A 243,793-nucleotide genomic window follows, 5' to 3' on the forward strand; every position below is an offset into this window, starting at 1 on the left:
TTCTATCTTTCTACTGCAACATGACATTAAACAGAACTCCAGTTCTAAGCCTGGAGGGCCAGTGTGTCTGCAGGTTTTCAGTCAGTATGGGCTTGTAAAAGCCTGAATCAATTCATTACTGGCTTAATGGACCAATTTAAAATGTTTTACTTTGCCCTGAATTAGACAGCTCAAAGTAGTTGTAGTAGTAGTCATCATAGTAGTAATAATAATAATTAACATATTAACTAACATATTAACATATTAATTAACATAATATAGAATTAATAATATATTAATTCTATATTAATAGAATAATATATTATTATTCTTTAATATAGCAATTTTTGAAGAGTCTTCCCAAAGTGTTTTACATGATGGATAACAAACAGTAATATAAATATCCACCACATAGACCATGAAATGCAAAAAGTTATATTCCTAAATGCTGTGTGACAGTGAGCTAATATGCTTTGGAGGGAATAAAAACTATGGCTAATTTTTGTGAGATATTTTTTTAAAGCACAATCCATCACAGCAAATTACAGTGCTGTGATTTAGAGTTTTAGATCTGATTTCCCAGAGTGGAGCTGCAGCCAACTCTTAATGAACACTTTCCCAAATGAAAGGATGATTTGGGTCATGTTTAATCTCTCCAGCAAGTTTCAGATGATAAAAAATAAATTACTGTATGTGTCAAACCCATGTACACATTTAGAAAACATAATTATGTGTTGGGTATCACATAAGATTTAGAGTCACTTCCAAATTTTGAAATATTTCAAATCTTAGTCATAATTTCTTAAGACATTTAAAGAATTCAGTTTTCAAAGCTGCTTTTTCCAGCCATGCTCAGTCCCACGCAACTTAACTGATATGCATTGATAAGTATGAAATATTGTCCTTTCTTTGCTTTTCCTTAAGTGATCAAACTACTGTATACAGCTTTCCACAAACTATCAAATGACTAAGATAATTTTGTTATTGCTGAGTGCTTTATAACTGAAATTCTCAGTCAAATTTAATTAAATGCCAGCTGTACCAGAACAGCACTGCTATTTCTGAATAATGCCAGGATTATCCTGAGGGATACAGTCAGTGTTTTGCCAAATTGTATAATGCATTCCTTTCCTTAGGTTTTTTAGCAATGTGTAATAGTAAGTAATTAATAGTCAGATGATCGATCTGTTTCTTTGTCTGTTTGCCTGAAAATCTATGTTTCTACCTGCCTACCTACTTTTTTCTATCTATCACTGTACCTTTAATATGTTACTGTCTATCTCCGCCTATTTATCAAGCATGATGAAATTGTATTAGGGTATAGTACATACTTTATAATTTATTCTTTAATCAAGTGAATGCACATTGAATTTATATATGACATATGGATATGGACTGGCAGATATCCATGCTGGCACGGTCTCTGCGTTTATTCAAAAAAGGCAAAAAAATATGTTCTCTGTACCGATACTACCCTTTGCTGACCAATACATGGTTAATGGCTGCCTCAATGCTGTGGATCTGGCGCCATCTTCTGGTCACTAACAAGAATCACTTCTTTTCTCGAGCGCATCATCATGAATTAAATCAGGATTGCTCATGACAGGACTCCTCAGCTTCAATCCAGGTCGTTCAAGAGTGTTGTTCCTTTCTGTACCCTATTCATTAAATAGATCTTGTTTATTAAATAATTCCAGGGATGATTAGAGTCAATGTACAATGAACAGGATTGGAAGAGCCATAAACTGTGTAGCCATTGTATTCTTATTTACAATACAGAAAGATGAGACCCTGAGGTGATTCTTAGGTTAACCAAATACATAAATCCGTAGTTTTATTGAGTTTCTGATACAGGAAAGTAAGTGTAACACTTAACTGCAAGCGGAATAAAAGCAATCTAATGGCAAACCTGTCTCTTTCTTAAATGCTTAGTTGAAATAATTCATTGCTTAATAGATCTAATTTCACATTTGTACCAGGTTTTAAGTGGATACAATTACACTTATACATACTGTACAACAGTGCGCCACTTGTGTTCCTGACATTTACAGTTTTATAGGCCTTTTTAAAACCAGTCAACTCTTTAAAGTAGTCTTACATGCATAAGGATTGATTCAATTTGGCAGCTTAAAGCTCAGGAAAATATAAATCCTGAAGAATCCAGATCTGGCCCTTAACAACCAGAGCTCTGCACAGCTGATACAGAACAATTGCATTTTTAATTTTAAACTGTGTTTCAGTCTAATCGTCTCCCTTTTTCCTTAACTCTAACCCTACTGATAAGCACAATCATGTTTAAACCAGCTGAGCTACTCTACTCATTCTTCTGTAAAAGCAATGCAAGAATCAGACACGCCTGGTCTGTAGTGCCATCATTTGGTCCAAAGCAAAGACTGACACACAGACCAGATGAAGAGGTTTGCAAAACAAATGTTTCCGAATTGCCACCCCAGAAAATTCCAATAAAAGACATCTCTTTTTTTATTAACTTGTGCAGTTTAAGAAATTTACACATTCAGTTTATTAAAAAGAAATGTCAGAAATTTGAAAAGGTTTTTAAAACACAAAGTTACACAAAATAAATATTGTAGCGCCCTCGCCCGGTGGTGAGGAGGAAGCGCACCTAGGCACTCGGGGTACCACGAAGCAGGCTGGGAGTTGTAGCCAGGGGGAGTCTGAGGGTCAGCACGATGACCAACAGCTGACCCTGCTTATGTAAATAAATTTATGTTAGTTTAGTGTGTAGCTTTGTAATTGTGTAGTCTTCTGTTAACGAGTTACCACCCTAAACCTGTGTACGTGTTCCATCGGTCCCCTTATGTGTGTGTAAATCCTGTGTTTGTTTTGGTGTTGAAGGGAGAAGGAGTAGGAAGGAGCAGCCTGCCAGGTGCTCCTGGATGTCCCGGAGGAGGACCGAGGATACTTCGCGGCGCTGGCAGCAGCTCTCCGGCTGCGTTTTGGTGTGGAGGAGGCGCCAAACCTGATGTGGGAGAGGCTGGCCCTGCGGCGGCCCTGATCAGGAGAGCGACTGGGCCCGGTCGCTGCTGATGTCATGTTCCTCGCCCGACGAGGATACCCAGCTTTCCCCCAGGAGGCGCACCAGGAGATGGCTCTCCAAGCCTTTCTCAAGGCCCTCTCACTGGAGGAGCTGCGGCGCCACGTAAAGCTGGCTGAGCCGGCCTCGCTGAAGCTCTGGTGGGGGCCCCCATGCTGGCTTACCCCAACCCGCGGCTACCTTATATCCTGGATACCGACTCGAGTGACTCAGGGGTGGGCGCAGTGTTGGCGCAGGAGGGGCCAGATGGGGAGCGGGTGGTCGTCTACTACAGTCAGGCTTTGAGTAAGGCTGAACAGAACTACTGCATGACTGCTGGCAGTGATGGCAGCAGTCCGCCACTTCAGGCCGTACCTGTTTGGGACACAGTTCCGGTTGCAGACCAACCATGCGTCCCTCACCTGACTGCTCCACTTTAAGGGGCCAGAGGGGCCGATGGAGCGATGGATAGAGGTCCTGCAGGAGTACGACTTCACTGTCGTGCACCATGTGGGATCTCGCCATCGGAATGCCAACCCTCTCTCATGGCGCCCCTGTGAGGCCGCGGACTGACACTACTGCGCCTGGCGGGAGCAGCATGAGGGGCCATCCGCACCGTGGCGGAGGTGAGTGCCGCAGCCACGGCCCTGGAGGGGCCGCTGGGGGTGGGCCTGTTGGACCTGGTGCAGCAGCAGGCAGCTGATCCTGATGTGGGGCCTGTGCTCCGCTTGAAGGCAGCAGGAGGGCAGCCTGCGTGGGAGGAGCTTGCCCCGCCCCAAAGTCCGTCAAGGCCCTCTGCTCCCTGTGGGAGGCCTTGGAGGTAAGGGACGGGGTGCTGCGCCAGGGGTGGCGGGTACCTTCCGGAAGCCTATGCCCTCCCGGACCTGTGCCCCCGCGGTGGCCGATGCCCTACTGGAGGGGATGTTTGCCAGGCTAGGGGTGCCAGAGGAGTCGCAGGTCTTCTCCAGGGTGTGCCAGCGCCTGGGGATCTCTAAGACACGGACGACCCCGTTGCATCCCCAGAGCGACGGGTTGGTGGAGCGGTTTAATCGGACACTCGCCACCCAGCTGGCCACCCTGGTGTCCCGGCAGCAGCGGGACTGGGACCGCCACCTCCCGCTTGAGCTCTTGGTGTATCGGATCGCGGTCCAGGAATCTACCGACAGTACTCCTGCAGGACCTCTATCCATCGCGCCATCTGCCCCTCTGCTGGGCCGGGAAATGCGAACCCCCATGGACTTGGTTTTCAGCCCGCCTCCCGGAGATGAGTCGGCACCACCGGCTGGACCTGACTACGAGTGGGACCTGACTCAGGCGGGAGTCCGGCAGAAGCGGCACTATGACCTGCGCTGCAGGGGGCCTGCCTTCCAGCCCGGGGACTTGGTTTGGGTGTACAGCCTGCGCCGCCGCAAAGGCCTCATCTCTAAGCTGGTGCCATCATGGGAGGGGCCTGCTGAGGTCCTCGGGGTGGTGGGGGAGGTTTGCTACCGGGTCTGGTTGCGAACACAGGGGAGAGTGGTGGTCCTGCACTGAGACCACCTGGCACCCTACTGGGTCCGGGAGGAGGAACCCCATGGGGAGGCTCGGGAGGTGCTGCTGGGGCCGGACAATGGGGTGTCCGCGGGTCGCCAGCCGCCACCAATGGCTCACTCCTTTTTCTTAATTGTTCCATATTATTAAAATTACAAATTTATTCAAATACCCATACAAATTTACCAATTCTATGCCTATGTACCTAAGTAACATATTAAGCTGAGATTCACAAAAATGTACTGCAACAGGATTCTTAAATCCTTCCTATGAATGAAAGGCCTGAGTTCTGAAATTGCAGTTTTAAGTTTCTGATTAATTTCTCCTACAAAACATTTACCACATGGGTATTTTATAAAGTACACGATACTTACCTAATGAACCAACAACTCTTTATTCAAGGGACATTAAAAATGTCATAAATGGTTTATGTGATTTAAAGTACTAATACCAATGTTGATTTTTGGTTTCAGACTCATCTTCGCATACAGTAGCTGTTATTTATATACTTTGCAAAAATCCTACTAATTGACCTGCTAGCTGTATTACCTAAGGCAATTGTTCTTTAGCCAAAATCACTTTGTAGTTTCATGATTCTAGTTGGTATTCCTTCATACAGTATGTTAAAAATAGTAGGCACATTCAGTCATAATTAGAGGGAAACTTCAGTCCCAATTTCTCAGACCAGTTATTAAATCTCAGTAACAAAATAAATTCATTGACAGTACAGAAAAAAAAAACATTTCCCATTAAGCACAAAATCATGAACTTTGTGAAAGTACCTTAAGTTGCCATGTTGTCGCAAACTCCTGATCTGTGGACAAGAACGAGAGTTCCCACAAATTGTGATATGATGTGGCCCTTCCTGCTCACTAGTCACTGTTTACTAATTTGTCACTAATTTAATTTGATGTATAAGCAAATAGGTCCAGGCTTGTGCGTCAGACATTTCACCACAGAAATGTTCCAACATGATCTGCATGCAAAGATAACAAGTAGTATTTGCTGGCAAAATCAAGAGCAGTATTTCAATTGGATGAATAAAAGAAATGTATTCACAAGTCTGGTTATTTACAATGTAATAAGGCCACTTCACATCACTGGAAGTTTTTTTGCCACATTCTGAATCACAGAATATGACAAAATCTGAGGTTTTACAAGTTACTTTACATTTTGCTTTTATTGTAGTTTGAAATGCACTCATCAATGCTGATTCATTCTAACCCCAAAATATAAAATTAGCATTGCAGTTCCCCTTTAAAGGATTTGCAAGCAATGCTTGACACTGACATTATTATGTGCAACTTAGATGTTCAGTATCTACTGTATATTCTCATACCACATGAGGATGATTTAGCAGTTTGAGATTTTTGTTTACTTTTTAGAGCTGATTTGAAACCTTGTATAAGCCTTATGATTGAATAAATGGAATTGGTTCTCTTCAAAAATTAATTTTATTTGAAAATAAGTATGATTAACATAAAGGATATAGCTATGGGTTCTACAATGACAGACACACATGTAAATCTATATATATATGGATCTTTCTGAACAAATACATGAGAATATTATGTACCATTCCAACAATCCACGCTTTTCTTATGTTAAATTGTGGATATGATATATTGATGATATTGCCATTTTTGACAAGGCAATGAGAATGATTTACAACTGTTTATTGATTATGTAAATGCACAAAATTTAATTTACCATTCATGCTAAATGGAGTTACACAAAGATTTATAACTTTGACATTATGATAAGTTAAAAAAAGGTTTGTTCTTTCTCTGTACCAAATAACGCAGAACAAAATGTCTTTAGATGTAAATTGTAACTGTCCCGTTCCTTTAAAGACAGATCTTCATGTTTCCAAATTTTACAGATTGATATTAATTTGCTGAGATGAAATGTGTTTTTTACAATGATCCTATATCCCAAAAAAACTATTTCATTGAAGTGGTCATACAAATTAAAGTTTAATACTTTTTATCAAATTGGATCTAAATCAGGAAAGAAACATTCAAATTGTAATACTGCAATTACTGCATTCCAAAACCATAGGGTCAGTGGTTAAAGCTACAGCTTGCACTTGCAAATGGCTGTCTAAGGATTTTAATCCTTCCTGTGGCCCTCCTGTTATCATATCTTCAACAAGGTGCTTCACTTCACTTAGCAAAATACTCAAACTGTACAAATTGGTGTTGCTTTCAATAAGTGTCAACAATGTTATATAGTAGTCATCAATTCTGTATTGTTCTTCATCAAATTATTTTTTTCTTCTCTGTGCAATAAAAACTTACATATTGGATACAATTATTGTACACATCCAATGACAAAAAGATTCAGATCAAAGATATTATTACTTGTTCTTATACATTATAAAATACCCACATGATATGTAACATTTAGCAGACACTGGCAGGAGAATCTTTAAGCTTCAAATATCACAGGACATCAAACACAGGATCTCAACACGTAGGAAAGATTTTTAGAAGGAACATAACATCTTAGCTTATAGCTAAATAGTTTGAAATTCACATGTGGTACATACATTTCTGATGATCACAAAAACTGTCTACTGCTAATAAAGAAGTTCCATTCCAATGGAGATTACCAGTCTCAAAAAATAAGTTAGTCGGTTAGCATTTCATAATTAATAACTTGGAATGTTTCTGTACACATACTGTACATGATGTGCATATGTCTACTACTGGTGGCAGGAATTCCTAATACAATTCACAAGAATTTGGGGATTTCTGGTTCTTTCAAACTGAAATATGATCTTTTTATATCTGAAATCAATAACTGGCTTTTGGCTTCAGAGGGTGTTCAATTGTTTTAAATTGTTGAATAGTTAGAGGTAAATCTGTGTAACTCAAAATTGCTACTCCTTTGGTTCTACAAATAATTAGAAAGATTTAATTTAGCATCTTATGTGTTTTATGAAGGGATTAACTTAGAGCTAAAATTAAAAAAATGGAAGAAATTAGGTCCCTTAGAGTCCTGAGAGTCCAAATACAACGTGTCATACATAAGCATTCAGACACATCCTATGTCCTATTTTGTGCCATTGAAATATTTTATTCGAAACCTGAATACTCAAACTAAAGACATCTAGGGGCAAGATATGTTACAGTAAATGTGAGCAAAAACAAAGGATAAAATATTGAAATGTAAATTGCTTAAATATTTAGACCCTTGAACTCAATATTTGTTGGAAACACCTTTTTGAAAGGAATTATATCTGCAAGTCTTTTAGGATATGTCTCTGGCGTGTTGCCCATTCTTCCAGGCACATTTGCTTAAGCTCTCTCTAGTTTCTTAGGGATTGTTTTTGGATGGCACTAGTCAAGTCTTTCCACAGATTCTCAATAGGATTCAAGCAGGATTTTGCCTGGGCCACTCAAGAACATTCACTTTCTTATTCTTAAGACACCCCAGTGTAGTTTTGTGCTGTATTAAGTGAAAACTGTAAAGTACAGTGATAGCAGTTTTCTAAACTGAAAAGTGTAAATAGCAGTTTTTCGTGTAAGAATAAAAAATGTATAATAGGTCCTGCTGAAAGATTTTTTTCCCCCAGTTTTAAGCCTGCCGCAGACTGAAAAAAGGATTTCCTTTAGTACTAAACTGCACTCTACTCCATCCATTTTTCTTTCAATCTTAATAAACGTTCCAATCCCTGATGAGGAAAATCATCTCCATAATATGATCTGCTACCATCATGACAGTAGGGACGGTGTTGACTGTGAGACTGTGTTGGTTTGTGCCACATGTAACACTTTGCACTTACACTAAAACATTGTGATTTTGTCTCTTCAGCCAAAAAAGCCTTTTGCCATGGCAGCCTATATCACCCGGCAACTCACAACTGGCAACCCACTGAAGCTCACTGGCAACACTCAGCAGTTGTGAGCCTGGTCAGTACCTGGATGAAAAACTAAGGTTGCTGCTGGAAGAGGTGTTAGTGGGGCCAGCAAGGAGCGCTCACCCTGTGGTCCATGTGGGTCCTAATGCCCCAGTATAGTGACGGGGATACTATACTGTAAAAAGGCACCGTCCTTCGGATGAGACGTAAAACCGAGGTCCTGACTCTTTGTGGTAATTAAAAATCTCAGGGTGTTTCCCGAAAAGTGTAGAGGTGTAACCCCGGCGTCCTGGCCAAATTTCCCATTGGCCCTTACCAATCATGGCCTCCTAATAATCGCCATCTAGCTGCTGTGTAGTGAGCGTTCTGGAGCACTATGGCTACCATCGCATCATCCAGGCGGAGCTGCACATTGGTGGTGGTGGAGGGGAGTGGAGTGTCCAGAAAAAGCTCTATATAAGTGTAAGCAATTATTATTATTATTAAGTTTACAATATTACTTACATGCTTTGTTGCAAACTACATTTGGGATTTAAGATGTGATTACCACTCTGTTATACAGGCCAGCTTTGTGCAGTGATCAGAATGTCGTTGCCATATGAACATTTTCTCCCATCTCAGCCACTGAACTCTGTAGCTCTTTTAAAGTTGTCACTTTCCTCACAGTGGTATTCTTCACCTGTGTCCCTCCTGCCCGATAGCTCAGTTTGGAAGAACATTCTGATCTAGTTATTGTCTGACTGGTACAATGCCCTTTCTAATTCTGATCTAGGTAGTGCCCGGGTGGTGGTACGATGCATTTTCCATTTCCAGATGAATGCTGACTTACAGCTAAGTTCAGAAACTTAGATACGTTTGTTGTTTTTTTATGAGGTCGGTGTTTTTAAATCACCTAATCATTGACTTGCTTTGAAAGCCCCTTAGTGTTCATGTTTGAGTCTTTGCTTGAAATTCAATACCTGACCAAGGAACCTCACAGAGACAGGTGTTTTTATTCTGAAATCATGCAAACCACTATTATTGCACACAGCCAGTAGCCACTCTGACTGTGTGGCTTGTTACAGTAATTTTGTTCATCTAAATTTACAGTAACAATTTACAGGATTTTAATACTTTTGCAATCTCGACTTTTCCATTATTCTTTCATGTTTATTATTTTTAATTATTTTTCATAGTCTGCTTTGAATATGGGGAGTAGATTGTATATATAAAAAATAAACGTTTTACATTTCGGTAGTGACGTCAGGATGCATAGGCTGCAAAGAAACAAGTAAAGGTTTATTCCATGCTGAAAAGAAAAGAAAAGAAACACAACGTTTCAGCTGTGGATCCTTCTTCATGTGTGCACAGAAAAGAAACACAACATGGTTGAAACGTTGTGTTTCTTTTCTTCTCTTTTCAGCATTGAATAAATAATAATTGTGACTTCAAAGCAATAGATAGATAAGACTTTATTGATCCCGAAGGGAAATTGATGTAGAAACTCATGGCGATAGCTGGATTTGAACACCCAACCTCAGGCTTTTAAGGCACAAGCTTAAGCCATCACGCTTATGACCGCAAACTTTCAAAGCAACAAAATGCAAATACTGTGCAGGGGTCTGAGTACTTTTGCAAAACATTGTAAATACTGTAGGTTAGTGTGAGTAGACATGTTTAGTTATTTTCTCTTCACAAATAACAAAAAGGGAATGCATTTTTATCACCCTGTGATATGAAAATAGGAATAGGCAGGTACATTGCATATTCATTTACACAGGTTAATCTGCACAGGAAATGTATTTGGTGAAGCTAAACATATACAGTAGTGTGCCACAAAAGAATTGTGTTATTCTTTAAGAGCAGAACAATCACAGTATTTGAATTTAGGGGATACTGTTAATTTAATGGTTGAACATTTGATAGATTTTCTAGGATTGAAAGTACTACACTTTAGTTTACCACCAGAGGTCGTACAATCCCACTAACTAGAGACGTGGTGTTGCTGTTCAGACGCAGCTGACTCCATTACAACACAGAACTGCAGTAAATATGAACATAATTTCCGGCAGCATTATTTTTTTCAGATAAATTAAATCAAAATAAGCAGAAGATGTATTCTTAACAGGAGAGGAAGTGTAATTATGTCAAGGATCTAGAACATTGGGTTCATAATTCTGCTCCTGTGGAGAAATCCATCTGCTGATTTTCATTGCAGCAGTCTTTACTTGATTCCCTAATTGAACCAATACATTACCTGGTTAGACCTTGGTTATTTGTTTTTTTAATTCATAAGTTGGAGATTTTGTAAATTTAGAAAATTAATAGTTAAAAGGCACCTCCTACGGGTATATATGGTATTAAAGAGCTGAAAACATTTAAAGTTAAGATAGACAGACAGAAACATGATTAATCCTGTGAGGGAAACTGCAGGGCAACAGCAGCCTGGAAAAGTCAACACAGCACAGTGTAACGAAATGATACAACAATACAACAATTCAAAACAGTAAGTACAGTCAGTGAGAAGTGCAGTAAAAAGTAAAAAATAGAGTATACAGAATTGCATACATTACAGAAGATACAAAACAAACCAGAATGTACAGTACACAAGATGTATTGCACATTATAAGTATATTGCACATCAGTTGTAAACAGGAAAACCATCTCTGGAAAATCAGAGAATTCATGTTTAATCCAAAAACAGGTCAATGTTGCTCCTGCCCAGACACACAGTGGATGAGTTGTAAACTCTTATCAGAAGGCAAGAATGACCTCCTGTAACGCTCCCTGTCACACTGTGGTTGGATCAGCCTATTGCTGAACGTGCTCTTTATTCTCACAATGTCAGGGGATGGGAGACATTGTCCATGATGGCCATTAATTTGGACACCATTAAAAAGAGTTCAAATGAAATGACTAGATCTATTAAGGGTTCAAATATTTAATTGAGTTGTATGTGGGTCCCCAGGACCAGGAAATCAGCAGCATGTTCTTAGACTGCCAAGGGTGAGGTCATAGTCCTCATCTGCCAGAACATGAGGGTTGGGTCATTAATCCTTGATAATTCTTGCAATAAAATTCCTTTAACTTAGTCCATTGAAGTTCCATGTATTGTGCGTATTTACTATTTCAAAATAACTGGGGCCTCGCCTTTCCACCCCCACACTGAGAGCTGGCGGTTACCTGCCAGACCAGACAAGTGCCAGAGTATGGGCAGAGGAAAGAGAACCACTCCCTCATGCAGACATCTTACATTTATACCAAGGAGGTCATGTACTGTAGCTTGTTACCCAGAGGTTCCCGGTTGAATTACTTGCTCTGCCAGCGACTCTCTGAACTTGATCTCATCTGTGGAAATTCACAATAATAACTTTGTGTTACTGTGAGCACATTGTTTTACTTCTTTGTGTTCGCTGCTTCTGCAGAGAAGCAAACCCCTTGGCTTCCTGTGACTCTGTAGCAGCAGTTATTAGTGTAATTCTAAGGTAAGTGTCTACTAAATGGCAACTCAAAATTTTTTGTTTTCATTAACATGTAGCTGGGGTTTTAAGAATCAACTCCAAAATTCAATTAGTTATAAGGAACTCTTATTTTGCTGTTGCAGGACTCTGCTTGACTGATATCTGGCAGAAACAAACTCCATAACAGAGGAGGAATATACAGTATCACTGTGTTGCTTGGTTCAACAGGACAAAACTTTTGGAGCTGTGCTCACAGATACATGTCTATCGATGATTTTGGTTCAGTTCCCCTCTGTTCCTTTTTAACTCCATGTGTCTTTTGTAACGGAAAACCTTGTTCTGGATTCTGTAGTATTGAGCAAACTGAAGTCTTCACTTATAAGGGGCACTAATACTGTACATTGCACATTAACCCCTCAGCAATGTTGGTGCTTGTTTACAGCTCTGTACTGAGGCAAAGTTCTTTCCTCAAGCATTTAACAGCTACAGTATGTCCAAGTTGGGGACTTGTACATACAACGTTCTGTTATTGGGTGCAGAGCTCTTACAACTATTTCTGACAGCCCCTGTAATACAGTGCTAAACATATGATATACCTTCCCAGCGACTTTCGATCAACATGGGAAGAAATTAAGAGTTCAAATACATCTTAGTTTTAAAACCATTCAAGACCTTCTCCATGTAAGTGTGAAAAACACTTAACATTCCATACTGTATTAATACCTGGATGACAGGTTATACCAGTTAAATCAAAAGAACGATTTCTCAAGACAATACCCGATACTTAACTCCCATCCAGTAACAAACACAAAATTGAATGTTAAACAGATTATATTGTATGGAATTGTATTTTTTATATGCTCCATCTACAGTTCTAAAATTGCTCTTTGCTTGAAAAGTACTGTAAGTTTCAACAGCTAATAATATTCACCTTCTTGCAAAATAAATCAAGAAGGCAAAGTAAAGAAAATATAAAATTCTGTTCTGGACTTTTAAGCATCATCTAATGTTTTATTTAAGAATAAAACTGAGCTCCTTGCTACTGAGAGATGTCACTTGTTGTGTCTGAGCTGGTCTGCTTTATCTCAGTATGAACTCCAGAGGTTCCTCAGCAAGGGGCTTCAGTAGCTGTACTCACTGGGGGTTTCACTGATGTATCTCAGTAGTGACATGCTTGATAACAGTTCTGCAGCTACAGTGGTGCAAAAAAGTGTTTGCCCCCTTCCTGATTTCTTATTTTTTTGCATGTTTGTCACACTGAAATGTTTCTGATCATCAAACAAATTGAAATATTAGACAAAGATAACAAGTAAACACAAAATGCAGTTTTTAAATGAAGGTTTTTATTATTAAGGGAAAAAAGAAATCCAAACCTACATGGCCCTGTGTGAAAAAGAGATTGCCCCCTAAACCTAATAACTGGTTGGGCCACCCTTAGCAGCAACAACTGGAATCAAGCATTTGCGATAACTGGCAATGAGTCTTTTACAGCACTGTGGAGGAATTTTGGCCCACTCATCTTTGCAGAATTGTTGTAATTCAGCCACATTGGAGGGTTTTCGAGCCTTAACCACTTTTTTAAAGGTCATGCCACAACATCTCAATCAGATTCAGGTCAGGACTTTGACGAGGCCACTCCAAAGTCTTCATTTTGTTTTTCTTAAGCCATTCAGAGGTGGACTTGCTGGTGTGTTTTGGATCATTGTCCTGCTGCAGAACCCAAGTGCGCTTCAGCTTGAGGTCACGAACAGATGGCCGGACATTCTCCTTCAGGATTTTTTGGTAGACAGCAGAATTCATGGTTTCATTTACCACAGCAAGTCTTCCAGGTCGTGAAGCAGTAAAACAGCCCCAGACCATCACACTACCACCACCATATTTTACTGTTGGTATGATGTTCCTTTTCTGAAATGCTGTGTTACTTTTACGCCAGATGTAATGGGACACGCCCCTTCCAAAAAGTTCAACTTGTTCTTTTTGCTCAGCAGTGGTTTTCGTCTTGGAACTCTGCCATGCAGGCCATTTTTGCCCAGTCTCTTTCTTATGGTGGAGTCATGAACACTGACCTTAACTGAGGCAAGTGAAGCCTGCAGTTCTTTGGATGTTGTGGGTTTTTTTCTGACCTCTTGGATGAGTCGTCGCTGCGCTCTTGGGGTAATTTTGGTCAGCAGGCCACTCCAGGGAAGGTTCACCATTGTTCCATGTTTTCACCATTTGTGGATAATGGCTCTCACTGTGGTTCACTGGAGTCCCAAAGCTTTAGAAATGGCTTTATAACCTTTTCCAGACTGATAAATCTCAATAACTCTGTTTCTCATTTGTTCCTGAATTTCTTTGGATCGCAGCATGCTGTCTAGCTTTTGAGGATCTTTTGGTCTACTTCACTTTGTCAGGCAGGTCCTATTTAAGTGATTTCTTGATTGAGAACAGGTCTGGCAGTAATCAGGCCTGGGTGTGGCTAGAGAAATTGAACTCAGCTTTCCAAAGATGTGATAAACCACAGTTGATTTATGTTTTAACAGGTGGGGCAATCATTTTTTCACACAGGGCCATGTAGGTTTGGATTTTTTTTCCCTTAATAATAAAAACCTTAATTTAAAAACTGCATTTTGTGTTTACTTGTGTTATCTTTGTCTAATATTTCAATTTGTTTGATGATCTGAAACATTTCAGTGTGACAAACATGAAAAAAAAAAAGAAATCAGGAAGGGGGCAAACACTTTTTCACACCACTGTACATGTTTTTGAATGTTTTAAGGACTCATTCCTAGTATATTTTGGTTTTATTTTTGTTTCACCTGAACTTTGAGGTACAGTATATACTTTAGATGGTCTAATTCGTTCATTAACTGCACAACTGTAAATAAGTCTAAACAAGCCCTGAGGTGTTTTCTAGGTAACTGAACCTAGAAGGATGTGAAAGTTTTAACCTTCAGATGATTTTAAGAAATGTTTGAGACAACCTTTCACAGCCAAGGATATGCAAATAGAATTTTCAATGGATGCAGTCTTCAGTTTTCATTCCACTTGATATATAGTTTTATTTAATTATTGAAACTATCCATTTGATCAATTATTGTATTCTAAAAGATTTTTGAAACAGATACAGAAAAAAGATACATATACAAATCCATACACCCATTTTCTAACCACTTTATCCAATACAAGGGGTTACCAAAGACTCAGCAAGCATAAGTCAATACACGCTAGACGGAACACCAGTCCATCACAGGGCACACATACAGACACAAACGCACACACCAGGGACAGTTTTCCCAAAAGCCAAACAAGCGACCAGCATGTCCTTGGAATCTGGGAGGAAACTAGAGCACCTATAAGAAACCCACATGAAAACATATTGTAACGCCCTCGCCTGGTGGTGAGGAGGAAGCGCCCCTAGGCGCTCGTAGTACCGCTGGGAATGCTGGGAGTGGTAGCCGGGGAGAGTCTGAGGGTCAGCACGATGACCAGCGGCTGACCCTACCTGTGTAAATAATGTCCTAGTAATTCTAGTGCCCTGTGTAGTCCTGTAAAAGTATAGTGTGTTGTTAGGTAATTACCACCCTAAATATGTGTACGTGTTCCGTCAGTCTCCTCATGTGTGTGTAGATCCTGTGTTTGGTTTTTTTGTGGTTGTTAAATAAAGCTAGTGCTTGGTTAATCGCGTCTCCACTGTTCTTTAGTTCTGAAAAGAACCTGCAAACGCTACATTGGTGTCAGAGTGGGATGAATGAACAACTCGTGGCAGACACTACCCGATTCTGTTAAGCGCCGGCTGACGCTGAAAGACGCAGAACCCATCGGCGGCGCACATAGGGAGCCTGAGCAACTTCTGGGTGCGACAGGTGGCCACAGCCCTTACCAGGGCTACCCAGTAGTGGTCCAGCCAGTAGAATTGGGGCGGCTGCCCCGAAGAGAGGATGCCCTCCCTGCCTGAGCCGATCAGCGATTCCCACACCCATCGGCGCGGGTGCGACCAGGTCGCTACGATGGTGAAGCGCCTTGGGAAACCTATGAGGCGCAGTTCCAGCTCGCGGCCCGGACGAATGGCTGGAGCCGGGCGGAGATGGCCGGCCACTGGCGGCGGCGCTGGAAGGAGCGGCCTGCCAGGTGCTCCTGGACGTCCCGGAGGAGGACAGAGGCCACTACACGGCGCTGGCAGCAGCCCTCCAGCTGCGCTTCGGTGTAGAGGAGGTGCCGGACTTGATGCGGGAGAGGCTGGCCCTGCGGCGGCGCCGACCAGGAGAGCGACTGGGCCCGGTCGCCGCGGATGTCATGTTCCTCGCCCGCCGAGGATACCCAACTTTCCCCCGGGAGGCGCAGCGGGAGATGGCTCTCCAGGCCTTTCTCAAGGCCCTCTCACCCAAGGAGCTGCGGCGCCACGTGCAGCTGGCCGCACCAACATCGCTGGAGCAGGCCTTGGCCCTTGCTACACGGGCTGAGGCGGTGTTCGGGGTGACTGGAAGCGCCAGCAGACGCAGTGCGCCCTGCCGGCTGACCGAGGCGGCGACGGAGGAATCCAGCGAGGGGGAAGAGGAGCCAGCACGTGCAGCGACCCCCGCGGAACAGCCCCGCACGCTGATTTGCAACCGCTGCGGGAAGAGAGGACACCGAGCCCGGTTATGCCGGGCACCCGAACCTCGCACTCCCCGATCGGCGTCGGGAAACGGGAACGGGGCGGCTCAGCGCGGGGAAGGCCGCCCTTGAACACCTCAACCCCCGCTCCGGAGAGCGCTGTAAAAACCGGCGCCCCTCACGCCACCGGGGGGCGAGTCGGCTGTAGCCGGGGCCTGTACCTCCACTGCCAAATCGAGGACCAACCCTGCCTGGCCCTACTCTACACCGGTTCATCGGTAACCCTACTCCGGCCGGGCGTCCTCCCCGACACCGAGGGCACCAACCCCCCAGGATGGGAGGCCTCCAGCCTGCGGCTGAGGACCGTGACGGGACAGCTCGCTGCAGTCCGGGGGAAACAGGTGCTTGCCTTCCGTCTGGGTGCAGAGACGGTGCGCCACCCCTGCTACCTTGCACCCATCCAGGAGGACTGCATTCTGGGGCTGGACCTACTGCAGCGAGTGGGGGCCAGTTTGGACTTGGACCGGCAGGAGTTGGTGTGGCAGGGGGAGCGACTGCACCTGGTGGAGGGCAGGTCCGGCGAAGGCCGAGGGACGCGGGCTTGCCGGAGCCGGGGGAACAAGAGGCAGCGGCGGTGGCGGCGGCGTCAGTCGCCGGGGCAGACCAGGCCTGCGAGCCGGGGAGCGAGCGTGCTGGATCCTGCCCCCGAGTCGGCCGGGGGGCCAGACAAGGCGGCGGCGGCGGGGGCCGAGCGTTGCGTGGAAGCGAGGCGTGCCGTTGAGGACCTCTTCTAGCGGAGCTGCGAGGGCCTCGATCAGGACCAGCGGCAGCGGCTCCAGGAGCTACTCGCCCAGAAGACCTCTTTGCGGCGAGAGATGAGGACTGCACCCGCACTGCCCTGGTCCAACACGAGATCAACACCGGCGACGCTCGGCCCATCCACATCCCACCGGGACGCATGGTTCACGCCAAGCGGACCGCCGCCGAGGAAAAGATCCAGGAGATGGCCGCAGCGGGGGTGATTGAGCCCTCCGTGAGCCCGTGGTCGGCGCCAGCCGTACTGGTAAAAAAAAAAGACGGCTCGTGGAGGTTCTGCGTCAACTACCGCAAGCTGAACGAGGTCACCCGGAAAGATTCCTACCCCCTGCCGAGGATAGATGACGCCCTGGACTACATCACCGGGTCGACCTGGTTCAGCTCCCTGGACCTCCGCTGCGGCTACTGGCAGGTACCGCTTGCTCCATATGCTCGCCTGAAGACGGCCTTTTCCATCGGCCAGGGCCTCTGGCAGTTTACTGTCATGCCTTTTGGCCTGTGCAATGCCCCAGCGACGTTCCCGCGGAACCAGTGTGTGTTGTATCTGAACGATCTGCTGGTTCATGACGAACCTCCAGACGGTGCTGGCCTGCATCTGCCGTGCTGGCCTGAGGCTCAACCCCTGCAAGTGCGAGCTCCTGCGGTGGGAGGTGACCTTCCTGGGACATGTTGTTGGACCGAGAGGGGTGGCTACGGACCCAAGTAAGGTCGCCGCAGTGAGGGGCTGGCCGACTCCACGCACCGTCGCGGAGCTCCGCAGCTTTCTGGGGTTGGCCTCGTACTACCGGAGGTTCGTCCGGGACTTTGCCAGCATCGCTGCCCCGCTGCACCGCCTCACCGACAAGGGCCGCCGTTTTGACTGGGACTCGGGCTGTGAGACTGCCTTCGGCCGGTTGCGTGAAGCTCTGGTGGGGGCCCCCGTGCTGGCCTACCCCGACCCGCGGTTGCCGTATGTTCTCGACACCGACGCGAGTGACTCGGGGGTGGGTGCGGTGTTGGCGCAGGAGGGGCCGGATGGGGAGCGCATAGTGGCCTACTATAGTCGGGCTTTGACTAGGCCTGAGCGGAACTACTGCGTGACCCGTCGCGAGCTGCTGGCGGTGATGGCGGCGGTCCACCACTTCAGGCCGTACCTGTTCGGGACCCGGTTCCGGTTGAGGACCGACCATGCGTCCCTCACCTGGCTGCTCCACTTTAAGGAGCCAGAGGGGCAGATGGTGCGATGGATAGAGATCCTGCAGGAGTACGACTTCACTGTCGTGCACCGTGCGGGGTCTCGCCATCTCAATGCCGACGCTCTCTCGCGGCGCCCCTGCGAGGCTGCGGACTGCCACCACTGCGCCCGGCGGGAGCAGCGTGAGGAGGCTGTCCGCACCGTGGCGGGGGTGAGCACCGCGGCCACGGCCCGGGAGGGGCCGCTGGGGGTGGGCCTGCCAGACCTGGCGCAGCGTCAGGCAGCTGATCCTGACGTGGGGCCGGTGCTCCGCTGGAGGGCAGCAGGAGTGCGGCCTACGCGAGAGGAGCTCGCCCCGCACCCAAAGTCCGTCAAGGCCCTCTGCGCCCTGTGGTAGGCCTTGGAGGTAAAGGACGGGGTGCTGCGGCGGGGGTGGCGGGTACCCTCGAGTGGCGAGGTACGGTGGCAGCTGGTGGTGCCTCGGTCACTCCACGGGGCGGTGCTCCGAGCGGTGCACGGCCAGCCGGGCGTGGGGCACTTCAGCGGTAAAAAAACCCTGCAGCGTCTCCGAGGCCATTTTTATTGGGGTCTTTGCCACCGGGACGTGCAGCGGTACTGTCGAACGTGTGTGGTGTGCGTGGCGCAGAAGGGTCCCCCCGAGCGCTCTCGGGCCCCCCTCCAACAACACCAGGTGGGGGCTCCTATGGAGCGGGTGGGGGTGGACGTTTTGGGGCCGTTTCGGCGCACCGAGGCCGGGAACCGCTACGTCTCGGTGGCGGTTCCCGGATTATTTTACGAAGTGGCCGGAGGCCTACGCCCTCCCGGACCAGAGTGCCCCCACGGTGGCCGATGCACTGCTGGAGGGGATGTTTGCCAGGCTGGGGGTGCCGGAGGAGTTACACAGTGACCAGGGGCGTAACTTCGAGTCCCAGGTCTTCGCCAGAGTGTGCCAGCGCCTGGGGATCACTAAGACGCAGACCACACCGCTGCATCCCCAGAGCGACAGGTTGGTGGAGCGGTTTAATCGGACGCTCGCCACCCAGCTGGCCACCCTGGTGTCCCGGCACCAACGGGACTGGGACCACCACCTCCCCTTTGCGCTCTGGGTGTACAGGACCACGGTCCAGGAATCCACCGGGTGCACCCCGGCCTCGCTCATGCTGGGCCGGGAAATGCGAACACCGGTGGACCTGGTCTTCGGCCCGCCGCCCGGAGACGGGTCGGCACCGCCGGCTGGACCGGACTACGAGTGGGACCTGCGGCAGCGGATGCAGCGGGTGCACAGCTTTGCACGGACCCACCTGACACAGGCGGGGGTCCGGCAGAAGCAGTACTACGACCTGCGCTGCAGGGGGCCTGCCTTCCAGCCCGGGGACTCGGTTTGGGTGTACAATCCGCGCTGCCGCAAAGGCCTCAGCCCTAAGCTGGCGCCATCGTGGGAGGGGCCCGCTGAGGTACTCGGGGTGGTGGGCGAGGTCTGCTACCGTGTCCGGTTGCGAACACGGGGGAGAGTGGTGGTCCTGCACCGAGACCGCCTGGCCCCCTACCGGGCCCGGGAGGAGGAGCCGTGTGGGGAGGCTCTAGAGGAGCAGCCGGGGCTGGAGCCGGCCGATAGTGGGGCGTCCGTGGGTCGCCAGCCGTCACCGCGGCGCAGCGGCCGCTCACGCAGGGTTCCGCAGCAGTTGGCCGAATACGAGTACAGCCTGAGGGGGGTGTTCGACGTCGGCGAGACGCCAGACGCTTCAGGTGGGGGCAGTGTAACGCCCTCGCCTGGTGGTGAGGAGGAAGTGCCCCTAGGCGCTCGTAGTACCGCTGGGCATGCTGGGAGTGGTAGCCGGGGAGAGTCTGAGGGTCAGCACGATGACCAGCGGCTGACCCTACCTGTGTAAATAATGTCCTAGTAATTCTAGTGCCCTGTGTAGTCCTGTAAAAGTATAGTGTGTTGTTAGGTAATTACCACCCTAAATATGTGTACGTGTTCCGTCAGTCTCCTCATGTGTGTGTAGATCCTGTGTTTGGTTTTTTTGTTGTTGTTAAATAAAGCTAGTGCTTGGTTAATCGCGTCTCCACTGTTCTTTAGTTCTGAAAAGAACCTGCAAACGCTACAATATACAAACTCCACACAGATAATACCCCAGGAATTGAACCTAGAGCCCACTACGAGGCAACAATGCTTACCACCGTGCCACCCAAATATATAAACGTAAGAAATTTATACTGGAGACATTAGTGTAGGTTCTTACAGTCCACACAGTATACTTAAAAAGACATAAATAATATTCTTGAATAATCTACGCCTGTATTTATGCTGTTTTCCCCCATGCAGATCTCAAAGAAGTTAAAAATTCAAAATTAATGATGCAAAATCACAAAAAGTTGTAAATGTATTTTGGTCCAGCAACGTCTAACATTAAAAAACGATGTTACCTAAAAACTGGAAAGAGTTTTTAAAGCAACTTTTTTTCATTCTAAACCTTAAATTCGGGTGTTTAAACACAAGGTTGTATAACATAGATTTCATGTGATGAAAATCGGTCATATTTAGCTCGTACATCAGTAGTTATTTTATCTGTCGTGTGCGCTTTTCCATTACAAAAGCACGTGTGACAAGTAAATGTGTACCTCCAGTACAATTCCGACTGCTGTGTTGACTCGTTTCCGGCATGTGAAACAAGGTTTGAGCCCAAACCACTTCATTGTCTGAACAAGCGCCGTCTGATCTTTAAACTGCGTATCCGCACAAGAAGTTACATGCACTTCCACAGCTACCACTCATGGTCCTAACAGCGCGTTTTCTGCCTGAATGTTTCACAAGTCTATGACTGATCTAAGAAGATCTCAGTAGGTCAAAATGTAACACACAGAAAATTGTCAATGTGTTTTCCTTATATCTTAATTTGTTGTAACATTGGGTAACAAGCTAAAGTAATAATAATAATAATAATAATAATAATAATAATAATAATAATAATAATTGATGCTATTTCCCAAAATATATCCTTTAAAGTATCCCTTTTATGTATATAATGTTAAAACACAGCATTACAAAATTAAAGACAAAACAATCATCTAAACGTGTAGCTTTTCCTGTTTATACCGTTGATATATTTGCACATCTACAGCGAGGAGAGCTTAATATCTGGAAAATATGTAATGTCCTTTTAATGTGATTTTACGGTAACACGTCCTCAAAAAGCGACAAAAGCTGGGCGCAAACGTTGCTCGAAGCTCCACCTTTCCCTTGGAAAGGTTGTGTCAGTCGTGATGACATCAGTGCGGGGAGGAGGTTGCGCCATTTTGAAAGTGGAAGGAGAGAGGGGAGGTAGATTAGAGAGAGTAAGTGAGAGAGGGAAAGAGAGAGAGCGGCAGGGGCAGGCAGGAAGGCGGCCGAGTGCCTAGCTTGACGATCCACCACCATCCTCATCGACAAGCAGCTTGCACACAGCACAGACCGGCAAGATTAGAAACCTCAGGCCCCCAGTCGAGCACCAGAGAGCCGCACACTCACCATGGCAGGTAACAGTATGTGGGAAAATAGAAGTACTCAAGGCGTCCGCTCCTCTTTTTTTTTTCCTGTGTACGATTTTGAGACCGAAAAGCCAATTCATCACGCTGAACCCTGCTCATTTCCTTAAATCACCCCTCCTTCTCTGTTTCCCACTGTTCCATCGATCAGTCTTTCCCCATGTTGCATGCACGTCAAGCAAAGTAGAGAAATCGTGGGCTGGTGCATGTTTTTGTCTTGTATGTGTATTTATATCTGTCGGGTTGAGATCATAACTTAATGCGTTACTGGAATGCATGTCTGTGTGTGGTTGAGAATTGCATCCGCTCCATTACTGTGATCCTTTGCTCCGTAAAGTTTTTGCGTTCCATTTTAGGATTGACTGGCGATTTTTATATTCTTGCGGGGAAAAAAATGTAATTGTCGTTGTCGTTTATATTAGACACTGGGAAATTGTTCATGATCAGCAATATCAAGTTTTTACACAGGGCGGTCATGCCCATATCCCGGTATTGAAATGCTTATTTCAATGTTGCTGTGTGTACTATGTAAAGATGCAAGTAAAAGGGTGGATATGACTGTCGAAATGAAAATATCCACACAGGCATGGAAGGATGAAAGGACGTGTGTTAGTATTTAGAGGGACTTCCTTGATAGCACACTTATGACGCGAGTGATGGAGGCACCTTGCGCCTCGTTTATGAATTTGAGATGGCGATTTCTATTTCGCCCCCATGTGTCTTTCTGAACGTTTCCCCCCAAAAACTCATGGTGTACTGGCTACGTTTGAACTAGTAACAGGATCTAGAACCGTTAATTCGTGTATGGATATATATATATAGTACAACACCTAGTTTCAGGGAAAAGGGAAAATATTTTCTTATTTAAGTTAAAAAGCAAAACATGACGACTTTGCGTAGTCTGTCCATCCCCTAAGCGTTAAAACTGGCAGGCGTATCCTTGCGCTCTCCTAAGTCTCTGAATAGGTCTATTATGTAATGTAACTACAGTGCATTTCTGGCTGCATGTATAATCAGTTTTTTTAAGCGTATTTATAGCCTGCGGTGATTTAATACTTATTTGTTTTGCAGATGCAGGGGTTGAGGTAGTTGTAGAGACACTTGTGGGTTTTTATCATATGGAACTGGGATTGTAAGTTAGTCACTGACAACAGCATTCCCACCGTATTCCAGTATATCTCACACTAACCGTGCATTCTGTCTTTATTGTAGTAGCAATAGTATTAATATTTTCTTTAACAAGCATTAATGAAACGTTAGCCTTCTGCCACAATTATTTTTAATGCCAAGTCCAAAATTGAGTGCTGATTAAAAGCTGGATTTGTCACTTTTCGGTTATGCATTTATATAGACTTGCACTGTGTATGATGTACAAAACAAGCTCAACCCATGTGTAATACACTGAATTAAAAAAATAGATATAAAAATCATGAACTAAAACCCAGATGAGTGAGTTATGTTTTTTAGTTAGTATTGGGTATGATCTCCCTGAGGCCTGGCTTTCACTCTTTTGGTAGACTGTGAGATGCCCTGCCACTCTTATTGTGCAGCTGTGGCAAGCTGGGAGAGTTGGCAGCATTGGCAACATGGTCCCACTGATGTTCCGAAGGACTTAAAAAACACTGGCCATGGCAAGACCTCGAAATTTGCTTGCAGTCATGTCGCTGTAATCTTTGCACTTTGTGGTCTCGCATTGTCCTGCTGACAAATCTGTGCTTTTTGATTGGCCTGAAAAAACAGGGGGAAAAGTGTCAGCACAAGGGCTTTGTTAGTGTCGCCAAGCTGTAAGGTTGCCCACAATCTGCCCCAAAAGTGTTCTTGTGTTCAAGTAGATTCCTTCCCACATCCTCGCATTTTCACTGCCTTGCCAGTAATCTTGAACAAAGCAACAAGCGGTGTAACACTCATCATGGCACCTTCCTGTACGATTTCTTCCTTCAGGTCTGTCAAGTTCAAAATGGCATTCCTTGGTGCCATTTTGCACTGTTCACCACACCACCACCTCAGACGTTCTTTGGCCCACAGAAAATGACAACTTCACCTTTCAATGCGATACCCCTGAACGCCCTCTGAGCATTCAGGTCATTTTCATGTAGACTGCAAGCTAGAGCCGTCCTGCTGATGCGTGCCTTGTTTCTTCCTGGAATTTCTTGTACTATAGCTACAGCAGTCTGAAAACGATTACGCAGATGGATCAGATGGATGTGACGGTCCTGAGCCGTTGCGGTGACCCTCTGCCTTCCAGGATGTGGCCTGTTACTGGTGAGCCAGTTTCCTGGTTTCTCTGAATTAGTCTGCTGATTGGTGAAGCAGAACATCTCATTCTCTGGGCAACTGCTGTCACAGACAGGCCACCTTCAGTCATGCAAGTAGCAATTAAGCGATCTTCATTACTCACAAACTGGGCATGGATGTACTGTCCTTATATTAATTAAAATAATCTTTGTGAATGGTTGTTTATGCAGGTTCTCAATTAGTTCATTTTGGCAACTTAAGTACAATTTAAATACCAAACTCGGCACCTGGTATTTTTTTAAATTGCATGACCTGAACAGGTTGTTTTTCCCATGAAACAGTAAATAATCAACAAACCTGTCTGCTCACTATTAAGAATTTAAATAACCCTATGCGCCCAATGAGGTAGTGATGTAAAACCTAGACTTGATGTTATAGTCTATTAGCACCTATTTTCAGAACTTAGAAATGGAGAGATTTTCTGATCTTGACCACTTTTCAAGACACGCCATTCAGTAATGAACAATTTTTAAAAACAAATTATTTTTTATTTGTAATCTCAATTATCTTATTTTAATGATAAAGTCTTAAAAGAAGAACTGCAGGTCAGTAGATGTACTGTTAACTTTGGTATGGAGAAGATCCACTGTCTGACAGGTTTAATTTGACATAGCACTCATACTACTAGATTGGGGTATAAAACATCTCCTTGCTTCTGGGGACAGGAAGGCCATTTTTGAAGACCCTTATTTGACATCCACTGATGTAGAATATTGGTATGCCTGTCAGAAACTTTGCCACTCACTTCTGTAAGTGTTCAGCATGGAATGGTTCCCATATTATGTACTGTAGTATTTGCCGCGTATTGCAAGATGGGTCGGTAGTTTGGAGCTTTTAGGGCCACAGATGTGGAGAATACAATCTCATGTTGCTGTATAACACTAATGTATCTGCCTTCCCGGTTGTCTGGAATCTCATCCCTTGCTGAGGGGTACTCAGAGTAGCTCAGTGGTCCAATATTTACGACAGAACCAATTAGTAGGAAGTTGGTGATCATGTCCCGGAATTACTGCTGCTTTACTGTGTGTCACTGTGAGAAAGCTATTGAACCTCCTTGTGTTTCGTTTGTTGAATGAGGCTTAAAATCAAGTTCCTGTTGTGAATGTGGTGGTAGTTGTTGATCCATTGTTGAATGGTCCCCCTTCCTTGGTCAGAAAACCTTGGGATAAAATAATCTGCTTTATAAAATTACTGCACTGGGCCCACCTCAACCAAGAAGCTAAGCAGGTGTGAGCCTGGTCAGTACCTGGATGGGAGACCTCCTGGGAAAAACTAAGGTTGCTGCTGGAAGAGGTGTTAGTGGGGCCAGCAGGGGGCGCTCACCCTGCGGTCCATGTGGGTCCTAATGCCCCAGTATAGTGACGGGGACACTATACTGTAAACAGGCGCCGTCCTTCGGATGAGACGTAAAACCGAGGTCCTGACTCTCTGTGGTCATTAAAAATCCCAGGGCGCTTCTCGAAAAGAGTAGGGGTGTAACCCCGGTGTCCTGGCCAAATTTCCCCCCTGGCCTTTACCCCATCATGGCCTCCTAATAATCCCCCTCTATGAATTGGCTACATTACTCTGCTCTCCTCCCCACTGATAGCTGATGTGTGGTGAGCGTTCTGGCGCACTATGGCTGCCGTCGCATCATCCAGGTGGATGCTGCACATTGGTGGTGGCGGAAGGGAGTCCCCATTACCTGTAAAGCGCTTTGAGTGGAGTGTCCAGAAAAGCGCTATATAAGTGTAAGCAATTATTATTATTATTATTATTATTATTATTATTGATCCAATGGTTTGGATGGAACTTTGTATTGCAACACCTGAGGTAATGTTGCAGAAAGCCAGGGGTCCTGATGCCTTAGTGGGAGTGTATTATACTGGATGCAATATATGTATATATGTTTCGTACTGAGGACCAAACCCAATAACAATAGAAAAACTCAGGTCTATTTTTCTCTTCCGTCTCCTGCTCCCTTCACCTGACATACTTTCCCATCTTGACCTGATCAAATGTTATTCTCCCATTGGAAAAACATCTTGTCTTTGTTAATCCCATCAGTAAATTTCAGGTAAGATTAATACTGAGATGGTTCACTTTTTAGACCACTAATCTCACATCTGGTCCTGCATGGAAATGTAATTTTTGTAATGTGGTCGTAATAATTCTGTTTTAAAACTGGTTATTTACAGGGCACATTTTGTCTTTTTTTCTTCTCTGATACTGACATTCAACAAGACCCAGCTTGGTGAAATCTGGGTTGTCAGGTAATGGAATCACAGACACCCAAGTGGACCCTGGCGGCCTTTTGTCACTTGTAACCCTTCTTGATGTATTTAGACTCACAATCACAGAGAAGCATTTTTGCAAACTGCAAGTTTTTCCAACACCTTTAAAGCAGAAGTACAAATACATTTAGTGCTTTTTTTATTTTCTGTGTAGGAGTGTTTTCAGGAAATTGTGAATGTGAAGACTATGGTCAAGAACCTCAGCTTTTATAATTTTACCTTGTGCTGAAATAGATCTGCCTTTACATGGCTGTTGAACAAGTTATTTTAATGTATTCTTATTCTTAAAGCATTCTGGTTATGTGTTTGATGAGATAGATGCAATGATATGCATTTTAAAATCCCAATACAGCCACCCACGACTGTTGCTGAAAAGTCAGCTATTGTAAGTACTGGTTGTCCATTCAGTCCTGCTGATTTCTAGGGTCGTAGTATTAGCAAATACTTGGCTAAATATAAGACCCAATATAGTAATTTTGTTTTCATATCGGTCTGTATCAAAGTCTGAATACTGTGTTTTGAAATATTTGCAGGGCGTGTGCATAATTATATCACAAAGTTGAGATATACCCTTGCTTTTGAAAAGTGAGGGCGTAAAGCACATTTGTCTTGATTATTGTAGCCATAATCAACAATATAAAGTCAAATAAATTGTAGGGTTAATATTTTAGAAAAACTATAATTTTTAATGCTTGGAGCTTTAGCAAGCATGAGCTGGCATATATAATTGCCCTGTTGACTGCATACAGCTTTAAGTTTAATTTTGAGCTCAGTGGTGTTTCATAGGTCTTAAAAGTTGCTCTTACTTTAGATCCCTAATGAATACAGTCTGTCCAAATGCTTGTATGGGATATCTGTGGATATATTTTAACAGTGTAAGTCTAGATAAGGGCTAATGGTGTTCCTTATAAATCAGAATGCAAGATATATTGATATGATTTACTCAATGTGTTGGTGACTTTTATGGGGCTACATGTGGGGCCAACTAAATGTCCAAGGGTCTCTCATCCTCGTGGGTGCTCTCCTGTCAAGTATGACTGATTTATACTGTTTCTGCCTCCACTAGTACAATATCTTTAAGTGTATTGCTCAGAACTTTGAAAATTATAGCTGTTCTAATATAAATCTATTATAAGCATTATTTCTGTTAAAAACCTTGACTGCTTTCATTTTCTGAAGGCCATGAGCAAGAATTTCACACCCTACCGTAATCTGGTAAAAACATGTAGTTTCCTTTGAGCTGTGAAACTAAAACATGCAGCAGTAAGTTGGTAGATGAATTGCTGTGAATGTCCTAACAAATGTATGCAATATTACTTGCAACACTTGCCCGTAGTGCTTTGTCACTTGGTTAAGAATAAGAAGTTTAGCCCCGATCCAGAGAAATGTCCTTGCAGCCACATTTTGTGTTCTCATTGCTTACATAATGCGTGCTGTCCTCCTATAGTATATGCATCCTGTCCCTTTTATTGTTAATCTTTTCCATCATAAATTGTTTTTTGTTTAGTTTTTCACATAGCCCAGTGTAGTGCTAAACATGTTCTTTGATTTTGTGCTGACATCGCATGGAGTTGCCACTGTGATTAAATGTTCCAAGAAAAATGGGCAAAAAAGACCCAGCAATTGGAGTATTATGCACACGGCATTGTGTTCTCATTGGGCTTCTTCAATGTGGAGCGACTTTAATTTTGTTTTCCCCAGGCACTTACTGGGTGTTGTGCTTTGCTAGGCCACGAGTAATAACACGTATTGCAGGATATGCAAAATGTGGAATACAGGACACCCTTGTCTTTCCTATTTCTGATGATTGTTAGATTCTAGCTAGAAATTGTGAGATGCAGCAGGACTGAGCATAATAAGAATGTGGCTGAAAGATATCTGAATTAAACATCATGGAGGCCTTTCATGCAGATCAAGCATATATTCATTGAGTAATACAGCATTAGGTTGGTTATATGGTCATAAACCGATAAAATGAATGCAATGTATAAAGCTGTGCCTTTCATCGGTACCATCATGACTGTATCTGTTGGATTTTGACAATGAGCCATCTCGTAGGAAGTTAGAAGTTAGACTTTTTGCCCATTTCCATTTTGATCCTGTCTAATGCAGTGCTCGATAACACATGGTTATCTTTCCATTATGAACACAAAGCAGTCTGCCTTGAAAATATTGTGGACGCATTTCAATTCACATTACATTTTCCGAATATAGTTAATATTATAAAATCACTTTGCGCTCTCTGTGCCTGGGGTGATGACCTCCCTATTTATACTGCTTCATAGTATTAGGCCAACCTTGAACATCTTCTGCCTGTAATTGTGAATAGTATTGCAGTATATACATTTGTTTCTCTTTACACAGATCTATTTTTAGTGCTGCTGCTTATCACTGCTGTCTTGAAGAAAAGGGAATGTTTTATGTGTTCTTGGGCATGTTTCTCCTGGAAAGGGATTTTTGAGTTGAAGTCGCCCAAAAAGCAAAGCTTGTTTAGTGGCACAAGCTTTCAAGGGGCTCACTCAGAAAGGTTGACCCTCATAGCCTGTACATTTAGTCAAGCATTAGGCAGTTGTAAGTGAAATTCCCCAAGTGGTGATGAACATTGACCGAGATTTGGCATTGTGTGACAGGCTTGAGTTGACCATTGGATCTCCAACTTGCCACTTAACAGTGGAAATGTCAAAGAACAGTTTTTTCTTTGGTGGTACTACATGCCAAGTTGATTAGCTGTTGCAATTATGTTTTTGGGAAGCCAAAGCTTAAAACTAGGGATTCTAAATAATAAAATTTCTGTTAATTCGCCACTGTTGTGTAAATGTTCCTTCCCTCACTCCAAACTTGTGTTCTCTAACAAGGTCTAGTATTGCCAATATTGGTGAATATCCAGTAAGGGGGAGGGGGGGGATTCTAAGCTACATTCACTGACTTGTGTGTGGTTCAAAAATTGATTTGTGTCTGGAACTGCAGAAGTACCTTGGTTCTGAGCACTGGACCCCAGAAATGCAATCAGAGTGATTTTAATGGGATAGGCACATAATTATAGCATTACAAAATGAAATGTTAAGAGTTAAAAAAAGTTCTAGGTAATGAACAATTTTCGAATAAACACATTATCAAGCACATTTATTGGAATATCTTTGCTGTTTATCATAGTAATCTTTTTTAAAAAAATCTTAATGCATTAAATATTTCTTTTTTGCTTTTTCCTTACCCCATCAGAATTTAGCTCAGTCACTCACTATTTGAACTGGAGATATCTTATTAAAGGGCATAACGCTAGTGGATCACGTGCTATGCAGATTGTGAGTACAGTGTGCCAAGGTCACATGGTTTATGCACCATGTATCCAGCAATGTCAGCATAGGCTGCTTCAGGCTATAACTGAAAACTTTGTAAGGCTACCTGGCACTGTTGTAATCTGGCTTTGCACACAGCTGTGCGATGTTGCTAACCGAAGAAAGGCTGCTGTGTGCAGTAATTGAAAAGGGGCGGGTTGCTGTTGAAACTGACTGTGTGACTGTTGCTTTCCAGGAGCCGGAGGTGGGGGGAATGACGTGCAGTGGTGCTTCTCTCAGGTTAAAGGTGCCATAGACGACGATGTGGCTGAAGGTAAGACAGCTTGTCCTGCTCTTCTAACCTGTCAAGCCTTAACTTGTGGGTTTTCTCGTGTTTTGCGTTTAAGTTTTATACTTCTTTTCTTTGGCTTGTCTTGTTGTATATGGAGTTGGCTGTCTGGCCTATATTCATCATCCTACAGCTTAATTCTGTACTTTTATATGTAGACTTATTTTTTTTGTACTTAATGCTTGTTGCATTTGTTTATACCACTGACCTAGTAAATAACTTCTTTAGTCAAGGGTTGATTCTTTCTTTCTTTGAAGCATTATGCGAAAGCTTTTAGGTTAGAAAAAACCTTGTTCTCTCTCATTTTGCAAAACTCTAAAGCCAAGCTTTCTGTTCCATTTCTGTAATTTCATTTAAAAAGGAGAAGGAAGACTTAGATGGCTTTGTCAGTTGTTGTTTTTAGTTCTGATTGAAATAGTGAAACATTGCTCTGAAATGGGCTTGAAGGCTTCCCCAAAGCCCTGCTTTGCAACCATTTTAGGGCAAACAAGGAGAATCTAAAAAGTCTAACACCTATTAACCCTTATGGAATGTTGAACAGGTCATTTGGTATAAAATTGCTTAAAATATTACTTGTCTTATGCTGCAAGCACAACAATATATGCAGATTTAAAAACGGAAAAGGTGAATGTACTGAGCAAAACCTCCTGTGCTGTTTATTTAATAGTCTTGGCTGTCATAAATGAGTCCCATTTAGCAGGAAAAAATGATCCCCTTTTGATGTTTGTTTTAGTCTTTTATCATAGCACTTAAATCTGAGAATACAGACTGGGTCTGTGAAATTTCTGGGGAGACACCATGTCTGTTTTTTTAAACAGATTTAATACAATTTGATTTATGTCTGGATTAAATAAAAACTTTGACCACCCACTAGTTTCACATTCCAAAGGAGTATAGTACTGTGGATGTAGGTTAAATGGCTTTTCTTGACAGTACTGTAAAGATCGGCATTTTCTATTGCCCTTTTATGGTGGATCTTTGGAAAATAATTAAAATACAGTATCAAAAACTTAAGAAGACTTACTGCTCCTAACTTTAGAAAAGGAACAAATCCATTCAGTCTGTATCTCCAGTTCTTCAAAGTTTCAATACCTGAAGGTTTTATAGGCATCTTTCCTCCAATACAAGACTACCATTGGTATGCATCTTGTGCTTAGAGTTTTCAGTAACACTGCGCAGAAGGACTGTGCATTTTATTAGTGTTAACATAGTGTTATTTTTCTGCTTAATTATAGTTCATGTAGATTTCTACTTACACAGCAGGAAAAGCCATGTCTTTTAGGGTGAATGCCTATTATGATTCCCTGTATATTTGGACTTGGGGGGGGGGCAGTCATGTAGAAAGTTTATAAATTGCAATTAATGCTCTGGACCCCCGAGTGCAATCTTCTGGCAGAGATAAAGACCAAAAAGAGGTGCATGGTAGAAAGGAATTTTGGGAAGATATACTTGCTTATCACTACTAAATATTTCACATGTGTGATTTCTGTAACAGAAATGGATAACAGCTCCTTAGAGTTGTGGCTATTATGGTCATGTGTTAAGTTCCAAATTAGACATTAAAACTCTAAAAGAAACCTCTCAGAATGTATTATGAAAGCAAAAAAGAATCTTTTGTGTTTAACTTGCTTAATTGAAGTTATGACTGCAGTATATTGTGTTCTCTATGGGAGTATAGACTAGCCCCCAGCCTATAAAGCAGCGTGTTATACTTATGTACAGCAGAGTCTTTATGTGCGTATAATGGGTTTAAATATTTAGAATTTAGGTATTGAAGGGTAGTCACAAAAAATGTGACAAAAATACAGCTGAAAGAATATTAGCAGAATCCTGGAAGAATTGATGGGATGCCCCACCATTCTTCCTGAGCAGCTCCAGCAAGCTGGTAGAGGTTGGCTGGTCATGCTTGGCTGGTGCTGATGACCCTGGCATAGTGGTCCAATAGATGTTCTACTGGACTCCAGTCAGGAGAAGAATCTGACCATGACATGGCACAAGAAATGAATGCCAAAGTCTTATCAATCATAACACTGTGTGGTCTTGCATTTTTCTGCTGGAAGATCCACACATCCAGTTGACTAGGAGGAAAGGATAAATAATCTCTGAGCGGTACGGTTGTCCTCAGTCTGGGTCCAAGGCATTCTTTTGTTGAAAATCTCCTCCAGTATCAAGCTTTCATCACCCAGCAAGTTGGTTTAAATAATGCAAGTCACCACAGTCTATCGGGGGGGCAAAACAGTGCTCATCAGTGAATAAAGCATTCCACTATTGTCTCCTGCCACCACAGTTTTCTAGGTTCACTGAAGGTGGCGATGCAACCAGGCTAGCTTCATTATCCAAGAGGCATGATTCGTTGTTCTTGCGTTAATTAAAATATTCCGTGGAATGGCTGTTTGTACAAATGTTTTATCCACAAATGTTGTCTCTTTTTAACTCGACTCAAATACTAAGCCCTGAGCACTTAGCTATTTCTGAAATTACATAACTGGAGCTCAGTTTTTTTAAACTGATTTAAAACTTAGGCCGTCTTGTTTTTATTGTGTCTCGGTGTTTTTGTTTGGCAGACACTGTTATCCTATCCTCAGTAACTTAAATAATTGGAAAAAGAAATTCAATACACACATGCTGTAATATACTGCCCATTAAAAGAAACATAACTCTACTTATGCAAGTATGCTGTTAAGAAGAATAAACTCTATGTATTTCTGATATTAAATGCTGGATGTTAATTTGTGAGAATTGATTGGGCACAGGTGATGAGATTGATCCAAGAAGGAAACGCCAGTTTATCAAAAACTCTTTGTGCCATTGCCTTTTTGGAGGAATGGGAACATGTGAAGATGTTCCAGCTAATGATGGTCTGACTAAGAGTGTCTCATCACTAAAGAGCTCCATTTGTAGTGATTAAAGGGAACCTGCAAAACACTGCATCAGTCAACTCTAGGGACCTCATTGAATGCCCTAGCTTTGCAAGAACACATTCTCAAGCTGCTTAGGTATAGTAATGGCTTTTTTGTGAGCTGAGAATTTGACGGTTATGGTGTGGATTCCCTATTTCCAAGACTTGAACCCCGTTAAACATTTATATAATGAATATGGATGATGTATGACGTCTAGGGTTCAGATACCTGTGAACAGGTAGATGCTTGTTGAGGCTCTCTGAGACAAATGACAATACATTGAAACAATGTTTTCAATGGAAGTACTACATTTAACTGTTAATTTTATCTATATCATATTTGTTCAATAAAATGTAAGTGTACCTGTCTGATGGCCGAATTAAACTGTTGCATTTATAACTTTTTAAATTAAATCTTCCTAGAAACAAAACATTACAATTTATTATCGGTGCTATTTCAACGTAAATAGGTGTTAATTGGCTTGGTCAGGATTGGGAAAAAAAACCCTGTCACGCTACACTGGCATCAACATTCTGCAGAAGAGCCCAGGCAGTGAAAAAAGCTCTAGTGTCTGTTCTACCAGATAGGTACACCCTCTATGTGGATGAGTAGACAAGAACTAAAAATTTAATTTAACCTGTACATGTTTCTGAAAAAAACATGACAAATAGGCAGAATAGCTGTTGAAAATTCCAGATTTTTGTAATTATTTACATTGACCACCAATGAGACAAAGAAATAGGCAGACAAAGTGGATACCCCAATGCTTTTGCTGAGAGTGTAAAACTGAGGCCCACTACAGTGCCTTGCGAAAGTATTCGGCCCCCTTGAACTTTTCAACCTTTTGCCACATTTCAGGCTTCAAACATAAAGATATAAATTTTTTATTTTATGTGAAGAATCACCAACAAGTGGGACACAATTGTGAAGTGGAACGAAATCTATTGGATTTTTGAAACTTTTTTAACTAATAAAAAAATGAAAAGTGGGGCGTGCAAAATTATTCGGCCCCTTTACTTTCAGTGCAGCAAACTCACTCCAGAAGTTCAGCGAGGATCTCTGAATGATCCAATGTTGTCCTAAATGACTGATGGTGATAAATAGAATCCACCTGTGTGTAATCAAGTCTCTGTATAAATGCACCTGCTCTGTGATAGTCTCAAGGTTCTGTTGAAAGCGCAGAGAGCATCATGAAGACTAAGGAACACACCAGGCAGGTCCGTAATACTGTTGTGGAGAAGTTTAAAGCCGGATTTGGATACAAAAAGATTTCCCAAGCTTCAAACATCCCAAGAAGCACTGTGCAAGCGATCATCTTGAAATGGAAGGAGTATCAGACCACTGCAAATCTACCAAGACCTGGCCGTCCCTCTAAACTTTCAGCTCAGACAAGGAGAAGACTGATCAGAGATGCAGCCAAGAGGCCCATGATCACTCTGGATGAACTGCAGAGAACTACAGCTGAGGTGGGAGAGTCTGTCCATAGGACAACAATCAGTCTTACACTGCACAAATCTGGCCTTTATGGAAGAGTGGCAAGAAGAAAGCCATTTCTCAAAGATATCCATAAAAAGTCTCGTCTTAAGTTTGCCACAAGCCACCTGGGAGACACCCCAAACATGTGGAAGAAGGTGCTCTGGTCAGATGAAACCAAAATCGAACTTTTTGGCCACAATGCAAAACGATATGTTTGGCGTAAAAGTAACACAGCTCATCACCCTCAACACACCATCCCCACTGTCAAACATGGTGGTGGCAGCATCATGGTTTGGGCCTGCTTTTCTTCAGCAGGGACAGGGAAGATGGTTAAAATTGAGGGGAAGATGGATGCAGCCAAATACAGGACCATTCTGGATGAAAACCTGTTGGAGTCTGCAAAAGACCTGAAACTGGGACGGAGATTTATCTTCCAACAAGACAATGATCCCAAACATACAGCAAAATCTACAAAGGAATGGTTCACAAATAAACGTATCCAGGTGTTTGAATGGCCAAGTCAAAGTCCAGACCTGAATCCAATCGAGAATCTGTGGAAAGAGCTGAAAACTGCTGTTCACAAACGCTCTCCATCCAACCTCACTGAGCTCGAGCTGTTTTGCAAGGAAGAATGGGCAAGAATTTCAGTCTCTCAATGTGCAAAACTGATAGAGACATACCCCAAGCGACTTGCAGCTGTAATCGCAGCAAAAGGTGGCTCTACAAAGTATTAACGCAAGGGGGCCGAATAATTTTGCACGCCCCACTTTTCATTTTTTTATTAGTTAAAAAAGTTTCAAAAATCCAATAGATTTCGTTCCACTTCACAATTGTGTCCCACTTGTTGGTGATTCTTCACTTAAAATAAAAAATTTATATCTTTATGTTTGAAGCCTGAAATGTGGCAAAAGGTTGAAAAGTTCAAGGGGGCCGAATACTTTCGCAAGGCACTGTACATCCTCCACTATGAAAAATGTAGGGATCTGGTAGATCAATGTTCCCTCTGACTGGAATACAAAATGGGTCTGTGTTTTGTTTTGAGAGAAAGAGTGAGAGGCTATAGTAGGTGGTGAGTTCTGTACCAAGACCAGAGAAACTTCGGGTCTATTTTTTTTCAGTAACACCATGCAAACACCACTGCCTGCACTTGCATATTGTGTAAACTACAAAATACACTGTCCCTCACAACAAACCTAGATAGATCCTAGTAATTCTAAAGTTAGAAATTCTCATCAGCATTTGCTTTACACCTTGAGAATTGACTACATAGGACTGAACTAAGGTACAAAGGAGGTTTGAACTTAGTTTATAAATTTGATCTAAAATGTGAAGGGAAAACAGTAGTAAGTAATTAACTGTGGTGAACAGTGTAGAGCAGTGGTTCTCAAACTATGGTGGTACGCCATATGACCCTGGAACTTTGTTGTGAAAATCGGGACGGGTTTTCATATTTGTTATTTTAATACGTGTCAAATATGCAGCCTACGTACTACGATACAGTGCGCACTAAAACTTTAGTGGACAAAAGAGCTACAATGTAATTCTTTACCATTCTATAGGAATGCGTGCTACGAGCGAAAGTGACCAATTGTATTTAAAAAATATTATCTCCAGCAGGTAGGAGAATGTGTGTGATTTTGGAACACTGTCAATCTTGTAAGCACAGGAAAGCATAGAAATATGTGCTACAAACGTTGGGGAATCTTGTGAGCACAGGAAAGCATGATAGATAACAGAAAAATATTTAATAACTGTTCTAGGTTAATTTTAGAAAAATACACAGAGCGTCTCTGTGTTTCGCTCCCATGCGCATGAAATAAAAACTTTTTGACTCCTGAAACGGAAATGGGGAAAAATGCAAGCTTGCGGATTGCTAAAGCAGGTAAGCCCACACTGTTTGAAGAACCTTATTTACCGCTGGCAAAAGAGCTGACGCGTATTATGTGTGGAGAAAAGGCTACAAAACAGCTAGACTTGCTGCCCCCTCTGAAAGACACAGCCACTCATAGAATTATTGATATGACGGATAATATCAAAAGTACGCTGACAGAGCGCGTTAAGATGAGCAAATGCTTTTCACTGCAATGAGATGAGTCTGTAAATGTCGTCAATTTGGCTAATTTGCTCATTTACGTTAGAAACGAGTTTGAGGGTACATCCCATGAGTACTTTCTGTTCTGTATGCCGCTACCAACAGGAACTACAGGAGAGCACATATTTCAGCTTCTGAATGAATTTATCGAAGAGAATGACGTCGACTGGTTAAAATGCGTCGGAGTTTGTACAGACGGTGCTAGAGCAATGACAAGCCGACACAGCGGTGTAGTTGCACGAATTAGAGAGGTTGCTCCAGAAATGAAGGGATGCATTGCAACATCCACTGTGAGACCTTTGCTATCAAGAAAATGCATGACGATTTAAAATGTTGCACTCTGTTGCGAGTTGTATCAAGGCTCGAAAAATGAATTCACATCTGATTTGCTCGATTAAACAGGCTCACCCCTCTCACTAAAGGCGCTATATCAAATAAAGTTTATAATATTTATTATATGTGCATGTGAGTGTGTGCGCACACACTCGCTCATGTTGGTCATTGAGAATTTCTGTGGCTCCTATGAGAAGATGACTTGTAGGTGGTACTTGGATGCTTTGGTTTGATCAGGGGTGGTACTTGGTCCAAAATGTTTGAGACCCACTGGGGTAGAGAATCCATGCGATGGGCCCATAGATGCATCTGGCCTGTGTAACTATCTTCAGTCCTTTTTTCAAACTAATGCCATTTGTTTCAAAGACTCCAAAGTAACATTTCAAATCAATTTTTCCTTTTTTTAGTTTTTTTTCCTTTTAATTGTGGATAGTTCTAGTTATTGATTATTATTTTTTTAAGTATGTGATGACTTGTGACTGGAAGAAAACTGAGTTAAAGATTCCCCAGCTGCCTGTGTGCCACTTAAACGACTCTATTCATCCCCACAAGCTACTTCTACATCTGCTGTCTCAAATGCTCCACCAAGGCATCTATTGCCTGCCATGCCCAAGCATTTTAAAATGAGAACTAATAGGGTCCTAAATTAAAAAGTGATGTATATTCTTAAGGCGCTCAAACCAAAAATGAGCAAATAGTGCATAAATTGAGTGTTTATTGAAATTGATGTTCAGTAGACTTTCTACATTGTTCTACTTATTGAATTTACCTGTGGTTAGTTTACTTTTCGAACACACTGTTCTACTTGGTAACAATTGTATCACTTGTATGAATAAGGAGAGTGCATAATTTAAATGTAAAGTATTCTTTCTGACTGTTATTGAGTTAAACCTCACCTTCATGAGCATAGGTCACATGGTGCTTGGATTGGAAACATCATGCAAAATTGTGGCAGAAATAGCATTTACAACTAATACAGAGGAGTATTTCAAAAAGTCAGCGATGGCTTGATTACTGTCATGTACCCATTTACATCCATGTTGGCTAGGCTGAATAAAAAGAAAATTAATCAAAACCATTAAGCAAATGTATTGATTTGGATTGCTTGTATCAAGCTTTTTTTTGTAGTTCTGCATACAAAAAATTATGGACTGGCTTGCTGTTTGTTCATCGTTTTTGTATGTTACTGACTTTTTAGATGATGGGTAGGAATACCTTTCCACCTCATAGCAAGCTTCTACAGTTGCATAAATAATTCCATCACTTCAGAAACGTCACCCTTGTGGATAGAAATGTGTTTTTTTTATCTCAAAAGGCTTGCTACAATGCAGGACAATATTCCAGATCTTTCCTCTTATCCTCCCTGTCGAAACTTACCTTCTTTGCACCTTACGTGCTTGAGCGCATGGACTTACGTTATCGTTTATACACATGATGTCTGCAGGCTTGTGTGTGCGTCTTTGTATGAACCCCTTTGAGTTCATATGCGATCTGTGTGCGTGTTCAAGCATCGGGGACTGTGTGATTCCAGACAAAAGCATGTAAGTGCAGCTCTTCTCTCACATGATTAGCTTTAGGGCTGTCTCTGCCCTGCACCACAACAGTGCCAGCACAGTGATAAGGCTTAGATTGTGTGCTGTGGGTATATAGGGGAGAGGGCAGAACAGTGACAGCAAGGACTTTGTAGAGAAAGCCACTGCAGATGGAGACAGCTGTGGTTCTGAAACAGGCTAGGTTGCCACTTGTGAAGCAGTGTGCTCTGGATTAAGATACTTTTCAAAATACAGATGAAGATGAAGATTCCAGGCTTTCATAAGATATTATGAAAATTATTTACAAACAAGAGAAGTGTCTTTCAACACATTCCCCTGTTTTAATTTCACAAAAGCTAACTTGACTGTATATGAAGAGGTGTTGCATATTTTATTTTTTGATTACTCAGTTTAACTGTATGTAAGTCCAATAAGTAGATGTGTACTTGGTCCCTTACAGGGCACTCTGTGCCTTAGGATTAGCCGTTACTTTAATTCATGTATGCAGTGGAAGTACATAGTGAACACTATCAAGGAGTTGGAACTGTCCTCCAAGCACAAGTTGACCTCTTTGAGCAAGTTGTATTCTGGGTCATGTCTCTAGTCAACTGCAGGGAGGATTAGACAACCAGGGATCTCTCGGCTCCTAGCAGCTGACAACTGCAGCTTCCAGGGCCCCAGAAGGATTGCAGTGTCCCTTCTGAAACAGGCCCTGAACCATCTGATCATCTCTCCACAGCCTGTAATGTGTCACAAACTGATTGGCTTAAAGGATGGGCAGGTTGGACGGTCCCATCTCTACTTCCCTGTGTGCTGTAGGAACCTTCTCTGTGAGCTGCAACAGGAAAGCTACTGCTGACACCAGGTTGATATTAAAAAAAATAGCTTGTCAGTGTTTTGATATTTGAAAAAGCTGAATGGAGCATTAAGGCGTTCTTCTTAAGGTGCATTGTTAATATTACACAGATCCCAGCTTGACTGATATCCATGTGACATAAATACAAAGTGAAGCACACAAAAGCAGTAGTATCTGGTTTTACCTGGCTTTGCTCATTGGTGAGAGCTTAACACGCACTAATACACAAGGCTGATATTTGTATCACAGGGCCCCTGCGAATATAACAAACTGGACAATTCTAGTGTTTTTTTTCAGGTTACAAGACTCTTTAATAATGATAAAGGCATGTAAGCTTTGTCTATTGCCTGTAACCCGCACCCCACCCCCGTCTGCCTGTGGCCCCAGGGAGGTCAGTGCCATACAAAGGCTCTCTGCCCTATGCCTTTCTTCTCCATTGTCTTTCTAGTCCACTTGGCAACAAAGAGTTAATTCAATTTGGTCTCTCGGGTTGCAGCAGCCTCTATTGGAGCAGGGAGAGGGTGTGATACTAGAAATTAGGTTACTGCACTTTTTTCTTAACACATTTAAATTTCACTAACTATGCATCATATTTATAATACCCCTTCCTCTGTCTGTGGCATCAGTAAATTCATCCCTTGGTATAATTCAGCCTTGATTTCCAGTATATCCCTATACTGATAGAGAAGTGACCTCGTTACAGTGGTATACCCAAGCCCAGCTGATCTGTTTACTATACAGCTCAATTCAGACTGGCTGTTTTGTCAGGAAAAGATGGTAAAAAGCATGAGACATTGGTCTCAAAGCTGCTGTGGCACAGCTCTGGTAACAAAAAAAGAGGTGATATTGAAAGTTTGAAAATGTCTTTAAAACACATCAGTACTCAGCTTTTTTCTTTCTCATTGCCAGCTGAATTAGACTTTCAAATAACCACAACAGTTAGGTATGGGCTAAATTTTATTTAATTTTTAAAGATTTGAATGGGATCAAGAAAAAGTGTGCCACATTCTGGCATTTTTGTGTACATTCAGAAAATAAACTGTCACAAATAAAAAAGGAGCCTAATAAAGGAGCCTTTGAACATAACCTTTACTTAGTCTTTGGGGTTCATCTTTTCTAAATGTTTTACTTGGAGTAGATTTCTTCAGGACGTGTACTATGCCTTTGGAAAAAGCGTAGTAGTCACTGGGACAAACGAATTCCAAGAAATTCACACATTACCACTTCCTTTATATTATACCATAAATTTGGTGTTGATATTAAGCCCTGTAGTATAATCTTACAGTGGATTCTCCAATTAACATAAATCATACTTTTATATTAGGAATAACCTAGGTTGAATTAATCTTCTAAACTGGAAAGCAGTCTTTGGGGTAAAATTATGTAGTCTGTCACTTGAAGATAAGGCAAAGCCACTGTAAGGTTGTAATACATTGAGCCATGTTCAGTGCTTTACTACAGTATTCTCAATAGTCTTACTGTTGTTCTCATATATTGAATGTCAAAAGAAATCCGTTATTTGATTTGTGTATGTTTTTAGAAAGATAAAGTGTAAACATTTTTGTAATTGATAAATGGAAAGAAAGTGATATGCCCCACTTACCAAGAGAAGTACTCTTGTGGACATGGCAGAAATAAAGCCATGTCCTCTTCTGTGATGAATAAAGGTTTTGTTCAAAGCCATTGACAGAGCAGTAAGTGTGATGCAGACGTGCAGAAATGTACACTCATTGTCGTGGAAAACAGACCACTCGATGGGGTAGTTCAAGTATTGTGATCTGGGCAGGACTTCACTTGTAGTGATTGATGCCCATATGGCATCAAGTCCTGAGACCTCTCTTATTGCTTTTCCTGTGGTTCATCCTGACATGGCAACAGTCTTGGCAACAGACATGGCAACAGTGTGAAACAACGTATGGTAAAAGCCCTGCTTACCAGCCTTGATCCCTATTGTACATATGTGGGATGAGCTAAAATAGTGTGGCATCTTGGATTCATGCCACATCTAGATTCATCTAGTGAACAAGCACATGCATGTCCATGCTCTACTAGAAGAATGGGGTAGAAGGCCAGAAGCCAGTACCTGCAAACATTGTATATCTTATATTGCTTCCAGGGGAAGAAGCACTTACTGGCTTGTCATAATACACTCCTGGTTGATCAACTGTCAGTCATTGAAATTAGCATGATGAATTGGGACATGTCCTGTATGTTTAATAATATACCAGTCCACCCCCTCCAAAATTATCAGGAAAATGAAACTTAATTTGTTACGGAGATACGTGATTTTACTCTTTTACTTTAGCTCAGTGTATATAATAGTATTGAAATCCCCAGTTAATGGGGGAAAGGTTGCTTAGGTATTTTTCCTAGTGATTGATTTGTATGTGTAGCATGATGTATATGTCACACTGTTTTCTTCCAAAATCGTTGCTCTTTTCTGTTTGTGCAACTTTGGCTTTGATTGGCATCCATTCCCATTCAGTATAAATCCACGCCTTGCGTTTGTCTTCCTGGCTATATTCTCAGAGCATCAGAGCATGTCTTGTACCATAGAAAAGAGCTATTTTCTTTACCAGTCACACTGGCGAAACTCGGCACAACAGGGAGTTCTTCCAGAATGTTTCAGTGCTTATAAATTCAAAGTAATAACTGTAATTAATAAGCTGTGTTGTCTTTGGGTCTTCTGTAGGGCTTCTTTATGTTGGTATCTGCACAGGCAGACCAGATGTAATACTGATGCGTTTCTGTTTCATCAGCACCGTTTGTTGAAGAGTCTTTGACTCAATATAGAATCTCAATGCATCAAACTCGTCTGCCTCCTGAATCTGATTTCCACCCTTTTTCCAGGAATTGATTGAATAATAGAAAGAAGTGTTGATTTGCCGCATAATAATAATAGCATGGCTATCATGTTGAAAAGATGAGCTGAGATATAAAGGGTGTTCTTTCCAGTCCAGTATTTCATCTGCATTTTCTGATTTATGATGATGTTTGGGAGCAGGGTGGGTGATTCACTGATCTACAGCCCTCCTGACTCACAGGTTCTAAAGAAAAAAAGGATTTTGTTATAGTGGATGATAAGGGAGTATAGAAGGTTTTGATTTTGCCAATCTAAAAAGTGCCACACTATTGATAATACTGAAGGCCACAGGTCTGTCAAGATTCCTAAGGATGACCTTTTGGGTTTTCTTGTTCTGGTTACAGTCTCTCAAAATCTATATTTTGCTGAAGGATAAGAAATTTGAACAAGTGCGATATGACAAGGTGCAAGCGGGGGGAAAAAATGCAGTTGATGCAAGCTGCTGCTTTAAGGATGAGATTTTAATAATTCTGGCATCATGACGCATTACAGACATAGCCAGGGAGTTTTATTATGTGATCTATTACATAACACCCTTGCAAGCTGTATTTTGCTTGTCTGTAGAGTGTTTCTCTCAGGTAGTGTATGAGATAGAGACTTTGGTTATTAATATGGCCAACCACCATTTGCTAAGCATCCTATTTTTCCGTTAATAATCATTTTGTTTGGAACTAGCAGCCTTAAGTAACGAGGCTATCCCACCTTGACAACACCTGCTTCTTTCCTCAAGGGTCTAAGTGGGTGAATCTTAAAAGCAGACTTAAATGGGTGTTGTTTTTAAACAACATTTTTTTTTCCACTTGTGAAATGTCACATTTTCCACAACTATATTATTTCAGGTCATAGCAAGGCTATGTCTGAATTCTTATGATGTGCTTTTATTTGAGACTTATACTGTACAGGCAGGCACATTGGCAGCATTGTGAACAAAAAATCTCACATGTTTAAAATACACTAGGTCCTGATTTTTTCCCCAAATATAAAGTGTTCTTTACCAATCACTGCAGAGAATAACAGAACAGCAATTCTTTCTTTGAACTTGCCCTGTTCTCAGATTTAAAAGTAAGAGTGCTACCCAGCAGGCCTTGAAAGTTAATTTCACTCTCGTGTGCATTCCAGATGTCTTCTTCAGCACGTCTCATTTCGATCCATTCATTTTCTATTAAGTGAACTTGTGCATGTTCAGCTTCTCTGTGTATTTTGTTAAAAGTATTCCCTTGTTTCTTAAAAAGGTCAAACCAGCCAGAGCCACAGTAGAAGTTATTGGAGTCTTTAGATTTATGTTTCACGAACGCTCCACCTAGGGGAAGCCTGTCTTTTTCGGGCTTCCTGATCTTGTGTCCCTCTCAACCTTACGTGCTTTGCTTAGCTACATTCTTGTCCATTCTTTTTTTCATGGTGCTTTCCCTGTCTTTACAAATCTGACGGAGGCTGTGGAATGCCCAATTTCTAAACCACATCTCTTGTTTCATGTTTCCAGAAGAATTGTTTCCTTTTTGCACATAATCAGCACATTTTTTTTTCTAAGCAAGAATTACACTGTGTTATAAATGAGAAGCCTAATAACACTAGAGTGGATATTTAATTAGAATAGTTCTGTTGGCTTAGTATATCTCATTGCACTAATTTTTTGTATTATATTTCAAAGTGAGTTTGCACCAAAAAAATCTTATAAGTGTGTTTGGTTTTTATATGTGGTGAATTAAAACAGAGTTGGTATTGGAATGGTTTTGTCCCACGGCTTTGGATCACTATATATGGTTGATTCTTATATTGGTTATTCTTAAAGTGGACTTCACTGTGATATATATATCGGACCATGTGTCAGTTCTGTGGGCTGCTAAATGAAGTTATCTGACGTTTCCCTTGGAGCCAAATCTGGTCAGATTTTAGAGGCAAGGATGGGCCTGGACAGTATTAGGTTTGTTGAAAAATCCCAGCAAAAAAGTAGATTTGCTGCAGTACTTGAAATAGTGTGGATGGACCAGTAGGGGACATCCACAGGAAGCACATCACAAACACTTTGGTTTGAATTTTGTCAGATTACAGTAGAGTCTTGACATTCAGAGCATTCAGTGCAGAGAATAATAATAATACATTTTATTTTGTATAGGTGGCTTCTCAAAGCATCTTACAGAATGACAACAATTATAAATAAAGAATCCACAAGATAAGACACAATTACAATACATAGAGGAGACCGTGGATGGTGGTACTAAGTATAGTGGAAGCAGAGGGGTAAAGAATAGAACCGGTTAAGTAATAATAATTGCTTACACTTATATAGCGCTTTTCTGGACACTCCACTCAAAGCACTTTACAGGTAATGGGGACTCCCCTCCACCACCACCAATGTGCAGCATCCACATGAAGCCAATTCATAGATGGGGATTATTAGGAGGCCATGATTGGTAAGGGTCACTGGGAAATTTGGCCTGGACACCGGGGTTACACCCCTACTCTTTTCGAGAAACGCCCTGGGATTTTTAATGTCCACAGAGAGTCAGGACCTTGGTTTTACGTCTCATCCAAAGGACGGCGCCTGTTTACAGTATAGTGTCCCTGTCACTATACTGGGGCATTAGGACCCACATGGACCACAGGGTGAGCACCCCCTGCTGGCCCCACTAACACCTCTTCCAGCACAGAAGTAAAGGCTCTTCTAAAGAAGAAGGTTTTGAGTCTGGATTTGAAGGAGTTTAGAGAAGGTGACATTGTGAATAGCCAAATTAGTATGTCCTGTTCACTCCTGTGCTTCCGTGTAATGTATTATCTATGGTAAAAAGACATAGGTAACTCTCACTTATGTGATAAAGTACTAATGCACTGACTTTAGGTTAATTAAAATATAATTGATCAAATACAACGAACAGTAATCACAAACTTATAGTAATCAGCTACAATAAACAACATGAATTCTTCCTCTGCTTCCAACAGATGCCAGCACTTTCTTACTCTGCCTTTCCAGCTATTTTTCTGCTCCTTGATTAACATGTCCCGCTGTAATCTAAAGGGTAATAAAACTGCTGGTGAGCCTGTAAAGTCGTCTCCCATGTCCTGTACCCCAGGCGCGTTTATTACAAAATATACACAAGACCATGTTGAAATGTGGAGGCTGGGTAGTGGGTACCTGGGCAGGGGGAGGTTCATTTACTAACTATACTTGTCTCACAATCCTAGTCTGTTGCTTTTAACACCTTTGGCTCTGTTGCTCTGCTTTTCTTCCATCCAAGACCTCCTCAGGCAGACCGAATCCTGAATAAGTAAATTCGCAAATGTTAAGTTTGCAGATGTCTTGACCCTGCTATATTTAGAAAACTGGGCTTCTATTGTAGTGTGTAAGAATCCCTTATATGACTCAGTGTTTAATTTTCTTTCTCGTTTAACTGGTCCGGTATAAATGACCCATGACCTGTGTGGAACACCCTATTGGAAAACTCACTTTCTTAGTATTTAAGTGGTTCTAATAGCTATTAGTCTATTTAGTTGGAAACCACTTCTTTTAAAGAAACGCTCGTCGGTCTGAGATTGCCTGCTGCAAAATGAGTTTCAGCCCAGTGGACGGTTTCAGCTAGATCTGGTTGTAATGTACCGTCCTGTTTGAGTTTAAACGTGTCATTGTTGCCTCCCAGTGTTTTGCAGCATGCAGTGTGTTAGGTTAATTCTGGAGAAGTGAATTTCTAATCTGAGAGAAGATGCAGTTGTGCAGTGTTTTACAGTATAATAGTGTCTTGTATTAAATGTAACAGGATCTTTTGTAATTGGAATGGTTTACAGAAAGATAATTCATACAATTGAGCTCGTCTCCTATACTTTGTATTTGTAATAATTGAGCATTTCCAGTCAGCTTTAAGTCTTTGTTAAACTACTTATATGTGCTCTCTACCAATTGATTTATTATTTGATGTTGACTGTCTGGTTTATTCTGTTTTTTGGTGCCTATTTCTGCATGCATTTGCTCATGATGATAATACAGTAAGTCCCCTTGTCAGCTGTTGATTTAATTGCCAAAGGACCTATGGTGATGCCACAGAGAACCAGACGGACACAAATTAAAAAAGGGATGGGCTGTCCTGTTTTTGGAGATTTTTAAAGACACTGTTTTAGTTTGTTTGAACTCTTGGGTAGCTTAGCCAAAAGAACAGGAAAAAAAATCTTTGGAACTGCACTTGAATAAGGAAGTAACTGGGAGTTACAAGTAGAGCTTCTGGACTGGACTGTAGTCTGTTGTGACATGCAATGCACCCCACTGTACATTCTCCACCTTAATTATAACAGGGATAGAAACAACATCCATTGCTGCCATCTGCCATACTGATTGGACCAATGAAGCAGAAAAGCAAGTACATTTATGTAACACATTTGTTAACTCCCTTTCTACCTATGTAAACAAGGCAACAAGCATGAACAGTTCAGTTTCCTTCCATTCCTGAACCTAGCAATTCGGTATGTCAAAAAGAGAGCAGAAGCAAGTCCTGTGGTATGTGCTATAGTTGTTTCTGGCACAGATGGTTGGCTGGTGTTCATGCTAAGGAGTGCAGAAGTGTTGTGGGAAACCTGAGCAGTTCTACTATGTTAGGTGGGACAAGTGTCTTTTTCAGTACGACAGGGCTCTGTATGGTACACGTTGTAATACCTCCTAACAAAAATCCTATGTTTGTGTCTTGCAGCTGATATTATCTCCACTGTGGAGTTCAATCACTCGGGAGAGCTTCTGGCCACGGGGGATAAGGGTGGCCGCGTGGTCATCTTTCAGCAGGAGCAAGAGGTCAGAGATCAACTCCACCTTTCATACTCTTAAATTTTGTCAGATTTAGAATACCAAAGCACTCTTATTTACCCCAAGCTGTTCCCTTGGCACTGTAAGTAAATAATTACAGTACTTCAGCAATGGCCTGTCCTCAGATTTCAAAGCTCATGGGTTATGCTTTTTAATTGCTTCATTTTCTGTATTTGGTCAAAATTCACATCCAGTTCTGCCTTTGATTTGAAGATCCTCTAAGATCTTTTAACACGAGGCAGTCAGATCCACTCTTATTTCTTGATTAGAAACCTTCGTGTTTCTTTTGCCTTTTTGGGTACAGAGAGTTGCTACTGAAAAGGGTCTTCCACACCCCAGCAGCAATTTCAAAAGTTTTCCAATGCCTTGTGTGCTCCATCTCTTATCTTTACCTAGATACAGTGCCTTGCGAAAGTATTCGGCCCCCTTGAACTTTTCAACCTTTTGCCACATTTCAGGCTTCAAACATAAAGATATAATTTTTTTATTTTATGTGAAGAATCACCAACAAGTGGGACACAATTGTGAAGTGGAACAAAATCTATTGGATTTTTGAAACTTTTTTAACTAATAAAAAAATGAAAAGTGGGGCGTGCAAAATTATTCGGCCCCCTTGCGTTAATACTTTGTAGAGCCACCTTTTGCTGTGATTACAGCTGCAAGTCGCTTGGGGTATGTCTCTATCAGTTTTGCACATCGAGAGACTGAAATTCTTGCCCATTCTTCCTTGCAAAACGGCTCGAGCTCAGTGAGGTTGGATGGAGAGCGTTTTTGAACAGCAGTTTTCAGCTCTTTCCACAGATTCTCGATTGGATTCAGGTCTGGACTTTGACTTGGCCATTCAAACACCTGGATACGTTTATTTGTGAACCATTCCTTTGTAGATTTTGCTGTATGTTTGGGATCATTGTCTTGTTGGAAGATAAATCTCCGTCCCAGTTTCAGGTCTTTTGCAGACTCCAACAGGTTTTTATCCAGAATGGTCCTGTATTTGGCTGCATCCATCTTCCCTGTCCCTGCTGAAGAAAAGCAGGCCCAAACCATGATGCTGCCACCACCATGTTTGACAGTGGGGATGGTGTGTTGAGGGTGATGAGCTGTGTTGCTTTTACGCCAAACATATCGTTTTGCATTGTGGCCAAAAAGTTTGATTTTGGTTTCATCTGACCAGAGCACCTTCTTCCACATGTTTGGGGTGTCTCCCAGGTGGCTTGTGGCAAACTTTAGACGAGACTTTTTATGGATATCTTTGAGAAATGGCTTTCTTCTTGCCACTCTTCCATAAAGGCCAGATTTGTGCAGTGTAAGACTGATTGTTGTCCTATGGACAGACTCTCCCACCTCAGCTGTAGTTCTCTGCAGTTCATCCAGAGTGATCATGGGCCTCTTGGCTGCATCTCTGATCAGTCTTCTCCTTGTCTGAGCTGAAAGTTTAGAGAGACGGCCAGGTCTTGGTAGATTTGCAGTGGTCTGATACTCCTTCCATTTCAAGATGATCGCTTGCACAGTGCTCCTTGGGATGTTTGAAGCTTGGGAAATCTTTTTGTATCCACATCCGGCTTTAAACTTCTCCACAACAGTATTACAGACCTGCCTGGTGTGTTCCTTGGTCTTCATGATGCTCTCTGCGCTTTCAACAGAACCTTGAGACTATCACAGAGCAGGTGCATTTATACAGAGACTTGATTACACACAGGTGGATTCTATTTATCACCATCAGTCATTTAGGACAACATTGGATCATTCAGAGATCCTCGCTGAACTTCTGGAGTGAGTTTGCTGCACTGAAAGTAAAGGGGCTGAATAATTTTGCACGCCCCACTTTTCATTTTTTTATTAGTTAAAAAAGTTTCAAAAATCCAATAGATTTTGTTCCACTTCACAATTGTGTCCCACTTGTTGGTGATTCTTCACATAAAATAAAAAAATTATATCTTTATGTTTGAAGCCTGAAATGTGGCAAAAGGTTGAAAAGTTCAAGGGGGCCGAATACTTTCGCAAGGCACTGTATCTCTATATCACTTCCTCTATCACCTCCTTCTCTGTGTGGTTTGCTATAGACTAAAGGTCTGCATCCCTCATCCTGGAGAGATGCAGTCCTGTGGTTTTTATGGACAGACTTGAGAGAAACATGTTAATTCTTCATACTTTAAGAGCTAATTGATCCCATTGAGTCATTAAGAGATTAGCTGGAAAGAAATTCAGAAGGCACTGCAGCTCTCCAGGAATGAGTTGCAGACTCCTGCTCGAGATTACTTTTCACTCTTTCACCTGTCCTTTGTGTTTAGCTGTAGACTGTTTCTCTTTCTCTCCTTTCCTGCATTGTTCATTCCAGACCATCTTTCTTTCTCTCGCCTGTGGATGGTTATACCATCTGTCTCTATCGCCTATCCTGTGTGGTTAGCTCTAGACTCCAGTCTCTCTTGAATGTATGTGTGGAGTGTGTAGGTGGGACTTGAAGAGTGCGTATGTGATTTAAGAGGTATATATCCTGTCTTTGTTACTTTTCAGTTTTCCTTTAGCGGTAAAACAGTACACATTTGAGACAAGAGGTGCAGAAACTGGCTGGTCAGGCTCCTTGGCTTAACCTTAACGTGGGGATTGAGAGGCTGACCAAAGGCGTGATGTCAAAACACTGGAGCCATTAATCCTACTCCATAGAGGAGGGGACATGAAAAGAGCCAGTCAGCCTCCAAAGTGAACAAGTGTCTTTCCACTACTGTTCTTGTTAACATTTAGTGTAACGCAGCATAGACCTCAGAGGTACATATACACCAATACTGCCACTGAAAAATTAGTTTTGCAGTAGTAGCTGGCCATATATTGACTTATTGTGTCAGTAACTAAGCTGGTTGTTAAGTGAAGTGAAATTTTAAAGAGGGAAAATTCAGGATTGCAATCGGGTGATGCAGGGTTTCAGCTCTGGGAAAGAGACGCACCTAGGGAAGAAATGTCCTGAGCTGAGAGAGGAGACTGAGGGTGAAGAAGCCACTGCCAGCCCCAGCTCTGCAGGAGCTCCACCAGTCTCTGAGGAGAAGTGACTGGAACACAGCTGGTTCCCCAGACCTGCAAACCACAACACTTAACGGGAGCTGAAGGCACAGGAGGGCAGGGTGCTTAGTGTGTGGAAGGGTGAAACAGCAGGGGTGACTGGTGCTGGAGTGCTGGTAGTCAAGGAACTGTCTTGGCCAAGGGACTACAATACCTGGGTTGGAAAGCATGCTGGGCAGCAAGGATATAAAAGTTTATAGGAAAGGGCTGAATTTGTTACCAAGGACAATGAAGAAAACAGACAAGGGCTGTGCTACTAAGAAATGCAGGTCAGTGGACTTCAGGAATGTCCTGCAAGAAAAGGTCTAGTGTAAGGGCCCCTCAGGAAACATCGGAGAGGACTGGTAAAGTCTTCTGCTCTGACATTGACGGTAAAGGTAGGCTGGACAGGCACTTCTGTTGTTTGGAGGGAGGCCAGATTTGGGAAGTTTAAAAAATTAAGTTTTCAGCACGAAACCAAAAGTATAAGGACAGGTTTGACATTCGGTAGGATTATTTCATTAACCTCTGCTGAGAGAGGCCCTGTGGACAATGTCGTATTGTCAAGTGGAGCCTCTAATAAATCTGACAGTCACTGATTTTTTTTTCCATTTCTGTTGTTTTTCTTTTCCATTTATCCCTCACTTATTTTAATGAGTGAAATACATGCAGCAGCTTGAATGTTAATGGAAACAGAGATGCATTAAAGTGAGTTGTTTTTGAACATGCTAAAGAATAACATTCCCCAGTGGTGTTTTTACAGGAGATGCACTCTAATGTTAGAGACGGGAGAGGTTGAGTTGCTTTAGACATGTCCCTAGCCAGAGTGCAGGGGTTATTTTGTTTTTTTAAGCCTGCGTTTCTGTTAAAAGATTCATGCACACAGTTAGGGAAGTAGTTGAGAATCTGTACTTAAGATTTGATTTTATCAATTAATATGCACTGACAAGGAAAGGGAGAGAGGAGTGTTGAAGTAACTCAGTAATGTTCTAGTACTTAATGTTCTGGGAGCAGAGAAATCTGGCAAGGCTGCTTCTTAATATTACATTTCTTTCTGGAAGGTTAGTGCTGTTTGAGACAGGAAGAGCTGTAACTAACAAGATACAGGGGCTTTATTGACACCATTAGAAGGAACAGAGCCTCTTTTTCTGCACAGCCCACATGTCCTGTCCAGGAGACCACCAGTCTTCCGCCCCACAAAGGTGGGGCTCTGCAGCTGGAACATGTGATGATAAATTTGCATAGCAGTAGGCTATATTTCAGTTCCCTTCCTTTTTCCCCCCACTATGTGTATTGGCCACAGCAGCTGTTCAAAGCCGAGCGTGAAGAAGTGCTTTCTCCCTTCACCATTTCATCCTTTCCCCACTGAGTGTTGCGACCTCAGCTTTAATTCTGAGTTGCTCTGCTTTCCTGGCTTCTCGGGACTGCTGCTCATTCCTGGCATTGCTTATTTGCGCCACCTGGTGGATGGGTACTGGGGTTCCTGGTGCATTGCAGACAACTTGGCTAGAGCTTTAACCGTTCACTCCCATGTGTTGTGCAGGCAAGTTATGGTTAACTTGAGTCCTAGTCTGCGTCCTCATCTTCCTTTCACTTCAAGTGCTTCTGATATCGAATCTGTGAGTCTGGAAACTAATTGGCTCCCGCTGGATTCTGTGGAGGTAGAATTTAAGGCTAGACACATTGTTCTGTGGTCACCTTGGAAGGAGACGTGTGCTCATGTCAGAATGGTGCAGTGTTTATGCTACTGCAAATAACCAGTGCTCTTACTCAATGGTGGCAGATATTCTACATGACATTACAGTTGATTCTTGTATTTGTTGTGAGCCCTGCACTGTCTTTTTTTTTTAGTAAAAGGATTGTTTTTCCTTTTTTTTGCATTATCATTAGCATTTCTTACGAACAGGTAAAGATTTATTCAATGCTGAAAAGACAACTTTTCACTTATGGAGCCTTCTTCAGGTGTCAGTTGTCCTGCTTTCCACAGTCTTGAAAGTCTGCTTAAAAGGTATCAAGTTGATAGGTTTACTTTTGGTGTCAAATGCACAAAATGTATTAGAGAAAGGTTTGATATGGCCAGTTTGATATCGGGTCAGGCCAAAATGACACATGAATATGCAGTTGAAATACAGTTATGATGTGCTGATGTTTGAGGTTTTGGTAAAGGCTAGAACTGCATTTTTTTATAAGTAAAAGTATTTGAGGATTTGTGGTGTATAGGTGATGTCATCTGGACCATTGAAGGTAATGCTCTTTTAATGTGTTTTCACAGTTACAATGAATGTTTTTCAGTAAATGCAGGATTCAGTTTTGCTTTTTCCATTCTGTCTAGCTAGTACTACAACTGCCCTTACTCTTTTTCTCTCGTTTTTTCACAGAACAAAAACCAGCCTCAGTCAAGGGGCGAATACAATGTTTACAGCACGTTCCAGAGCCACGAGCCCGAGTTTGACTACTTGAAGAGCTTGGAGATCGAGGAAAAGATCAACAAGATCAGGTGGCTGCCCCAGAAGAATGCAGCACAGTTCCTGTTGTCCACAAATGGTGAGAGCTGTTGCTTGAAGAACTAGAGCAGATTGATTAATCACAGACAGTTCTTAAAGCACCCAGACTGTGATGTTTAAGGTTTTTTTATTACTGCTATATAGAGAACAAAATACAGCTGCATAATTAAACATTGACAATTGGAAATTGTTTTTTTTTCCCTCCTCTCACAAATGTTGCTTCTTAGCTATGGAATTCTCTGCTTTGTGAAGCAGGAAAGCTATGTAGACCATTTCATGATTTAGGTAATTGTGAGATATATGACCAGTGGTAACAATAGGATTATCATATAGATTAATTTAAAATGTAGGGGGGGAATAAAAAAAGACTTCAATTAAACATCCAGTAGGTGTACAGACATTTCAAATGAAAATGGTTAAAAATTCCACCAGAAAATCCATTTGTCATGAACATTTGATTCAGTTGTTTTTTATAGAACAGTCTTATCTTTTTGGGGGGGAAAAGATTAAGTGTTTCTGACTGTTCTTTTTTTTTCCCTGTTTACACTGTTTTTTTTTTACATTTTTACTGTTGAGTTCACCAGTGAGAGATCTGTATTTCTTATGAGCATTACTGGGGCTCACACACCTCAGATGTCACCAATTTTTTAAATTTGTGCAACAGTTACAGCTGCAACCTCACAATGTTTGGGTCCTGGGTTCAGGCCCAGGTTGGGACACCTTCTGTGTGGCGATTGCATGGTCCCTGCTGTCCAGGTGCTCTTGTTTCCATCTTGTCTCAAAGATGAACTGGCCACGTTTATCAGGCTTTTCTAAGTTGCCCCTTTCCCCACAGTCCTGGAATGGACTGGCTTTCTTATAAACAGAGAGCAGTGATGTTCATAGTGCAGCCTTGTGCCCTTTTCTTACAGCATAAGCTCTGGTTTTACAGATGGATGAAATTCAGTCACTGTCAGTCGAGCAAAATCTGTTTTTTTTTTACTTTGTGCAGTAATGTGCATTGCAAGGAGCATAGACTTCATTAATTTGATTTCTTTTGATCATTCCAGTAGATGTTGCTGTGCAAAAACAACTATACATATGCACTTACTGTGATAAAGCATGATTTTCTGAGTGTGAAGGATAAGATATACTGTAGTCAGCAACTGAGAAACTTGACAGTTTGCTGACTCAGAGGCCTAGTCAGGACCACAGGAGTAGGTGTTAGCCATGTCTGACAGGAAAGACTGCAAGTTTAAGAAAGTTAGAAAAAAGATGTTTGACAGAAACAGATTGGAATAGTCCATGATTTGTGTGCAAGCACATCTATTTTATATAAAATATTTATGTCCTGAATAGTAATGGAGAAGCAGATGTTCTTTTCTGTGTATAGTCAAAGACCATCTTTTTTTTTTTAATTGCACCTAGCACTCATTTGAAAATAAGAATTTGTTTGTATTGGAAATGGCATTTAATAATAGACAAATACCTAAATCTTTTATATTGAGTTCCTAATCTGATTAGTGTTCAGCAGATTAGAGTAGTGGAATTGTGATGCTTGAAAAGGAAGTATCTTTTTTTTTTGTCAGGTTTTGTCGGGTCTTCGAATGTTGGCAAATTTTGACTGTGCAGCTTCTAGTTGAGTTATTGGCAAAATTGCTTGTTTGTGCTAAAGACTTATACTTGGTTCCTGCATTTCTCTTGATCCTTCTAAAATATGTTTTTTCACTCTTGTATAATTCTGCATTTATCTATTTTTCTATATAGTATTATTATTATTCTATTACAGTGGCTATTCTAAAAGTATTCACGCCCCTTGGACATTTTTGCTTCTTTGTTACAATTTGGAATGTATTTAATTTGTATTTTTTTACCATTGATTGACAAAAAAACAATCTATAATCTTCAAGTGAGAATACATTTTTGCAGATCCTCCTAAATTAATTATAAATATAAAGCAGAAAATAGCTGTATTCACCTCCCTTCAGACAGAGTCATCTTTAGCAGAAAGTGTAGCCATGAGTCTTCTTGAATTAATTTCCACCAGTTTTGGACATCTGACACTGCAGTTGTTGCGCATTCTTCTTTGTAAAATTGCTCAAACTTGATGGATATCAATTTTGAACGGTAATTTTCAACTCCTGCCACGATTCTTGGTTGGCTTGAAGTCCAAGCTTTGACTGGGTCACTCCCAGTGGCACTGTAGTGTGGCTTTGGCTGTTTTCATGGGACAGGCGTTAGAGATGATGTTTTTATCCACTGGGTCTCTCTCAGGCCTTCTGGTAAACTAGTTGAAATTTTAAATGGGTTTTTTTCAATAATGGTTTTTGTTGTGCCTAAATCCCATGAAGGCCAGATTTGTGAAACACCCAAGCAGGTGCAGTGGAACACTGTCATCCGTTGAGAGTTGTTATAAGCCACTTGGTGGCCTCCCTAACTAGTGCCCTTTTTGCCTGGATGCTCAAGTTTGTGCAGACACCCTATTCTGCACACATTCACACTTTTGCCATATTTTCTCAGTTTCTTTATAATTGATTTTACTGTGCTTTAGGGGATACTCAGAGTCTTGGACATTTTCTCAGAACCTTCCTCTGATGGGTGCTTTTCAGAAACCCTATCCTGGATTAAGACAAGTTCCTTTGTCTTAATGAAGTTTTTGTTGGGAGCTGTGCAGATCAACTGTGGCACCTTCTAGAGATAGGCGTGTTGAACATGATGTTGTTAATATTAACACGTGGACTCCATTCAACTTATTTGACTTCTAAAGACATTTGTTTGCACCAGAGCCTATGTAGGTGTGTCATAGCAAAGGAGGTGAGTTCTATTGTAGTTATCTTATTTTTTATATATTTTCACTTTGATATGATATTATTCCTATTATAGAGTGATTTTTATCCCAATGGCAAGAATCCCAAATAATTACTTTTGATATCCACTGTAGGAGGGCAAAGGCAGGAAATTGTCTGAACTCTTCATCTATTGGTTTTCAAGCTTTTAGTAAATTTGGAAATTCATTGGGTTGGTTATCCACCAGACTGAACTGATACATCTTCATTGTTCTTTTGTCTGTTTATACAGTTACTTGAATTTTTGGATTTCTAGTCATTATATTTGACTACTATATATAAACATCTGTTGTTTCCATTATCTCTAATCATGCAAATCTTGTTTGTTTAGTCCAGCAGTCCTTGGAAATTCTGTTTTTGCTTGAACCCCAGCCTTTCTTAGCAAGCCCTCAGTGTCCAATCCAGGCCCTGTGAAAAATTGTTTCCTCATCTCACTCCTGAATCTACCACTTAATCAGTTTTGCAATTAAGAGCTTTTCCATGGACACGAGAGAAAAGGCAATCAGTAGCAGTATCTCATTTTTCTGGGTTTGTGAAAGTTTTCAGTTCGTTTTCCATGGCTGTCCAAATCCCTTCTCATCCCCTTTCTCAGGATGAGACTGTATGAGTCAAAAATGGCAGTTGAGTCTCTGTAGTGCTGCACATTCTCCTTGCTGCTTTTTCGTGTTATTCTGCTTGTGGCCTGGAGTCCCAGTGTAGTGATGCATTCACATAAAGACTGTTATTGGGTCACAGTGACGTGAGTTGAGGGGTGATCTTTGAGACCGTTTGGCATCCCAGTGTATACTGGAAGGTATCTGGTTTAACACAGTAGGACTTTCAGGAACTGCATTAAGTACTATTAATCGGGAACCATTCCAGACATAATCTGTCCATCAGCAAATAGTCCTGAAAACAAACATTTGGCAGCTTAAAATGCAGATGTCCAAATGTTTGATCACATACTTTGTGCTAAAACTAGGAATCACTTTTGTATAGATTTAAAATGAGAGCCTACGTACAAACCTACTTCACAGGATGTAGGAAATGCACAGCTGGTTTGTGTGTTTATTATCCCATTTTGATAAGCTATATAATTAGATTTTTTTGTCAATGATTTTCTGCCTTTTCATACTTTTAGTAATTCTGTAAAAGTTGTTTACCATTTTGGCTCTTGAGCTGCCTTACACACCTGAAGAAAGCCAGAACTTTCTTTTTTCTTTTTTTCAGTGTGAAATTTTCCTCTGCACTGTGCTTATGCGGCCTGTGCATTGACACAGCTCTCCAATTGAACCTGCTTTATGTGCTCAGCATATATAGAAGCACCTTAGAACCACTTGACAACACATTATTGCATGTACAATATTATATAAAGGCAGCTGAATACATTTTACTTTGACCGATCTCCGATGTTACACTAATGAATTGACACCTTACAAGATAAAATTGCCCTCAATCCTCAATGGACATTCACATGTGCTTAGTCTGATTGGCTCTGTGTTTCCTGGGTTGACTGAAAAGAAACTGAGTGCTCTGTTTTCCTTCCTTTGGTTACAGATAAGACTATAAAGCTGTGGAAGATCAGTGAACGGGACAAGAGACCAGAGGGGTATAACCTGAAGGAGGAGGATGGCCGATACAGGGATCCTGCTACGGTCACAACACTAAGGGTACGGAGAGTGAGAAATTGGAGGAGAAGGAGAGGGAGACCTTCTTCATTAAGAAGGGTCGTCAAACTTCTCAGTCAGCATTGATCAATTATGACCTTTCAGCTACAGCAGCTTTCCAAAATCTGTTCCAGTAACCCCTGGCACAGAAGTGCCCATCTCCTGTCCTTAAGGACAATACTGTGGTCTGTTATTTAATTGAACTAATGACATCTTTCTTTGGAGCCATTTAAAATTTTCCCCAGGTGTAGGCTACTGGCGACTGAAACAATAATTCGGTCAAGATTGACAGTAAGTCACCCAATCGCCCACGATGAGTGTTTTGTTTATTTCTCTCGGTAGGTGCCGGTATTTCGGCCAATGGACCTCATGGTTGAAGCCAGCCCTCGGCGAGTGTTTGCAAATGCGCACACCTACCACATCAATTCCATTTCCGTCAACAGTGACTATGAAACCTACCTGTCCGCCGATGACCTCCGCATTAACCTGTGGCACCTGGAGATCACAGACCGCAGCTTCAGTATCCCTGACAAAGTTCTCTTGCACTGAGAGCCCTCACATTACAGAGCCTTTGGGACACAGTCCAATGAGCTTTTCTCACAACACATAAAGCAGCTTGAAGCAGTTTTGCAACTATTCTGTCTTTCCCTTGAAAGAATTTAATTTGGTGAGAACAAGCAAACAACGAAAGCTTTATTTTATCACAGTTCATCCTTAACAGTGATATGAAAGTTTTGAGAGCCTTCTTCCTACAGGTTTATAGATGTCCTCTTATACTTCCACTAGACTGCTGTGCTCCGTTTTCAGTCTGACTGACTCCAGCTGACACCTAAATCTTAAATTGAATATAATGCGGGATAAACACTTTGATTCCTTAACTGATACAGCTTATGACTTGGGTTATATTTTATTTTTATTTTTGCCACTTTATTTTCTAACATAAATGAAATGAAAATAGGAAGAACTTACTACACTTTGCATTCAAGTGATGGTGGCAATTTATGGCCGGTATTTTTTTTTAGTAAAATTGTAACACAGCAATTGTAATACCCAAGTAGAAAGACACTAAAGAAATCAAGAGCACAAAACTCTTGCAATCATGTAATAAAAACAACATGATTTTTACAGATGGACATAAAGCACTTGTATTCTGGCATACCAGGGCTGTTTGTTGCTTTGCTGCCCATAGGCCATCTGTCAAAATTTTAAAATTAAGAAAGTACGAAAAGGTATGTTGCTGCAGTGCGCGCATTATACGGTAGAATGCTTAGAGCAGCCCACAGCAGCTCAACTCGGTGCTAAAGCTGATTCCGCATAAAACTTTTTTTCTCTACTTTAAAACTCAGTAGTTTTTGTAATTCATGTGAATATGGTTTTTGAATCATTTTAAGTAGTGGTTTTTCGACTAATGCTCCAGTTCAATTATTAGGTTCTGAATAATATAACTTACTAATGCTTCTTAAATGACCTAGCTGAAACACACTGTCAGACATTTAAGTAAGATTTGCATTAAATGTTTTTTTCATATGGCATCTAGATTTACCAATATGATTTCTAATGAAAATTTTAAAAAATACTATTTATATCCTGATTTATGTTGTAGAATAGAGGTGTCTTACTAAATTCATTGTAGTGAGCGGTATTTGTCAATTTTTAAGTGTTGATATTAGTATATTACATGAAATATATGATTATACACCAACAAAGAAATTGTGAAATTGCATTTAATGTCTTGAAATGAACTTGATGTGTCATTCTTAACACATTAGCAAAACACTGGGTTCACTCAAGTTAGGAAAAGTATTTAGATACTGTTATTGATATTGGTCCATCTTGAATTGAATAGCACCCAGAAATACCAGATGTGTTTAGATCTGGTTCTGGGTTGCAAAAACATTGCTCATGGTTCCAACTGGGGTGTTTTGATGCACAACAACAGAAAATCCTATGTGGTTTGATTTCTTGTTCAGGTTGAGTTCAGTAATGTTAATGAAGATCTGATCTTCTGGTCTTTGAACACTAGACACCAGTTTTTGTTCATGCAGTGACATGAGGATGAGGCAGAAAACCACACCTCTTGCAGTCAGTATCATTTCTGGTATTTTGATTGAATAAATGCTTTACTTAGTTATTACTAATGCAGTTTAGGATAAGCTAAAATGCTGTCTTGTCGTAGAATTAATGTATAATAATAATCCCTTATTCTTAAATAGTGCTTTTCTGGACACTCCACTTAAAGCATTTTACAGGTAATGGGGACTCCCCTTCACCACCACCAATGTGCAGCATCCACCTTGATGATGCGACGGCAGCCATAGTGCAACAGAACGCTCATGACACATCAGCTATCGGTGGGGAAGAGAACAGAGTGAGGAAGCCAATTCATAAATGGGGATTATTAGGAGGCCATGATTGGTAAGGGCCAATGGGAAATTTGGCCAGGACGCCGGGGTTACACCCCTACTCTTTTCAAAAAAACACCCTTGGAATTTTTAATGACCACAGAGAGTCAGTATCTCGGTATTATGTCTCATCCAAAGGACGGCGCCTTTTTACAGTACAGTGTCCCCATCACCATACTGGGGCATTAGGACCCACACAGACCACAGGGCGAGTGCCCCCTACTGGCCCCATTAACACCTTTTCTAGCAGCAACCTTCGCTTTCCCGGGAGGCCTCCTATCCAGGTATTGGTCACGCTCACACCTGCTTAGCTTCAGTGGATTGCCGGTTGTGAGTTGCAGGGTGATAAAGCCATTGGATTAGGGATCTTGAGATTTTGAGGTGTGTTTGTGCGTGTCTGGAAACGTTCGTTGGGTTGTCTCCTTGACTTTCCTGTCCTAGACATTGTGGACATCAAGCCGGCCAACATGGAGGAGTTAACGGAGGTGATCACAGCAGCCGAGTTTCACCCAAACCAGTGCAACACCTTCGTCTACAGCAGTAGCAAGGGGACCATCCGGCTGTGTGACATGAGGGCGGCTGCGCTTTGTGACAGACACTCCAAATGTCAGTACTGGCTCCTCTTTCAGCCTGAATGCCCTGTCTACTCAGGATAACTGTGAATTTCATGTTATTGATGTTGTTGTTAAGCTTCCTTCATTTTTTAGATCCTGTTGTCTGTTGTCTGTTCCAGTTCAGCTTTATTACCTAACCAAACTGCTTGATTAAACCAATTTGTTTAAAGAGCCCCTTTTTGTCACTTCTAAAAGGAGGCAAATTTGATCTATCTTAACAGAAATTAGTGTCTAATTCAGTTTAACTGAGAAAAACAGAACTTTCTAGGGTAGTGTTTCACATTTCTGGTTCTGTATTATCCCTTTATTTTATGGCTTTTGTTACATGGTTAAGCTACAGAACTTCTAATGTAACCAATTTCTTGTATTTAGATCTCTGTGTACTGTTTTCAAGAACTGTAACTCTGTTCTAGCATCCTGATGGTCAGGTCTGGGACTTCTATTTGAGAATGTATCCACTTACTGGGTGTCATTGTTTCAAAATTGCTTAGAAATGTTGAAACGTGGGTATACACAAATTTACTTGGAAGCATGACTTGAATATTTAAGATGTGTTCAGATAGCTGTTAGAAAGATTTTGATTCCTTCATCTGTGTGTTGTCCTCTTTAGATGGAGGAATCAATCTAAACAGGATCAGCTGTTGACTCACTGATAAGCCAGTACTCTTAGGAGCTCCCAGACTGGCTGAATTCCAAATAGGCAGCTTAATCTCCTTTTTTTTGGCTGCAATTCATGTCATGCATTCATAACTTTTCAACCTTGTTCCTCTTTAACAGAAAATGAGCATTCATCTCTTTAGCATTTTGAGTCCAAACATTTGGCAGTTTTGCTGCACTTATTTTAATTTCCCCCTATTCTTAAATATCAGTGGTGAGTAAAATTATTAATTTGATTTTAAACATTGCTTGTCCAACCATATTGCCCTTCTGCCAGGGGACTGCTGTATAATTAAATTAAAGCATCCGTTTTAGCTTACATTTCAAATGGCACTGACAGATTTGTTTTGCAAATTAATCCCACGTATGGTTGCTCTGCAGAAATTGCACTTTGAGTATAATAAACTTCAAATTGTTATTCTTATTAGCATTCAGCAGAACTACCTTTGAGAATTGGAGTGCAGTGGTAAATTATGAAAAGAAAAATAGCATGACTAACTGCTCTGTACTGCTCTACATCCCACAGTGTTTGAGGAGCCAGAGGATCCCAGTAACCGGTCATTCTTCTCCGAAATCATCTCCTCCATCTCGGATGTCAAGTTCAGCCATAACGGGCGCTATATGATGACGCGAGACTACTTGTCTGTCAAGATCTGGGACCTTAATATGGAGACCCGGCCTGTGGAAACATACCAGGTTTGGCGGGTGTGGGGTTACAGAGAGCAACGGGGGATACACAGAACTGTATTATTAATTTATCTGGCTGACTGTTTCTTACAGATATTACACAGCTGGGTATTTCACTGGAGCAGTTTAGGTGAAGTATGTTATTCAAGGGCGTGACAATGTCCCATCTGGGATTTGAGCACACAACCTTCCAGTGTCTAGAACTATAAACCTCTGGTGCCTTTAGTATTTGAATACTGTTCCAGAATCTGACAGCATTATATAATGGTCAGTGTGTTTTTAATTAGCTTTTTTGATGCATTTTCAAACCTTATTATATTTATTTTCAGTATATAGGTTTGCAAAAGAATAGATGGTAGGGGAAATAGAATTTTCTGTAAGCAAGGCTTGCTTGCTTATGGTATTTGTATTTTTACAGTGCCCAAAACATTGTAAAGTTAAATCCCCTTAATCACAGAGTAAAAGGACATAATTGTGTGGCATTTTAGTACACTTTCATATTTAAAAAATGAATATTTAAACATGCATAATGTGCAATACTTAATGCATCACAACTTTTAAGAAAATATTTAATTAGCACTCAGTAGAACAACATGTTTAACAAAATTGGAACATTGCCTGGTTGTGTTTTACTTTTGATCATGGTGGTGCACATTGGAAAAAGTTCTGCATTTTCTGCTTAAGTGATTCGTTTGGGTGAGACTTTTATGGAGTGTCAAGTATTTTCATTATTTCCACACACACTGTTTGGTTTAGAAGCAATGTGCTGCTTTACACAATTTCAGTGCTACAGTGACTGTAATTCACTGAATATGGAAGATATTTCAAAGTGAACAGTAGTGCTCTTCCTCTGATCTTAATCTGTTCAGTCTGTATAGCAAGAACCAGAACAGTAACCACATTTGTATGTAGCTGACATTGACCTCTTTGCACCTTTCCAGTTATTCTCACAAGCATTTCCTTAAGAATAAACAGTGCATCATTGCATACACAGCTTTGACTTGGAAACATAAGGTTTGCGTGATCTTTACCATTTGGGAATAGACATAGTAATGCTGATAAATGAAGAGACTGCTTTAACAAAGGATGAAGCATCCAATACATTTAACAAAACATGATGCAAAACATGTATTAAGTGTTGAAACATTAAACAAAACTACATTTGTTCCCACAGTAGATTTTATTAAGCCATTTGCAGTGTTTCCAGTAAACTCATTCTGCCATCACCAGTGACAAAACTGAAATCAGAAAACAGCCAACATTTGTTAACATCCAGAAGGCTCACATCCCTATGGATGCACATACTGTGTGTGACTGTGCAACCCAGTTGTGTTAGTATATAATGTAGGGATGCACCTGTGCAGCTCTGATGCATCTGATGAATTTAATTAGGTATGTCAGTCTTCCATTCCCTCCTTGATGTTGGTGGCACTACTAATGGAGGTGCCCTGATGACTTTTCATTGCAACACTCCAGTCAGTTGCTTTTTCAGAGCACACTCCCTCTCTTTTGGACTGAGCTCTGGCAAAACGAGCAAAAACTTGAGCGTCACTTTTCACATGGAACTGAACACCTTGTTAATAACCGCAAGCATGTTACCAATCTTTTTGTAATTTTGTATTCAGTAGGTAAGGGGAGTTAAAGGAGAAGTGAGTTCAGTTGCTTTCTACAGGTAGATTGCATAATACAATGCTCAAGAAGATTACCTGGTTAATATTTGCTTAATGGGTAATTGAAGGTGAAACTGTAATTATGGTTCTACAGCAAAAATCTCCAAAACAAAGAGGAACTCAGTTCTCTACTGATCTTGTTTATTACAAAGATAACCTCACCACTTTAATTGTATCATGTCCCGAGGTAAAGTTCACATTACAGGATGTGGAAACAGTTTAAAACAGTCCCTTCCTTTGGATGAGACGTAAAACCGAGGTCCTGACTCTCCGTGGTCATTAAAAATCCCAGGGTGTTTCTCGAAAAGAGTAGGGGTGTAACCCCAGCGTCCTGGCCATATTTCCCATTGGCCCTTATCAATCATGGCCTCCTAATAATCCCCATCTATGAATTGGCTACATTACTCTGCTCTCCTCCCCACTGATAGCTGTTGTGTGGTGAGCGTTCTGGTACAGAATGGCTGCCGTTGCATCATCCAGGTCGATGCTGCACATTGGTGGTGGTGGAGGGGAGTCCCCATTACCTGTAAAGCGCTTTGAGTGGAGTGTCCAGAAAAGCGCTTTATACGTGTAAGCAATTATTATTATTATTATTATTATTATTATTATTATTTTATTATTATTATAAAAACCTTGAATATGGGTTGTATTTTCTCTCAAGAGAAGCTTCGAAAGCTTGTTTCTTTTCATCACCACCAGATGGAGCTATAGAATATAATCCTTAAAATCAGTTCTGAATTGCTATTGATTTTGTAGTGATGAGGAGCACTGCAGGGGCAGCATTCATATCTTAAAGCACCCACAGTGAGAAGTCAAGTTTTAATGAAAGTCCAGGAAAAACTCTGTCATAAAATTAACAAGAACAAGGAGGTTTAGTATCTTTTTCAGTGTGACTGACTGAGAGTTAGCATTGGAACAGAGAACCTCAGAATGATAACCCTGTTACTTCAACCTTTGAAGTAAAAGTCTACTTCACTTGTCAGTCATATTTATCATACCATAATAAATCACAGATGGGTTCGGATGCAAGTATTCCAAATCTACATCGGCAATGACAAAGCCAGTCCAATTTACTTCTTAAGAATAAACTGTGAAGCACGAACCAGAGGACACAAGCAGAAATAACAAGGAAATGAACGTAAAACCAAGAACAAGAGACTCTTCTTTATGCAGAGGGTTGAGGGAGTACTTTATCATCCATTCTAGTAAAGCCCATACCCTGGTTTCTTTCAGAAAATGACTGAATAAGGTCCTTGGATCAGTTGGCTGCTAAAGATTCCAACAGGCTGGATAGGCTGGATAGCCTTCTCTTGTTTGTAATTACTCTTAAGTGCACAACTGTATTTAAATTAGATGTCGCATAAAGCACCAGTAATGAATGGCACCGTATGCAATGTATCTTTGTAGTAAATAGGTATGGTGCCTCATTTGTAAAGCAGATATAAAATGGATTTTGAGGCTAAGTAAAGAAAAATGGAATATCAATATTAAATTATAAGAAAAGTAAAGTATTCTACAGATAAACCTATCCAAAATGCAATAATATTTTTTGTTTCCCAGTATACTTTTCACCGACACTTAATTTTATCCCATAAGCACACGATTGTCGCTCAACATTTGAACAAAATTTTCTATGTTGTGAGTATGCTGTTTTGCATTTTCTAAAGTTATGGAATCGGACAGTATCTTATCTGTTATCTTCCATAGATATGAGAAAATAATGCAATTTTCAGAAGTAACTAACTTGCCTTGCTTTAGCTTTACACATATAAAGCAAAATTCTAACTTTCATAGAGTCACTTACATTAATCAAAATCAGAAAAATGGTTTATAATTTACTGTTTGTTTCCAAATTTATTTTTTGGAAAATGATAAAGTATTTGCTGATAGAGTTGCTGGGGTTTTTAATCTCACAGCAGGTTTTGTAGTAAACATCATATTCATTCCCTGAATTGTCTCTTGAGCTTTTGTTACATCATTCTAACTAAAGTTCAGTTATATAATTGAGATGTCTGGAGCAAACTTCAGAGTTAGACTGCTTCTAGATAGGACTTGAGCACATGTTCAAAACAAAGAAATTTAAAAACCCAGCCTGTTCACTTTGTACATGAACAGATACTGTCTCAGAGAAAGTACTTTTACACTGACAATGGCAGGGCTTCATGGAATTCCCAATTTCTGTACTGTTTCTAGACACAAAAATACATTCAGGAACTTATAAGAAAAACAGTTAGGTCCATCTTATATCCTTTTATAAAGTTATGTATTTCCAAAAGAGCTTGTTAAGTACCTTTTTGCTAATTTGCTTGGGCCAGGACAATGCGCCCTAGCCTGCGACCAGTGCCTTTCTTCTTTGCTGTCCTCTAAGAACTGTCCTCCGGCCTGTGTCCCCAGGTCCACGAATACCTCAGAAGTAAGCTATGTTCGCTGTATGAGAACGACTGCATCTTTGACAAGTTTGAGTGCTGCTGGAATGGAAATGACAGGTAAGGCCTCAGGTGATGAGCTGGCTGCACAGTCAGCTCTGCACCTTAACAGTTTCTCCTCCAGTTTTCTCTATTATTTTTAAATCCTTTTTAAAAGCAGGAGTATATTTAAACACCACAAGGTAAATGAGCCATCTGTGAAGTCTAATATGGGAATGTGGTGTCTAAGTATTCTGCTTTGTTTATTTGTTAGTATTTGGAGGAACAGTCCCAAATTCAAATCTTAAGTTCCTTTTTATTTATTTTGTACCTTGACTGGGAGTACTGAGATAAGGTTAATTCCCAGAAAAAGATGAAAGCCCAACCTCTATTTTATATGGTATCTTTTCAGAAAATAAGAACATGAGGAAGTTTAAGAAGGCCATTCAGCCCATTTTGCATGTAGGAGTACTTGCACCTTTTGTGCCGAGCTGAAGGTTTTGCCTGCTAAAGCAAAAAACAAATGTTAAGCAAAACAGACATTCAGTTTATAAGTGCATACATCTGTACATGCATTGTATATACACACCTCAGCCCTTATATATAATTAACCATTTTTCAGAATAAGGAGACAGGGTGACAGTGTCTCTGAAGTTGCTGGTAGCTGGATTAGTTGCAGCTGTTCAGGTTTGGTGTAATTACTTAGCCAAGCTGTGTTGTGGGTGGCTGTGTTCTGTGAGGACATGGGGGTGTATGTATAATATCTGAGAGACCCATACTGGGCTGGCAGGAAGCACAGTCATAGCAGTGCCTTATCTCACCCTCACAGTTTTCTCCTTTGGGGAGGGAGATGTCTCTCTGTATATAGCAATGCTTTAGAAGAGCAAACATCAGTCCTCCGTATGTACTGTTGAGCTGAATGGGGTAGTCCTCCTTGCTTATTGGATTGCCTTTTGATGACTTTCTGTTTTTTTGCATGAAAGATGATTTTGCTTTATGGTGTATTACTTCACCACAACCAACATTACAGGTGTAGAATAGATGTCTCATTAACTTAGTGTCTGCTGTCATTGTGTTCTGTCCTGTACACTGACTCCTTTTAAACTGTTCTTCACGTTCTTGCACTTCCTTCTTTTCTTTCTCACACACACTCATCTCTCCCTTTCCCCTAGTATTCCTGCTGTCCTCTCACACTCACTCTCTCCTTTTTGTTCATTTTCGTAAACTTCCTTTTTCTTTCCCTAATTCACCCACGTCCTGCCCTCCCCCTGACTCTCTCGTGTTCTTCTCTCTGTGCAGCGTGGTGATGACTGGCTCCTACAACAACTTTTTCCGAATGTTTGACCGCGGCCAGCGGAAGGATGTGACGCTGGAGGCATCGCGGGAGAGCAGCAAGCCCCGCTCGGTGCTGAAGCCACGCAAGGTGTGCGCAGGAGGCAAGCGAAAGAAGGACGAGATCAGCGTGGACAGCCTGGACTTTAACAAGAAGATCCTGCACACCGCCTGGCACCCCCAGGACAACATCATCGCCGTGGCAACCACCAACAACCTGTACATATTCCAAGATAAACTGAACTAATGACTACAATGGCACCCCTCACCCCCACCCACCTCTCACCCTCCCCTGGACCCACAGATCACACACATGACAACTCTCCAGCTGCACCACTCCATTACCCCAGTCCCCATATACCCCCTCCCCAGTTCCCCCATCCCACTTTCACCACCGCAGCCCGAAGGGAAATATCAGAACCAGACTTGCGTATTCAATTTAAACAATCTTAATTAAAAACTTTAAACAACCTTAGAAACAATGATCTGTCCAAGTGCCCATTTTCTCTTTCTTGTGTAACTTCCAGTTCTGTGTGGAACAGGAGTGTGCCCCTACCCACAATCCTGTGAGGCACCTCCTCATCTCCTGTGCCATTCATTACTAGTATTTTAGTACTAGTTCTTCTTGTATGCTTGTTATTGTTGGGTTTTTTTTAAATGGGGTTATGATATTTATTTGTTTCTTCCATTTATTTTTGCATCTCTGATGGTAACACGTTGACGTCCCCCCCGGCCCAACTCCTGTTGCCAAACGTGTGTGCCGGTTTCATTTAACAACCCAGAAAAAATCCTTCTGCACTTAGTCTTTTCTTTTGGTTTCTTTGGCATGAAACAAAGAAGGGTAGAGAATTGAATTTCTAAAAATCAAGCCACTGAGATAAACTGGTGTTGTAAGGTCACAGGTTATTACATAGAGCACATATACAAATATGTAGAAAGAGCACTGCTTTAATGTGAGCAGTCTCGAGCTGAGGATAGCAAGTGACATCACACCAAGCACAAAATGGAGCATGCCCAAGAACAGCAGTGTCTGGTATAGCTGTGCTGTGTTATGCCAAAGGCTGATATTTGTATCAGTGGGCCACAGATATTTCATGGGGGGAAAAAAAAAGAGTGCCTGTTTTATATTAAAGGGACATTACATATGTGTGCAAACAATTGAGAGACCGTTAATGAACATTGAAGGCAATGAAGAGACAGGGTATCTAGTCGCGCAAATCTCACCATTTTTTAACAAAGCTAAACTTTTGCTCAGCACCGAAAGGGTGAGTCCACATAATTTGTAATAATCGCAGAGAAGAGTGATGTTTCAGATTGAACATTTCTATTATTTTGTTTAAAGGTGATCAGAATGACCAAACCACATTCATTTAATCCACAATCTATCCCTGACCACTTAGGCTCAGCCTCAGTCTTCTCAGTCAGCTTGATAGCATAAACAGATTTTACTCACTGTGGTGTTCAGGGAGTGATTTATTATGCAATGAAAAGTTACACATTGGTATTTGGGAGAGGCGGGAATTTTCTTCTTTAAAATGGGGAAATTACATCAAATAAAGTTGTGGAGGCTTTTCTTCTAGAGTAATATTTGGAAAACGGGTTTCCCTGTAGGAAAACAAAATCAATCTCAATACTGCAAGTCTTTCTGGGTTTGTCTGTAATCGCAACTTTTTAGAACACGTCCAAAGCAAAGGGCTGGAGCAGAGAGCTTTGGAAATAACCCTTAACAGTGGGGGAGTGAGTGGTAGTTCATGTAACAGTAATTATTGGTGATAGTTTCTTTAAAACCCTTAAACATTTTTATCTCTTTGGAAGAGCTAGATCAGAGCAGATAACCGAAAAGAGAGACCAAAATGTGTGTTTGGGGAAAGATAGGGTAAGTCCAATTTTCTTTGACTGCAGCTGAGGAGAGGAAATTCATCAAGTGAGTCTTGCATTTCTTTGGCACCCTCAGGTGTATTTCACAGCAAAGCATATGCTACATTTATTGAGGCCAGTTTTAGAAAGTTTGCTTTCTAAAAGGAGGAAGTGAATTTTTTTTAACTCCAGAACCCGGAGGAACCCAGATTACATTGGGACTTTGACCCAGAAGCCTGTCACAAATTTCATTTGTCACTTCATGGTGGCCTCCTGTTTCCCTGGCACTCTGGTCTACCGAGTGTAAAAGTGTGAACATATCTAGAAACTGATTGTTGGCGGGGTTGAAATTGTTTATTTAGTCCATGCAAAAATCAATTTGCTAGGCTTCCCTGACAGTTTTATCAGCATATTACATTATGATCAATGTTGTGTCTCGGCTGTTGCCTGGAAATTTTTACCAAATTGTGTGAATCCTTTCCCATCTTTGGCAGAATCTAATTTTAGTTTTTCTTTTGTTCTCTTGATACAAATTGAACTGGCCTGTTCAGTGCCTGCCAAAGAGATGGGGCCAGGTATAGTATAAGCAGTATTCTAGTTTGTCCTTATTTGATCACCTAACTTAAACATTCACATGTACGATCTTCTGTATATAGTCATGGGTAATTTCATTTTTTGGAGTTTAGTTTTTTTTTTTTTACTGTTTAAGGCATGACGAATGCTTCAGTAATGGAAAAAGAAAATTAACTGTACATCCTGAATACTTGATTTTCACGTAGAACTACATTATGTTATGTGTGGGTGTGTTTGTGTTTCTTTGTAATTGTGATAACAAACTATTTTTCTAAAAGGGGCACTTTTTTCTTCAGATTTGAACTATGCTGGTGTTGTATACACTACCACAGATTGCACTCCAAAGTAATATACTACTGGCCCAAGATATGCTTACAGAGTCCTGTGCATATCCCCCTTTCTTTTCTTGATCATAACGGACTTGTTTCATCTCAAGCCATCCTCATTTCATGTAGTCTGTACTTGAGTCCTTCAATTGATGTTTTTCTGCAGACTGCCAGCTTTTGTCATGAATCAGTAGTAGCAGTAGTGAGTTTTGGGTTCAAAACGGTTTACAGTCAGTCAGGTGTTGGGAGTCACCTTCTCTACTGCATAGAAAACCCCCCAAGAGCTAGGTTGCAGCAACTGAGTTGTAATTTATGGCTCAATAGCATCCCCCTCATATAGAAAATCAGGTTTGCTCAGTAAGGAAGTTCAGGCTGGGCGAACAGTCTGATAATGGTGGACAGTTATCAAAGTCTGTTGCAATTAGAATTTGAAAAGTTCAGGGCAAGATGTACACCATCTTTTGATTTTTTTTTTCTGTTGCTTTTAGGATAAATAGTGAAAGAGTAGCTGTCAAAGCTCATTGGTCCTGAGAACTGTTAATGATTGACTCTATGTATTATTATTATTATTATTGTTGTTGTTATAGTAGAGCCCTAAAAACTAATATGAAGAGCTCAGTCACAAGCTTTGTTATTCTGTGGTCATCTGGATGGAGAGGTGTCCTCCACCCCTGGAGTATCCTTCGCAGACCCAAGACAGTTTCAGGTTAAGATGGTCGAAAACTTTAGAGCACAATTTATTTTCTGGAATCTGTTCCCAGACACTGTTGTTCACTGGATCTTAGGGCCTTGAATGAAGTGTGTGTGTGTGTGGGGGGGGGGTATTTTAAGGTAGGAATGCAAAAATAATACTTAGATGTTGAGAAAATTTGACATCACTTACTGTAAAGGTGTGGGGGCTCTAGTAGCTTTTTTAGAGGTAGCATTACGTATGTGGTTTGGTTTATAAATCTCTTGTTTTTAATATTTTCAGACTCCAGGGGGAAAGCTTATTGGTGAGCTATGGAATTGATTTTTAGATGTCTGGTAATATAGGATACTCCGTTATTCCTTAAGAGGCAAGAACAGTGGTCCACTGAACCAAATTAACCACCAGTTCTGTCCCAAGTGATACTGTATGTTGAGCACTGTAGAAAATTCATGGTTTCAGTATTAAAGGGTTGACAGTCTAAACTCGTGAACACTGTTAGTGGCATAGCAGTATAAAACTCCTGTAATTAAAATAAAACTTTTTCCACTCCATTAACAGTTTTCATCTTTAGCTTTCAAACTGCTGCAATTTTCAGAAAAGAGTGTCAGACCTTTCAGTCAGATTTGGCTTGGGAAGGGGGTCACTTTTTTCACCATTTGTTGTAACTTTTCAATCTTGGCTTTGTTTGTAAAGTTTATACTGTGCCTCCCTGTTCCCGAAATCATTAATAAATCAAAGTAAAAGAAACACTTGGATGATCTCCAGTGTACTAACTACTGTAGTTTGTGCAGGAAGGATGCAGGAGTATGGATAGTTACCATTTATTTGGCACATTGGAGAGACTGCATGAATGAATGAAAGAATGTTATGCTTTACAGACTCTACATTAGGCCCACTTATCACAGTCACCAAACTATGCACTGTCAAGCCATCCCCATTTCATATAGCAAGTCTCACAGCAGTCCTATAGCATCAAGTTGAGGACTAATGAAATTCTCACCACGTGTGCTACAAGCTTACAGAATCAGGACCCCATGTACCTCAGCCAGTGGTAGATAGTAGCCGCTTGACAAATCTGAGCCCCAGAAGTCAGATCATTGATGCTTAGACACTCCTTATTGGCACATTCACTCTGGGATCCTTGTATATTTTTCTCAGTACTGTAGTATGAATGGCCTTTGTGGGAAGGGGTATGAGGAGTTGGAGGCATTCATTTTTTGTTCAGGTGTAGCTGAAGATCATCTTTGTGTTCATATGCAGTGCTACATATTTGAAATTAAATGTTAAATCCTGAATACCGCAGCACTTTTTCTCCAAGGCTCCTTTAATTGCAACTACCATATTATGGTATGAAAACCGAAAACAAATTGTCATATAACAAGTCTCTAATCTAGGGTAAGACACTTCTTTTTAGTAATTTTAACTTAATTGTCAGCAATGCAAAAAAGCAACAAACCACACTTGTCAGAAGGTTGCACGTTATGGGTTTTTTTGCACATCTGTTTTCATTTTTAGCAGACCACTCCTTTTCTGTGCCAGTGTCTGTATTCTATGCTGGGCCAGTTTTTTTTTTGCTGTACCTAGCACCTTGCTACTGTGTGCCCTGTGACTGTAAGTGTGCTGGTTGGAACAGCCTGTGGTGTGAAATTCTTTTTAGTGTGTCCAAAGAAGCCGGCGATTGAGTATATGCTCAGTGCCCCTGATTTTACACTGAGCGGGACTGTCAGGGATTCTTTAGCCTGATGTCAGTGTGACGTTAAAAATACAGAAAAGCCTGCATTTTTCTGTATTTCAGAACCTAAAGGTTTCGTGTTAGTGGCAGTGGCTGTGTCTCGACTCTGTGCAGTTTTCTTTTCGTTTTTATTTTAACATTCTAGAAGTGCAAAGCATCTTCATATCTTAATGAGCAGCTCCTAGGGATCAACATTGTGGTATGTTTTTGCAACAACATCATTCTTTCAAATGGGGAATGAATACAATACATTTTACGCAGTTTACAGTTGGTTCTGTGAAGGCATCAGCCCCAGATATTTGCACCTCTTAGAATGACTGCAATGCAGTTTAGGGCAGGAGTCTCAATCTTCAGATCTTGAGGACCATAATTCAAGGCTTGCTTGATCCCTTTAAATTATTAGCAGGTTATGAAGTAAGGGAAATTGTGAAATTAAATAATCCTAATGTTGTTGTTATTTTTAAGGTCTGAAGGAGTTCATGATTTAAAGAGGTCAGGAAACCCTATTTGGATGTAGCCATCAGGGTTCAGAATTGAGCACTCCTGAGGGGCTGGATGTTTGAGGTTTTCCAGGCACCAGACTGTGAGAAGTGCACAGCATGCCAGGATATGATTAAATAAGGAATTAAACAGGAGTAAAATCTGGGTACAGGCTGTTTGAATCTGATTTTTTGATGGGAGGGGCTGCAACTTTCCTCTTTCCCCAACACCTGCCACTCCTCACCTACAATCCAGCCCCCATTGCCCTCATCCTCGCCCTTGGAGCGAATCACATCTCCTATGTCTGAAAAACGCCGGACCCGTGGCTGGTCCACAGTCCAGTGGGGAAAAACCCTTTTCTCAATGCTGCATTGGAATTAGCTGAAGCCATGCCACTAGACAGACTCTCAATGGTCCTAGGTCTTCTACCATGGCCTTGGGATAATGAAAAACTAAACTAAAAAGTTTGACTTGCCCTTTAATTGCAAATTAACACATGATGACTGGTGTCTTTGCACTAGCTGTGGCACAAATAAATCAACACTCAACTACTATGTATAAAATTTGACAGGTGGGCTCATAGATTAGATCTAGTCTATACAAATAGCTGAATGGAATGGTCATGTGGATCCAGTAAACCTGGAAGAGTTGAATGAGTGACAGGGAAACTATCTGTGCATTGATTTTCCTGTGTGTCATAAAACCATTACAAATGTGCTTTAAAATGTAAAAAAAAACATGTTTTGTTTATAAAATGTGAAGGAAAATCGTTCTAGAAGCCGCTCTGACCTGTAAATAATTTTTTCCCTAGAACACGGCTGTCCAATCCTGGTCTGCAGGGTGTGTTTGTAGGTTTCCCACACTTGAACTTTGAGATGGTGTTACATTGGTTCAGTAAAGACCAAATTTAGCTGATTTAGCTTGCTCAGAGATAACTTGCAATGAAACCCTGCAGACACTGGCTCTGCAAGACCAGAGTTGGACGGGCCTGCACCACAGGGCATTTAATAAATGCAAATTCTTACAGTTCATCTTCATTTTAAAGCCCAATCTTGCTAATCCTGGTCCTCATGATCCCAGAGCCTCCTGGTTTCTGACCTCCCCGAGTTCTTGTTTAATTAATAAATTTAATTGAACTTATAATTTGATGAAACATGCTAAAACGTTGCAGATGCAAAAGTAGTTAAACTGAAATCTCTAGCTGTTCAGGAGCTATGTAGTTGAAATGTAATGTGTTGAATTCCTATCCGTTTAAATAAAAGACTCAAGTCACGAAGAGCTCAGATGTAATGAACACCTGCCAACACTGGGCTCAGGAAGACCTGGATTAGAATGCCATGATTTAGCACAAGGGTTTCCAATCCTGGCACTGGGGACCCACACCTGCTGGTTTTTGTTCCAACTGCGTGCCCAAATAAATAATTTGAACTGTTAATAAGCCTAAACTGTACTGAACATTACCTAAACAAGGGAGGTTGCCTTATAACTATTATGTTTCATAAGTAACTCCAGTCTTTCATAAGTAACTCCAGAGAACTCCAATCTTTAAACAGAAACAAAACTTGCAAAGGCTCCATCCAAACCAAAGCAATTCAGGGTTAACTGACATAAAGACCTCAGCTGCAGTGAGAACGAGCAGGTGTTAGGTTCTCCTAATCCTGGTCCAGTGTACCCTATTTTAGCATACAGTAGGTTCTCAGCCCTGGTCCAGTCCAGTTGAGTTTGTAATCAGAAGCTAGTTAAGCACTTTATTGAGCCCCTTGCTTAATTTGACCTTTTCACTCTGCACAAAATGTTTGGTTTCAGCAGTACTCTTTTTGAGGGCTGTTGCAAGGATGTTCAGCCAAAATCCATTCATTCCTCAGATTGCCTAATGTTTTTTTTTCTTCTAAAAGGGTCTCAATAGTTCACCTATTAAGAATGTCTTGACACAAGTAGGAATAAAAATATCAAAATCTTCTACCTAACCTTAAGCCACTGCAGGTATGAAACAGACGTTTTCACAATTCATACCAATTAATAACCCCACCCAAGTTCTTACAACTGAAAACGGATCTTAACATACAAAGTATAGGATTAGCGTAATTGGTAACAAGCTCAGCTAGAATAAAAATTCAAAGAGACAGGAGTCCTTCAGGACCAAGGGTGAGAGCAACTGGTTTAATGTGTCCATCTTGTCATTCTAAACCCCTAGCCAGAAATCAGATCAAATAGCGGTTCTATCCCCAGCTGTGTTCTACTAGGGTTGCAGTCCTGTGTTTCTACGGGTCTTTTTACAACTGTCACGTGCTTGTCACCTGGTTTGAAATGTGAAATTGTCATCCAGTACAGTAATTGTTACTTCTAGAAGGGTTGAGTGCTCAAGTAGAAAGAAAGCAGCCTGCAGCCCAAGAGGACCCCAGATTCATGGCAACCACAGGATAACAAAACAGTTTTCTGTTTTCATTGTTTTTCTAAAAAATGTATCTTTTTTTTTGGTCAGAAATGGCTCATGAAATCTGGGTAATCTGTGTTCTTAAATTCTATATCAGGTGTTTTAACAATTTGACTGTAATCTCCTAACTTGCCTGTGGCACAAAGGAAAAGATGAAAAAACAACACTGAACTACTGAATAAAACAAAAAAAATGACATACAGATCTCCATGTTTTGTGTCTTGATCTACCTCTACCTAGATGAATTTTGCCATTGTTTCTGTACTTTAATTCAAAATATACATTAAATTTGGGCTATTGCTTTTTTAGTGTTGTAAATCACCAAGCTACATCCTTCTTCTATAAGGGAAAGCACAATGCTGTAATTCCAAATTATTTAAATACTACAGTAATGCACCGCATACAACTTGCTGTTTTGCAACTAGATGATGCAAATAACCTGGGATATCGGTATGATACCTTTTCTTCTTTTTCAAAGGCTCATGCTCACCTTCTTAGAGCAAAAATTAATTCTAGGGCACTGGTATTCATTCCTAGTCGTAAGAATGGTTACAAATGACAGAAGGCTATTCAGTCCATCTACTGTAGCTTGGTCCTGGCAAGGCTACTGTGTCTTCTTGTTTTCATTCCACCCCAGTGTCTGTATTTGAATGAATTACCCACTTAATTGGTCTATATATATTGCTATTTCCTGGTCTGTGCTCACATATTTATACATTACCTATAATTTACTATGACCAGGAGTGAATATCTCTGCCCTAGGACATGATGATAGCTGAGCTTAATCTAAGGTTTATCATTAGCCAATATCAAATGAAAAGCAGTTTTTCCACTTTTGGCTGAGTTCTGTTCGGTCTGGTTGTATATCTGCATGCTAGTTAACCTATCCTGCTGCTTGATAGTGGCAGTCTTGGTTAGCTGGGTGATTTCACTGTGTTATCAGGAAGATGCCGAATTCCAATTCCAGTGGATATTGCAGTACAAAATGAATCCGGTGGTGTGACATTGTATGTTTAAGAGGAAGCGTGCTTGTAATCTATACAATACTTCTTCTGCGCTAGTACAAGACATCATTGCAATGGTCTGAATGATTAAACATTTGATCTCAAACCTATAAAAATAATAACTGGCAAGTTATAAGAACGTTTTAAATGTTAGATTCATACAGCTTGAGAAATTTTATCACAAAACTTTACTTGGATAAACTCGGGTTCATGTCCCCCTACCTCTTACTGAATGTTAATAATAGTAATAATAATAAGTAATAGGTTTATTCCATGCTGAAAAGAGAAGAAAGAAAACAACATTTTGGCCGTGGAGCCTTCTTCAGGTGTAATAATTTGTATTATAATAGATTTCATAGTTCATAAAGTTATAAATCACTGTAAGTTTAAAAATAACTGCTGAGTTATCAAGATACTTAGTGCTTTGCTTGATTAACACCAATTTTGGGAATTTTAATCTTCACATTTCTGGACATGGTTTGGGCATCAAAAGCCAAATTAGGGATAGACAGTTCTAGTCCTTGAGGACCTAAGTCTTTTGCAAGCAGTTTTCAAGTAATTGACCAACTGCCAACTTATTATCCAATAAAGTAATTAAAGTAAAGTGGAAATAGGGGGATCCTTTTGTTATTAAAGATCTCGAGTTGCCCATCCACGATCTAGAGCAGGGATCTCCAGCCCAGGTCTTGGAGAGCTTCAATCCAGCAGGCCATCATTATTTCATCAGTTTCTAAGTCTAGAACAGTTTCATTGTGATCTATTGAACAGGTGATTTTTTTAAAGTATTTTAGAAATCATTTAGGAAAATCTAAGTCATGGATGCCACATCCTGATCATGGTGGTTTTTAATGTTTCTTTAAAGCAGTGAAGCTGTTAAAGTATTTGTCTGTTCTCAAGGACCGTAGTTCTCTTAACTGAACAGATTTGTTCCTCAACAGGTTACAGGTGTTGCTAATCTTTAAAAACTAACTACAAAACTAAAAGGATTGAGGCTCTCTAGGATCAGGATTGGGCATCCCTGCTCTAGAGTAATTGGGAAACATGGTAATTCAGCTTGCAGGAAAATCAAGCTAATAGCTTTTGATGTTTTATATACCTTTTATAGTCTTCTAACTTTCTCTTCACCCCACATTTTAAGCAAAGCATAAGAGACTGTCTTTTGAGTACTAGATCTTGGATTACCAATTTTGACCAACCAATAAGACAAACTGGGGTATTCTTGGCTAACCTACATACAGCAGGACTGCTATGAATGGAGACCTTTGGCTTTGTGCAGTTCTTGTGCTCTTGATGAAACAAGATAGAACATTCTCAATGTGGGGGATTTTGATACCTTTTCCCATCTGTGTCTTGTGGTACTAATTTGATTGCCTAATACTATTAAATATGGGAGCAAATTCATAATTAGATGAGAAGAGACTACATATGGTAACATTGTGTATACTAAATTCTGAAAATAATATACTTTAACTCAAGGATTTTTGAAAGCAAGGAAAGAATGCATAAAAAATCTAAAACGGAGAGCAGCTCAATTACAGGCAGCAAGCTAACACTGGTGATTAGGGGCCCAGCTGACACCAAAGCAAGCAGACAGGTATCCCTCACAAGCAAGACTGAGAATCACTAGCTAAGTCTCTTTAGGTTTATGTTCCAACCTAAGTAGATGATTAACCTAATTCATGTCTTTCCCATATTTATGATTTTTTAGAACTTGATTAATTTAAACAGTGGTGACCTTGAAAAGTCCTTGGAAGGTGGTTATTAGACATGTAATTATTTAATTACACTACCTGAGAGCTTGGGCAGAACAAACCCAAAGCAGATACAAACCCTACAGGAACCGAGTCTGACTTAGAAGCCTCCTGCTCTAGGGTGAGTTTAAGGTCTACCAGACTGAGTATTTTTATCTTACTTTCAAGGTTTGGGAAGTTTTGGCTCTTCCATTTCTCCTGTTATGCCCCCAAGCTGTGGAACTCTCTCCCCAAGGATATCAGTCACCTTCTCTGAACTCCTTCAAATCCAAACTCAAAACCCTCTTCTTCAGAAAAGCCTTTACTTAACTGGTTCCAGCCTTCACCCCTCTGCTTGTGTTTTATCTTGTGTATTCTTTTTATTTATTGTTGTTGTCATCCTGTAAAGCGTTTGAGAAGCAACCTTTAAAGGCGCTATATAAAATAAAGTTTATTATTATTATTATTATTATTATTATTATTATTAATTATTATAATGTTCCATTAGTTAATTACTTAAAACATGCTGCTAAAGCCAAATGAAAAACAGTCCTTCACTGCACTTGGTTTGTATTCTGGGGGTTTAATTTTTTCTCCAGAAGTCCCTATTTCTACCTGATGTCATGTAAATGAGAGAAAGAAGCAGGGGGTGATATGAAAAATGGATGTTTTGCTGAATTTTCTGTTATGTATGGAAAGTGGAATTTCTATGAACAGAGAACACACAGGCCAGAATGCTTTTGAAGGAACTCACAGTGTTGGTTTTAAGTAATAACTGTAAAATATGTCATGCCTGGATGTTTAAACCTTTGTTACTTTTAAATGTCACTGGTGGGTGGCATATAACAATACATTAGTTGTGATGAATAACATCACTACTAATTAATTCCAGGGCGTCGTAAATGAAATAGGAAATCACCGTCCAGTACTTAATCAAGAGGTATACAATGAAACTGCACAACTGGGCTGTTTACACAGATCCCAGTGGCTGAACAGGCTGAAATGTGATTATGCCAGACAAATTAAAACGACAGAATATGACATTTAGATGGATAGAATTCGTGTAGAATAAAGATTTATTGTGCATGTATAGTACAAGGACATCGCGACAAAATCGTGCAAATTCAGCAAATGCAAGTTAACTGTCCGCTGATGCAAAGCATAAGGGTACAGGTCGCAAGATGTTCGTGAATAGACGAATGTATTAATACACAACTGACGTCAGCCGGGTTCAGGTGGGGCCACGGCTGGCGGACGCGGTTGCGCGCACGTCCCATTCCGAGGGTTTGCGAGTGAGCGCGTGTTGACAGTCAGACGCGAACGACTCCCAGTCATGATGTCCGCTGCCGCTGCTGCTGCCGCCGCCGCCGCACAGCAAAACAACAACGAAGAACCGGGGCTCAACGGTAAGAAAATGGCGTGAATCCTCACGTCTTCCCTTGGAGGTCGTACAGTTCTGGTTCTAACACTGCTTTATCCCTCGGTAAAAAGCAATAAGGCTTTAAAAATACAGGTAATTTCAGCAAACACCATTAATATGTACACTAAACGAAATATCTTATGCTGACTTTCTTATCTAGGAGGCGGAGGCAGCGTGTGACGGTGGCATCTATCTGAGATTGATGTTCTCTGTAGCGAACCGGATTGCCGACAATGTGAGACGGGGGGCAGAAAGGAGGGGTTTACCTTGGATGTTATTGTGACTGAAATTTTTTTGACCAATAGGAGTAGCATCATCTCGCTGGTCAGCAGTTCGGAGTGGGCGGGTACTTCATGATGTCAACAAGGCAAGAACGGAATAAATAAAAGAGAAATAGGAGGGGGTTGGGGTGTTGTTAGTAAATTAATATTTTGTTATTAAAGTGTTTTATTAATGTTTACATATCAAGCTGCAAATTGGTAACACCTAATATTTAACGCCCCTTTTGTTTGTGGTTGCCTAATTTGAGACCAAATGTGACCTATGGCTGTGTTTGTATTGAAATGGACCTATTTATGACGATTGCGCTGGTAAAACTCTTACAAAAACAAGGTATCCATTAGTCTTCAACATTTCCAGGTTTACACTGCGCCTGCTGTAAAAAACCGTTTCAATGTTAAGTTTTGCACAAGAAAAACTTGGGTCGTTTACTGAATTCTTGGATGGCATGGAATAAGACATGTTAGAGCTTGTCTTATTCGTGTTGTAAACTGTTCACAAAATGTTCCGCTAGATAATGTGGGAAGGGGGGGGGGGGGGGGGGAGATATGCCAGTATTATCTTTGAAGGCTGTAGCTGACACATTAATGGGTAACAGGTCGAAAATGTGGCCTGCCTGCCTGCCTATCAGTGTGGCTTTGTTTACTTCGCAATGCAAAATGTTTAGTGTGTGTGGGGTGGGGGGGAATTGGAGGACTACTGTAGAAACCACAGGATCTTTTTAGATTTGCTATTTTTGTAGAATTAGGAAAGCAGTGTTTGTAGATACTGAAATCTTGTGCAATATACAGCTTAGTGGAGGTTTGAAACTAGGCAAGTCTTATGTTTTCATGGGCATTGGCTTTTGTCTCTGGTAGTTCCTATGAAAGAAACATTTTTACGTTTTTTTTAAATCTTAATTATACCTGCCTTACCCCCCCCCCCCCCCCTTTCATTTCCCTTTCTTAGCAGCAAGATGTTGTGGCATGTCTTTAATTATAGAGCTGAAGTATTCTCTAAGAATTTATTGTGTGTGAATTGATTAATATTAGAGTACCATATTATTATAGTAAAATTAAAAAAATCTGAATGTGGTTTACAATATTCCAATTATAAAATTGTTCAGTTTTGTTACTTGTTGGCTGTAAGAGATTATTTTTCTATGGCTCCTGTTTTTTTATGACGGTGATTTTGTATTAAATATTACTGTAAAGGAGGCTCAGCAGGAATCAGTAGACAGTCCCTCCTACACAAGACCAAATTGTATTGGCACCAGCAACTACAGCACAAATGATCGTTATAGCACATTATCATTTCTGCAGAATCACAGTGCCTTACAATTTCAAGCACAGCACTGCCCACACTATTTACAGAGTCCAAAACCAGGTATTAGTTTCCTGCAAAAGAGGTTATAATATTTCTGTATATAGATGTTAGGACTCTACACAAGCAGTTTTAAAATCAAACTCCAAACATTGCACAGTTGAGACCAACTTAGCATTTAGGCCTTATAGTGCTTCTGCTTGAGTGAAAAAGGATTGTCAAATCGCAGGAATAGAGTAAATACAGTGTATATAGTTCACACTGCGTCTTCAAACATAACTTACATTTACTATACTCTCTTTAATCAAAATCACTATCACTTTCAAAAGGCTCTTATATATGCAATTTACAAGTCTTGATATTGTCTGAATATTCTCGTTCATTTGTGTCACCGTTCATCAATGGTAACAATCGCAGTTATCCCATTACTATTGGCAGAGGAGAGAGGAAGAGGTAATAGCCCTAGCCAGTGTCAGTAATGGCTTAATAACTCGCATAACGTTTCTCTCACCATGCTCCCAGAGGAAAATCAGGTTCTGATAAAGTCTGGGAATGCATGCTGACAGCATGTAATTAATCTCTTCAGTGATGCTTAAAGTAGACTTTCAGAATTGCTGTTCTGATAGTTTTATAATTGTGCAACAGGACTTCTTTCTCTGTGCAGGCAAATATGTATGTAATTTATCTTTGGTTTCCAGGGATGTAGAGGTTTATTGTTCTAATTATGAAAGAAAAGAGTGATACAAATAAATAAGATGTGGAACCAAGTTATGTGTAAATTTCCAAATATTTTTTTAAGTGAATATTTAAACATTCAGATTTCAACTAATTATGTTCTAATAGGTTTAAAGCAGGTTTGTGTTTCATTCAGGGGATTGGTCTTGTTGTTGTGGCATTAACTCAGACTACAGTATAACAGTGTTGTTCTTCCGTGCAGCTGCTCTGGGATCAGGCAGTGTTTTGCCACGTGTTGAAAGCTGGCTTTTCTTTGTGTTCCTGGGAGCAGGACAGAGGGGCCAGGGCTCTGTGAGGATTAGCATCACCTTGAAAAACATGCCAGAGATCCAATAATCTCACCATCTCTTGGTATAGCACACTGCAGGTGTACAGTATACTCCTGAACTTTAATGGAAAAATGGATATGTTGCTTTTCACCTTACATTCACAGTTTTGTTACCAATGTTATGGAAACATAAGTTACACCTTATTGTGATCTCCCATTCCATGATCATACAACCATGGGTTGAAATAAAACAAAAACTGTTCCTTCTTTCTTCCTAAAAAAGCCCTATAAAGTCCTGTAAATAAGATTGGTCATTTATTTACAAGTTGCAGTCTTCCTTTATTTATCCATGCCAAAGATCACCTGATGTGGTTATATTACACATCATCTTAACATTTAGAGATCTAGCTTCCTAACATTTTGACCAGATACTGTAGAATTAACATTAACTCTAGCACTGCAACTTCATTTCAGAACATTTTAGCATTTCTCATCCCTGCCAGATATTTAGATTGATTGATATAAGGATTTAATCCAGCTGTGTCCTTAAAGAAACAAGGGTATCCGTTTCAGCAGCGTTGCTGGGTAGCTTGTTCCATGTTTCCACAGCTTGTCAGTGTGTCTCCTATTCTCAGCTTTGCTTGGGACTAAGACTGTTGCATTAGTGTTACAGTTTCTTCTTTCTCAGAGCACACCTTGTCTGATCCTTGCCCATACTAGACATGTTTATCCTTCATCACTAAATATACAGAGAATAATCTGCACCATATTGGACAGATCCATGTTGCATTTTGGTGCATTGAAATTACAGCTCAATTACTGTTGCTTCCACTTTGTACTCACCCTTGGAGGTAAATAGATACCATATTGGTGACATTTATAGGAGTGAACGGTATACTGTGAAAATGGCTACTCTGTATAACTGAAAAAGTAATAGAATTTGATTTCCTTAAATTGAGATGGAAAGCTGAAATCGTCTTGTAGGACACTCTATATTTCTGCATAGTTTGCCCGCTGATCTTCTAAAGAACACCTGCAGAATGACTAATTAGTCTCTCATCATATCTTCTCTGTTTCTGAAATTTAAGATAACTTCACTGGAGCCAGTCTTCATGAATTCCACATGTAATTAAAGCTTACTCTTCTGGGGCGGGTTGTAGCAGTCAAACCAAGCCACTGTGATAATGAGCCAGTGAAACGGCCTGGGTGTTCTAAATGGGTCCACTGTAAGCGAGCTTAATTTTTTATATTTTCACTCCTGGTATTCACTAATGCCCCGTGATGCAAAACATGTGGAATGCTGAGCTGCAGAGTGCCATGGTAGATTGTTGATGACTTTGAGCAAAGACAAAGAGCTCTTGCAGTACTCTGGCAGCTGGGATGCACCACTGCAGTGGTGACAAGAGGGCAGGGGTCACGCCCAGGTCGTTGTCTGATCTGGTACTTAAGGCTGGCTGCTGAATTGGGGATGTTTAAACAATGAACCATTACTAACTTTACAAGCTGGGGTTCATTTACTGCCTCATACTATTCCTGTTTGTGTCTTTCACAATTTCAAAACAGCACTGATTTCTTTTGCAGTAACTTTATCTTTTGGGTTCATTCCTAGCACTTCCTATATTGTTCCAGGGTTTCGCTATTTCACATGCTGATGATAAAGCTAAAAGTACACAGAAAAGTCATTTACTCATATATTAGTCTAAATACTTCTGCCAGTTCCAGAAAATCGTTTTAGGTGTAACTTTTGCTAAATTAATCTATTATAAATATTTGCATATCACCTGCTAAATATTTAATCTGCTAAAAGTTTGAACAACGAGCTTTTCCCCTCACTTCCACGTATACTATCAGTTTTGTCCTTAAGGTATCCAAGCTAAAATGTCTGCCTCTCTGAACATGCATTGTAAGACAGAACAGAAATAGTGAAACAGTCATTTTGATGCCGTTTAGTAGAAAGAAATTGAAATCATTAAATACCGATGCATAAAACTTGAAAACTGTGGCACATAAACAATTCTAATCCTTTCTTGCCAGAGTTGAAATGTATTTTTATTTTTAGGTCTGAAAGATGGCATGGATGAAATGTCTGGACCTCAAATTAATGTTTCGTGTCTATTATATAATTGAAGATCCCCTGGCATTGTTTGGAAGAGCTGTGGCTTTAACCATAGTGTCTTGGCTATGTTTTCTCCAAACTGGGTGTTTGGGACAGTAGATGCAAGCCTTTTACCATGATGTCAGTTTTGCATGTTTTTGTGTGAAAAAAAAATATGTATAATGTATCATTCTTTTTTGTCATTAAAAGTGCAGATAATGTACCATCTCCCTGTCTGTTTAGTATTGCATTTGATTGCAATTGCTTAACTAAGAAATGAGTATGTATACAATATGTTGTTGAAAGAAACTAATAATCAAGAATGCTGAAAATGTTTTCATTAATTGCAGTTTGTAGACAAACTGTAACAATGCGTTGCCTCTTTTTGCTGAACTGGTATAATAAAAGATCATGTGCCGAAGGTGTGTATCAAGGGTGGAAGTCACTGATCCCACTTACTGTACTGTAATGAACTTAGCTGCTGTGTGTGTTCAGCTGCCTGTTGCGTTGTTTCCTTTGGCAAGAGTCGTTGAGACACCTATCCTTTTCGCGTCTTAAAGAGCAACAGCTCTCACTCTTCATAGAGTAGGCACCCTGCATTTCCGTCCATCCTTGTAGCCCCTGAATAGATTGCTAATCTGTCAGTTAAGTAAATCCTCATTTTTTTCTATGAAGACTTCCAGCATTAGGATGATGAATTGTACACTGAGTCTCTTTGCAGAGCTGAAGATATATTATGTAGTGAGTCCTTCTTGAAGACTTCTCCATTTGTTCTTATAGTCTGACATCCCCATGGGAAAGGGATCATATATTTAGGTCAATGCTATCTTAAATCAAGAGGAATGTGCAATAACTGTATCGTACTCCTTTTCACCCACTGGGTCTGTGTGCTGTGAAGTGTGGATTTTGGCTCGCGTCGCGACCCAGCAGTGTTTGTGTTTCTCAGATCGCCTCTCTCCTCACAGGGTCCTGGGTGGAGCTGGAGATGAATGGGAACACGGGAGTGCCCCCCCCCCCAAGCAGCAGCAACGGGAATGAAGGCGAAGACGAGCACAATGGTGGAGGGCTGGAACATGTCCCTTCCTCCTCCTCCATCCACAATGGGGACATGGAGAAGATCCTTTTGGATGCCCAGCACGAATCCAGCCAGAGCAGCTCCTCCTGTGACAGGTCGGTGTGCTGGCGGAGACCCAGGGTGGGGTGGATTCTGGGGGGACGCAGAAAGAGGAAAGAAGAGTAAGGAGAAGAGAGCTGTACACATCAAAAACTTTAGGGAAGAGTTATCTGGGGCAGCTGAACTGAAGGACACAGAGTAGGGAGTAAGTGTTAGAGAACTGGGGGGTAGAGTAGTGGAAGTGAAAATGCAGAAGAGGAGTAGCTCTTGTAAAAAATGAGAGAGTAAGGGAGGAATACAGAAAGTTAGCTTCAGGATACAGGGGGCTAGAAGGGAGGAGGTAGGAGAGGGCATGGGGAACAACAGAGACAGGTGATAGGTGCACTGGAGGAAGAGGTGAAAATGGCTGGCACTTCTCTTCCTAACATGCAACAGAAAGAGCTGAGAAGGACATGGGGTGATGACAGAGAGGAAGGGATAGTGATAGCTGAGAGGAAGAGGATATCCTGTGTGATACCCTCTCTGGAAATGCCTTGATTTCTGAGAGGGATTGTTGTGATGTTTTGGTACCAGTGAGAACTGGTCAACAACAAAGTGGTCCAGAGTAGGAACATTTGAGCAAATATGAATTTAATAAAATTCTTAAACAATTGTAAAATATCCTTTATTTAGTATTGCAACAAAATGGTACTTCTCAGTTTTGGAGCAACTTAAAAAAAGACCAACCTAAACAATGTCAGGTAAGTAATTTTCCCAGCACTGCTTTTATTACCTCACTAATAATATAAAGCTTATCTTTGCAGCTGCATGTCCTATCCACTTCACTCACCAGGTGCTCTTCCTCAGATACATGGAGAACAGATAACATGTTATTGATGTTCTGTACATGAAATCTTTTTGTGAACGATTTCTGTCTGTTTTGGCAGAGTTGGACCCGGTCAAAGATGAACAAAAATACATGAATTCTTAAGATTTTCAGTCATTAAGGCACAGGAGTATTGAAAAAAAATCTCACCCTGCATAATTCTTTCTCTTGGCAGGTCTGTTTTAATACAAACCCCTCAATGACCTGAAAACTTTATTGCAGCACAGTCACCATAACGCAGATTGGTTTCCTTTTGAGTAGGTTTTATCCCTGCTGCTGCCATTTTAATTGATTCCATAATTCAACTGAATAGACAAAAGAACATAGAATACCCATTATTTGTTTGTTTAATGGTAGTAGAGGAATTTGTAGTTCCTGATTCCTTTGGCACCTAGCTCCAAATCCCTCATGAAACCACGAGATCCTCTATGTGGATCAGCCAGATCTTTAAAATGAGATAAAAGCTTCTACCAATGAAATTCGTTTTAACCCAAATTTCTAGTTAAATGAGTTTTATTGCTTCTTATTTTCCAGATGTTACAAAACCACTATGTAACTGCACATCTGTTTTGAGTCCTTAAGTCATCCTAGGAGCAGCATTGCTGGGTTTGAATTTTGTCCTTAGTTGTCCCTGCAAGTTGTCCTATGTAACCTTTTATATGTGGTTAGACATGGTGCGTGGAGCTGTGTTTCTTACAGCTTCAGTCTCCCAAAAGTAATCCATAAGTAAAGGAAAAAAGAAGAACTTAAAACCGCAGCTGCCTCTCAAAATATGGATACCTGTTTCTAAGTTCACCAGATAATGTACTGTAATATTTTAAGGGGGAAAAAAGTGCAAAAAAAGGTTTTCCTCTTTATTGATTTTATCGTGTTTTACTTTATTTTTAACCTGGAACAAACTGCCGTCTTGTTTCAGAATAAAAGCCCAGACCTTGTCCATGTCTGGAGCATCGTTTATTGCAGAGAGTGTGTGTTTGGCAGCTGCTGAGCATTGTGTTGCCTCTCTCCAGCCCTCCACGGCCCCACAGTCCTCAGGACGAGGGACAGATTACCTTTGACGTGGAGATGCACAGTGGCAGAGACAATGGCAGCACACAGGTATGTGCCCGCCTGGAATGTCCAGGTATCCTGTGCATTCCCTCGTGTGGTAACCTTCTATCCAAAATACTGAAATCTCATTGAGCTGTACTCTCTACTCTCACTTGCTTAATTGGACCAAATTTTCTTAGTTAAGATTCACGTTACCTTTGGTTACTGATTGAAGGTACATGAAAGATAGCAGCTCTCCAGGACCATGACAGAGATGGGTGACCTACTGAATCTTATGAGCTGGCATTTCACAGCTCTTCCTTGTTCTGAGGGCATGGAGTTGGGTAACAGCCTTGTGGACTAATGATAAAACTGTTAATACCTAACTTCACCCTTGCAAACTTGCATTTTGAAACTGAAACAAGTTGTCTGGTTTAGTCTTTTTGCGGAGGCAATATGATATTTAATTTCCTTTCAGACCCTGTTTCTAAAGTTGCCCACAGCATTTTTTTAAATTCCAGCCTTTATTATTAAGCTTACTGTTTATTATTTCTGCATGTTTTAGTTATGGCTTAAGGTCTTTTTCAGTCGTTAGTGATCTTGTCAGTCTGAATGTTTTTATTGTGCGAGTCTGCTTCAAGGCTTCCTGCAAAACACAGATTTCTCATCCTATTTCACTTTCATTCTCTTCCTAAAGTCTGGACAGAAATAGCTGCTATGACTTTCCACTGTATGCTTACTGGTGTGCTTTAGAGCACACCCTTTGTAGAATGCTTCAGTCCTTAAGGTTGAGGAAGATCACTGTAATTTCCTGTTGTATTTTAAAATAAGCTTTATGAAAACATAACTGGACTCAAATATTTTGTACTTTAAAATACAAGAACACAAAGCCCACTATATTCATCATAGACTACTATGCTGCTGTATTTTTCCTCCTTCTCTCTGCAGTCGGAGGAAGAGGGACTAGAAAAGGAGAGAGAAGATGACATTCTGATGAAGAAGAGCGCAGACTGGGTAGCAGACTGGTCTAGCAGGCCAGAGAACATTCCACCCAAGTAAGACCTCAGCGCTGTCTTGCCAGCGGAATGCCAGTGTACAGTAATATGAGGTGACCAGTGGGTTTTTAAAAACATTTTTGCTCCTTTTGGATCAGAATGTGCACCAGATATTTTATCATTTGTGGTGAATTTTCAAACTATACATATGTGGTATGTCTTTTAAGATTTAATAAGGTTTTAATATCTTAAAAGCTCATTGTTTGGCTGAAATCTAAAAAAAGGGCCTGTTGTAAGTGACTCTTCAGCAACAATTGTTGTGGTTCATTTTCAGTACAAAGACAAAACAATAACAATTTGTCTTCCAATTCTGCTGCTTCAATGCTAGTTAAAACAGTATTAAAACCTAAGAAAACATTTGGTCAAGAATGATGAAATGATGAAAAGGACTAGGTGCACTCAGTGTTAAGCACACCTCTGGTTACCACATGTTTAATTCAAATTAATTGAAATGGTTCTGTGGGACAGAGAGGCTCAGCATATCCTGTCTTGACCACCACAGGGAAGAAACGCTGTTCTTCTTCCCTGCAGGGAGTTTCACTTCCGACACCCAAAGCGCTCCGTGAGCCTCAGCATGAGGAAGACTGGAGCAATGAAGAAAGGGGGCGTCTTTTCAGCCGAGTTCCTCAAAGTCTTCATCCCCTCACTCCTTCTTTCTCACATCCTGGCACTGGGGCTGGGGTGAGTGACACTGCGGGCACATACTGTACATCTACACACACCACAGCAGCCAGGTCCTCATATGGGGAGGACATTTCTGCCATTATAAGGAGGCTGAACATATGGGGCCATATTGTATATATTATATCATATATCATATATATAGTATATATGAATATATCATATTCAGCCTTCACGGAGTTGCTGAATGAGATTTGTTTGTAAATTTCTTTCGTTCTTGTGTTCTTACTGCATCTATTTCTCAAAGTACTGTAATAATGTTACAGAAAGGTAAAATAACTCTTATGTGTCTGTATAGATTCCTAAATTATCAAAATTCAAAATGGAGTAAAGATAAGAGGTGAAATAATAAAAGGTGCTTCAAAGAGTATTTTGAAACTGTACAGAGACTAAAATGAAGGTTTAAGATTTTAGGAAAGAAAGCCAAAGCAAAAGACAGTTTGAGAGAAAGAATGGAATAGGACAGATCTAAAATCAGTAGAGAGTGAATGGTAACAGTTTTCATGTCTTTGGCCTGAGGCACAGAACAGATTAATTCCAAGAGTAAGCAAAATGAAAACTTAAAAGTAGTGACCCATAATGTTTGGTTTAATAAGTAATAAAAGTAATAAGTAATAAAAGAAATTGAAAAACAGAAGGTCACACAAGGGAGCATAATGAACTTCAAGCAAAGGTTAAAAAAAGATTTAAACATCTCAAGAGTGTGATGGGAAGGAATATTGCGCTAGTGTCTGAAAAGCTCATATGAGTCTTTATCATATTCAAAACCAAACAAACTCTAAAGGATTAAGTAAACTGTCTCAGAATTAAAAAGTGGGAAAACATTTAAGTGAAGAAAGGAAAAAAGACTAATGTTAAATTTTAAATCATTGTTGAAATAATGATTTATTCAATAAATCATTGATTGATAGAATCATTATTTCAATACATTACCAAGGAAAAAAAAACACCAAGTTCAAGATGAGGAAGGACAAAGTTCTATAATGGCACGGAAAAGGCAAAAATGTTACATCTACTCCGATCCATAAAAAGGATTATAGAACTGAAATTATACAGCAATATGTATTCTATCGCTGTTATTGTATTGCAAGATGCCTTGAGAAAAATACTTGAGAAAAGGTTGCGTTTTGGCTCTTAGAAGCCCTTAAAATAGTGTGATCATAATAATAATAATAATTGCTTACACTTATATAGCGCTTTTCTGGACACTCCACTCAAAGCTCTTTACAGGTAACGGGGACTCCCCTCCACCACCAGCAATGTGCAGCATCCACCTGGATGATGCGACAGCAGCCATAGTGCGCCAGAACAATCGCCACACATCAGCTATCAGTAATGAAGCCAATTCATAGATGGGGATTATTAGGAGGCCATGATTGGTAAGGGCCAATGGGAAATTTGGTCAGGACGCCAGGGTTACACCCCTACTCTTTTCAAGAAACGCCCCGAGATCTTTAATGACCACAGAGAGTCAGGACCTTGGTTTTATGTCACATCCAAAGGATGGCACCAGTCTAGTGTCCCCGTCACTATAATGGGGCATTAGGCATGTGCGCCCCCTGCTGCCTCCACTAACACCTCTTTTAGCAGCAACCTTAGTTTTTCCCAGGAGGTCTCCCATCCAGGTACTGACCAGGTTCACACCTGCTTAGCTTCAGTGGGTTGCCAGTTGTGAGTTGCAGAGTGATATGGCTGCTGGCTCTGCAGTTGCAGAGTAATATTATGTGCTCACAGCAGAATCTTTTTCTTTTATTTTCACTTTTACCGTTCAGACCTTATAAATTCACATTGCATTCTTCTATAAGTAATGATTCCTGCAATAAAGTAGCCAGAATTAAAAATGTATACATAAGAGTTAACCTTAAAGAGACTGAGAGGGCAGATTGGGATTGTCTGGCATTCTTGTTATTTTATCTTGCATTCACTAGGTTAAAGCCTCTCTGCGTTATCTGTTGGAAGCCGCAATCACAGCTAAATTTAGAGAATCATTCCACATTCCAAAATTGCCCAGGAGTATCTAGTTTTCCCATGGCTTCTGCTATATGGTTACATTAGGCTCAGAGCTAGGGTGGGGACTGTGTGTGGACACATTAAGGAAGTGCAGCTGTGGGTGGCAATGCAGTGCTTTACAAGTTGTACAGCCTACAGGGGGAGCATGAAATCATTTCAGGAGCCCCGAAATGACAGTGGAGACACTTACTCCTCCCTGTCTGGCACAGATTTCATCCAGGGCTGTCTAGAAATGTAATGTACAGTGCAGATATTTTTACCTCCTTCCAATGATTGCAAATGTATGAATATAAATTTTAACATGTATTACAATAAAAATATGATTATAGTTTAGTTTCACATCATAGCTGTAGTTTCCACACCTCCATTATTGGAAATTATTTGCTTTATTTTAAACATGTCTCTGCCTTCTTCTTCTTCAAATGCCTATTAGCTGAAAGTAATGTCCTTTGTTTACCTTTTGGTCAGGGAGTTGTTGTTTTTTTTGCTCTTATAACCTGTACATAGCACTTTTTTCTTTGTTAACATAACAGCTTTCCTTTACTTAGAATTCTAAAGAACCCCTTATTAAAGATATTATGAAGAACCCCTTCTAAAGAAGCCTTATTAAAATTAGTGGTACCCGAGAATTATAAATTGTCCCATTTTCTTATAACACATCCCTCCAGTGTAAGCATCCAGTGGCATGGTTGTCTGCACTATATGATAGTACAAAGCTAGGCTACCTGGTATGGTTTTACATGTGTCTACTCCATCTTATGTTTGCTATTTGTCACAACTTGATTCTCTTGTACATCTTCCCTGCCAGATAGTCAAATTCTGAATAACAAAAAACATTTGTAAAAGTGTAATTTGTGACTTCAGTCTATTGTGGATCTCGATCTAATATTGACCTATTTCTTTCTCCTCCAATGTCTTTCAGAGTCTACATTGGGAAGAGACTGACATCCCCATCAGCCAGCTCTTTTTAAGTGCCTGGGATCCGTCAAGTTGTTAAATGTCAGTTTGTACAACAAATGCCCTTTCTCTTTCTCTCCCAACTCAAGCATGACATTAGTCATCTCTCACCCAAAAATATTATCCATCTTTCTGAGAGCACTGTTCATGAATAGGGGTGGAGTTGAGAGGGTTTATCAAAAGCCTTTTATCATATTGCAGTCTTTTCTCTTCTCATTCTGTCACTCACCCCCTGTTTATCCTTGGTCATTTTTTCATATCTTTTTTAGAATTGTATTTGTTAGTTTTATTTCTTGCTTCCTCTTTTGTGATATTTACAGGTGTGGAGATGAGAACAGACTTCTGTTAAAAAGCTTTTTGATCCATTTCAGAAATCCCAGCTGCAGACTTTTGAATGTGAACTAATAGCACATACTGGATGTTTCAAGCTTGTTACCCTTCTTGGAATAATTTTACAGACTTGAAGTTTAAATAATATGTTTTAATTTCTGTTTCATCTGTGTTATGTGCACAGAAAGTTGCAACTCAAGACACCTGAAATGGATCAAACGTCTCTGCATGTGCAGTCCTGTTTCTGTCATATTTTCAATTTCATCTTGCAGATGAATGTTAGGAGATGCCATTCTGGAGTGACATCTGGATCCCCACATTGCAAAATGCCTATTGTATAGAAGATGAATAATTTGTGTGGGATTAAAAATTAATACACAAATGAAGGAAAAAGAAAACATTAACAAGATTTGGCCGAGAGTGAAGTAACCCATAAGCTAAATCTGATAAAAAAAGATTAATTTTTTAATATGAGAAATCTACCCTTACTTTTATTAGATTTATTAAGAAATATAATTTCTTTTGTAAGGTTGGTTTGAGACAGTTGAAAAATACAATGTGATGAAACTCCCTTTTATTTTCCAGATTTTATATATTTTTTTACATATAAGCAGTGGCCCAAAGTCATGATACAACATTTGGGGAGTTCAAATAGCAAAGTTAAATTTTCTTAATGGAAAACCGAAGATGAATAAAATTGAAAAACACACAGCTCAGTAAGATCATGCACTTTAAAATATATATAATCTTATATTCACACTTCTCAGTAAAGGCTTCCTTCATCCTTTCGTTAGGTGCATGTCATGGCTATTTCACAGGGAGGGATCAGAAAAGATGTTACTACGGAACAGGCCTTCCTAATGTCTATTCCTCAGAACTCCACTGTGTTCTGGTTTTCATAACAAATGAGCTTTTAGTTACTTAATCAAACTCTTCCATGAACTGATTGTTCGATTAGTCATTGTGCCTCCAGTAGTTGGTAATGTCACATGACAATGTTAAGGAAATATTATGAAATATACAACTTTTCAGGAGGTAAAAAGTAAAATGGTCTTCAGATTAGTTCTGTCATGGGTTTGATTGTGTTATTGAGAGCTTAGCTGGAATTGAAAACCTGGGCCTCTAGAAAAAGGCAGACCTGATGACTTGAAAGAAGGTTTCGCTGACTGTAGAAGCACTCCTGTATGGTTAGAATTTTGTGCTTAGTGCAGGGAGAGCTGTCAGCAGAGAATGTTTATTATGGGGGTTCCCTTAGATATTAATGAAAACAAAGGAACGGAGGTTGTTGAAGCTGTCCCTTTGTAATTGTAGCAATGAACCGCACAATATAACTTGTAAGCACTTGATTTTATGTTTAGCTTTTGAATCAAATTTTTAAAGTACATTAAAAGTAAAAATGTGAATTTCGATTTTATTTTTTTCCCCCACAAAGTTTTCTGCCAGTTGTTTTTTTTTTCTAAGTAAGTGGAGGTGACTTAACTGAACAAAATTGCAAAGAACAGGCTACAGATTTAATTAATGTCTGAAAACATCTCCATAGCTTAGTGCAAAAACCACAAGTTTCTGCAAACGTTTGCTTCTTTGTGTCAGCATGAGTATGTGGCAATAGCAGTGTTGTCAGTTATACACAATGATATTAGTAGTAATCTAGTATGTAGTATGCACCAAGTTATTGTATGAGACAAGATTAGAGAGAAGTGAGAGTGCCTAAACAGACTCTCACAGCAGTGTGACAATTGCCCACCATACTCTCACCATAAATCACTTTTGGTCAAAGTCTGGCTTTCCATTTATTAATGAGACAGAGTAGTGTATAGTTTAAGAGTAACATTACATGCAGCTTAAAGAATACTTTCTCAATTTCTAGAAGATGGAAATCTGTTCTTTTGTTTTGTAAGACGGCTATACATACTACATAATCAAATAACATTTCAGAGCAGTGTGTTTTATGTTCAGCTTTAGAGCCATGTGCTATTTTTTTTTTCATCAAGTAAGTTTTTTTTTCCCCAAAAATGAAAAGTAATCTGTGAAAATGTTGTACTCAATGGGTCTTAATGCAAGAAGGTCTCTTATCACTACAAATGAAGATAAGAAATGAAGATTAAATGCAATGCAACTGCAGTCCAGTCTGCACAACACAAAATTACCTAGCCAATGTGGCAGAAGGAAGTGCAGACTCATTGTGTAATTGTTTCACATGTCATTTTATGTAGATATATGGCATATAAAACATGTTTATTTTAAAATATGTTTTCTCTGACATCACAATTTGGAAGACCCTATGTATATTCTTGATTTTTAAACTTCTGTTTGGAGAGTCTTGAGTCAATTTGCCCATTGTTTATAAAACAGAATATTTATTGATAGTTCATCCCTGAGTGGGATGTGTCCTACAAGTTGTCCAATATACCGATATACCATGTATGGATTGCAGACTTGATTTGGACACTGATAAATGCTTAGTCTGCACGACATAAATGGCCTTGTGCAGGTAGGACAAAGACACTGGGGATTTGAGAAGTAGAGAAGGCAATAGAGGGATCTCACTGTAACAAGCTCAATGCATTTGCTTTGAGCCCTGATCAATAAGCATGAAGGCAGGACTTTTTTATATACAGGTCTCCACTCCAGACAAGGATACCAGCATGCTGTTATTTCAGAGGAGTGAACAACAATCCTTAGCCCTGCTTTCCAAGAGTAGATGCTAATACTTAGAATGTGGGTGGCTTTGCAGGTGTAAGGATACAGACTGACGAATTCTCCTTCCTGGATTTCAGACAATTTTCTGTGATTTTCTGATGTATTCTCTTGTTGCTACAGTGTCCTGCTTACATCAGTTTCTTGAATATGGGCTGTATAGCTTTAATGTCACACCCCTAAAGAGAGTTTGCAATGCAGGAATTTTGTATTGTGTTGATGGTTTCTTGAACTCTAACAAGTTTAAAACATTGTTTATATTTCTATAGAAAAATGGTTTGCCACACTTATGCGTGTTTTACCACAGGGGTACTCAAATACATTCCAATCTATTTCAGTACAGCAATGTCTCATTTAGTAGTGATGGTATGAGGTAATATAGACACTTATTATCATGGGTTCATTGGGGAATATGTTCCCAAGAGCACTATTTCTATTTTTATATACAGTATGCTCATCTTCTATTCAAGTAAAGCCCTCATCCATAATGGCACTTCTTATATTTTGGTCACAGAATATAATTTTCTATTTTGTACAGTAAGTTGTTTTTTTTTAAATTGTTCTTCCTTAAGAAATCCATAATTTGGCTCTGGACCAGTGCATTCAGTCAGACCTTGTATAGATGAACTGTCTGCCTTTCCTCCTCCATAATGATGGTAGGAGACTTATGGGAGGACCTACATCTTCAAAGATGGGCTTGGGTGCGCACGGGCAGCTTCATGGGAAGCTTATGACTTCCTTTTGAGGGTACTGGCCATACAGGGAACATACTCCCATTGGCTGAGAGCTTGTATGTTATTTTTTGTTTCTTGCCTTTGGCACAAATTGTAGTAGGGTGCACAACTACAGCCTGCCCTGAGTTTGCTGTGCAGTGTACGCACTTCCATCTGGCCTGTGTTTCACAGAAAAACATTCTGCTTTAGTTAAAATAATGGCCAAAACAAAGAACGCTGTGGCAAATCGGTGGTACTAGAAGCAGTGCTAAGCGAGCCATTGCTGTACAAAATTTGTGTACAACCAGAAATTCAGTTGTTAGGTTAATATGAATGAATGCCTTATATAATTAAACAGCTGGCTATTAGGGGCCTGCACTGGAATAGAAAAGAAGGTACAGTATTTGACTACCCTACTTTACCATGTGCTTTACTCTACTTCACAATGCCTTTACTATGGATACAAAAATACAGTTAAAAGTCTTTTAGCTTTTTAGAAAACTATATATTGTACCTAGTTCTTAACCTTAATACAGCTCAGAATATTAAATAAATTAAAGAGGCTCTCCAGTGTATACTGGGACTTTTTTATTTGCACAGGACTGCTTTGTTGTCAGTTCAGTATGAGAGAATAAAGCTAAAAAATAATGAAGGCCACCACAGATATTACCCAGTGAGTATAGCTTTTTTTATATAATCAGAAGCTCATAAAAACATTAGTGTATGACTGCAGAGATTTTGCAATCTAATGAATACAATCAATCAGTGCATGTTTTATTTCTGGAAGCAAGACACAGTAAAGTACTGCAGTGTGTTTTAACTAGTATACAGGCAGGGCTATACTGGGTGAATTGGGCTGTACTGTCACAGAATCAGCCTTTCTGTCACAGAATGGGATTAAAGAAAAGCTCCTACCTTGGGAAATGTTTTCTCAAGCCTAAATAGTTTCATCAGGTATTACTCTTAAGGATGGTACACTTTATCATTGTATTGAGCCGCCATTTTATTTTTATTTTCTTTATGCAATATTTTTACTTTGTAAAAAATATATTGTTTTAGTGCCACAGGCTTGGTTCACAAAATAGGCTTCCATTGCACATGTTACTGTAAGCAGGTCCTTACAGATGTCTTTCCACTATCACCTATATCTGCTATAAAAATGTAGTCTTATCTTTGCATCAGGATTTTCCCTAGGGGATACAAGGAAAACACCTGTACCTAGAATGTGAACATGCATATCCAGAGGGTAGTAATCAAGGGGAGGTTGAATTACAGGGTTTAAAAAAGATTTTATTGTTAATCTTTTCCTGAAAAAGTTGGCTTTAATTTGTGCTATGGGCGGGTCCCCCAGTTTGAAGAAATCCTTTAAAAGGTAATGATCTTTATATTAAATCTCAGTTGTCTGTATTGGGTTTTTATCAGATTGGAAAGATTTTCCCATTAAAATTCCTCAAAAACAACACCATGTTCAATATATTTTATTTTTGTTCTTTTGGTTGTCTGTATGCAGTCTCCCAGCTGTCATTGTTAGTTTCTGTCTCCTTGTTTGACCTCTGTGCCTGTTGGCTTAAAAGTATATGCTGAACAATTATGATGGTGGTGTTCTCTTAATGCTGTAACCACAGGTCCATTTCCTGGAAATGGCAGATTCCAATCTCTGAAAATAAACCCACAAAATAGCTTTTGAGGGTTATGAGATTGTTGTGCTTTTCTGTATTTGTGTTTATCTCACGGAGGGCTTTTATTCATAAATCATTTTTGTATCTCGGTAACACCAAGCACAAGATGAGAAGATCAGGTTCCTAATATTAAAAAATCAAAAAAATATTGAAGAAGCCTGCAATACTTAGAATGAAAAAACGGACATGATTAGAAGGCAAACTGACATAGACTTGTTGGTAAATGGTTTATAAATAAAGGCCCTGAGATCCATTGCCCTTTTTAAACTTTATAAGTAAATTTAGAAGCTCAGCTTTCAAAGATTTTACTAAGAACAAAATAAATTGATCTGGTTTTAGTGATGTCTTAATCAATTAATCTGTCTTAATTGCAGTGTGAATAATGTAGTTGAAATGCATAGCTGTGGATTCTGCATTGCTATCTCTGTGTGGTGGATTGAGGGGAATATTTTAAAAACGTTAAAGTTAATTTTATGTGCTAGACTTTTCCAATGTTGTTAGTGCTACAGTAGTGTTAGCTTCACACCCTTAATTTTTTGTACAGATGCAAACTTACTTTCAAATTTTATACTTATCCTGAAGAAAAATATTACGTTAGATAAAATAATCATTGCCCCCTCCTAAGCTGATTCGTGGTAGTTTTATCATTTTTGATTGTGACACTTGACATCAAACCACCAAATTACGGCTTTACAAATCAAATTGAAAACATTTGGATTGGTTAACTTAAAGTATTGAAACGTGTTGTTTTATGCTTAAGGACCGTTGGGTGTGAACTTAGCATTTTAAGTGTTTACTGCATACAGTTTAAACAGATGTGTAGTTCCCATATTCAGAAATGGGAAGTGGAGTCAAACAGTACAGCACTTGATTTTTACTGTATGTAATGATTTCTAATTTTAACCACCAATAAATACTTAAATGACAAATGTGATAAGGGCCACCTAGATGGATTGTAATGTGTATTACACGTTGATTTTAGTCTATAAAATACATGTTTAAGTCAAAAAGTAAATTAGAATTCCCTAATCATTTACATTTTTGCCTAATTAGTAAGGGAGATTGGACCTCTGAAGGAATATTATTTTATCAGTTTAGAAGTATGGTTTGTGTTGCACAAGTGAATATCAAATTCAAACTCTTCTTGTGCTTTAGCACAATTCTAAGTAATATTTCATTTTAATGAATTAATAAAACATATTGATCTTAGTATTAATTATGGTATTAATTTAATTGGCATTAAGTAAAAACAAACAAATGCCCAGTTGGATGCTATTCCTGATCTGCCTATAGAGAATTAACATTGTAGCCTGTCTCACTGATGGTTGTACAGTAGTTTCACCACTTCTCTTACCACCTCAAATATGTTAACGGATGGATTTCTTACACCCTTCTGACAGATTGAGGATGCCAGCAGATCTGTGTCTCAAGGCATGGTAAAAGGTTTCTTAAGAAACTAATTGAAAACACAGAGGAATTAAAGGATCAAACAAATTGACCATCCTTTCGCACTGCAGTTATTTTTTGCCTGGTTCCCCCAAATCTTAACTTTGTTTTAGTTTTCACAAGTAACGATTTGTATTGATGTATGTGGAAGTTGCCTACTTAAAGAAATTACCTGGTATGACCTGATTACTACCGCATGTGAATCTATGTATGATCTAACCCTAAATCAAAATGTGATGGGTGGGGTGCTTTGTACAGTGACAATGTTTTTTCCTAGTTAATTGTCAAGTGAATGCATGCCTTTAAACATTAAGGCAGGGGTTTTTGTATTACACAGATTTTGAAATTCACCTGTAAATTCAAACAAAAATGAAGCATGTCTGTACTTCTAGAATTCTTGTTTACTATTGTGCATGTAGGGCACAGTCAGCATGGCTTCGGGGTGAGGTTTGAAAAACTATTCTGTCACATTACAGGCCTGCGTTTTTGCAAAGAGAAGGTCTTTTGTGTGCTGAAATGCAATATGCTACTGTAATGGCCATTAAGACATGGGTAGGGTGCACGTTTTTCAAAGTGCAGTATAAATGGAAAAAAAATAGGCATATGTATGAGATGTATAGGTTACCAGCTATAGCTTTTTACTCCACTTAAAAATTTTTAGTCTTACTGCAGCTAAATGGAATTTAGTTCTATCTCAGCTATTTCATTGATATCATGCTGTGTCTTTGGACAACTTTACAAGTCTGACATCCTCTAGGTCCTTGACTATGTCACAGAAGAAATAAGCTGTATTCATTGCATTGTGTGGTGGGGTCATGATAGATATATTCCAGTTTGATTTCCCTCTTAATTTTCCTAAAAAGTCCTTCATTGCATTATTCTAGGGTTCACTGTAAATCTGTTGCATTAACTTGTGTTCGCTACCTCTTTGGAGTTTAATAACCCAGAGGGCAGTTAATTTAGTCAAACTAGTTTACAGGGCACTAATCCTGATACTAGAGGGCCAGTTTTCATTCCCACAGTTCTTAATGACCTAAGTCAGCTCATTAATGTCCTAAACTGGTGCAATTTACAACTTTAACAATTATTCTGATGGATGTGCTTTATCAAGGCATACAAAACCTGCAGGTATTGCAGCTCTCTAGTATCCATTGTGGAGAAGAATCCTCTACTTCTCCTCCTCCCCACTAATAGCTGATGTTTGGTGAGCGTTCTGGCGCACTATGGCTGTCATTGCATCATCCAGGTGGATGCTGCCCATTGGTGGTGGTGGAGGGGAGTCCCCATTATCTGTAAAGCGCTTTGAGTGGAGTGTCCAGAAAAGCGCTATATAAGTGTAAGCAATTATTATTATTATTATTATTATTATTATTATTATTATTATTATTATTATTATTATTATTATTATTATTACTGATCTAGAGATGGACCAAGTGTGGTTATTCTGCCTTGGATATTAATCTTTTGTTTCTGTTCCAGCCAAGTGTGGTATGCTTTGGGCTTTTTGGTGGATTACAGAGACAGAGATTTGTTTTAGAGTATGAGAGTCAGTGTTCACTCACTAATTAATGCTATTCTACACTGCAATGTAGGAACAACCCCTAGAAGTGTTCAGGGTCTCCTGAACTTTACACACGTGCACACACCTGGTGTTCTATATTAAATACTCATGTACTTCTTTCATTGGGTTTTAAAGGACTTCTAAATTTTCACTTGCTGCATAGTTTTCCCTAGAGCTATATCTTTTCCTGGAGACATAGTTCTGTGCTTTTGTACACTCTCCATGATAAACAGACCTATCCAGATTTTCTTGTGCCATTACATAGCAGAGCAATATTTATATTTTGGAAATGGAGCTTGGTACAATGTTTGCTGATTGAAAAGGAGTATAATCCCTTTTGCTCTGCTAAAGACATAAAAATATGCTCTGGAAACTTTAACTCTGAAAAATGTGACCAGTACTGGATAAATTTCTAGTCTTTTCTGCAGTTAACATTATCTTTAACTCCTGTTTTGTGTTTTTTGGAATTGCTGAATTATGAAAAGGAATTTTCTGAAAGCATAAGGAGTTCACTGAGCCAAAGTAATTTTTATCCTGCTTTTTTTGTAGCTCTTTGTAATATTGTGTGTAATTAATCAAAAAGTGTGTTAAGATAGCACTTCTCATTTTGTGCCATTAAAAGTAGTCACAAAAAGGTTTGTCCCTACACGTGTTTGTTTTTTCTAGTGAACTTGCTGAAATCTGGTTGTATGCTTATGTTTTGAGTAAGGCACTCAGTAACCATCTTTTGTTTTTTATCACTATGTCGTGCACTAAGATTTTGTCAATAAAAGGAAGTGACAGGTTAGGATCCATGCAGGCCATAAAAGTACTGCAAAACTTCCAAAAAGCGCCTTTATTTGCAGTAGTAAAGGAAAAGCACTGAAGATCAACCGAGAGGTGGTGTGGGAGTGAGTAGCTGAATAGCTAATTAAGCTACCAAATTGGAATATGAGCTTTCATCATATTTTTGTAGTTTACCTTTTAAAAGACTCGAGTAATTCATTGCTAATTCTGAATCCTATTGCATTGAATAAGTTATTTAGAAAGCCACAGGAAAATAAGTTGGATAGATACAACAAAATGAGCTCCTATACTCTCATTCCCCTTAAAGACACCCAACCTAGGTGTTTCAAAAGAAATGACTAGTACCTCTGCGGGTCAGTTCATATTCGGCAATTATTTTCTCTTCAGTCTTTTTGCTGCTCTTCAGGATTCACAATCTACTGGTCTAAAATCTCTTTTGACTAGGGGGCATCCTTCTTCCCATCCCTAGTCCTAACCATAACTACCACTTCAGTTGGGCTGGTCTACCTCACTGACTCTTGGTACTATGCACTACCACTCGTACTGCTTCAGAAATCATATAGTTGAAAAAGATATCACAGCCTCTTTCTGTCAGCCATAACCTCTTGGCCTTGTACTCTCAGCCCATGCTCATTGCTGCCTGCAACTTCTTTACCACTTTCTCCTTGTATTGCCCTGTTCCTCAACTCTACTTGTATTCAAGAAGTCCCCATAGTGAAATGATTATAGCCTCTGTTACATGCTAAATGACACTTTCTTTTATAGAAGATATCTATAGGCCAGGTACTTTTGAAGGGTTAGAGAAGTCTATAAATCTGTGTTCCTAGTTATGGACATTCTTTGCCCTGCAGATTGCATTGTGATAAGAATAATGAGATCGGTTATGTTCACTACATTACAAAAGCGATAGTGCAGCTCATGAAACAGTTTAGAGAAAGTCATCAGGCTATGCTTCCAGGCTTCAGGAAATGTCCTGGGCTCACAGAATAAAGTACCAAATCTCTTCATTCTTGAACAGAGAAGACTGCGAGGGGATTTTATCCATTTTTTCAGAACTCTCAAAGGTATGGACAAGCCCAGGGGATCTCATGACTTCCCTGCCATATTATCAAAAGTGGTACTCAGACTTCCACCAAGAAATAGCAATGTGAGATCAGAAATGGCTATATTATTTTTGCCATCCTCCAGTTATTACAAAACAAACGTTGGTAATTTAGACCATTTAAGTCAATTGGTTCAATTAAATCATGAGAAGTGAAAGAAAAAAATCAGAGTTCCTGTGGCTCTTCAACACCAGATGTAACGTTTTCTAGTCCCTGGTCTTGTAGTCTGGATACAAGGGATGCAGAATCCAGTTAACATGGATTCCTGCAAATTGTGTTTAGAAACCCAACTCAAACTCACTTGTAACTTCAGTGATCTAAATTAGTGGTCTTTTTAGCTTCTTGAACACTGTGTCAAATGTAAAAAAAATACAAGTCAGCAAAGGTCCCCATCAAATACTGTATATATAGCAAAAATATTTACGTTAAATAAAATGAAAAATCATTATTGATCTTCTGCTCCTGAAACGTAGGAGATTCACCCTCAACTGCATGGATGTTTCACAGGTTTACAGGTTCATAAGATTTTTCATGTACTTGTAGTAGGCCTTAATATCCCGATGTTTCATTTTTTTTGTCAAATTGCTGTTTTTTTTTCAAAAGCACATGATTTATGGATGTGTGGAGCTACTACATGATTACTGATCTGACTTGTCTCAGGTAGATACTTGTATAAGTAGTATTTTATCTGAATCTTTTAAAGTTGAAAATACACTGGATTCAATTAGAGTAACTAGTAACTTTACAGGCCTTGCTGCCAATGTTACTCTTCCTGATTTAACAATTTGGCCAAGTATTTCACTGCAATCAACACTGTAAGACCTTGTGACACTCCAGAAACAATTTGACATATACTGTAGTTCTTGTCTAGGAAGTTATTCCCTGCCCCACGCTGCCTCTCAGTGGTCACTGTACAGGTTGCAGTCAACAGGGTGTGTTTCAGTTTTCTGTGCTTTGTGCGGACAGCATACAGGACTGTGAACAAGAGATAATTATGTTAGTGCCTTCCTGGCTGGTATGTACTGTTTGTGATTGAGGGAGTAGCATTTGATCTCTATGGGTGTCTCTGTGTGGCTGAGAGCTCCTCTTCCAAATGAGGTGGAACAAGTGGTCTGTAGATCAATATTAATGTATTTCAGTCTATTAAATGCAGTGACTTAATGCCTTCTTAAAACTAAGAAGCCCAACTAGACTCAATTTCCTTCAAGTATGCTGTGCTACTACAGTATTGCACAACATATGCTAGAAGATTGAACCACACCTTTCATTTTTCTACAGAAGGTTCCTTTTTTATTATTGATTTTGATATAATTATTCAAAAAATACCTGACTATTGTGAGACAAATTTCAAAAATATTTTTTTAATTTAACATCTCAGCTTGGACACCTACTGTATCTCCAATAAAAATGCTTTCCTGAGCTTTCCTTGCCCATTTAGAAACACCCTGTATTGCAATGGCATTTTTTCTTAATCACACCACCTGGCACAGTGTAGCCTTAAGTCTTTGCCAGGACTCCAGCTGCTGCCAGTGTTACACTGTTAGATCATCTGGTGAGAAGAAAAATTCAGTCGTAGGCCTCCCAGATCCGGGGCTGACCAGCTAGTGGATATTTATCTGATTAGAGAGGGTTAACATAAAATATAGGGCAATGCTAATCTAATGACTGTTAAAAATCCTACAGTTTCTCACAGTGTTCCACCAGTCAGAGTCTATAGCATAAGTAAGAATGGAATCTCAGCTGCGTACTGTTGCTAATGGCAGAAGTCTGTATGGCTTTGTTCCCTCCCTTTCTTATCTAGCAATGCAAGTACAATTTCTGTGAATGGGGAGGGGGTGAAATAAGCATACTGAACATTTATCTTTTGTATGACATTTTCCTTTCTGCGATTGCTTTTTTAAAAATTAATCTCCTTCATATTTGTATTACAGCTGCACTACAGCTGTACTTCCAAAGTTGGTTTTTCAGATGATAATATGTATGTCAAAATACAGAAGGATTTCATTTATTTACCCTAGTAAGCATTCATCTAATTATAAAAGGGAGGTGGGTGTTTGCTTTCATGCAATTTAAATGTTGCACAAAAAAGTCTGCATAATGAATAATTGATCTTTTTCAAGTCACAAAATTAGGAATGAAGGTTGCTCATAATTATTTATCATGTGTTTCGGACTGCATTGTCTTTATTTCATGTGAAAACAATATTTGTATGTTTTTCTTTCATTGTTTTATGTAATAAAGAGGGTACAAGCTGTGTATTACATCCTTGATATACAAGCTATACGTTGCAAGCTTCATCAATATGTTGGTGTGCATATATATTGTATTTCTCTTTAAGGGTACAATTGGGCTCATTAATCCAGTAGCTCCCACAGCAGCAGCAAGAGGTTAACAGTGCAGATTTCACCAAAAGACGATCCCTTTGAAATACATAAAAATAGCCTTTTGGGCCTGCAGACAGACTTACCCAGTTCAGAGTACTACAACATGATTTTGTTCTAGTTTTCAACTAAAAATAAAGACACCAAGAACCTGCAAGGAATGGCTCACAGTCCTAGATAGCACTTTTTTGTTCTTTACTTAGAAGTGTTGAATGTGACTGAGTTATGCAGGTGCTGTGGTGAAGTGCATCATGAAGTACATCTATAGGAGATGCATACAGCCAACACCCTGTAACCCATGGCAACAATCGCAAGCGCTGCATTGGGAGGAGCCAATGGTTACAGCAATGCTATTGGATGGCAGCAGGTGTTCTGAGGTTCTGTATGGGGGGGGGCAAGAGGGATGGGGAGGGGAGGAGTGGGTGTCTAGGAGAAAGAATGAGAGAGCAAAAACTGCCACTGCAGTCTGGCTGCACTGTAGTTTTTTTTGCTTGAGAGCTCTTTCATAGGTAAGATGCTTGTCCAATTTAAAAAATGTCTGTTGTCCCCAAGAACTCTGTGTCTTTGCCATTTTCAACTCACAGTAAAAGGATGCAAAGAAAAACAATACAAAACACAGGGACTCCCTTAAATAAAGGTATGCACTGTATTACAATAACTAAATAGTAGAAATAGAGTATCTCTTGATTATCACATTGAAGTAGAATTAATGGCGTAAATTATTTAAAAGGCGGTGATCCAGGATTTCATCAATAAGACATCAAATTTAATGAGAAAATATCTTCTTAGCAACATATCCAACCTGTCCAAGTCCCTGATTGATTCACTGCAATACCAAGGCATAGCACAGAAGACTGGGTTAAGTCTGTTTTAAACATACAGATGTACTTTTAGAGATCAAAGATCTCAGACTCTTCATGACATGAAATCTTGGTATCTACTAGCTCTAATGTGAAATTCAAGAATTCTATCAACTGTATTAAAATATATTTTAATTTTGTGTTTGAAGTGGTTTACTGCTATTGTCACACACAATTCTTGTTTGGTTAAAAACTTACAGAAAATGTTATTTTACAGAATGATGATGACAGATGCTATTTCAAAACAAGGACAAATCTTTACATAAACTAAAACAATACATAACAGCAGCGTAACCTCTCTAGCCTGATGTAGTTGTAGTTTCGGAAGCAAAACGAGGTTGGGGCAGAACAGTACTGTGATGGGAAAACTCCATGTAAAACCAGATTGATGCTGTAGGTGGTGTTGGTGGACCAGTAGGTGGCACTCTTACCCCTGGACAATAATTTCCAAACCAATGCCTCAGCATAGCTATCAGGGACACTGCATTATAGGGGGTGCTGTCTCTAAATTGAGAAATTAAACAAAGGTGACTAGTTGGTTGTTGCTCTGTTTGTAAGATTACTGGCGCTCTGTTGTTCTAGATTCAAGAATCCTCTCTTGTCTCTTTGTTATTTGCACTGTGTGCTGGGATTGCTGGTACTGTACATAATGGTTGCTGCATGTCACCCAGGTGAGTGACTTAAATGGCTGAATTGGATGAAGGGAGTCCCCACCTATTTCTTAATGTAGTTTATGATATATTGGGATGAAATTATTAAATAATTAGATTTATATAATAATAATTACCATCTTGAGGTACTTCATAAGAAAAAAAATGCCACTAAAAGGAACAAGACATCTGCTGAGCTTTAAAACTATATCCACAGCATGAAGAATTTTGGATGGGGGGAGTTCCTTTCTAAAAAGGCTTGCCTGTTTTCAGGGGCATGCTGAGAATGTTCAAAAGCTCAGAGTCCTGATAGAGCCAGGCACAGGCAAGGAAGTACGGTGGCACTTTGTGTAGGTTGCATAGTTCTCAGCTATGCAGTGCTTTCTACTTGGTATTTCTACAGTGCGACCTTAAAACCAGTTAAAAATGAAAGCAACAGCCAAGGCAGAAATTTAAAAACAGGAGGGATATAACCTCTAGTCCAAGCCCTGGTTATTATATGCACTGCCAATTTTTACACTGGATTCCTTTTCAAAGCACTTCCTGACACATTGTTGCTTATGGTCCCAAGGATTTTCCTTGACTGTGTTTACTGGGAATTTCCGTGTTTCAACCATTTTCAATTTCCACCCCAGCAAGTATACTTACAGTACTTGGCTAAAATTGAGAGAAATAATTTGTGGAGGATTTGCTCCTCTGTGAGAAAGGCTTCAGAGCTTCCTCACTACACTTCCTCCTGTTCTGCCCCTAGAGATGTCTTTTTAACTTTTTTATGTTTTTATTTTCCCAAGTAATGCCTGATGGTAATACGGCACATGCAATAGGATACAGAATAAAAAGGGAAATCAAGAAAATATTCCTTCATGTTAAGAACTTTTCCTTCTTTTATTTTCTGAGCTCAAAAACAGCAGACATGTTCAATCATGCTTCACATAGCTCATGCTCAAATGTTGACAGAGGAATTCATTTTGCAACAGTGGCCACTTTCTTTGATCTGGCAGTCAGTCTCCAAATGAGGACGAGCCTGTTGAGGAAGCAATATAATTAGAGAGAAGCTGTGCAGGACAGTGTTTCCCTGTTTGAGTGACAGACATGAAAAGACTCTTTTGCTTCAGAGCTGGCACCCAGCAACTGCCCACACTGCCAGTTCTGCCTTGTTTTGCCCAGGCGGGGAATGGCAAAGTATGATTGGGTACCTTAACTCCTCCTGTGCTGTTCTCAAGTATCTGCAGTGAGAGAGAGATGCACATCTATTCCTTCCTATAATCTCATTGTTTTATCTGTGCGTCTTATTGTTGTTTCTTTAAATTTCATATCAGAATGTGATTTTGAGCTTTATGACACTAACACATTTTTCAATTTATGAAGTAATAAAGAATAACGGGAGATACGTCTGTTTTTGACAGATGTATTAGACTCGTTTGAAAGGAAACTTAATGTAGAATTATGTTCAGTCTTGCTGGGGCACAGATAAATAGTGAGTACAGTCATGCACCGTGTGCATATTTATTATAGTTACACAGGCAGGTAGCTAGCTACATCATTTCACATCACTCTCTATTCCAGACATTCATGTTCCAATGCATCTATTGTCCTGTTCTTCCTGCATAAAGGAGATTCCTGAAAGGCCTGAAGAGCAGTATTTCACAAGCTGCATATTAGAAAGTCTCTGCTTTTTGGAATGAATATCTGATCACTTATGTTTCCCCCATATTTCTTGTTTCACAAGGCCCTTTCCCTCTACGCATGCTCACACACAAAGATAAACACACCAAACCATAATACCCCAGGGAGCTGTTCTTTCAGAGGGGCAACAGACCCTTTGCTACCTCGTCTCTATAGAAACGGTGCCTTGGCTACAGCAATTATTGCAAGGTCTCTTTGACTGGAGAACAAAAACAGTGTGTGTCTAACCCTTGAAGCTGTGCTTAGAATATTACTAGTCATTCTGCCAGGGTGTGTCTTGACCTCAATCCCTTACTCTTTCTCTCCCCCACCCCCCTTCCTTCTCAGAATGACTGCCATTGCTATCCTGCTTAGACTTTTTGTTTAAGTGGTTGAAAGATACAGTATATTAGCCAAGGAAATACTCAGGGAACTTAGATTGACAAGTCATCGCCATACAGTAATAATTAAAATGGGTGGCCACTTTGTGCAGCAGTGCAAGCCAGTCACAACCTTAATGATCAACTAAACATTCTGTTTATTATTAAGTTTTGTTTTTTGTTCATATAACCTACAGTAAAATCAATAGAAATAATAATGATGATATGTTAAATCTCTGATCAATCAATGAGTAGCAACCAAGCAAGAGGGGTCAATTAGCCTCCTCTTGTTTATATTTTTAGGCTGTTATGGTGTGTAGAAATGGCACTGGGCTTGTTAGGTTTTGGGTGTTAGCAGAGACATTGTATTTGTAACTTAAGCTTTAGGTTATTTATTATTAACTAGTTCATTGTCAATTCAAAGATAAATATTAAAACTATTTTCATGGGTTTCTGGAATTTAAGTTAAATAAAATGTTAAAATGTCAAATAAAATTTTATAATTTATGTTTTATTCTTGACTGAATCAAAGGAATTGTAAAATTTGATCTCAATATTTTACTTTTTCCTATCGTTGAAAATGATGTACACAATCAGGCATTAAGACGCTTTTTATTGTCTCTTTTTGTGAGAACAGGCAGGAAAGATGACCTCTCCCACAACCTTACCACCTGTTTCATAAACTTCCCTGAGGAAGACGCTACTGGTCTATTATACCCAGAACCACCTTGTACTTATACAGCATCTTTCCAAGGGTTTTCTTTTTGCTCAATCATATTCCCTCGTTATACAGTATGTGCACTGTCTCAATTATGTATATTGTCTTGTTTGTGTATGTTATAAGTAGAATGTTATTGCAGCACCAAGTACAACAGAGTAAATTCCTTGTTCATGAAATGTACTTGGTGAATAAAGGTGGTTCTGATTCTGACATGGTGTTGCAACAACAAGGTAAAGTATAAAGTGTGAGAAGATAATGATCGAATTTCCAAATCAGGCCGCAAGATTTGAGATACGCTTTCTTTTCTTCCCTAACCACTAGTAACATCGTTATAAGTACATAATAGAAAGATGACCGCCATTCTATAATTGCATATATTTGCATATCGTAAATTTATTTTCACGAGTTTTAAGGATCCAACACGTATTGAACTTGTTTTCAAAACTGATTTTTTAAAATTTATTTAAGTGTATTACTGAGGGTAGATGAAAAATTAGCTGAACTGTATGTGTTTGAAAGAGTTTTGCTATTACAAAGAGATTCATGCTGTCAAAAGTTCACGGCTATTGTGGAGAGACTGTTTGGTGCTGAAGGGACAGCGCCCAAGACTGAGATGACGATGCAAGTCGGCACGCACATGCGGCCTGCTGGGCAGGTTTTCCCTTGGGTTACATGTCTCATTTCCTGCACCAAATGAACACCAGCTCAAACAGACACCTGCTATGGCTCCTGCATCGCACCCAGAACCAGAACATTTCGCATGCTGAATTTTACAACAAAACGTAGTAGATCAGTTTTTCTCTCATCTTCGTTGATCGCATACTGTACATCACGCGTATCTTGACTTCTTTAAAAAAATACGTCTATTTTTTCTACTGCTTCAACACGTAGTTTTGATATTTATTTCGTTTTGATAACAAACGACTGATTATCAAACTTCACTTTGACCCCAAAAAAACTGAAAGGCTTCGATGCATTTCATGTATGCTCACAGACCATTTCACGGCGTGCTGACAAAGGGATGCTCAAACACGCATTTACTAGTAAGATGCAGCTACATTGCCACTGTATTCCCCCGACTGAAACCATAATTTTAAAATCCCTATAAGAGCATTAGGAGTTAAAAGTCATACAATATACAGGAGTACATTATATTCACCATCAACACCACATCACTTCCGGATGAACACCCCTTCACCTCTCTCTTTTGCTCTCTCTCTTTATTTCGCTCTAGCTCTCCTCTTGGCGGAGTTACTTCTCCTGTTTGCCTGGAACTTCTTACCTCAGCTGCCTCGCTCCGCACCCAAGAGCGCAAGAGGGTCTGTTGTTAATTGCAGCACTGGCGGTAGTGTTTGTCAGTGTCTTCTGACTATTATTTATAGCGTTTATTTAAGAGCCCCTGGCTTTCTCTTTTAGGGATTGAAATGGGCTCGGCATCTCTGAATGACTGACGTTTGTCTGTTTGTGTATGTGCAACAGATTGGACGCCCATTTTTGAATAAAAACGAATTAAGAAATAGTGCTAAAAAACTTAAAGGAATGAGCACTGTAAAATGTTTAAATATAAAAGTTGGGATAGATTCCGAATATGAAAAGGTGTTCTTTATTTCTTCTCCTGATATTATACCATGCGCATTGAAAAATAAGTACACATCTCACGTACCGGTGTATCGTGATTTTTTATACTTCCCTTCTTTACATATTGCATTTCAGGACTGAAGATTACTGCGCCGCACACCCTGTAGTGACTGAGGACCACCTGCACCAAAACTGGTGAAGGCGACTATTTGCTGTGCACATTTAACAACGGCAGCAGTGGCAGTAGCAGTAGCAGCAACAACAGCGAGCAGCAGCACACATTGAAAGATGTCGACCACCGAAGAAGTGCCTGCTTTTTTTAAAAACATGGGATCAGGCAGCCCCAAGCCGCGGCAGAAATTCTGTGGCATGTTCTGTCCGGTGGAGGGTTCGACTGAGAACAAGACCTTAGATTTCGACTCGCTCTCAGGGAGCCGGGGCGGTGGCAGGACTGACAGTAGGGTAATTGACAAGCAGAGGGACATCTCCCAGGCGGGCTATCCCAGAGGCACATCGTTGGAATCGGGGAGGAAGGTGGAGATCAGGCGAGGCACCGGCAAGGAAGCTCTACAGAACCTCAACGACAAGGTAGGTGTACCGTTGTGCACTGTAACGTCAACGGACTAGAGCATCTTTTCGTTGTCAAAGATGTTTTTGGCTTGCTTGTGTCTGCCTGAATTAAATAATAAATAAATGGACTGAAACTATGGGAGAATTGTAAAGCACTTCCTATTGATCGTTATTTCTTGCTAAAATTTCCATTCTTTGCCGGAGGACTTATTGCTACGGAATGTTAGTTTGATGACTAGACAATACCATTTGGAATCGTTTAACTAATAATGACTTTGCACTGTAGCTTCATAATGCCCTTTTTTCTTTGTGCATTTTTAAGTAATTAGGTAGTCACATTGTATTGCTCTGTCAGCATTTGCAAAGTCACATCCACTGTGCAATTGTGAGATATGCCTATATATTCTCCTCTGTTTAAACAGATAGGGGTCTTTTATTTTGGGTCTTTTTATTTTGTCTGTATGTACACCTGTGTCTTGAACTTCTTGGCCTGTGATTAGAAAAAATATAAAAGACCTCCCCCTCATTATATATGCATCTAGGAAACCTCAGTTTGGGCCACTCTTTCTCAATGGGACTGTAAAGTTGGATCCAGCACTGAGAAGCCTGAAGGAAGAAAAGCCCAACAAGAATATCCAAGTCAAAGACATTTTGCACCTATTAAAATTAATTTCATGTTTGATATAAAAATGAAGAAAAATGACTGTGGCATTGTATTAAACAAGAGCTACAGACGATCAAGGGTACAAGGGGAAAGAAATGAATTTCTGTCTACGAAAGTCTTCCTTTTTGATGAAATGGAGCAAATCTAAGATGCAGATGACCGGTTCAGAGAGGCATCACCTCATAAATGCACTGTGCTGTACATATGTTTGCACAAAACTTTCTGGACAGGTCACATCACACTTGTATCCTACACTTGGATTTTTTATAGAAGCAAACGCTTGTATCAAGGACAAAGAACAAATGCAGGGGCTTACCATACAGCAGGTCCAGAGTGGCTACACATAGTTAGAGATTTTGTATTACCCAAACCTTTAATGTATAAATTGATTCAATTGCCAGAGTTCATTTTCCAAAATGAACATTAGTTCAACTGCATTTTACAAAGAATGAATTAGACCCTTGGGGCCACAGGGCATTCTGCTTTTTTGAACCCAACTATTTGCTTAATCAGACTAATTCTGTCAGTTTCTTAAATCTCACATGGGAGAGGATTTTAAAAACGTGTTGAACTGTGGCCCCTGTGGGAAGTTCCCCTGTCTCTGCATTAAAGAGGCCTATAAACCTTTGAACATTGACCTTTGTGGCTCTCCAGGACTAGAGAGGGCAATGCTCATAAGATGAGCAATAATAATAATTCATCTTTGTGACTGCTTTTCAACAAACCCAAAGAATATGCAACAACACGCACTAACTGCACTGTAATACACAACAGAATCAAAAAAGAATGTTGGAAAAAGTACAGGAAGTTAAATTTGTGAAACCGTAAGTAAAATCAATCCAGTTTTTTTTTTTAAAGATTTGGGCAGCGAGTTCCACAGACACAAGTAGACTCACTCACCCACTGAGCGGAGCATGGTCTTCATCAAAGTAAGATGTCCTGAACCTGTGGATCTTAGATCTGTAGACCTTCGATTAAGATCTGGATTATACTCATGCAATTAATCCTTCAATAAATGTGTACAGAAAAGTTTGTTTTGAATTTCACTGGAAGTGCTGATGCACAGTACTTTTATAGCACATGAGTTGCAGAATTCTGGATGTACTCAAGCCTGGTGGAAGAAAGATAATCTTTCATTTGATGTTACTAGCATGCACTTCAGATGAAAAAAACAGTGTCACAAGCTACACTAAGGTGTCTAACCATGACAAAGACACCACGACACAAAAAAGTACAGAAGAGGCAAAGGAAAATCTCAATTTAAGTGTCCTTTTTAGTTCCAGATATGATAATATTTCCACAAGCAATCACATTACATATGGACATACTGTATATATCATATCGAGAAATTATTTATTCATTTGATCTAGACCTTGTTCCAAATGTGTCCTTATGTTACAAGACCTCCTCCCACACCTGTATAACCTATGAATTCCTAGAAGAAGAACTCTAATCCAACTAGTGCAGGTGTGCAGTGATGAACACTAACCATGGGAGTGTGTTACAGGTAGTAACCACACTGAAACAGCAGACAGGATCAGGATTTTAAAAACAAGGGAGTCACCTCTGGTCTTTAGCATTGTCCTTTTATTGTCTCAATTTTTTCAAATATTCCCTCATAAAACACATTGTACTGTATAGAGTGTCCAACAGTATTATGTAATGACTATGGCAGATGGGGTCTACTAGTGCAATAGTATTTCTCTACCAAAGAGTTTTAAAATTTCCAGTTCTATTTTTCAATTTGTTTTATAACAAGATTACATTATTTAAAGATTGTACAGTGTTTCAATGAGCCATAACATAAAGAAAAAAGGGCAGTCTTTGTCTTTTATAAAAACTATACTATGAATACTGAGATTGTTTTAGATTATATATCATGCATTCCCAGCATCTTCTGTAAACGTCTGTAAACTGGACAAAGTGGATGTAGATATTTAAAAGGAAACCAATAGTTATGCTGGAATAAACTTTAAAAATTGATCCAAATCTTCACTTTACTGAAAAGGTAATTGGCACGTTTTTCCCAACAGAGCCATCAAGAGACTAACAAGCTGTTGTGACAAGCCAAAAAAAGGAACAACACATACAATAGAAAATTGGGACCAGGATAAAAGCAAAAAAATCCTAATGTGTAAGGCACGCAAGATGATATGAATGATAAAGGACCACAGAGCTTGTTCTGCTAGCTCAGTGATCTAACACCCATTGCTAGGCCACATCCTGAACACAGTGACTTAGCAATCACATATTGTAGTTTGGTAATGTTCAATAAAAACTGTCAAATCTTTTTTTTTTAAGAAATACCAACTCCCTTTGATTCCTAAACAAACACTTTTGCTTTTCAGGTATGTGAAATGTTTTCAGGTATGCAAAAAAATGCACTTTCATGTTTTTCCATGGAAATTCAAAATGAATGCATGTTTTTTTTTTCATTTTAGATTTAAAATTCTTTTAGTTTAAAGATATGACGTTTGCATGGAAATTGGGTAAATGTTTTATATACCGTATGTATGTGTGTACAGTACAGTATGTCCATATATACAAATGTATTCAGAACATTGATATAATGTAACGGATCATTTGCTTTCATAAAACAAATGCAAGTGTGCATTCTGTATTTGTAGAATAAATACATGAAAACATTAAAATATTAATATAATATAATAACTATAATATTAAACAATTTTTTAAATATAAAATGTTCAAAATGATTCATTTCGCAGCAATCAGTATTTCTTTCTAAACCTGCTATGGCTTACATAACACAGTGAACATGCTTCCTGTAACTTTTAAGTTCACACACTACTCAGTAAGGAGCTTTAACCATACAGTACCTCATACAATCTATTTTTCAATATGAACTTTACATTTCTGAATAAATCACACTGTACTGGTAAAAAAAAAAAAACTTAATTTGGTTTTAAAACAATTACAGTACATCCTTTGGTCCCATTTGACTTGGGACTTGTGGTCATGTGTTCATTTGGCAAATTCATGTCTGTTTATATTTATGTTGACATGGAGTGACTCCAGATTATTGTCCTGAGGTGTGAGTTAACCTCTCAATCCACTTTGCTTATAACACATTTGAGTAAAACGTTCTTACAGTCTGTTCCTGGTGGAACAACCATCTTACCAGCTTTCACTTTTTGGATGATAGACACAATAGAGGATAGTTTTATAGAATGTCTTGTAGTTGTAGGAGTCTGTGAGCTAATAACTACTTACCTCAGATCTTTGAATAATTCTCTAACTTCCCCCCTGATAATGTAATTCTGAATGATTTGCTTCTGTGTTCACTCTCCTCAAATTCCCAACGACAATCAGGGCAACGTCTAGAAATGTTCTGTGGCCTTGTCCACCTACCAGATTAAGACAAATCACTAGGGAGACTGAATTGTCTACATTTTAACAGATTTATAAGGCATGAATACATTTACATTTATGCAGTTATGTTAGTCAGACATGTTATTGTGATATCCAATATTGATAGTCTTATGACAATGAAATTTATATATTAAATACTGGATGTACACTTGCATTTTGTTAAATCTAACTTTTGTTACATTGTGTCAATATTGCTTGAATAAATGTGGAGCTAACTGTGCATACTTTATGTACAGTATGAGGTACAGTATATACTGGATATGCATGCCAGCATGGATGTATATCTGCAGTATACAAATATATAAAAGAGAAGGAGGGAGGGAGAATGGGTTTTTATTTTGAGACACTAATATATTGACTGAGAAAGAACAATCTTCATGTAAGGGACACTAGTTAATTATTTTCACAGAAAAATCCCTTACTGTTCTGCAGACCCTCAGCTTGACTTTATAAATGTAATACTTAATTTTTCCAGATACTTAGTAAGTCAATAGAAAACATTCTCATTTACAATGACTACCTGGTACTGCAACCATTTTCAACTAGGTATTTACTGAAGTGAAGTACCTTGATGAAGGCTTTAAAAGCAGCATTTCATATCATATTTCAACCCACAACCCCCCATCATGAATCGAGAGTTCTACCCAGTGCTTTATACTGTCTCAAAACAGTTTATCAGGTAAAAACTAATGTAGTGCAATTGCTTAATTTAGTATACAATGAAGAATAGAGTATGTTTATAACAAGTGATGCTCACTTGGGAGAGCCCTTGAGATAAATGAATATCAATTCACATGATCTATTAATGATTTGTAATTGGTTTAACTAGACTTACTTGCCATTGTTTCTATGGCAGAAATCACAGAGAATTTTAAGATGAAGGTAGGACCATTCAGGGCTGTAGTTCTCTGGGATCTGGAGACAGAAACTGTTTCAGGCGCTGCTGGGAACTCCAGCTGACAGCTGACACGCCCTGAAAATGAATGCTGACTGGTTCATTACAGTGCGGCACGCATTAGTCCAAGAGGCTGCTACAGAGATTAATGTCCCTGTGCTCTGGAGAAAAGCCTGATATCACAAGACTCATTCGCTGAAGAGTAGTACTTGTTCAGAAAAATATTGGAAAATGGGCAGCTTTTAATTACATATTAATGGTTATTTAAATATACTGAAATATAACAATATCTATCTGATTATATTATGAATATGAATAATAAAGGTTGTAAAGGATCACACAGTTCTTAAAAATACTTCGAATGCTATGGTGCATACTATTATTAACATCTAATAGATCATCTCTTTTTTGTTGATTTGAGAATATTTTGTTTCATTTTCATAATTGTTTGAATACACGAGAAAGTTAATTATTTTTATAGTTTATTTAATTAACTTCTTGATTTAATGTTTACTGCAGAACCAAATAACGAGTTTACCGTTGCCATGACAATAGGTAACCTGCTGTAGGTGACACCGCCCCCGTGCAGAAATAATTTGAAACGTCAATTAACGGACCCGAAGAAGAAGCCGTTGAAAAGGAGAAGAATTCCGTATTATATAAAATACATATTTACATTGAAGTAGTTAAACAATATCACTGAAAAACAGGGAATAGGGAGAGGTTTTTTAACAGCATACTCGCAAAAGAAGTAGCGAAGAGAAAAATGGTTCATGGAGACCGCAGACAAAGCAACCGGGTACTTTTGTTGTTAATGCCCCTTCTTATTACAGTAGTTTTCGTAGCAGTATTGGTAGTAGCAGGGGGCCTAATATTAGTAATTGGTTGTGATCAATTACTACTACTAAGTAAATAAAAAACACCACAAGCTGCTGGGGTAATACCTATAGACTGATTGGTGGTAAAGGATAATGAAGCATTTCTTTAATAGAATGAGTAAAAACAAAACGGAACTTCTCAATTCCTTTTAGCGACTTTTAAAGGCTTTCTTTTCATTATCTAATGAACGTATGTAATACACTCCCTCGTTTAATTTCTGAGAAAATGTACAATCTATCAATTGCCGGAGTGAAGATTAATTAGCTTTCAACGTTTCGCTGAGAAGCAGAACTGGTCCCTTAAATCTGAGCGACTGCTTGCTGTTAAAATCCTCATAACCCTAAAGGCAGTTCCTTCAAGGTTGTTTTACTTGAAGATTATTGTATTGCAAAATTATTAACTCGTGGGAGTATTATTTAAGACAGTAAGTTTTTAAATCTTTTTTTAGATTGGTAATGTTACTGGACGTTGTATATGCTGAAAGCTGTTACAGCAAAAACGTACTCCAAAGACTAGCAAGTGTATTTATTGTACAGTAAGTCATTGTGGTCTGTTTGCTTATCTAGAAAGGGGGACTTTTGAATTGGGCAGTTTTTCCAAACAATATCTAATCCTATTGCCCCAACAATTTTTTCAAGGTTAATTTTCACTTGGGTTTTCTGATTCTAGCAACCTCATTATTGCAAATAATAATGACCTGATTCTTTGAAGCCATCTCTATAGAATAAAAAAAAAGTTTAAGAGGTTTTCTTGTAAAGCTGTCAAGGCTAAATTAAGAATTAGCCTTAAAAAGTCTGTAAAATTATTATTTGTCTTGATTAACTCAAGGTTGCAACCCTCACTAAGATTATATTGTTTCTGGCAATGGATGGATATCTGTTATGGTATTTCACAGCAGGCCTTTTCGGACAAATATAGGAGAAATCACATTCGGGTCATGCAAAACCAGTTAAAAATTCAAACCACGTCTTGTTGTTAATGGTATTATTACGTAATACTACGCTTTAGTATTTATAATACAATCCTTTTCCAATCTGTTCTTTTCCATTGCGATATTCTGTACGGTGTAAAGATCTCCCACATCTGCAGAATATAAAAATGAAGGCTTGCTAGTAAAAAGGGGGGAAAAAACATGAAGTAAGCAATCAGATTAAACGGCTACAGTGAGGCGCACTATGAGATACGGTTAAATATTGCCGTTGGCATATGGGATCTAAAGCTGATTGATGAAGTTTGGAATTTTGAATGGAAAAATGGAGAGAAAATTGGAGAGAGCCGGCGATCCAACAAGGGTTTTTCGGACTCGGCGCAAGTGCTGTGATTTGCATTCTGAACAGGGAGGCTATAGAAACTATCCCCCCACCATTCAGCCGCCGCCATCCCAGGCTAAGAAAAAGGAGGGAGGATGGGGGGCTTTCTGTTGGAACAGGGCGGGGCACTGCGCATGCTTGCTGGCCTCCGCTGAGCAAATCGTTCTCCCAGTGTGTCTGTGTCCGTCTGGGTAGGTTTGGTGCAGCAGCGGCAGAAAAGAAAAGGCTTGCATTGAAGCCGAGAGCTTTTCCCAGGTCTGCCATCGTGGTGGTTCGTCAGCTGAAGCGAAGACTATTGCTGCTGAAAGGCTGCCGCAGGAGGTCCGTGTGGCTGGTGGCGGTGTGCGCTGTGTCTGCGGGTCGAGTCGAGCGAGTGTCAAACCTGCTCCGTGCAACGTAGCCCGAGCATCCATTCCTTTCACGCCTATAAAGACACGAGCAAACAATATCGCCTGTAATAACGTAATAGCGGAACCGAGATGTCCGGATACCAGGGAAAGAAAAATATCCCTCGGATCACCGTAAGTACGAAGAGTAGGTTTTCCTATGCGACGTGAAACAAAAAAAACTGGGCTGCCTTGTATGTGTGCGTTCCTGGTGGCAGCAATAGAAAGGACAAGGATTACAACAAACACAATGGACACAGCCGTCTTCCTTTTTTTGACGAACGAATGCTTTTGAAGGCGGCACTTCATTAATGCTGTATTTGAAATAGGATTAATAATGAACGGGACACTTTAAGCCATTAGTCAGTTTTGGGTACCAGTGATCTTAAATAACGGTGCAAGGGTCCGTAAATGCGCAGTCGTTTGCAAGGTGTTTTCATTGACAGATGAACAGGGAGGAACCCTTGGATTTAAAAGGGCGATTTTGTTTTTTGGGAACAAAAAAACATTGATGTGAATTGCAGTCTGCTTATAAATGAACACATTTTGTCTTAGCACTGCTGTTATACTGTATATTTTATTGGGATAAGCCTGATGATAATGTCCGTTTTTAAACAGGCTGAATAATTACAGCTAGAGATAGCTAGAACCAGCCATTGTGTTTTAAATGAATGCTGGGTTCCGTTAATTGTAAGGGCGACTTTTTACCGATTATTGTGGTTTCAAAATGCAAGAGCACGGCGAGGCTTGATATCGAGTTCTTTTGTACTTCGGTTTACTGTGCTGGCCAAGCTAATTGACTGCTTGTACCCGCCCATCCGTTCTTATTTTAGTGCCTGGGAAGAGATTTAGTAATCTTTACCCGAGCTAATATGGTGTAATTTGTATATATAGGCTACATTTCATATGGCGTGAAATACTGTTTTTGGAGAACTCTGGTTAGGGGCTTGGACAGCGATACGGTCTTTTTTTAATGTCCGCACAGAAGCCGTGGGAGATCATGGCGAAGAGAGAGAATAGCGGGGTAGGATAATGGAAAGAAACAGATGGAGGCACTGCCTTCCTCCTTCACTTCCCCATCACTGTGTCAGCCACTCTGATAATGAGCAGCCTGCCAAAAGAAAGCCAATAACATCAGCGGAATAAAATAGTTAAATACATTTTGCGAAAGTTTTTTGTATTCCTTATGTTACTTCTCTTACACTGAGCTAACCCAGTGCCTCCAAGCGAGTTAATATCTTAAAAAAATCTTTACTATAAGTATATCAAGAATAGCTTGGTGAAGATCCCTGTATACAGGGAATATAGGTCATTGGTAGTAACCCAGTTTCAATCTTTGTGATGTGTTATTCATAACTCATTCTTCAATGAGACCATATTTCTGTATGTTTTTCCTGTAAAACAAAATATTTACCACATAGCAGCATTTCTTCTCAGAACGATTACATAAGGGGTAAAATCCCCGATTGTCTCCCTCTCTCTTTTGTCTTGACAATTGAGGCATCTCTGAAGTCAGCTCTTGCAGATGCATGGGTGGGATTCTTCAGACATCTGTCAGATGACAGGTTAGACTTGGAGAAGATCAGCTAAAGCTTTCTTCTCATGTATGATCACTTCTGAGTCTGACCAATTTATTTGCTACATTAAATGCTAGGTTCAATTATCCTTTCAGTTAAATGTGTATATATATAGTCATTATGCAGTTTAATCAAACTTTGTCTTATCAAGCACAAATGCTTTGTGGCTCCTAGCCCTGCCTCTTTCGAAGTGCACCTGCTCACTAGAAATAGCAGTAGTGCTGAGAGCCCACACCCTAACTGACAGGCTGCTTGCTTTATCTGAGGAGATGCTTGAGAAGAGGGTGCAGCCTGCATGTTTCAGGCACACCGCTACATCGAACGGCCCTGAGGCAGAGGGCCTATTCCATCTCTTTTGGAAAGAATGGCAAGTTTATCCACTTTGTGTTTTTCACCCTTTTGTGCATTCTGTGGTGTACAGTATATTTATAGTACTTTAAAGCAGACATGTATTTAGTTTGCATTTGTTTTAAAATGTATTACAGTTCACTTTAAACATTTTTTTGCCAAACATGGTAAAAGATAAGAAAGAATGTTGTTTTCTGAAATCAATAAAGTATCTATCATTTGGTAAATTATCCTTTATATGGGCACATTTCATAGATTTTTCCCCATTAAAAATGAATGCACTTTTAATGTCATAATCATGATTATGTTCTAAATGGTCATTTGTGATATTTGTAATGCAATTATTCATTTTTCAATATAAAATACCAGTATTTTATTGGATTGGATTTATAACCCTTCTTAAAAGGGTTCAGGATGTAATTTCTTAAAAGCATTAATAAGTAGATGGTTCAGACAGTGGAAAATATTTTTGAATTTCTACATTGACATTTTGGGAAACATATAACCCTTGTAATGCAAAAATAAATTGCTTTTATATTGTAGTTTTCATATTTTTTGGTCAATTTATTTAAAGCTTCTGTGAGACCTCCAGTGCTATCCTGCAGTCACTTCTGTTGACAACATGATATGCCACAGTGGTTTCTAGTGAAACTACTAAACGAGTTATTAAGTGATTATATCACGTTTCATGCTTTAGGTTGAAAGTACTGCTGAGAATATGACATAATTTCTGCAAACAAATACAGAGGACTGTTTGAAGGATATTTGTTTCACCCCAGATTTTGTAGTATATTTAACATCATCTGAAAAGATGTGCTTCAAGGCAGTTACAATACAGCTAACATTTTTCTCGCTGTCTTGTGATTTTCGTGCTCTAGCAAAGCTGAGTACAAAAAGCTTAGTGTACCCCAAGTGAAATCATTGTGATGTTTTTTCTGTCTTTATGCTTGAGAAAAGAGATTGTGGGTGGTGTTTCTGATCTCTTTATAATCTATAATGCCAAACAAATATCGAAATCATTGGAGATGTTTCTGGGGGAAAGAACAAAGATTCAGGGGGGCATCCCATGGAACAGCAAGTAAGGCTCCTACATCCTGTATATGCTATTGACCTCCCATTGTCGTGTTTCTCTCTGCTATGGTTCAATTTGTGTATAAAGGAACACGCAATATAGCCGTCAGTGAATAAATAAGGTTGGTATCTATTAAATGATTATGGTTCTCGTGTGTACCATTGAGAAGATCACCTAAATCCAGCAAAGAAATATGGAGGTCTGTGGACTGTTCTCTCTGCTTGAAGGGACTTGAAAGCAGTTGTTTTATCCAGATCTCTTGGTACATTTAATCTTAAAAAATGTCTTGAAGTTAATAAATGAGGTCAGTGTCTTTTTAATGTGGCGTGTGACGCTAAGTATACTACATGCATGAGAGTACTACAGTATGTTGCGCATCTTAGCAGCAATAAAAGAATTCATTGTTTGTTGTTTGGTGTGTTCATATTGAGCTGGTCTGAATCACAGAGCACTGCTTAAAAATGCGTTTGGTTCCAGATAACCTGTGTATTAAAGTTAATTGAACTTGTACATATTATATATAAATTTTAATTTAAGTCTGATAATATTAAATAGGTATATTTTTGAAAGTCACTCTTATGTGATATTCACTGGCATTTTGGCAACAACCATTTTGAATATGAATGATCCTATCTTGGATCCTCATGTTTTTATATTCTTTTGTAAAACAAAGTGACAGTTTAAACTTGAAGGTTGTCTTAATGGTTTTTCTAGTCTGAAAGGCCTTGTCACCAAGTTGTTGAATGTATGTGCAAAGTTGTCTTTTCCATGAACATGTAATTCTGAATAATTTTCCACTCTCCACTGCCAGTGAAGAAACACTTAAAAATATAACCAATACTAAAGTACCTGAACATGCTGCAGTGTAAAGAGAACAGTGTTTATAAAAGGCATTTATATTGAAGCTGTACATCTGTTTGTTAAATGTGAAGTTATATTCTTGTATTGTTTTTTCAACACAGAAATCTTAATGTTTAAACTTCTTCAAGAATTATTGTTACGTGATCTAAACAAGATTGGAAATCTTGTGATTTGCATCTGGTGTGCAGACCTGCATCCCATTATTAAATGAAATTATAGCAGAATTTCATTGTATAATATTTTTTAAATTAAGTATCTAAGTGATGTAGCTGATGTCAGGTGACAAATGTAAGGAAAGACATTAGCTATGACCCTCATGATGTGACTTACAAATACACCATCTGAAACTAGCTGGCCTCAAATATTTTCATATTTTTTGTAAAGTTTGTAAAACAATCTTAAAATATTTATTCCATTACCCTTGTCACTTAGAGATTAAATATTTTTGATAGTAAAATTATTTTGATTTAAACAATGCTATATTCTGTTGTAATTTCTGCTTGTTCAATATCTTTTTTTTTTAACACAATATTCTGAAGTGGGTTGATACGGTCTATTTTAAATTTGCTGTTTTTTTCTAAGATATCAAGCTGTTTCAAATTTAGAGGAAGTTACCTTTTTCCTTTAGAAGAAGAATTGTTTTTAAGATCTGGTGGAAAATATGTGATGTTTTCATTTTTAATTCCCAATATTCAATTTAGTATTATTCAATTTTAAGTATATGACATTTCATGTGTCATACTGTATACTAGCAAAACATCTATCAGTTGAAATGTCATTTTCAAATGGATTTTGAGAACTTGTTTGTTAAATTAGTTTCTTTAGTGGTCATTAGATGTATATTGGAAGAAAGAAATAGGCCAGTTCCTCCAATCTGATTTTTACAGGTTTGCCCTTAAGATGTTTCTTGTCATCTGATTGTAAGGAGTACAAGAAGCAGTGTTTCTTTACTCTGAAGTTTACTCTGCTCACTTGTTAAAATTGATTAATGCATTGATGTGGGGCAGTGATATACTGTATCTGATGTAAAAAAAACACCTTGGCATTACCCGTTGCTCAGCATCTTAAATGTCTGTGAATGTTAAGGTACTACCCTCCTCTGATAATAGGTGAGACTTGACATGCTCTGTTGCAAGTTGCCTTACCTTTCAGTTGTGTGCTACATTGAGCTAGGGTTTCATTAATTGTAATAAAGGCAGTTTGGTCATCAGTAAATTAAAGAAACTTGACTTCTTTCTTTGTTATAACTTGTAGGTTTGGTGTGCCGTGCCTATTGGAAGAGTTCAGACTTACGTTCTGAATGTTATGGCCTCAACAACAGCAGCTTTTGTGTTGCCTCTCATATTCACAGCTACTAATTAGCAGTGGTTTATGCATCTAATGGGCAGTCAACTTAAAATCTTGACTGTTTATTTTATCTAGTTAATGTACCATTGTGCTTTTCATATAGTGCTAAGCTCGTATAGAATGATTGCATCAAAAATGTTTTATGATAAATACTGTAGCACTTTCAAATTCAGTTAATATTTTGGTATGTTATTAACATGAGGAATTCCTGTGACACTTTAAAAACAATCTGAATGTTTAATAACTTGTGAGCTGTGTAAACATTTACATTTACAATTTTTTGTCACCTTCGAATAGTAAATAAGAATTAAGCTCTTCAAAAGTTGGCTTTTGTGGCCAACTAGACTTTCAGTCTATGCCATACTGAACTTGACAGGGACAAGGAATTTTTTATGAAAATACTTCAGAGTGGTCCCAGAAGGTCCACAGAAATAGATTCAAGAAATTATGAAAGACAGTAGGGCAGTCTTTCTGTCAGTGGCTCCTGCCAACATTAAAAGCTCCAGCAGGGTGGGGTGTTGTTGCACTGTGGGATGATGCACGTTGTCTCTCTTCCAGGAGGAGGTTTTGCTCCTCCCTGTTTTAAAAAACAGCAGTTTCTGGAAATAGATTTTTTTGACGTAATGTAGTTATCACAGCTGGTGATACGAGCTTAAAAGAAACAATAAAAATAAAGCTTGTTTTTAAATAAGTGCTGTAAATACTAAGTACACACAAAACATGTTACCCCAACTGCAAGCCTTGCGCCGTATGAGGTCTGTGGCCCATTTTGTAGTCTGACTAACAGAATTAGGGTGATGTAGATATTACCAAGATGTTTTTCTGTTAACTACATTACATGACTCACACACAAATACATAGCGTACCAGCCCCATTGCTATATATGGACCAAAGTTGGATGTTACTGTAGATGTAGAGTCAGGAGAGAAAACAGAGCAGGCTTTGTTTGGAGAAGCCTAATAAACCTAAGTCTTTGCTTCCTTGTGAAGATGTGAGCAGGACACCAAACACTGTTCTCTTTCTGTTAATGACAGATTAGCTCTTCTTGGTTATAAATGTATAATACTATTTATATCTTGGTTGAGTATGCATAATTCCAAATTTTTGGGAAAAATATCTAATGAATATGATAATACAAAAGTGGTCTTAAGGGATAGATGCAATATTTTACAATCCATCAATACTACAAAAATGCATTCTAGAGTTATAAATTCAGTATTGAAAAATGTTGCTTTGTATCTGCTGGTGAAAAATCTATATTCGCTCTTAAGTTACAGTGACTACATCCAAATTGTGGCTAAGTAATGTGGAAATTTAGATACCATTTGTGGAAAGACTACATCGTGAAGATCCTAAACAGAAGTTTCAAAATTCATGTATATTAAACTACTTGCAGTCCACTTAAACTCCTGACGATTTTACAGTATGTATTGTATGGTGCAAAGAAATCTGAAGTTTAAAAGGCTGGCCCTTGCTTGGGTAATTTCTGCTGTTAAAAGGATGGTTTGAGAATGTCCAGAATACAGTACCATTATAGTGGTCTTTTGTTCAGCTCAGAATGTAATGTGTGTTCACAGGCACAGTGTTGTCATAAAGTCTGTTGCATTTTAACTATAACAACTGCTGTACAATTGTTTTGTTTTCTATTCCCTTAGATCTTAATATGTGCATTAATTTGCAATCAAATATCACACTGAAAACATAGCCTTATCAGTTTTAATCCTTTCTGTATGTTTTTTTATATGCTGTCTATAAGCAGAATATATTTGTATTTAAGTTATTGTACAGAAGAAAGGCCATCACCACCCTAACACGTACTGTAGTAGCTTGAATGAGGAACACATTTGTAAGAATTAGAATAAAGATACAGGGGTGATTTCACTCCAGCCTCTCCCTGCAGTGTTCTCCGTTATGTAGGCCAACTTGCTTTCTTGGCCCAGGCTCTGTTTTTTTTGTGCTCTCTTTCAGAATGAGATGTGTTTATATTGTGATAAAGCCCTGAGCAGCTGAGCTATGTCGCTATTTTACCATGAGAGCTGTGAGTGTTGCCCAGTCCTGGTAGCGATCCAAACAGGAATGTCTATTGTGGTCGGCTGTGATTCCTGCTTGGGAGATTCTGACCTCACTTAAAATGCTGTTTTGCGATTTGCGTTCTATTGAAGTGATGGGATGATTTCCTTTCATGGTATGCTGTAAAGCTTTCTGATGTTTTTTTCATTAAACATTTGGTACTGGACAATAATGATTAAATGATCTTTATTCTGTCCCTAAACTCTTAATACACAAAATGCCTTAATAGAGCAATAATCTTTGTGTTAATAAAAGTGATTGTAATTAGCGTTAAATATCCTCAAAAATATATGTGGATCCATTTTCCTATTCTAACAGTGCATCACTAAAAATGGGAGATAATTTTTTCAGTTATATTTTTCATAATTTCTAATATAGGACCACAGGTTCTCTTTTATAATAAGTCTGGTCCTTGTTCAGCATTCAGCTTACTTTGAGAGAATGGAAGATAAGATAAGATCACGTTATTGGCCATATACAATTTCTTGCTTTAGGAATGTCTTTTCGCATACCCTAGCTTGCTCTCCATGAGACACACAGGCACACAGACACAGATGGAGAGAGAAGCCTGGGGTCAGAGCGCAGGGTCAGCCATTTATACGGCGCCCCTGGAGCAGCTGGGGTTAAGGGCCTTGCTCAGGGGCCCAACGGAGTAGGATTCCTCTGCCAGCCATGGGATTTGAACTGGCAACCTTCCAGCCACAGGCACAGATCCTTAGCCGAAGATGATACATGATACTGTCTTTCCTATCCTTGCTTTTTTCCCTTTCTGTATGACTTCTGTATGGGTTTGTGCTGTGGTCTATTCCATAGTGAGTTTCTGTCTTAATGACTTCACTTGAAATAGCCCAGTGACTGTTGAATATTTATGCGTTAATATGGTGATCTTAATGACATTATAACTTGCATAAACATTTGACAGCTGTTTAAATACAGAAAAATAACCATTGTTCCAACCCTTCAAAATAAAGCAATCAAGATGGTAACTGCAAACATGCTAATCTTTCATAACTACAACAATATTATATATGTAAACTGTTGCTCAAACTGAACTTTCAGAATGTAAGGGTCAGCCTCAGTAATGTATAAGTATAAAGTATAATTACAGAGAATTTCAGCTTTGTAAGCTGTAATTAGTTTCTTGGGCATCAGGCAAGATGCGAAACGTACAATACCAGACATTATGAACATTCTGCAAATGTATGATACTGTCCACTTAGTGTTGGAGTAACGTGAATAGTTTATTTTATCTTAATTTCTCAGTTTCATAGTCTTAGGGTTATGTTATTTAAATTATTAGATGAGCATGTAACTGCACTTGAAAACATAAATCAATACTTGTGCTTAGAGAAGAGTGCTCAGGAGTTTATTTTTGGTAAAACTCATTTCTGTTTTTTTTCCTCTTAACTAGAGTGACCGGCTGTTGATCAAAGGAGGTAAAATTGTGAATGATGACCAGTCTTTCTATGCTGATATCTATATGGAAGATGGACTTATCAAGTAAGTGTTTCCTACAATTTGTTTCTTTCTTGGTGTGAATGCAGCCTTCACAATTACGATTGCACAGAGCTGTGTAGATGCATTGATAGTGGGACGTTATGACTGAAACATTTTTTGATCGTCTTACCCACTTAATTTTAGTACATGAGTGGATTGCATTGGTTTTGAGTGTTGTCATTTTGAATCTGTTCACCCAGAGTATAACAATCTAAGCCTTGTTTAAAAGTAATTGGGATTCATTGATGCATAAGGTACAGCAGGTTTTCCCAACTCAGTTCTCTGAGAACCCATTGTCTTATGGTTTTTGTTTCAACCTCATTAAAGGTACAGTTTCCAATAACACATCGTAGGCCCTGGTTGGAAGTATTAGTTATGCAGTTAATTAAGTAATGAAACCAACTAAGAACCTTGGTGCCACAACAACTGGCATACACTATGTTGCCCTAGAATTGTATTGGAGTATGTCTTTGAATGCACTAGATTCATCAGTGGAAATTGTTTTCCAGTTTTGTGAATATTTATGACTTGAAGCAAGATTTCATACAGTTGGGGGCAGCACTAACACAAACGCTCTTTCTTAGACAAATTGGAGAGAACCTGATTGTTCCTGGAGGGGTGAAAACCATCGACGCCCATGGCCGCATGGTAATTCCTGGCGGGATTGATGTACATACTCGCTTCCAGATGCCAGACCGGGGCATGACAGCAGCAGATGACTTTTACCAGGGCACCCGCGCCGCACTTGCTGGGGGAACAACAATGATCAGTATGGCTGACTTACTAATTCTTTGAATGTTTTAGGGCAGGTGGAGTCAAATATCAGGCCTCTCATTTTAAATCTTCAGGACAGCCACATCTTGAATTCTCAGTTTATCAAACAGTTAGCCAAACTAACAAATTTTTGTATGAAAAATGTATAAAGAGATGGTCTGGTATTTGAGCTTCCCTCATAGTCTTTTGCCTCATAAAAGTTTCAGTTTCAGCTTTAATAATAAGGGAGGAAAGGAAAGAAAGTTTATTATTGTTGGATAAATTCTGGAATACTTGGAAGAACGAGTCATTTATAAAAAAAATTATTGACTGCATGTTTACTGTATGGTCTTCTTTTTACTTTTTTGTATTAGCACTTTATACTGTACTTTTATGGCCTTGTCTAAGACAAACTTTTTTATTTCAATTTAGGTCATGTACCATTCAAGTTTATTTAATATAAATGTACATGTACTAAGGCTTTCTGATGCATGTTTTGGTGGTGATAAAAAAAATGATAACCATGCGGTAGTACTCAACCCTGGGGGCAGAATATGATGGAGATTCTTTGTTTGGGCAGTTGACCATGTGGTTCCTGAGCCTGGTGTCAGTCTGGTGTCTGCATTTGAGCAGTGGCGTGAATGGGCAGACAACAAGTCCTGCTGCGATTACTCGCTGCATGTGGACATCACAGAGTGGCACAGAGGTGTCCAGGAGGAGATGGAGACTCTGGTGAAGGATCATGGTATGTCCTCATTCTATTTTTGCTGCTAATATATTGTCTGTACATTTTCAATCTCTTACATTATTCTCCTTAGTTTAGAATACGGCTAACTTATCTTCCCTCAACCCTGACTTTTTATTCGGTTGCCAGTAAATCTCTCCCAAGTGCTTAAATTCTATTGCTTCCTATAAAGAAGTTCCCTGATAAAAGCTCTGCTAATGTAGTATTTTGTCTTTAGGTGTCAACTCTTTCCTTGTCTACATGACCTACAAGGATGTTTTCCAGCTTTCTGATTCCCAGGTATGATGGGATATCTTCAAGTTGCAGGAACATGGATATAAACATCGATTCCCATTGCAGACTAGTTTGATCCATTTTAGGAGCTTGAAGGCTCTTTTCATGTCTACTGTATGCAAATCTAAAAGACAGTAACAATCTTGAAATTGCTATTATACAATGTTAGTTTACATAAGATCTTGCAGTTTACCAAACCTGGAATGGATGTTATCACAAACTTGGATTTTTTCTCACCTTTTCTGTTTTTCTCATTTTATTGTTGACAAATATTTTATTTTTATAGCACTGTAGGTTAAAGGAAGAGGTACATTTGCCACCAAAGCAGGGAACTAACATACTGATTCTATTTAAAAGAAAAAAGACAGTGCTTTCTTAACACAATCAAGTTTTTACTCAAATGTCTTGGTTGATGAGTTGGTACTTGTGAAGATTGAAATCTGAATTAAATTTCCATGCTGAAGCACTTAAGGGAATATTTATTTGTGGTTTTGTCACAAGAGATTATTGGTATTACATCTACACAGAAAGCACTTCCTGTTTTCTGTGACTTGTTACAGCTGCATAATCATGTTAGAAATCATTTGCAGAAATGCAGCAATTGAAAAATAAAAACATTGACCTGAGAAAATAAAACTAATGTATTTCAATCATATTATAAAAAAAGGCTGAAGACTATTAATATTAATCCTCACTTGTCTTTCAGGAATTTCCTAAAAGAGTAAATCTCCAGTTCATTATCTGCTTAAAGCAGGGTGAAACAGTTGAAAGGAAAGATGAATAATAAGCTTGTTAGATATATGAAAATGGAGTTAGTAGATGGAGAGGACATTTATTTTGAATAAACCCTCAGAAATATGAAACTCTATAATGCTACAGACGTTTTGTATGTTTTGTTCCCCAGCAGGAAATTGTTTTCCTTTATATAAAGTTGCACTAAAATTTAGATTAACTTAAGTTGACATTTTCACACACCATACTGATCTGAGTTCCTTCAGTCCCTGACGAGCTTTTCTCTTTCAGATTTATGAGGTCTTCAGTGTGATCAGGGACCTGGGTGCTATTGCACAGGTCCATGCAGAGAATGGAGACATCATTGCTGAGGTAAAACACCAGAATCAGTCTTTATTTTAATATGAACTAATCTTTTCCAGGTGTATATAGCCTCAAAAGCATATTACAGTATTATTATGTGTCTTTGTCCTCTGGTCATCTACATTGTCATGTCTGTTTAATTGAATTCGCTCACTGTGTGCAATACAAAAATGCTTCATTTTCATGACTATAGTGGTAGAGTTGTAGCGCAGGGACTTTTTTCTGATTATAGAAGCGGTTAACATTTTTGGGAAGCACATGCATTTGTAAGATAGTTTCCACAGACTGCCTAGAACCAAGGAGAGGAGCTATGAATCCTAAATTAGAAATGACTTCACTGATAAGAAACAAAACTAATACTGTTTCACTAAGATTTCAAGGCAGTCCAGTCTTATTTAAAGAAAGATTACTACTGCTTCTCTTACTTTGTTATATGAATATTGTGATATAATTGGCTTATAAGTGGTTTCCTCTTGTTTTTAACTTATTTTTTCTCTGTTACGGTTCTTGTTGTTTTGGTAATAATTCTGTTGTTTTTACAGGAGCAGCGCCGGATTCTAGAGCAGGGGATCACGGGGCCAGAGGGTCATGTGCTGAGTCGTCCAGAAGAGGTACAGATTTCCTCTGCCCTCAACAGCCAGGGTTTTAGCAGGCGTCTCTCAGCATTGATGTGCAGTACAGCACTTGAGAAGTTCAAACCTTTGCCAGTGTAAAAGGAAAATGTTCTCCTAATTTTCTAGAAGAAAAATCTTTAATCAGCAATTAATGGATAGTATTACTGTGGCCAGACATCCTCAGATGTTCATTTCTCCGTAATTCGTGATCACCACAGTTTGCAAGGTTTCTTTACAAAGGAAATTTATTGTGCTAGTTACGACATTACTCGGTCCTTTTTAAGACTATCGGCTCTTAACATTAAGGTTATCTGTGGTTACAGAACACAGACTAGTTTGTCTGATGCGAAGTGTTTTGATTCGATTCAGGTGGAAGCTGAGGCTGTGAACCGTGCCATCACTGTTGCCAACCAGACCAACTGCCCACTGTACATCACCAAGGTGATGAGCAAAAGTGCCGCTGATGTCATTGCGCTGGCAAGGAAGAAAGGTAAGTCCTGTAACCTGTCCCAGAACAAGTATGGTTTTAGTGTATTTAATAATGGTATTTCGCATTAGATAAAATATACTTGTCCCAAACAAAAATAATAAAAAAACAAGCATTACGGAGCATTCCTAAAGTTAGGAAGCCACTTTATTGTAATTATACCTTGTCATTTTCAGTCCACATCAGTGATGGATCTACATTCTGATATTTAAAACCTTACTGTGACACTTGTCTTATTGGAATCTTACCTGAGGATTGTTTACTTCAACATCAAGTGATGGCTTATGTGTACCCTAGTGCTTTAGTCAACATTTTCTCAAAGCCATTCTTTTCATTTTTTGCACTTTGCTGGTGCAGGCACTGTGGTATATGGAGAACCCATCTCGGCTAGCTTGGGTACCGATGGATCTCATTACTGGAGCAAGAACTGGGCCAAAGCTGCTGCTTTTGTTACATCTCCCCCTCTGAGCCCAGACCCCACTACCCCTGACTATCTCAACTCTCTTCTCTCCTGGTGTGTGATCTTAACTTGTTTACTTAGATCTGTTGAAATCTGGGGCTTTAAATCCTAAGAGTTGTATTGATAACATTAATGACAAATGTGGGCTGCTTGCTAAAAAAAACTTTTTGTGTTATGTACAGTTTTTGTAATTTATAGCAAAATGTAATCAAATGTCATTTGGTGAATGTTTAGATTTACAGTTGAACTAATGCACTTCATAAAAATTCATACAGAGGCATAATACTCTTGCAGTAGAAAACCCTTGCCTAAACGTACTGTTGTATGCTGTAGAGCTAGGCCATGTCAAGCACTGAATCCCCAATGTGACTCTCTCCTCCACAGTGGTGACCTGCAAGTGACTGGCAGTGCTCACTGTACTTTCAACACTGCCCAGCGTGCTGTGGGTAAAGACAACTTCACACTGATCCCTGAGGGCACCAATGGCACTGAAGAGAGACTCTCGATTATCTGGGACAAGTCTGTGGTAAGAAAATACTGTCTCCCCCTTATATAATTTTTTCCTTATATCATGACTAGTTTCTTAGAAACTCTGTAGCAGCTAAGATTTTATCTTTTTCTCAAGTGTGTCTTCAAATTTAATTATAAAATGAAGTGTTGAGTGAATAATTTTGTGTATTAATACCAGAGAATAAATGAATGTTTATGTGTTATTTTTTAAAATTATTCTGGTATGAAAAAATGATCAGCTATTGGGTTGCAGTTGAATTAAATAAATTAAGTAAATTTACAGTGTCTTATACAGTACAAATTGCATTACTTGAGTGCATTTTGTATATTATTATTGTTGTGTTTTGCATTAACATCCAAGTTGATCTAATCATTATGCTCTTCAAAAACACCTATCATGTTTTCTGTACGAAACACCCCACAACAACGTAGCCTGTTGAAGACTTTGAAAGGAGAAAATGTCATGAAACAAACAACCACTCTCACATTTCTCTTTTGTCCTGCTGTACCCAGTTCTTAATGGAGCTCGTGTATATTTTTTCTTCTATATTGGAATCTCCAATTGGGATTCATGGGCTTTATGGAAATAAAAAGAGGAATATAGAAGTGGTTAGTGCTGGGGAACGGGCAATGGTTCAGGATTAAATTGCTCTCACTGTCATTTAATTTACTGAGTCTGCTGGCCTTATCCCAAAGCGGAGTGCATGTAGAAGGGATTTTTTTTTTTTTGCTGCAGCTAACTAATTAAAAGCTATAAAAACTTTTATAGCAATTAGTAAATTGTGCATAAATGTACACCAACAAGATACTTTTGGTCATAGAACTTAAAATTGACTTTAGACAAAATCATGCCAAGATCTGTGTTTCGATCCAGGAATCTTCATCAGGGAATTCAGACCTTCTTTTCTGGCCTTTATGTTGTGTTGAAACTTATTTTTAACTAAGGCCATCAATACCGCTTTTCTGGTGATATGTTAACTTTTCTGTCTCAATAAAGTTCTCTGATTTGTCACTGGGGTGTTATAGGTGTCAGGGAAGATGGATGAGAACCAGTTTGTTGCAGTCACCAGCACTAATGCTGCCAAGATCTTTAACTTGTACCCACGCAAAGGCCGCATTGCGGTGGGCTCTGATGCTGACCTGGTCCTGTGGGATCCAGACACTGTCAAGATCATCTCTGCCAAGAGCCACAATCTGGTGAGTGAGCCAGAACTATGTGGAATTTAAGAAATTAATTTCAACATGCATACCTCTGATTAACTGTGCCACAAATACTAACTACAATACTAGTTAGATAAAATAACTATAATTGCTTAAATCACTTAGTCCTTCTGTCAAAGTAAATGGAAAATTAGATTTTGATTTTAATTGTGAAACATTAATGTTATTGTAGTATTACAGAGTGGGGTGGTTATGAAAATGGAGAATAAACAGGAATTGATCTACTGGATTAGTCAATAATAAAATAAATATTCATAACCCCCAACTTGTAAGTGATTAATGACAGAATATACCCAAGTGGTTGGTATAGTTAGAGGCACTTGAATTTTCTGTTCTCTGACACAGCTTTGATAAAAAGAGTAACACTCCAGGCACACTTGGTTAAACAAATGTTTATTAACAATGACATTATAAACACTACACAAAAACATAAACATACAACACACATTTCTGTATTCGCATGTTTACAGAAAAGGCATTCCAGTGGCCTAACGTCCTAATTGCCCAGAAAACCCCAAGTTACCAAGTACTAATCTCTAAAAATGTCTACAGAGGCTATAATAAGAGATCAACTGTATTCCAAATAGAATGCAATGGAACCTGCAGTTAAATTTCTTTCTCTGCAAACCACAAAAAATGGGAGCCCATCTCTATTCTGAAAAAAGCACCCCTAAGCAAGGCCATTTTTAACCAAGGTGTTATTGACTCAGGAAATCAAAATTCCCTAACAAGGTTCAAATACTTAGCTCCATTTTTGTTCTGATAATCATGAAGCAGGGGCTCTTGCCTGGCGCAAGCTTCAAGTACCCTCTCTTTTTCTCCTGTCATGCAGTCTCCTTTCTTTTCTTCTTTTTCTCTTCTCCTTCTTTACCTCCTGATCTGATCTTATATGGTGTGTTTCTGGACTGTTGATTGACACTTATCTACAACTTAATTAACTAAGGTAAAACCAAGGTAAACTTTATGATGTGCTTTGATCAAAGACTCTGGGCCCACATCTCAGCAAACATCCCCTCTGCTTTGAAGCTGGAAATGTTTACACTGCCAGGTGTTACACAGTTTAAACTCTTAGTAACACTTCCTAGTCGCCTATAGCTGTAACAGTAGGTTACGCAGAATATGTACACATTTAAGTGAATTGTCATTACTTTAGGATTTTATCCCTCTAGCATTAATAGTACTGTGCTGAACCTAATATTGTAATACATTTTGAAAATGCATTGGCCTGATTTCTGCTTTTTTACTAAGTGCAGTTTACTAATATTCATAATTATAGGATCTTTGCACCCACTTTATCTGTGAATTAATTTTTTCCTATCTTCAGGCTGTGGAGTACAACATTTTTGAAGGGACGGAGGTACGTGGTGCCCCTCTGGTTGTGATCAGCCAAGGAAAAATTGTGCTGGAAGATGGGACCCTTCACACCACAGAGGGTACAGGCCGCTACATTCCCCGCAAGCCCTTCCCTGACTATGTCTACAAGAGAATAAAAGCTCGCAGCCGGGTGAGAATTTCCATCTTTCTGCAAAGCAGTGTATACCCTTATGCCCAGGACTGCGTACTATGCTGCTGTACGGAAGCAAACGACAGGACTTTTCAGAAGTTTTTGCCTTCTTTTTTGTACACTTATTTAATTTGTAGGTTTTGCAAGAAAAATAAATTCTTAGACTGTTTACTTAGAAGGGATCATTTTGGGAATTAAGCTATGTGGTCAATTCTTTAATGTAAAAGGCCAAAAAGAGTCAAAATGCTCTTGATTCAACCTCTAACACTGCTCTGACTTACAGTATGTCACAGTTTGTAAGTTAGTGAACCTCCTTCTGTTCCATACTTTGGGTTAGTCTAAAACCATGCTCTTGTTGTAAGCAGCTCTGCAACAGCAGATGTTTGTGCATTATTTGCTTATTAAGAGCAGTCAAGATGATCATTTTAGCAAAAAATGTATGTTGGTTGTATTTATTTCCACCTGTTTTTGCTAAAAGAAAGCAATTCAAATTGACTGCCATTTGATGTAATTAAGGTTTGTAGTACTGAAAGCGTTATTGGTGTTTCCAGCTGGCGGAGCTGCGAGGCGTCCCCCGAGGGTTGTATGATGGACCAGTGTGTGAAGTTTCAGTGACCCCAAAAACTGTCACCCCAGCCTCCTCTGCCAAAACCTCCCCTGCCAAACAGCAGGCCCAACCAGTGCGTAACCTGCACCAGTCTGGGTTCAGCCTGTCAGGTGAGTTTATATACACAGATACACACTAAGCTTTGTGCAGTCTGTTGCACAAAGTAAAATAAGAAATGCTTAGCTTTCTAGACTACACAATTTGGAAAATACTGATGGATGATAAATATTTTATATTGTTTTTAATAACACTGTGTTTATTGAATGAAAAATAATGCCACAGAACAACCAAGGAACTATAACAACACAGTTGCACCCCTCTATAACGTCTTTTGGATTCAATAATGAATTTCATATTATAAACACTTTATGACTGGTAAAGGATAACAAAGTTAGTGCAAAGGATACTTTAGTCCTGCAAAAGAACTTTAATCCAGTCTCTGTAGCTTTATCTTAGTATAATTAAAATTGGAAGACTTAATTAAAATAATATTTAAAAAGCCAGTCTTTACAAAGTTTACTTTTTGGAAGATGTCATACAACTTTAATATTCATTTATCAAAAGTATCAAAGCTACCCCTTACTTTAAATTCAGACTGATCTTCCAAGTCCCTGTTAAATTTCTCTTCCTTTGCTCACAATATTGTATCAGAGACTCCCTGTTATCAAAATCAAACTCCCTGTTAACGTTCCTGCAGAACTGAAGTGAATAGTCTGTTCCATTATTACATTTTATTACAGTACATTTTTTCATTTATTTTTTCCATTGAGTTTCGCTACTCTATATTTTAGTTATTCTAAAAAAATTCTGCAGTGCTTTTTAAAACTCCAGGTGGACGTTTGTCTTCTCTCACTTTGTCCACCTATATTTGAGTTTCATTTTAACAAAGATTTGCTTCCTGCCATATTTCAGATTTTGTATCCAAAACATTCCAGTGAAAGTGCATTGGGTTGGAAATGGAAGGTATACCAGTTAAATGCTATAAAATGTCATGTTATAATGGGGAAGTGTGTAACTGAGATTGGACATCATAATTGCATTATTGGCTTACTTGTTTTATATTTTTTGTACAAAATACTTCTTTATAGGATAAGCAATAGTGTGTTTTGCATAAAGCACCTAGGGTCACAGAATGTAAATGATGTGTCACGTTATACTGTAATGTGCTTATAGTATTATAAAGTATAAAGTATACTAAAGCTTCCCTTTTGATCCAACAAGACAAAACTAGTCTGAGACAAGGAGTATGTTATCATTTAGAGAACAGGGGTTTTATTTTTTCTTTACAGTTTTGGCTGCATTGTTCTTCTGGTTTCGTTTAATTTTTTGGGTCTTACAGGGGCCCAGATTGATGACAACGTCCCTCGACGCACCACTCAGCGCATCGTGGCACCCCCGGGTGGACGTGCCAACATCACCAGTCTGGGTTAAGCTGTCCCATTGGATAAACGGGGGGTTTGGAGGCGGGTTCTAGCATTGAGTTTGTACCCACCACCAAATCTGAGCCCAAGAAGGTCCCTGCTGTCTACCTGGCTCAGCCCCTCCCTACTACCTTATCCTCAACCCCACCCCCACTCCCCATCCTGCAACCCAATGTGGAGACATCTACTAAAATGAAATAAGTTGCCTCATTAAAAAAAGAACACTCCATGTCCGAGCACTCCAGACTGTATTATTTAGTGTTTTATACTGTATTATCCTCCTGCCATACACCATTGTTTACGAAAAGGAAGAGTTAAGTGAATTAAGACTGAGCTGTTTTTTGTTTTTAATGAAAAGACAAAAAGGTTTAATTTGGGATCATTTTTTGTTACACAGAAAGGAGGATTTCTATTCTTGTTATATTTAAGGATCAGTATTTCATTGTGGGGGGAGGAGTGGTGGGGGCTCTTCAGCAAAGTCTTCAAGGAGACTATTTATTTCTTTTTTATATGTTTTTATGTTATCTCTTTGTTTAAGGGTGCAGTCCCTTGAAATATTTTTGTTCCTTTCCTCACAGCAGGCCAAAGCATCAAAGGTGAGATATATCTGAGGTGAAGTTTTCCCCTGACATTTCCACATCCAGAGGCATTTGAGGTCCTACTTGGTTCTCTAAAATGTTTAAATGTTTTGTTCTGGAATGATGTTTAACCTTAAGTGGGCATTGCCTATAAATTAAATAATAGATATGGTTGAAACAGCTGAGAGACACTAGGTACACCTCACAACATGTTTGCAAAGAAGGACTGAGGGTAATTTAATAGTATAGCTTGTTGGAGCTGTGTATAAGGCTTATATTTGAATGAATTAGACATCTATCATAAAGGTCAGAATAATATTCTGGACAAATGTGATAAATTCATTCATTCTTATACCCTTTTTGTCTTGCATTAGGCATTTGAGGAGTAGGTGTTACATGAATATTTAGGGTTCAGGGTAAACTCAGAATCATCTTGCACTGCAGAACACTAATTTTGCAAATCATGTCACATAATTCCATCTTTTTATTATACCAAGTTATTAAATTGTGTGGCTAAACAGTACCTTCAGGGTGTAATAAAAGGGTATTATTAACTGGGTTTAAAAAAAATTTGAGTATAGTCATCTTTCTGACGTTAGGCACTATTAAATTGGCATCAGTTGATTTGTAAATACTAGATTTTTGTGCATACAGTATACTGCTTCTGTGAAAATGCAGATGTTTTCAAGTATGCTATACATGTTCTTTTATTAACATAACTGTTACCTGTTACAGCTGTTCTATAATTCCTGTAATAAAATTAACTTTCTACACGGTTTGAGAATAAGTTTAAACATACTCAAATAAGCAAAACATTCCTTTTCCAAAAAAATTGAAATGGTGGATTACTGCACATTGGTCGAATTATATCCTTTTCTTCACACCATAGACATCTATAAATGTCAATATAGATCAAATAGCTGTTTGTAATCTGTTTTTCCATTAATAAATTAACCAAAACCAGTATAGATCACCTGAGAGATGGTATTCATTTCATATGTGCATATGCAATAAGTGTATTAAAAGTGCATGTGAGTTCAAATATCTCCTAACTACATTCAGGTGTATATCTAGACATTTTATAAAAAATGCTTCCGCATTGGTATCATAACAGGTATGCAGGCTAAGGGAAAGAAGTGTTTGTTACCAGCAGGTTACTGCTTCTAACTAGCTTTGCCAGCAAGTAACTTGACCTCTTTGTCCTCTAGAAAACAGAGGGCTCCCAGAAAGAGTGACTAGCAATAGTTATTGACCCACTGATCTGTTAGAATAATTTTGGGTTCTAATCTTTTTGGATAAAACTATCTTTGGATAGTAATTTAAAGTTGACATATCCATGCTGAAGGAAACCCGTCTCTGGAGCTGTGGATATATTATGGTTCACATTGCTGTTACTGTTACTGTATTTTTGGGAGGCTTAGAGAATATAATTTCTTGTTATGATGATTTATACAATGATGTACAATTTGCAGTATTTTATTTCTTTTCTTGTAAAATTTGTTGAGTTTTAAAAGTCAGAATCCCAGTTATATGAATGCCTTGAGTTTTTTACAAGACTTTCTGTAACTCAAAGCTCAGTAGTCCATCAGGAATTCACTTCAGTCTTCCTTTTCTCTTCTCATTGATGCACTTGTTTTTTATCCTTAAGAAATGTTTATTTTAACACTTCAATCATCTTGTTTTTTAAGAAAAAAAGTTCATACTGAACCCAGAATAGTATATTGGCTGTTAGCATGAGTCTCCTATTCGCTTGCTTGGTGTTTGATTATGCAAATTGAAAAGAGGTAGGCAATATGGGGTTAAAAAAGAAGTAATGCTTAATTCTTCTATTCCCATAGCTGTAAGCCTGATTTTTTAAAAGCGTGTACAGTGCAATTTGGCAAAGCAGTGGCTGTATTATCCTGAGACCAGAAGTATTTTGCTTGCTTTTCCATCTTTTTTTTTCCTTTGGCTGTCCAGCTGTTGTAGCAACAGGGTTGCCTGGGCAACATCTTTCAGCAACCATGCCTTGGCTCTTTGTTTATCATGACAACAGAGTTGGATCTGAAGTTCACCTAGCAACAATGCTGGACCTGGTGCTATTAGAATAACATTGCATTTGGGATTTTTTTCCCATTTTTCTTTATATTAGAGGCACTTGCCATTTAAGAACCCCCTGAAGTGAGATCTTGGACTAAAGCATGATTATATTCATAGTCTTGTGAACTGGAGCAGAATTTTTTTTTAATGATAGCCTCTATAGGCAATTGCTGTATGATCTTGCTAAATTCTGATAGTACCTTCTGATAGGGATTTTACAATTTGTTAAGCTCATTTATCCAAAGAATAATGTACATTTGGTTTAGGGGATCATTTTGAACTCATTTGCCTACCTCTTTTTTTATGTTGTCTAAAAGACAACTTTGGAATGGCACTCTTAAAGGACTGGTTTATATATTCCTTGTGTTCCTGTTATTTCTTGATTGATTTGTATTAGAGTATTGATTTCCCTCTGCTGTTTAAGCTCACAGTATTTCTATGAGAGTCAATTCACTACTATAGTCTAGTTCTCTAAATCCATGACTCGGTGCCTGATGGAATGTGTTCTCAAAGCTGTTTGCTAGGAGCTGAATTAGGCAAGGAAAAGTACATCACCCACGTTCACTGGCCAAATGTTTTGCAGTTGGAATTGTATAATGCTGATGTGCAACACATGCCCTTAACATTTTGGCTTTCAAAGTCCAATATCCAGCTCTCGCCACAATAAGGAAAAATATCTGCAGTGGATGTCACAGAGTATGTAAACAGGATATGAGACATGAAGAAATTGAATTACAGGAAAACATGGAGAATATAAACTGCTACTTTAAGTCCCCCTCACTCACTCCTCCAAGATGCTGTAGTCCTTCTAGTTTTGTAAGGTCAGACATTTCCATATCCTGCTAGTATGTGATGTAAGTAAAGCGCAGACTGAGAGTATTTTGGTGTCCATTTTTGTTTCACTATTATTTTGTTTTTCCCCATTGTTTAAAGTAAAAATGTTGATGGTGTATGTTCGTAGGCTATGGGTTGGGATGCTTGTCTCGCTGGAAAGAATTCCATTGATGGTTAATTAAAAAATTAAAAAGATAAACGTCTTCAGTTCATTTCTTTAAGTACCACAATAATCTTGTTATATCCAACATGAGATCTCGTAATAAAATCTGGTGTTCTTTCAGTGTCTTGAGTCTGTACTTTTTATGAAACCTCCATGCTTAGAAGCACAATTTTGTCAGTGGGGCTGCAAAACACTGAAAAGACTAGAAACCAGATGGCTGTAAAGAGCAGTCTTGTCAAAATTATGACAAAAGTTTAGGCCCACTTTTACATGAATGATTTCTGTGATAGTAACATGAAAGCATGGACTCTGCTGTCTCTTCCTGATTTGCTATTTCATTTCATTCCAGGTGTTCTGTTGTAATGAAGTTAGGATTCTCAATAGAAATCCTTTCAAAACCTCTCCTCGACTATTACTGTATGTTCCCCTCTTTATGCCACACATTACTGTAATGATAGATGTACCAGCCCTTACTATAAAATTGTCACTGCTGTCAACAGTTGACCACACTGTCACAATATGTGCTTGGCAGTCACAAGACCCTTCACAATAACCAATAGTTGTCCAAACCATAAAAAGTATTCCAAAGACTTGGCAGCAATCTGTGGGCAAACACTCCCAGACTTGGGACGAACAGTGTGAAGTTTTAGCTGTCTAAACCTTGTTGATGGGTGATTTTTAACTGGATGCTTTTTGTAGCAGCAAACTGCTACAAACATTTTTCTAGCTAGCACCCATGCACTCTTACTGTATGTACTGAATGATGTCTGTCAAAGCAGATAAGTGGTTTGTTCTCAACACATTGTGTCTGGTGTTTCGTCATCTTGTTTTTCATGTTACAATCCTAGACTGAAATATCCCAAAATCTTACAATACTGTTTTATGTTCCACACACTTCACCATGAAGTCTGGTGTGGTAAAATGTATGATGAGGCAACCGACTCCCACTTTATGTTGAAACTCTTTAAGCTACAATTTATGTGCCACGTTGGTGAAAACTGGATATACAGTTGCCTGTATATAATTCTGGACAGCTGCATATCCCCTGTGCTGTAGATAGCACACGTGTGGTACAAACTATAAATTGTGGAGAATGGTGGTTTTCCCCTGGGCTTCTGACAGCATAATGTATTTAAAGAGTATTAGTATTTGTTTAGAAAACTCGGCTCTAATGCCTGTGCATGTATAGCTTCCTATTCTTAATGTTCTTGGCTTTGGAAATCCGCTTGCTTCTGCTGTAGCCTTCTTTTATAAGTAATGAAGGCATGGAACATCTTTGCAGGGCAATGCAAAGCAATTCAGTTTGTAGTCATTCAAGTCTGCTGTTGTGCAATCTTGGATAACGATCAGTTGAAATTCTCACCTGGGAATACACATCAAATTCGAGATTTTCCAAGAGGTCTACACATCAGCTAAGACAGTGTAAGATTACATTTTAAAACTATGTCTGCTGTTTTGTGAGTCTGTGTTTAAGTGGTGCAGAAGTTTAATTTTTATCATGTAAATCCAGCCAGAAGCAATTCCAAGCACTAGATGAATGAACTGCAAAACGTCTGCCAAAAATCTGCTTTTTATTGAGCCAGAATATGCAGGCATCAGGAAATTGCTGGAGCAAGAAGTGTTTGGGATATACACTCTTATTACAGGCCAACATGAGTCTGAACAATTGGCAAGTCTGGTTGAAAGAAGAAATGTGTTAAAACTCAAATTAAAAGGTGTCAGTTAATAGGAAAAAGAATATGAGCTATAACACTGTATGATAATTTAATGAGTACAGGCTTTTTCATTAAGTAATTTATCTGTCTGCTGCTTCTATTTGTATTTCATTTTTAGTGAATAATTTAGCTACTTGTCCCCAGATGGGATTCCATCTGATGACCATGAGGCATTCATGTCATCTGTATTAAAAATACATTTTGCAGATGCTGGGTTTGTATACACATCAGAAATGATGTGATGTGATCAGAAAAAAGGGATCTCCTATTGTGTAGTTTTAAGACTAGAATTGAGGAGGACCACGTAGTCTTGTTGTTCAAAGCATTAAGTTATTGACATGAGTAGGAAAACAGCGCTACTTACTGGAAACTAGTAAATTAAGACAAAACTTGGAGAAGTGGAGCCACCCGTTGTCCTTTGCCTGGGTGTCATAACCGGTCCTTTGTAAAATTACTGCATCTTTAAGGTCATTACAAAGTATAATAAAATGTTTCTAATTAAAAAGCGAAGAGACGTTTTTCTACTGAATAGGAGTTTAGTTGTTGATAATTCAGTGGTCGGAGAAAATGTTAATGGACTGTAATATTTTAGGATTTTAGGACTCTTTTTAAACGTGTGTTAAATGCTTTTTCTGAATTATAATTTATAATTTTTCTCACAAGTAAAATAATGCTGTTAGGAATAAATAGTATGTCCTGGGTACATTTTAAGACCGTATAGGAGAATCTGCACAGATTTGTTTTATGCAAACGCGGCATCGCGCTGCCCAGTGGTTAGGGGAACTGCCTACCAGTTCTTTAAACGTTTTTTTTTTGCGTGATGACGTGCGTGGGTTTTATCCGGGTGCTCCCGTTTCGTTCCACATTCCAAAAACATGCAGGCAAGATAACTTGGCGTCTGTAGTATGCCCCCTTGTGCTTGTGCTGTGTATGAATGTATGTGCATGAGTCAGGTGTCCAGTTCAGTTTCCCCTTGAAATCTGTATTACCCTGCGAAATACTCATCCGCCGTAATCTCATGGGACGCATGCTTTTTCTCATTGTCCACATATACAATGATTTATATATATAACGCGTAAAGACAAATCACATTTCCTTTGTGTGCTTTCTTTCGGGTTCCCCTGTCTTGTGGAAAGACTCCTTTTATCCATTTCGTGATAAACAAAGGCATAAAAACGCGCCTATATCTGTAAGTATCCCGAAAGGTTTTGTGGAGCGTGTGCGCATGGGGACACAGATTTCAAGGGGAAAGTAAATTGGATACGACACCGGCAATGGATTGTGGTCCTATTAAGTGGTAGTCCTGCCACGCACCCAGTTTTTCCGGGGGTAGGCTCACTAGGCTATCGTGAGCCTGGATTACAGGGAATGGAATGATGATGATTTTCCAATGATGGGAAAACCTACGATTTTGCCCTGTTTTCCAACATCCAACAGCATGTCAGCAGCTATGTCAATTGCAACTCACAACTGGCATCCCACTGAAGCCTGGATGGGAGACCTCCTGGGAAAGCTAAGGTTGCTGCTGGAGTGTTAGTGGAGCCAGTAGGGAGCTCTCACCCTGCGGTCTGTGTGGGTCCTAATGCCCCAGTATAGTGATGGGCACACTACACTGGAAAAAAGGCGCCGTCCTTCAGACGAGACGTAAAAATCCCAGGGAGCTTTTCGAAAAGTAGGGGTGTTAACCCCGGTGTCCTGGTCTTTACCATTCATGGCCTCCTCATAATCCGCATCTTTGAATTGGCGTCATCACTCTATTCTCCTCCCCACTGATAGCTGATGTGTGGTGAGCGTATTTGCGCACTTCGGGTGCCGTTGTATCATCCAGAGGGGTGCTGCACGTTGATTCCCCATTACCCATAAAACGCATTGAGTGGTGTGTCCGTGAAAGCGCTATATAAGTGTAAGGATGATTATAGTAGATTAATATATTTTCCACCTGCAAGCCATGTTGCAAAATTATTTTTCTAGCACAATTGTTTTTGATCGTCTCTATGGAAAAACAAAACGTTGCTCCTTTTTAAATCCTGTCCCCCAAAACACTATCTTCCATATTATAGTTTAAATATACTGTACCCAAACCGCAGTAATGTTTTTATAAGATTTGTTCAGACAGCCTGCTAGTCCACATTAATCCACTAGGTGGAAACCTATCATTAATAAATACTTTATAGGTTAAGTAACGTTTACAGATGTATAACTTCATCTTCTACAAAGTAGCAGCTTTCGCTGGTAAGTTAGCTGCACATTAAACGTTTCCAATTAAGATCAAACATATCAAACGATAACTAAATAACCAACAAATCAAGAACTGCTTAACAATTACCTTCATATCACTCACTTGACGTTGTGGGCACATTTCCAGACCTGTCATTAAATCTGCTGTACAGGTAGGTATCAAGCATGTTTTACTGCACGAACTTTGGAACCGATAAATAATAAACTAACATAACATAAAAATGCCACTGCAGGAACCAACGCCTGTTGTAAACGTAAGGACTGTGACCGATACTAATATTATAATGTAATGCATTAATGTAATTAACAGCCATGCCTCTTCATCTTCCCTTTGCTCTTATTGGTAACAGAAATTAGAATACAACACATATTGTGTATATTACTTGATAAAAATATAGAAACATTCTTTAAATCTGCCCTTACTTTTAGGAAAGGGAGACACTCGTTTTTCAACCTACTGTAGGCTTTATATATTTGGATTTTACCCAAAGCAAAGTCAATTAACTGTTTTGTAAAAAAAAATATTTCCCGCTGCAAAGTATTAAGCTTTATCTATCAACAGGGTTTGTGCTACCTCCCACACTGATGAGTTCAGCAATGAAAATGTACTCCCCTTTTTCAATATGTTGCAGCCTTTATTACCAAAGATTTTTCCTTCCTTTAGATTATTTGGAATACAAAAAGTCTTAGAGTCCAGCGACATGATCTTCAAAGACAACTTTATTATTGGGCTGCAAGCATCTGTAATGAGGCCTGTTGGTTGCAAGGCTGTCCCCAGCATGAACAGCTGGAATGGGTAGTTTTGAAGAGGCCTCTTGAAAAGGATACTCTTTGTCTGAATGTTATGTTCTTCCATTCTATTTTTCTCTTTTCAGTACTGCACGAACCTACTGCATATTTCCTGTCTTTGAACATGGAGTAAATTGTGAAGGCTATTTTGTCTGTCATCACTCTCTACACTTACTCTCAAATAATGTCAATAGTCACCTATTTCCTCCTTTTCTTTTAGATGAGACTTAACATTTGGTGCAGAATTTGGTGTCACACAGGATATTTCAAATCCAGCTTAAAATGGCTTTGGAGAAATCCTCGTAAAAATTAAGATAGAATAAAGTATAGCTGATCCATTCTGAAGAATGGAAAGGGGGTTTGGTTGTGTTTAGGGAAAGTAAAACAGACTTGGGTTTGATCCTGCATACTTAAAAAAGATTCTTCTATTTAGACTTGTGGTATACTGTATCAGACTATTTAAACTTGTGGTACATTAAAACCATAAGCTTTTCATTCCATCCAAACTCTTCATTAGATAAATAAATCATCTATTGGCAAAACTGGTGAAAAATGCACTGTTTCCAAGTCCAAGGTTAAATCAAATTCTTAACCAACTGATCAAACCCCAATTTTAAAAGTGTAGAACCTGATGGCATTTTGTACTGCAAAATTGTAAGAAACCTTAACAAATCACAAAACCTCAGCTGCCATCAAGTGTCACATTTGAAGTTTGCAATTGGCAGCTGCATTGAAGTTTGTCTTTAATCCAGGGACAGGTTTTTAAGTATTAAGAATTTCAAATTCAGGGCAGTGATTCTATAAGACAAAGCAGCAAATATCTCTAGCTTAACCTCCATTATACTGGATGTTTTTTTGATGGTCTCACAGAGTCCTGCTAATAGGTATTGTTTTTGATAGTGATAGCAAAGTAAAGTTTCCCAGGAAAAAAAACAACATTGGAAAAGCCAGTAATACACGAATAAGAGGGGTAAAAAATATTGAAAACAAAACAATATCATCTTGAAACTGGATCCATCACATGGATTTAGGTTAAGAGATGTTTTTTTTCCCTCAGAAACTGCTCCTAAGGCTTATTTCAGACTTGCATCCTGGGCTTAACTTATTGACTGTGTCCAGGGTCAGGTAGCTGCCTTTGGGCACTTTCTCTCCCTCTGAGCTCCTGGTGGGAATGATTCCTAAGGATATCATTTTACATTTTCTGTTTTTGTTCTTTAATATTATTTACAGCCAGAATTAAGAAGACCAGTCCCTGGAATGTGTCCCGTGAGAACTCTCATTTGTTGTTCTAACTTTTGAGCTCCTGTTGCAAGAGAAAAGAAGTGAGTGAAGATAAGATTAAAATCTTTGTGTAGTGTGTACCACATCCCTTGTGCTTAATGCCACTGAAAAGGACTCCGTACAACCGATTTTTAAATTAATTTTAAATTAATTAATTTATAGACTTTAGGTTGACTAGAATGGATTGGAAAACCTGATATTAATGTGCCCGTGTATTGTTTATTGGAATACAAATCTTTTGCTTATGTTTATTTTGTGATTCTACCTTAAATCATGTTTAATTCTTACTTTTGCTTACATTTGTCCCCAGATTGAATTGTTATAGTGTGCTTCTGCTATTTCCCCCTGTAGTATTACACAAGGTGTCCCCATCTGGATTTTCTTACACATGGTCAAATAAACATAAAAAGTGCATACAGATTCTTAATCTATGTATCACCAAAATAATAATCAAAAATAAAAAAACTCTAGATTGCAATGAACATTTCTCTTAATTAGAACACACAAATAAGAGATGAAAAATATCGATTTAAAAGTTCAACCTGTAATCATGCTTCAGTTTCCAGACTTCACTTGCAGGTCTGAATGCTAAATAGATACCTCGGCTCTTTACAGATGGATGATATATTGCCATTTTTATCTTCCCCTCGTCTGCTGTGTTTATTAAAATCAGAGGAGACATTCTTGCTCTTGGAGCTATTGGGTTGCGTTACAATGCTATAAAGGAGACTGGTTGTTCTGCTAATGAAGACTGACTGGACTGTGAGTGCTATATGCTCTGCTAGGCAATCCAGGTACAGTATATGGAACAGATTCCTACTCATATTGTTTTGATCTATCTCATGTTTATATATAAACTAAAGCAGGTACTGAATAGTTCAAGATTGATTGTCTTCTTTTTTATATATGTGTATAAATGACCTTCTCTGTTTTGACAGTGCCAATTGTATAAGAATTGCAAGCTTACCAGCCTGGAAAGGCTCAAACTTCTAAGGAACATAAATCATAAACATTGTCCTGTAATCCCATCCCCCTCACAGAAATCCCCTTGTGATCAAGTCTCAAAGTCATTCTAGCTTCTCTTGTGCTACTAAAGTGACTCACTGCCTTGCCCACCCCCTGAATTGATTTATACAAAAGTTCTTTGGGATAATTGCAGTCTTTTTTTCTGCAAAGTAATGCATAATAAAGACCATAATATCAGCGAACCATGAAACTGATGCAAATTATCCCTATTTCATGATTTTATGATCTGTAATATATTACGTAAATGTCAGCTCTGTGTCTGCAAATTGACAAATCAGCATGGAAAGGCATGAAGGATCAAGCTCTTGGTGAGGACTTGCACTTGACTTTCTCAGGTATGATCCTGGGGAACCCATGTGGCCTTTCTTGATTTCATCCTTCAGGTGGACTCGGTTAGTGTGGTTAATCAAAGCAATGATTGAATGCTTTGTTCGATAAGACTTCAATTGATTATTGGAAAGTCACTTGTTTCTGGTAAGGGTCACCCAAACTCAGATCTGCTGTCTCGGAAGCATAGGACACAAGGCAGGACTACCCTCTAGACAGAACATCAGTCCATCACAAATCGCGCAAGCACACCCAGTGGCAATTAGAAACACCATAGAACATGGAATGTTGGAGGGAGCACCCAGAGAAAACATTAGTACAGGAGAGCATGCAAAATCCATACAGGTGTACCAGTCTGGATTCCAACACTATGATGACCTTGATAAGATTTTTAAATCTAATTTCAGTTCTTAAGTGAATTAACTCTTACCAGTACCTGGGTGTCAGAAGGTTATCTGCTGATTTAGGTTTTAACGACCCGGTCATCCTGGTCATTTAATGACCAAGGATATCAGCTTCTGGGTGATATCAGCTTATTAAGGTTTAGGTGAACAGGATCTGATGTAATACAATTCTCATCAGTGTCTGTGCATCACAGCTAAGTACTGTAAACTATGAAGAGCTGTTTAGACAGATGTTGGAGGACAGTAGTTTTTTTAATCTAGTTAAATAATTAACATACTTCTGCATGCTAAATGCCTCATCAACAATATGGAAGGATTAACATTGGAAATACTGTAGCAGCATTAAGAAAATAATTAAATTAATGAAGAAGCCTCAGAGTGTATAAAAAACATTAGACATTCTGAATGAAAAACTGGTTTTAAACAGCAGTCTACAGTTGTACAATATGAAAAGTTCTGCGATGAAGGACAGCACGACTTTTAGTGTCTTATAACAAAAACTGGACCAGTTACTGCATTTAAAAATGTATTTTAAGGTGACTCACTCTGATGCACCAGTATTTAATTTATATTGCAAGAACATTCCATATAATGTTGGTAGAATGTGAAGATTCAATTACATTGAATCACATTTTCTTCTCCAAAACCGAAGAAGAGAGGCAAGTTGTGTGAGTGAATGCAAAACTTTATTTTCTAGGCTACTCAGAATAGGTAAAGTCCCTTAGAGAATATAATTCCCCAAGACTCTGGTAAAATTGGTAAAAATTAAAAATCAAGGGGGATTTAACAATACATGACTAAGACTTCAATTAAAAAGGTTGTGTTTAGTTGTTATCTTCAGAATATTATTACATTCCTATTAAGAGTTTCCTGAAGAGCTGCAAAAATGGGTTCTGGAGTCAGGAGATTGTCATATACAGACAGGTCAGGGGAGCTAAATCTCTTCAATTTAGAACAAGGAGGATTGGGAGGATTTTTGAATTGATCTAAAGTGCTGATAATTAAGAGTAGTAGCTCTCAATGCTGATGCTGGCTGAACCCTGTCTCTGCTGGTTTTCAGTCCATCTGGGTCATTAATCAATGGTGCTAACTGATGCAAGTAATTGATCTGCCTGCTTGTTAAGACTTTTTTTTCTGCACTCAGTCCTTAGTTACAAAATTACCAAAATGAAGAAATTTCCAATCTCAACTTGATAATTGACCATTTGTTCTCTTTGTTCTGACTAAAAGCCTCACTATGTAAAGATTATCACCTTAATTAAGGATAGATTCATGCTGAGCAGACACAGATGTGAATGATGTATCGTACTCTCCCACAATGAGTGTTTGTTTTCTTCCTCCAGATGAAGCTACAGTATATTGCTGCTGACACATGAATGAGGAGAGTACTGAAACTCAGGAACTGGCAGAGGGATTCATGCCACTTACAAGTTCTGTAAAACTGTTGGAAAATTTAGAAACACACCTACAGTAAAATATAAATTTGAACTCAATTGGCTTGTAACCAAGCCACTTGGTCACTTTGCTGGAGCTTAAACCAGATGACACAGTGTTCCCACAGGACCAGGATTAACAAACACTGCTAAAGAGACCTTGTAAACATGAGGATTGACTTCCATGAGGTGGGGGGTGGAAGAATTCTGTTTATGAGCAACTGATTCTGGGTGGTTACCATCCTATAAGCTATTGAGGGTCTATTTAAATAATCACCTACTTAAAAATGGGGAAAAGTGCCTCAATTTGCTCAATTTTGATATTTAGATAAATTTAATTTAGATAAATCATTGAATTAAGTACTGAAACAGGTGAGACAAAACAGATCTCCAGGAACATTATACCGTATACTGATGGAAAAAAGAAATGGCACGTTTTCTGGAATGAGAATACTATAGTTACAGCTTATGTACTTTCACAAAAAGTTGTCAATTTGTTTTAAGCCATCTGACCAGCAATACAGCTTGTGCAGTGAGGCATTGCAACTTGCCATGACAACCAAAGCTCGTTAGGTGCACTTTTACCCAACGAGGTCCAGGTGGAACAATGCCTGATCAGGTCACCTTTAAAAAGGCCTTAATTCAAAGCTTAGGTCACTGCAAGAAAAAGGCCACACTTTTCGCATGTGCCAGTGTTGCCAGACACTTTGAAGTACGTAAGTCCACTGTGTCCCGACTGCAGAGAAGGTTTCAGCAGACCAGCAGGACAGATGACCATCCAAGACCTGGTTGCTCTCAAATGACCACAACAGAGCAGGACCAACACATCACACTGGTCCATCTGAGAGATTGTTTCAGATCTGCCACCCGTACTAATGCTGAAACTGCTGGCAGACTCAATGCCCACATCAGTGACAGGACAGTGAGGATCCATGCTGTTGGCCTTAAAGCTAGGTGACCTGTCAGAGGCCCTATGCTCACACCTCCTAGACGTCACACCCGACTGCCTTGGGCCAGACAGAAGCTGCAATGGACTAGTCAGCAGTGGCTTCAGGTCCTCTTCACAGATGAGTCGCTCGACAGCCTATTCCACGCAGATGGGAGGGCCACAGTGTGGAGGAGGAGGTGTTGCGTTTCCTTATTCCATCAGTATATATTGTCTGTAGCAGTGCTGCACAATTCCATTTGTGAAAGGCAACAAAGTTATCAGATTTTCATTCTAACCAAACTCTGAAGTACCTAATCCCACTACTAAATAGATAAACTGGAACAAATGAACACTTCAGCAAAGAAGATTTAAAGAGATTGGTATATCCTGCTGGATTGTGACACTCAAAGACTAGATTTGTGCACCACTTTTCTGAAGAGAAAAACCAGGCTCACTTTCAGAGCTGCAGTCCTAACAGATTCCCCTGGGAAAAAATCAGGGGGCAGCAGGAGCTAAAAATAGTGCCGCCAGGGCTTGACAGCTGACATTCACAGCACACTGCTGAGTTTTATTTACTGAAGGCATTTCCGCTGCTTGTGTGGAATAAACTTCACAGCACTAACCCCTGGAAAACTGGGTTATATAGGTGAGAGCCTTGAGGTTGATTAATTTTTAATTAATGTGTTTGACATTTCTGTGTGAAGCAATTTACATTTGTACCCATCTATTCAGGTGGGCATTGTGGTAGAATAATCTGAGTGAAGTACCTTGCTCAAGAGAACAACAGTAGTGCCCCACCCAGTATTGGAACCCAGGACCTAACTGTTTTTTAGTCTTGAGCCATGGTTCTGATTGTGGTTTTCCTTATGAAAGTTTGGCACCAAAATGTTTTATGACCATTTTGCATTTTATGCAGTGTTCCTCCGTATTTTGAAGTTACTTTGGTTTCATAGTGCTTCCTCAAAGGTTTGCCATGTGTTTGCTGTGCTTAACTACATCAGACTATGATGATAGCTTAATTTCCCAGAGGAATTGTTACTACTAGCAGGATGTCTGACATTCAGCCGAATAATATCATTTTAAACTTACAGTAAGAACTGTAAGAAAAAAGTAAAACCATTCCAAGTGAGTTGACAAAAAACATAAAATGCAGCATTAAACTAATGCGCTGATGCATGCAGTTAAGATGAAGTACCTGACATTCTGCTGTGTACAGTGCTAGAACAGACTCGAGTCAAAGCTGCTTGTCATGTTGCATGTCAGACACTGAACAGTGCAAGACCAGAATTTACAGGGTGAACGCATACAGTAGTAACTGATAATAAAATCACTCCCAATAAGTGTAATCTAAATATGGTTTTACATATGCTTTTGTTTTTTCTGCATTGTGTGCTTCTGTTTGCATTGTGGTCTGATTTTAATCTTGGGGCAAATGTAGATAAGAAATTTGCTTGCATTGGAAAATCTGGCAATTGGTACAGTAGATGTCTGACTTATGGTACTCTAGGTCTGAGAGGTAGCCAAAGCTATAGTTAGAGACTGGCCTAAGGAGGTAAAACATTTGAAAGATTATTGTAACATTACAACTGCAAATTCACTTTAAAACATGGATTAAAATGTAAATGTAAACAGTAATAGCATAGAAGATGCAGACGTCTTTTAGGTACTGCAAATATTTAAAATGAACAAATCATCAGAGCTTGATGGTATTCTAGCAAATGTAATAAAGGAAGGAAAGAGTTGTATTCTTAGGGCTTTAACACAGCCCTTGCAACAGCCACTTAAGACTGTAGTAGTATCAATGGACAGGAGAATTTCTCATGTAGTGTTGAAACATAGAAATGGAGTAAAAAATGAAACAAGTAATAACATGTCTGATTTTTGCTGATTGTTGTTTTGCCAACATGACTGATTTTTGTTTTGTATGTTATTTAGTTTTTATTTAAATTGTTTAATAATTAGACCTAATCAGGATGACCATTTATATAGAAAATGATTTCCTCCTTATGCATAAAATAGGGATGTACAGTATGGAAATGGTAGGTCTTGTTTAACTAAGGTTTTAGAGTTTTTTGAGTGAACAACAACAATAATGGACACACCAAGGTCATATGATATGGTATTTATATTTTCAGAAAGCAATTGAAATTCCTCATAAAAGTCATCTTGAAATTACAGGTGGTAGGCATTCGTGTAAATACATTTGTTTTAATTCATTTAATTCATCAATTGCTTATACTTATATAGCACTTTTCTGGACACTCCACTCAAAGCACTTTCCAGGTAATGGGGACTCCCCTCCACCACTTCCAATTTTTCAGCATCCACCTGGATGGTGTGACGGGAGCCATAGTGTGCCAGAATGCTCACCACACATCAGCTAACAGTAGGAAGGAGAACAGAGTGATGAAGCCAATTGATAGATGGGGATTATTAGGAGGCCATGATTGGTAAGGGCCAATGGGAAATTTGGCCAGGATGCCCAGGTTACACCCTTACTCTTTTTTGAGATACGCCCTGGGATTTTTAATGACCACAGAGAGTCAGGACCTCTGTTTTACGTCTCATCCGAAAGACGGGGAATTGAGATGGGGGTTAAAGCACAGAAGACGGAAAGTAGCTAGATGGGGTGAAGGGGCAAGGGGTGCTCGAACTGGGATGATGTAATTAGCGGAAGACCACAGGCATCTGGGCTATGACCAGTGCTCTTTTATGTCAATGATCTTGATTTTGGTATTGTTAGTAAACTAATGAAGTCTGCAGATGATACAAAATAAAAGGATTTCCAAATACTGTAGAAGCAGCAAATGAAATGTCTAAATTATTTAGACAAAATTCAAGGCTGGGCAAACACTTAGCAGATGTTTCATGTTGACAAGGGCAAATCCTCAGATAAATTAACTACTAACTACCAAATGGGCTAAGTGGGACAGTCTGAATAGCCCCTTCTTATTTGAGACCTTTCTTATGTCCTTAAGCTACTTTGAATTTGTTTTTCTGTCTTGGTCAAACTTGTATAATCTGTTCTTTTAGAATGCAATATTTGTAAAACTTTTCTTTAGTACAAGTGAAACAACTTAATTTTCACAGATTTCTGACTGACTGCCCCTTGTGCTCTCTTCTTTGAGCATCACAAACTAAACATCTCTCTGGATGTTTAGCATCACACCCCAAGAAGGCTCCAAAGGTGAAATGTTGTTTCTTTTCTTCTCTTTTCAGTGTGGAATAAACCTTTACTTGTTCCTTTGCATCTCTTTGGATGTGCCTGATTCACCTTATTATTTGTCCAATTCTGCCTTCTCCACCATTCTCTTTCAAGGTCGTTTATAATCCCTTAACATGTCAAATGTGTTTGATCTCTGCATAGTTTGTAGGCAGTTACTTCACACAACGTGTCCAGGAGTCACCGTTTTGTGACAGTTGGATGTGGATACTGTTCTAAAGGAAGGATTTCTGCTTCTCATTCTCACGATGATTTAGTCAGCATCATTTTGTCTGTTTGCGCTCCAGGGGGATAAAGATAGAACGATTTTAAGATGCTAGTGATTTTCCATGGCTATTAGTGTGCTTGTTTTACATCTGTATATTGAGAAATACGGTATGGCCTGTTGCTCACAGAAGCAGAGAAGGAGCGGTATGTTAATTAATTAGCCTCTACGTACTGCTTCCCCGTGAGTCACGGGGATGAGTCGAGTTTGATCAATGCCAGGAGGACGTCTTTCTGGGATAATGATTTTGTAGGTCATGGTTTGTGTTTATCTAATTGCAGACACACACACACTGGAATGAAAAACGAGACTGTGAGTCAGACAACGTGTGAGAATGTGAGGAGGGGGGTGGTTAAAGTCTGCTGACAATGTCCATCGGCCTCTTTCATGAATGAAAAGACTCTGTCAGAAATGCCCCCTGAGGGTTGACACTGAAAGTCATAAACATACTCTCTGGGTTACAGTTACATGTGCAGTTATGATGATCATAATGCACACTCAGATCTACTGTAGTCAGGTATTGAAATACTTTGAAAGGTTTTTATTCAATTTGAATATAATCAAAGCAAAAACATTTTTTTATTTTGATCTTCAGGTGTTTAAGCTTAATAATCTGATATGTAGAATGGCTCTTAGGTTTATCTAATACAGAAAATGTTTGGATCATATAATTGAAAGTGTTAGATGACAGGAATTCCATAGTGTAATTGTAGTGTTCCGTACAATTGCACTTAATTAGGAATCACACTATTGCATTCAGTATTCTCTTCTGTGTCACAATCTTTGTCTGACCACAAGGCTGATGTTGCTCGTGTATGTATCTTGCCATTGATCACATTGTCTTTTATTCTTCTGTAATTCTCCTCTGTAAGGCAGCTGGGATGTGATCTGCACCACTGAGCAGGATTGACAGCACATGAAGAATCTGGCCAGCTCATGTTCATGTTCTGTATTCCCAAGGCAGGCATTACAAATAAAGGGAACCGTTTCAGCTCTTGAGGAACTTGTGCTTCTTGTACATGCCATCCTGCCTAACGTAAACATTTGTATCAACTTTAAACACAGCTTCCTCATTGTACTCCGTAACTTACTGTACTACATTCCTGCAAGTTATTTTCCTGAGCAGTTAATGCATTTTGCTCAAGAATAAGAATTTTGCTATATTATGGCATTTAACGATTGCGATTAGCATTTTCCTAATGTCACTATCTAGCAAAATACTTATTCACTAAAAAATATAAATATTTAAAAAAGTCATAGTTTTACAATATGTAGTGGAACATGTGGTGTTCCTCATGATGCATATTTCTGTGGTTTTGAAAGGAATGGACATGCTACACTAGGTTCACAACCAGATACAGAACCCTTTCATAAAAATTAAAATCCAAAGGGATTTGCTACCAGTTAAAAGAGCGTGAAGCAGAATTCCCTCCCTGGTTCAACAGCCAAGATATGTACAGTAGACCCACTCTATGTATCAATATTATGTGATTGATGGTGAGGGAGAGAGGTTGTATAAATATATATCACTGGCTATGACAATATACAGCTGGAGACATAAAGATTCATTTCCAAGCTGTTTGCCATTTGAAATATGTGCAGCTATCCAAGGAATTGACGGTTGTTCTGTGAGAAGTGCTTGGCATTTTTTAGAGCTCAGGGTTCACACAGAAGGTTAAGAGCCCCCCTCACAAGACTCCCACATTAAAACTGGTCCGTGACGGGGTTCGCTATCCCACTGCGCACAGCTCACTCACATCCTGAGTGGAAAGCACATAGGACTACCATGGGAATTCCGCACAGTGCTGTGATATGTTTGTGTGTACATGGTGAAGATGTAGTTGGCTTTTTTTAAAGCAGCTGTGTTGTGAAAACTGTGCACTGAAGAGCACAGGGAGTGGAATTTGAGAGGCTTACATATGGGTGCCTGGGGAACACATGACCAGTTATAACACAGAATGCACATAAGGTAACTACACTGCGTTCACTATGCACCTATTTGTACACTTATTAGCTTCCTCTATATTATAAAAGCACTTTATAAACACATTTCTACAAAGATCTCAGTGATTGCCATTCCAGATCCTGGAGAGCTACATGATCTGGTTTTCATCGCATACTGTATGAGCCCTTACAATATTTGTAACTTAATTGACTCGGTTTTTAGCTTGCATTATTTTAAGAAAGTAATCAAGCCTCATGGTAATAATACATCTGCTAGATGTAACAACACCCAAGAATTAAGTGTATTTGAAGGTTTATTGAACGTTTTATTTTCAGTAAATTTGGCTTAACCCACTTGGCTGAGGGCCAAGCTCCTGGCCAGAAGATATTGAGGTTGGGACCCCCATGTGGCGTGAGGAGTCACCAAGGAGCAGCTGCAAAGGTGGAGGTGGGGTTGAGGATGAATTAAAAAGATGTATGTGATTGAGAAAAGGGGATAATGTACAACTATAGTTTTTATGTGAGGAAATAACATCAGTCATGATTACAAATTACTAACAGCTGACATTGATTGAACTTGGGTGTTGTCATCCCTCCCAAACGTCTGCTAAAAACTCCATTAGGTGGACTGAAGTGGGCGAGATTAGGTTTTGACCTCCTACTGATTTAAAAAAAATCAAAACTCCATTTCAATAGTTTAGTCAAACCCTAACTGAGTTGTGGAAGGGGTGTAATTTGAATAGTCAACTCTATTGGAGTAACTCACCCGGCAGAGAAGAACATCAGCTTCTCTGTAAGGACTACAGGAATATCCAAAATAATCAAGAGAGAACCTATAATGCCAATTGGGGTACAGTATATGGGTGTAAGAGGGAAATGAACGTTTTGAAGGGATTTTTAGTAGCATTTTCATATTGAAGAGAGAAAGTGCCAGATATACAGTACAGTACAGCTTAATAATGTTTGAAAAAGGATGAAAAGGGCAACAAATGAGAACCAAAGCAGAATTCTTAAATGTGGAAGATGGTGCACATGGTAAAGTGGTTTGGGTTCTTAAATGCTGCAAAGTGCTAAGTGATTGGAGGAGCAGTAATGTGCAAGTGAATAATTAAGGAAGATGGCATTTACTGGGATGTACTGTAGACAGAAGTGAGCAAGATTTGGTTTTGGCCTCCTCCAGAACTCTAAATCTCCCAATACATAAAATACACAATTTCAAAGACTTTATAACTTTTTATTTATTTTTTATTACAATATATGACATCAAAAGACACAGAAATATCACCATACCATTGTTTTAACAGTAGGACATAGGTTTGCACAGGTTTCAGAGCGACAGAGATGACATTTTGGCATAATAATGCATCAAAGAGCATACCTTGTTCACAAGAAATATGGCAGACATGGCAGCAATGTATTTCTATAAGATATTCCATTGATGGTCAATGGAGAGCCACAATAAAGTGGTTTAGCATTCAAAATAAGAAAAAAAATCAATTGAAAAAAACTTGTCCAGTGAACTCAGGGATGAAGTATTAAATACTGTATATCAAAAGCTTTAAAAAGAACCTGCTAGAACTGTTCTACATTTTTAGATATTGATGATGTCAGGGTAACCTATGAAACCTACTGGACATTAGTCTTCTAGATCATACTGTACATAGGTCAAGCCTGATAGCTGAAAAGTATCCCAACTGTACTGTGGTGGGCATCATAACAAAGGTATTCCAGACATAGGAGATGAATGAGGAAAGAGCTAGTCAAACCTGATTTATTTCCTTTCAATTAACATGTTGACTTTACAGTCAGTATCTCAAAACTCAGAGATCTGAATATCAGTGTATCTTCAGTTTGTTTTCCGAGAAAGTTTATATGAACTTTTTTAGAGCATATATTATTTAGAACATAAAATATTAAACAGTACAACAAGGCATAAAGGAAGCTCACAATAAAAAAAAGAAAATGAAACAAAGCTAAATAAACGTATTCTATACATAGAAAACATTGTCCAGACTGTTACACATTTTGCACTTGCATAAGTACAGCTTGCATGTACATGTGAATGTGTACAATAAAGTTTGATGAAATATCTCTGAGTCCACCCAGACCCACAAAATGGAGGGCCTTCTAGAATCTTCAGAACTGAGCTATTAATTGATACATTAATTTGATTAGATGGATAAATTCAGTATGCCTTTTCAGACTATATGGATAGTGCTACGTGAGTTATTTGGACATTAAATAATTTAATAAAAAATAAAAGTATAGCTTACCATTCCAGTTAATATGGTAATAAGAAGATGTGAAGGTCAAAGTTTAAATTAACATAGACTTTTTTTTGTTTTCACAATCTTAAAAAAGGAGTCTATTTAAAAGCAGTAATTGTGTGCTTGATTGTCTGTCTTTATATTTCTGATCTGGGGATTTTAGCCTTAGAATTCAAGAATTAATCAGATTGCACATAGTTATTTCTTGTGAGCTTACAAATTATCCACTAAAAGTATGCATTAGACTGCTGTCTGCACAGTATTCATGTTTATTCATACACTGATAATGGAGAAATTGTCTATTTAGTGTCAGGCTCTCTGACTAATGATAAAGACAGTCCATCAAAAGAGTCTGACCCAATGAGTACAAAATTGGCACAAGTTTATACATCTGAGAAAAGAAATCAAAATGCACAATACCTTTGATATTCATATAGTATGTTCACTAGTATAATCATGTGGAGATCTATAATATTTTCAGACACTTGTGAAACAGCATGTATTCAGATGTGTAAGGTTGAAGTTGTGGAGTTACCAAGTTAATGTTGCTATGGTTTGGACCATTCTAAAATTAGTTCTAAAATTCACCAAGAAAAAAAAGCTCCAGCTGAAATTGCTTTTTTGTCTATCAATTTCAGAAACTGGCTTTGTAACAAATGTACGACTAAATGTGCTTTAATTCTGAAAAGCTGGAATACTCTATATTTGATTAATCTTCCTGTCTTCTGAATCTATCACTTGGAAGGACTGTGTATAAAAATCACATTGTGCCTCTGAGAATCTATATCTTGGATGATTTCACGTATTCACTAATTTGATCAAATTGACGCAGATCATTTCATAATCATCTGTATATAATGCTAAGAAGTTGTTTTCTTAGTTCTTTTTGTGTTGTTTTATTGTCATCTGGGGTTTTTATTATTTTTATTGTGGAAAGCAAATGTTGGAAAAACACCAACAATATAGAAGTAATGGAAATCCACATAATGTTGTCCGTGGTCTCCCTAGCATTCAAGAACCAGTTGAAGAAGTTTGATTACAGATGTTTTGGGATTTGTCTTCGTGATAGCTAGAAATGTTTGAAAGTCTCTGCTCTCATCAGAACACTGAAGAGAAAGACAAGAAAACCCCCAGTGTCTGGCTGTTGATTATATTTCAATATTTTACAATCGCTGAAGGCTTTTTAGAGAGGAAGCAAAACAGCAAAGAATTGTAAGTCCATAAATCATGCAAATGCACACAAAATGAGGTAAGCCTGAAGCATGCCAAACCCTTGTTTGGCACGTATAAAGGCCTTTTTGGTTTATTTTTGTTTGCTTTGTATATGGGCCAGAAGTATGTAAATCCTGGAATGGATCAAACTGCTGTGTAGTGGGAATCTTTTAAGTCTTTTAGAGTCTTTTTAGATCTAGTCTTTGAATGGATCTTCTAGATGATTCTTTTCTTTACATTAAAGATAGCCTTTTATACAGACTGATTAAAAAAAGAACATATGTCCAAGAGATAGCAGTCATTCTCTGGACTTCAGTTACCCAGACATAAGGTCACATGTGTGTCTGGTCACAAGAATAACTTATTACATTACAGCTTGCCAGAAAACATTTTTGCACAATTCAGCTCATACGGCCATGTTAGATGAGCAGGCTAAGGACTTCAATGCAGAGAGCCCATTCTCAGGAATGAAGCAGGGCTACTCCATGGATTCTGACACTTGTACATGCTACAGTATCTGAAGATACAAAATAAGATAGTTGGAGGTTTAAGAATAATACTGCTGAGGACCGATGTGCTGCCACTTGGTTTATTTTTGAGTGCAGTGCTATAAGGTTTTGCCAGCCCACCCGCCTGACAACAAAACAAACACCCTCTTTTGGATGATCAACTTCCCAATAGCACTTGTTCCTGGGAAAATTATGAAAATTCCATGTACATTTAGTATAGTAAAATTTCTTGGGGGTTTCGTAGTGGTGTGTATGCTTCAGGAGTCACAGCTACTTGTAGAATGTTTGTTAAATATTAAAAGGGAGAATCTAGAATGTGCTTTGGTAGCTAATTGCCCAGAATCCGACTATCACAATCAATGGTCAATCCTCTCGTCCATAGTGAGTCAAGCTCATTAAGAGACAGGTAGAGACACAGACATCTGCCCTGACAGCAGGAGATCCATCCCAGTTTTGACCCAGGTCTGTGGATAGGCTGCGTCTTCTAGAGTTGAGAGAAGCTGCGTTATGATCTTACTTTTTAATTACAGCCACACACAGGCCGTTTGCACTCCAGGTGAAAGCCTTGAACTTGAATGCAGTTGACTCATCTAGCTGAGATTTTTTTTTGTCGACCCCCTACTCCCCAAAGGCAGAGCAATATCCCAGGTAGAAAGTCCCACAGCTTCAATAAGTCCCCTCTTATCTCTTCTCGGAGAAGTGTCAGTGTTTGTCCACTCCGAAAGCTGAAGTAATCAGAAACGTTGATTATTTGTGGCCATCCCTGATCTCCACTGGGAGGCTGGGCCTGATGCTGCTGAAATAAAAGGCAAGTCTCTGATATTTCTTGTGCTTTTCAGGAGGAATTTCCTAAGCTCTCTCCAGGCACATGCAGCGGCTTTCAGTCTTAATAAATGTTCATTTGGCAAAGCCCTGCTCTTAATCCCTTGCAAAAAAGATTTAAAAAAATCAAACAAAACAGCAATGCAGTCAATTTCCAGTCCCCCTGTATCATGATGTAGTTTCTTATTCTTTAACGCACAAGTAATAGGGTTCTAATGGCTACAGCATTATAAATCACAACATGTTGTTCCTAGTAGATTTTTTTCTGCTATTGTTCACATCCTGACATGATTTTAAGCTTTCCATTTTCAAAGTGTCTAATGTCTTTTGCAGCTACTGTGAAAATTGTGACTGCAGGTGCTTCTGTAGCACTAAATTTGGGAAAATTGTATTATTTCTTACAAACACCTGCTTCACAGAAACTAGTGCTTGCTTAAAGTATAAACATGTTAGGACAACAACAATGAATAAATGGTTTACAGATACAATTTTAAATTGCAGGAGCAAAACATGGTGATATGCACTACTGTGTAAAAATCTTAGACAACTTAGACATATTCAGAAGTTACACTACTTTTATGTAAAGTCACCACTAGTGTTTTATTAAAACTGACTGTTATTAATACAGTTAAGTAATTGTCATTTTGTCATCTTTAGTAATTTACACTGACCCCCATCTTCAAAAACTTGTTCACATCAGTTTGAGGTAAACTATATATGAGCAGTCACTATGAAGGGTTGTACTATCTAATCCATCGAATTTATCAATCAAATCTTACTGATTTGCTGTCAAGTATTATTTGCAATGAATAACAATTGTTGCACTTTACATAACCTTAAAGTTAAAATACTACTTTCTGTACAATGAAATACAGATCTGTCAGGATTACTGTTAAACTGTTATCTTACAACAAAATGGGTCATCAAAGAACTGTGTTCCTGCACAAAGTACAGTAGGAAAAACACTTAGTAGAGCATAGGAAAATGTCTAAAACTTTTACACAGCTGTGTATAATACTATATTGTTCTTATATTTCTTGATACTTAGATATTTCTGAAGGTCCTTGGGCTAAGAAATTTTAAAGAAGGTAAACTTCACTTCAGATTGAACAAAGAAAGAGACTCTTACTATTCTTGTAATGACCTACTTGACAGTTAATGGCTTTTTGTGGCACAATTCTGAGACACTGGGCTCTTTGAACAACAAGTCATGGCACTTTCACCTTTGGTGCAGGCACATCCTATTTGAAGGCCTCTTAAGTCAAGCAAAGCACGGGACACTAGCATGCCTTTCCACTTGCTCTTTACCATACACACTGCGTTAAATCAGTGAATCATGAATCATGGTGGATTCAATGTTTGATGAATGAAAGGAGCATACAGTTGTGAGAAAAAGATTGTGAAGATTGGAATTATCTGTATTCCTGTAGTAATTGCTCCTCAAATGAAATCTTCATCTCTGTCATAATAATAGATTATATCACAACACAATCTGATTAAATAAGTAAAATACAAACAATTGTACTTTTTCATGTCTCTGGTGATCACATTTTTAAAACATTCTCTGTCTATTCTGGAAAAAGTATGTGAATCTTTAGATTTACAGTAGTAACTGGTGGAACCTCCTTTAGCAGCAATAACCTCAATTAAATGTGTTTGTAGCTGCTGATCAGTCCAGCACATCGCTATGGGGGGTATTATGGCCCATTCCTTGTTAGAAAACTGTTTCAATTTATTGATTTTTTTGGTGATATCTTGCATAAACAGCTTGCCTTAGGTCATGCCACAGCACTTCAATTGGGTTAAGGTCAGGACTCTGACTTGGCCATTCCAAAATGCAAAATGTCTTCTGTTTAAGCTATTCTGTTTTTACTCCTGCAGATTGTCAAGCTGCATGACCCAACGTCTATTTAGCTTGAGATCATGGACAGATACACTGACATTCCCTTTTAGAAATTAGTGATGTATTTTGGAATTCATTGGTCCCTCAATGATTGCAAGCTGTCTGGGCCCTGAGGCAGCAGAGCTGCCCCAAACCATGATGCTCCCCCCACCATGCTTTGTTTTTCTCTAAACATATTTATGCCACAAAGTTCACATTTGTCCAGAGAATATTGTTCCAAGAGCCTTATGGAACATCTAGGTGGCCTTTGCCAAACTTGAGGGGGCAGCAATGTTTTTTTTTTTTAAAGCAGTGGTTTCCTCCACGGTCTCCTTCCATGGACACACTCTTGTTCAATGTTTTCCTTATTGTGGACTCATGAACACAGACATTATAATAATAATAATAATAATAATAATAATTGCTTACACTTATATAGCGCTTTTCTGGACACTCCACTCAAAGCGCTTTACAGGTAATGGGGACTCCCCTCCACCACCACCAATGTGCAGCATCCACCTGGATGATGCGACGGCAGCCATAGTGCGCCAGAACGCTCACCACACATTAGCTATCAGTGGGGAGGAGAGCAGAGTAATGTAGCCAATTCATAGAGGGGGATTATTAGGAGGCCATGATTAGTAAGGGCCAATTGGAAATTTGGCCAGGACACCGGGGTTACACCCCTACTCTTTTCGAGAAGCGCCCTGGGATTTTTAATGACCACAGAGAGTCAGGACCTCGGTTTTACGTCTCATCCGAAGGACGGCGCCTGTTTACAGTATAGTGTCCCCGTCACTATACTGGGGCATTAGGACCCACATGGACCGCAGGGTGAGCGCCCCCCGCTGGCCCCACTAACACCTCTTCCAGCAGCAACCTTAGTTTTTCCCAGGAGGTCTCCCATCCAGGTACTGACCAGGCTTACACCTGCTTAGCTTCAGTGGGTTGCCAGTTGTGAGTTGCAGGGTGATATGGCTGCTGGCTAGCCAGTGCAAGAGATGCCTGAAGATCCTCATGAACTACCTCATGAAGCTGTTACCTTATGGTTCTTTGTTACCTCCTTGATCTTTGTATGGCTTGCTCTTGCCGTGATTTTTGTTGGAAGACCACTCCTAGGGAGAGTAGCTATTGCATTTGTATAGTATCTGCCTGACTGTGGATTGACAAAGGCTTTAGTCTTCATAAATGCCTTTTTATCCCTTTGAAGCCTTATGAGCATCAATGTCTACTTCTGAGTCCTTCTGAAACCGCTTTTGATCAGTGCATGTTTCACCAAATGTTTTTTTACAGGGCAGGGCATCTGAAACTCACACCTGAATGTCATCTCATTTAATTGGAATTCCCGACTCCCCCTTTAATAGAGGTCATAATACTAGAAGTTCACATACTTTTTCCAGCATAGACAGTAAATGCATAAACAATGTGTTCAATATAGGCAAGAAAAAGTAAAACTGTTTGTGTGTTATTTGTTTGATCAGATTGTGTTTATCTATTATTATGACTTAGAAGAAGATCAGATCACATTTCAGGAGCAATTAATGCAGGAATGCAGAAAACTCCGAAGGGTTCAGAAACATTTTCTCATGACTATAACATAGCTACAGGAATGACAGCATAGGGAAGATGCATCTGGAAAATGCTAAATTAAAAGTAAATTTGCACTTTTTAAGGTCTGTTTTCCTGTCCTGTTCCAAGTGAGGCCTTTGACCACCAATCCTGGTGCTTGAATTGACTGTCTGAGACAAGGGGCCATCACTTATATTGTTCTCCTTGTGGGGGATATTGTGCTGCAAGTGTGATTGCGACCTGAGGCCTCAGTTACACGGCCTCTCCATTCTCACACAGTGAGAGCTTGTGAATTTTGATGACTGGTACAGGAGTGGGTGTGGGGTCTTGCTTCGGAGGTTCACTGACAATACAGCAGCATGCCCTCAGCAGGCTTTTGCTTCGGACCCGGGCTGCCTCTGTTCGACAGCTGTGGCGCTCTGTGGAGGTCACCCCTGAACAAGCCCTCCTCTCCCCTCTGTCTCTCTGTGTTGCTGCTTGGCTCAGAATGGGTGTGGTGGGACTGCGTCCATGGTCTCCACGCTGCTCTGCTTCCAGAGTGCCAAAATGCCCATGTCCCACAGCCAGGGAATGTGGTTTTGAGGCTTGTCTGGCCTTCTGTGACAAGCACTGCACTCTCAGCACATTCTGGAAGGCCTTCTTGAACTCCTGACTGGAGCAGGGGTAGATGATGGGGTTGATGCAGCTGTTGAAATAACCCAACCAGAAGGTGATTTTGAAAATGGTCTCAGGTGGCCGATAGGCTGGGAATATAGAGCCTGGGAATACAGGAAATACACAGAAAAAAAGAATGTTAAAAAAGGTGCAAATCACTATAATGACCACTGACATTTTCAGGAAAATATCAAAGCACAGTTACCCTTGGCTGCTGTGGAACATGTTTTGACATATACACATCGTTGTTAATAACAAGTTATTAACTCATATAAGTTGTTTTTCATGATATTACCTTGTACTGTATTTGCTTTACCATGGTTTCTTAATATTTTATCATTATTATCATTACCTTTAATTTACCATGTGTTTATTGTCCCTTCTTATGCTCCACTCTGTCTTTATGGTGGTATACTGCAGCAATTTAAAAGATTACAACATAACTCCAATGCAGGTACTGGTCCAGTATTGCACACTGTGATTTTTCATTTTATCCTGGAAATAATGAAAAGCCTGCATCACCAGCGTTGTAAATGGAAATGACACCACCATGTTGGCTTATTAAAATCAGAGGGTGTTCTTCGATGGAAGGAAGAGCACAACAGCAAATTAAATTTCTCTGCCTCTGTTGGGTCTTTGTTGAGGTTAATGGTTTTTATTGAAATTAGCACCATAAATTGGGTACCTTCTGATAGCTAAGGAGGGTGCTCCTATAAGGAGGCAGAGTACAAATCACTACCAAACAATTAATAATGTTAGCTTATGAAATGTTCACAGGCCACTGTCTTCTAATTGGCAGCTTCTATTCTGTGCCTAGCATTATAAAAATATAAGACAGACTTACAGTACATCAGTCTTGGGGTTTAGGATGGCAGTTTCATCAGTATTTATGTTACAGGTGCAGAAGGATTGGTTATAGAAATCTTTTAAAAAATAATGTAAAAATATAAGCAGATGCATTTTTTGAAAACAGATGTTTTTTACTTGTTTTTGTGTCTTTTGTTGATCCCTCACAGTTTAGATGACAGAAAAACAATTTAAAGACCTCTAATTCACTACTATCCTACTGTTTGCCACATGACTTAATGGCCAGCTGATATCAGAATTTTTCAAATTTATCTCGTAAACAGGTGTCTGGGTTATCCAGCCCATGCCAATATAATCTAAAACTCTTGATCAAGTGGTCAGGTTTAAATAAAAATAATTACTTCCATGTTTTAATTGTTTCTAAGTTTGAATACATAGTCTGGTATAGTTCTGTACTACTCTGTTACTGTTCAATGAGTACAGTTATCGTTTTAGTGCTAAAATGATTCAGAAGATGGAAAATTGGCTTCTCAAGACGATATCTTCAGAAGCAGTGAGATAAAACCAAATTAAATCAAACTTTCATGCAGCCCAGTGAGTGAATAAGGTTTAAAGATTAAAACTTCTCAGTTTGCACCTCTGTTAACATGCCTGACAGCACATTATATTTTACCAGCTTCATAGCTGCAGCTACAGCTTTATATTTAATTCTGCAGTATTTGTCATTTTTGCTTTCAAAAAGCACTCAAATGTTGATCCACCTAGTACACACACATAAGAGCGCTGTTTACAAAAAGTCAAGACTCCTGGTTCCAGCTATTACCTTCAACTGAAGTACATCAATGGCTTTGTAAGCAGAAGGCCTGATTACCAGTTCTGTTCCTGTGTTATCTGTTGCAGTTGAAAAATACATAATTGGGTGCTAATCTCCGCACTTCTGAAGGCTTATTTCTGTAGCTATAAAACTACAAAAAAAACTAGTTCGCAATTCAACTTGGATTTAAAGTCGTTATAGTACCAATATCGCCACAGTAATTAAGTCAGGATGAGTATTGAGATTGATCCAGCAGAAATCACACTAAGGAGTCATATGTTTGCCTGCATTTATTCTCTTTCAGGATTCTGTCAATAATTTCACACCATGAATCATTAACTTCGGTTGCAAAGCAAAAGCAGCTTGGAACACAAATCATATGGATAGCTTCTTTTTAAGTTCTCTTGAGTCTTAAGTTATTCATTTAATTGCTCATTATACAGTATATATAGTATGCCAGTAAGTTCAGGTAAAAACAATGAAATTCTAAACCAAAATGTTGGCAAAACTTTGATAAGAAAGTAAATGTGTACAAGCATGTATTGTATATTTCTTTACACATGGTGTAATAAGTGGAGTGTTATATATACAGTAGTACATGCTATAATATGTTATTTTATGATCTTGTGTACTGTACAGTATATACACTGGGCTGGTGATGGTGGTTTTCAGCCCTGGGTCTTAAAATCCCCACATTTTAAGGTGTCTTCAGTTAGAGATAAAAACATTATGTTGTGCTTGAATAATTATTGAATAATACATGGTGAAAGGAAACAAATGATGGTTAAGTAGTAAGCTTGTAAAGCTGTACAGGACCAGGGCTGGAGACCCATGTGCACTAGGATTAAAAATGTGTATGAAAGCACCAACAGTTTGTTTTTCCTGATTGCTGCACAGGAGAAGGTTGATGCCAATGTCATGTTATGCAAACATCAATCAACACAAGGGGAGGACAGGGGGCCGCAAGAGGAGGGAAGTCACTAGGAGAAAACAAATGCGCAGCTCCGGAGCTACACAGGATAACTGAAAGTAAAGAAGATATGGACACACAAGCAGCCAGATGAACATGTAACTAGGCTAAGCAGTGCGATTTAAACCATATGGCTTTCACTTTTTTTGACCTGGTCAAATTCCAACGTAGGTCAAATTCTGGAATTAATAAAAGCCCCCCTCCCATATCCCTCTTCATTTATCCTCCTCCGTATTGACACCAGGGCAAAGCAAACACCCCTGCATGGTCTATTTGGTTTAATTATAGGAAATTGACAAGGTTTTTAATACAGTACTGGAGCGGCATACCTAAACAATGAGATTTCAGCATGCCTTGCTGTGGTCAGGGGAGAACACATTGAATTCCACTGCCTTAATAAACGAATGCCCAAATGTGCATTTAATGGAAAATATTTCTTCACATCAGTGATGCTGTAAAAATTAAACTTACAATTATTAAAAAATTCAACTATTAAAATGAATAAATCAGGTCCTTTTACAAACAGTTTTTTTTATCCAGAACATCTTACAGAGACTAGGGAAGAAGTTCTTAATTACTGATGTAAAGTTCTTTTTCAGTAGAGCCTTGTTTTTAATGTTTCATTCAATGGATGAAGAACAAGGAGGTTTAGTAATTTTCCCAGGGTGATAGACACAGACTTGTCTCCACAATGAATTCATGAAAAGTGCAACTGTATCCATTATCGTGAAGTGCTACAAATTATATTTTCATGTGATATAATCAGAATAGAAAAGGAAACAATGGATATATTGAAAAGGATCACAATAATTACAGTAGGAGATGCATTAGAGTGGGGTATATATATCTGCACATTTCTTTGTTGTTGATTTTTTTCTCCTGTGTTTAGCACCTGCAATCTAAGCATAGCAATTATCCTGTGTTAGACAGATCAGGGTGTACCAGACAAGAAATATTTTGAGGTCCTCAATGGTCCTAGGCAAAGTATTGCAATGACTGAACAGGCTGTCACGGTGTCTTCTGTACTTGGTTATGCAAAGATTGCTTATTATAATACACATTTCCCAACAGCCAAATACAGTGCATTGCAAAAATATTCACCCCTTCAAGTGATGGGAGTTTTTCGTCTTTGAAATGGGTATGAGATGCTCATCAAGCATCAAAAACAGGTTTTGCCATACTGTACATAATGCATCAGTTTTGAGCATTCCTTGTAAAAAGGATTCCATTTTAAAAGTGGTCTTGATAGTTCCTTCATTTGCTCCCCAGACTTCCTGTATGTGTAGGCAATATTAGGCCAAAAAGGAAAGGAAATTATGAATGCTGAAGATGAATGTGTCTTTTCTACAGACATTCACTAGAAGACATCTCAGCATTAAACACTAGGGAAATTGAATTTGTTTTTATTTTCTCTCTCTCACTGATTTCAGTAGATCTATGCAAAATGTTGGCAACACTCATTTGTACTGAAATGCAGATGATTTACTGTAGCGATATTGTAAATGGTTAGTGGCTCTGAAAAAATATTTTCCAGTAGCTCTCTGAGTAGAAGAAACATTTCTGTTTCTAACTGAAAGATGTGGCATGCTAAAAAAAAAACTGAATTCTAAGAAGCTGATTCAAATATGTATTTGCAGAGGTTTTTTTTTTTCCAAACTTGATATGTCCATATAAATATATGCTATTAAAAAAACAACTAGCAGAAGAAAAGAAAACAGATGTGAAAAGGATTCAGAGCCAAGCCCTGGGTTTTAAAAGTGTGAAACACATAAATCATACTGGAGGCAAATATGTTCTGTCTGCAAATCTCCCAGGGTATGTATAAATACATTTTAGCTATTTTTTGCTGTATTTATTTACATCTGTGCAATTTTACTCAGTCCATTTATATGGTTGTAATTTTAGGGATTAGACAAAAGATAAAATGAATGAATGATCTACTAATACAAAGGCAAACTTCATCAGCAGCTAAATGGCGTATTCCAATCTCACAAACTGTATTCGTGTGTCCACTACAATTTTCTAAACAAAAGTTTCTAAACACACTGGTAATGCACTGCTAGTTCACCTACTGGATCTCCCAGACCAATATTCTTGTATAGTAGGAGTTCAGAGGAAATGAACATAATGTGGTTGAAGACGACTGGACTAACTAAGCAAGCTTTCTTACCATATTTGTTTCTGAACTATGATCAGTATAGATTTGCCATAATCTGATTTTCATCTTGAAGGAGTTTCTTAAGGGTTAAAAGACCTGTCCGATGTGGCCCCCCAAAAAGGTAGTTTTAGGGAGCTCACAATTTGGTTGACTCACCAATGGGCAGCACAAGGAAGAAGGGCAACCAGCAGAGCACAAAGCAGCCCACTACAATCCCCAGGGTCTTGGCAGCCTTCTTCTCACGGGAGAACTTGAGCAGGCGCAAGGAGAAGTGCAGACGGCCTCGCATGGCCTCATCCTCGGGCACAGGAGTGTTTCCCCGATGCATCCGCAGAGTCACACTCTCCGAGTCGGACTTGTCAGTTTTGCAGCCATCTCGCAGGCCCCGGGTCTCACGCTTTGCTACCACATAGACGCGGCAATACGCGGTCAAGATGACAGACAGCGGGAGATAGAAGGAGCCGACGGCGGAGAAGATCGCGTAGCCGGGCTCCTCGGTGATCTTACACACGCTCTCGTCCTCGGGCGCAGGCTCCTTCCAGCCAAAGAGCGGCCCAATGGAGATGGTGATGGAAAGTGCCCACAGTCCCACCAGTGCCAGCACACCCCGCCGCTCCGTCATAATGGCAGGGTAGCGCAAAGGGTAGCTCACGCCCACATAGCGGTCGATGGAGATAACACAGAGGCTCATAATGGAGGCGGTACAGCACAGAACATCCACGGCTGCCCAGATGTTGCAGAAGACCCTCCCGAACACCCAGCGGCCCAAGATCTCAAATGTGGCAGAGAAAGGGAGCACTGTGGTGCTCAGCAGCAGGTCAGCCACTGCCAGGTTGACGATGAAGTAGTGTGTGACAGTCTGTAGGTGCCGGTGACACGCCACTGAGAGGATGACCAGGATGTTCCCAAGGATCCCAAAAACAATGAAGATCCCTAGAACCAACCCCAGGACCACTGCTTTGGTGATGTCCAGGCCTGGGGTGGGGGCCTGCGTGCAGTTGGTACAGTTTTGTGGCAGCGAATCTGGAATCATGTTCTCCCCTAGGGGGACCATGTCTGCAGAACACAGCACGGATGGTGGAAGGGGGTGGAATTTACGAAGGACTTAGGGGGAAAGAGTCCTGTCAAAGTCTGTCTCCACTTAAGACTTTTTTTTATTACTGCCTTGTTATTGTTTCATTATCTTATACTTAGGATAAAAGGAGGACCCTAACCACATTATAACCACATCCATCTGTGAAAGACAGGATGAGATAGCTACTGTTTATGTTTCTGAGCACAACGAAAGTACAATGAAAGTACTGGTGTAATCCGAGGGGCTAGAATACACTGGCACGTAATTTCCATTCCTGCCTCTGGGCCTTTGCTAAAGGGGGTCTAGCTCCAGCTTCTGAACTAGTTTAAAGAGTGGGAGTCTGACAACTGATGACCACCAGAGTAGTTTTGTCCCCAATTGAGACAAGGCATTTGTGGATCTTTAGAGACTGTTGGAATCATAGCAGATTGACGTTCTCTGGTATGCGCGGTCCTGAGACTATTTTGTAATAGTTCAAACTGTCCTGTGTCTTAAAAAAACATTGTTGTTCTTTTGCCACTTCTCTTCTACTTCTTAACAAGTCTTCCATAGTTCCAGCACTTTTAACTGGCTGAAATTGATTTGATTATTTTGTTTTCAAGGGGTTATAGTCCTGAAAACCACTCTCTTACAGAGCAGGCATTAAATCCTTCACAAATCCTTAAATCTATACCACAGTGAACATTCTCTTTGTAGTCTGAATCCAGTCATCCGCGGGATGGTCCTTTATTCGTGTCTCACCCTGGGTATAATAAAATGGTGCACGTTTTTATCTGGAAAAAAAAGCTTGGCAGTGTCCTCTGGTGAATATTTTTGGTAGAAAGGGCATAGGGAAAGAAGGGTCTGCTTTTAATCCATCTCCAAACTGTGGGAACTGCCAGAACTTGGACCGGATCTGCAGCAATGTGCAAAAAGGATCAATCTGTACAAGGACTCCAGTGCAGTCTGAAATAGAAGGACACAGCAAACTGATGATTTTGCAATGTTCTTTTTTGAAAACACATTTTGTTAATAATTCTGTCATAAACCCAGCCATTCTATCATATCTACTTGCAGCCAACAGAATGATCCACCCCCATTTCCAATTATGTAAACACTTCACTGGTGCAGCGATTCTTAATTCGAACACAAACCTTTCTTTCCCTTTTGCTGTGGCTGAGTATTTGCAAAAGCCCTGTTGTTTTTCTTCTTTGAAGATTATGTAGGAATCTCGGAGTCAACAAAAGACTGAAAACTTTTTTTTATTTGCAGTATAAAGAGTTCATCCTAAGTAAGAGAAATGGATCTGGAATGGAATAACTTCAATCACAATTAACTTATTGACTGTAACAGACATTTCAAAGCTTTACTCTTGCTGCATAATTGTGTTTTGCTAGACTAGTTTTACAATTCTCTTCCCGTGGCAATATCAGAGTCACTTCCAGCACAATATCAGGGTCTGCATAAATAATTGTGCATCATTAGTATATTTTACAGATAATATAGTAAGGCTGGTCCTATCTTATTGTAACTCAGTATTGGTAAACAACCTGTGAAGACATTGATCCAATATCAGCAATGTGACCCTTTCACTGTTTACTTATGGTTGGCTAATTTTGGTCAAGTTATTCTGCTACAGCTTCTCATGGCAGTGGACCAACACTGACCCAACCCTACCTGCAGCAGAAGTAAAAAGAATAGTGCTGGTTTTGAAAGCCCAATCTCCTACCAATGACCTGAAATTAAAATGAAGATTTTTTTTTTCTGCCAGATAAAAAGTGGATCTTTTTGTATGAAACATTAAGGACAAATAAGGTCAAGTCATGTCTGGACTCTCCCATGTTTCTTACTTTATTGTTGTACCTTGTATTTGCTTTTTTTACTAGACGTCTGAACAAATGTGTTTAATCAAATAAGAATTGGATGAAGAGGGAGCAACTAGTGCCAAACGGCACAACTAGTAAAGATGCTCAGAGTATCAAGGTAAAGCAGGGGTATCATTAACGTAGCAGGTCCTGAAGAGCATAAAAAAGTTCTTAAGACAATATTCGATTAAGATATTTAAAATCATGGGTGAACTCAAAAACCTATAGCATCCTAAAGCACCAGGACTTTGACTCCTAAGCTAAAGGACTACAGCCTCATACTACAGAAATTGCTGCCTGTGAGAGGGATACCTGTACCTCCAGTATCACAGCTCTGTCACAGTTAAGAGGGTTAAGCCTTACCACCCAATCCTTCAGGCTCCTGTAAACTAGTAGTGTTGTGAGAACTTCTATTCGTCTCCACCTGGTGTTAATACACCTGCAATACACTTTTATTTCCCAAATGGCAAATCAAGTTAGTTAGCTATTAGAGATTCCAAATGGGCAGGGTACAGAAGAGAATACTGACATTTGATGGACAAAAAAGGAGATAGGTTCCAAAAGGTTTTTTGATCCAAAAATCTTATTAATCTGTTTATGCCACCTGTAAGAACTCAATCTGTATAATTGCTTTATTGTACCAAAATTCTATCTACAAGAACACCCCTACCATCAGTTCTGAATGTGCATATCCTTCATTTCTGTGCCACTTCTATCCAGAAAATACTCCAAATGGTACCCTGCTCATTTACAGGGTTTTCTATTGTATTTTGATGTTTGACCTTCTGTTGTTATATACTTATGTTTGTGTTTACTTCTAGACTGGATCCAACTGTTAAAGAAATATGCAGTAGGTTAATGGACAGAAGGGACAGAATTATGAAAAAATGAACAAATAAGAAAAGCATGGATGATGGAAATTTTGTCTTCATCAAGTAGATCACAAAATCTGAACATTACAGCCTGCTGGCAGTGCCTCTCCACAGCCAAATTGTCACAGTTAAACTAGAAGCCACCCGATCTATCATGTTGTTCTGACAAGTCCAAGACTGAAATACAGTGCAAGAATAATAGATTATTTCTATTTTACTGTACAGAGTAGATAAATCACGCTTTTTGGCACTGAAGGTTAGGGAGAATTGTTGTCTTTATTTTTGTTATTGTTTTTTTTATCTCTGAACTTCTGACTTCTGTCCCCCTACAGTTAATCATTATTTCTCCCAACAGTGTTTAAGACCCTTGATCAGAAATCTGCTCACAGCAAAACCCACTGGACGTCTGTGATCAATTTGATTAGTTTCCCTGCATGGGTCATTAATTTCGCTGTTATTGGTCTGTTTCACTCACCAGACTGTGCACGGAATAACAAAAGGCAGGGTAATGATGTCCCCGATTGATAAATGAAGTGGGATGCTGCAATTATTTATTAATTACAGACAGCAAAGCTTCTGAAGCCAGGCTACACTAAAGTAGGCCTGGAACACCAGACAGAGTATTTTAGATTGTTATGTAATAAATGAAAAAAATAAACATTTTATTTGCTATCCTTAATGGTCCATAGGAAGATTTCATTTTTTTACTCTTCTTGTCACCTTTTTTTCTCATTCATAGTGTAAATCTACAGAATACTAACGCCCAACAGTGTAGCTCCTTAATTGATAGATTGATCATAATAATGATCAGTTTAATAATAAATAAGAAGTGGACTTAAGTCAATTTCTGGAGCAGAGTGGATTGGATGGGGTTGTATCTCAAGGTAGATTCATCCCAACTTCCAGTTTCCTCTCCACTTCATAAACATGTACTGTCTATGATAATTGGCATCTCCAAATCAGTGATTCTCCTGAGGTGGTTCTGAGGGAGAACTGTTTCTATTCTAACTTGGCACTCAATCACTGCTTCTTATTAATGCATGTGATTGATCTGCTTGCTTGTTTAGACTGCACTCAGTCTTGGGCTTCAAAAATACAACATCAGCATACAGAATTTATACAGTCTCTAACTTGTTTAGTCCTGTGACAGGGTTAAAATGGGGCTATAAACCCCATTAAACCTTTTAAGAGTTGAAAGAAAATTTAAAACCAGATCTAAAATTTAAAACAATGAAAATTTGCTTGCATTTGAGAAGCTGGCTGGAACAAAATCCAGAAGACACGATGATCTCCCAAGACCAGGATAGAAAGCCACTGCTCTTCCAATTGCCCTTTTTGTGCATGAGAGTGTGCGTAACCTGAAATGGACTGTCATCCTGTCCAAGATCAAACCTTTGCCCCAGTCGCCTGTCAGAAATCAAGACATGTCACTTCATAGAGACTTCGTTTTAAAAAATAGATTGTCCAGTTAATGTACACTCCCCCAGATTTGGACTTGACAGTTACGCGTATTTCATGTTTCAGTTTATGGTGCCCTCACACGGGTCGAAAATGTGAAAGTATATGGTAGGCAGATTCCTCCTTCTGCTCTACTTTGAGACACTCGTCTTCTAACAAAGGTAACACATCCCTATGCCAGTGTTACGAAGCGTTTATCAGGACAGTATGCAGACGATAGAATCTGGAAGGGAGTGCAATAAACACGAGGAGGTGTGACGACGGTGCACTGGTGCTTGGGGGGGGGGGCGCGGTCCAGGTGAACTAGTCCAAAACAATCCGAAAGGGGAAACCAGGAAGCAGTCCAAAAGTCCAGTACCGGGTGATCCATCCAAGACAAAACAAGACGAGGTTAAGAACTGGAACAGGATCCGGTGCAGGGATAGGAAAAAAAAACGGGGTTGACGAGGCCAGGCGCTCTGAGCCCCGGACTCAGCTGGGTCAGGACAGGCGTCCATCTTCCAATTCAGAGCCTGGAATAGAGTGAGCATCTGGCTTATATGGGGGGGCTGGATTGGAGGTAGGTACACATAATCAACTAAAATGTGAAAGAGCGGGAGCGCCCTTTAGAGGAGGGATTACAATCATGACTGAATCAGAGGTTCAGTGCTGAAAAGCCCTAGACAACTTTTCCCACCCCACACTGGACAACATTCAGCAAATTGTGCACCACCACTTGGAGAATTACAGTTGCCAAAGACTACTTGGAAAACTGCCATTAGGTCCTGGATTTGGGAAGTAGTGAAAGGCAGATAAGGTTTTCATTAAATTTGGGCAATATTTCTTTTGAGCAAAGCTGTTTCTGGAAGTGTTCTGTGTGAGAGAAAGACAATGAATTTTACTATTTGACAGAAGCACGTGTAGTCAGTTTAAATCTAAATATGCGTCTTTAAAAATTAGCTTAGTTGGCTGATCAGATAGTTGTTCGTGTTCCATAGGGCATTGAAGGTCCCTGAAGGATCTGTTTTCTTTCAATTCATATACCTGTAGACTTTCATATTTTATCTGGGTCTTTTTGGGCTTATCAAATGTTTACAGCTGGTAAAATGGTGAACTGGGGATTTCAATGTATCTTTCAACAGCCACAAATTACAAATCCGGTGCATGATGGAGGTATTTCATTTACAACAGGCTTTTATCTTAAACTGCAGAGTCCTGGTCATTAAAATTCAGTATTTAAAGTAATTAAAGCAATTCTTCTGTTCTTGAAGTAACAAATGCCAGCTGTATGTTTATATAAAATGTTCTATAAAATACAATATAAAATAAATATGGTACTGCTTTGTTACATTGAGTACAGTGGTGGAAAATATCAGCCTCACCACTAACTAATGGGTTTATAACTTGTTATCGGGAAGTGGGCAGAATATGGATTTACATATATCCTCATGGGGTGGCATGGTAGTACAGTGGTTAGCATTGCTGCCTTGCAGTGCCATGGCTTCAATTCCAAACCTGGGCTGCTGCTGTCTGTCTGTTCTTCCTGTATTCATGTCGGTTTTCTCCCATAGTCCAAAGACCTACTGGTAGGTTAACTGGCCCCTGACAAAACAGCCCTGGTGTGAGTGTGTGCATGTTTGATTTTGTCTGTGTATACTCTGCAATGGACTGGCATCCAGGATGTATCCTACTTGCCCTTGTTAATTGCCAGGATCAGCCCAGCTCCCTTGTGACCCTGAAATGGTTAGAAAATGGATGGATATATCCTTATTATCCTCATAAAATTGCTTGGTTTATGAGCTGCCTTCAATAAGACATAAATTGTAATGGTTAGATGTCTGCAATTTAAGTATTTGAATATATACAGGTAGGAATGCTTACTTTGGAAGTTATTGGGAGGTGATTGGATTGATACCATATACTTCAAACTACTGCCAGTATCTTTAAGTTTAGACCACTCAGTGAGGGTAAATTGTATTAGATAGACTACATGAAATCTGTTATCTCAATGAAAGTGCAACAATATACTAAAAGCAAGGTATTTTTTAAAGAAAGACATGAGTTTGTCAAGAATGAACTTCCAATTCCTGCTGTTGACATCAATGTTTGCTGTGTTTTGCTCCATACTGTATGGGTTCTTCATTATTTAATTGAATCTTAAATCTAACTGATAGTTTACTAATTTGACCTTTTTTAATTGTTTTTTTTAACAGCCAGAGTTTTTAATCTACCTATTGTATAAATGTGTATGTATAAGTAACTTTCTAACTGCAAAGAACAACTAAAAAGGTGTGATTTATCAAGTAAATAGTTCAATTAATTTTTCAATTCCAGCACTCTGCTGGAATTAAATCTAACAGATGTTTGGTTACCAGTACAGGGATTGGGAAACTTTGAATTAATAGTACACAGTGTGTCTCATTAAATGGCTTTTACTGTCATAAAGACTTTCTTTAGTTCACACAGTTTAATGTAGTTGCTGAACCATCACCCAGTGCTTTTTGTTGGCAGTAGTTTATGTTGTTATTTTCAAAGTGTTTTGACAACCTCTCATCAGATAAAATGTTTATTTTTTGTCCAATATCTGGATATTATTCAACTCTTTTTGCCAAAAGTGAGATTTCTAATGAACAGACATTCCACCTTGAATATGAAGATGGTGTGAACTGTACATCTAAGTCCTAGAAGGGACCTCACAATCCAAGTCAAAGTTGGCCTTGATTACATCAAAACTATTGATTAGTTGCAAACTAATCCTGTGCTTGGTGGTTGGTAAGAAGCAAATACAGCCGCACTTCTTATCCATTAAAAAGCTACTGACAAATGTGTGAACTTTACACCCCTGATACAGTATTAGTTTCATATTACCAAGAATTCTCAGTTCTCAACAGGTCCAATGTTTACAGTGCAGAGTCCTGGTCATTCAGTGAAACAAAATGTCAACATCTAGTACACCGTTTCCAAATTCCCGTGGTTGGACAGGTTGAACTTTTGATGTAACCCAGTACTCCTTGTGTTGTTTCTGTTTTTCTCTAACGTAATAATAATAAACTTTATTCTTACAGCACTTTCGAAAGTGGCTTCTCAAAGCGCTTTAGAGTACTCAAAAAAGTACTCAGTGAGAAGAGACAGCAGGAGTAGACTAGGAAAACAATGGGGCAGACATGGAACCAGTAGAATAAAAGCCTATAAGGAGAAGGATTTGAGTCTTGATTTGAAAGTGCTCAGGGAAGGTTATACTCAGATATCCTTAGGGATTCGAATTCCAGAGCTTTGGGACAGGAGAAGGCCCTGTCACCCATAGTATGTAGATGGGCTTGGGGACAGACAGAAGACCAGAATTAGGTAAAAGTTTATGAGGTGGGAAGTAGGACGATAGTAATTCAGACAGGTTCTAATGTAGCAAGCCATGTAGAGCCTTTTAGGTGAGCATGTGGAACACGAAACCTGATTGGAAGCCAGTGCAAGAACTCCATGATAGAAGTAATACTGTATGTTTGCTTGCACAAGTCCTGGTTAGGATTCTGGCTGACAAATTCTGTACATACCAAAGTTTGTTCAATATGGATTTAGATATCCCAGCAAGTAGAGATCAATTCAATCAATTCAAACAGTAATCAATTCAAGAGATGACAAAAGTGTTGACTAGCTTTTAGGATGTGATAAGAATGATATTTTTACAATATGTTGCACGTTTGGGTAAAACGTCAACCCTGGATCAAATATCACCCCCAAGGTCTTCAATTTATATTGAAACTCAAGTATAGTACCATCCACAGATATAGCAACTCATTGGCTTTACAAAGTTGATGGGAGTTGCCAAGAAGCATGACCTCACTCTTCACAGTTCAAATGGAGGAAATATTGAATCATCCATGTTTTTTTTGTCAGAAATACAATTAGAGAGATCACAGACAGCCATATCAGTGTCAGGTTTAGTATGGGGATAATTTTGTGTATCATCAGTGTAGAAATTATAATTTAGTCCACTGATCTTTATAGCTGACCAAGTGGGAAACTGTAAATGCTGAAGAGCAGGGGAACCAGTATTGAGCCCTGAGGAACACCAGTCTTAATGAGTCCAACTTCAGGACTGAAACCCCAAGAAAGACAAAGTGTCTGTAATCAGTAAGTTAAGGCTTGAACCATTTAAGAGCAATGTCAGAAACTTCTAATAGTATCAAGACGTGAAAGTTAGATGTCATGGTTAATAGTGTCAAAAGCAGCACTATGGTCAAGGAGAATAAAGATAGAAAGCCATAAGAAGCCATAAGAATCAGAAGTCATATGAAGATCATTAGTGACCTTAACCAGGGTTGTTTCTGTGCTGTGTAGTTGTCTGAAACCAGATTGCGTGGGTTTGAAGAAGTTGTTTGTGATTGAATGGTTATTTAAGTAAACTGTAATATCACGTTCCAGATTTTGTGCAGGAAACGGTAGGTTGGATATAGGCTGAAAATTTTTTAGGTTGTCCAGAGCCATGTTTGTTTTTTTATCACAGGGGTTATTGCCTTTAAAGGCCTTTAAAGGCTGTTGTTACAACACTAGCGCTCAAGTACTCATTTATTTCTGCGTGTTAAGGACAACATGGCAGAGAGTAGAGAAACAGGACTGAAATAAAGCAGAGGGAAATGCAAATGCTCTTTCATTGTCTCTTTGGAACTTTTAAAATTGCCAGGAAAGTGTTGCCTTAATAAGGCAGATGTTAAGAGCTGAACAGTTCATTAGGTTAACAAGGATGTTTTTGCCATTTTGTCAAAACTTTGTGATTCCCACAACCCCTGCACTCTCTCTATTTGCATTCTATCTGCACTTCCTTGCTCCTGCATTATTTATTACCACTATCAATGTGAGCAATCTCTTGCAGCAACAGATGTCACTCCTGCTGCCACCTCTGTTTTCTGTGTTTTTTTTTTTTGCATATTGGCACCTTCTTCGTCTTTGTGCAATCCCGTATATTGTTTTACATGTTTTTGGCTTTGCTTGGAAAATTTATTTTGCAATAAGTGTAACCCGCCAAAAATATTTCTGTTTCTCAGGATTATTTTTTTTTACTTTTTCCACATTTTGTCCATTAAAAACATTTGTTTACAAGCCAAAAAACAAAAAAGAATTTACTGTAATTGAAAATCCATAGACGAGAATAAAACTACATTTTTCTCAAAGAGACAACCCTGCAGGGTGAATTGTTTTTTGGGATCAACTTCGGCCACTTATAGTATGTCCTATGACCTTAATCACTCATACTGAGTGATATCATGATGGGCAGTATTAAATCTAAGACTACCAATTCTGGCACTAATTAACTGGAACAAATGGGTAATTTTGACCAGTTTCACCAGAAAGCATGCCCTCATTATCACATCACTTTCAATAATTGCTCAACCAATTCAGTGTTACAGTTGCCCAGAGCTTATCCACAGAAGCATTGAGCACAAGGCAGGATACACCCTGGACAGGAGTCCATTCCATTACAGGGCACACACAGACTCAAACACACACACATGGACAATTTTACAAAAGACAATTAACCTACCACCACATCTGTGGACTGTGCAACGAATCCCACACAAACATGGGGAGAATATGCTTACACCATGCAGATTGAACCCCAGGAATTGAACCCAGGGCTTCACCACTTTGGAATAGCAATTCTAATCACTGCGCTACCATGCCATCTGCCAGAACGCAAGCCAATTTTTTAAACCAGGCTTGAGGTAAACCGTAATACAGAAAATGGAAATTGTCTTGTCCTTCACAGCATGGGAAAAAAAACAGAGGGCAAAAGCCACAGAAGCAAAACACATGCTGGACAGCTGACACGCTGATCTCTGAATTCAAAATCCTTTTATGCCTGGCCTTTTCTCTTCAATTTGCTTGCCAGCTATACAGTACCAATAAAATCAGGTCTTGTCAACAATGTAAAACAATCATCATTTTTTACTGTTATTACTTAAGTTTCTTTTTTTAAAAGGGAACTGGGCTGGGTTCACGGACAATGTGGATAACGTGGGGTGGTAAGACAGTTGAGGGATGGTTGAGGAGATCTCACTGCCCTCCTCTCTCACACATGATTAGCCACAGGCTGACCTCGTGTTGCCTTACTGCTCCGCAGTCCCAAGAAGAGGAGGGAATCGGTGTAGCCAAGAATATGAACAGATCAGATTGTATGTACATTTGCATTCAGCACAGCAGCTTCTCTTGTAACACATCATTTGTGTTTATTCACCGCGAAATATCTCTCAACATCACAGCTGCTGATGTAGTGTATCTGAGACTGGTGGTTATGAAGTGAATAACAGCGTGCTTACTATACGTGTCCAACTAACTATACTTTACTGGAATGGTTGTAAGAGTTTGCCTTTTACCAGAGTCTGGTAACTTATAACATAATTATATTGTAAAGGAACAAGTAATAGGTTTATTCCATGCTGGAAAAAAAGAAGAAAGAAAACACAACGTTTCGGCCGTGGAGCCTTCTTCAGACACCTGAAGAAGGCTCCACGGTTGAAACTTTGTGTTTTCTTTCTTCTTTTTTTCAGCATGGAATAAACCTATTACTTGTTCCTTTGCAGCCTACGCATGCTGACACAGCTACCCACCTGAATAATTATATTGTTATGCACACAGTGTATGAAAAACAAATACTACATGCTAACATGTCCATACAGATGTTTTATAAATGAAGTAGCCCAGGATTTAATTTTAAACAACAACAAAAATGTATCTAATCTCCAAGAGGATTTTGAAGTGGATCAAGTTGACATCGATCGACTGACAATGTTCTGTGATTAAGATTTTTATTTTGTTAATGGTAATCATGTTCCATGTATCATTTTCTTTTTCTTAAATACCTCAGGCCACTTAAGGTTGCATTAGATACAGGAATCTGCGAAAAACAATAGCATACTGTATGCATAACAACCAAATATGGGCTGGTACAACCATTTTGTGTTTGTTCCTGTAGTGAATCCTAATTATGGCTCTTCTATTATCAGGCTTTTCTTGAAATCCCAGTGGGCCTCACTATAAAAAGCTTAATTATTTATTTCTACAATAACAATTGTAGAAATAATGGTTCCCCTGTAAAGCGGAAAGTCCACAACAAGGGCTCTCTTACTGAAGTGAAAAAATAAATATGGGAAATTTTCCGTTCTCTTTGGAAAAAATGTAAATAGGGGGTGGGGCTGTGGAGGGATGAAAAGGATATAATAAGCATGGATGATTTTTTTAGCGTAGGGCCGAATATCTTTGAACAAACTACAGATAGAGGTTAGGACAATAAACAGATTGTTAGTCTTTTGGCCTCTTATTGCCGAACATTGATTCATTACCCTGAGGGATATGCCGTTTGTAGTCTTTAACGATTTATACGATCAGATAAGATGTGAACATAACATTTGGAGTCCTCTTAAAATCCGTGGGTTGCCTAGGCAGGAGCTCCAAAGGCAGAATTCGGGATGTGACGAACTATAATTCTTGATGATAACATAATGCACCATAATCATATCACTGACGCCCTGCGCTCATAATGATACTGTACCTCAGTGACAAATTTCAAAGAGACGCACAGTAAGACATGGGGTTCTAAAAAATACCACTTTATAAATGAAATCAAATTCTTATAAAATATGTGCAGAAAATGAGGCATGTTGTTTGTAGAATTTTTCATAATTTGTAAAAAAATATAGTTATGATACAGTCAAACGACAGTTAAAGGATTTAAAGTACTACATTCGTTTTATTAATATATCTGTCACTCGCCAGGAGCATTAAATCATTTGTCTGGTACAGTGACATACTGTGACATAATAAAGCATTTCATGAAAACCGTTCTGTGAGAATCCGACACAGAAATTCAGAAAATTGCATGCTTTACATTTTTAATTTGCTTCGTTCCTTACAATACATTGAAAAATGTGTTTTTTTTTAACATAACGTACTTCTGTTAACTATGATGCGCTGAAGCGCACTAATACAGTATTTCCCTTTCAGCTTTAATTTTCTGAAAGAAAACCTCGGGTGAATATACAGTATGATGTGTACTGTGACAGATAAGCGCACGGCCTGTTTACCTTCTTAAGTCGCCGACTGAGAAAGATTTCTTAGCATTAACATTTCGAATGCTCCCGAGTTCTACCAATCATCTTTTATACGTGCCCCCCCCCCCCCCCCGTAAATATTTTAAATAGCATACTTTTTTGGAATTATAGTCATGTTTACTACACTGATTAAGTCGATTTCTCTCCTCGTTTTATTCAATGTTAGGTTTTTTAGTCGAAGGGTAGCAACCAGAACTTAAGGATGTATAAATGTAAAATATTTCTCATCAATACTTAATTAATAAAGGTAACTGAATTTAAAGTAACGTTTTAAGAAACATGTTTCGTGTTTTTCTGTAAAGAGACTTCACAGTCTGAACCGGTTTCTTATTGAATTCTAAGAACTGCTGCGACCAACAAAGTCCGCCTATCTTCCCTCGTTAAATGTATTCAATGATTATCATTAATAATTTAAAATACTGTATGTCAGGTGCTCGGTGTACTGTCACTATCCACCTTGTGTATTGAGCATACAGTATAGAGGACATGAGATTCCGTTCCCAAATGATTGCAAAGCTTCTGTTTTTTTAACAACACAATCCATTGCTAGGTTACAACAGGATATGATATAATTCCTAAAAGTGTAATAAATAGTGGAAGTTACTATTTCTTCAAAGGCATTTGGCGACTTCGACCTGTGAAGTGCACTGTTGCGGACACCTTATCAAGGATGACCACCTGTGAGGTATAGTCTACATGTACATACTGTACTGTACAACAGGGGCTTGTATTTACTGAGAATTGATTATGAACGATCAATATACAATTAACATTGTTTTCCCGTCTCTCATGGATTGTTCATGAATGAATATCGCAATTAGCGTTCATTGACAGCGTGGTGTATCGTTAATACCTGTTTTACCGCTCCTTGTGAAATGTAGTTTTTTTTTCTCCCTAATGCCAAGAAATGAAGCTGCATGCAGTCCCCCTGGCGGATAATCACTGTTTAACAGAGTGAAAACGGGGATGTGTTGTATTTCTTGAAGGACAGGCTACAGTGATTTCACTGCAAAGGCTGATGAAATTAAATGAGCCAGGAAATTTGAAAATGTAAATTGTCGCAAAGACATGAACACAGTGGAAAATATACTGATGTACCGGTGGTTTTTGGTGAAATCTAGTCAGATAACCGTCAAAGCTACGTGCGTCCGAAGTTTCTGTTAACGCATGTATTTTGGAATAAAAACATTGGTTTTCAGAAAAAGGTAGCCAAGTAAAAGCATGTACAAGAATTACATATGATCCAAAGGTGTTCAGCTGAATTTATGTATGAAAAGCTCATTTCGAAAATAAATTATGTGCAAAATACCAATACTTGTATTCTTAAATCTAAGAACCTTTGTTAAAAAAATACAGTAAAACTTATAAAATGGCATTTTAACCAGTAATCTGTATTAGTTTAGATTTTAACATAAATCAAGATTAGAATGTGCTGACCCCTCTTAGTTAAAAAAAGCAGTACTCATTTGCTGCTAACACCCTGAGTCTGCTATACAGTACATGTTAACACGCTGACAGAGTAGTAGTTCGAATAAGAGTTGAAAAGCACTTGTATAACGGAAAATATTCACCGTGTACAGTAAAAGAATGTAGCGTTGAAAAGTGTACATTCATAATAACCTACAGTACTACAATTACTACTCAAATGTTAATATTTGCTTATTAAAGTGGTTATATTTTAACTAATAAACGGCATCGTGTATGATATCTATACTGTACATTCAATGCTCAAATGAATTAGCTATATAATTGACATTTTTCACCTTGGTTGTTAATATGAATATAAATGTAGTCCAGTTTTAAAAGTAGCCTATAGCATATAGCCTTCACTGTTCAAAATAAAAAGGGTCTCATAAATTGCGGGATAACCTCAGTACAATTCCAATGTCTTTTGTACTCCTATAGCAGACTGCAGTCTATTTCCCTAGCACTGAACTGACAACCACAAAGCGTATCAGTTCTAACTTCCATTTTTATTTCTTAGAGCCAAGACTGGTATGTAAATTATTACTCGAAGGCAGACGTTAAATTCCAGACACGATTGCACTTAGTTTTATTAGCCTACCTTGTTTTTCTCCGGTCATTGCGTCCATACAGTACGTCCGAAGCACGTCCTCAAAAACCTTTTGTATTCATAAATATCGATAATAAAATAAAAGTGAACTGGAGGTAAACTAAACTGTGAAAGTGCCGTTATTAGTGCACCCCGGTGTAGGAAAAGGGGAAAACAGCCCAATAATGTCCAATAATTCCTATAAGTCAAGCACCGAACAGTGCCACCTCGCCTCTAGTCTCTCCGGTCGCATTCAGTGTCGGTGTGCGCCGAGTAAACTGGTCAGGTACTTCGATTCCCTCTTCTTTGGGAAACGTCATATTCAATCAGAACCTCCTCTGCTACTATTTTCTCTTAAAGAAAATAAACTCCAAAGTGACTCATTCCTTTTTCTCCCTTTACTCCCTCCCTCTCAATCTCCCTCTCTCACATTAATAGAACGCGTCCGTTCGGGCGCTTGAATAGATTGCTTTAGCCACGAAAAAATGGATCCAAGTGCCTGTCCTATATTGTACCTTTATTTTATTTTCTTTCTTTTAAGCGTAGAAATGAACAATTAACTGGTACTGTATGTTATTCTTTCAGGGTGCAAAGATATTGATATTCTAATAACATACTGTAACACCCCACCACATACACACAGAGAAACTCCCAATGACAGGATTTTAGATTACTTGCAATAAAATCTCCCGTTTTCTCCCCTTGGCACATACAGTGTATTTTGCACTAATCCTATAACTGCTGTGCTAACTGTTGTAGAAAGCCGGCATTTGTAAACATGACATGATCAGAGTTTTTACATTTGTTACAGAACTTGCAATGATGGCAAATAGATCTACAGTATGTCTATGTACATTACATACCCATTTTACTCCATTAACTCTGCAGTGTCTAATAATACCCCATTTCTATTAATACCACATGCAAGTGGAAAGGTTGAGAGAGAGCGGTTTGGTATGACACTGTACAAGCTATGAAAAGCTTGCTCCATGATTTTATAGATCAGAAAATCTTCAGTCGTACAGTTTGGAAAAAGTACTGAAAACTATTGCAATGAAACCTAAACAGTTTATTAGTTTTATTGTGCTTCAAGTATGACAATAGACTTGCATTGTCATTGCACAAACAGCGAAAACAAATTTCACAGTGTTTCAGAGCTGTTCTATGGATTATATTGTACTTTTCCAGTCCTCTGTAGTTCATTTATTTTAATTTTTTATTGCAGGCTGTGCTGAAATACAGTACCTGTAGATTGCTGTGTTGTGTAGGTGGGTGATTTGAGAGTAATACACATGAAAGCTCCATAGACTTTGCTCTGCTGTCTGTAATGAATGAAATCTCAAAATAGGCTCATGTCCCCTTACAATTGTTGAGGAAAACCCGAAATGAAGAAAAGCAAGGCAACCCCAGAGACTAGTTGTGTTGTTGTTGTTACCTTGAGTCCAAATGGGATATGGTCATTTTGTTTAAAGAAACATTGCTTTTCAGATGAAATGTTTGTGGCATTGAAGACAAGTGAAGATAGTTGTGATATGTCTGGGTCTGATGCAGTTAAGATTTTCTCAGGTGACAAAGTGGATGTCAGAGGAGTACCAGTAATTTTTACTTCTTGTTAGCAACTTTAATGTTTACTTGTTTAGCAGACACCCTTATAATAGTGATTCGCAACTGCCTATTATTAAATACAATAAGGGGCAATAGCTTAAACAAAATAGATAGAATCATATATCAAAGAAAATACACTAAATCACGAAGAATACAGTGTAACAGCATAAGGATAATACCATGCAGTAACAGACACAGTACATGAAAGCAGCATTGTACAGTAAGTATCATACTATAGGGTCTTGCTAATCCTAGTGAGGTAAAAACCTGTGGAAAATGTACTCAATTTTGATGGATTAATAGCTTTTTATAGCTGTTATTAAGAAGAAGAAAGTGTAGAAATCCTTAGGACTGCACTGGTAAATTCTATTTTCTTGGGTTTACTACACCATCTGCTTTTATCTCCTAGGTAAACAGGAGAATGACCCCTCCTCCTCATTTAGTGGCACGAAGGGAAAAAGGGGAGCCCTGGGTTCCCACTGCCTGTCATTGGTCTGCAGGGTCTTGGCTGCAGATGAGGCAGGGTATGTGTGTGTGAGTGTGTGACACAGCTCGCCTCTCTCTGAGCTGGGCTCCACAGCAACCTGCCTGGATTCTTTATTCAGCCTATGTGCAGTCATCCCTCCAGCAGACAGCTATTAGTGATTAGGATCACTGATCACTCTTCCTCTCTCTCCCTCATCTTTTCTCTATCCTTCACCATGGCTCTTGCGTTCTCCTTCTGTCTCCCTCCTCTTCCCTGCTCTCTTGCTTTCTCTCCCCCCACCTCTCACTGTTGTGCTCCGCTCTCCTCTGTTTACTGCCCTTTTGTGGTTCAAGGCCAGCATTGGGGTCTACTGGCCTCTGGCATTCCGTCCCTGTTATTCAAACGCCAACCTTGACACATGGAGGAGAGAAAGAGGGAGACTGTAAGGGGGAGGGGAGGGGGAGACACGAGCTGAACTGGAAAGACTGCAGCTATTAAATAGTACCTTGGGGGTTATTGTTTGTGATTTGAAATTATGTCTGCACCTACGCAATGACTGCCTCCTGCCTATTCTACTTACTTCTGTAGATACCTGGTGCTGCAGACACTATTAAATTCTTACTGAGAGTAGAACAAAGCCGGGAGATATCCTCACAGGAATAGAGGATTTAATCTTGTTTCCTGCTGGACTGAAGTCCTCTTTCTCTGATAACCTAATTTATGCAATACTAAGTCACTTGCTCTCAGCTTGCTTGGTAAGAAATATTGACTTTCACTGTTTTAAATACTGTGGTTCTGGTTTATTATCAAATTTAACTGAATTTTCTTTTGGTTCTACTTTTTTGGGTAGCACAGTGATGTGGTGGTTAGCATTGCTGTACCGCAACATTGGGGCTCTTGGTTGAATTCTGGACCTGAGGTGCTATCTGTGTGGAGTCTGTATGTTCTCCCCTTGTTTGCATGAGTTTTCTCTGGGGGCTCCTGTTTCCTGTAACAGTCCAAAGACATACTGGGAGTTAACTGGCTTCTGGTGTGAGTACTGTAAATGCCAGTCTGTATCTGTGTCTGTACCAGTGTCATGAGTCTGAGTGTATCACATCTCGTGCCTATTGCTTGCCTGATAGGCTTCCCCACAACCCTGAATTGGGTGAGGCAGTAAGAATTGGATGGATTAATTACATTTTTCTAATTGTATAATTTTAGTTTTTACCGCCTTTCAAATATCATTCTTCCTGATGTGACTGGTGTTCTTGGAGATGGTATGTAGCATACTGTATAACTGATACAGTAGTTTAAGGTAAAAGTTTTGTTATTGGTTCATTCCTGGTTCAAACTGCAGCTTTTCCATTGTCACACTGTGAGAAAATGGAACCTACTAGTACTCTCCTTCAGCTGAAATATAAAACTCAGATTCTATCATAAATGACTTTGCAGTAGCAATTTCAGATTAAAATTTCTGATTTTCCAACCTCTAGATGCTGATTTTGCATAATAGACTATCGCAGTAGCTGCAGTTTCACCTTTCCATTCCATCTGCCCAGCTTGTGAATGTACAGGAATTGAAAAATAAATGGAGAACACGCAATAGGTCTCAGATAATAGAACAAAATTTTTACCCCCAAAGGAAAATTTATCACCAGGGCAGGACTGGACTAAGTACTGACACAAATGACTTCAGTTAAGTGATTTGTGGTGCAGCTCAAAGAGTTGCAGGCCAAGTCTCACAAGCCATCCCTATATTCAGTCACTCTGTGTCTCTCCTCTCTGTCATCACGATTCTTTTTTTTCTTTTTCTATAAAAAAATCAGACAACAAAAAGCAAAAACAAAGAAATAAAACTCAAAAAAGCCTCCAGGAAGACTATCACCTCACAACGATCGAAATCCATTCATTTTTGCTGACAGTTGAGCAATGGACCATTGTTATCTGCAGTTTGAGTACTGAATAGTACAGTTTGGTTTTTTTTTAAGATAACATTTTACATTGCGTTTAAAATAGTTCAGTCAAACGTCCCTGTTTGCATGGTTTCTTTTGTGTTCTTTCTATTTTTGTCGAGAAAGCCTTGATCTCCATGACAAGCCCTTTTTCCTATTGATCCTTATCTTCTTAAAATAAAGAATCATCAACTTGTTGAAATTATTCTGGTAATAAAACAATCTTCAGCACTGAATAGCTCTGGTCTCTGCATTATAGTGGGTCCTGCATTGGCAATGTTTGATTGCTGCAGACTAGTATCTGAGTAGTTTATATTCAGTGTGTACTTTTTTGCAAACACATGAAGTGAGGTTTTTAAAAAGAAGCCAGCTTTTTCAGCTCAGGCTGACTATAATAAACAGTATCTGTGTGCATGTGTAGGGGTACTAAAGATCTACTCACAATATAGGATTTGAAGTTCATTATTAGCTTTCTCTTTTCGTGAAAAATGATGCTGAAAATCGCCACATTTGTTGTGGAAAGGAAAGTCCACACATACCACCCTGTCAGAGCTCTAGATGACATTTAGATAGCAATAGCCTCCACTTAAAAAAGAGAAACCAAGCTGCTGTTTGGTAAGAGCCTTGTAGAAGAAGGAAATTAGACCAACAAACTGTTGCCATATTTTTAACTAAGGCTTCATTAGTTTTAATGAATAAGGAAACAGAACTTCTGGCTGTGCAAGTCCCAGAGATAATGGATTTAAATTGAAGTCAAAGCAGAAAGCATTTTCATTAGAGTAGTTATACAGATACTATAGTGGAAACCCCTGAATAGAAACAAAAATGAGAAGAAACATTGGAGTGATTCTTTTCCACCTGGCATGTGACTCTCGTAGCTTTCTCATAAGCGTTTTCACAAATCAGAACTATATGTTACAGTTTGACTTTAAGCACCACAACATAAATGAACCAGAGAACAAAAAACTCCACATAAAAGCTACAGTGTAATTTGCCCTTATCATAGACACAAGAGTCTCAATGCATGCTGATGGAGTGCCTTGAAGTGGGCAAACAGATCATGGTTTGACAGGGAAGCACACAAGTTTGTTAGAGTTCCTGTCTGGCATTGGGCTGTCTTAGTCACATGGTTACACTGAAAAAATGTCCTGTTAATATAAGTGCCACTGGCCAGTGCTGTACATTATAAAGCACTATAAAATTGCTTACATTGAAGTGTTGTCCATATTGCAAAAAAGAGAGAACCTCAGGGCACTTTTTGCAAGAGAAGAATTATTAATCTTTGTGTCATGTATCAAACGTAATGCATACTACAATTTTAGTCTGCCTGCAATACAGTAGCTCTCTAATTTAGGTGAAAATCAGTTCCATACCCCTCCTCTGAATATTAAGTGTGTAATTACAGGTTCATTTGGGATTGTAGTGGGTGGCATTTTGGGTCCTAATGCAATGTTTACATTTGCATTTATTCATTTGGCCAATGCTTTTATCCAAAGTGACTTAGAATCTCAAGATGCAAATGGTGCATGTAACCGTAGCATAAAAGCACAAAAAACAGTAAGTGCAGCATTAATTAAAGGCTAGAATGTCGCATACTGCTACAATGTTTCACTTCTGTTTGTCAGACATTAAATAGTAGCATAACGGTATAGTTATTGTTAGGGTTAACAAGTTTTGCAACAAGTTTTGGAGTGTAATGCTGTATAATAAATCACTGATTACTCAGCTCATACCTCCTGTCCTCTACAAAAAGTAAATGTTCAAACAATTAGTGTCTGTGATTATGTCATTAAAATAAATGATAAAGACAAATGAGCCAGTTCTAGAGATGACCATGCTTACCAAGCCATGACCTTACCTCCACCAAGCTTCAGATTGTACTTGAAAATATTCATTTGAGCCAGGACGGATGTTTTATGGACAGTTGAGACTAAAATAAAACTTTAGCAAGATGACAAAAGGATATGTTGTAGAGAAATAAATGGAGTGCAGATGTTTCAAAGAGTTCCACCTCATCTGTGAAGAACAGTGGAGGTAATGTCAGGCCTGGGCTAAAACTGATTTGCTTGTTTTTATTCATGATGTAACTAATGATGGCAGCAACAGAACAAAGCATCTCATAACACAAAGAGTATGGTAAGCTCCATGATGTCATGTAGTTATTGCCTCAAAGGGGTATGAAACCAAGTATTGACTTTTACAGTCTGACATTTACTTAAAGTGTTCTAATACTTAAGGCTAATGGAAATCATTGGGTTGCACATGTTTTTGTTTTAAAATAATAATCTAACGTATGCATGTAAATACACCAAAATAAAACATATTATATTTTAGTTCTTATTCATATTAATTTCATGATCATAAATACAAATTGCTTGTTTATAAAGGGAAAAATCGCTGGTTTTAACGTTGCTGTCTCTATACTTTTGCACAACTCTGAGCTTTGATCAGCAGTTTGAACTACAGTTTAAGCCACACCGCTGAACACTAGAACTCTGAAGAAGCCCTAATAAATGTCAGACCTGCTAATCTGAAAGGCTGGTTTCCTCAGGCTACTGATATGAACACTGCTTACACCCTTGCAAGAAGAAATCCCCATAAGAAGCTTGTTATAAATTTTACAACTGAACTACGGTATATAATTCAGTCATTTCTTATAGCTCAAAAACTGGAGATCCTAAGTGTCTTAACCTGAGAAAACTTCAGTGCATAATGACAACTTGAGAACTGGACATCATGGTTTATGGTTCTTAACAGAGAGATGAATCACCCAAGCTTTGCATGCTTGGGTAAGAACAGACAGGGTGGGTTTCAATCAACCAGGTCTGGCTTTTTTGGAACATTCAGGCATTTGTAAGTTAGCAGTGGTATCAGTGAGAGATTTGCCATTCCTCCAGTCAACGCAAAATCCCCTGTTTGGCAACACAGAACTTGTAGTATGTTGCTTATTGAATGATTCTGGTCAGTGTGTTTTAGGAGGGTGAGTCTCTGAGTCTCTGTTCTCATTATGTATAATTTACAATTGAGAGGGTAGAGAAGGAAAGTTGAGAATTCTAGAATTATTTAAAAAAAATGTTTCTGTTAAAATATTCTTCATATAACATTAAAATAGAAAAAAAAGGCCTAAAACTGGTTATTCTTCAGGTGGTTATTTCAGAAAGGTATCTGCATGCTCCCGTGTTCTCGTGTTGGCTTAAAAGAAGAAATTGGACCAAATCAGTGACAAAATATGTAAATTAAACAAGAGCACAGTGCTACCATGAGAAAAGGGCACGTCAGTAATAGAGTCAGTCACAGCTCAAATATGTGAAAAAGAACATCCGCAATCTTCCCATCACGTGGAAGCCATCATTCTCAGCCCTGCGGGCACCTTGTCAGGACCTCCAGAAGAGCTATCGGCTTAAACTGTTAATTAACTAAGCTATACTGTAGGATCTGCTTAGGCAGGGTGAAGAAGTCGAGTAATTTTTTACTTGTTTTTAATCAATTTCTCCAGCCAGAAAAAACATTTTGCTGCAGATTGTCAAATTAACTAGGTGCGAGGAGAAGATATGATGAGACACAGTTCCATGCAAATCTGCAGTACCCTGCCAGTGTTCCAGAATATCTCTAGCTGGGGTGCGTTGGGATTCCATAAAGTCTGCAGTTTTCATTGATCCAGTCCTTGCTCTTAATATATGTACCTACTACAAATGAATTAATTTCTGGGATATCCAAATAACTGTGATCATTTCACCCATGGCTTAAGCTGGCAATGACTTAAAGAGACCTGCAAACCTTCCAGGACAGCGTCTCTCTTGGAGCAAAGCCATGCATCACTGATCCAAAAGCTTAATGCTGCCAGAAAGAAAAGGAAACGCCTCTGGCTGTGTGTACTCTGCCAGAGTAAAGCCTACCGCTCATTTTCCCAAAGCAAGAAATTTAACAATCAATTAGAAATTGAATTGATCTGTTCATGTCTGAAACGTGACCCTACAAACTAACTCAATGTACAGTATTCATTTCATCCTCTCCACTATACCCCTTTTCATATTATGTGGGGAGAGAGGGACCAGCAAGCAGGTTCACTGATCTAACAAGTTAATTACCCAATATCATAATTTAAATTTAAATATTACCTCTTTAAATGGAAATACATATACCCCCCTGATTGTCATTTAATATTTACTGTATGTTTTATCATTTGTTTTCTTATTTTCTGAAATGAGCAGTGGAGTGAAGTGAAGCAACTTTACAGTGGGTGTAAAGCAATTAGTTTCAAGTTTTGTGGAGCTAGGGAGATACATGAGCTTGTTTCATCACCTTTTGACATCTGTGAATTAATTAAGAAACAAATGTGAGAAAACTAAATCCAGCTTTAAACGGAGACAGAGAGGACAGAAATAACTTGAAAACTGGCAGCCCTGTCTATTTTTTTTCTTTTGTGAAGCCTTCATTCATTGCGAATGTGGCTATAATTTTCTTTGAAATAAAAATGCAGTTGAAAGTCCAGATATTTAATTTAAATTGAAGTAAGTCCTGTGTTTGTGGCTTGTTGGCTTATCACATTTAATGAAAACATGTTGATTTGTCAAATATTGGCACATATTAGTATGAGTAGAGGAGGGTCGTTTATATAGAAAGAAAATATATTACAGTCGGAGAGACAGGTTTAAGGTCAGAATAATGAATCAATATATTCAATGAAGCTGGCCAAAGTGCTCACATTCTTCGTAGTGTTTGTACAAGCCAAATTCTGATATTCATCAACCCAAAAATAATTCTGTGCTCAGACATCTCAACATCTAAACTTGTTAAATTAGACTTCTATACAGTACGGTATGTCTCTTCATTTGATATTTGCTGGTTTTAATATGCTTGGCTTAAGGATTTCTCTGTTTAACCATACAGTATAAGTAACCTGTCTTTGTTATATATTATCTATATAATATTTTAATTTCTATATGATTATTATGTCCTGCAGTTTTGCTATGTTTAAAGTTAGAATATAAAATTCCTAAGGTAACCTCTGAAAGTTAAATTAAAAGCTTCTCATTTCAAAATGGAAATTTAATGATAAGGAAACTATTAACAAGTGTATGAGTTCTTGCGTATGTAGTTTCAGTCATTGCTGACAATGTTGGTTTTATTTGGTTTAAAATGCCCCTCATTGATGTAAATGGATACATCTTGAACTTTATTTTTTTTCTTTATCCTTGATCCCCTTAATACCTTCAGAACATTCTTGGTTTGTTAAAAGTATTTATGGTGACAGCATATAACTATTGCATTAGTTATTTCTAAAGTAATAATAAATACAGGCTGTATATCATTTTAGTATTTTCCTCAGAGCCCTTGGTACTGTATAACACATTAAATTACTTGACAGTACTGATTGTATACACAACAAACATTTTGTATTTGCATATTATCTTTTGAACACTTCTGTAAGTTGTGAAGGCAGCTATGTCTTGTAGATGTACATGTAGTATAAGATATTTTTGGAGTATGTATTTCACTGTGGATAAACGTGCAAATTTAGGTTCTGTTCAGTCTTGAACAGAAGAAACTGATCTTTCATTTTACTCTGGAAGCTGATGCAAATAATCAAAATACTAATTCCCACTCAACAATAAATGCAGGACCCAAGAGCACATGTGGGATTTTTTAATTTTGAGGAAGTGCATTTAGGACAGCACATAGAAAACATTACATTACACAAAGTGTCTAGAATGAATTATCTTATCATTTTGTTGAAGATCATTCTTTGATTTTTCAAGGAATGCTTAGATAAGATCTTAGATGATTCCTCAAGGAATGACTGGATAACTCTTAGATAAAAAAAATCAATTGTTTTACCCAAAAATAATTTATGTAGAGTAATTTCATTTTTAATTTATCTGAGGATGAAGAAGGCATTGACTCTCCTCACACATAACAATTAATCTTTGTGCTTTTTTTCTAAACATACTTTTAGATTGAAACACAGCTTAATTAAAAATTGCAAGGAAAAAATATGTGGCTCATCGTACTGAATGGTTAAAATATCAGCTTTTAAGTAAAATATATTCTCATCCATTACAAAAAGGAAAAAACAAGACTGTCATGCAAAACAATATATTCAGAGCAGACAGAACTAATGTTATGTGGTAAAATTGGCTGAAGGCAATTGGCTCACTTCTTTAAAAAATATGATTTTATGGTGCTATTAAACTGAAATATCCCCTTCCAGAATGAGGGAAACTATAAAGTTCTGTATGGATATAGGGGCTATAGGACTAGAATGTCTTTCACCACCAAAATAAATTTATGATTTATTGCTCAAAAGTCTGTTGACTTGGATGGAAGTGGAAAGCCTTTACATAAAAATCTCCCCTTTTCCAATGGTGGGAAAATAGCATTCTTTTAATTCTGCAGTGGGTAATCTGGATGTTTACCTTGGACACCCACAAACCCAAATGAGGAAGGTTATTTTCCTTGACCTTCTGTCAGGAAAAATATTCTTCCCCTTACATGAATTAAGGGGCTTACCTTAAGCATCACCCTTGAAATACATTGCTGTACACAAGTCTTAGGCGCTTACGACATGATCAGGAGCCAAAACATGCCATTACACGTAGCCAAAACACATGAACTCTGAAACTCAAACCAGAGGATACAAATGGAAGCTACAGAACTGCACTGAAAACCAAGAACAGGAAGTACTTTTTGTTTTATTGAAGCCAAAACCCTGGTTTCATTCAAGACTGGATAAGACCCTAAAATCAATTTTAAGATCATTTACTACTACCTACCAAATGGGCTAGATGGGATGCATGGCCTCCTCTTATTTGTGAGCTTTCTTATTTTTTTTAGCATCAACAGATTACACAAAGCTTCCACTGGTGTTTAATTGTAATAAATTCACCGTTATGAGTGCATTTTGCACGTTTTAACGCACATTAATCAACGTCTTCAAAAACTTCATTGGAACAATTCAAAGTAAGCTGCACATGGACAGTCAATGTGAATTAGCCAATCCATCACTTTCACCAATCAAATCTAATTTGATTACTTTAGGTGAACCTGGTCATTAGCATCATTGGTTTGCTCCTCTAGATATCCATAGTGTTAAAAGGCAGCTTTTTGTTCCACAAAATATATATCTATCAGGATGAACTGTTATCTAAAAACAGATAACAGTGCAGTTTAAGATTGTCATATAATGACTTTATGCATAAAAAAGAAAAAAAACTGAGTCAATAGAGCAGAACAATGTAAAATGTCTAAGACATTCACAGAGAAGAGTATTATTGTATTATGACATGGAGGAAGTGAGATGTTTTGCTTCTTGAGATAATGTGCTAGAACAGACAACAGCATTAAGAGCTGCATTGAGTGTATTTGAAATAAGTTGTGACAGCCATGAACAGTGTTTACGTACCATTATGTCTTGTGCCTCTCAGGGTTTTGTGCATCATTGATCAAACAGGGGAACTGCAGATCTATTACTGTGTGATAATGTAGCCCAAATGAGGTGCAAGCACATGACTAAGTAATTTTCAAGTCCATTATCACAGACACAAACACTGAAGGCTCATTTCATGATTCCTGTTCGATAGAAGCACGGAGGGGTGTGACTAAAAGTGGCACACATTTTGGAAGGCTGACTGCACTTGAGTATCTTAATTTTTGCTCCTGGGTTATGCAAGCTGGCTGCCGTGCAGATTTGCACGGTGACTGTATTAACGGTGACATAATAACATAAAGGTTATGAAGGAGAAGAGGTCATCAGGCATATCTAGCTCATTTGGGTACCCCATGCTAGTTGTTGTAGCCAATTAGTTCTAGTTGTTGCTGATAGCTGATTGAGGCAAGAATCTCATCCATCTGGTTTATGCTAGAGCATGATGATGAGCAAATCTTAGAATTTTATTCATGGCCTATGAATAGCATCTCTTGTTTATTTACATTCAGTTGGTAGAATACCATCAAGTTCTTAAGATTTATCTATGGTATTTCTAGTACATGCAACCACTATGCCTCTAATACTGTACTACTATTATTTAATATGGAACTACTGTACTGCATGTATTTCCTCAGCTGGAGGTATGGTGTTGATTTGTCCTTTTGGGGAACAGCTGAAGTTAAATATATTCAATACACAAGACACTTTCCTTTCTGCTTACATCATCAATACATTTCCCATTATTGTCCCAAATACTTTTCACTTACAGTAATCTTTTACTGTTCTCTGGCTCTTGAAATAAAGCAGCTGTTTAAGCTTCCATTGCCAAACTGCATTATTTTTCATTTCTCTCTTGGCCTTGCCCAATATACATTTTACCTGTGGTTGCAATACATTGTATTCATCTTATTTTAAAATGACGCTTTTTTAAGCATTTTGTAAATTTTCTTTCTTCGTTTTTAAATCACTTTATTAAATCCTTTGTGTCACTGCTTTCTGGCCTCTGATTTATTTACTCTTGGAAAAATTCTATTATGTGGTTCAAACAGAATATCTTTGTTTCTACCCATTCTTTACTAATTCCATATCTATCCTATTTTATTCTGCTTCCTGAGCTCTGCCCCATTCGTTCATAATTGGTTTTCCTGAAATTGTACATCTTTGATCTGGATTTTACCTGAACAGTTTCAGTTAGGATGTGGCAAGCAGAGCTGATCCTAGTTGTCTCGCTAACAGGCTGATGAACCAAAGAGCAGAGTGAAGGCCATGAACGAGGAGATGAACGAAGACTGACAGGGATTGCCGAAGCAGGATGGGGAGTGAAGGTCAACAGAGTTGCTGAAGCAGGATGGAAAGTGGTTAGAGATGGGACTGATCTGTGAAAAACGATGAATATAGCTTTCTAGGCTGATCCATACAGGGTGGCTAAACTGCCATGCAGAATTACGGGTGAGGAGTGTAGAAATATTTCACCAGGCTGGTACTTGGTGAAAGCAACAGGCTATAGACAGGCAGAGAAGGTTCAGGACAGACAGGAAATCTTTCAGGCAGGATTCAGGCTGAGATATCCAACAAGTGTAGGGTATATAAACCCTGTTCTGCCACTGATCCAGTGCTCTGATGAGAGCATTACCCAGTTTGGAAGGTAACTCAATGATAGAGCACTGGATCAGTGGCAGAACAGGGTTTATATATCCTGGGTTTGTTGGTATTGGCACCCATTAATTTGAGGCCGATGGTTTGGAACTATCAGCCCATGCAAGTCCGAACAGCCCTGGGAAGTGTTCAATTCCACGTGCAAATGCGCCCAGTTGTCGGAGGTGACTGAAGACTGCAAACTCTCTCTCGCACGTGCATAACTGTTTCAAATTATGCCTCAAAGCACACCTTATATTAATCATAGCTCCCCAGTTGTTCTCTAACCTCTGCTTTATCTTGATTGTTTGGAAAGGCTTGATCGATACAGACATCCCTCTAGTAGGTGCTCTGACAAACTGAGTAAGGAGCAATCATTATTCACATCATATATTTCAGTTTCTGCAGCTGACATTCCTATTGATTTTCCTAGTCTTTATGAGAATAGATCAATCTCACGTGAACACTGCTTCTTCCTTTATATGTATGTTATTAATTTCCTTATACAGTTAAATTGTAATTATTATCATAATTTGTTGGTCTGCAAGCTTTCTCCTAACATGGTGCATTATGAGTATTTTTGTAATTATGGTGAATGTGTTTCATCCTTAAAAGTTTGAGCATTCACATCTTGATTAAGAATATTCAGTTTAATAATGTGTATCCATCATATGTAATTCACAAAATGACACATAAAGGAAAGAGGGTGAAAATTTTTCAAGGCACTTTAGATGGAGGGATCCTTGATTCATCTAGGTTAAGTTCCAGTGCTTGAGTACTATTTTTTTACGTTTAGTACTAGAATGCCCTACACTCTTCCATCTTTCCTGTCTCTATCATCACTCTCCATTAAGTATGTTTATTCGATTCTGGTTTCATTACAATTGCCTGATAGTAGTTTAGTTTTGCTGTTAATATACTTGACTATATTTATTACACACCATTAATTATACTTTACTTGGTTGTCTGTAATATTTAAATACTGGCGCTGCTCCATGAAAAATGCAGGGCTATATTAAATTATCATCCATCCATCCATTCTCTAACCACTTTATCCAACACAGGGGCGCAGAGCCTATTCTGACCAGCAAAGGGCACAAGGTGGGATACACACTGAGTGGGATGCCAGTCCATCACTGAGGCACACACAGACACACACTCACACCAGGGCCAATTTTCCCAGAAGCTAATTAATCTATCATTATATCTGATTGTGGGAGAAAACAGGAGCACAGAAGAAAACCTACTCAAAGAGAAAGAGCACATACAAACTCAATGCAGATATCACACTAGGTCCAGAATTGAACCCAGGGCCCCAGCTCTGCAAAGCAGGAGTAGTACCCATTGCACTACTCTGCAACAAACTTAAATCATCATGATTCTGTAATTTAAAATTGTTTTCTGATTTATTGCCTTTTCTTAGTGTAGCCCTTCTCAGTCCTCTTGACCACAACCATATAAATAAATATTCATAGGTAAGAAGCCTGGGTTTTGGCAATGGAGATGTTTTTCTATATGGAAGAGGTACTGTATTTCAGGTCACACTGAAGTTCTGTAGAAAGGGTATCATTAACAGTTCACTGGGGTATGGAGACATGTGTTTGTCAGGGAGAGTGAAGGGTGCTGTGAATAATTTCTATCACCGCTTTACATGATGGACATTACTGACTAAGTTCAAGGAATAGTGAAGAGTAAATTACTGTTCTGGTATGAAAGGAGCGTGATGCATAAATAAGTGTGAAGAAGAGTCAGGTTATCTTCTAAAGTTCTGTGTATGACAAAATATTTTTCATAACATTTGCAAAACATGATATTCTAAAGCAATGTGATACATTTTCTCAGTGAATCACTCAGTTCAGCTCATTGTATTTTCCTAAGTCAGCTATGCTCATTTTACAGCAGGGTTGACTTTTGCTCTTTCATTTTTTTTTTTTTTATTATGGTGTCATAAGCCATATACTGTAATCACATGTCATGGCATCAGAATCAAATCCTAGAGCACCTCAGTTTTCTTTGTTGTAAGACTTTTCAAAATGTGTACAATGACTAATTGCAATAAGAGAAGACGTTTTTGTGGGCCACACAACCGTCCATCATTTCCCCAGAATGATGCACTTTCATAATCACTTTGATAATACATCCTACGTTGTAGGATTGGTGCCAGTAGTACCTGGGGCCTCTCAATAAGAGGAATCCATTCTCAGTGATCTGTTCAATGGCCACATCTTGCTTACAATCACATGAAGATTTACTGCATTGACCAGTACATCCTTCAGAAACAAAATAAACAGGTTAATGTGCTTTTCCTTAAGAAGGAAGATTTAAATACCATAAAGTGTACAGTACCTGGTACAACACTGACCATCGAGGCTGTGGCCTACAAAAACCTTTGCAAAGCTTGAGTGGAAGTTTATCAGAGCGTGGAATTTCATTTCCTAAGGTAAGAGCTGTATTCAGGTTAGGTCAAAAAGTTATTGAAGCAAACGGTAGACATAGCTAGTCCTGAAACTGTGGCTCCTTTGACAGCCATTGTCTAAAAAAGATGTGTTCATATTTACATTGAATCAGAATGAAAGTGCTTGCAGCCTAAACAATGAAGTCCAGAAACGTAGTTTGAATTGCTATTGAAGACAAAACCATCAGAATGCTTCTACACCATGTTTCTGTTGATGTGTACATGAAATAATAATTGTGCAACAACTTTTCAGATAACTGTTTATTAAGAGTGGGCTTGCAGTCACAGACCTAGAATGTAAAGCTCGGTGAAATAGACGCTCAATTATATTAAACGCTTTTATTCAGCAACATACAATTCTGTGTGGGAATATCAGGGCTTCTGATTAAGTGTGTGAAAAGAACAAACTTGTTTATCAGTGTGATGACAGCTAAGCCCTTCAAGAGAAGTCTGGCCAGATTCCACAGTTTGTGCCCTTTACAGATTAATGGCATTGAAAAATGTGGCAAATGACTCACTTACTGGGCATACGCAATAAAAATAATGTACACAAAGCAAATGTTCACTGCTCCTCGCCTCCTAATCACCAGTTCTATATTGATATCATGAGGATAATTCAATTAATAATACAATGTAATTCGTATACTTATATGTCTTCATGTACTGTATGTATACTGTACAGAAAACTGTGAAATCAAAAATACAACTAAATTATACACTAAAACCTCGCAGTGAAAATACAGGTTTTGAAGCAAAATGTGAAACTTTTGCTGGTCTCTGTAATGGTACTGCATGAGAAGACTCTAACTTTCAGAACCCAGGCATTATGTGGAGTTTGAAGAGTGGGAATTATTACTCATGCAATAGCTACATTACTTAAAATAATCAAAAAGCTGTTTGGAACATTTATTGTAACTCAATTGTTTTACAGTTTTTCAGTTAAAAGCACTTTTTCCCAGCACAGGTAAAACAATTGTTAGTACCATATTTATTTTTATATTTTGTTTTTACTTACCTCTCTTTGAACTTGTTGCTCTTTCTATTCCTTATAATTATTAGCATAATTGGTCCAGCTTTAAAGTTGATAAAGTCTAAGGCTTGTGATTCACAACATACAAACTTCATTACCAGAAGGGATTGGTAGAGGGAGCAGTCTTAACACGGGAGAGCAATAATAGTTACAGTATAGTGACATGTGCTTTCTCTTAAATGTAAACATGGAAAACTACAGGCCATAGCTAACTGCTGTGTTTTAATTCTTAAATTTCAAAGATAAGTATTTGTTAAAAGAGCAATAGGACTTCCCAGCCCACCAAATTAAATGCCTTAATTAATCATAGCATGAGTAAGACAATATTGTGTTGAATTAAAAGTTAATTACGTGGGATAAACTTTGGAACACTTAATTCAAAATAGTATCTATTGCAGTATCATGCAAAATGCATTAGAATAAATGGATACAAGATGGAGTTCATTTTCATTTTCTAGTACTGTATATGCGGGTCCTACCAAAGATACATGGACAACAAGTTGAAAAATTGTCCCTTTTATTCATGATCCTGAGATCAATATGAATGGTAAGTATATATTTTTTATTTTTGTTATTTCATGCAAATGTTTGTTTACATCATATTAGAACTAAAACACTCTATTTTGTGTGCAACAACTGATCACAAATATTGGAATACAATCGCACTAGGTAAATGTCAGAGTATAAAAGTCAATATTTGGTTGCATTAGCTCACCAGAGTGTAATCTTTTGGGATCCTTTGCTGCAGCAACTTTGACTTATTATTCTTATAGATCATTTTGATGGTTATTCCTGGACTTCAGGCTTTGTTCAGCATGTAAGATGCATGCTCAATTGGATATAAATGTGGAGATTGACTTTTCTAGCCTAAGTTTTTCTCCTTTTTTCATTTAATGATCTCCTTGGTTGCACTGGTTGTATTCATTCGTTGCTGCATGGTGAAGTGCCACCCAATAAGTATAGAAGCATTTTCTTGTACAAGAATAGGCAAAATGGTTCTGTAAACTTTAGAATTCATTTCATTGTTGCCATCATTAATCATCAGTCCATTGCAGTGGATGTCAGTGGGGCACATTCTTCCAGTTAAGCAATCTGTATTCAATATTTTATATACCCTTAAAGTCCAATACTTATTATGAATCCACACAACAGGGGATGAATTGGAAGATTTTAACTATACAGTTCTCCATCTTGTATACACTTACACTTTTTTTTTACTTTAATTCTTTTTTTCTGTTTTCGTTTTCTTTTTTAAAAAACTGTGCTTCTTTTTTATTTTTGGTAGAGTGATTTTGATACAGACCCATGAGTTCTCTGGACAGGGATTATCTTTTATTATCATATTATCTTTTACGGTAATTCTTATCTATAGGCTGGGAATACATTGCAATACATACTCAATCGCATCACTGTCTCAGGAAAAAGAGTGCTGACTGCAAACAACATCAGACTGACTCTTTTTTCCTCTACCAGATAACATGCCTATAGTGGGGTGCTACAAAGCTCTTACTTTAGCAACGCATTCATTACTGGAGTTCGATATGGAGTTTACAATTTCAGCATACACACTAGCTTTCTGAAATTTAACTTGTACTTTACATTGTAAAGGACTAGGCACAACTTAAAACAGCTCAGTGGGGCAGTTTTATTTCATGGCTTGTATATACCTGCCAACTCAAAAAGAGGAGCACCATGGAAATCAACCAGGTCTTAAAAAGGCTTAAGAAATGTCTGCTTGCTCCAGATGGGCACTGCTTTTACTAGATTTTTTACAAATAACACAACTGCCTTTTATGGTTCAGATTTGAAAGATATTTAACATTCATTGACGTGAACAGCTTCTCAATGTGAAATTATAACATCCCAAGCCCCTGTTTTTACTTGGGCAAATTCTTCCTAAGGGCTCAGGTTCTGGGTAACACTCATAGCATTGGTCTGCTCTACTTTACTACTGTACTTTAATTCCCTTAGCTTTTTGAAGAAGACTGATTAAGGTAGGCACGGCTTTGTGCAGCTCCCCATTCACTGGAGCAAAATCAAAGCTTAGCACTTGCCTTTTAGTTTGGCTGCAGATTTTACTCTCTGGATGGGCTGGTATTTTTATTTCCTCATGCAACCCACAATGCTCACCTGGGTACCTGAATGAAGTAAAACACTGATTGAGAAACCATCCCTATTGCATGTGAGCTGTACCTAAGCTGATCTGAACATCTGAGATATATCCACAAGCAAGGAGAGGCATGATGGCATGGGCTATTTGAAGTTTGTCTTCTGGACAGAGAAGAGGTGGGTTCTATCATATACCTTCACCTATCTTTACTGACAACCATGTTACATGTATGGTCATTGGTCAATGAGTCAGCACCTGCAAATGAGTGAAGCAACATGTTTGTTTTGTGCGATGACTGTTACATGAAGACAAATAAGACAGAGCAGGTGGTTCATTTAGGCTTGTAGTCTTCCTCTTGACAGAATTATGTTTCATAACATCACATTACCCTTTCTACAAGGCTTGGTAATCAAATGCAGACTTCTGTATTTTCTTCAGATCAAAAATACCCCACAGTTTGTACAGCTCAAAAGGCAGCTTATTGAAATAAAACAATTCTGACATTCTGTATGAAGAAATTATTTTTGCTCTAGTATTTCTTGCATCTCAATTATTACATATCATTGAGAAGACAGCAACCTCCCTAAACCTTCAAAACTTCAAACTATATTTACAGTTATATAATTTTCAGCAATTTCACCAGGCAAATTAGGACTAAAGTGATCTTATTTTTCTCTAATATTCAGAGCAACACACGTGTCACATGTGTAGCGGCGAGGCTTATTAATAAGAAAGAGTTAAGTGTTCTGAGCTTTCCCAAATGGTCCCATCTCAGTTAATCTCTGTGGTGCAGCCACAGAGAAACTATTCATGCAGGCTGATTTAAGGTTTACTTTGATAAGGTTTCCTAGGACAGCTCCCAAAGGGGGATGCACTTAGCTAAGCCTGGCTATCATGATCAATGGTCATCCATTGGCGCCTATCTGTCTAGGGAGTGCCAGATGGACATCTGGACTGCATTCCTAAGTGTCAGGAGTAAGTGACTCATATCTCACCTTGATCAACCAATCAGGGACTGGTAGGGCCGAGTAACCCACGTGGGACTCTGATGCCCATGGAACTTTCAGCCAATCAATGAGCTGAAGTTCCTCCAGGTAAAAACAGGCAACACAGAGAGCCTGAGAGATTCAGTAAGATTGTGGAATTCTGTGGACTTTTCTAAAGGGAATTCCAAGGAGAATTCCAGGGCAGGACGGCCCAGGAGCAGAAGGCTCCCAAGGGCAGGACATTCTCGCAGCGCGCCTCCTGACCATCCTGAGACTCAGCCCGGACAACCACGGAACGGCCAGTGTGTCCGAGTGCCAGAACTTTCCTTTGTTCTAAGAGTCTAGAGCGGAGGTTGCCAGAGAGTAACCAGAGGATCCACCCGAGGTTAGCACCAGCAGCAGGCCTCGTGAACAGGTCAGAACTGTGGACAGCTGAATCACTATTCAGAACTAGCTCTTCATCAGGAACGAACCGGTCCTCTTCCTGACTTGCTGGGACCCACAGTCATCTTTTCTCCTGTGCACAAACTGTGCTAGTTAAAGCCAATACTAACTAGCCGGTCAGTGAACATCTGCAGCGCACCGTCGCAAGCCGCACAGCACAGCCTGGCACCGAGCCAGAGAGCGCGGATTGGACAGCAACAGTCTGCAACTGTTGTGCACGCAGGAGATCTGAATCCCCAGAGAAATTATGAGTATTCAACTTCAATGCATTACAGCTCGAGAATTCAATTGTTATCCCAACCAGTTGATATCAATTTAATTCCTAAGAGTTATGTACTTGTTTTGAGTATCTAATGTAGAAGTTATAACCAAGTTCATTTACGAAATGGTCTTAATGAATGATATACTGAACGTTTGTCCTCTTGATATATGTAACTCTTTGTAACTGACTGAATATATACCTTTTGTATTCTGATAACCCTCTCAGTAAGATCTGTTAGGTTTATATGCATCTTCTATGTATTAATAAATTTATCCTCGTGTATTAGTACCTGTGTGTGCGCGTTGTTTGAGTTATGTCGCATGGTTGGATTCTAAAGCCATCAAAAGAATCAACTTTGTGATTTACTGCTACAATTAATAATTGTCCCAGTAAATGCCCAAACCCTACAGAACTGGTGCCTTCAGAGAGCACACTACATTACATTTTGGCTATGGCAACGTTACACACGTCATATACAGAATCTCCTACTTACAACTTATTACCATTATGTTTATTGTTGTACCAAACATACAACGATAAACATTATTGAATGTCAAATTCATAGTAATTAAATGTTATCATTAAGATTTCACAAGTGTACAAAATATGCGTTCATATCATATGTAAGCCATCTTACATGGTGAGAAAGAAAATAAATACAACCAATTTCATCCATTCATTATAAAGCATTTAGCTTGATATTTCAATAGGTTCTATTGTGAATTCAACCGTGTAATTATATCCCCTATAAATGAATTTCTAAATTCATGCAGGATAATGTCTCATTCTTTATACTATTTAGGGAATTAATTTAATAGGCTAGAGAGTGATCTTGTTCTTTTAACAACTACTAACTTTGGCTGTTAAATTAAGAACATAATGCTGTAACAGATCCCACCCTTAAACAAGCTGGCTCCAGGGATCTGAGCACTTAAAAACTCAAAAAAGACTTTCCCATTATCACATGTTTTTTTTTACGATCTTTCATGAAAAACTCCCGTCCCCCTTCTCTGCTGCTTAACTCTATAGCAGTTTGCCCTGATAGCGTCCTAAAACCCAGCTACCACTAACAATGTGAAAGCCCTTTATGTATCCAGTCCCCACTAATTATACCCATGTGAGAATGTGGAATTTAACCACCAATAATACGTATAACTGCATAATTGACACCCACAGAGCCTATTTACAAGGCCTTTTGATAGCTTCTAGCAGCAGCCCTGTTGTTACTGTATTTCCTCCAAAGACCAGCCTGCCACAAATGGGAAGAGGCTATTCAGAGGGGGTAATCTTTCCCATTTCATTCTGTGAGAAAGTTCCTCCCACTATCCTTCTGTAAGTAGCATCCTCCTTAAACTCCTGTGTTTAGACTCTTAACACCTATCTCCAATCCCTGTGGATAATGCTTATGGACATAAGAACATTTACAAATGACAGAATTTGGCCCATCTAGCCAAATTTTGTGGTGAATAATTGATCTCTGGATTTCATCCGATTTGTTTTTTGAAAGAAGCCAGAGTATCGGCTTCAACAATCAGCTGAATAGTTTAATCCATATTGCCACACTATGTATAGAGAAGTGTCTCCTGCTCTCAGTTTTAAATGCACTTCCTCACTGTTTAAACTTGTGTTCTCTGGCTCATGTATTGCTGTTGATTCTAAAAAAAAGTTAATAGGATTTTAAGTTTGTGAATTATTTTAAGGATTTTGAATACTTGGGTCCTCTTGGTACTTGGTGTTTTTAAGGCAATAAAGTTTCAGTTTGTGAGTCTACAGTTCATGGTATTCCTCTAATGTGTATGTATAATAGGAATGTACTGTATATTGTTGCTCTTCATTGGTGTGATTCCAGAGCAACAATAGTGTTTTAGTAACATAGTGGTCAAAATTCTAGACGGCATTCTAAATGAGATCTTGGTAGTGAATTGTACAATTTTAATGTAACATTCTTTGATTTGATTTCCATGCTTTTAACTACAGTATGTATTCTAAGTTATGTAATCTAACACTGTTGGAAGAGTTCTGTTCTTCACTATGAATAGCAACTCTTATTTCCTGAAGAACAATTGGTAGAATACTGTACAATCAGACCCTGGAGCTCTGTTAGTCTTAAAGGCTTCTACTACCTGAAACACTACTTCCTCTTCTATGCTAACAGTATTTAATACATACTGTAACTTTGCAGCTTGAGGCATGTGGTTGGTTTCTTACTTGGTAACCACCTGAGTAAAATGCATGAGTAAAATGACATCAGCCATTTCTCTTGCATTGCCTAGATGTTTTTGAAGCAATCTCCCTGTTTTTTCTTCAGAGAGTGTCAGCAGAGTGCAGAAGGAAGCAGCCAGAGGCAGATTGCAATGCTTACAGATTATTGCCTTTAATCTTTAAGAGGTGTGCACTAGTCACGGAGAGAGAGATAGAGGGTAGCATTTGCTAACACCCCACTTGTTAAAGACAATCAAAATGTCTAGCTCTCTTTTTATAGGGGGAGAGGGGAGTGAAGGCTCAGCATACTTCCCTAGGAGAGGGAGAAAAGGTCAGGTGAATAGTCATGATAGCGCGACCCTAGGGGGTGGAATGATACTTTTCCATTATCCCAAATCTATTACTCTTCAACCATTTCTTTTCTTTTTCTGTGTTAATACTAAATGAACCTTTAATTGTTATATTTTGCCTGCATTGCATTATTCCTTTCTATCTTTGCCTCATATTCTTTTTATACGCATGTTTTCAATTTATTATACAGTATTCCTCTTCTTTAACTGAATCCTTTTCTATTTTAATCGTTTTACAACATGTACTATGGCAAACGGATCTTCACTCCATTATTGGATGATGACACAGAGGAGACTGGAGATAGGGGTTTATTTAGTATTACATTGGGTCACTTGGGTGAGGTTGAGGATGCAGTGAAGTCTAACACATGGGAGGAGTGGAACACTATGGTATTTGATCTTCTTATATCTATCTTAACTGGCTTGTTATACCACTTGAACTACTTAAGTCTTTGAATTAGCTACTGATGTGAATCTGTTCTGAGCTTCTTCAATGCTATCCATTTTATTTTAATACCATATCCATCCTGTCACGTGAGCTCCATCGCTTGAGCAGTCTCATTCCGCCAGTCTGCTTACCTGAAACTGTTAACTTTTGTTTTCTCTGCCCGTGCAGTTTTAAAGCATACCATCCTATGATCACAGTGCCCTAAGGGTTTGTTTGAAAAGACAAGATAAGTATAGGCATCCTCTCTTGTACACACTCTGACAAACTAAGTACTGTATGAAAGCAATCAATAACCACATCTACTATTTCAGTTTCTGCTGCTGACATTCCAATACGCTTCCTTTTATGTGAGGAAAGTTGATATCTCCCATAAAAAATCTTCTTCTATCGCATATGTATTCACAATTTCATTATACTGTGCTGACTAATTTCTACCTGTATCTGATCGTCTGTAGCATACTCCATTATAATTAATAATAATAATTGCTTACACTTTTCTGGATACTCCACTCCAAGCACCCACCTAGATGATGTGACGGCAGCCATAGTGCGCAAGAACGCTCACCACACATCAGCTACTAGTGTGGAGAAGAACAGAGTGATAAAGCCAATTCATAGATGGGGATTATGAGGAGGCCATGATTGGTAAGGGCCAATGGGAAATTTGGCCAGGACACCAGGGTTACACCCCTACACTTTCAAGAAACGCCCTGGGATTTTTAATGACCACAGAGAGTCAGGACCTCGGTTTTACGTCTCATCCGAAGGGCGGCACCTTTTTTTATATAAAAAATTATATCTTTCTAATATTTTTATGTGTCTGGCCCATATAGATTCGGAGACCCAATATTTCTGAGCCGGAATGTTGTTTTAGATGTATCATGCTACAGTATACCCTCTCCATCTCAACTCTTCCAGTGTTCTAGTCTCTCTGGAACAGTGTGTACCGACTAATGTTACATTTATCTTCACTACCTTTTTATGTTACCCATGTTTCCGTGATTGCAGAAGCACCATTATTGCCTGCTACGTTGGTACCTTCTATCTCATAAATTTTTGTTTCTAGTATGCCTATAGTCTCGGTATAAGCACTTTCTTCACCTGGTCCTTTGTTTTCTTTTCCCTTGGGTACTCTTTTGGACTGTATCCCTCTTGTATCTTTCTTGTCTGTACTCCTGCTTTTTTCTGAGTTCACTCTGCTCCCATTCAAGTTTAAATCTTTAGTCATTACTGCATAGGAAATCCAGTTTTTATGTTGTGAAGGCCAAGGCTTAGGCTCAGCCAAGTTTTGCCTTTTGAAGTTGGCTGCTAAACAGAGGTGAAAATTCTTCTAATGGCCTAGAATACAATTTAAATATTGGAATAAAATTTAACAGGCGTCCCATCCAGGGTGTATCCCGCCTTGTGACTGTTGTGAGCCGGGATAGGCTCCAGCTCCCCCACAACCATGAATTGAATGAAGCAGTTACAAAAATGATGGATGGAATAAAATGTATTTTTGAAAAAATATCTTGTAGAAATACATATTCACATAGATATTCACCTCAGACTTTTCCGTACATCCTGCTGTTCTCACTGTTCTCATTCTCCTTTCCAAGCCATATATTTACAAGTGGCATCAGATTCTAATGAGAATAAGAAGGTTCTATACATAAAAAGAATAGCATGATTGATACATGACAAGTGATAGAGTAAGTACAGTCTGTTTCATTATAAGAATGTTGTTAACACTGATTTCCTTTCACAGTCAGCACTGCTTGCAGCAAGGATGTCTTGGGCACTTCTGAGGGTTTTTCTTTCTAGAATGTTTTTCTACAAATCCCAAGTGTGTTTCCTGCTGACTGATTTTCAGTTGATTTTCCAATGTTATTTCCTTTTCTTGACAAAAAATTGGGATCAAAATCGACAAAAACATAATTATGTTCTTGAAATCAGTAGCGTATTCTTTGTACGTGTTTTGATCAGCTTTTAGACAGTTCTGAATGGTTTTGTCTACAAGTTACCAACAACTCCTGAATGACTTGCGACAAGTTGATTTTGAGGCTTTTTCCAGCACTGTTTACTGTAGGTCGCTGGCTTTGAACATCGTGGATTTTTAAGCCTTCTGCTGGGCCTGCTCAGAATTAAAGTAAGGATTCTGAAAATGTTTTAGAACTCAGCTTTGTGTAAAGTTCTTAAAATTTAAAATATTTACTTTTGACTCTTTCACCTGTCATGTGAGGCCTCCCCAGAGTGTTTCTAAAGCAAGGCATGTTTTACAGACTGAACTGACTGCTTTCCATGATGATGACACCCGCCTTACATTGAACACTTAGTCAGTTCTTTTTGAGTACAATGTGTAATAATTTGGCACGAGTACTCACTTCATGAGAGTTTTGTGATGACTAATGGTATCACAAATCTAAAGTGTGCAAAAACTGTCATCATTTGTACTTCTGGTGACTTTCAAATGTTCAGTAACAGCATGCTCCAGTCTGAGGCAATGTCATAATATCATGTCATGAAAGTCCACTTGCAGTAGTTTACAAACACCAGCTTTTGTTCCAAATATCACACTTGTAATGTCACCACAAAACTGAGAAGCACTTTGAATATTAGTTCTCAGGGAGCCCATAAAGTAGCAAGAACTTTAAAATATGCCCTTGAACAACCTCTGCTGTTGCATTTTGTAATTTATTCAAATCCAGAAAAAATGTAACTCACCTTGCAATTCCATTTATACTGACTTTCAGAAAATGATGAGAGTCATTGGTTGTGGATTTACTGGCAGGTGCAGTCATTTTTGAGTTATTGTCACTCATTGTTAATATATTTTTTTTAATTTCAGTGTACAGTATATGACTGATTATTTTAACACAAACTGCTCCTCTATGCAACAAAAGACCCATTTTAATTCTGGTGATGTACTGCAGTCTCTCATGTTCACTGAGTGGTTAATTTGTTGAAATGTATAGTAGGCAGCTACTGTATCTTGATTACAGTTTTAAATGCTACTTCTTTACTTTCAGAATTCTGGTTAAAATGAGTTTGTTTTTTTTAATCACAGTTTGATTTTTTAAGCCTCTGATAATTGATACCTGAGTTGCTGAGATATATATACTGTATATTGTTAGGAGAAAGGACAGTTCTGCCTTTTTATTTGTTTTGTGTGGGGAAATCTAATGGAGGTCAAATTTACAGAGAAGTCAGAATTAAGCTTTAAATCTAAAATGTCATGACATACTGAGCACCCAAGTTTAGCACCTGAAGCAAATAAACAAGAGTCTATATTTTTGAACTCCACAAATTGTGTTTCTGAGCACACAGCAGGGTACGGCTGAGTCTCAGGTTGCTTGTCTGACAATTCGACTGTTTCAATTGCCTCCTGTCTTTGTGGTACTTGAATCTCCATTTGCTTTCTCTGCAATTCAGCAGTTTAATTTCTTTCCTCTCTTTATGGAAGCTCACATCACACAGACATAAACTTGTTGTTTTGGCTGGAATTGATTGACTTTCTCCTGTTTCCTCACTTTTATGCTTAAAGATACCTAAGACTGTATAACATTAGGGTCCTTTTGAAGATATACCTTCTTAGACGGCATTTTGTTTTTCACTGACACAACAGGCTTCAGCAATAATAAACAAGCAGTTACCATGGCACCCAATTCCTACGTTTAAGAATCACTTGAATGAACAACTGAAAACAAAGGGGAGTATTTTGTTTCTAGAAGATGTAAAATTTATTTAATTAAAACACTTAAAGTTAATCCAAAATAAATAGTTTTTGTCATTACTGGAATTAAAGTTTGCATATTTAACTAATTTGTGCTAAATGCTTCTGCTACTTTCTTACTTTCTTTACTGACATACTATACAACCTCATTTTCACCACTGCTAGTACAGTATATAAAACAAATAAACAAGAAAATACCTAATGTAGAGTTACAAATATACACTGTATATACAGTACTGTATTTGTAAATGCTTTAAGTTACCCAATTGCATATAAACACTGTATCGTACTCCAACATACAGTATCCCAGTCCTGGATTTCCAAATTTAATATAATATCCTTTTTTTAGACCATTTAAAATTGTTTAACATGTCTTCATACATTTCCTTTAATACACAACAAAATAAACATTTTGTGTTACCCCAAAGCTTGGTTTATGCTGAATAATTTGTCCACATACAATAACTATCTGTTAACATAGACTTTTAGATACATTTAGTGCAAACTGTGTATTTTTTTACAAGAACAGCAAGGACAGTTTTATTGTAACCTTCTTGGTTACAATAAAATCATGGGGACATAAAGAATCGTTTGCATCACCTCATTTGCTATATATTAATACTGTATATTACGTCTTAATTGCTGTTGAAAGGTGTGTTTCTTAGCTGAACTTGGTATTTATAATATGAAATTTGCACTAAAAGCAATGAAGAACCCTAAAAATAATAAATGTATACAAAAATAAATTAGGTTGAGAAACAAATTCTGCTGCTGACATAAAGCTAAGTAGAAGGGAAATCTGTGTATGAAAGCTAAACTGCAGGGCAAAAAAAGTGATCCCACTTTTCTTGTTTTTTTTTAACATCAAAACTAAGACTGGGGAAAAACAAGCATATAATAAGAACTCTTCAAATGTTTATTCACTTCTGGGGTACATTAAGTGAGTCCTTTCATACACAAAAAATTTCCTTCCAAATCACAGAATGTAAGTTATTAGAAGTCCAATTTGTTTTCTAATATTTTCTATTGTTTTCTGCTGTCTCTTCACAAGCTAGACAGAATCATGCAAACCCACTTCTTTCTATTATTTAAAAATAAATTTAAATGAAAAGACTTGCTGTGTAATGGACAAAAATGTCAGTTTGAAAAATTACTGTGAGTAATTGGCCAGTAAACATCTTCTTTTAGAAGCAAGAATTTCCCAACCACCCTGGTACAGCCCTGCAACCATGTCTGATTTGGTAATGGAAGGAGCCCAGGTCTGTAATGGTTAATTCAAGCATGTGTACTTCTTATCTAGGAGGTTTGCAGTGGCATGCCCCCACCATCGAAATGAGCAAAGTCAGGGAATACATAGCAATTGAAGGGATTATGCTGAAACTATTCCATCATGTCATCTTTAACTAGCTGCTGTAATTAGATTCTCTGTTTGAACAAATATTCAGGGGAAATAAGGATTTACCCATATCTACATTCACTATTTGCCTTGAAAAAGATTTTTATCTTTAGTTTGTGATCCAGAGAGTTAAAATTAATAACATTATTACACTGAAGAGAAGGGCTCTTCTATTTTCTGTGCTCCAAATCGCCATCCAATTTTAGACTTGGGGAGCATACTTATAGAACTGCATTGGAAGGCTGTTATTCAATAAACTCTCAGTTGTGCTCTGGCAGAAGCCATTTGCCTTTATCAGCCCTGGCTCAGTCTGACAGCCAGAGAGTTTAAATTATTCATTGGAAACAAAACCTGCCTATGGTGTGATTAGGCGGTTTTCTGTGCCTATTCTGTATGATTGCCCCGTAAATCAACTAACATATGTTTTTATTACACAAAAAAATCAAAGTGGCTTTTCACAGATTTCATTGTTGTATATTTATGTTTGATTAGCAATGTCCACATGTACGCACACGTATCCTGGAATACAAAAAAAAAACACAATCTCAGGGATATACACAAATGATCACAAATCCACAAACATTGTGATCATAAATTAGGATGGTAACACAATAAATTTCTCATTGAATTTTTTTAGGTTACTCTATGGAGTTTTTACCATAGTATATCATTCTTTGCATCATTCACACCATGCCATAATTTTACTGTAATTTACTGCACTTTACCCCATTTTTATTGTGGTATACTACAGGTGTTCTAAAGTTCAGTAATATAACTCAAATGCCATGGTATTTTAATACATACTTAAAGTATTAATACTGGATCATTATCACCCACACAGCCACTACAGTTTTGAAACTCTTATAATGCAACTTCAATTTTGCTTCAGTTTTGGAAACAAAGGTAAATTGCTGCACATAATCTCTGATATCTAGCAAATAAACCTGTACATGGTGTGTGTCAAAATATCCAGTTAGGAGCTTTTAGTCTGTATATGTACAGTATTTAAATAAATAACATAAAGCATTTTCTTTTTCTTGAATAAACTAGACTGCCTCTTATCTCCATAGACAGAGGGATGTTTATTTATGAAGAAAATAATCTTCACCTGCCTTGGTATTTCTTCCTCTGAGAATTAACTGGTTTGTTTCTGTACAGCTGCTTTATTGCACTAAGCGGTCATGCCTACAATTATTAACTTTTGAGCTCCTCCTGCAACACTTTGACCTCACTGGTTGTCAATGGTTCTCAATTTGTCCTGCTTGTACACATTCCCTCCTATAGCATTAAAACCCTTACAAGGCTATTTCAGTTGTGCAGCTTTGTTGAGCTATTCCGAGCTGTGTGTATCATCCTCTGGTTTGATAAACTGTACTGTATATGCTCTCTTCCTCCAGAGAGTTTTCTATTATCTTCCGAAAGACTGAGAACAGTGCAATGGAGAGTACTGAAGAAAAAGTATACTATGGAGAAAAGAGAAAATAGAAAAAAGAGAATAAAGCTGTAGAAAAAATAGAACTTCACATTTGAATGGCTTAAATAAAGCTTGAAGAGATCAATCTGGTGCCTTTAGTATGCATCATCAAAGTGATAATGGAAGAGACAAAATTGGTCTTCTGATCCCTCACATACTCAGAATATTGATGCAGAGTAATGTCTCTGAGGTCAGCATGACACAAGGAAGCAGTTGAACCATTTGCATTTATTTTTGGTATAGATTCAACTGCAAATGCACTTTGTATTAACAATATATATTTAAGGGGGGGGGGGGAGCATGATAAAGATACAACACTTTTTCATTTAAGCAGCCTTAAAGGAACAGATTATATGAATGTGAGAAAACACAAAAAGCAACAGACACAAACACAACATTCCTCGCTGCAGTAGTTTGGCCTTGCTCATACGGTTGGCCAATATGTTTTTTACCAAGAACCGGACTCTAGTTTATGAGGGATCCTTGTTGTAATGTAAGAACATTTAACAAAATCATTAAGATGACCGACTACTATTATCTGTCCTGTATAATGCAGAAAATGTTAGCACTATGGAATAAAGTAGCTCTGGATTTTAGCAACTCTTAATTCTTCCTCAATGCTGCTGCTACTGTATGTAATGTCTCTGTTTTACTGTATCTTATTGTAGATTATAACGTGCTTTGTTACACTTTGCAATGTTGTGCTATAATTGTATTGTATGTCACTACACTTTCCAAAGTATTCTGGGAGAGGGCAGTATATTTGGGAGGTATGCACCTCCCCACTTTCTCCCTCTCCATGTGGCTGCCAAGAGTTCATTGTCATTATGTCTACAGTGTAACCTTGGAGAACCATTTTATAGCTGATGATTATCAGCCTGCCTGTGTGCTTCTGAGGGATTCTAAGAGCTACGATCTTCACAGTTGTGCTAAAATCCTCTTAAGTGCTGACACTTTCACACTCTTGGCTGCCAATACAAGTGCACTCCAATTGAAGATTGGAGTTAGTGAATTTTTGTGAGGTCTCTGTTCTTTGTGACAAAATAGCATCTACTTTTATCAAACATAATTCATACCCAGCTCTGGAACCACATTTACAGACCTCTGCCTTATTAAAGTGGGCAGCCTCAGGATAACATGCACGAAAAAACAATGTTGAGCACAAAAAACAAACAGTATCTGTGATTTACACAATAACTCAGAAAAAGTTCTTGAGACATTGAAGTATTATTCCTGTGATATCCAGTCAGAAGTTGTCACATATTTATTTAACTTTATTTTTTGGAATACCATACAGATATCCAGCTGGAGGCCTCCATGCTTCATCGACAAGCATAATTGATGGCTCAGTGCCCATTACAATTGTGCTGTTTGTACTGCATTAAACTTGCCTCGGGGATAAAAGGGGAGATGAATTATTTTAGAGGGACCAAGTCATGATGCAGAAGAAGAAAAGAGTTTAGAAAGGAAAATCAGAATGAGGTTAAGATACTATTGCATTTCGTTTTCCTGTCCACTGATGTTAAGTGTGGCCAGAATCATTTCAAAGGCACGTCATACTCACACAGTTAAACAGGGTTGAACCTGCAAAGGTACAGTACCATCAGCCCAAGTTTCATTGTCAATGAAACAAGGATCCAGAGTTACAAGAGGAAACAGATTTAGTATTGAAAATGAGAGACACTTTGGACACAATGAGTTGTACTGTAGGTTTCCTAAACAAGCTGCCCAGATTTGTCATTTATGTACTATAGATAATCTGGAATCATTCAATTATCAAGTGGACAAGATATTGGTATTGAAAAACCAGTATCTGTCACAGATGTTGGAAGGGAGAGCGGAAAAAGACCCTATGCGAAGCGGCGGGATGTGGGTTAGCCTGGGCTCACCAGTGCAAAGAGTTCTGGAATTGCTGTATAGAAACCTATGCCCCCAGGCCACAGACGGAGCAGCGACCTGGTGCTAGGTGGGTCTCAGGACATCCGAACGTCAATGCTGAGCGAAGGGGAATGAGTGACCCAGAAATATATAGCCCCAGAGAGAGAGACACCGGAAGGACAGCAAAGCATAGGAAACTAGGGACAGGACAGAGTAGGACCACGTGACAGTATCAAACATAATGTGTCAGATGACTTCCTCTCAACTGGACACTTCTTTTGCTGTTTTGTTAATATAACAAGAGCTTTTGTAGTCCCAGTTCTGCTTATATTTAGATATTTTTGATTAGTTGTGTTTCTGGTCACCTTGAGTAGCCAAACGCACTCTGAACACAATCAGACAAAAGTAACTCTGAATGTAACTGTTTTGTTAGTAAAAAAATATTTAAATCAGGGGATTGAGAGTATTACCAGTGTGTTCAGTGTCACTGAACCTCATTTCTAAATCATATAAATCATGTAATCATCTAAACAATACTTGCCAGGATGTGTTTTAAAATATAGATTGACAAATATTTTAAGATGTTTTTTTATAAATTGGATCAGATTACCATGAGCTTTTTCCAGTTTTACTGTGAAGAGCCCAGGAATGCTCAACATAAAAGAACAAAATGGCATGGAACTGATATAAAGGTTAAAATAGTCAAATTCAGCCTTGTTCAGCACTCCTGCAGTGCCAACCAAGCCCATGTGATCTCTTTGTATAGACAGCATCACTCCATCACTCTCTCCTTGTTATTGTCCCTCTTGGTTCACTGTGCATTCTCCTGTTAAAAATATGATTTTATCTCCTGACTCAGCCCTCGTTGTCCAAACACTTGGCTTGAGAACATTTGACCTTGTTGCAGTTAAATGGCTGAGATCATTTGTTTTATTTTATTCTTAGAAACAGAAACGCGGTGACAAGTAGAACTGTGCTCACCACAGCAGAAAATTAAGCCGCAAACCTTCACAAATTTTTTTATTTTCCTGTAGCCATCCACAGCAATCCAGATTTAGTGCTTCAGGAGGAGTTAATCACCTGGAATAAACAAGTTTGCATGTGGTTCCTCCAGCAGCACCCACAGTGCTCTTCAACATCATCTCAGCATCAAGCCCCATCGGGCACAGTATAGCAAGAATGGATATGTGAAACATTTCAGAATTGTCTTCACTTTTTTACAGTCTGCATGCTACATCCCGATTTCACTTCATCCGCACAATAGCTCCTCTTCCACCTGCTCCTCTTTTTTTTTTCCTTCAGGTCTCATGAATCAGTCAGTTTTAGTTATGATCCAGCCACCTCGATGTTAAGCGATCCCCCGTCCATACCTTTAAGCATCACTGTTTTGCTTCTGCTCTCCTGAAATGATTGCTTTCTTTCTGCGGATTATAAAAGAATTCATCCAGCCATTATAGTAAATTGCCCCAGCAATTTAATGATACTGGTGGTTTCAGCTGGAGTATAAAATAGTGTTTTTAGAGAAAATAAATTAAATACTTTCATTGTTGTTCTGAACCATGATAATGAAATTAGCTGTTGTGTAAATGGACAGATTTATATTCAAGGGCAAACTAGAGCTATTCATATTAAAGAAGGAAATTCTATTTGAGGCTAAACAGGAAGCCCCAGGGAATGAGTAGGAGTTGTTAAAAGTGGACACATTACACAACTGATGAAAACCCAATAATAAGATGGAGATAGGCTGCTTACTACCACTCAGGAAGAGACTGACCCTTATGCATACTGATCTGCAGCATGACATATTTTCTTTTCATCAATCATTACTGTAGTCAGTCTTGAACCTCTTCCCCACTTGGGGTATTATCGACTGAACTCTCTCCCTCTGTAAGTAACCAATACGACATTGACAGAAACACTTTATCAAAATGTTCATGCTATTAAGCACAGTCTCAGGTAATCATATTTCCCAAGAATTCCTATAACAATCACCACACAAACAAATAACCATGACCTTAATTGTTCTGCAGTTAATTGGCTTCTGTACTTGAGGAAATGAATATACTAAAAAAGGAGTTGTGAGATGTTTGTGAATGTATGCATTTGGAGCCATGTTTATCAATGCATGGACAGTAGCACTGTGACACAACACCAAACACAAAATGGAGTAAGCCACAACACTGGATGTGCTGTGGTATTCCTCATGATTGTTAACCAGAGTTAAATCTGAAGCTTTTCGATAGTTTTGTTCTGTTCATACTTTTCTTTTGCTTTGATTTGTTGATAGTTTATATAGGACCTTATCAAAATCTTAATTTTACCACCATATACAGTATATCATATTTGCATTAAGGGACATCCTAACCTTGTGTATCACACAGATCCTGAAGTGAGCAAATGTTTGTGCTGAGCGCCAATCTTTGTACTGCAGAGGTGGAATTGTCATGTGAAAGACTGAGTAATTCATTTATGGCTTGCAAAGGGATGATAAATATTTTTTTATAGTACAGTTTTCTTTTAACTTAGGCTTGTAATTAAGCTTTGATTTTTATCCCTGTTCCCTTTGGCTAGTCATGTTGTTTAGTGACTGTCTGCTTGGCCGAAGGGGATCTGCCATCACATGTATTACTGACTACTTCGACAGGCAACAATATGATGATGTCATTGCAGCTACCTCTGGAGCATCCAAGAGGTATCCTGGCAACACACGACACGTTTTGAATGCTTTTCTTACTCCAAGATGCCATCAAAGTAATTGTCTGGAAGACAATAAAGAACAAATAATGTGAATCTTGTGACCAGAAAGCATAATATCTTGCAAGCATCTGTGTTCCATGAAAAAAAAAAACTTATTCTGGATAGAGGATGCGAGGTGAGTCAGTATTAAAAAGAAAAGCAGATGTGTAGGTGGAAATATCAATGCTTTTCCATCAAATGGTAATAAAAGTACAAATAATTCATTTAGTAGTCATTCATCCAAGATGATTTAGAAAGACTAGGAGTTGAGCTCTTCTTCAATAACTGCTGCATTGGAATCACTAAAGCAAGTATTTTAAATCTAATACAAACAGCGGAGTAGACGTTCAGTAACCTGTTCAAGGTGACACACAATAAATCTGGTTATAAAACAGCCCTGGTACCACTCTCACCTCCTGTTCGAAAAGGCTGTAGTTGGCTGTAGTTTAAGAACATGGATTTTTGCCTCTGTGCTGGGATTTAATCATAACTCTGCACCCACATACTGTACCAATCACAACCTCTTCACAACTGAATTCAGCAGATGTAATACTGTAGTTTTAAAAAGTCTACAAATCCAACTACATTTCTTTTGGTGTTTCAGTAGCGAATTGATCCAAGCTGTGGGGGTGGAAACAGCCGGGGTTACACCCCTACACATCCAGTGGTAATAACAATACCAATAATTCATTTAGTAGTCTTTTGTCCAAAATGTTTTACAGGAACTAGGAGATTTTCTTCAACAACTGCGGTTGTAGGATCACAGGAAGCAGCTGTTTACAGCTGTTCCTTGAAATGAGCATGGCTGAAAAGCTTGTTCAAGACCCCCCCACAACAATTTGTCCAAAGAAATGGTTTAGACTGCTCTCATTTTTAATGAACTTTGTAAAACTTTGTTCACACCTTCCCCCTTCTCTTAACGACAGACTACTTTTCTTCTAAATTCTCTCTACTCAATGTAGGTTTCATTTCACACCTCTCTACACCTATCCTGACTTCACCTCTTGATTGGCCTCTCTTTCTGTTCCCTGCTCCTGCCCCTCGCTCCTCCTCTCTTCCAGCTTTTGTTCTCCCGCTACATTACCTTTGTTTATTGCCCTTTATCACACCTGAAGAAGGCTCCACGGCCGAAACGTTGTGTTTTCTTTCTTGTTTTTTCAGCATGGAATAAACCTATTACTTGTTCCTTTGCAGCCTACGCATGCTGACGCAGCTATCCACCTGAACTATGTATCCGTTAATGTTGGATTCATCCCCATCACGCAATTACATTGCATTCTCCTGTTAATGTAGTAGATTCTATTTAATGCATTTTGTTTTTCAATAGGTTTAAGCATTTAATTATTGGTCCTTTGATTTTTGGGTTTTCCCTGTGGTTCCCTTTTTGGCTTTACTCCATGAGAATTTCATGTAGAAGTGCCAAAAATGGAGTGGAGTTGGCGTTTGCTGATTTTCTTTGGAATATCCCCCATTCCATTTCATTTTAAAATGTTTCAGAATTTCTCTTTAGAGCCATGCCACAGACCAACTGTTACCCGAATCATCTAGATGTAATCAATCCATACAGATAGCCTTGACCATAATAACATTTTCTGAAGCCTTCTTTGGCACTCTACTGTATGTCTCCTGCCAGTTTTGTGGTTACAAATTAACATTTTGCAATTTTTCATTTTGCATTGTGCATATAGGAAAACTATGCATTTAGTTTTGCTTAGAAAGCCTCATTAAGCGTTCGTCAACTTAGCAGTGTAGCTCAAAGTAGATTAACACACAATTCAATAGTTTGGTTAAGGAAAGTATGGACATTAAACATTTAATGCAATGATCCTTCCTCCTGCTCCTAGGCAGCCACAGAATAATCTGGATTTCTTTCTGCCTGAGCCCTTACTGACTTAATTTAATCCATTCTTGACCTAATTAGTCTTAATTACAGCTGTATCGAAGTCTGATCTTTGATGAGATTGAGCTCCCTATAAAACTTTAAGGGCTGTACCTCTCTAGAAACAGGAGAGAGATCCATGACCCTGGGCATTTTATGCAAACAGGGTCTGGTCTTTGTTTTGGGCAGTCACATTTTCTTTCCATTTCTTTCTATTTTGTAATTATTTAATTAGTCCAAATTAGCAGGACTGCACAGTCTTTATTAGCTCAGGGTTTAAGTTTTCTCATAAAACCTGCAAGATTGCCTGCATGTATTGTGTGTTGCTTCCATAGATTAAAAAATGCCTACATCATTTCCCTAAAACTAAATTTCGCTATGTCTGCACCTTCACACAATACACAAGGATTTAAAAAAAAGAAGTTGCACTCAGTGTAGCTAAAATATTCCACACGTAATAAGGTACAAAATATTTTTAAGATGTCTTTCTTTGAGGACATAAATATTGAGATTAAAAGTAAAATATTTTTCCTTGTATGATCATGTACTTCAGTTTTTCATTGCAAGAAATGTCATTTTATCTCTACCAGAATTTCAGAGCTTGATGCAAAACTTAAAGTCAGTCAGCTCTGATTGCCCTCATTTATTTAATCCCCATTTTAACCTCAGAATAAGAAACGATTTTTTCTCATTTAAATGGTAATTTTAAAGAGGCTGGACATGGAATGCATAGTGCTGCAGTTATGTGTTATTTTTGCAGAATCCAGTTTATTGCTTTATTTACCCTTAGATGGCATGTGTAATGAGACAATTCTATTAAAGACCATGCAGTCTGGCATCAGCATCTGACATGATATTATATGTTTCAGTGTATTTCCAACAGGGAAGGGATGGAAGATTGGCAAACTAAAAAAATGAGGAAATATAATAAACAGAGGTCACTGGTAAAGAGCGCTGTGTGTAAAACTGAAATTTCTAATCAGAAGACTCCATTAGGCATTCAATGAGGGGAAGAGAGAAGGGGTGGGTTTGGGGATTAAGAGAGAAGAAAGAGAGAGGGAAAAGAAGCAGAAGATGGCTTAAAGACTAAAAATGAGATAGAACTAAAAACAGAGGGAGAAAGAAACACAGGGAGTAGGCCTTTGAGAGCACTTCCCAGGACTCTGACTCCAGATGTACAGTTACATCAGTGCGGTTTAATTGTGAAGAAGCACGGTGTAGTTCTACCTTTCTCAGACTATCAACCAACTAAGCAGCCAGTATAACACCTGTTCCTTTGAGGCCCAGCTGTCAGCTTGAACTTGTCTGTACTTCTCTGTAGATGGAGTGATTAGCTCATCCTCTTATTCTGTTTCTCCAGGTCAGAAAGGACCAGGTAGAAGATATTTTCTTCTTTATTCTCATTTTGTTTCCGTTCTGCTCATATCACAAGTATGACCTGTGCTGATCCTGGAGAATTGCAGTTGTACTTTTCTTATAGGTGTAGCGGCGAGGCTTATTAATAAGAAAGAATTAAGTGTTCTGAGCTTCCCAAATGAGGCCCCAATTCTCTGTTCATCTCTGTGGTGCAGCCACAGAGAAACTATTCATGCAGGCTGATTTAAGGTTTCTTTTGATAAGGTGTCCTAGGACAGCTCCCAAAGGGGGATGCACTTAGCTAAGCCTGGCTATCATGATCAATGGTCATCCATTGGCGCCTATCTGTCCAGGGAGTGCCAGATGGACATCTGGACTGCATTCCCAAGTGTCAGGAGTAAGTGACTCATATCTCACCTTGATCAACCAATCAGGGACTGGTAGGGCCGAGTAACCCACGTGGGACTCTGATGCCCATGGAACTTTCAGCCAATCAACGAGCTGAAGTTCCTCCAGGTAAAAACAGGCAACACAGAGAGCCTGAGAGATTCAGAGATTCAGTAAGATTCAGAGGGAATTCTGAGACTTTTCTAAAGGGAATTCAAAGGAGAATTCCAGGGCAGGACGGCCCAGGAGCAGAAGGCTCCCAAGGGCAGGACATTCTCGCAGAGCGCCTCCTGACCATCCTGCGACTCAGCCCGGACAGCCACGGAACGGCCAGTGTGTCCGAGTGCCAGAACTTTCCTTTGTTCTAAGAGTCTAGAGCGGAGGTTGCCAGAGAGTAACCAGAGGATCCACCCGAGGTTAGCACTAGCAGCAAGCCTCGTGAACAGGTCGGAACTATGGACAGCTGAATCACTATTCAGAACTAGCTCTTCATCAGGAACGAACCGGTCCTCTTCCTGACTTGCTGGGACCCACAGTCATCTTTTCTCCTGTGCGCAAACTTTGCTAGTTTAAGCCAACACTAACTAGCCGGCCAGTGAGCATCTGCAGCGCACCGTCGCAAGCCGCACAGCACAGCCTGGCACCGAGCCAGAGAGCGCGGATTGGACAGCAACAGCCTGCAACTTTTTCTTTGTGCCCGCAGGAGATCTGAATCCCCAGAGATTGGATGAGTATTCAACTTCAATGCATTACAGCTCGAGAATTCAATTGTTATCCCAACCAGTTGATATCAATTTAATTCCTAAGAGTTATGTACTTGTTTTGAGTATCTAATGTAGAAGTTATAACCAAGTTCATTTACGAAACGGTCTTAATGAATGATATACTGAACGTATGTCCTCTTGATGTGTAACTCTTTGTAACTGACTGAATATATACCTTTTGTATTCTGATAACCCTCTCGGTAAGATCTGTTAGGTTTATATGCATATTCTATGTATTAATAAATGTATCCTCGTGTATTAGTACCTCTGTGTGTGCATTGTTTGAGTTATGTTACATGGTTGGATTCTAAAGCCATCAAAAGCCATCAAAAGAATCAACTTTCTGATTTACTGCTACAATAACTGCTACTTAATAATTGTCTCATTGAATGCCCAAACCCTACAGAACTGGTGCCTTCAGAGAGCTACATTACATTTAATTTGGCTATGGCAACGTTACATAGGTCAGCTCAATCCGGGCTCTCCATTCTTTCTCATAGAAGAGCAACAGAGCTTTCCAATTGCAATTTCAGTTGATAATAATTGCTTACACTTATATAGCGCTTTTCTGGACACTCCACTCAAAGCGCTTTACAGGTAATGGGGACTCCCCTCCACCACCACCAATGTGCAGCATCCACCTGGATGATGCGACGGCAGCCATAGTGTGCCAGAACGCTCACCACACATTAGCTATCAGTGGGAAGGAGAGCAGAGTAACGTAGCCAATTCATAGAGGGGGATTATTAGGAGGCCATGATTGGTAAGGGCCAATGGGAAATTTGGCCAGGATGCCGGGGTTACAGCCCTACTCTTTTCGAGAAACACCCTGGGATTTTTAATGACCACAGAGAGTCAGGACCTCGGTTTTACAGTACGTCTCATCCGAAGGACTGCGTCTGTTTACAGTATAGTCCCCATCACTATACTGGGGCATTAGGACCCACATGGACCGCAGGATGACTGGCCCCTGGTGGCTGCACTAACACCTCTTCCAGCAGCAACCTTAATTTGTCCCAGGAGGTCTCCCATCCAGGTACTGACCAGGCTCACACCTGCTAAGCTTCAGTGGGTTGCCAGTTGTGAGTTGCAGGGTGATATGGCTGCTGGCCATAGTTGATCCAATTAATTACTGTATATTAAAGTTGTCCTGTGACCCTGACTTGGAAAAAGCGGTAAGAAAGTGAATGGATGAATATGAAAGTGGTCTTAATCCACTGATTGAGGACACCTATAAGCCTCAAAGACTGTGGGATCTTTAGGCAGGTTAGGAATTTGCCAATACATCTGTTACTACAGACAAGTAGAATAGTAATACCGGCCAAATAGGTTCAATAATCGAGACAACTGTATAAGGGACAAATAAAATTCAAGTACCAAATTTCCAGGGCTGAGGATAGATTGTCTTGGTTTAGAACCACACCTCCACTCTATTCTGAATAGTGGTGTCAAAATGAATCCTTCTTTACAGTCTGACCCAAAGTTTCTCTGATCACTGTCGCCATCAACACCCTACCCCACTGAAGAAGGAGTGCCCAATAAAGTGTATGCCTAGCTCTTTAATATACCAGAAAGGATAGATGGGTCATATGATTAATCTTTTGTTTGTAACATTTCATACAGTATGTTCCTCTAGACCACAAGCTGATTTCCATGTTAGTTCAAGTTGTAGATATAAAATCCTAATGACTGTGATGATGGTGATGGTCATTAGACACCTGTCTAGCTAAAGCATCCAAATGCTTTCTTTCTGGGACATTATCATTTAAACTGACAAAATAATGGATGTTTATTATTGCTTGTAAAGAATTAAAGTAATGAAGGGCAGGGGCTCTGAAGAATTTAATGACCTACTGAAATGTGCAAAAATGAACTTAACAGAAAACATTCAGTTAGGCATGAAAAGGCATGAAAGAATAAGAATCGAGGACAATCCCCAAACACTCGAAAGAGGTGGAATTGCTTAGGTTTTCTCTTTGTGTGGGGAAATCAGATATCTGGAAAAAAAAGTCAAAGAGCTGGAGCAAGGGAGTGTCAATGAGAAGACAATCATCTGAGAAATGAGGTGAGGGAGGGTAACTTAAAAATATGAAGGAGAGACCTGAGACACATCTAGGTCAGAGAAGTGCCAGCCAGGTGTTCATAAAAATATTAAGGGGGCTAAAGTCAAGTCAAAACTATAGGCCACTGAATTTGTAAGCCCTCCTTTTGACTGTGAAAAGCAGACACATCTGGGATATTTTGCGTCTGGATCTGGAAATAAGCTTCCTTTAGGTCAGTGTCCTCAAACCTTTGTAAGCACAGCCTGAGATCTACCCAGTTCATCAGTTTGGTATCTGTGAAGGGGGAGCAACAGTTGGTCTTGATTATCTTAAATTGGACGAAAGTCTTCTTGTAGTACTATGTGGAACCATAGTAAGCCTTCACTATAAAAGCACAGGATAATTAAATGAATTGTGAGGACTACCAAGCACAATTCTATTGGAACACATTCACAACACTGGATAAGTCTCTTTTTTTCCCTTTAGTTCACTGCTTAGTTGATTCGATTTCATGTTATGTCCGGAAATCTAGCGAACACATTATTTGACAGTTCACCAGCTGTCACGGATGTCAGAAGGGACGAACCTTGGAGAGGCAGGAGAGCGGAAAAAGACCCATATGCGTAGCGGCAGAACGGGGGATTAGCCCGGGCTCAACAGTTCAGGAGTCGAATAGAAACCAATGCCCTGAGGCAGCGGACGTGGGGCGACATGGTGCTAGGCGGGTCTCAGGACATCTGAACTTCAATGCTGAGCGAAGGGCAATGAGAGACCCGGAAATATATGGCCCCAGAGAGACAGACACCGGAAGGACAGCAAAGCACAGGAAACTAGGGACAGGACAGAGTAGGAGTGCCCTCTGGCTGCAGAGGGAATGACACTAGCATCACACACTATATAAAAATCTTTGCTGGACCTTCCCTTCACTAAACCACCTCACATTAACATGGTCAGTTGAATAATAGGCAGCATCAAGTTCTCTGAGTAGATTTATGCTTTACCTTTTCTCTTTAAGAACCAAAAGGATGAGAAATTGTCTTTTTCTGCTCAAACTTATGTGCACAAATAAGATAGGCATGTCAACGGATTAATTTAACTGTAGTGAGAAGCATTCAGACACATCCTGCTGCCGTTTCTGAAAGAATCCACAAACGAAGATTTCATTCGTCTTGCTGCTGTGGAAACCAAGTGACATGTTCTGGATTGCTGTAATTATGTCTGTTTTTAAAGACTTTGAATAAACCATCAGCAGCTGCAGTTATTGCTTCTATAATTACTTCACCATCTTTGAATTGCAGTGGCCTTACCTTCTGCCGCTACTTTGGAAAAGGATAACTCTTGAGCTTTCACAATAGCCTACAATTTAAATTCTTTATGTGAACCATGTTGTTCAAGGAGAAACTATCCTGTGCATGATTGTATATTGTTGTATCAAGTCTTAAAAGATGCATGTCTCCCACTGTAAGTATATTAAGTGATTTAAAGTAACTATACTTTTACTAATAATCTATATACAGTATACTGCATAAGTAAGTAATGAATCCACATTAACAATTTAAAAGTACCAAGTGTGCAGTACTGTAGTTAGCTTTGATGTCTTGCAGTGCTAGGGCCCCCGCTTTTAATTCCAGATAATGGGGCTTTATCTGTGTGGAATTTGTATGTCCTCCATGTGATCATTTAGGTTTCCTCTGGGTGCATCGCTTTCAAACTATCCAAAAACATACTAGAAGGTTAATTGACTTCTGGAAAAATTGGCCCTGGGTGTGAGTGCTTGTCTGTGCGTCTGCCCTACGAGGGATTGGAGTCCCATCCAGGGTGTATAGCACCTTGCTACTGTTGGTTGCTGGGATAAGCTCAGCTCCCTGGCCACCCTGAATTGGAAGAAGTTCTTAAAAAATGGTTGGATGGATGGAGGTACTAAGCGTACTAAGGACACATAATTGCCATTCTATGCTGAAGCAGTCACCAATTTATAACACTTACAAAGGACTATGGTTGCCATCATCTTTATTTATGAGTTGTTGTAAATGTTTTATTGCACCACAATAAAATCTTTCTTGACCAAAATTATGACACCCTTTTTTTCCAACATCTAAGAAAGTTTAGAAAAATAGCTAGTTTTTGACATTTATTTGATAAGTTTTTGATAAGTCCATTTTTAAATGTTTTAAGCAAGATGTTAAGCAAGATGTTTATCCTAGTTATTGATTGTATAAATACTAAAATACATTTTTTATTACAACTTAATGTGTAGTTGACCTTTTTAGGAGTTTTTGTCTGAACAATTTTGTCTTCAATTTTAAAAACAACATTTTGCAAAAGAACAGAATATTCGGATATGCTCTATTTTTAATGATTGTGTGTCCAACTATGCTTTGTGTAGGCTTCATTTTAAAATGGAGGATCATGCTAATTTTTTGTTTCAGCTCTCTCTAATCCAGCTGTGTTGTAACATGTTCACCACACACAAAAACTCTCTATGTCCCTGAATGAACATACCATATTACTTGTCTTCTTGCTTGAAAAACAAATTGTGCTTAAAATGTTCCCTTAAGACTGTCATGGATGGTGACCCCCGAATTGCAGGAACTGTTCTTAAAAGTTAGTTTGGTAGCTGACTACTTCACATAGCTATTTTAAGAGTGTTAGGATCCTTTATTCCACTTCAAGGACCCCATGCCACAACAATTTCTACAACTGCCTTTCCAACACATAGAACGCTAGCTTTCACCCCACACCTCCTTACACTGTTTTTCTCGTGAGTCTAGCTTGGGGGGAGGAAGAAAATGCTGCCCTCTACAGAGTCCCTGGTCATGTCCCTTGAGCTACATGCTCGGGGCTTATTGATTAACTGGTCATTGATCGCTGATCAATCTGCATGCAGATGGCCAGGTGTAACGATGCATTGTCCCAGTCTCAGTCTGAAGCCCAGTTAGACATGTCTCACAATCCCACATGTCACATCTGAACTGCATGGTAATTAAGAAGTGTCTGCGCAAGGAAGACATTTGATTAAAGGCAAGCTCAAGAACAAAAAAAGAGAAATGCACCACCCTCTTTGGAGGCCTCGTCTTCTCGTTCCACTGACCATTCCAAGCATCATTGCTTTCGCCAATGAATCTGATTGCATCACGTGACCAAAATAAGTGAGCCGGAGTCTGGTGATCTTTCCCTCAAGCGAAATTTCTGGCTTGATGCACTCCAGAACGTCTTTATTGGAGACCCTTGCTGTCCATGGTATCCGTAACAGTCTTCTCCAGCACCATAGCTCGAAAGTATCCATCCTCTTTCGGTCAGCTTTTTTAGGGTCCAGCTTTCACACCCATACATTGATATGGGGAACACAATAGCATGGACCATTTTGCATTTGGTTGTGAGGCTGACTTCTTTGCTCTTCCAGATTTGGTGCATGCTCAGCATCGCACTACGGCCTAACGCAATTCGTCGCCTGATTTCAGGGCCGCAGTCTCCAGTTCGGTCGATCATGGATCCAATGTACACTTCTCTTATTTGTGGTTCATTAATTCCGGGAACAGTTTCAAGGAATACTTCACCTATTCATCAATAATGACCATTTTATTCAACTTTAGTCTTACAGGGTGCTTACCATGGTGTTAACAGTTGAAAGTCATTATATATATATATATGTATTTATGGTTCTGTATTGTACACTGCTGTATTTGAAACAATTTATGTTATTCTTAAGCTAATTTAGTACTTTAAAAGAAAGGGGATCATTATGTTGCTACATCAACTTCATCACGTGCTATGCTCTATGTGCACTGTCAACTGAGATCTTTTGCTTTATGTAACAGGGAAAAGCAAATTGCTGTGATTGTATGGTCTGGAATCCCCTGCACTGCACCTCTGCTCACCTTATTCTTTTAGCATCGCAGCAACAGCACGTTGATTCAATCCAGCTGAAGGCTGCTGATTTCATTAGGGCGGCGAAAAGATCTGAAAGAAATGACTGCGAGGAGATGAGAGATAGAGATGCAGACATAGGAAGAGAGATTTTCTTTGTACAAGACTACAAAGACCAGATAGTGTGTCTTTTTGATCTTAAGTTTTTTTCCCCCTAGGACATGCTACTTTTGCTAAATGGACTTCAACAGAGTAGCGCCAAGATCTTTTTGGTAACTGGTTTGAGCTTCATGGGGTATACCTGGGTGCTGTGTTTCAGTTAGTATTCTTTTGTCCCCTGCTCTCTGCTCAGCAAAGTTTCTTTATGTGATACCGATAGGTCCAAGTTGTTTTTGTGTGACTGCAGTGAATTGATTCTTCCCAGTTCAATGACATTGTCATGCATACTGTATTTTCATTAATGAGGAAATACTTGTTTGCAATCTTGTAAGGTTTCTTTTTTTCCAAAATTCTTTATAAGATGTTTTTTTTTAATTCTCTGAATGTTGAAAATAAATCTTGTGTTTTGGAATGTTGCACTCCTCTTCTGTCATTGACACCACATTGCTCACCCACATCAAAGACTTGTGCATGTGAGAAACCCTAGACTTTTTTTTCAACTTATTTTGTTTTTTTTTCCAGTTCGACAAAAAAAACTAATAAACAGGCACATACATTGATTAAACGATACCCATAGCTAAGAAGAAAAACAAAAGGGTGACACCCTGAAGTCACATCCTATTATACAAACACATTCTGATGGCCAACTCCCTGGCACAGCTTATGCCTGAGCAGAATCAACAAGCCCTGACCCGCCCTGCTCTGAGAAAGGCTGTCCAATCCATCCTCCTGCCAGATGTATAAGGCCCCCGTGCCACAAACTATCAGACATTTAATATCACTGGCTACAGTTAACAGCTGTTACCAAAATAAAATAGAATTGGAGATCATTCTTATGATTGTTTCCCACATTTCATTGTCTGGATTATAAACATCTCCCTCATTACAAACCATTTTATTCTATCATATTCTATCATTTTATTCTATCATGTGATTTAACCCCATCTTTATTCCATTACAGCCATTCCAGAACAGATCAATTCACTTTTTTGCACACATACAAGCAATTATTATAATTTTCTTAGATTTCTTTCCTGAGAACATGATAAAATAGTTAAATAAACAAGTCTTTGAAACCAATGGGATAACCATTCCAATTAAAAATGAAACAGTTTATAATGCTATAGATCAATATTTTGGGGGCATTTCCAAATTATGTGTTTAAATTGACCGCTCCCCTCTTTTTGAGTCTCAGCACAAGTCTGATACAACTGACTGCATTAGCTTAAGGTTTCTACTGTATGTGTAGAAATTTAAATTGAATTAGTTTACGGCGTAAGGAATTAAACCCTTTGTATATATAATTCCCTTACCTATTCCACTTCTCAAGCCTAAAATATTCACCTAGGTCCCTCTCCTAAATTAACTCGCATGACACACTGATGTTCCAGAGTTATTAACAATTTGATACAGTTGACTGGCTACATGTTTATTAGTTTTAAAAATCCCTGTATGTTTGTTTTCTATTGTGATACTGTTAGGTGAGTAAATCTTTATACCTGTTTTAAGAGATGTGTCCCTGTGTTTCAAATAAAGAATGAAGTCTTTGTTAGATAAGATTTTTGTAAAGTACTTTGAAAAACCTTATATTATTTTAAAGATGCGTACCAGAGATTGGGACATTTTTAGCTTCCCTTTCTTACTAACAAAGGGTTTTCCCTTCTTGAGAATACAACCATTCATCAAAGGAGTGCATGAGGGGACTAGAGTCCAGAGAAACATATAATTTTATGAAGAATGGAGGCAATTTCACATGAAAAGGGTTTAATAGGATTCTTGGAACATGTAAATATTTATTCCAAGCTGAAAGGAAAAGAAAAGAGACACAAGAGAGTTATTTATATTTTAGAGTTATTAAAAGATGGCTAATTATGGGGATTATCTTTCCACAAGAACCTTCTTAACAAAACGTTAAACTTTTTGAAGCAATCTCCTGAAAAATTAAGAGGTAAAATGTTGATGTATGTACGTTAATCTTACCCCAGTGCAAGAGGTGAAGGTCATTCCATCTAAGTCTTCAGTGATCTTTTTCACAAATAATGTCATGTTAAAATGAGGAATATCTTCTAACTGCGGTTCTTGAATTATCCCAAGATAAAAATATGACTTTCTTGTTAACTTCAATCAAAATGGAGGGGATCAAACATAAAGCTGTTTGGTTTTGTAAACTGTATGCCAATAATCCACCAGCTTTATCATATACAGTATATCATAATGTTTTATTCTTAAAGAAAAGTAATTTCAAATGTTTTATTCAGTACGTTCCCCAGTTCTATGAGCTTTAACCAGGCTTGAATAAATCTCTAAATGTTCTAAGGATTAGCTTTATGCTGCCTTTCCATATTAGATAATGTAACAGTTAACTCTTCTACACTCTTAAACCTTTACCTTTTCTGTTGGGTTGCATAACTTATTATCCAACCATGACAAGTAGTTTTCTATGCTTCCCATACAGTAGAAAATGATGTAACACTCTTTGCATTTATTTGAATAAACTCTTTAGTTTTGTCTTTTGAATTATGGTTTCGTTTATTGCTTCAAGGAAGGCTATTCAAATGGATAAAATAATCTTGAGACCTTAAGATTTAGAGATCCAGGTCCTCTATAATAGATTCTGTCCAGGACTAAATCTCCCTCCCTAAACAGATGCTAACCAATGAATGAAAACCAATTTACCTATTCTAAACAGTGTCACTAAAAGTGATAATTGTGATCATTTTAATCTTTCGATTCAACAATAAAGGAAATCGAACTTCATAAAAGGGCACCCTCTCACAACACAAGCTTCTGATGACAATAATGATGTCTGTTCTGTTCTCCCCTCTCACGGTTTAATGCCCTCATTGATAAGGATCTACTTACAGACCTGTATGACACTGGTTATTGCAAAAGTGAAAACATAATAGCTCCTCAAAAACATTTAAGCATAAGTTTCTCAGCAACAAATAGCAACTTAGTACTTTCCCATTTGGCAATAACTAATTTTCAACCTGTACTAAAGCTCCAGCAAGTGGTTTTCAATTAAATTTCGCTGAACAAGACAAAAGTTTAAGTGCAATACCCAAAAACTGTAAAAAATAAATGTAAATTCAATGTCAAGTGTACCATATTCTGTTTTTATTCATTTATAATACCTTATGAAATAGCATGCAACCTTATTCTATTATTTTTGAATGATAAAATAAAATCAATGAATATTCCAAGTTCTCCTTTTGTTGAATGTAGAAAGAACTGTGATGTATCCTCTCCCTAACAAATATTATTGGGTCTATTAGAATAGTGACGGCAGCATCTGTCCTTGAAGCAAAATCCTTTCCCGAAATTGGCTCAGACACTTACCGTGGTTCCACTGCCAAAAAAATGACGTTGTTGGGGTTTGTGGGAAGTGACGCTAACATATAAAAAACATTGTAAACTTTCTATTTGAGGGTCGAAGGTTCATGGTTTTGTTGCACATCAGCGAGAGGCTCTAGCGCTGTTTGACAACTGTTTCAAGGAAATGTTTCATTATTTTATGGGTCATCATTTTTTATTATCAATGTCTTTAGCACTGGCTTTGGATAACGTCGACACTTGAACTTGATTTATGACCCCCAGACCTCTGCTTTCTCCCTGGCCGATCGAAGGTACAGTATTTCCAGCTGGTGAAGAAAATGAGGAATTAATTCACGCAACATTAATAATAATAATAATAATAATTGCTTACACTTATATAGCGCTTTTCTGGACACTCCACTCAAAGCGCTTTACAGGTAATGGGGACTCCCCTCCACCACCACCTCCAACATTACCATTCCTATCCTGAACGTATGTGAAGCATCTACAACTTATGCAAATTCATTCTAGTTACAAATGCAGATTGACTGCTATTAACCACTCCACCAGTAAAGGTTGAACATAAATAAATATATACAGTAGAACAGGGACATTTTTTAGATGTAGTCTACAAACAACAAGACATGGCGTTAACCAAAGAAAATAACATTCTTAACAGACGTCCTAAAATGCCATGATTTTGGTTTATATGGTCTCATTCTCAGACAGCTGATGTTGTTTTTAAACTACTTTTAAAAGTGTTTATACTACATGAACCAATAGTAAGCCGATACTATACAGTATATCTCGACTATACCTGTGTACTAGACTAGGTTTTATTATCAGAATGTACATTGGCCTACCTTCTCTTTTGGGGATACAACTATACTGCGATACCAAAGGCTGTCAAAAGACAGTACAAAGTCAGTATTTATACGTAAATGCTTAAACCATCGATAACCGAAATGGGAAAATATAATCATCTGTCAAATTAGCTGAAGCGCTAAACGTTTGATTATTTATCCTGTAGTGCCCCTTGCGGTATATTGAATATTGCACAGTATTTTTGTAGCATTTACCAAACATAACAAAACATTTTTGCACCCTAACCAAACCTGTACGGATTAAAACAGATGGATTTAGTAGTTACTTCTTAAATCGTAAATAATACACAAAATTGACAATTTATTATTATTGTTTTATGAAATAGTAAAAGATTAACGAACTACAGTATGATATCAAATATCTGTGTCTATACATGCTACCTCCGTAACTAGGCCGCCAGATGGTGTGACATGAGAATGACGTCTAATGTGTGCGCAGTGGAATGTCCGGAAGTGGATGGTATGGCGCTGTTATGAGTGAGACATACTGTGCAGAGTATTCTGAGGAACACCGGAGTGAGGCAGGACGCAGTTTGTTGTAACTTAACTTTTTTGTGTTACAGAGAGAAAAAGTCAACGTAATCAGAGGTGCAATTTATTTTGTTTAGTGGCAGCTTTTGAAGGTTATTTGGACAGGTTTTTGTTATGAAATGACTGTAATCGTAGTAGAAGATTTCCAAAATAACTGCGCAGTCTTTTTTTTTTTTATTGTCAGGGCCCTGTCTTATAATGCTTGGTTATAAGAAATAAAGGCGCACAACCTTTCCTTAAATTTAAATTGACAGTGAAGGGTTGTTGTTCCTTATCTGCTTGACCTGTCTGAAAGATGCCTGCCGTTTTTATGATATTATTATTCTTATTCTTCATCTTTGTTTTGGAATTGTTTATAGAATCCCATTTTAACATCTCACAGAAGTCTTGAAAGTATCAAATGCATTCCTGCCTATATTTAGGGTAGCTCTTGTAATGTCATCTAACATATAGATTAGTTGAAACGTATGTTACAGGTTTTATTGGAATCAATGATGTGATGTCCTTACTGCATGAACTCAGACTTTCGAATATCGTATTTGTAATAATTCTTAATATAATTTACGATTAGGAACGAATTGTGTGATTATTCTAGTTTTATTTCGAGGCGGAGCTATTCTATACATTTCTACATTGTTCCTTCCCTCTGCCTACTGTTGTTGCTCTCTCACTCTGTGGCTTTGAGCAGCCCTGTAGTGGTATTTCTCTTTCACTCTCCCAGGGTGTGAGCAGTGTGCTGCAGTGGTGTAATGATGCCTGCTCGCAGCAGTGTGACCGGTGGGGTGCCCAGCAGCAAGGTGAAATACTCAAAGTTGGCAGACAGTGATGATGGTTACATTGACTTGCAGGTAAGAGAGGAGAGGTGGCAACATTCTGTCTTTGCCATTGTAACAGACAACCGCAAAACTCCCCTGAAATGAAAACCCTGTTGCACCCTAAAGAATGACCATCTAAACAAAAATGTTTTGGATTTTTCCTGGGAGACTTTAGTGGCCAGCATCACTTTCTGGTGGCTTCCTTGACCTTATTTATTCAATTACTAAGATAATAAAGATATGTACAGTTTTATGCAAATGTTTGGGCACCCCTGGCCAAATTACGTTTTGTTGATTTTCTAAGTGAAAAGAAGTTAACAACCTCTTCAGCAAACAAACCTAAACTAAACATATTTTGGCAAAAGTTAATACACATTTGCTATAAATTTGCTGAAGCCAGCGGCTATGTCACCCTGCAACTTACAATTGGCAACCCACTGAAGCTATGCAGGTGTGAGCCTCCTGGGAAAAACTAAGGTTGCTGCTGGAAGAGGTGTTAGTGGGGCCAGCAGGGGGCGCTCACCCTGCGGTCCATGTGGGTCCTAATGCCCCAGTATAGTGACGGGGACACTATACTGTAAACAAGCGCCATCTTTCGGATGAGACATAAAACCGAGGCCCTGACTCTCTGTGGTCATTAAAAATCCCAGGGTGTTTCTCGAAAAGAGTATGGTTGTAACCCCGGAGTCCTGGCCAAATTTCCCATGCCTCCTAATAAGCCCCCTCTATGAATTGGCTACATTACTTTGTTCTCCTTCCCCCCCTCCCCCTCCGACGGCAGGCAGAGCGACGCGCCAGTTGGAGTATTCTCGGTTGCATTTAAGCTCAAAGATTTGGTTCAAACCACCAAATGGAGACGGGTGTGCCGAAAAGCGGACCCTGCTGATGTGGGATTAACGCTAGGATGAGAGACTATTTGCTGAATTTAACAGATTGAAAAAAAATAAAACAGTAAATGTGGAATGTGCAAAGGTTTGGGCACCCTATCAGTCAATACTTAATAACATTCCCTTTGTCGGAAATCACAGCCTCCAAATGTTTCTTGTAACAAGCTAACAGTCTTCCTATTCTTGCTTTAGGATTTTTTTTCCACTCTTCCCTTCAGAACGCTTCTAGTTCAGAAATATTATTAGGTCATCCTGCATGCACTCCATGTTTGAGATCTACCAACAGTTTTTCAATAATATTCAAGTCTGGGGACTGTGAAGGTCATTCCAAAACCTTAATCTTTCATTTCTTGAAGTAGTTCATGTCTGATTTTGAGGTATGTTTTGGATCAGTGTCCTGTTGAAATATCCAACCTCTTTTCAGCTTCGGTTTCTGCACTGACTGTGGGACATTAGCTTCCGGGATTTGTTGATAATTAGTAGAATCCATTCTTCCCTCTACCCGCACAATATTTCCTGTGCCATTGGCTTGCACACAACCCCAAAGCATAATATATCCACCCACATGCTTAACAGTTGGCCAGGTGTTCTTTTCTTCAAATGCTTCTCCTTTTTTTTCTCCAAACGTACTGTACCTTTGGTGATTGAAGCCAAAGAATTCAATTTATACCTCATCAGACCATGGCACTTGGTTCCAAAACACCTCTGGGTTATCTAAATGTTGTGTTGCATACTTCAAAGGTGGACTTTTGTGATGAGATCGCAGGTAAGGTTTTCTTCTGATGACTCTTCCATGCAGATCATGTTTGTGCAAGCAATGCTGCACAGTGGACTGGTGCATTACTACTCTCGTGCAAGCTAAACCTTCCTGGGAAATGGGGGGTTTTGCTTTGCATTCCTGACCAGTCTAAGAGCAGTTCTATCAGAGATTTTTCTTGGTCTTCCAGATCTTGTCTTATTTAACAGGAAGCGTTTAGATATCTTTTTATAGCCTTCCCCTGATTTTTAAGTGTCAATTATCTTTATTTTCTGATTCTCAGTCAGCTGCCTAGAGGAGCCTATGATTGTTGAGTGTAAGCACAACACCCTGAGAGGTTTGAAGAGTCACAGAATATATAAAGCTCTGGAATTGTCATCACCTGACTTAGATTAAGGCCTAACGAGTTAATTTAAGTTCTGAGACCTAACAAAAAATTACACAGTTTGGACTGGACCAAACTTTTACACATGCCACATTTACTGTTTTATTTTTTTCAATCTGTTAAATTCACCCAATAAATAGTAACTGCATTAAAATTGGCAGAAATATGTCAAGTTATGTTTGTTAGCTGCAGAGGTTGTGTTAACTTCTTTTCACTTGGAAAATAAACAAAACTTGTAATTTAGTCAAGGGTGTTATCTAACGTACTAGAATTCTTTGAAGGATCAACATGGATAGATGATAACTCTATATAGCCTATCGATCCAATGGGCACGAGGCAGGATACACCCTCAAGGGGATGCCAGCCCATCACAGGGTTCACACACCAGGGCCAAGAAGCTAATTAACCTACCAGTATGTCTTTAAACTGGAAGAGGAAATCTGTGTAAATGCAAGGAGAACATTCAAACTCCACTCAGATAGCACCTCGGGAATTGAACCCAGGGCCCCAGCGCTGTGACATGGCAGTGCTAGCAAAGGGCCAACGTGTTGCCTTCTATAAAGCATGAAAAATGTTATTTTTAAATTACCTGGAACTTTTGGACTGTGTTCCACGTATAAAATCCGTTCTCAAAATATAAACCATAGCAATCCAAGGTTTCCAACAAAAATGGGGTATTATCTTAAAGACCCAAGTCTCTAATTGGGCAGGGGCAGAAAGCGTCTACCACAGGTATCCATTTTAGACCTATTGCTCTTCCTTTTCTATATCAACAACTTTGATTTTGTTATAGTTAAATTTGAAAATTATCTAAAATAGTAAGTTAGAAAATAGAAACTGCAATTACAGAGAATTACAAAAAGCTTTGTCAAGATGGACAGTGGACAGCCACTTGACAAACGTGACATTTAAACATGGCTAATTTAGCTACTTAGTGATCCACAAAGGGAGCAGGGATATGCATTATACAGATTACATGGATAATTCTGAGCTGAATGAAACTATGCATGAGAGGGTCCTATTTATGTTAGATAATTAAAATGGGAATTAACAAGGTGTTATGCTAATATATGACACATTAATAAAACCTAACTTAGAATCTTCAGTTTTGCATATCATAAAACAAAAGGGATATTAAGGCCTTAAAATAGTTAAAAGAAAAGCAAATAGAATGATTCCAGCTTTATGGATCTTATTCTATACATACAGGGCAAAGTATACCATGGAAAGAGTTCCAGACCTGGTCCTGAAGAGTCCCAGTCCAGTTTGTCTTATGGGTGACTCAAATCATTTGTCATTTTAAGATTAGGAACACTTGTAATTTATTGATGAATCTGGTAAGTCATTTATTCTATTAAGGGACTTCAGTAGTTTTGCTCTTAAATACTCAAATTACTTTTAAAAAATCACCAGCTTAAATGATCACCTTTAAATTGTTCCAGGTCTCTGGATATTGATGATCAAAAAGCTGCCTATAAAACATGCTGGACAGGGATCTATGGGAGCAGAAGGAGCAAAACAAAGACATAATTGAAAACTGACTTAGTCTTCTCTTTTTAGACCAAGAGTAGGAAACACTTCTTTACACAGTATTGTGGATGTCTGGGAAAGGCTTCCCTTCCCTTACTAAACTACAAACTGAGCAAATTGGGGTAAATGGCCTCCTCTGGTTTAGATCCTCTGTTAGGGTTCTAATGTTTAAACCGCTCCAGTTGTTCAGCGACAATTAAAAAAAAAACGTTGTGTGTTTTTTTTTAAAGAAAAATATGCAAAAGTGTTTTACATATTTAATAAGTCATTTTTACTGTTTTATTTATGTTAATTGTTTCATTCAGAATATATGAATGTTTAAATTTTACAGAGATCTGTATTTCTAAACCTCACCCTGTCAGCTTGTACCCATGGTTGATGTCTGGCGATTAGAATTGACAGATTGCATTTCTGTCCTGCAGTTCAAGAAGAGCCCTCCTAAAGTGCCATACAAGGCCATTGCCCTAGCAGCTGTCCTCTTCCTGATCGGCTCCTTACTGATTATCATAGGTGCCCTGCTGCTCACAGGATACATTGAGGTCACAGTGAGTACAAAAGTCCAACAGGTCCTCTTGCTTTAATGACAATAATGACATACAGCCCTGCCAATCTTATATTGAGCACACTTCTCTTAATACTCAGTAGCATGCCAGCAAGCACAAGGAATAATCTATTCTGAAAGACATGCGTATCTCTTTCTGTTTTGTTCATGCAGGGTCAAGCATAGCTGTACTTAAATTTGGGCTTCTACCAAGTGCAAAACTCTGTAGGTGTTAAGAAATGGTTTTGGGGGTGGGTGATTCACTTAATATGGCAGTGTTAGGCACTTGTCTAGTCTTTTTATATTCAAAGTTTTTAAAGACAGTTGAGTACTCCCTTTAATCCCCTACCAAAAAAATAAGCACTTTCTGTCATTCAACACTAGTTGCTTTGTTGAACAGGAGAAGGAGAAGGTGGACAATTTAGAATTTTAAGATGGCTAAAGTCTCAATTAAAATTTAAACAGGTTATAAATGTGAGCAAACCTACTCTTTCCGATAGTCAAGTAATTTTAATAAGCACAAATCTTCAGGATCTCATTTTTGCATTTCATACAAAATTGATATGCAATGATTGAAATCTGTGAAACTTAGGAAAGTCAAATTTTAAATGTTAAAGGACCTACCGAAGGTTCAACATGTGCTTTATGCATTTTGATAATTAATATACATACACCAATGGATATGGACCAGTATGGCTATAGAAACTAAGCATCTAGGGATCATTGTAGCCAAACTAATACTGTAAAGTTTACCTCTTATTATGGCATATTTTTCTGGAAGAAAGTTTGACATTGGTATTAAGCTGTTTGGATGTGAGGTACTGTATCTTTGTTGTGGTTTGACCACAAAAATACTGTTTATGAAATTGGTAAATACAGTATAAGCAGGATGTCCATTTTATTTTATTTTAATTCTGATGATGCAATGCAGGTTTAATTTTAATGACCATATTTAGCCACCAGAATGTAAGGCAATGTAATATAAAGACAAATTAAGCCAGCTGTACTGACTTCTGTACTGACTCTAAACTGATTCTTAAGACTGCATTCGATGGATGAACATCACTCTGACGTATGTCCTTTCAGTGTCCTTATCTTAGCCACCTGAAGTCAGAGTCTTATCCTGCGTGAGACTGTATTAAAAATTCTCCCAGCATTAATACCCGCCCACGTGCAGAGTGTCACCAAGGGATATGGAACAGTATGGCTGTAGAAACGTAGAAACTAGGGATCATTGTAGCCAAACAGTGACCTTTAATCTGGGCTAAGTCTTGATGTGGGAGGGCATTAGTGTTTTAAACAAGAAATACCAGTGGCACTTCATTAATCTTTGTTGTTGTCTTCTGTGTCTGTTCCAGAATCCAGACCGCACCCTGCCGGTGCTCATCATTGGAATTCTGGTCTTCCTTCCAGGATTCTACCATCTACGCATTGCTTACTATGCCTCAAAAGGTTACCGTGGCTATTCCTATGAGGACATCCCTGACTTTGACGACTGAGCCAATCAGAAGAGTTTTGGCCAGTCTCAAAATGGATAATGGATTAGATGAAAGAAGGTGGGGTGTCGCATCTACCCTTACATGTAGGTGTACTTTTTCTGAAGCAGTGCATATCTTGTACACAAAATTAGTTTTTCTGCTTTTTTGAATTCTGTTTGAACTAAACCAACAGATATATTTAGGGTTCTTTTTTCAACAACAACAAAAACATTTTTCCAAATTTTCCATGCAGAGGTTATTCGGTATTTTATCATTTAAATAAAACAAGAAAAATAGTTTTAAAAAAACATTTTTAAAAATCTCTTTAAATGCTTCTTATGTATATTCCTCCTTATATCCCGAAACACTATGCAAAATTGTATTTTTATAGTGGGGAGGGGAGTCATTGTAAAGTAACCTTGGTTTCCTGTTAAATGCCAGATTAGTCCAAATAAATTTCACAGCTATTTTCCCTTGCAAAATGTGTCAGGACAGCACACTTTAAAGCTGATTCGCAAGAGGACTCCACTATTCTGAGCAAACCATGAATCATGTCTTTCAGGTCTCAGCCACTGAAACGCCATGTTCCTTCTCCTACTCTGTTATGCCTTGCCACAATAGCACGATCTACTTTTCCATACAGATAATGTGTATAATACAATACCTCACACAAAAGATAGCAAACGCAGCAAGATCTGGTATAGCTTAGTTTTGTACAACATTGAAGACCTGTCGTGGGCACACAGATTTTTATACCATGGTGGTTAATGGAAATTTGTGCAAAAAACAATTCCATTATATTGGATGAATGTTCCAAAATGTAGAGCATTGTAATCCAACACAAATGTAGGATTTTTGTACAGTATTATTTAAATTAGTATAGATAATTTTGAGATTTCCCAGAGATACCAATGTATCAGGTAGCCTTCAGATTAATTTAATACAAATGTAAAATATCAATCATTATTCCCTCACCTACTTATGTATTTGGTGCAGTTCCTGTTATTTGAGTCCATATTTCTTGTGTCTTATTACTGTGGATTTCTAGGTTACATTACATTTTAATCCCTGGTTTGATTCTTTTTACTAACATACTGTAGGCTTTAAAGGAAATGGGAAACACAAAGCTGTATAGATGCTCCAGTGGGTAAGATAAGATGGTACCAGGAAGTTCTTTGTTCATACCCTTCCTCTTTCACTATCACTCTGTCACCCTTTATGTGTTACCTCATCATGTTGTGGTGTGTATAGTAGATGATTTGCAAAACCAAAGTTCTTTTTGTAAATATCTCTGCTGTAAATGTCATTGATACCTGTTTATCAACCAAGGATAAAACAATCTCTCAAAGTAATATCATCATTAGACCTAAACAGCTTGTTAACTACATTAATTACATACTGTAGCATGGTCCTGTCTGATTAGAGGCTAGACTAGACTCCTGACTAGAGTCTTCAAGTTTTCATTCCAACTTAATGAGCAAACATATAGGTTAACTAAATAATTTTCTCCCCAGCTTTTGGACACTTGTAGATTTCAAACAGACTATAAAATTGTTTGGTATGTTAAAAGGCAGCAAAAGAAAATGACTGACGGGGTGGATAAAGCAAATAATTAGATCAGAAAAGTTTTAGGGCTTTGAGAGAATAAAGCCCTAGAAGGCATTGGGATCCTAAGGACATGGTTTAGGCAGCTTTGCAGGAAAAGGGCCGGCGCAGGGTTCAGCATTACTGGTACAGGCTAGAAGTCTTTCACTTCCGAATAGACGTTAATTTTGCCACCTTGTTGAGGCTGACTCCTTACCATCTATCAAGCAATGGCTGAAGGAAATCATTGGATCAATAAGATACTTGTGTTCCTATGTTCTGCCAGAGTAATAACTACTTGTCTGTAGATGCAGTGTGTATGTACTGTGTACTGTAGCTCTGCCAGGGCATTGTAGGAACACAGTGACAAGGCTGCAGATCTGATTTATAACTTTGTGTAGCAAAATAATCCTAGATTCTAAAATTTATTCAATATTTGGCTTTTTTACATATAAGCATTGCACTGAAAAAAGCAAGGACTATGGCTTAAAGGACATCTTTTATTTATAATTGAAATATACTACTATATAAGCATTGGTACTCTATTTCTTAAACTACAATTTCTCTTTAACCACTGGCTGGAATGCATGAGTTTGGACTAGAGCAAGTATGAATGACAAGTGAAGGTTAACAGTTTTAGTTACACTTTATAAATTAATTTATAGATCAATTAAAAACCTGTTTCAATTAAAGTGGGCCAAATCGTATATCTGCAGATATATGTATAAGAGCATATTGGATGTATAATACATTATGTGACATAATGCTCTAGCTTTTCTAACTGTAAAGACTAGGAAAGTTATGTTTTGATGCTTGAGAAGCCAGCATGCAGAAATCCCTGAAGCTTTCTCCAGTGCATGGGGAAATTGTAGTAGAATGTAACTAGATTATTACAATCTATTGCTGTATTTATATGTTTATCTCTGGTTTGATTTTTGTCCTTGTTTTTTCCTTGGAAGGAACAGAACATTGTAATGTTTAGTCTGCTGCTCCAATCTTCCTGAAGCTGGCAGAGACCTTTTGTAAATTTCTGTTCTTGTAAAAAAATAAAAAATAAAGAGTTGAATAGTTAAAGAAAACATCATCTGTCCTTGAATCATTTCATTTTGCACTTTTGAAAGATAGCTTTGTGTAAGAGCCAGATGAGTGAAAATGGAAACACTGTGAGCTATAGGAAAATGTAGCATTTTAGTGTCTTCCACTCAAGCAACTTCTATTTCTCTCACAATGCCAGTAATGAATGTGTTGCATTATTATAGTGTATTTCATTCCCCGAAGAATTCCAAAGCAGTTTATATACACTGTATACAGGAGGGAATCAGCCTTGCACCC

The 243,793-nt window shown here is 38.9% G+C and overlaps 5 protein-coding genes and 1 long non-coding RNA gene across 18 annotated transcripts; 4 read left to right on the forward strand and 2 right to left on the reverse strand.

Annotated features, from left to right (window-relative positions):
* The first annotated feature begins 21,677 nt into the window (after window positions 1–21,677).
* Window positions 21,678–70,928, forward strand: ppp2r2ab (protein phosphatase 2, regulatory subunit B, alpha b). Of its 2 annotated transcripts, XM_088624699.1 has the most exons (11): window positions 21,678–21,929; window positions 24,100–24,200; window positions 30,038–30,115; window positions 46,853–46,950; window positions 52,371–52,536; window positions 56,858–56,970; window positions 57,310–57,487; window positions 59,811–59,975; window positions 61,167–61,336; window positions 65,392–65,483; window positions 66,702–70,928. In XM_088624699.1, exons 2-11 carry the CDS (start codon window positions 24,128–24,130, stop codon window positions 66,979–66,981), a joined length of 1,413 nt encoding a protein of 470 aa, XP_088480825.1. In that variant the 5' UTR covers window positions 21,678–21,929; window positions 24,100–24,127; the 3' UTR covers window positions 66,982–70,928. The 2 variants fall into 2 exon arrangements, with proteins under 2 accessions (XP_088480825.1, XP_088480826.1); XM_088624700.1 differs by lacking the exon at window positions 24,100–24,200.
* A 7,782-nt stretch (window positions 70,929–78,710) lies between these two features.
* LOC148674520 (BCL2/adenovirus E1B 19 kDa protein-interacting protein 3-like) lies at window positions 78,711–100,431 on the forward strand. 3 transcript variants are annotated; one of them, XM_088624707.1, is made up of 7 exons: window positions 78,711–78,967; window positions 79,287–79,348; window positions 84,626–84,830; window positions 86,650–86,737; window positions 87,617–87,723; window positions 88,255–88,404; window positions 91,337–100,431. In XM_088624707.1, the coding sequence occupies exons 3-7, from the start codon at window positions 84,646–84,648 to the stop codon at window positions 91,383–91,385; spliced, it is 579 nt and encodes a 192-aa protein (XP_088480833.1). In that variant the 5' UTR covers window positions 78,711–78,967; window positions 79,287–79,348; window positions 84,626–84,645; the 3' UTR covers window positions 91,386–100,431. The 3 variants fall into 3 exon arrangements, with proteins under 3 accessions (XP_088480833.1, XP_088480834.1, XP_088480832.1); XM_088624708.1 differs by lacking the exon at window positions 79,287–79,348 and having other exon boundaries at window positions 84,607–84,830; XM_088624706.1 differs by lacking the exon at window positions 79,287–79,348 and having other exon boundaries at window positions 78,713–78,967.
* A 6,006-nt stretch (window positions 100,432–106,437) lies between these two features.
* Window positions 106,438–115,738, reverse strand: LOC148674521 (uncharacterized). Its single transcript, XR_015935336.1, has 3 exons — window positions 115,381–115,738; window positions 114,387–114,520; window positions 106,438–106,601 (listed from the first exon to the last, which is right to left on the reverse strand). It is a non-coding gene; the product is annotated as an uncharacterized LOC148674521 (long non-coding RNA).
* Window positions 109,550–140,167, forward strand: LOC148674522 (dihydropyrimidinase-related protein 2). 6 transcript variants are annotated; one of them, XR_015935335.1, is made up of 16 exons: window positions 109,579–109,697; window positions 110,057–110,509; window positions 126,702–126,790; window positions 127,372–127,556; window positions 128,121–128,285; window positions 128,503–128,564; window positions 129,582–129,662; window positions 130,196–130,264; window positions 130,637–130,757; window positions 131,112–131,268; window positions 131,599–131,740; window positions 132,751–132,921; window positions 134,270–134,449; window positions 135,001–135,166; window positions 136,396–138,069; window positions 138,130–140,167. XR_015935335.1 is itself a non-coding variant. In XM_088624703.1 (15 exons), exons 2-15 carry the CDS (start codon window positions 110,210–110,212, stop codon window positions 136,485–136,487), a joined length of 1,980 nt encoding a protein of 659 aa, XP_088480829.1. In that variant the 5' UTR covers window positions 109,550–109,662; window positions 110,057–110,209; the 3' UTR covers window positions 136,488–140,167. The 6 variants fall into 6 exon arrangements, 5 of the variants coding, with proteins under 5 accessions (XP_088480829.1, XP_088480827.1, XP_088480828.1 ...); XM_088624703.1 differs by having other exon boundaries at window positions 109,550–109,662; window positions 136,396–140,167; XM_088624701.1 differs by having other exon boundaries at window positions 136,396–140,167.
* A 10,664-nt stretch (window positions 140,168–150,831) lies between these two features.
* LOC148674523 (transmembrane protein 230-like) lies at window positions 150,832–243,540 on the forward strand. 4 transcript variants are annotated; one of them, XM_088624715.1, is made up of 4 exons: window positions 150,832–150,918; window positions 235,206–235,332; window positions 239,281–239,403; window positions 240,758–243,540. In XM_088624715.1, exons 2-4 carry the CDS (start codon window positions 235,234–235,236, stop codon window positions 240,896–240,898), a joined length of 363 nt encoding a protein of 120 aa, XP_088480841.1. In that variant the 5' UTR covers window positions 150,832–150,918; window positions 235,206–235,233; the 3' UTR covers window positions 240,899–243,540. The 4 variants fall into 4 exon arrangements, with proteins under 4 accessions (XP_088480841.1, XP_088480839.1, XP_088480838.1 ...); XM_088624713.1 differs by lacking the exon at window positions 150,832–150,918 and adding an exon at window positions 233,163–233,380; XM_088624712.1 differs by lacking the exon at window positions 150,832–150,918 and adding an exon at window positions 234,403–234,541.
* Window positions 163,389–185,367, reverse strand: LOC148674524 (alpha-1A adrenergic receptor-like). 2 transcript variants are annotated; one of them, XM_088624711.1, is made up of 3 exons: window positions 184,984–185,367; window positions 169,525–171,388; window positions 163,389–164,723 (listed from the first exon to the last, which is right to left on the reverse strand). In XM_088624711.1, exons 2-3 carry the CDS (start codon window positions 170,420–170,422, stop codon window positions 164,218–164,220), a joined length of 1,404 nt encoding a protein of 467 aa, XP_088480837.1. In that variant the 5' UTR covers window positions 170,423–171,388; window positions 184,984–185,367; the 3' UTR covers window positions 163,389–164,217. The 2 variants fall into 2 exon arrangements, with proteins under 2 accessions (XP_088480837.1, XP_088480836.1); XM_088624710.1 differs by having other exon boundaries at window positions 184,764–185,367.
* Window positions 243,541–243,793: the final 253 nt, after the last annotated feature.

The sequence above is a fragment of the Lepisosteus platostomus genome, chromosome 3, assembly GCF_059453375.1.
Source record: "Lepisosteus platostomus isolate fLepPlt1 chromosome 3, fLepPlt1.hap1, whole genome shotgun sequence".
In the NCBI taxonomy this organism is placed as follows: domain Eukaryota; kingdom Metazoa; phylum Chordata; class Actinopteri; order Semionotiformes; family Lepisosteidae; genus Lepisosteus; species Lepisosteus platostomus.

What these genes read in the sequence shown, in the direction of transcription:
- LOC148674524 (XM_088624711.1), bottom strand. Translation starts at nt 170,422, where the DNA reads ATGGTCCCCCTAGGGGAGAACATGATTCCAGATTCGCTGCCACAAAAC. An exon ending in CTTCCTTGTGCTGCCCATTG is followed by an intron (nt 164,724 to 169,524) that starts GTGAGTCAACCA and finishes CTGTATTCCCAG; the next exon opens with GCTCTATATTCCCAGCCTAT.
- ppp2r2ab (XM_088624699.1), top strand. Translation starts at nt 24,128, where the DNA reads ATGGATCAGATGGATGTGACGGTCCTGAGCCGTTGCGGTGACCCTCTG. An exon ending in CAGGATGTGGCCTGTTACTG is followed by an intron (nt 24,201 to 30,037) that starts GTGAGCCAGTTT and finishes GTTGCTTTCCAG; the next exon opens with GAGCCGGAGGTGGGGGGAAT. An exon ending in TCTTTCAGCAGGAGCAAGAG is followed by an intron (nt 46,951 to 52,370) that starts GTCAGAGATCAA and finishes GTTTTTTCACAG; the next exon opens with AACAAAAACCAGCCTCAGTC.
- LOC148674520 (XM_088624706.1), top strand. Translation starts at nt 78,895, where the DNA reads ATGATGTCCGCTGCCGCTGCTGCTGCCGCCGCCGCCGCACAGCAAAAC. An exon ending in AGCAGCTCCTCCTGTGACAG is followed by an intron (nt 84,831 to 86,649) that starts GTCGGTGTGCTG and finishes GCCTCTCTCCAG; the next exon opens with CCCTCCACGGCCCCACAGTC. An exon ending in ATCCTGGCACTGGGGCTGGG is followed by an intron (nt 88,405 to 91,336) that starts GTGAGTGACACT and finishes AATGTCTTTCAG; the next exon opens with AGTCTACATTGGGAAGAGAC.
- LOC148674523 (XM_088624715.1), top strand. Translation starts at nt 235,234, where the DNA reads ATGATGCCTGCTCGCAGCAGTGTGACCGGTGGGGTGCCCAGCAGCAAG. An exon ending in ATGGTTACATTGACTTGCAG is followed by an intron (nt 235,333 to 239,280) that starts GTAAGAGAGGAG and finishes TCTGTCCTGCAG; the next exon opens with TTCAAGAAGAGCCCTCCTAA. An exon ending in CAGGATACATTGAGGTCACA is followed by an intron (nt 239,404 to 240,757) that starts GTGAGTACAAAA and finishes TGTCTGTTCCAG; the next exon opens with AATCCAGACCGCACCCTGCC.
- LOC148674522 (XM_088624703.1), top strand. Translation starts at nt 110,210, where the DNA reads ATGTCGACCACCGAAGAAGTGCCTGCTTTTTTTAAAAACATGGGATCA. An exon ending in ATGGAAGATGGACTTATCAA is followed by an intron (nt 126,791 to 127,371) that starts GTAAGTGTTTCC and finishes GCTCTTTCTTAG; the next exon opens with ACAAATTGGAGAGAACCTGA. An exon ending in ATGGAGACATCATTGCTGAG is followed by an intron (nt 129,663 to 130,195) that starts GTAAAACACCAG and finishes TTGTTTTTACAG; the next exon opens with GAGCAGCGCCGGATTCTAGA.